We start from the raw sequence: 288,358 nt of genomic DNA, 5'->3' as shown, positions 1-288,358 counted from the left end.
TAAAATTAAGAGTTTGAGACGTTTGAATTCTCAAAGTACGAGTCATAACGAAGACATTTGAATGAGTGGTATACTAAAGCACCTAGCTAGATAGATGGCGTAACCGCCCAACGAGTATTAACTCGACCATTCCAAACATCGAAGAGTGGCAACTATAAGTCTAAATGGTTGTTATGCTTTGTTACCCTGTACGAATGACGAAGATCATTGGTCAAACGCAATACTAACTTAAGCGTCGAAGTGTTTGTGGCTAGACACCACACCGGTGTTTAAGACACGTGAACAATCTTTTCTCATAATAAAAAATTATTTTTTGTGCCACTTTTAGCATCAACAACAAGAGAAATAAAATTATGTTTATAGGTCTACACGTTCTTTGATCCCAACTCATCAAAACTCCTCAATTCCAATCCAATATCTTTTCTTCAATTAAATTAAACATGAAATTTAATTTATATATGGACATAGGATCCGTTTGGATTGATTTACGAAAAAAAATGTTTTTAAAAAAATTTATTTTGATTAGCTTTCGAAAACTCTAACTTTTTTTAAAATAACTTATTTTTTAAAATTAAACACTTGAAAAGGTAATCCAAACACACTAAAACTCTCAATTTTTGACTTCAAGATTTGCTATTCTCACAACTAATTTATTAGTATACATTGGTTGAATATTGAAATGGAGTTTGTTTGCTTATAAATGACCAGCCATATGGGCAAAATGCTTTTAATCATAACAATGAGGGGGAAAAATGAGGTGTTAAAATGATAAACGCAATCAGTTGCTTAATCTTTTGGACATTCCAAGGAGACGACAAAAATTAATCAAAATAATTAAATAAATCGAAACAGTTCTCATTCTTCCTTTATAAAATTTAAATTCATTCCTTCTCTCTTTTTTCTTCTTCTTCTTCTTCTTATTCAACCTCTCGAAATTTCAGCCAAATTTTTAGCCTCAATACGAATCTTCCTCCGATGTTAGATTTTCTCCCGCCGGAGATTTTGTTCTACATCTTCCTTAAACTCCCCTCCAGAACCCTCATCCTCTGCACCTGCGTTTCAAAACCATGGAGATCTCTCATCACCGACCCCGCTTTTCTCCTCTCTCACCTCAATCAATCCAACACCAATCGCCACCACAATCGCCTCCTTCTCCTCCGCCGCTGCTACTCCACCGGCACCAAGAAAGCCGAGCGTTACTCTCTGCATTTCGATTCCGAGACCTTGGGGATATACAAGGAATTGAAGCTTCCATATGTTAATTGGAACCAGAACTTTAAACTCGTAGGTTCTTCCAATGGATTATTGTGTTTGTTAGGTCAGAATGTTTTCTTCTGGAATCCTTCGATTCAACGGTTTCTCGCTCTTCCTTGGCCTAGCGATATCTTCACTGTTTACGGCTCGCCCTACAAATATGCGCTTGGATTTGGCTTCGATTCTCGCGCAAACGACTTCAAATTAGTCAGGTTAGTTTATATTGAAGGTGGACCGCCTGTTTATGATTACGAACTTCCTCCTAGGGTTGAATTGTATCAGCTTAGTACTGGTTCTTGGCGACAAATTACCGATTCTGCTCCTTGTTATGAAATACTTAAATCACAATGGACACAGATTTTCATGAATGAAGCTGTTCATTGGATTGCCTTCATCCGAAATCGCAGAGGATTTCGATGTGTGATTTTGAGGTTTCATATGGATGGTGAATATTTCAGCACAATTCCCCTTCCGGATTGTTTGGTGAATGAATTTCCACAGAATTTGAAAGTTGCTGTGCTTGGAGGAGAACTATGCGTTCTTCAATGTGGTTGGTATCCTTTTGGTAACAGATACGTTTCGTCTGTTTGGATGCTGAGAAAATATGATGTTGTTGAATCTTGGACAAAAATTCTGAGTGTTGATCCATCTCAAGGGCTGGGAATGGCTTTGGGTTGTAGAGAAAATGGGGAAATGCTTATGACATCTAGAAATGGAGAATTGGTTTCATATAAACCTGAGAATCAAATTGTGAAGGGACTTGGGATTCGTGGAGCTCAGGATTCATTTTTTCTTGATACATTTGTTGAGAGTTTAGCTCTTCTTAATGAAGGGAAAAGAATTGTGAAGGAAGATTATGAAGATGAAGATTGGGAGCTTGAATCCTAATCCTAATACACTCTCACTTGAAGCTTTGAAGCTTGGTAAGAAGATCAATAGTTGTTGGTATAAATTTTTTTTATTGAAATGAAAATGCTATGATTGAAATTGTATATGTAATTTATAGTTGTCTTGGAGATCTTGTGTTTTTATGTATGATAAATTGAAAATTGTATACTTGGTGTTCCATTTGATTGAGTTCATGAAGACTTTACACAAAATAAAGCTTCCTAGTTAGGGACTGTGTTTGTTCATGGATCCTCTTTTTAGTACATGCAATTTTCTTTTTTTGTTTTTGTGATATCAAAGGAGATAACGGGTGTGTTTGGATTGTCAACTAGAAAATGTTTTTCAATAATGCATTTTCTTTTAGAGAATTGTTTAGAATTTTAATACTTGCATGTTTGATTATATTTTTTCTTTAAGTATTTATGCTAATGTCAATATTCTTCCTAGAGAAATTTAATTCGTGAAGATCGATGTGGTTCTATCTCTAGTATTTGGACTTTTTCGTCTTGGTAAATGATACAACAATTTATGATTGGTCCAAAATTTCTTATCCAAACTTCAAATTACTAATTATATGATTTTCTTCTATTAAAAATAGAATATTTTTGAGTCAATTTAATCTTCGACAATAATACTTAAATAGTAATAATCTTTCTTATACAGAACAATATCAATGAAATATAAGAAGTTGTGGTTCAAGCGGGTTCTTCATTTGTGTTTTCACCTTATAAACAATCGAAACATTTGTGACAAATGAGAAGTCCAAATACAATGACTATAAAAAAGATTTAAAATCGGCACTATAAAAAGGAATATTTGAAACCTAACAATCTAGGAGTTAAAACTTTCTTCTACTTAGCGCTCTATTTTTGTAAGGATGTTTGCAACTTTGATGAAAATTTCATTGCTTTCCACAATTTAATGTAATGCCCATTAAAGCATTCCTCACTTAAAAAATGCTACAACCTGATAACAGGAACTTGGATAGTAATTAAAGGTTAGAAATAAAATAGATATGGAAAAAGGGAATTAATAAAAGGGAAAAAGAAAGAAAGAAATAAGAATCTTTTTTTCTTTTAAATGGAAAGAGAGAGATGAGGTCAGTTTTGGGCCAAAGTAATTGTTTGATGAATTTGGTGTTGATTATTAGAAGAAGAGTTGTTGTTGGAAGCAGCCTGGGAAGAATTTGAAGGAATTGATTGAGTTTGAAGATTGGTCAATGAACATTCGTGGAGAGAGCACACACTGCTCTTTCCCAATACAACCTTAGTTATCACATCTCTTTGTCGTTCCAAGCGTGCCTTTTTCGTTCATAATTTCCCTTGCCGCTTCAAACATTTTGCTCCCCTTGCTGCATCAGTCGGTTTTCTCACCCTCTCGGTGTAGCCTAATTTGTTTGGTTCGATGGATGCTTGTGCTCTGTGGGGGTGGACGGTAGCGTTTGAAGAGTGGTAAGGGGTGGAGGCTACCGTTGTAGAGCTTGGTGAGGGGAGGGGGACGTCAGTGGTAAGCTTTTTTTTTCCTTACGTGGAAGGGAATTTTTTTTTATTTTTGAAAAGTAAGGATAGAAGAAAAAATATTACAAAAATAGATGATGAAATCGTGTAGCCGGTACACGACTTTGTTTGGAAGTGGTGGACAGAGTCCACGACTTCAATCCCCACACTTGTTTTTTTCATATATAATATATATATATATATATTAAATATTCAAATATCTAAATTACAATTTCCAAAAATATATTTCTTTATTAAATATCTTTTCTAATTTTAAAAATATTTTCCTTATTAAATATCTTTCCAAATTTCAAATTTCTATCTTCATTTTTTTTAAAAAAAGATATATTAACACAATATGTTATTAAAAAATATATTAAATAAATATTTGCAATCCACCGATATTAACAAAATTATCTGTTGTCATAACTCTTTTTATTTTGATTATAAGAAAAAATTAAATATTCTTATCATAGAATAGAATTATATATTTTGATTCTAAAAAAATTTAGATATTTTGTTAATATCAGTAGATCACAAATATTTGTTTAATAGATATATTTTTTAATAACATATTTTGTTAATATATATATTTTTTAAAAGAATTTGATATTATAATTTGGAATTTGGAAAAATATTTTAGGAGATTAAAATTTGGAATTTGAAAATATATTTAATAAAAAAAGATATTTTTGAAAATTGGAAATTAAAAAGATATTTAATAAGGAAATATGTTTTTAGAAATTATAATCAAAAAAAGAAAAAGGTGTGGGGTCCACATGTCATCATTGAAGTCCACGACTTCCCCATACACGACTTCGCTCAAATTATCTTATTGTTATTAATATTTTCCCTCCTATCCCATTTTTGATATTACTTTTAAAAAAAATACATTATTTAAAAAAAGATTCCGTGGAAGGAAATAGACCATTTGCATAAACGATGTTTAAGCAAAAAAAAAAAAAAAAAAGAAAAAAAAGAATATACAGTACAAGAATAAAATAATTACTTATATAGCACAAAAATATATAGTACAATAATAAACAATTACTTATATAGCACAAAAATATATAGTACAATAATAAAATAATTACTTATATAGAACAAAACTATAACTGATAGCAGTTATTATTGGTGGTAGTAGCTATCACTAATATATGTTATTACTAATATTTGTTCCTAGTAATAACTTTCAATTTAGAAAATAACCGTTCATACATTTCCTTTCGATTTTCTCACATCGAAAGCTTATTTTAGATCAATTTCTATTTACACAATGATATGAATTTCTAAATTTCCAAAGAAAAACTATAACAAATAGCACACTTTAGAAAATAAATTGAATTATAGCACAATAATAAAATATTTGCAAAAATAGCAAATATTGATTAGCCAACTGATAAAATTTTTCAAAATGTTAAGTCCGCTCTTTAGTGGCTACAATTGATAGGGTGCTATCAATGATAGTAACTTTTGATAGGACTTGATAACATAGTTTTCAAATTAAAAGTTGTCATTGGTAGCATCTATCGGTCGTAGTAATTTATAGTAGAAATAAATTGCTATGCCTGATAGATGTTAATAGCAATAGTTTTTTATTTAAGAAAATGGGGAAGAAGCACTTGTAATAGTTGCAAATTAAAAGTTATTAGCTATCTGTGATATTCACTGATCGTTTCATTAAAAGCTTTTCTAATAACCTCATCACATTTTTTAACCCATTGTTGTTGTGAGCTCTATAATTCTGAAAGAGGAATAGAGAAAAAGTTTTTTTTTTCTTTAAAATTTTTGAGCACTTTAGCTCGGACCTCGCACGCCCCGCAATTTTTTATTGTAGCAAGGTCCTCATTGTTGAAAAGTGAATGATAAGATGAACTTAGAAAATTTTACATAAGAGGTTTGAGGTAAAGCTTGCTCGCCTAATAAAATGCCATAAATATTTGGTAAGTAAGGTTTCATAATGAGAGATGAACGTCGAACAACAAAGTTAAATTCAAAGTTGCATGGTTAATATCATTGAAGTTATCGTTACGAGTAACATGGGGAATAAAACTTTAAAACGCAAAAAACGAATGCAAGCGACGCAAAACGCAAGAAACGATGAAAGCATGTACTTCATATATTGAAATAAGCAAATAAACGTACAAGCACAAAAGAGAACAATAAAGAAACACAAAAGATAATAAGTACAAAAGTTAGAGGACACCCCCAAATTTATGTTTCTTGGCAAGGAGCAGGGATGCTGAGATTGCCTTGCGTTGGTGGTGTTAGGGGTTCCTCTATGTTTGGTGGGATGATCGGAGCAAGCGTGTCGTTGCACGGAGACTGCATGGGTATTATCCATCAAGGTTTTGAACTAAAACATGTTTTCTAAATAGTTATTCTCAATGCTCAGCTTTGACATATAAATCATTGTAACCATAACATAGTAAAGCTTTAGAAGCATTTCAAAAATTCCTTAATCATTCAGAGATACATTAAGTTATCATATACCAGCTATTGGCTTATACATCCATAATTTAACATAGATCAGTATATCTAAACTTTCCCCATAGACATTATGGCCTTCACTAATGTAATAGTCCCATCTATAAAGCCTTCGCATCAGTAGTTAGGAATCATTATGTGCACATTTAGAGGTAGTTTGGTATAGCACTGACATAACTTAATCACAACATTTAAATACAAGTTTTCTCATAAAACTTGAAATGCAACTTAGAAATCTTAAGCATTTAAGTAAATCACTTTAATACATGAATCACTCACATGCTATTACTTGTGTAAATTGAAATAATGCTTGACAAATAACCTTTAAAACAAGTTTTGTTCACAAACTTGAAGCTTTTCTCCTAGTTTGAGAAAATTCACCAAGCTTCCCTTGTCCTATTAATAGGGTATTTATACTCCACTTAATCCCTAATGTTCAGAAAATACCTAATCTCCAAGCAAAAATTGCTAGAACACCCAAAAATGTCAAAAAAATGTCATGTGGGTTGCTTGGTGCGCAGGGCATGGGCAGCAGGCTGCACGTGATCGCGCAGGCTCATGGGCCTAGTCATGTGCTTAACTTGCATGCCCTAGCACGCCGTGTGACTCGCCGATGACTTCCTTGTTTGTGCGCGCATGGTGTCACAATCGTAACTTTAAAACACGATTGTGTGGCACTTGTTCTGCTCAGTCAACAAGTCAGCCATTTAATATTCGAAACCCGCGGACAAACTCGCGGTATGGTGTAGCCTCCCTCCACGTTCTCGAGTAAATGTTTTTATAAAACATGAGAGAGAAAGTAAATAGTTGAAAACATCATAAAAGAAAGCATTGAAGACTGTCAATTGCAAAGAAAATAGCTTAGCTTGCAAAGAGTGCGACAAGGCTTGGGCGGGGGTTGGACTACTCATGTACCCCCTATAGTACATTTTGAGATTTTTGACCTTGGCAGGCTTGCATATGAAAAAGCCGAAATGTCACATTGTGGCTCGGCGACACGAAAACGAAAGAATTAACCTAGACTACTTTCAAGACATAAAGATAAAGCTATTTAGGGGTATTCGGGCATATAGCCATAGGTAAATAATACCTTGGACAAATATGCCCTTGACATTCTCCCCCATTTAAACAGTTGACGTCCTCGTCAACTGGCGAAGCTGGAGCTCTTCGGTCTTCTGCGTCCACGCTTCAAGGTCTTCGACATGTTCTCCGCTTGTTACCTCCACGAGGGGCTTCTTTCGCTTCACCAGGAATTTATGTATCTCCCTCGTAGGCCTTCTACCAGTCCTTACTCTGTCAGCAAGAACTTCCTCGACTTCTCTGTCTTCCTCCAGTTCCAGGTTGATAGATAATCATACGACATTGTTGCACCGTTAATTGGAAGCTTGGTCATCCACTCGAACTCAAGAGGGCATCGCTTTTGATCTACTCTCTCCTCCATCGGCCTTGAAGCTTCTTCTAGGCACACTTGAGCGATGTCGGCCATCTGTTCCCATTCCTCTTCAACTCTGTGAACTTGAGGGCGATCCCCTACATAAGGGCCATCAACGAGCGGCGGCAATACAGAATGCCTATTACATTTAATCTCAAACAAACTTCTCTTGATCAGCGAGTCTGTCGGAGCACTACGACCAAATTAGGTTACATTCAGCAGCTGAACCCAATTCTTTTGTCTGCCATCAACACAATGATGCAGATATTCTTCGAACACACAACTGAATTGCTCGACTTCAACTTTGGGAGTCTTGGTCGCATCGACGACCCCAAGACTTGGCCCCTCGATCATGGCTTTACTTCAAACCATTGAAGGCGGCCTGACACTCGAGGTTCCCACTCCACTGAGTGTCTTCTTCTCTCAACAACCCACTTTGGTGGCACTCCACCACATGACCCAGCACGTTTATCTAGCTCTGCATAGAATAACACTTTCCTCCCTTGGCATCGGTAAAACTAAATGACACTACGGGGAACTCGTATGCTCCATGTCCAGTGACACAAGTTGTCTCGAGTCTCTTTACCTTCGTTGTTTTTACTCGACAGTACCTCGATCGGATGTCTGACTTCAAGAAATACTTCACCCCACATGGGTGGTCAAACATCCTGGTGAGTGCGGGGAGTGGATATTTGTGGTGAACTATGAGCTTACTCTAGATACGACGGTCAATACACTGTTGTGGGTTTCTGTCTTTCTTCTTCAGGGAAAGGACACGGACTCCATATGGAGCTTGTACAGGTCTACTAAATCTTGTACTCAATAACATCTTTGATGGTTTCCGAAGTATAGCTAACGTCGGTGGCGTCTTGCAATAAGCATTCTTCTCATGCGCTTTTGTCTCTGGCGTCGACTCTATCCCATGGTCGGTCCTCCTTTGCATCGACAAGGACTTGGGCCAACTATTTGGCATCACACCACGAAACTTCTCTGGGACACACAAAGTGTCTTTGGGGACTGTCTCCTCCATTTTTCCCAACGCCCCAAGCGGGATCTCCACAGATGGTGGTTCCTCTTGGGCGCGATTCTTATCTAGTTGCATGGTCGATATCATTTTAAATCCGTTAGGCCGACGAATTTCTGCTTGCACTACTGTGGGAAAAGATCCAGTAATCACTAGGCATATGGCTGAGGGCATTGGTATGACTTGATGTTCAAGGAGGAACTCCATTCCCAACACTACATCGAAGTCGTCCATCTTTACAACCACAAAGTCCACCGGGCTTTTTCACCCTCCCAACTTTATCATCGTTTGTTTCATTAGTCCGACGATAGGTAGGGCAATGGAATTCACGGCCTTCATTCCTCCTGAATCCTTCTCTCAACAGAGTCTTAGACGTCGGGCCTCTGCCTCTGTTCTAAAGTTATGAGCCGTACTGAAATCAACCATAGTACTCTTAGTTTGTTTTTGGTTAATCCAGGTATCAACATACAGTAAGCCCCCTTTTGTTGGTACGTGTCTCTCCCCTGACTTCTTATGGAGAGACGACATGTATTTTATGACCCCTATTCGAGTCTTCTCGTCCTCATCTATTTGGCCCACTTCACCCTCAGCTTGATTCGACTTATCATATGAATCTGCGATTAATGAGGCCTGAAATGCATGGAAGTCGACTTTATTCGGGCATTCTCTTGCCAGATGTGGTCCCCCACATATGAAACAACTGAGGGGACACTTGGGTGGGCTTCGATTATTCGGCCTTCGCCATGTGTTCTCTGTGTTTGATTGGTAAGGTCTGCGGTCTCTACCGGAATCTTTACCTCCCTCGACATCTTTAGGAGAACTCGAGCGACTATTCCTGTTCCTTCCAGGTGAGGAACTTTGGTGACTTCTCACATCTTGAGAGTTACTGGTCAGATCGAACAATCGTTCGGCTGCTGCATATGCTGACGTGAGGCCTTGGACCCTTTGTTCATATAACTTGATCTTGGCCCACGGTTTCAGCCCTTCGACAAAACAGAAAACTTTGTCTTTCTCTGACAAATCGCGGATGTCTAAATTAGGCCCGCAAACCGTTTCACGTTCTCTCGAATGTTGCCAGTGTGTTTCAGATCACGCAATTTTTGCCGAGCTAGGATTTCCACATTCTCGGGGAAGAATTGCGAGTGGAGTTCTTTCTTCAGGACGTCCCAAGTATTTATTGTGCAACGCCCTTCTTGTATGTCTATGTATCGGGACCTCCACCACAACTTGGCATCCTCACACAGATACATCGTCGCTAATGTCACTTTGGTTTCTTCGGTGACTGTGTTTGTGGCCTTGAAGTACTGTTCGAGATCAAATATGAAGTTCTCTAAGGCCTTTGCATCCCTCACCCCACAGAAGGGCTTGAGTTCCGAAACCTTCACCTTAAAAACGGGAACTACTCCTCCAATCGGAACTTGGTTTGCCATTGCTCGCATTGTGAGACTCAGTCTTGTGTTCACATTTGCGATTTCATTTCTAACGACATCGAGGGTAGCTCAAAAATCCTCTGACATGTCGTTTATCATCTCTAAGAGTGTCTTCTGAGAGTTGTCTAGCTCGTTGACACATCCTTCCATGTGGGCAACAAAGCCCGACAAACTGTCCTCATATTCATAGTTAACAGTTCTTCCAACATTTGCTTCTAGAGTGTCGACTCTTGCCAATAACTCTGGTATCGGTAATCCTTCGACACGGCCAGTTACCACATCGATTGTATCAGCTTTCTCAGAAATTTCTTCGAGACGAGACTCCAAGTAGCGGATGGAGTCGAGAACTTCGACTAGGTAGAGCATTTGCTCTTCTAGGTCTACTAGTCAGTCTTTCTAGGCCTTGCTCGATGGATTTGCTGACGACATACTTCAGTCTTACTGTCAATTAGCTGATTTGGCTCTGATACCACTTGTCACAATCATAACTTTAAAACACGATTGTGCGGCACTTGTTCTGCTTAGTCAACAAGTCAACCGTTCAATTTTCGAAACCCGCGGACAAACTCACGGTATGATGTAGCCTCCCTCCACGTTCTTGAGAAAATGTTTTTATAAAACGAGAGAGAGAAAGTAAATAGTTGAAAACATCATAAAAGAAAGCATTGAAGACTGTCAGTTGCAAAGAAAATAGCTTAGCTTGCAAAGAGTGCGACAAGGCTTGGGCGGGGTCGGACTACTCATGTACCCCTTAGAGTACATATTGAGATTTTTGACCTTGGCAGACTTGCATATGAAAAAGCCGAAATGTTACACTGTGGCTCGGTAACACGAAAACGAAAGAATTAACCTAAACTACTTTCAAGACATAAAGATAAAGCGATTTAGGGGTATTCGGGCATACGACCATAGGTAAATAATACCTTGGATAAATATGCCCTTGACACATGGCACCCTAGATGGCCTAGACGTGTGCCTCATGCTGCCTGGCCGTGTGGTGGAGATGCTTCTCCCATGACCCAAAGCCTAAATAACATCTTACGTCATGTTGCCCACTTGTACTCCATCTCACCCTGTCATCCTAGCATTCCGCCCACCCTTAGCCTTGCCTAGAAACATGATTTTTCGACCAAAAACTTAATTCAAATTTAGAGCTTAATAACTTAAAATCTAGAACTTAAATCAAGAAGCTTACTTCTACAAACTTACTAAAAAATGGCTTAACTAGTTTACCTCGAAATTCTATTAGCAAATTTCAAGTGTAGAGTTATGTAGCTCCAAAATACTCAACATTGCTTAGTTTTCATTCGAAAATGACCCTTTGGGTCTTTCTTTACTTCAACACCTTTCTTCTTGGCATCCTTTCTTCATGGAAGCCTTTCTCCTAATAGTAGACTTAGCTTATGAGATTTTTCAAGTGGAATTGCCCAATTGGCACGAGTAGATTGTGAACACCATTCATCCAAAGTTGGATATAGTGATCCTTGCATGCTCCTTAATTAACACCTTTCTTCTCGCCTCTCACCTCCATACCTATCACTTTCCACGTTATGCTGCTTACCTCTCCTACTTGGCAAAACTTCGGTGTCTTGCATGTTGTCCACTTGTACTCCACATTACATCTTACCTCATATTGCTTAGGTCATCCTTGGATGCCTATCCCTTTTTCCTTGAGGGCTCTTCAGTAAATTTTTGCTGCCAAGAACGCCTAAGACTTCCTTTTTGCTCGCCAAACCTCCCAAACATCCCTCAATGCCTTCAATAAACCATGTCATATTGACTAGCATGAGGTTGGATTGCTCCCTTGGCCGTATAACCCACCTCTTGGCTACATGCTAACCTCTTTGGAGGTTCTTGACATTTCCTAAATGCCTAGCTTCCTTGTCAAGCATACCCTTGGTCATTTAGCCTTGTCCTATAGTGGTTGTCTTGACCATTTAGCCTTGACACCTCTCGGCCATACCACATCTTAACCTTTGGTTGCCCAACTTGTCTCTTTAAAGGTTCACTTGACACTTTTGGCCGCTTAAAGTATGCAACATGCCATAGCCCACACTTAACCAATTTCCAAACATTCTTTTGGCCTTCCTTTGTTATGATGACTCTTTTCTTTTGTCATTTTAAAAACAATGACACATCTTACATAACACTTGAACTTAACTATCTAATCTTATTAAAATTCTTTTCCAATCTATCTTGAAGCGTCAATCTTAAACCATCTTTCTCCTAACCTCAACCCCTAATATTCTTTTGAGTTCCTTAGATGACTTAGAGATTCTTGGGTTCTAGGGTTTACACGCAAGATGCACGTTCGAAAATATGTATTGCAGTATGCAGAGGGGAGGAATGCGCTACAGGTCTTTCTCAGGGTTGAGAAATTCTTCTTCGTTACCAATGCTCTTTTGATTAAAGAAGGGCTTGTTAAGGTTAGGTGACAAGGTGGAGGATGTTGGGTATGATTGGTGGTTGGGGGGGGGGGGGTTGAGTTTTTGGATAAGGAGGAGGAGGACTGAAGGATTTGGATTTTGGAGGTGGCGATACGGGTAGGATGGCTAGAGGTTTAGGGTTTATGGTCGTGTCTAGCTTCCATCTCTTTTCCTTTTTTCTGCAAGCTAGATGCACTATCATGGGACTTTTTCCTCTTGAGCGGTGGCGGCGGTGGAGATGCCTCTTTTTCTTCTCCCTTAACTTTATTAAGGGTTTTGAGGCATCTCTGCTCTTCTTTATTTTGATGGAGCATTATGGTTTGGTTGAGAGTCGCCTGAGAACATACAAAACTAGAAATGGGTGCTTGCGAAAAAGTTGAAAGCTCAGGAACCTCTTTCAGACAAAGAGCTTTAATTGTAAAGGGGAAGGGCATAATGTCTTTAGGTGCTTCCATCGAAGAAAGGATGGAGTTTTTGATTATGGCACCAAGGTTGACTACTATCTTCTTCTTAATGCAGTAAATCATCATTGCATATCTCAGTGGGATGGTATTGTCGTGACACGTTAGCAGTATCTTCTTTTTTATGAAAAAGAGTCACATACTCGCCTTAGTGGTCAGCCGATGTGGGTACAATAGGTAATTTCCCGTTAGAGTGATATCACATTCCACCCCAAGCCACACGATAGTTTTCAAGGCTTCCCTGGCCTGCCTTTTCAATGTTGTAGTGATTAACGCCTGCTCTGGTGTCTCAGCATCAAAGGGCAAGTCGTACAATTTGTTAATGGCCTCAACATTGAAGTAGATGCTTTTTCCGTCCATTATTACATAGTATTCGGCTTGGTTGAGATCTGATGTGTAGAATTTTCTGACAACCTTCAACCGAATCTTGGAAGTCCCCTTGAAGAACTTCCTCCATCCAAACACCTTAATTGAGGCGTCCAAAAGCTTTCGGAAGGAAAGAGGTCCTTCTCCACCTTCACTTCCTTGGCAATGCTCAACTTTGGGGCCTTGCCTCCCTCAACGCCTTGTTGGCTTCCTTCAAGTGTGGAAGCTTCAACCTGGCTTCTCTTCCTCTTCTCATGTTTGATGGCGACTTTCTTCCTCGTCTTCTTGGGTGAGGCCCTTTTATCATCGTCTAGGCTCATTGCCTCTACCTCAAGCTTGAGCTCTTCAGCCAGCTCGACGTCTTCCCCTCTTATTATCGTCTAGTTGCAAGACAACGTCTCAACTTGCTCGATTATCCTTGTGAACTTTAAAAGATAATCCAAACACATCTAAGTTTGTTGAAATTGCACACTTGATTTACAAGTTGGGCCTTGAAGTGCTTTTTTCACACTTTTTGAAATTTTGGTGGGTTGTGAGTTATGAACTTACACTTAAGCATTGTTTGGTCGTTTTGAAAATTCATACTTACACACGTTTTGAATACTTTTTAGGTTTGTTTGAGTTTATTGCACTTGCACACTTGGTTGCCATTTTGGGTCTTGAAGTGCTTTTTTCAACCTTTCAGAATTTTTTGGTAGGTTATGAGTTGCGAACCTACACTTAAGCTTTTTAGGTCGTTTTGAAAATTCAAGTGATACTTAGCACGTTTTGAACTCTTTTAGGTTGGTGAAAACTAAGTTCGTTAAACTTACACACACTTGGTTGCCATTTTGGGTCTTAAAATGCTTTTTCCACCATTTGTAACTTTTTGGTAGGTTATGAGTTATCAATTTACATTTAAGCTTTGTTAGGTTGTTTTGAAAGTTCAAGTGATACTTAGACACATTTTGAACTCTTTGTAGGTTGGTTTGAAACTAAGTTTGTTGAACTTACGCACTTGGTTGCCATTTTGGATCTTAAAGTGCTTTTTTCACCCTATTTCTAACTTTTTAGTAAGTTATGAGTTACCAACTTACACTTAAGCTTTGTTACGTTTTGAAAGTTTAAGTGATACTTAGCATGTCTTGACCACTTTTTAGGTTGGTTTGGAACTAATTTTGTTACACTTGTGCACTTAGTTGCCATTTTGGGTCTTGAAGTTGTTTTTTTTTGCACTTTTTGCACTTTTCTAGTAGGTTATGAGCGACAAACTTACAATTAAACATTGTTAGGTCGTTCTGAAAGTTCAAGTGATGCTTATACATGGTTTGAAAACTTTTTAGGTTTGTTTAAGACTAAGTTGTTTCACTTGCATACTTGGTTGTCATTTTGGGTCTTAAAGTGCATTTTTCACTCATTTTGAACTTTTTGGTAGTTTATGAGTTACGAACTTACACTTCATTGTTAGGGTTTTTAAAACACTTTTTATGTTGGTTTGAAACTAAGTTTGTTGCACTTACACATTTGGTTGACATGTTGGGTCTTGAAGTGTTTTTTTCACACTTTTTGAAAATTTTGGTAGGTTGTTAGTTACAAACTTACATTTAAGCATTGTTTGGTCGTTTTGAAAGCTTACACACGTTTTGAACTCTTTTGAGGATGGTTTGAAACTAAGTTTGTTGCACTTACATGCTTGGTTGTCATTTTCGGCCTTGAAGCGCTTTTCTCATACTTTTTGAACTTTTTGGTAGGTTGTAAGTTACGAACTTACATTTAAGCATTGTTAGGTCGTTGTAAAAGTTCAAGTGATACTTTAACACGTTTTGAACACCTTTTAGGTTGGTTTGAGACTAAGTTTGTTGCACTTAACCACTTGGTTGCCATTTTGGGTCTTAAAGTGCTTTTTCTATACTTTTCTACACTTTTTGGTAGGTTATGAGTAACGAAATAACACTTAGCATTGTTAGGTCATTTTTAAAGTTTGAGTGATGCTTAAACATATTTTTGAAAACCTTTTAGGTTGTTTTAAAGTAAGTTTTTTTGCACATACACATATCGTTGTTGTTTGGGTCTTAAAGGACCTTTTCCACACTTTTTGAACTTTTTGGTAAGTTATGAATTACGAACTTACACTTAAGTGTTATTAGGTCATTTGAAAGCTTAGACGCGTTTTGAATACTTGTTAGGTTTGTATAAAACTAAGTTTGTTGCACTTACACACATGAAATTTTAGGTCTTGAAGTGCTTTCTTCAACCTTTTTTAAATTTTTGGTAGGTTCTGAGTTACAAACTTACTGCAAAGATTTGTTAGGTCGTTTTGATAATTCAAGTGATACCTAGACAATGCAACTGACCTTAAATAATGCCAAATTTTACCGCTTTCTTTTAAATTAAACACTTTTTTTTTTAATTTTTAGTTTAACCTCTCTAATAAAATTTGATTGAAATTATAGTTTAGTTTTTGTAGGAATAAAAGAAAATGAAGTATAGCCAAACTTAGGACCTTTACAAGCAAGCTTCCATGAAGAACTACATTACAATGAGAGGTTTTCTATTCCCCTTCTCTTTTTTCCATCCTTAGAATTTTGGACTAAGCGAAACTAGACCTTTTTAGTTCCTAGAGTTAAGCTTGTTAGGCCAAGTAGAATGCTTTGGGCTCCCTCTGTATAAAAGCTTATGTGGGAAACTCTTCACTTTTCGAAAAAACGAAACAAGACCTTTCTAGTTGCTAGGGTTAAGTTGGTTAGGCCAAGTAGAATGCGTTGGGCTCCCTCAGTATCAGAGCTTGTGTGAGGAACAATTCACCTCTGGCCTAAGCGAAACTGGACCTTCCTAGTTCCTAGATTTAAGTTGGTTAGGCCAAGAAGAATGTGTTAGGCTCCTCAATATCAGAGCTTGTGTGAGGAACTCATCACTTTTGGCCTACGTGAAACCAAACCTTCCTAGTTCCTAGAGTTAAATTGGTTGGAACAAGTAGAATGGGTTGGGCTTCCTCAGTACCAGAGCTTGTGTGGGGAACTCTTCAATTTTGACCTAAGCAAAACTAGACCTTCCTAGTTCCTAGAGTTAAGTTGGTTAGGCCAAGTAGAATGTGTTGGGCTCCCTCAGTATTAGAGCTTGTGTGGGAAACTCTTCACTTTTAACCTACGTGAAACTAGACCTTCCTAGTTCCTAGAGTTAACTTGGTTAGGCCAAGTCGAATGCATTGGGCTCAGTATCACGTTAGGCCAAGTCGAATGCATTGGGCTCAGTATCAGAGATTGTGTGGGAAACTCTTCACTTTTCGTCTATGTGAAACCAAACCATCCTAGTTCCTAAAGCTAAGTTGGTTAGACCAAGTAGAATGCATTGGACTCCCTTAGTATTAGAGCTTGTGTAGAAACTTTTCACTTTTGGCCTACGCGAAACAAGTCCTTCATAGTTCCTACAGTTGAGTTGGTTTGGCCAAGTAGAATGTGTTGGGCTCCCTCACTGTCAGAGCTTGTGTGGGGAACTTTTTACTTTTGGCCTAATCGAGACCAGACCTTCCTAGTTCCTAGAGTTAAGTTGGTTAGTCCAAGTAGAATGCGTTGGGCTCTCTGAGTATCAGAACTTGTGTGGGGAACTCTTTATTTTTGGCCTACGTAAAACCATACCTTCCTAGTAACTAGAGTTAAGTTGGTTAAGCCAAGAAAATGCATTGAGCTCCTTTAATATTAGAGCTTGTGTGGGTAACTCTTCACTTTTGGCCTACGTGAAACCAATCCTTCATAGTTCCTAGAGTTAAGGCTGTTAAGCCAAGTAGAATGCGTTAGGCGCCCTCAATATCAGAGCTTGTCTTGGGAACTCCTTACTTTTGGCCTAAGCGAAACCAGACCTTCCTAGTTCCTAGAGTTAAGTTGGTTAGTTCAAGTAGAATGCATTGGGCTCCCTTAGTATCAAAGCTTGTGTGGGGAACTTTTTACTTTTGGCCTACACAAAACGAAACCTTCCTAGATTCTAGAGTTAAGTTGGTTATGCCAAGTAGAATGCATTGGGCTCCCTTAGTATAAAAGCTTGTGTGGGGAACTCTTCACTTTTCGCCAAAACGAAACCAGACCTTCCTAGTTGCTAGGGTTAAGTTGGTTTGACCAAGTAGAATGGGTTGTGCTTCCTCAGTATCAGAGCTTGTGTAGGGAAACCTTCACTGTTGGCCTAAACGAAACCAGACCTTCCTAGTTCCTAGAGTTAAGTTTGTTAGGCCAAGTACAATGCGTTGGGCTTCCTCAGAATTAGAGCTTACGTGGAAAACTCTCCACTTTTTGCCTACGCGAAACTAGACCTTCCTAGTTCCCAGAGTTAAGTTCATTAGGTCAAGTAGAATGCGTTGGGCTCCCGCAGTATCAGAGATTGTGTGGGGAACTCTTCACTTTTTGCCTACGCAAAATCATACCATCCTAGTTTCTAGAGTTAAGTTGGTTAGGCCAAGTAGAATGCGTTGGACTCCATCAATATTAGAGCTTGTGTAGGAAACTTTTCACTTTTGGCCTACGCAAAACGAGTCCTTCATAGTTCCTAGAGTTGAGTTCGTTAGACCAAGTAGAATGCTTTGGGCTCTCACAGTATCAGAGCTTGTGTAGGGAACTCTTTACTTTTGGCCTACACAAAACCAGACCTTCCTAGATCCTAAAGTTAAGTTGGTGAGGCCAGGTAGAATGCGTTGGGCTCCCTCAATATTAGAGCTTGTGTGGGAAACTCTTCACTTTTTGCCTACGCAAAACTAGACCTTCCTAGTTCCTAAGGTTAAGTTTGTTAGGCCAAGTAGAATTTGTTGGGCTCCCTCAATATCAGAGATTGTGTGGGGAACTCTTCACTTTTCGCCTACACAAAACCAGACCATCCTAGTTCCTAGAGTTAAGTTTGTTAGGCCAAGTAGAATGCGTTGGACTCCATCAGTATTAGATTTTGTGTGGGAAACTTTTCACTTTTGGCCTAAACGAAACCTGTCCTTCATAGTTCCTAGAGTTGAGTTGGTTAGGCCAAATAGAATGCTTTGGGCTCCCTCAGTATCAGAGCTTGTGTGAGGAACTCTTTACTTTTGGCCTACACAAAACCAAACCTTCCTAGATCCTAGAGTTAAGTTGGTTAGGCCAAGTAGAATGCGTTGGGCTCCCTCAGCATCAGAGCTTGTGTGGGGAACTCTTCACTTTTGGTCTAAGCGAAACCAGTCCTTCCTAGTTCCTTGAGTTAAGTTGGTTAGACCAAGTAGAATACGTTGGGCTCCCTCAGTATCAGTGCTTGTGTGGGAAACTCTTTACTTTTGGCCTAAGCGAAACCAATCCTTCCTAGTTCTTAGAGTTAAGTTGGTTAACCCAAGTAGAATGTGTTGGACTCCTTCAGTATCACTGCTTGTATGAGGAACTGTTCACTTTTGGCCTAACCGAAACCGAACCTTCCTAGTTCTTAGAGTTAAGTTGGTTAGGCAATTGGAATGCGTTGGGCTCCTTCAGTATCTGAGCGTATGTGGAAAATTATTCACTTTTAGCCTAAGCGGAAATTGACTTTCCTAGTTCCTAGAGTTAAGTTGGTTGGGACAAGTAGAATGGGTTGGGCTTCCCCAGTATCAGAGCTTGTGTGGGGAACTCTTCCCTTTTGGCCTAAGCGAAATCAGACCTTTCTAGTTCCTAGAATTAAGTTGTTTAGGACAAGTAGAATGCGTTGGGCTTTCTTAATATCAGAGTTTTATGGGCAACTCTTCACTTCTGGCCTACGCGAAACAAAACCTGCCTACTTGCTAAAGTTAAGTTGGTTAGGCCAAGTAGAATGCGTTGCGCTCCCTAAGTATTAGAGCTTGTGTTGGGAACTTTTCACTTTTGGCCTAAACGAAACCTGACCTTCCTAATTCCTAGAGTTAAGTTGGTTAGGTCAAGTAGAATGTGTTGGGCTCCCTTAGTATTAGAACTTGTGTGGGGAACTCTTCACTTTTGGCCTAAGTGAAACCAGACCTTTGTAGTTCCTATAATTAAGTTGGTTAGGCCAAGTTGAATACGTTGCGCTCCCTCAGTATCAGAGCTTGTGCAGGAACTCTTCACTTTGGCCTACTCAAAACCAGACCTTGCTAGTTCCTAGAACTAAGTTGGTTAGGCCAAGTAGAATGCGTTGGGCTCCCTAAGTATCAGAGCTTTAGTGGGGAACTCTTCACTTTTAGCCTAAGCCAAACCTGACCTTTCTGATTCATAGAGTTAAGTTAGTTGGACCAAGTATAATGCGTTAGGCTCCCTCAGTAATGGAGCTTGTATAGGGATCTCTTCACTTTTAGCCGAAGCGAAACAAGACCTTCAAAGTTCCTAGTGTTTTAAGTTGGTTAGGCTAAGTAGAATGCGTTGTGCTCTCTTATGTGGGAAACTCTTCACTTTTCGCCTAAGCGAAATCAGACTTTCCTAGTACTTAGAGTTAAGTTCGTTAGGCCAAGTAGAATGTGATGGGTACTTCAATATCAGAGCTTGTGTGGGGAACTCTTCACTTTTGGCCTATGCAAAACTAGACCTTTCTAGTTGCTTGAGTTAAGTTGGTTAGGCCAAGTAGAATGTATTGGCCTCTCTTAGTATTAGAGCTTATGTGGGGAACTCTTCACTTTTTGCCTACACGAATCCAGACATTCATAGGTCCTAGAGTTCAGTTAGTTGGGCTATGTAGAATGCATTGGGCAACCTCAGTATCAGAGTTTGTGTGGGAAACTCTTCGCTCTTGGCCTACACGAAATCAGACCTTTCTAGTTTCTAGAGTTAGGTTGGTTAGGCTAAGTAGAATGACGGCTCCTTCAATATCTGAGCTTGTGTGTTAACTCTTCACTTTTGGTCTAAGAGGAAACCAGACATTCCTAGTTCCTAGAGTTAAGTTAGTTAGGCCAAGTAGAATGTGTTGGATCCCTCAGTATCAGAGCTTGAGTGGTAAACTCTTCACTTTTGGCTTAAGCAAAACCAGATCTTCTTAGTTCCTAGAGTTACGTTGGTTAGGCCAAGTAGAATGCATTGGGCTCCTTCAGTATCAGAGCTTGTGTGGGAAACTTTTTACTTTTGGCTTAAGCGAAACCACACCTTCCTAGTTCCTAGAGTTAAGTTGGTTAGGCCAAGTAGAAAGTGTTGGCCTCCCTAAGTATTAGAGCTTATGTGGGGAACTCTTTACTTTTTGTCTACGTGAAACCGTACCTTCATAGTTCCTAGAGTTCAGTTAGTTAGGCCATGTAGAATGTGTTGGGCTCCCTCAATATCAAAGTTTGTGTGGGAAACTCTTCACTCTTGGCCTACGCGAAACAAGACCTTCCTAGTTCCTAGAGTTAGGTTGGCTAGGCCAAGTAGAATGACGGCTCCCTCAATATCTGAGCTTTGGTTGTAAACTCTTCACTTTTGGCTTAAGCAAAACCAGACCTTCCTAGTTCCTAGAGTTAAGTTGGTTAGGCTAAGTATAATGCGTTGGGCTCCCTCAATATCAGAGCTTGTGTGGGGAACGCTTCATGTTTGGCCTACGCGAAACCAGACGTTCCTAGTTGTTAGAGTTAAGTGGGTTTGGCCAAGTAGAATGCGGTGGGCTCCCTCAGTATCAGAGCTTGTGTAGGGAACTCTTCATTTTTGGCCTACGCAAAACTTGACCTTCCTAGTTCCTAGAGTTAAATTGGTTAGGCCAAGTAGAATGAGTTGGGTCCCTCAATATCAGAGCTTGTGTGGGGAAATCTATAGTTTTGGCCTATGCAAAACCAGACCTTCCTAGTTGCTAGAGTTAAGTTGGTTAGGCCAAGTATAATGCGTTGGGCTCCCTCAGTATCAGTGTTTGTGTGGGGAATTATTCACTTTTGGCCTTAGGGAAGCCGAACTCTCCTAGTTCTTAAAGTTAAGTTGGTTGGGCTTCCTCAATATCAGAGCTTGTGTGGGGAACTCTTTACTTTTGGCCTAAGTGAAACCAGACCTTCCTTGTTCCTTGAATTAAGTTGGTTAGGACAAGTAGAATGCGTTAGGCTCACTCAGTATCAGAGCTTGTTTGGGGAATTCTTCAGTTTTTGCCTAAGCGAAACCAGACCTTACTAGTTGCTAGAGTTAAGTTGGTTAGGCCAAGTAGAATGCGTTGGGCTCCTTTAGTATCAGTGCTTGTGTGGGAAATTCTTTACTTTTGGCCTAAGCGAAACCGAACCTTCCTAGTTCCTAGAGTTAAGTTGGTTAGGCTAAGTAGAATGCGTTGGCCTCCCTTAGTATCAGAGCTTGTGTGGGGAATTCTTCACTTTTTGCCTAAGCGAAATTAAACCTTCCTAGTTTCTAGAGTTAAGTTGAGTATTCGAGAGAGGCGACAGAGATTTTTTTTCTTTGCTTTCTTTGTCATTTCTTTGTGTGTTATTTAATAGTCTTTCTTTACATTTCATATCCTACCGCTGGGAAAAATCTCTTGAGGTCCCCTACTGAAAGATCTAATACTACTACTGCTTCGTCTTAGCTCTCAAGCTAAAAGGATCCAAAAACTCACTCAAGAATTGAAGCAATTTCTAGAGCAAAGAATTGGCCGTCGGATTCAGTTTTAGCAACAAAGTAAGATGAAGAAAGGCGCTTACTGCTCACCCACGCTCTTTCAGTATGTTCGAAGGGCAATGCTCATGCGAAGTAGTTAAGCATCTGAGATCACTATATTCGCGCAATAGCGAAGGTTTCAGAACGTAGTTATGATCCTTGTTTTCTTTTCTCCTGTTCTTTTCATGCCCTGGGACAAGACAAAAAATCATCTCATTTGACCCTGGGGCCCGAACGAAGGGTGTTCTTTTGGAATCAAAATGGTAGGAGCATCCCACAGAGCGGGCAATGACTCATTACCTCAAAAAACTAAGTAGAAAAGAGATATTCAAACCTATCCTCTCTGGTATCTACCTCGTCAAGCTGCAAAAGGGTAAAGCTACTTTTCGAGGGTATGAAATATGCGAGAACAGAGGCGAGATGGGATTGAGAAGGAGTAGAGAGAAAGAGGAAGATCAGCAGAATTTTCAAAGGATTCAAGAAGAATCCTTCGTAGCTTGCGGAAGTTATAATCAGAATAGTCATTTTTCCTTTGGCCCAACAAAGAAATCCTTAAGCCACCCTTTTCGAACATACTTATCAGAAGTCTTTTCTGTGTACTTGGCGGGCCGTAGACAAAGAGTTGTCTTCTCTTGATGGATTGGTGGCTATCCAATGACACATTAGGTACTTTTCTTGCAATTCCTCGGCACTCTATTCTCTAGAGAACGGGATCAAGGGCTGTTGTAGAGGTTGAGGGAAGGGAAAGAGTTACCCCTAGGGGGAGGTGCAGCTGTCTTGAGCCTTCAGTATCAGTCTCAGTTAGTGGCATGCTCGTTGGTCTTTGGAAGTTTCTTTGATTTCATCCAAATCTCTCTATCCCTTTATCACCGAAGTCCAGTCCAAGAAGACGAGTAGAAAGAATAATGGGAATGCCAAATCTTCTGTGAAGTCAAAGGACGGTAGCAATGAGGGTTCAAGCGAAGCCTCCAAATGAGCACGTTTGAATATAAAGCCACTACGCGGGAATGCATTGGATTTTCATGAGGAAGAAAGTGGAATTCCATTCCGTCTTTTCGAAGCTAGGGTATAGAAAGATCTCGAGTTTACAACTCATTCGTAGGAAAGGAGTTGTCAGAAGGAGATCTTGGGGTTCCGCTCTCTAGTACCCGCTCCGTGGCAATCGCTTCGCTTCTTTCTCTCGCACTCCTATTCTTTGAATTCTTTGAGCCGTTCGAAGTCTTATTAGTGGAATTCATAAGTTCTTCAGACCTGTCAAAAAGTTTTTCAAGTTTCTTGAAAAACCGTCGAACTGTCTCCACGTTCGTGGCCACCAATTCTTCCAACTTTTCTTTCTAGAGTGTCGACTCTTGCCAACAACTCTTGTATCGGTAATCCTTTAACACGGCCAGCCACCACATAGATCGTATCAGCTTTCTACAAAATTTCTTTAAGACGGGACTCCAAGAAGCGGATGGATCGGGAACTTCCACTAGGTAAAGCATCTGCGCTTCCAGCTCTACTAGTCGGTTTTTCTGGGCCTTGCCTGATTGATTCATCGCCGACATATTTCGATCTTAACTGTCGATTATTCAATTTGGCTCTGATACCACTTATCACAATCGTAACCCTTCAAACACGATCCGCAGACAAACTCGCGATATGGTGTAACCTCCTTTCACGTTCTTGAGAAAATTGTTTTACAAAACGTGAGGGAAAGGAAATCATTGAAAACAGCATAAATGAAAGTATTGAAGACTATCAATTGCAAAGAAAAGCTTAGTTTACAAAGAGTGTGACAAGGCTTGGTCGGTGATTCAACTAGTATGTCTCGCCTATAGTACATTTTTAACATTTGTATCCTTGGCAGGCTTGCATATGAAAATGTTGAAATGTCACATTCTAGCTCGGAGACACGAAAATGAAAGTAATAGACTACACAATAAAGAAAACATAAAGACAAGATAAATTGAAGGTATTTGGACATGCGACCATAGACAAACAACGCCCTGGACAAGCATGTTCGTGACATTCTCCCCCACCTAAATAGTTGACGTCCCTGTCAACTGGTGAAGCTTGAATTCTTCTATATTTTGCGTCCAAGCTTCTAGATCTTCGACGCGTTCCCAATTGGTTTCTTCCACGGAAAGGTTCTTCCACCTAAACAATGCCCATGGCGTGCCCCACGGTCATGTTGCGTGTAGCATCATGCGTGTGGCACCCTACGCGTGCGCCCATGTACGCCTAAGGCCTAGAGGGTCCTAGATGCTTCTAGAACTTTTGATGACGGACGGGAAGGCTCAGAAAGACTCCAGAAGGCTCGCGAATGCCCAAGATGGGGCTAAAATGCGTGCAAGAGGGTCGGATGGCACATGTTAGTATGCGTCTAGCCTAGCACCCTCTAGACAAGTCTAGAAGCTTCCATGATGGTCTAGAAGGATGCGATGATGGTCAGAAGTGTCATGGTAGGTCCATAATGTTCTAGAGTCAATTGTAAAGGGCCAAACCACCTTGGATGTTCTAGATAGGTCCTCAACCAACCTTCTAATCCCTTAGGTCGATTGTGGAGGTTATAAATAGGAGTAGGGGCTCATTTGTAATTAACCTCGGTACTTGGCATGTCCTAGCCAACCAAGGCAACCTTGCCTCATCTTGTAAGTTCACTTGCAAATGGCAATACCCTGGCAAGGGACTAAACCCATTGTAACCCATTTGTATTTGAGCATTCTTGGAATAAAGGGAATGATTCCAAGGAAGTGCTAAGCCTAGCTCCCTCATTCTCTCAAATTCTCTCTTGCTCATCAAGCATCTCAAATACTTTTGCGTTGCACATTCATCCTTAGTGCTTGGTACACTAACCTCCTAGAAAGGCTTACTTGGCTAACGCGAGCATATTATTTAGCCAAGTGCCACACGTTGGGCCAACTTCAGATCTAACCACGTGACATAGAGCTATGAGGAAATCGAGCTCACCTTGCCATCCTCCTACCTTTGTCTTGACATCCCAAGCCCATCCAATATTCCTCATTGGTTTGACATTTATGATCTTTATCTTAGTGTCGCTTCTTCTCGTCGTCTTGAGGCCTAACCACTTATCCTCTTCAGGATCTATCACATTATTGGTTGCGCCTGTGTCTAGCATTGGCTCTGATACTCCACAGAGACCGTTTGGCTCTGATACCAATCTTGTTGTTGAGGTAACTAATTTACAGAAGTTCATGGAAGAGGAACTTCACTCTTGCGGAAAGACGTCGACGAGGTACATGCAGAATGTCAATCTAAACATGCTAGTAATGGTGATGCATCCACTAGCACATCCTGCACCGTGTTAGGAACCCACAGTATCAAAGTGGCAAAACCCAATATGTATAACAACATAAGGAATGCCATAATGGTGGAGAATTTCCTATTCGGCCATGAGCAGTATTATCAGGCCTTAAAAATAGTCGACGATGGTGCCAAAATCGGAAATGCCCTGAATTTCCTATGCAAAGTAGCACAACTATGGTGGCGTAGGAAGCATGTAGAATGGGAGAAGGACCGTATGATCTTGTGAACATGGGAATAATTCAAGGCAAAACTCTGAAAACACTTTTTTCCCCATAATGCAAATATAAAAGCTCAAGGTAAGTTGAGGAGATTGAGGCAAACTGGTAGCATTCCCGATTACATAAAGGAGTTCACTACTCTAATGTTAGAGATAGAAGACCTATCAGACAAAGATGCTCTTTTTCATTTTAGGGACAATCTCAAAGATTAGGCAAAAATTAAGCTCGATAAGTGCAACGTGCAAACTCTTGATGATGCTATTGCTACAGCCGAAGTGCTCATCGATATTTCCTCTAAGGAGAAGAAGACCCGCATAGATGAAGGAGATGTGTCCGAGCCAAAGAAAGAGGGGAACTCTAAACAAGATGGGAAGCATGCAAAGGCCTTGTTTGCCAACAAAGATACGGCTCCTCGACCTTGTTTCTTATGTAACGGTCCATATTGGGTGAGAGACTGCCGAAAGAAGAACAAGTTGAGTGCAATGGTGGCCAATCCACATAAAGGAGAGGAAATACCCATGAAGGGGTCGACATAGTTAGGTGCGATGGAGAGTGATTCCTCTAAAGAACCTCAAGAGGGAGGTTAGTTGTATGTGGACTCCACGCTCAACAACAAGGTTGTCGTAGCAATGCTAGACACAGATGCAACCAATAATGTGATGGATCTTAAAGAGGCTAAGCGGTTAGGCCTTAGGACGACGAGAAGAAGCGACATTGAGATAAAGATCATCGGTGCCAAACCAATGAGGAACCTTGGATGGGATTGGGATGTCAAGACAAGGGTAGAAGGATGGCAAGGTAAGCTTGATTTCCTCATAACCCTTCTTGATGATTATAAGATAGTCGTAGGGTTGGACTTCGTTGATAAAGCCCATGCCACAATCAACCTATTGAAGAAGACCCTAGATTTTCCTCGCATAAGGAGGGAGGTGCCCCTTAAACGCATGGAAGCGACAAAAGGGGGGGAGGGTGTCACATACCGTGAAAATCACCCTAAAATTTATGTCGGATCGTGTCACAAGGCTCTTATAGAAAGGCCAAAGGGAAGCCAACCATGCCCGCATAACATCCCAATAAGGCCATGTGACAGCCATATGTACCCACGACACATGCCAATAACATTGGCGTGTGCCCACGAAAGGCAGCCCACAAGCCCCGCATGTAATCGTACACGTTTCCATGACAGCCTCATGAGTATGGCTAAATGCACAGCCCATGGGCACCATCAGATACACACTAACGCCAGGCACTAGCGCTACCCAAATGGCCCATGGGCACAGGCAGTGGCGCATGGCATGGCGGCCAGCCCACCATATGCGTACACAGGCGCGCACGCCCACCAGAAGGCCGTCCAAACATGGCACGCAGGGTAGGATGCATGTGCACCTCATATAGGTCACGCCCATGCACGGCGCGTACAGCAGGCAGCACGTGTGCCCCACATAGATGTAGCATGATGCGTGGCACCACGCCCATGCACGTGCATCGCATGATGGGCAGCAAGCTGCACGCAGCGTTATCACGTACGCGACAGGCGCACACCGATTGTCGAGAAGGGCTCAGACACTTCTAGAACTTTTGATGACAGACGGAAGGCTTGGAAAGACTTCATAAGGCCCGCGAACACTCGAGATGGGGCTGGAATGAGTGCGAGAGGCTCGGATGGCATGTGTTGGTACACGCCCAGCCTAGTGTCAAGGGCATACTTGTCCAAGGTATTATTTATCTATGGCCGTATGCCCGAATTTCCCTAAATCGCTTTATCTTTATGTCTTGAAAGTAGTTTAGGTTAATTCTTTCGTTTTCGTGTCGCCGAGCCACAGTGTGACATTTCGGCTTTTTCATATGCAAGCGTGCCAAGGCCAAAAATCTCAATATGTACTATAGAGGTACATGACTAGTCCGACCCTCGCCCAAGCCTTGTCGCACTCTTTGCAAGTTAAGTTATTTTCTTTGCAATTGACAGTCTTCAATGCTTTCTTTATGATGTTTTCAACTATTTAATTTATCTCTCTCGTTTTATAAAAAACATTTTCTCAAGAACGAGGAGGGAGGCTACATCATACTGCGAGTTTGTCCGCAGATTCCGAATTTCAAACGACTGACTTGTTGATCGAGCTAAACAAGTGCCGCACAATCGTGTTGAGAAGTTACGATTGTGACAAGTGGTATCAGAACCAAATCGGCTAATCGATGATAAGACCGAAACATGTCGTCCGCTAATCCATCGGGCAAGTCCCAAAGAGATCGACTAGTAGAGATAGAAGAGCAGATGCTCTACCTAGTCGAAGTCCCCGACTCCATCCGCTACTTGGAGTCTCGTCTCGATGAAGTTTCTGAGAAAACTAATACGATCGATGCGGTAGCTGGCCGTGTCGAAGGGTTTCCGATACAAAAGTTGATGGCAAGGGTCGACACCCTGGAAACAAACATAAACATCGGAAGAACTGTTAACTACGAGCGTGGAGACAGTTCGACGAGCTCTGTTCGCCCATATTGAGGAGCGTGTTCAAGAGCTGGATAGCTCTCAAAAGACGCTGTTAGAGATGATAAACGGCATGTCAGAGGACTTCTGAGCTACCCTCGATGTCGACAGAAACGAAATCGCAGATGTGAATGCGAGACTGAGCCTCACAATGCGAGCAATGACAAATCAAGCTCCCGCTGGGGGAGCCATTCCGGTTAGTAGAGTGAAGATCCCGGAACCAAAGCCCTTCTATGGGGCAAGAGACGCGAAGGCCCTAGAAAACTATATCTTTGACCTGGAGCAGTACTTAAGGGCCACAAACACGGTTACAGAGGAAGCCAAAGTCACGTTGGCGACGATGCATCTGTCTGAGGATGCCAAGTTATGGTGGAGGTCCCGATTTGTTGACATGCAGTAGGGACGTTGCACGATAGATACTTGGGACGCTTTGAAGAGAGAACTTCGCTCACAATTCTTCCCTGAAAATGTCGAGATCTTGGCTCGACGGAAGTTACGCGAGCTGAAACACACCGGTAGTTTTTGGGAGTATGTGAAACAGTTCGCGGGACTGATGTTGGATATACGCGATATGTCCGAGAAAGACAAAGTTTTCTATTTTTTCGAAGGATTGAAGCCGTGGGCGAAGACAAAGCTATATGAACAAAGAGTTCAAGACCTCATGTCCGCGTACGCTGCAGCCGAACGGCTGTTTGACCTGTCTAATGACTCTCAGGATGCGAGACGTCATCCAAGTTCCTCATCTGGGGGAAGTAGGAACAACCGCCCAAGTTCTCCTAAAACTACGGGAGGGGACAGACGCTTTAATGGAGATCGTAGGTCCTATCAATCAAATACTGGAAACTCCTGGCGAGGACCAAGTAACCAGAATGTGTCCAATCGTCCTCTTAGTTGCTTCATATGTAAGGGACCACACATGGCCAGAGAATGCCCGAACAAAAATGCTTTCAATGCATTCCAAGCATCTTTAGCCTCAGATTCAGACAATTAACAAAGTCAGACCGAGAGGGAAGTAGACCAGACAGAAGAAGTTGATAACCCTCAAATGGGGGCCTTAAAATTTATGTCATCTCTCCAAAAAAAGGTAAGGGAGACGAACACACCAGTGGAAAGGGGCTTAATGTACGTTGACACCTGGATCAACCAGAAGCCAACCAAAAGCACTATGGTTGACTCCGGTGCCACCCAAAATTTCATAACAGAAGCAGAAGCTAAACGTTTGAATCTCCACTGGGAGAAGGATGCAGGAAGAATGAGAGCCGTGAATTCTGCTGCCCTACCTATCATCGGACTAGTGAAACGAATGATGATAAGATTGGGAGGATGGAGTGGCCTCGTAGACTTTGTAGTAGTAAAAATGGATGACTTTGATGTGGTACTGGAAATGGAGTTCCTACTCGAACATCAGGTAATCCCAATGCCTTTGGCCAAATGCTTGGTGATCACTGGATCTACACCCTCGGTTGTACAGATTGACCTACGTCAACCAGATGGGTTGAAAATGATCTCGGCCATGCAATTAAAGAAGGGTCTCTCTCGAGACGAACCAACGTTTATAGCCATCCCACTCAATTCGTCAGAGAACTCAGGGGAGACAGTCCCTAAGGAGATTATGCACGTGTTAGAGAAGTACCGTGATGTGATACCCGACAGTTTGCCCAAGTCTTTGCCACCTCGAAGAATGATTGATCATGAGGTCGAGTTGGTGCCAGAGGCAAAACCGCCTACGAAGAATGCTTATCGTATGGCACCTCCGGAGTTAGTTGAACTTTGAAAACAGTTAGATGAGTTACTAAATGCAGGGTTCATTAGGCCTGCGAAAGCTCCATATGGGGCCCCAGTTCTTTTCTAGAAGAAGAAAGATGGGAGTTTACGATTGTGCATTGATTATCGTGCCCTAAATAAGCTCACGGTTCGCAACAAGTATCCACTTCCCATAATTACTGACTTGTTCGATCGCTTACATGGGGCGAAGTATTTTTCAAAGTTAGACTTGCGATCGGGATACTACCAAGTGAGAATTACAGAGGGAGATGAGTCGAAGACAATCTGTGTCACTCGATATAGTGCGTTCGAATTCCTCGTAATGCCATTTGGTCTCACCAATGCCCCTGCAACCTTCTGTACGTTGATGAACCAGGTCTTCCATGAATATCTCGATAAATTCGTAGTAGTCTACTGGATGATATAGTGGTCTATATTACGACCATGGAGGAACATAGAGACCACCTGCAAAAGGTTTTTCAGAAATTGAAGGAGAATCAACTGTATGTCAAAAGAGAAAAATGCTCTTTCGCATAAGAGCGGATAAACTTCTTAGGCCATGTGCTAGAGTGTGGCCGAATTGGAATGGAAAAAGAGAAGATTGCTGCGATACGCGACTGGGCAATGCCGAAATCAGTCTTGGAGTTACGCTCCTTCCTCGGGCTGGCAAATTACTATCGTCGATTTGTCGAGGGATCCTCCAAACGAGCAAGCCCGCTGACTGAACTACTGAAAAAAGACGTTCACTGGAATTGGGACCTCGAGTGCCAAGCGCCTTCGACGGCCTAAAACAAGCCATGATGGAGGGGCCACTTCTAGGGATTGCGGATGTGACCAAACCTTTCGAAGTCGAGACAGATGCGTCTGATTATGCGTTGGGGGGTGTGCTCCTACAGAATGGGCACCCGATCGCATACGAAAGTCGAAAATTAAATGCAGCCGAAAGGAGGTATACTGTGTCCGAAAAAGAAATGCTCGCAGTAGTACATTGTTTGAGGGCCTGGAGACAATACCTACTAGGTTCGTCGTTTATAGTGAAGACGGAAAACAGTGCAACCTGCCACTCTTTACCCAGCCAAAGTTGACTTCGAAACAAGCAAGATAGCAGGAATTTCTGGTCGAGTTCGACTTCGAATTTGAACACAAGAAGGGGTTGAGCAACCAGGCTGCTGATGTCCTAAGTCGAAAACAAGAACATGCAGCCATATGCCTGTTAGCTCACCTTCGGGGGAGCGAGATTGGTGGGTCGGTTAGAGACACCTTGAGAGAGTTCCTACAGAAAGATCATGCCGCTCAAAATGTCATTAATTTAGTGAAGGCGGGCAAAACACGACAGTTTTGGGTCTAGGAAGACTTGTTAGTCACAAAGGGCAATCGGCTATATGTTCCAAGAGCAGGGGACTTAAGGAAGAAATTGTGGTATGAGTGTCACGACACTCTATGGGTTGGCCATCCCGGATGGCAACGGATGTACGCCCTATTGAAGAAAGGCTACTTTTTGCCGAATATGAGAAATGATGTCATACAGTACACTAAGACGTGTCTCATCTGCCAACAAGATAAAGTAGAGAAAGTGAAGGTTGCTGGACTTCTTGACCCTCTACTGGTTCCAACAAGACCTTAGGAGAGTGTCTCTATGGACTTCATCACCCACCTTCCTAAGGTAGGCGACTTTGAAGCCATCTTAGTCATCATTGCACGTTTTTCAAAGTACGCCACCTTCATCCCCACCACCAAGCAGTGTTCAGCAGAAATGACAGCTCAATTGTTCTTTAAGCATGTTGTTAAGTTGTAGGCAGTCCCGACAAGTATAGTGAGTGACAGGGATGGTAGATTCATTGGCTCCTTCTGACGGAATTATTTTCCTTCTTGGGGACAAGTCTGAACATATCCTCAAGCTACCACCCCCAAACTGACGGCCAGACCGAGCGATTCAACTGCATGCTCGAAGAATACTTGCGCCATTTTGTAAACGTAAGGCAAAAGAACTGAGTCCAGCTGTTGGACGTAGCCCAATTCTGTTTCAACGCTCAGACAAGTTCATCTACAGGGAGAAGCCCGTTTGAGATTGTTTCTGGGAGGCAACCAGTACTGCCGCACCTTGTTGATCATCCCTTTGCAGGGAAGAACCCTCAAGCCCTCAATTTCACGAAGGAGTGGAAACAGACAAACGACATCGCCCGAGCGTACTTAGAAAAAGCATCGAAGCGGATGAAGAAGTGGGCAGATAAGAAGCGACGACCTCTTGAGTTTCGGGCGGGAGACCAGGTACTCATCAAACTACGACCAGAGCAAGTCAGATCTCGAGGACGCAAAGACCAGCGTCTCGTCAGAAAGTACGAAGGACCAGTTGAAGTGCTGAAAAAGGTAAGGAATACTTCTCACAGAGTAGCGTTGCCCACATGGATGAAAATCTACCTAGTAATTCATGTTAGTAACCTGAAACAGTACCATCAAGACACTGAAGACCTGCAGCGGAATATCGTAACTCGCCCAATTATCGACCTTAGTCAGAAGGAAGACAAAGATGTTGAAGAAATTCTAGCCGAGCGAGTAAGAAGGGGCAGAAGATCCGCACGAAGGATCCACGAGTATCTGGTAAAGTGGAAGAACCTTCCTATGGAGGAGACCAGCTGGGAACGTGTCGAAGATCTTGAAGCGTGGAAGCAGAAGATAGAAGATTTCAAGCTTCGCCAGTTGACGGGGACGTCAACCATTTAGGTGGGGGAGAATGTCAAGGGCATACTTGTCCAAGGTATTATTTATCTATGGTCGTATGCCCGAATTCCCCTAAATCGCTTTATGTTTATGTCTTGAAAGTAGTTTAGGTTAATTCTTTCGTTTTTGTGTCGTCGAGCCACAGTGTGACATTTCGGCTTTTTCATATGCAAGCATGTCAAGACCAAAAATCTCAATATGTACTATAGGGGGTACATGACTAGTCCGACCCCTGCCCAAGCCTTGTCGCACTCTTTGCAAGTTAAGCTATTTTCTTTACAATTGACAGTCTTCAATGCTTTCTTTATGATGTTTTCAACTATTTAATTTCTCTCTCCCGTTTTTATAAAAAACATTTTCTCAAGAACGAGGAGGGATGCTACATCATACCGCGAGTTTGTCCGCAGATTCTGAATTTCGAACGGCTGACTTGTTGATCGAGCTAAACAAGTGTCGCACAATCGTGTTGAGAAGTTACGATTGTGACACCTAGCACCCTTCAGACATGTTTAGAAGCTTTTATGATGGTCCAAAGAGCTTCAATGTTGGTCGGAAGTGTCATGGAAAGTTCAGATTGTTCTAAAGCCAATTGTTTAGGGGTAAATGTACTTGTAACTTCTAGAATATCCCATGGCATACTTACTAAGGCCCTAGGTCAATTGTGGAGGTCTATAAATACTTTTAATGGGCCTCATTTGTAATCAACCTTAGCAACTCAAGTAAAGCAAGGCTTTTACCTCAAAGCTCTCATTTCCAAACCCTTATACACCCACTGGCCTAACCTTTCACGAGTTCTAAGTGCTTTGTTGCACTAACTTTCTTCTGCTGCGATATTTTACTCATAGTGCTTGGTGCACTAACCTTTTAAAAGGCTTACTTGGCTACACGGGCATATTATTTAACTAAGTGTTGCACGTTCGGTTAGTTTGAAAATCCAACCACATGACAGAAGGCTACAGAAACGTTCACTGATTCCACTGATTGAGGGACAACCCCAGCCTAATCATGAAATCAAGACTTTCGAGTTTGTCTTACCCTCAACGATTTTAGTGATTGAGAAACTTGCCCAAGAAGGGACGGGACCGATAACTGCCTCAATGAACAAGGGGGTAAAGAGACTTTTCATTATTGTTAATAGAGTTTGAATGTCCAAAATAGGTGGTGATTTGACACGATTCCATTCTGCATAGGCGTCAATTGTGCATTTTCCCTTTCAAAGTAGGAAAAAGAGATTCTTCCATCTAACACTAGCCAAAATCATCCCACGTCTGAAATAAGAGATCTGGAGGCATAGTAATCTTTGTTCATAGGATTTCCTCATTGAATTCAGAGCCCAGGCTTCAATGAACAAGGTTATGGCTTTTGATGGAATTTCATGAGTCATTCGGATTAGTCTAGAGGTTCTCTGCCTATTCAACTGATCCATCATCAGAGTTTTCTCTCCATACTTTCTTCCTATCCGATCTCTACTTCTTCGGATCCAATACGATCTCGGCATAACCTCTCTGAGCCCATTATTTACCCTGACCCGCGATCGTTTTGTTGTCTGTAATTGACTTACGTGTTCTTCCATTGAAACTCAATTGCAAACCCTCACCACACGGACCAAGACCTTGTTCATTGATTGCGCTCCTTAAGAGTTGCTTAGCTTCGCGCCGTCACGCTGCCTTTTGGTTCCATCCTCCGAAAAACAACTGAGACTTCTCTGATTTTATGGATTGGTCGAGAGACTATGCTCTTTGCGGGATGAGTTAGGCTGCTAAGCGGACTCGTTTACTCTCTCTCTATTCATACTTCTCCAACTAGGGAAGTCCGCTTATTATGCTGCTTCCAACCACCCACCTAGGGAAAAAGGGTTTTAGTAAATTGTCTTCGTCGGAAAAGGAGAGTTTGCCTTTACAGGCTCAAAGAATTTGAGAAGGACTTCGGACAGGTCCTCCGGAGTGTTCTTGCTATTTTGTTACTCTTCGAATCATTGGAGAACCGTTTTCTCTTGATAGCCCTCGTCCTAATCAAGTTAGTCTAGGTGGGATGATTTTTTGGCATATCATAATAAAAAAAAATTCCCTATTTAAAGGAGATTAGGAAGAATGCTGAAGGAGAAGACTAGATTGGATGGATGGGGGGAGCTCATCCAGCGGTTAGAGTTGGAGACGAGGGAAAATCTCTTAGTAAAAGACTATTAAGTCTTCTTGATCTTCTTAATGGGAAGAAAAAGGTTAATGTACCCTTAATCATCATGAGAGATAGCATATCCACTAGCTTCAGTGTGATTGACACCCCATGGGATGAAAGGATAATGTCTTTGCAGTTCTTTTCCAACTTACCAAACTTAAGTGAAGAGAGGGTCATAGCCACATTATGGAACGCTTTTGTTATTAGAGCTTGTACGCAGGACCTCATTCGAAATTCTGCCATTCTCATGAAAAGGAGTCCAAAATGTCCATTTTCACATGGTCGGGCGATTGATGTTGACTCGAGAATTATGAATTAGCTCATGATGGAAGGAATGGTGGTTTCAGTGAGGGCATCAAATCTTAACTCTCAAAGAAGGTTGATTATGCTGGCTCAAGAGCAAGGTTCGGTTCCTTCCCCATCAGACTCGAGAATAACTTTAAAAACCACGCCACAGAGAATGCAAAAAGAGATGAAAATGAAAGAAAGATGAAAGCTAATGTGTGTCCGAAGTCCACATATTCTTTTAAGCCTCATGAATTATCGAGATAAAAGAAAAGGGCTACTGGGGTCGGCCAGGCTAAGTTTACGACTAGGACCAGGAATCGCTCTTCTTCTTATCTTTCCGTTCGTACTCTACCAAACATTTATCATGAACTCATTTGTGGCTCTGAATTACGATTATTTGTCTCTCTTTTTCTTGCTGCCACTCACATGAATGAATCAAAACAAGGATCATTGGGGAATTCAAAGGGAAAATTAAAGGGGGGAAGAAGTGACACCTTTTATTTGTCTCAATTTTGGAATAAGAAATAGTCAGAAAGGCCCGAGTGGGGGTGGGATTAGTCGATGAACCTCCTTCCTAGTGAGGTGGAAGCCTCAGTCAGAGTTCAAAAAGGGAAGAATGAGATCTTTCTGAAGCCTTAAGGAAAGGTTTTCCTTATTCCTCTTTTTACGCAAAGAAGAGAACAATCAAGAGTTAGATTTCGTAGGGTGGAACTTTATCTTCTTTCATTGCCCCAGTAAGAGAAATAGGCAGAAAGCATGGAACAAAGTAGCTCCATAAGAGGCGGACAAGCTGAATCTAAAGAAGAAAAGGACAGATCTTAAGGGGGACTTCCCCGTTGTAACTAAAGAGGAAGTCACTTGCTTTAAGGAGAGGAAGAAAGTAGCCATCTAGCCCATGTCCCCTATTGATATCGTACCACGTCTTGGTGTGTTCTATTCATTCTGGTTCCACTCAATCTACTAAGTCATTGATTTCTCCTCGTTCATCGTAGAAAATATGAGAAAGAAGAGCACTTATATAAGAAATGACGACTGAACGAATGAAGCATGAATTCACCCCCGCGACGACTAAGGAAAGAAAGGAAAGAATGTTCCCCACCGCTCCGTGGGCCTTAGTATATCATAATCGAGAAGAGATGTGAGGAGCGAAAGAGAAAAAATCGAAGTTCTCTGTTGAGACAGAGGAAGCCTAATGCTTTGAAAGAGACAGCTAGATAAGAGCCATTGCAGCTGAGGAAGTGGCAGTAGAGTTAAAGAAAAACCTGTAGTTCTTTCCCTTTTTCGTATGCTTAGTTCTGAGATCAGATCTCGGGTAGGGCCTTTGTTTTGATAATTATATTTGTTCTAGTCTTTCTAAAGGACAAAAAGAGCACAATTCAATAAAGAATGAGAAGAATTTCTTCTACTATTCTCGCACTCCTCTTTTTCCAATTAACCAAGAGAGGCAATGATATGGAGCAAGAAGGAGAAAAACAAGAAGAAGCATCATTCGGGGCTATGCAGCTCGAGAATAAGAGAGGAGCAAGAAGCCGTAATCGAGATAAGAATCTTAAACTCTTCTTTTCTCATTTGAACTCATTAACTCCACTAGGAAGGTCATTTTCATAGGTGACTAAACGGTCAGACTTGGCCTAGTAAGAGGATGTTCCAGATCCATCTTCTGTTGGAAGAACCCTACTCTAAGATGAAACCGTATGTGGGTTCCCCAGCCCTTCTTTTGCACTCGAAAGACTCAAAAATCCATATTAGCCTGTGGAATCTTTGACTTAGTGGATAAAAGAGGTCCAGAGGACCTGTCCGAAGGAGACATGAAATTCCATTATAAGCCTTGGTCATTGCTTGTTCATTGATGAATTCCACTTTCACTTTATCTATCCCTAACTTCCTTCTTTTCCTCTTGACAGATCATAATAAGAGTCTTGCCCAAGATCGAAACCAGAGGAAGCACTCCTCATATGAGTACTCAAGGTTAAGAACCAATGTCGATCAACGAACAAAGAATGAAACGAATAAAGGGGAAGAAGAGGAAAACCCCGAGGCCTCGAAGTTTTCGTACGCCCTTCAGAGAAAGGCAGAGGGAAAATAAAGGACAGAAGCCTATTATTCCCACACCTATTCAAATCAAATGTGCACAATTCGGAGGGGTGTATACTGATCCGAGTGGATCTAAAAAAAGAATCCATTCTTCTTCCTCCCTATAATATGCCACTCGCCTCCTCTCCCGTATAGATCTCAACTTATTTGGATTTCCAAACCAACTGTCAAATAAGAAGAATTTTGGTGCACACTGCCTTTTTCATCATCGATAGATCTCGACTTCTCGGACAACCTTTATGTTGTTTGACTGAAGGCTCCAACTCGCCTCTCGGGTAAGTGTCGTCTGGGGTAAAGAGGTCTTCAAACGGGTCCTTAGTTCTTTTAGTCTAAGAGATCCAGATAAAAGGAAGGAATCTATAAAAAAGTTGTATCAGTTGAGATCAGAATCTCATTTCATTTAGACAAAAGACAAGAAAAGAAAGCCTACCTTTCGGGTTCTTCGATTATGATATTCTTTTTCTGTCGATTTACCTTGGAATAAGGATCGAAGATGGCGTCACCAACGATGGACGTGGGAGAGACAGAGTCTCATTAGGTCTTTGATTCTCGTATCAGATATATTTACTCGGGTTATTCTTTATTCTGGGGAATTGAATAAGAAGCCCCGTCTTACCGCAGCTACTGGCACAAAGTTAGTTGGGGTTTCTTCCTCAAGTTCTGTCAGGATCACGCATTCGACGAAAGAGCTTTACAAGCGACATTGCCCTTCACTCATGCAATATTTCTAGATCGGGCTTTTGCTCGTCAAAGAGGTTGAAGAAGCGGGAATGGGGAAGTCACATTTCTTCTTTCATCACCTCATCCTTCTTTCATGGAGGAAAGTCTATCGTTCGAACATAGAGGGTAAAGGAGAGAATGGACTATGGCAAAGAAACTCTGTGAAGGAGTCTTGTCTCCTTCCCTGCTTCGTAGGCATTAACTTCCACCAAAGCGTGTAGATCCATCATGGCAAAACCAGATCTGATCTAACTCTAAGAGCGGATTGGTCAACTTCAAAAGTATGAAAATCAAGTACAATGAGAGACTCAAAGAATTTGAGGACTTCAGACGGGTCCGACTATCGATGATGAAAAAGGCAGTGTGCACCAAAATTCTATTTTGACAAATGTAGAAAAATCTTCTTTGAAAGGGCTTTCCTTTGACTTCCACACACCCTAACTGGGATTGACTACCCGTTCGACCGAAGGAAGATGAATGAAATGCTCTAAACTCTTCCTTCACCTGTACTTAGATCTACATTTACCAATTCTGAGTGTACGGTGAAGCGCTCTTGAGTTAGAATCTCTTTCCCCTGTTCATTGAGGTGGTTCGGATCGAAGGACCATGCTTTCAGTATTAAGAAGCTATCTTTCATAGGTATAATAATATAGTAGAAGTGTACTATCTCTTCTTAATATTAGCCTTTCATGGGGCGTGGTAAGGCCAACGAGAGGTTTTCAAAAAGGAGACGGAGTTCACAAAGGCAAGAGAAAATCCCCTTGAGTTGTATATGGGGGAACTTGCAGGTGCGGTTCTTACGGGGGAGAGCTAGTAGGAACCATCCTCGATGACTTTTTTTCATTTTGAGGTCCTCTTACCTTTCTCTAATTTAAAGTAGAAAAGGATAAGGACAGATAGGTTACCGAGCTCGACACTTGGAATAGGATCCACAAGGTCAGTAATATCAGATGCAGTGGCCTGAAAGACTAAAAATCCATATAAACCTGTCCAAAGGACTCGTGAAATTCCACTAACCCATTCGGAGGACCAGTTGGTTCTTATATTCATTCAGCCATTTCTTATGTGATTCGAATCCTTCGATTCTAGGCTGAGAGTTGCTTGTATTAAGTAAGTAGGTCGTCAACTCGGCTTAGCTGCCCGCCTGCCTGTCCTTAATGATATCTATCAATCGATCTAAGATTCTAACCTATCTCACTCAGCCTCCCGTCAACCATGTACTTTCTTCTTTGCTTTTCAATAAAGGAATAAGACTCCTACTACTACGAGGCTCCGTAGGATAGGCGAACCTTCCTTGAACTTTTTTTTATTCCCTAGTGGATAGACAGACCATAAGAAAAAGCCACTACACAGATAGAGTTTTGACTTTTTCTACTTTAACTACACAAATTCTTTGGTCAGTTATTTTCTTTAATGCTAAGACCACCTTCCGATTGATCCTACCAGCCGCCTCAATGGCTGAAAAGAGGTTTGGATCTGGGGATGACCAAGAAACTATCCCTTTCAGAAGCAATGGGGTAGAGAGAGAAAAAAAATGTTAGGTGCCTGCTGTAATGAGAGGTTTTGATAGGGTGCGGGCTTCATCTTTATTTTAGGTAATCATACCATGTAATCCTGCCAAAGGTCTTGAGTAGGGCATTTACGAATCAACAAATGTTAAGAAAGAGGAACGATTAGTCAAGGGGCAGAAGAGCTCGAAAGAGTTCTTGAGTGAGAGAGAGTAAGGCCGCGTGGAGTCCATTATAGGCTTCATGTACGGTCAACCCCCACGAAGCTATGCCTATTGTGTTGGGCACTCTTTTCACTATCCCACCATTTTGTGGTTACCGGCAAAGTAGGTTTACTCGAACCAAGGGCCTTTCACCCGACACCTTTCATTCAAAAAGTGAAAACTCATAAATGGGTAGTGATTTGATCCTTCTAAAGAAAGCACGGGTAATTCAAAGGAAAAAGGGTCTACCAGAGGCTAGGCCCACACTCAACATCAGAGATGGCTATCTTGAAGAAGAGGGTAGAAGAAGCTCTAAAGGATAGGTATGAAGCAACACATTCTCCCTTTTTTTTTTAGTATTGGGTCATGTTCCTGAGACTAGGAATTTTGAGGTCTCTTGATGTGACAGGTCCGACCAGTTCTTCAGAATTTTGGAGCTACCTGCCTGTGAAGGGGAATTAGACCGTTGCAAGACAAAAAGACTTTTTATGTCCCTTCTCTTGACTTTTTCTCTATCCAAGGTCTCACTTACATAGCCGCACCCTTTCGAGGTGGAGCACTTCAACCTCTGAAGCCTTTATGAGAGTCATGCAGCTCCCGACCTTCTAATTCGGACGACTCTGCCCACTCATACTACATAACTCCTCCCCTATTTCAATAGTGAGATTCGTGCTTTAGGCTGAAGGCACAGGGAAAGAGGTAGAGGAAGAGTGAGAAACTACTTCAGCAGGCTAGCTTGCCTTTCTTCTCTTGCTTTTCGTATACTGAATTCCCCTCCACATTGATTTGGTAATAAGATAATAACGAATAGAAAAAGATGAATGGATTGGATCGTGTATCAATAGTCAATTCTCGGTCGAGGTAAAGGCCCACTACGCGGTTCCATGAAAATAATTATTTCTTTCTATTTTAGCCAGTCTCTTTCTTAAAGAAAAAAAAAACGAGGTCTAGGGACTGGAGGTCAATCCTATACGATTTCAGAAAAATCAATTTAGATTCAATCTCCCCATATATCCGTCTTGAAGTTGAAAAGGAGGGTTAGCTTCACCTCGATTTGGGGAACAAAACAGCTTGACTTAGAAGGAGTGGAAAGAACTCGAGAAAGTCCCTTTCGACTTCTATTATCAAAATCTTATTTCATGTTCAGGAAATGAGAGAGAGAAAGAGAGAAGTAATTCACCTTCTTGTCCCAGATGCTGTAGAGTTGAATAATCTATTCTCTCATTGGGATGCTTTCATCTAAATCCCTGAAAAGAGAAGAAAGGGAGCTCGCTCCTCCTTTACGTGGTCACTTATCTCCAACTCGTTCACTTTGCCGATAAAAGAGAAAGAAATCCATTTTTCCGATTCGGTAGTTCGATCTCTGATTTCTCATTCATAGACGTTGATAAGATCCTTTCATATAGCAGCATCAGAAGTTAAGCTTTCTTGCTTTCTTTATGTTCTTCCTTCTTTTCTTGTCTTAGGAAAGATCGATCGGTCTCGAATGAGATCCTTATTCCTTAGGCAAGGTTTATTTCAAACTTCAAACTTTATTTCCTTTTCTTTACATGACAATGCTTGTATATCCAAGTATCAAGAGTGACCTCGCGAAAGGCCAATGGAAGGAGATCGTGATAAGAGCGACAACTTCAACATCGAAGTCTGAGGATAGAGGAAGGCAAAGAACTACTGCTCCCTACCTTTACCTGCTTTCATCAAAGCCGTTATTACTCCTTTTTCTCTTAGAATGTGGTAAGATAAACAGAGACCGAGTAAGAACCACCTGAAGCTAGTCTAAAAACTTGAAAGCAAACCATCTCTTTCTACTCTACTAGACGAAAAACAAGATTACTTGATGCTTTGTGTATAAGGAGGTGGAAAACCTCACTCGGGGATACCTTACTTGGGGATGATACCCGAGCCTTTTAGATCTTCTTCGTTCTGTAGCGGATAAACAAGTGAAAAGAAGCCTTAATTCACTCATCGATATCATTTCTAAATCATGAAGGACTGACGGGGTCTTCTTCTTCTCTTTTATTGAGTTCTCTTCCCACTTAAAGACGAATCCCAAGATGAAAATTAGCCTCGAAGGATTCAAGGCCCTGTCGAAAGGAGATCCAAGGATTGATCGAGATCGAAGAGCAATTCTTGTATCTGAAAGAATTGCTAGAGGAAGTGAGATTTCTCCAAACCCGATCTTAGTTGCAAATGCTATAGAGGTATTCAATGAGTCTGCTTTCCCTGATTATGTAGGGTTAGGCCTGGTTTACTGTCTCAATGAACAAAGGATTAGGTACTGATCGAAAGATCTTGACGATAAAGATCTCAGAACGCGTCTAAACTGAATGAAGAAGTCTTGGGGAAGGGGTCAATACAAAAGGGAAGACCAAGAGTCATGATCAATTTCCCCATATTCTTGTGGAGGAAGTTGCTTTTGTTGTAGTCGTTGTCTTACAATTCTCAAAAGATAGAATTCTTTTTTATGAAGCTTGACCTAGAAAGAGCTGCTGAGCAAGAAGGGTGCGCAGGGCAGGGAAGAGTCAACAAGGAAATTCTTTCATTCTTACTTTCCAAGGTTCAAAGAATTTAAGAAGAAACTATGGATCGAAGGAGCTCAACCTAAAAATGGGTTCCGTAGTAGCTGCTGTCTAACTCCAGAAGACTAAGAGATAAAGGAAGTACTCAAATTAGAGTTAAATGAATAAGTAAGACCGTAGAACTACTTTTTCTATGGGAAAAGCCGATCAAGTATGAAAGGTATGAAAGAGTGAGACTTGAGAGGATTTCCTTTCATTTTCTTTCCCGAATTCTTGAATGAGATCCTTCAAGCTAGGTCAAAACAATAGGAAGACATAAGACGTTCCATCTCGAACACATTAGGCGTACCGACTGATTCAGAATGAATAAGCATGGGAAGGAAGTCGATCTTATGACTCTCCTTTGAGTCTAATATCATTTTCAAAGAGTTTTCACTTCCGAGAAATTGAAGAGAGAATATTATCCCAAAGATCCGGTAAGTCACTCCACTGAAATCCATACGATACGAGACTGGTTGTCTAATGAGATACTATGGTGACCTAGCTAATGCCATGCCCAACCCAGCACACTCTTTGTCCTTAAATGTCGGGACACTACCCAAAAAATAATATCTATTCGAGACCCAAATTTGTGCATCATTGGAGGCTAAGGGTTAGATCCGGACAGAGCCAAAAGTATCCTTTTCAGAAGTAGCAGTGGGGGTTTCGCTCTCCTTTTTCTTGTTCTTTCTTTGCTATATCATATTTCTGATAGAAAGCTAAATAAACCTGGAGCATGATAATTTCCATAAATCAGTCCGACTATCGATGGCCTAAGAGTATAATGGAAGAAAGTGAATATGGATAAAACAAGTCCTTCGAACGGGTCCTTCAGGGCATGTCCCATCTTAATTGATGTACAGTTCTTTCTCTTTTAGAAAGCCGGAAAAGACAAAATTTTCTCATTCGAGTTAAATACGCTCATGAGAGGAAAGCTTGAGTTGGGTTATTTTCAATATTGCTTAGGGAAACAAGACCCAAGCATAATGACTCTAATACACCTCGTACACAAATACCAGAATGCAAGGTTCAACCGTAGATTCAAAATTGCAGGGTGCTAGGCTAGCTCCTCATTATCTTTTTAGCTTGAATTTATTTATGAGGAGCGGGTCAGCTCTCATTCCCGTCCAAGTTTCAATAAACCACTTGTCATTCAATAGCCCTAGCGCGCAAGACCGGAAAGAGTATCCCACTGAGTTGTAGGGTCAAAAACTTTTAACACTCTTGATGAAGTTACTTTTCAGAGACTTTCAAGTTAAAACCTCATTATTCATTTCTCATAATCACTTTGCAAGAAAGCTACTTCTGAGATCTCTTGCTTCATGTACAACCTCTCATGTGAATGAATTGAACCTGTCCTTTTGACCATCTTTATGCATTTGCACTTTGTACTCCCCTCCGAAGTCCGTTGAAGTCGATTTGTGCTCCTTCACACTCTTTCACTCATAATGAAAAGAACGGGGAAAATAGGGACTGACTGATTTTGGATGAAAGAGGAGGAACCCCATCAATCCCCAAAAGTGGAAGTAATCCGAGACTGATCGGCTTGATCTGGCCCGATGCTTTATCAGCTTTTTGATAAAGTGGCACAAGAAAGCGAACTATTTCCCTTTCAAGAGGGACACTTGCTACTACCCTTGAATGCGCTCTGACCCTTCCCTTCTACCTATTTGGCTTGTGAATCTAGGTTCCTTCTTATCACCTTCGGTCTCTTTTTGGTATGGTATTGCGGTTTCTAACTTGTATGCCTCTGTCCTCTTCATGTGCCTTGTGCGAGATTCCTTTCTTATAGACTCAACATGCAGTGAATTTAGCGATCTCTCTGTAGAACTCTTCTCACTTCGACTTAGGAAAAGAGGCCAAGTCTGGTGTATGCCCTTTAAGTCTATTCGCTTGAAAGCCTGAGGAGTCTCAAAAGTAAAAATCAGGCTAAATAAGGAAGACAGAGCGGTAGGCGGAAAGAGAAAGCTCGTCGCTTCTCAAATTCCTCGCTTAAATGAATGAGTTTGAAGGACCATTTCGAAGGTTAATATGGATTTCTGAGTCCTTCAAATGGGCGACCTTTCAAGAGGCATCTGAATTCGAGATTCAAGTCCACTGGTTCAGTAATTATCCTCTCCCACTAAGTGGAGCGATCTCGCTCCCTTCCCTCACCAACTCTCGATGGGAGTGGACTATAGAAGATTTCAACGTACACCCGAGGACAAATCTTTCATTCATTGACAAGTGAAAACCTGTGACTAGATCGTCTTGAAGATGGATGCGACAGGAATAAGTGGCATTTGGAAGTGTTGCTGACAAAGCCCACAGAGCCTTCAACCTTTCTTCTTTAGCTAAAGACAAGCCAAGAGCTAGAAGTGAGAATCGAATTTCATTCAAAGGAAAGCGCTCGAGGAGGGGAGGTATCAAATCGACGAATCAGAAGCTTCTTTCCTGGAAGTTGTTCGAGTGAAATGAATCGGGTCTTTCCTGCTCTGTCTTCCTTCATTTTTGAAGCAATACTGACCGAGTGTGAGAGGCTGCAATCTTTCGCCTCTTCTTCTTTATTGCCCTTCAAACCTGGTCTGACTCATGTTCTAGAAATGGGGCGACTCGACCAGAGGGAAATTTAGTCCCAGTTCCTGCTTAAAGGAATGAGAAGGATCGGAATTGAACTAGGAGAAGGAGACTGAGAGGTTTAAAGAATTTCAGAAGCTAAAGAGTTTCGCATAGGGGAATAGTTTAGGATGAAATGATAGAAACGGAAGTAGAACATTTCTCATTCGAAGGGGATCGAAGGGGCAGGGAATCAATATGCTAAGGCGCGACCCAATATGAAGTAAATAGATAAATGCAGCCTTAAGGTAGTAGGGAAGGACTCCTTCCTTTTTCATTCGTCCTAATCTCTGCCCCTAGGCTTTCTCGATGAGATTGAACTGAGTTAAGGATACGTAAGGAATTCGAGAACAAAAAGATATAGGAAAAGAAGAGGTTTCCTCCCCGTAAGAAGATAAAGGAGATTAGAGGTTGTAGTTGGATAGGCATCCCTTTCAGTTGTGGTTACAGAAGGTAATACGACCAGACTGTCCCCTTACATATTGAGGATGTACTGATTCCAACCTAAAAAGAAAAAGCTCACTCTCGCCTCACACTTGCTATATTTTCCTAATCTGATCGAGACAATACCACCACTTAACTAGGAGCTCTAATTCTCTCAAACATCATTGGGACAAGAGCTGGGGATTTTGAAACCTCTCTGTCGAGGTCAATTTTTGGTTTTGTTCTCGTTGATTTAGTGGTTAGTCTTGCAAAGATGAAAAGCTAATATTATTCATATTATGTATGATGAACGAGTAAACTCGACGGATTTGAAAGTCAAAGGGCTCGTGCATGAGGTAGAAACTCCCCACCAGGGGAAGGAAGTCCTAGAGAACTTGTTAATTCCAATGAAACTTCTTCTTCTCTTCCTTTAATCCCAATTCACGATATAAGAAGATAGATCTTAACAATATACGAAGATGCAAGGCAGCAAAGCAAGAGGTACTTGATAGGGTTATAAGGGAGTGCTTTGCTTTCGAGGCCCTCACAATAGAAAGAGGTTGTTCGGATTTGAAAGGAAAAGCCAGGTTCCAAACCAATGCACCACAAAACAAAAAGAAGTGAACCTTCAGATCGAAAGAACATAATAAATAAGATCAGAACAGCAACTAATCGAGGTTGAGAGAGATTTATTTTGTAAAATTCTTCACAGGTTGAAAATCAGTAAAGAAGATAAACCTAGCCGAACCAGTTAATCTCTATGTTCTTTCTTCTTTCTCTATCCTTTATTCTTTTCATCTTCTTCTACTTATTAATCGTTCTACCTTAAAAAATCTTCTATCCCTTCTCTTACGTACAACTGAAAGAGAAAGAGAGAAATTCCTCTCCTTTGAACGCCTGAAACGAAAGAGGAAATTTTTTTACAGTTCTGAGATTTACATGACTATAAGGCGGAGAGGAACTCAAGTTGAATCCTTTCAATTCCAAGATAGAGCACCTGTGTGGTAAATGAAAAATTAGCGTGGAAGAATCTCTTATACAAGAATATGTCACTTTGGGTATGGACATTTGGGTCTTAGATCAAACAGGAAGAATGGTTGATAATCAACCAAGAAACACTTAAGAAGTTCTTGCTATAAACCCAACATCGGAGCAATCAAGAACAACCACAAGATTTTCAACAATAGCACGAAAACAAGCAACAAAAACTATTAAGAAATAAAGAATTACCTTAAAGTATCTTAGAATTTCCACCAAGAATTAAAGAACCTACAAGATTGCCTGACATGATTGGAAACAAAGAAGAAGACCTTTGTATAGGTTTAGATTCTTCTAAGAAAGAGGAATTAATTCCTAAGACCTCATCCCAACATTCCTCCAAGATTTCAACTGCCAACTTTGTTTCACACTCATTCAACATTACAGAAACATGAATCAAGAAAGTTTCCAAGATTCAAAAGAAGAATCTGACTCAAACAAAAGAGAAATGTAACTACATCAAAATTTTCAGGTAAAAAAGACGGTTGTTTCTATAATCAATCTCAAATTCAATAGACTTTAATTTTTTTCCAGAACATTCTACAAGAATTGCATGCAAAAAGAACCAAGATTGGATCTTATATTTGTATCTCTACTAAACCCGAGCATGTCTTCTACTCATTTCTATGCTATCAAAATATGCATCTTCAACATATTTAAGATATTCAAATAACAAACACAATCGCAAACCCGAGCTCCATGCTCAAGGGTTAGGCAGACATGCTTTTCTAAGCTTGTAAAAAGAAATGTAGAAAAAAGCCTTTTGGTTATGCAAGAGAGATCCGCCCAATCAACGGGAACGACTACTATGACAACCACTTCTAAAAAGAGCAAGGGATGCAAGAACAGGTGGTCTCTAAACAGAAGAAAGGACCCTTTTTTCGCCCTGAGAGATGGGATCTAGCTCTTAAAAGAGGGAAAAGCACGCTTTTCTAAAGGGGGGAGTCTGGAGATACTAATGAAAGCTATCTTGCTTCATGATAATAACCTGCTAACTTAGTCCTACGAAGAGAAAGTTGGTTCCTTCTTGTTAGACAGTCGCTTCCCCAACCAAAGACGCTTCTCTTTTCATGCTACGAAGCGTGGGACTATCGAGCTATGGAAAGAGTTTATTCAACGAGGTCCGAGTTCCTACCCTTTCTTATGCAACATATCTTTCTACGTCTTCTTCCGTGGAGCCTATTTCTCAATACCTATCTTCCTATAAGAAAATAGTACTTTATCTTTCACTCACCAATCTTCAAGATCGGTCGCCTATTAAGAATCCACGGGAGTATCTTCCATTGATCAAGGGAACGAGACAAAGCTTCACGGTGGAGCACAAGGATCCATTTCTTTAGTCAATGACTAATTGGCTCTGAAGCCTTCGCTGGTATTTACCACGGATGCTCTTATGTCTCGCCCATGGGGATTGTTCTTTTTCCATGGCTTAATATCTACGATGGAAGGCCTGATAGAAGGAGAAAGATTACCCCACCTGATTGATATAATCTGGTTGAAGTAAATGAATTAGTTGATAGCCTTGAGTTTGGTAGTCGGAGGGGACGGAGATGATTTCTTCGATGCTATGATGCTTTCTACTAGGCCATGGGCTTTGCCTTTCGTCCAGTTCTAGTTCTTTTTTTTCTTGTGCGAGGAGTTTCATATCTAGATCTCTCTATGGTAAGGTCTCTCACTTGGCGTATTTATCCATTTATGGACAAGAGGCATAGTCAGACGCCTTGTCCTAGGGTCTTTCGTGAAAAAGGAATGGAAAGTCTTGCTCGGCTCATTTATTGAGCAAAAGATCTATGACTTTCCACTTTCATCCCTCGTCCGAAGGACTTGTTTATCCATTGAATGTAAAAGGGTCCCTCTATGATCATAGAAATGAATAGAAAGGGATATTTGAATCCTTACCAACTCGATCTTAGGTAATAGTCTCGTGCGCCTTCGAAGTCGGATCAGGGAAATTTTTTAGTTACTTGGTGAATCGTCAAGGCATGAATGTAGACCTAACTAAAAGAAAGCAGTGAGAGATATTATTTGAAAGAGCTTCCTACTTGAGAAGGTTCTTAGCAGGATTAGCAGCCCCCACGAACAAAGATGAGAGACCTATTCTGTTAAGGTAGGGTCGTGCCTATTCTGCCTCCGTACGTGCCTCTTGCAGTATCGAGTTTCCAATGTGAGAACTTATTGAATTAAGTTTTGGCATGTTGACTAAAGCTTAAGCTTTTTCTAGCAAAAGCTTAGTTTCTATAAGAAAGATTTTCAAAGAACAGATTATCCACATGAACGGCAAGCAAAAAAAAGCCATTGGGCAATGCCCTTGATGTCGAAAGAGATAAAGAATTAAAACTCGATAAAAAAAAAAAAAGGGGGAATGTTCAGCCTTCGGATTCGAGAATGTCTTTTATTGGTTAAACCTGGACGTCAAAATACTATTAAGTTTTGACTTGGCTTTGTCTAATTCTGCACTCTCTAGGCTTGACCTTTATTTCTGTAGGTTTAGTAGGAGATTCACTCAAACTTCTGTCCTCTGGACTGGTCTCGCTATGTCAAATTCTTTGAACCTTGTTCATTGATCTCTTCCTTGTAAAAAGAAATGCAGAAAAAAGACTTCTCATTATTCAAGAGAGATCTGCCCAATCAACGAGAACGACTACTACGACAGCCACTTCTAAAAGAGCAAGGGATGCAAGAACAGGTGGTCTCTAAGCGGAAGAAATGATCCTTTTTTTCGCCCTGAGAGATGGGATCTAGCTCTCAAAAGAGGGAAAAGCACGCCTTTCTAAAAGGGGAGTCTGGAGATACTAATGAAAGTAATAGTCTTTGAAAAGTAGAACCTAAGTCCTAGGGAGTACTGTCTTATTCTCCAAGGTTAAAAGCGCTTGGCTTCTAACCTTTTCTGACTTTAAGTAGGTCATTTTGGAGGATCGTCCATCTTTATCAGCCAACTCCCCTCTTTCCATCTTTCTTTTTAGAGTTGACCACTCAACTTCTTGAACTTTAGTCTCACTCCCAAAGTGAAAGAGTATACACTTTCCTCTCATGCAGCTCCATCCTAGCATCGGGACCGATCCGAAAGAGATCATATGAACTGTTGATTTCAGTGAGACAACCACAACCATCTTCCTCTCCCTTTTCAAGAAAAGATTAGATAACCTTTGGTCGAGCCTCTTCTCTCCTATTTTGCACTCTTCTCTGACATCACAAGTCTAGATCATCAGATTGTCCTTTCAATTCTTCCTTTCAATTTCTAGTCTTTTAGTGGTTCAGAGTCCCTTTGAATGACTTTTCTGAGTGGAATTCAGAGAGTCCGAAGGACCTGTAGAATTCATGAGTCCTCTGAACTAGTCCTCTTCTTTTTTAGCCTGATGAGAATTCCACTTCCACTTTCTTCCTTGATAGTTCTAGAACTCGGTCGACTCAATTGAATCGAGCCTTGTCAGTCGCTTCGCTTCTCAACTCCTACAGAGCCTTGCTTTCGAGCGAGACTTGTTCAAATACCTGCTTCTATCTTTGCCCGAAAAAGAGAGAATTCTAGAGATGGAATGCTTCCCGTATTCGTAGAGTTTTGATTCCTCGTAACCCATAATAAGCCATCTAACCTCTTCTGCCGAGGTAGCCACTTCTTCAACTTATCTATCTCCCACAAGAGATCTTGCTTCAGCCGATCGACCCAACCCAGTTCTATGTTCCAAATTCGCCGTAACCAAGGGGAAGATAACTCACTATTCACTACTATAGGGTTAGAAGTTGACTCGGCTAGAGCTCCACCTACAAGCCACTCGACCTTTGGAAATCTTTCTGCTATTAGTGCGAGAGGTGGAAGTACAATCGTAAGCTTGGGTCTGAGGAATAAGCACAATTATCCCTTCCTTTCATGAGTTAGAGAGAAAATAGACCAATATAGGATCCTTGGAAAGGTGCTCCCCTTTATTTTCATACCCCCTGACTTCTTCGACTAGGGCCAAAGAAGAAAGCCTCAAAATCAGGAAGATCATATTCTCAGATTAGGCCACCAACTTGAGGATAAAGGCTAGGTGGTTTTCTCATACCAATAGGGGGCATTCAAACTAGTTAGTAAAATGGAATGGCTAGTCAAGACCAGGGTAGACCCACACCAGGGAGAGGGCGAATAGAGGTTGTCCGACGACGAACGTGTTCCAGCCAAAACAGCTACGTGGGGTTGATCTGGCGTGTCTTCTTCAGTCCGCTTGGACAACTAGAAACTATCTTCTTCAAGGAAGCGCTTGACTGAAACTAGAAATGCTATAAATGGTGGAGTCTTGTGCAAGTGCAAGTTCTAGGTCTGCCTTCCCCCAAGTTCAGGGGTTAGCCTCCCTTTTCATTTCATTCAGGGCATCATCCTCACGTGAGGCAATCCATGACTTGACTTATAGTTCAAATTGAGCTCCCTCTTTTTCTCTTTGATTTCATTGATTGGGAGAGTGGTTCGCAACTATCACGATCTCTTCTTTCTTTCTAAGTTTTTTCTTTGTTTTGTATGGATGCCCTTCCTTTTCGGGCTCACTTCCTAAGCTAAGAACCTAGCCCCCAAGAGGAAATGGACAGGCAAAAAAGCCGAAGCACTGGCAAAAACCTAGATTCTATCCAACCCACTCGTAGTGCCCTAGACCTGAGGGGTTAAGGGATGAATTTTGAAAGTCAAAGAGGGCAGTCGCTGGGCCTTCTTTCTTTGAGTCACTCGCTCTATATACTCCGAAAGGACGTCCTCTGGACTTGTTTATATCCATATTCATCTATAGGGATGGGACTAAAGAGCTCTACGAGAAGAGGGGTGACAGCTTATCCGAAAAAAGCAGTTCTCTTATCTTATCGAAAAAGGTCTCGTTTTGAACATTCTCCACCCTGCATCCTTAATGGGTGAACTTCTGCAAGATAGGCTTTCTCTTTCATAATAGCATAAAGATCTTCCATGATCAGATTTTAGATATTATGTCTTTATGAGGGTCAGAGATGTTCAAAATGGACACAGAATCAGACTGCAAGATCCGTCATTTTCTTCTGGAACGAGTCCGGAGGACGACGTAAAAGGAGTCTAGTTTGAAAGAAAGGATATAAGGATCTGACCTCTTAGACTAAGAACAAGCTAGAAAAAAGATAGAAAAGAAGTTCATATGGATCAAAACAAGGACTAAGCACCTCCTCCGGAGTATATAGGTCCTCGAGACCTCTTTGATCCTAACTACGGGGTCGAGAGGCTTTGTTTACTCAGATTTAGCCCGTTACGCGCTAATTTCATAAGTTCAGACAGCATTCTTAGTTCCCTTATGCCATTAGGCCAAAATAAGGATGCCTTGGAGAAGGTATTTCATTCTTAGGCTCGCAAGCAGCTTTCCCAATGGGGACCGGGGAAGGGTATTGAGTGAAGGAGTTGGGCAAAGGAAGACTACTGGAGATTAGGATCAGTTTGTATTCTAAGAAGAAAGAGTCAGCCAGGAGTGGGATCCGCGGATGGTTAGAGTCGAAGCGCTAGACCTGAATAGGGGTAGGGTAGAATAGGATCGGATTGACCGCGTAGTGGGTTAGTAGGGTTATTTGTTATTCCGTATTCCATAATTCTAAGATAGTAGTAATCTCGGATGTTCCCGATCCGTCCGAAGGACTAGAAATCCATTATTTTCCTCTAGCATTTCTCCCTAAACTGTGTTATTCACACCAGTCCGTGGTAGTTTAATTGCTCTGCACCTCTCTCCGATACAGCCGTATTCTGACTGACGACTTTCTTTCTGCCATAAAGATAGGGGGCTTTGCTTCTATTTTCACCTCAATCAGGATGAGAGTTCGGCAGACAAGGTTCGGGCCGAAGTTTGACCTTCTTTAGTGGGGTCCCCTGAAGCGTCAGAAAGAGAAAGACTTCCAAAAGAAAGACAAAGGTGAAGATGAATTGAGCGAGACAGAGTTTCAGCTGCCGACTATAGGGTAGATGGCTTTATTACGAGATCGGAGGTAAGCGCTAACTATGAATAGTGGGATCGAAGATTTCCACTTCGTCAATCAAATATACGAGACCAAGAGGTCTGATTCCGTAAAGTCTGATTCTACACAAATAAAGGCGCAAAGAATTTGCGAACAAAGGCTCAATTTGAGGGCCATTTCCTAAGACTAATCCGGCTCGGAAGAAAAGCCAGCCGTGAAAGGGATTGAATGAGTCACAAAAGAATGAGTCAGCTCCTTCTTGACACCGTTCAACTTGTAAAACTTCTACTGAGTTTCGAGAGCAATTAAACTACCATGGACCGGAGACATCACCTACTTAAAGGCGCCAAGCGAAGCGACTGGGAACCTACTTTAAGAGCTTAAAGGAAAGCCAAGAAAAAATGGAGACGGGATTCCTTATTACTAAACCTCAAATAAATACTCAAGCCTATCCTTCTGGGTGGAAGAGTCAAGTGAGGACAGGTTTCGGTTCACTTTGAAAGTCTCTTCCCTTATATATGAACATTAGCTTCACACATGAGTTTAGTATAAAGAACCTCGGAAAAGGATCTAGACGTTGCACTCCGCGCCCAACTGGATCCCTGGCTGAATCTTAGCGTGAACTAGGGTCAGTCCCGTTAGAAGTAGCTGCGGAGTTACGAGGATAAACAAGGGTTCGGTCAACTTGGCGTCTGATATGGTCTACTTAGAAGACAATTGAAAGCACAAATACCTCTTTTCAGCCCATTTCGCACGATTTGTCTAAGGTCAAATTGACATTTCCCACTGCACAACTTTGCCCATGGTGAGCTCAACTACCGAAATACATTATAATCAGATATTTCAGATTCAAAGATGAAAGGAAGATAAACAAGTTGAGCCATCCCCATCTTGCGAAAAGACTCGATTGAAAGGTACTTAGTCTGAAGAGGCTAGACAACCAGAAGATGGACCTTGGGGCATTAGCACATGATCCATGCAAGCAAATCAACCTAGCACGAGGAGTTCTTTCCCTTGCCCTCCCTTCTGGGAAGTTCAGGCTTGACCACTTGTTCTTGCATCCCTTTCTTTTACTGTCGTAGCAGTAGTTCTCGCAGTCCCTACACTAGGTGGGCGCTTAGGCGTGAGACCGAGCCCACTGCGTGGTATTCAGTCATAGTAAAAGTGGAAACAAAAAGGTTGACCCATATATATAATGAAAAAAGATTCTCATTCGAGGGAGGAGTCCGCTTTTAGGACTGTATGAAGCAATGCCCATGCAGCTTAGACCAGAAAGGTTATTAGTAGCTTGACCATAGGGCTAGAGGTCAGATTGAAATCCATCTCCACTGGGAATATCCGGACTTGGAAAGTTGCCGTTAGTCTTCCATCGTGCATTCGGATGAATCCGACAAGGGAGGTTAAGTTAATTGGCTCGGCAGAGCAGGCCCAAATGTAGTATCTTTCTTATCCCTCTCCTTTCTCCCGGTCTCGCATCTTCTCACCTCTTGATCTTCTTATGAAAAGGTAGATTTTTCTTATATTCCCTTGAGCCCTACTCATTCTAGTTTCATTCCACGTATTCAAGTAAATCGTCCACTAAGAAAGATCGAGATAGCTATGTGGCGTGTGGATGGAAAATTCAATATGTAAAGCAAAGACGTGGCCTTTGACTTTCTTCCCTACATCGAGTGATTGATTCCCGAAACTGAGAATGAAATAGAAGGGAAGTGACTGAGAATAAAGTCGTGCAAGATAGAAGGAATTTCCATTTAGCCTATGTCAATACCATGAGAAAAAGAGTGAGAGCACTGAAAGTCTAACTCCATCCGAGAGAATAGGTTCCGTCAGATCTTGAGATAAGAAGAAAGGATAGAAAAGCAACTCCATCAGGATGGAGGATAGGTTAGCCAAGTCGAATGGGCTTGGTAGTAGTGAGGTGGGACTGATTAATACAAGAACAAAGTTGCGAAGGAAGTAGATAGGAGAGGTTCGAATACAAAGAGTTAGAAGTCCAATTATGAATTCAAGACCAAAATCGTTAAGCAAATGAGACCGACGACTGCTCGATAAAATTGAGTTAGAAGAAAATTTGAATCTCCCTGGTGAAAAGAAAGGAGACCTACGAAGCAAAGAAGCGTAGCGGTAGACTAAGAAGTCAATAATCGGTTAAAGAGCTGCACCGCTAGTCCCCAACCCAAAGATGGATGTGCATCGACGATCATGGAAAGGAGCAAAGGTAGAGAAGACCCCCTTTCTAGGGCCAAAGCTCCTGGTCTCGCAGCAAGGATTCTCGCTTCTGATATCTATTGTTGTGTCTAGTGTGTGATCGCCCACTCGAAGATCCAATATTTGGGGCATCAAATTTCCAGCAAGGGGGTAGAAGCGGATGAGGAAAAGATCAAAAGCATGATAAATTGTCCACAACCCAAGGATGTGACAGGATTAAGGGGTTTCCTAGGCTTGACGGGGTATTATAGAAGGTTTGTGAAGGGCTATGGTGAAATTGCAGCCCCATTAACCAAACTCCTACAGAAGAATGCATTCCATTGGAATGAAGAAGCCACAATAGCCTTTGAACTGCTTAAAACTTCCATGACTACCACACCCGTACTAACTCTCCCGGATTGGTCTTTGCCCTTTGTGCTGGAAACGGATGCTTCAGGTATTGGTTTGGGAACGATGTTGTCACAAAATGGCATCCAATAGCTTTCTTTAGCCAAAAATTATCCTTGAGAGCACAGACAAAATCTATATATGAAAGAGAACTAATGGCAGTGGTACTTGTAGTGCAGAAGTGGAGACACTACTTATTGAGGCAAAAATTCACCATCATCTCTGATAAAAAAGCTTTGAAATTCCTATTAAAACAAAGGGAAGTGCAACCTCAGTTTCAAAAGTGGTTAACTAAGTTGCTAGGGTATGATTTCGAAATCCTATACCAGCCCGGATTGCAAAACAAAGCAGCCGATGCTTTGTTCAAATTGAAACAGACAGCCGAGTTGAACGCCATGACTACACTTGGAATAATTGATATCGAAGTAGTAGAAAAGGATGGGGAGTTGCAGGAAATTATAAAAAAACTTGAAGGAGAATCAGGATGAGGGAGGGAAATATGATGAGGGAGGGAAATATAAATGGGAGAACGAGAGATTATTGTATAAAGGAAGGGTAGTGATCTCAAAAACATCCTCTCTAATTCCAAACCTGCTGCATACCTTCCATGATTCCATTTTAAGGGGCCATTCTGGGTTCCTAAGGACTTACAAACGAATGAGTGGGGAATTACATTGGATAGGCATGAAAAACGACATAAAAAAGTATGTTGAGCAGTGTGATATTTGTCAAAGGAATAAGTTTGAAGCCACAAAGGCTGCTGGAGTATTGCAACCTTTGCCAATTCCGGAGAAAATACTAGAAGATTGGACCATGGATTTCATTGAGGGACTACCCTTGGCTAGTGGGGTAAATGTCATTATGGTAGTGGTGGATAGGTTGAGTAAATATGTCTATTTCATAACTCTTAAACACAAATTTTCAGCTAAACAGGTTGCTAAGGTCTTCATTGATAGGGTGATTGGGAAGCATGGAATCCCTAAGTCTATTGTGTCGGATCGTGATAAGGTTTTTCTAAGCAATTTTTGGAAGGAATTATTTGCTAAGATGGGAACCATATTAAAGAGAAGTACTGCCTTCCATCCCCAAACTGATGAGCAATTCGAGAGAGTAAACAGATGTTTGGAAACATATCTAAGGTACTTTTGTAACGAGCAGCCGAGTAGTTTGGATAAATTCATACCTTGGGTCGACCTGTGGTATAATACCACTTTCCATGCTTCAGCAAAGGCAACCCCCTTCCAACTGGTTTATGGAAGACCACCCCCTCCTTTAATTTCCTATGGGCACCAGAAAACTCCTAATAATGAGGTAGAGGCCATGCTGAAAGAGAGAGATCTGGCCCTGAATGCCTTAAAGAAAAATCTGGGTAATGCACAAAACAGAATGAAGAAAATGGTTGATCAAAAAAGAAGAGAGCTTAAATTCAAAGTTGGGGATGAAGTGTACTTAAAGTTGAGACCATATAGGCAGCGTTCTTTGACTAGGAAGAGGTATGAGAAACTGGCACCTAAATACTATGGACCATATAGAATCAAGGAAGAAATTGGGGAAGTGGCTTATCGCCTGGAATTACCACCAGAGGCAACCATCCATGATGTTTTCCACATCTCACAAATGAAGCTGAAACTGGGGAAGTAGCAGGGAGTACAACATCAACATCCCATGTTGACTGAGGAGTTTGAACTCCAACTATGGCCAGAAACAGTGCTCGAGATCAGATGGAACAAGGAGCTAGGAGCGAATGAGTGGTTAGTCAAATGGAAGGGGCTACCCGAGGCTGAAGCAACGTGGGAATCAGTGTTTCAGATCAATCAACAATTTCCTACATTTCACCTTGAGGACAAGGTGAATTTAGAGCCAAGGGGTATTGTAAGGCCTCCTATAATTAACACATATAAAAGGAGGAGTAAAAAGGTAACTTGATGGTTAGTTATGGAAAAGAAAAAGGCAACTGAAAAAGAGGACTGTTGTGGGGCCCGCAGTAGCGAAAATTGAGAGAGACTATAAATAGTATCTTTTAGGTCCTTTTAGGGTAGGTTATATTTTGTGTTATTTTGGTATAAAGGCTACTGTAGCCTCTGGATATTCCCAGCTCATTGTGAGGAGCTGGTAAGTTTTCTACTATCTTGTTTTTGTTTTTATGGGTTGTTGTGACAGTTTTACATGCTATTTGGCTTTCTATATATATAATCCAGTAGAGTATCGACTCTATTTCAAGCCATTATTAGTTGTTTGGTGTCTTTATTGTTAAGAATCTTAACAGATCCATACCTCGGGCAATGTTTCAGCATGCTGACCAAGTCGTTAGAGAAAAAAAATTCGTATGATACCTTGATGTAATCGAATTTGAACTACTTGACAAATAAACCAAAGTAGCAATTTCCATGTTGCTTATAAGAGTAGAGGACAAAAAGAAAAAAAATACCTATTTTCTGATGTAACCATCAGGCCCGTTGTTGAAGCGTATCCTTTAAACTTCTACGTACAAAAGAAGTCATGAGTGAGGTTGAGAGAGATTTATTTTGTAAAATTCTTCACATATTGAAATGCAATAAAGAAGATAAACCTAGCGGAACCAGTTAACCTCTATGTTCTTTCTTCTTTTCATATTCTTCTACTTATTGATCGAAAGTTTTTGCAAAAAACCCAACATGGAAACAATCAAGAACAACCTCTAGATTTTCAACAATGGCACGAAACAAACAACAAAAACTATTAAGAAAGCAAGAATCACTTCAGAGTATCCCAGAATTTCCACCAAGAATTAAAAAACCTACAAGATTACCTCAAATGATTAGAAACAGAGAAGAAGACCTTTGTATAGATTCGGATTCTTCTAAGAAAGAGGAATTAATTGTTAAATCCTCATCCCAACATTCCTCCAAGATTTCAGCCCCTAACTTTGTTTCACACTCATTCAACATTACAGAAACATGAATCAAGAAAGTCTCCAAGATTCAAAAGAAGAATCTGACTCAAACAAAAGAGAAATGCAATTTCATCAAAATTTTCAGATAAAAAAGACAGTTGTTTCTATATATAATCTCAAAATCAGCAGACTTTAATTTTTTTCCAGAACAATCCACAAGAATTGAATGCAAAAAGAACCAAGATTGGATATTATATTAGTATCTCTACTAAACCAACATTAAATTAAGGCCTATATAAAACTTAAATTTCATGAAGTATTCCAAACCTCTTAACATTACCTGTCAAGATCGCCATTAATCAAAAGTTTCATAAATGGGAGCCATGGAATCTCTCGTCCATTTCTCAATGAATCCAGTGCTCCTCTTGTTATGGTTCTTTTATTCCATGTTACCTCACCTCCTTTTCCAGCCTACATCTTTTAGAAATCAACTCGATCGTGCAATTGGAACCACCAAAATTGGAATTCAATTGAGTCAGTTCATTCTTCAAAATTTGAAAGCGAAACTACGAAAATTTAGACTCATATATTCACATATATATGTATGTGTGTACTATTTTTTCTTGCTTGTTAACGTTTTCTTTTGTTGACTTCATGTTTCAAAACATAAAAATTTGAAATAACGTTCAGGCTAAGAAAGAAAACTCCACAACACAAGCCAACAGAAGTGATCAATCACATTTTTGTTCAAATAGAGCTCACAATACCCTCCCATGCAAATTTGTCAATCAATGTTCAATTGGAAACACGAAAGAAAAATAAAAGCTTCCCAATATCTCAATCATGAAGGCTCTTTAGTTCACAAATAAGTCAAATGTGATGTGGGGATTTCAAGAATTAAGAGAAAAAGAGTTATTCAATGGTTTCAGAATCAAACAAGCAAAAATGAAAATATATTGTGATAACTATAACATCATATATTCAAGAATCACCAATTTCACAACATAATAAAACACATAGATATTATGTATCGCTTCATTAGAGAAGAGATTGAGAAAACGAAAACCTACTTGACCTATAAATGTTCGAATACTAAATGAGCTCAACCCATTATACTTAACCCAACCTGTTGAACTCTAAAGGATAGGCAGGAATGGTTTTGGTTAGGCCAAAAATGAAGAGTTGCCCACACAAACCCAGATACTAAGAGAGCTCAACGCATTTTACTTGACCTAATCGGATGGGCTCTAAGGGCTAGGCAGGTTTGGTTTTAGTTAGGCCAAAAGTGAAGAGTTCGCCCCACAAGCGCTGATACTGATGGAGCTCAATGCATTTTACTTGACCTAAACGGTTGGGCACCAAGTGCTAGGCAAATTTACTTTTGGTTAGGCAAAAAGTGAAGAGTTTCCCACATAAGCTCTGATACTAAAGGAGCTCAATGCATTCTACTTGACCTCACCGGCTGAGTTATAAGAGATAGCCAGGTCTGGTTTAGGTTCGGCCAAAAGTGAAGAGTTCCCCACACAAGCTCTGATACTGAGGGAGCTCAACGCATTCTACTTGACCTAACCGGCTGGGCTATAAGGGCTTGGCAGGTCTAGTTTTGGTTAGGCCAAAAGTGAAGAGTTCCCCACACAAGCTCTGATACTGAGGGAGCTCAACGCATTCTACTTGACCTAACCGGCTGGGATATAAGGGCTAGGCAGGTCTAGTCTTGGTTAGGCCAAAAGTGAAGAGTTCCCCACACAAGCTCTGATACTGAGGGAGCTCAACGCATTCTACTTGACCTAACCGGCTGGGATATAAGGGCTAGGCAGGTCTGGTCTTGGTTAAGCCAAAAGTGAAGAGTTCCCCATACAAGCTCTGATACTGAGGGAGCTCAACGCATTCTACTTGACCTAACCGACTGGGATATAAGGTTTAGGCAGGTCTGGTTTTGGTTAGGCCAAAAGTGAAGAGTTCCCCACACAAGCTCTGATACTGAGGGAGCTCAACGCATTCTACTTGACCTAACCGGCTGGGATATAAGGTTTAGGCAGGTCCGGTTTTGGTTAGGCCAAAAGTGAAGAGTTCCCCACACAAGCTCTGATACTGAGGGAGCTCAACGCATTCTACTTGACCTAACCGGCTGGGATATAAGGTTTAGGCAGGTCTGGTTTTAGTTCGTCCAAAAGTGAAGAGTTCCCCACACAAGCTCTGATACTGAGGGAGCTCAACGCATTCTACTTGACCTAACCGGCTGGGATATAAGGGCTAGGCAGGTCTGGTTTTGGTTAGGCCAAAAGTGAAGAGTTCCCCACACAAGCTCTGATACTGAGGGAGCTCAACGCATTCTACTTGACCTAACCGGCTAGGATATAAGGTTTAGGCAGGTCTGGTTTTGGTTAGGCCAAAAGTGAAGAGTTCCCCACACAAGCTCTGATACTGAGGGAGCTCAACGCATTCTACTTGACCTAACCGGCTAGGATATAAGGGCTAGGCAGGTCTGGTTTTGGTTAGGCCAAAAGTGAAGAGTTCCCCACACAAGCTCTGATACTGAGGGAGCTCAACGCATTCTACTTGACCTAACCGGCTGGGATATAAGGGTTAGGCAGGTCTGGTCTTGGTTAGGCCAAAAGTGAAGAGTTCCCCACACAAGCTCTGATACTGAGGGAGCTCAACGCATTCTACTTGACCTAACCGGCTGGGATATAAGGGCTAGGCAAGTCTGGTCTTGGTTAGGCCAAAAGTGAAGAGTTCCCCACACAAGCTCTCCTAACCGGCTGGGATATAAGGGCTAGGCAAGTCTGGTCTTGGTTAGGCCAAAAGTGAAGAGTTCCCCACACAAGCTCTGATACTGAGGGAGCTCAACGCATTCTACTTGACCTAACCGGCAGGGATAAGGGCTAGGCAGGTCTGGTGTTGGTTAGGCCAAAAGTGAAGAGTTCCCCACACAAGCTCTGATACTGAGGGAGCTCAACGCATTCTACTTGACCTAACCGGCTGGGATATAAGGTTTAGGCAGGTCCGGTTTTGGTTAGGCCAAAAGTGAAGAGTTCCCCACACAAGCTCTGATACTGAGGGAGCTCAACGCATTCTACTTGACCTAACCGGCTGGGATATAAGGGCTAGGCAGGTCTGGTTTTGGTTAGGCCAAAAGTGAAGAGTTCCCCACACAAGCTCTGATACTGAGGGAGCTCAACGCATTCTACTTGACCTAACCGGCTGGGATATAAGGGCTAGGCAGGTCTGGTTTTGGTTAGGCCAAAAGTGAAGAGTTCCCCACACAAGCTCTGATACTGAGGGAGCTCAACGCATTCTACTTGACCTAACCGGCTGGGATATAAGGGCTAGGCAGGTCTGGTTTTGGTTAGGCCAAAAGTGAAGAGTTCCCCACACAAGCTCTGATACTGAGGGAGCTCAACGCATTCTACTTGACCTAACCGGCTAGGCTATAAGGGCTTGGCAGGTCTGGTTTTGGTTAGGCCAAAAGTGAAGAGTTCCCCACACAAGCTCTGATACTGAGGGAGCTCAACGCATTCTACTTGACCTAACCGGCTAGGATATAAGGTTTAGGCAGGTCTGGTTTTGGTTAGGCCAAAAGTGAAGAGTTCCCCACACAAGCTCTGATACTGAGGGAGCTCAACGCATTCTACTTGACCTAACCGGCTAGGCTATAAGGGCTTGGCAGGTCTGGTTTTGGTTAGGCCAAATGTGAAGAGTTTCCCACACAAGCTCTGATACTGAGAGACCTCAATGCATTCTACTTGACTTAAATGACTGGACTCGAAGGGCCAGGCAAATCTTTTTTTGGTTAGGCTATGTTTTCAACACATACTATCGAGTATATACAGTATTCACAATATTTAGAAAATGGATAGTATGTCTTCTACTCATTTCTATGCTATTAAAGTATGGATTTTCAACATATTTAAGATATTCAAATAAGAAACACAATCACAACTCTAAGCTCCATGCTCAATGGTTAGGCATGCATGCTTTTTTAAACTAGAACGCAAAGTAGACATGGTATTTATTTTAAGAATAAAGAATTTGAAAATATTTAAAATTTGGGAATTTTTTACCAAATGAAAATTTCTCAATGGACATTAGACATGCAAGGCGACAATCTGAACCCGTACTTAAAATTTTGCTCTGTCCTCAAAGCATTTTAAGCAAGATTTTATGTATTGAAAAAAGAGAAGGAAACAGAAAACCTTCCCTTGGTTGCAAAGGTTTCCCTTGTTGAAACAGATCTCAATGTTCTCAGTGAATTCCTTAAGCGTGTTTCTCCAATATACGAAGGTTTACTTTCACCGTATTGTAGGTGAAAACTGTCTAAACTCCTGGACAAGGGACAAAGCAAGTGGAACAGATGAACCAAAAGATACTTCTACTATTTGATTTTGAAGAAAAGAATCACAGGAGATGGGGGACATCAGAAAAATTTCAAACACACACAGAAAACAGATAAAAAATAGTATAGTTGACAACCCAACAGCCATTTAACTGCAATATTTCCTAAATGATTAGCTGGTAATTATTTAATATTAGAAGAGAACTAGAACTAACCCTGGTCTATAGACAATACATAGAGAAATGACACAATGATGTGAGTGATTGTTTACTAAAGGAAAAAATAGTTCACTGATGATGAATTGAAGTAGCCTTTCCTTTGTAATTGTATGATTTGAAGAGTGATCTAATGAATGTTATAAAAAATAAATGAGGGGAGAGAAACTCAACCATGGAGAGAAAATGGACAGTGAATGAAGTACCAAAAAACAAACTAGCGAATGCAATCATAGTTAAAATAAAACCATCTTCAAAAGTAGTCATAACTCAACCAAATGGCACTATATTTTCTACAAACCCAACTTCTTTTCACTTTTGAAATATTCAATTTGTGTTAGTTCCTACACACAAAAAGGTCTCAAACTCCTGAAATGGATAGAATTACAGGACTACAGGTTATAGTATTTTTGTGAATCTAAAGCAATTATGAAGCATAACCAAGTAGCAAACACAAACACTTGATGAAACTACTAACGGTCACAAAAACTTTGGAAGTTAGTAGTGCAGAGAGAGAAAGTGAGAGAAGTCAATTCTGGCAAAGTGAGAGAAGTCAGTTCTGGCCTAAAAAATCCCTTTCAACTACTTCCCAACTTCCCAAATGCAGTTTAACCCCTTGAAAATGACCATAACTGACTCAACTTACAGTAAAAAATCAAATTGAGTGAACATATGGCAAGTGGGTTCAATTCCTTTTACCGTAGAAAACTATAATACAAGTTCTTTCACTACTTAAAACCCAAATTCCACAACCACAGTTATGCAAGAAGAAGAACAACAACAAAAATGCCTCTTAAACTCCAACAAGAAGTACAACAGAACTTGAATTCCAAAAGGGAACTTAACTTACCTCACTACTTCCATGGCTGAATTGAGTGAGCTAGAAATTAGGAAACACAAAGAATGAAGCTGATTTTGAGGTGCATCCGGAAGGCAATTTAAAGCTTTAGGCAGTAGCTATGTAACAAGTTTCCAAAGCGAGCCACCATAATCGACTACAAATAGAAATCAAAATGAATGAGTAATCAAAGTAATATTCAGTATATCTGAAGAAACAAACATAATTATTCTGATAAACCCTGCATAATTATTCTGAGATTATAAAGATGATGTTTAAAATTGTATTCAATTCATTTTAAAAGGTTAACCATGAAAAGAAAAGGAAGAACAGTGGAGACCATGAACTACTAAAGGCATGCAGTTTTTCAATTTTTCATAAATATTATAACAAATAATAATCTACTGTTCTCATAAATTTATATGAATTTATGAAATTCCAAATGGGTTTTCAATTTTTTAAAATAGATTTTCGAGGTTGATACAACATTTTCAAATTTTGAAAAACATCAAAATATTAATTAAGATTGGGAATAAATATAGAATCTGGGTGTTTATCTTGTTCGAAATTTAAATCGAATCTTGGTGTTAACTAAGATAGAAATTTAACTTAAATACCTCAAATATAATAGAACCTCAACGTTATTTTACATGGTTGCAGGGATAGGGGTGCACTTAGGTACGCATATTAGCACGAGGAAGATAAAAACCTTCATCAGAAGCCGAGTAACGTCTGCCATTGTGGATACACACTCCTCTGTTAAATTTTCTACACCAGATTTTACATCTTCTCTAATCTGTGAGATGATTCAAACATAAGACCATATTAGTTTTTCATATTACAGAAAAATGTCATTTGACCACCCAAATTAAGAAAAAAATATACCAAAACCCCCATAATCACACCACGTAAACTACCTTAACAACACAATCAGACAACCCAGGGATGGAATTCTCAGGAACGGTCTCTGGAGGAGGCTCTTCAACTTAGTCGGCGAGGGTTTGGAATCGGGAACCATGGAGTTGGGAATTTGGGATCTGACGGTAGAAGCATTTTCTTTGGAAGAGGACATAGGTTTCCGAGGGGTCTTCCGCCCTTGATTCCGGCGCCGTTAGCGCTAGGAATAGAAGATGGCAGTGGATCGGCGAGATGGGTATTTAGCAAGATAGGGTTTCTTGGGTGGATGCTTCATTTTAGAGAATGGAAATTGAGAGAAAGGAAGAGTGAAGATTCTGAGGAAGACGAAGGAGACAAGAGAGCGAGGAGAAGGGAAGGAGGAGAGAGGGGGGAGAGGAGGGAGATGTTGCCGTTGAGAAGAAAGATGAAGAAATTAGAAATGAGAGAGCGAAGTTCTTTTTTTGAAATTTGAAATGGAGTAATCTGACTTCTACTGTGTACAAAATAAAGCATTTATTTGTAGTATTATTCCATTTTCTACTGTACTTCTTTTTTCTTTGTATTTGGATATATAGGATTGATTTTTTATTTCTTTTTTCAAATCAAATTATCAATTCTGAATATTCTTATTCTTTTAGTTTTGGAAATAATTTTCATAAAAAATTTCACCAATAAAACATTCTTTCTAATTGGTTTGAGACAAATTCACACAAGTACATATTAATTTTATAAATACATCATTTTTCTCAAAAAAAAAATATTTTAATTATTATAATAAACGTTAATTGATTTTTTATATTCGTGAATGTCTAGGTAAGTTAACGCACATCGACTAATAAATAGTTATTGGTATTAGAAGATGTGAATCACAAATATTGTTTGCAAACTAATTACAATATGTTCGACTTATAATATAATTAAATAATTAACCTACTCATGTTCGATTTAGAACATATTTAAACAATCAGTCTACTCATCAAGTCATAAGTTCCTCTATTCTACTCAACACATCGACTATCTTTTATCTCTTTCAACCCTTTTACCATTTGATCAAATATATAATAAAACTGTAAAGCTAGAATTAACAATCGAATTTATATGGTTTCGATATAATTTGAAACGGAATTGAAATCGCTTTATTTATAAAGGATATAAAAAAAACTATTATATTTTAGGATTAGGTTTTTTTTATCTATTTTCTTACGTTGAATCTACCCTATCTCCCACAACTGATCACGAATCACAATCGAATCCATTTCCCATAATGTTTAACTTTAAACTCACACTCACAGCTTCGCTCCTCCAACCATATGATGAGATTAAAAGGCTAAATATTTCTAGACAGAGCTAATTAATATTCGTTAACTAAATATAAATATCTATTTTACATATATTTATAATAATTATTGATTTATTTTCTCAAAATGTGGAATGGTGATCACCCGGGGATGATTTATTTGTATATAGAAACCATTATTTTAGAGATATGGACTCTTTTACGTTAGAAATCAAAAGCAAAAGTAATAGAAAGTGAATTAATTTTATTATTCTTTTTATATTTATGTTAAACAGTATACCATCTCTTCTTTTTCCCACTCTCATCGCCTTCAACTCCCTCCATTTCGACCTCCAAACATTAAGAAACCGCATAGCAATGCGAACAGAAAAAGTACTTCCTTCTCTGTCCTGCCTTTCGATCTTTCTCCCCCTCCAATCGATGAGGACCTCCTTGTGAGTCTTTTTCCTCTATTTAGTCCAATTTGTTGTTTTACTACCCAAGTTCATTGCTGAAATTCTTTATGCTGATTTGATTCTGGGGTTACGAAGTGAACTGAGATGTATTTTTAATTCATGAATTGAAGACAGATGCATTCATTTACGAAAGAGGGAACAAAGGACATAAAGTGTGCTGGTAGGCTTGATTTAAGAGAAATGATTTTTTTATTCTTGTTTGGTGAGAACTTGCATTGTATTACTTTTGGAGATTGAGAACGGTCCCTCACCCGAGATTACAGTGGGTTGAGATTTGGGGTATGTGTTTTCAGTTATGGAGTTGGGGTCCACTGAAAGAAGGTTAAAGAAGGGTTTTGGAATAAGAAGAAAGGGGTGGATATTTTATGGTTAAATCACCAATAAGAGGAGAGGGGCGCTCTAGAACACGCCATTACTGGTTCTTCATTTCTTTGTGCACTTTACTTTCTGTTTTGATATCATGGCTTGTTTAGTTGCATCGTAATGGTTGAAGACTTTCGTTAAATTCCAATATAATTTAGTATCAGGAAGTTGTTCCCCTGTTTTTGAGCTATCTTGCTTGTTGGGACCTAACAATGTCCTATTAGAGAAGTTTCTTGTTCTGTTACTCACTTAGCTTGGGATTTTTCTACCCTATTTTTTAATTTCATAGATCAATAAAACTGTTCCTTGACTAGAAAAAGAAAAGATATATATTGCAAATGAGTTGATGTTTTCATATTTTGTTGTTAATTGTTAGGTCGTGGATCTTTCTGTCTACTTGTCTTTTTTCATGTTCTATTACTTTTGAGTCCACTCTTAATAGAATGCTTATAAAAGTTTTCCCACCCTTCTTTAAAGCATTCCACATATAATAATTGAGATTCATGGCTGCTTCATGGTGTATTTCTAGGCCTCCAATATTGCTGAAATACTCATGCAGGGTTTAAAAGTGGAACTCGGCGTGAAAGTTAGTTAGTTAGTTAGCATTGGGTGGATCACAAAGAGAACGCGTGGGAGTGAGTGTGGTCAATATATATAATAACATGTTGTGTGTTGGGAAATTTACCGTTTTTTCGTGTAGAAAAGTAGTTGTGAGAGTGTGACACACGCAAGTATACTCATCGTGTTTAGAATGTTCAGTATACTAAAACGGTCAAGAGAAAAAACTCAATCGGCATCCTTGACGTTGGTTTGGTTGAGAGAAAATGTGGGGGAAGATAGTGGCCTTCCTCCTCATTGCTTTTCTCATCTTCTTTCCTTTTTCTGAATCCTTCTGATATTCATCCAAAGGCATCGAACGCCCTTGCTGGCATTCAATCTAAGAAAAACTTAGCTGTATCTGAGCAAGTTGTCTGAGAGTGCTCGGATGACAAGGTTTGTTCGGAAGCCAGTAGAGATGAAGAACTGGAATGCCCTTACGGTACTTTGTGCAGGGAATTTTCTTGTCAGCAAGGAACCTCCTCATTGTCCAATTTTGCTTGACTTTGAGCTTAGCAAGAAGTTAGCAACCACCATGGAACAACCACTGGCAAAGACGTTTTTAGCCACTGCAGAGGTTTGGATGACATTATTGTTTTCTTCACATTTATCTTCTACCGTTTGATCTGTTCATTTAGTATAAATACAATTATCAATGAAGGTTCTTCATTTGTCACTCTCTTAAGTGCAACATTGCAAGATTGAAGACTTACTGATGTTGACACTATGAATATGCAGTGTACTAATATTCAAAATACCATCATCGTTACTAAATTACATATTGTAAACAGAAAACTGTCTGCATTTTACTCTTCCAATGTTGACAGTGTTTTGGTTTTACAAGATTATATATGAACAGCTTACTATCCGATTCATTAGTTGTTGTGTTTCCTTTACAAATGTATGAGTTGTGTATTGTCAACTTCATTTTATTTTAACTTGGAATTGGAAGAAAAACTAGAGGGGTTTTGACATAGATGTGAAGAAGAAGAAGTTGGAACAATTGGATTATTTTGAGTTGGGACTGTGTATGATTTCAAGAAATTTTTAAAGGACTGAAACACACTTGGGATTGAACTTCACTTTAGAATTTTCTTTTGTTCTCTTTTTTAGTCCTTTAATAGTGAAGAATTATTGATGAGATTATGATTTGGATAGATATCTTGGTCACCTTTCTCGAGTTCAATCATGAGTCCATTGATTTCACTACTTTTTCTTTGCAAATTTCAGACAAAGATGTTGCCTTTTTATAGACAACAAACATGAACTATGATTTGGGAGATTTATTTAATTAGTGTAAGTTTTCTGACGATTCTATGTTCTATTTTATTTTTACGTTTAGTATTGAATCACATCTCCTCTCTTTATGTCTTTATCTTGCGTGCCTGTGTTTTGTGAGAGATTTTTATTAAATAAGGGTTATGTTTTTCCATATGTTGTTAAACTGTGCCAGGATATTCGACAAGTCTGTTTGTACGCTGCTCTACTGATCTTTTTTAATAGTATTACATTTTGTAAACTATATATTGTGATGGGGTTTGATTAATTTTGTTGGAATTTGATTCCTTAGGTGGTTTGCTTAACTTGCAACACAGAACATGTGGAATACTCTGTCCATGTTTTATCCATGTTTTAGTTTATTTGTCATGGCGAATAAAGGATGAAATACTAGTCATAAAATAAAAGAAATTGGTAACGTATTGGACATGTTCAACACAGTGGATGATGCTAAAAAAGTAGTGTAGTTTTTCCAATGTTTCTTCACCTTCTGAAAAGCCAAAGATGAAATGTTATTCAAGTATGTACTTTGAAGTGGTTTCATTTCAATTGATAATCACTGTACTTTGCAGTTCCTCGATAGAAATACTGTGAATCCATAAACAAAACAGTCAAAAGGAAAACGCGGACAGTGATGGTTGGAAATGTTGCCCTTGGTAGTGAGCATCCGATTAAGATTCAAACCATGACGACAACTAACACAAAGATGTTGCTGGAACAGTTGAACAGGTTCTTTTATATTTGTTCTATTTTGGCTGTGTTTTCATTTCCGAATCCCTTCATCATGACATCAGTAGGTTTCCTTTTTCAAACTCTACTCCAAGATAGCATAATTTCATTAGAACAGTGCTTGATGTATGCACCTTTACTAACCTTCTCTAGAGTTCTAGTTTCTAGGTAGGCATCTGTATTTGACTGATCTTTTAGTTCTTCACAAATTTCTTTCAAGTCATAGTGGTTAGGTTGATGTCCTACACAAAGGAATTTACAATACACATTTTAGACGCCATATGAATGTGGGGCATGTTGTAAATGCTTTCCGTTGTGCAGGATGGTTTGGGTGACACTATTAGAGTTTTGCTTACATGCTTTCTGTTGTGCAGGATGGTTTGGGTGACACTATTAGAGTTTCGCTTACAGAACCACCAGAGAAGGAGATAGATCCTTGTCGAAGGCTCACAACCCTTGGTATGAATTATGCTACCAGGCAAGTGATTGATGTGGTTAGTGACAAGACTTGTTGTAGTTTCATTATTTACGACAATGCTCATTGTTGTATTTAGTTTCTTTGTAAAAATATATTACCAAGATTTAGTTTCTACTTTGCTTGAATTTGTCCCTTTAAGGAAGTTCGATAGATTTCGTGTACTTAGTTTCTTTGTAAAAACATTATCTATGTTATTGTTATATATGAAAGTTCTTATTTATATGTGTACTAGTTTTTTGTTAAAATAAAATCAGTAGATAAAAATTATGTGTAATGATAGAATCAAGTGACAATATAAAAGTTGTAATTTGTTTGTAATTTATTCTAATATGCAGGCATTAGTCTTTTTTATTATTTAAAAATCGTCAAGAGTATGAGAGCACAATACAATAACAAAAAATATAATTGAATTTCAATTTTTTTAAAAAAAAAATTGAAACATGCTTGACGGTTTTTAAAGCATAAAAAATACATTCTTTATGGTTTTAAAATGTCATAAACAAGTCATTCTTGACGGTTTTTCAATGTCATGAACAATCAATTTTTTGACAATTTTTAAATATAATACTCATTTTTTTTTACAGTATTTAAATGTCGAGAACACTCATACTCTTGACTGTTTTTAACAGTCCTAAAAATTTGTATATTTGACATTTATAAAGTGTCAACGTTCACTATTCTTGACGTTTTTATCAACCGTCAAGAACTTTGACTTTCTTAACACTGGCACGCATCTACAAGCGCTTTTGCCCCAAAACAATGTGCCAAGCCAACTATTTCTTTAATTGGAAGAACAGAAGCTGCAATGAAAAAAAAAATCAAATCATATCGAATTCCACTATGTGCATAGAGTTATTATTAGAAAGATATTAAGAGTAACCAGATACAGATCAAGAGAAGGAAATATGTCTGACAGTTCTTTCTGTTCTTCATTCATTAGACTTTATTATTTTGATTCACCTGCACACCTTTCCACTAGAAGTGTGATAACTGAAGTAATATGATAACACTTCAGTTTGAAATATTTACCTACTACTCGCTTTATTTGAGTAATGTTTACAAAATTGAAAGGTAAAAAAAGGAAATAGATTATAAAAATGCTAAGTATCAAATATTCACATTTGAGACATGATGGGTAACCACGAGCTTTGTTTTTGTTGAAAACATTTCTTTTAACTCTAGTAAGTTTGGACATCATGTTCACCTAAACTTACAAACTTCAGAACAACACCAGTCCTTTCAGCTACAAGTTGCCAAGGAACAATGGCACTATGATGTTCAGCAACCGTAAGTATGATTTGCACTGAAAGAAAAGATTGTTACAGTTTAAACTTAAAGTTAAAGCAGTATGTGGCTACACACGTTTAAAAAGATAATGGATGCACCTTCATGATGTAGGAATGTAAAACACTTTCATTAACTCAAATATGAAATCAAAATCTTCACAAAGAGAACCCTAAAGCCTACACCTTGGCAAATCTACAAGAATGCAAACAAGTACAAAATGTAAGCCCATTGAAATTTAGATATTAGAAATGAGAGAGAGCTAATAGTCCTGACGGTTTGATAAAACTTTGTTAGTAGTCCCTATGATTTCATAAAAAATTCATAAGTAGCCCAATCATAGGACTAAATTCTAACTTTCTTCCAACCAAAGGAATTAAATTTGCTATGTAACCCCACGTGGAGAATACCATATTGTCTCACAGAGTCAATGCTTATACGTGCATTAAATAGTACATATATAGAAGAAAATCACTTGCGCTAAACTACTAAGATCGATGCAGTGGCCTAACAAGCTACGCAACTCATCTTCCAATTTCAGATTCGCTAGGCCCCAAGAATAAGCCACTAGATTGATAGCTTCAGTTGCATTCCTAGTGAAGAAGATCTCCTTAGCATCTCCAACATTGGTAAAGGACGCAACTTTCTTCCTTGCCCGCTCATACTCATCAGTTGCTTTTGCACTACATTTATAAACGGTTTCAAATCAGATAGACATCGTTTTCATTCACGTTTCATACCAAAGTCTAAATAATCTACCTCAAAGAGTGTATGCCACGATGCACATTTTAGTTGTAAGCCTCATAATAATTCAGCAAAGTTGTGATGCATGTTATTAAAAGTCTGGATCTTTAATAGCATTTTATAAAAGCTATAAAAAGTATGCATTTTGATAGCATTTTGGAAAAGTTATAAAAACAACTTTTTAATAGCGTCTTCTATTTATGTGATTTATGATGGCACATTTTTAAAGCTAGGAAAACGTTTCACAGCAAGTTTAAAAAGTTGTTGATTGATAGCTTCAGAACCATCCCTTCCATCATCCTCTGTGGTTCCCAAAACTTAGAGAATCGAAAAAGCTTTGGATGAATGGATTTGGTATCGATGACGCTACTATTCATTCCATTTCATACTGTTCCGTATAAATACATCTTTTTTTCTTTTTTTATTTTTTATTTTCAAATACAATGTGTGAACTAAAATATGTACAAAATATCGATCTCTAGACAAGTAACTAGCATAGATAAATAGTTGGTTGATATTGATATACGGTATAGGATCTATTACATCTAGACTATGATATTTTATTTTATTGTTATTTTTATTAATTTTAGAAATTTTGTAATTTAAATAATTCTCCTTTTTTTTCTTTACATAAAAATATATTTTCATGTGTTTTCTTTTATAGAATTTGAACTATGGTTGTGATTGTTTACTTCTAAATTTTAATTTTTAGGATGTAACGTAAATTCAAATAGAGGAAGGACTTTTTCTTCTTTTCATATATCTTTAAACGAAAAAAAAAATACTAGGTACAATTCTATTACATTTATTTTGGAAAATATCCATAAATATAAAAAACTACTAAAATATTCATGGTTCGTATAATAAAGCTCATAAAGTTATCAATTTTTAAAATATTCTAGGTTTTCTCTTACGTCTTTCTTCTTCTCTTCGCTTTGAATTTTTTCTATGGTCTTTCCTCCACGATTTCTTTCCACGTATTTCTTCTTTTCCTCTTTCTTTTTTATGTCGTTTAAATTAGATTTGGGTCTTTCTATCTTCTTTCTTCTTTTTCTCTTTTTTTTTTTCGCTGCGATTTCTGTCCACTACAAGAAAAAAGGTCTATGATAGCTCGCTCAAAACGCCATCATTGACATTTTATAGCATTTTACCAAAAGTCGTGACGCATGTTATTAAAAGTCTGGATCTTTAATAGCGTTTTATAAAAGCTATAAAAAGTATGCATTTTGATAGCATTTTGGAAAAGTTATAAAAACAACTTTTTAATGGCGTATTCTTCTATTATGTGATTTGTAATTGCGCTTTTCTAAAGCTATGAAAACGTTTCACAGCAAGTTTAAAAAGTTGTTGATTGTTTATAGTAGCATTTTTTTAACAAATATAAACGTCTAGTCATACCTTTAAATAAAAACTATAATAATGTAGTATTTTCACATATTTTATCTATAATATACTTTTTCAAATATCAATATTCAATTCCCAACATCAACATATAATATTCATGCCAGTTATGTGAATGAAATCTATTTAAAAGGCTATTGTTTATATCTCATACATTGTTAGCTAATAAAATGTCAAATAACAAAAAATGATCCTTATAATCCAGAAAGAGTCTGTATCATCAAAATGTTATTTATGTTATTTTCATAAAAGATTCGTATCGTCCTACGCAAAATGCTATTTGTGTGATTAGATATATATTCTCACAAAAGATAGTCACTAATATCATTCAACCCAACACAATCATTAACTGACCATCTGTTGGTTACAAAATTTATTCAAATTTATTAGAATATATAAATCAAGTTATTCGGGAGCTTCTTGGCACCATTCATCAATAATGGGATTAAAGTCATACTGTGGCTCTGCCCAATCTATCCAATCAACAATCGCCTTTGCATTCTTCAAGTCCTACAAATAGTCATCATATGCAGATCAATCAGACAGAAGGCTCAACGAATATCTCGATCTAACGTCTTAAAGTCTACCAAACATGCTAACTGAAAACTAATGAACACATTAACAGAGATGGTTATAGAATAAAACCAGATAGCATCTGAAATAGATCAAGTAAAACCTTAGACAGAGGAAGATTGATCTTAACAGCATCAGTCACAGTAAACTCTCCATTTAAAGTTTTTGAAGCATCGGCAACATATGATCCACCAATGAAAGATGCCTAGATAGAGATTAAAAAGAAATTAGAACTTGTCGATGAATATGTAAAAATATAGGCATCTAGTAATACAATTAAAGTCTTGATTCACGACTTACAAACTCTCTAATATCTTCATCAGTAAAATCAGACAATGGTTCATTCAAAGGAACAACAGAAACTTCATCCTCGCCTGCTAATAACAAGGATTAGAAAGGCCAGAGGGCAACTGAAAATATCTGGGAGGAAATCAAACCAATAATGATTATTTTAGAAACTGCAAATATCACATAAAAAAACAATATATAATACAACGACAGAATATTGCATAGTCACAGCTTGATCATTAACTATGACGAAATTTTAGATGCTGCCTTTTACGCAGAATCAATTCTTGCAGGAAATAGAAATCTTGACTGCTTTACAGTAGGAAAGGTCAGTAAGGTTAAGCACAACACCACTGACATTTCAATCCCAGATTTTTCTTTTAAATTAGTCTGTGATGCAAAAGTGAAATGTAGCAGATTACTGAATGGTCGGTTAACGTTATTTGTATTATTAATGGCTGGCTATGTAAATATCAGGAATTTCTAAAACTAGAAAGATGTCACTTGTATATGGTATACCATATTATTAGACTTCCTATGAAAGCTTCTGCAATTCTCCATTTCTTTGCTTCAGCTGGTTTAGACATCATAAAGATTAATGCAGCCTATGCAGGTTCCAATTTCGATTTACAAACATGTTGTGACACCTATATCCTGATTAATATGCTCGTCTGAACTCTAAAAAACAGAAAATATATAGCATCCTGAATCAATGACGAAAATATATACATGGTCTTGTAACTTTATACTAGAGAACTGGAACTTTCATAGCATAGACAACAATACAATTTTCAATTTCATTTACTACACAGACCAAATTCTCCTTTAGTTTCAAGCATAAAACTGAACGAGGCCTATCAAGCGGATTTGGTATGAAAATCCCATTCAGCTGCAAAAGGCATTAATAACATGATCAAAACCTTAAAGTTGCAGATATACGTAAAGTTTGAGAAAAAAAACAAAAAACAAGCAATTGACATAGAATTCTAGTTCAAGAAACACAAATTTACTTAAAAGAAGTTTGAAACTCAATGACCTTGGATGAACTTGACTTCAAATACAAACTTGGATTCCACAACCTAAACAAAAATACAAAAAATAGTACAAACCTTGAATTAAGTGGAACCTTGATCTTTTTTCCATCTTGTTGAGCACCCATGATCGATGAATCAAGCTCCACAGAACCATTACTCACATGCAAAAACTACAAAGCCCATATCAGAAAACTTCAAAACAAAATTAAGTTACACGTGAGGTCTATTTGAATTATGATGAGTAGGCTAACAAGTACTGTGAAGAGTATATAATCAAGAGTTGGTGAGGTTTTGAAGCCAAAATGGGAGAAGTTACAGCAAATTAACTCTGTATAAGAACCTTCATGTCATGTTAAACAAAATCAAGTGATCATTGTCATCCCGTGGGGAAAAAGAAAAAAAAACACAAAAGATGAAGAAGAAGAATAAGAAGTTCCACTCGTGCATTAGCTCACCTCATCAAACAACCCTTCATATGTCAACTGAGAACACATGGGAGTGACCATGTCCACCTGCAAAGCAGAAATGTCCAATTCTAAACAACAGGGGCAGTTGAATAGAATGGGCAAATAAGTTATTCATGTTTTGAAATAAATATAACTTTCATATCGCTGTCAATAGATTTCCAAAAGTAATTGAAAAATTATAGCATATACAAATCAAACCACGTTACATAATGACATTCACAGCAGAATATGATGGAGTTCAATGAAACTTTACCTCCCTAAATATAAGAATGAGTGTATTTATCTCTGGCACAACCATCTGAAATAAAATGAATATATCAATCCTTGCATAAATTCTTTAAAGGAAATTGAAAAGAGAGAGAACGGGGTGCCTTCAAGTTCAACATTTACATCATTTGAGTTAATAGGTTCCTTTGTTTGCAAATGATTTAGAATGTCAGCAACACGTACTGATGCTCTCCCTTTGGCCCTCACATTTGGTATTGCCCCAAAGGAAAACTAACATACACAGCCAAATGATTATCCCATGATTACACATTTATTCAGAAATATAAAAGAGTGAACATAGCATTTTGCAGTACCAGATGTGTACTTATAATACCAAGCGATTAGGTAGAGGGCTCTGCAATGGCTCCAAAAGCTGACAGCTCCAAAAGAAAACTAACATTCCAACTAACCATTCTCCTTAGAAAAGTTGTCGGTTGGAACTTGTTACACTATTAACAGAACATGAATGTTGAACCATGAGTTAGAGATAAGATAAAAGAGACTAACTGACAAAATCAAGTGATCATTGTCATCCCGTGGGGCAAAAAAAAAACAAAAAGACGAAGAAGAAGAATAAGAAGTTCCACTCGTGCATTAGCTCACCTCATCAAACAACCCTTCATATGTCAACTGAGAACACATGGGAGTGACCATGTCCACCTGCAAAGCAGAAATGACATTCACAGCACCAGATGTGTACTTATTATACCAAGCGATTAGGTAGAGGGCTCTGCAATGGCTCCAAAAGCTGACAGCTCCAAAAGAAAACTAACATTCCAACTAACCATTCTCCTTAGAAAATAAACAAGGTAATGAAACTATTAGATTAAAAGTTGTCTGTTGGAACTTGTTACACTATTAACAGAACATGAATGTTGAACCATGAGTTAGAGATAAGATAAAAGAGACTAACCGACAAAATCAAGTGATCATTGTCATCCCGTGGGGCAAAAAAAAAAAAAAAACAAAAGACGAAAAAGAAGAATAAGAAGTTCCACTCGTGCATTAGCTCACCTCATCAAACAACCCTTCATATGTCAACTGAGAACATATGGGAGTGACCATGTCCACCTGCAAAGCAGAAATGACATTCACAGCACCAGATGTGTACTTATTATACCAAGCGATTAGGTAGAGGGCTCTGCAATGGCTCCAAAAGCTGACAGCTCCAAAAGAAAACTAACATTCCAACTAACCATTCTCCTTAGAAAATAAACAAGGTAATGAAACTATTAGATTAAAAGTTGTCGGTTGGAACTTGTTACACTATTAACTGAACATGAATGTTGAACCATGAGTTAGAGATAAGATAAAAGAGACTAACCGACAAAATCAAGTGATCATTGTCATCCCGTGGGGCAAAAAAAAAAAAAAAAAGAAAGACGAAGAAGAAGAATAAGAAGTTCCACTCGTGCATTAGCTCACCTCATCAAACAACCCTTCATATGTCAACTGAGAACACATGGGAGTGACCATGTCCACCTGCAAAGCAGAAATGACATTCACAGCACCAGATGTGTACTTATTATACCAAGCGATTAGGTAGAGGGCTCTGCAATGGCTCCAAAAGCTAACAGCTCCAAAAGAAAACTAACATTCCAACTAACCATTCTCCTTAGAAAATAAACAAGGTAATGAAACTATTAGATTAAAAGTTGTCGGTTGGAACTTGTTACACTATTAACTGAACATGAATGTTGAACCATGAGTTAGAGATAAGATAAAAGAGACTAACCTTGAGGACAAGGTGGCTCTTCTCCATGGGGGTATTGCTAGGCCTCCAACTACCCAAGTTTATCATAGAAAGAGGAAGAAGGGTAAAAAAGGCATTTCAGCATAGACAAAATGGTAGTTGGAATGGCCAGTGGTCCCAAGGGCACGTGGCATCAGTAAAAGGAGTTTATATATAGGGGAGCGTTGTAGCTAGGGTTAGGCATTGGAATGTTTGGAATGTTTTTATTGGACAACCTAGTTCATTTGGGAGAGAACAACCCTCTCATTTGGCTGTAATTATTTTGTGAGAACGTTTTGTAATGAAGTTATAGAGTACTGTGTGATAAGTTGTTCTTGTGCTGTGTTAGCTGTTAGCTTTGTGTGTGCTGGTATTATTTTAACAGGATTCTCGGGCCCTAACATTGGTATTAGAGCGAGTCGACAATCTAAGGAGGTGGAAGAAGATGACGCAAAAGATGATAGAGGATCGTTTAACCGCTTCAGAAGCAGAGATCGAGGCAATTAAACAAAAGGACCAAAGACTGCCACTTCTAGAGAAAAATTTAGAGAAGGTGCACGCCATGTTATCGGCGATTTACAAGGACCGCCAGAGACAGCTGGGAGGTTCGGAAATGACTGAGATAAGCATCGGAAAGAGGAAGCTCAGGAATGAAGACACGATCGAAGAGGAGGGGGAAGAAGGGGAGACGTCCTTGAGCGGGGAAACAGGGGCATGACAGGATAGGATCAAGTTCAAGAAATTAGAAATGTCGGTTTTTAACGGGGAGGATCCGGATGGATGGTTCTACAGGGCGGAACACTACTGCCAAATGCATCTCTTGAATGAAAGGGAAAAGCTGAAGATGGTCGTGCTTAGCTTGGAAGGGAAGGGATTGAGTTGGTTTAGATGGACAGAAAACCGCAACGGTTAAGATCCTGGAAGGAGTTGAAAGAAAGGATGTATAATCGATTTCGGAGTAGAGAACATGGAACTGCGTGTGCAAGATTTTTGGCGGTCAAGCAGGAAGATTCGGTGAGTGAATATCTGCAAAAGTTTGAAGAACTATCGGCGCCCCTACCAGAGATTGCAGGAGATGTTTTGGAGGGAACATTTACCAACGGTCTGGACCCAATAATTAGAAAAGAGGTATTCTCCATGAGGGTCGTGGGCCTTGAAGATCTGATGGAGGCGGCCCAACTCGCGGAAGAAAAGATTGAAGTGGCAAGGGGTGGCCCACACCCGTACCCGAAGGAGGCCACGAAAACAAACCCAAAACTAAGCCCAAAAAATTACGAAAGCCCGACCACGAAGATGGTGACCTTGCGGAGAAAGTTTTCCTCCATCCGTCAAATTCAAACGCATTTCTACCTAATACCGTGGGAGGGGGAGGCCGACGCGAACATCCCTTTTGACGGTGGACCGACTCTGAACTACAGGCGAGGAAGGAGAAAGGTTTATGCTATCGGTGTGACGAACCGTTCAGCAAAGGCCACCGCTGCAAGAACAAGGAGCTCCGACTGTGTGTGGTAGCCGACGACCTTGACGACGTAGAGATGGGAGAGATGGAAATCGAAGAAGGAATGGTTTAGGTCAGTCCCGTCGTCGAGCTGTCTCTGAACTCAGTGGTTGGTCTCACGGCTCCGGGTACGTTTAAGATTAAAGGAAAAGTGGAAGAACGGAAAGTCGTGGTGATGATCGATTGCGGGGACACACATAATTTCATCTCCCTAAAGCTGGTGGAGTTAAAAATCCCAACAACAGAGACGACCAATTATGGAGTCATCATGTGATCCGGCAAGGCAGTCCAAGGAAAAGGGACGTGCACGGGTGTTATCGTGGGGCTTCCCGGGTTAACAGTAGTGGATGATATTTTGCCGATGGAATTGGGAAACTTAGATATGGTTCTCGGAATGCAGTGGTTGCTTGCAAGGAGCGATGACAGTGGATTGGAAAGATTTAGCAATGACGTTCACCGTCGGGGGTACTAAAGTAATACTGAAGGGGGACTCGTCGTTGACAAGAATGGAAGTGTCCCTGAAGATGTTGATGAAGCAATGGCAGCCCGAGGATCGGGGATTCCTCGTGGATTTCAGGTCCATGGGTGTATCGAGGGCGGACCGACAATTAACGGTTAGTGAAGCAATTGAAGAGCTGCGACCGAAATTTGAACAGCTTGAGCGGAAATTTTCAGATGTATTCAATATGCCCTCAGAATTACCCCCAATGAGACAAGTTGACCACCGCATACAACTGAAGGAAGGTACAGAACACATTAATGTACGGCCATACCGTTACCCGCATGTTCAGAAGAACGAACTTGAGAAATTAGTGAATGAGATGCTAGACGCGGGAATTATTCGGCCAAGTGTCAGTCCATTTTCCAGTCCTGTGATCCTAGTGAAAAAAAAAGACGGAGGTTGGCGATTTTGTGTGGATTATAGGGCGTTGAATAGAGCGACAGTACCCGATAAGTTCCCAATTCCCATGATTGACGAGCTGCTAGATGAGCTGCACGGGGCAAGTATTTTTTCCAAAATAAATCTGAGGTCGGGGTACCATCACATCCGAGATCGGGGGAGGATGTAAAGAAAACGACTTTTAGAACGCACGAAGGGCATTACGAATTTCTGGTCATGCCGTTTGGGCTTACAAACGCACCGGCGACATTCCAAGCCCTCATGTACCAGGTTTTTCGACCTTATTTACGTAAGTTTATACTGGTGTTTTTTGATGATATCCTTGTGTATAGTAAGGATGCAGAATCTCACTTGGAGCACCTCACGGTGGTGTTTAGCCTACTAAGGGAGCATAGCCTTTTTGCCAACCGCAAGAAGTGCCATTTCGAGAAGGAACGCATCGAGTATTTGGGGCATTGGGTATCTGAAAAGGGGGTTGAAGCAGACCAAGAAAAAATCAGAATAATGCTGGAATGGCCGGTTCCGAAAAACGTGTGGGAGCTTAGAGGATTTCTGGGGCTGACCGGATATTATCGCCGATTTGTGGCAAACTATGGAGCCATAGCCACACCCCTCACACGCTCGACAAAGAAGAATAACTTCCGTTGGTCAGCGGAGGCCACGGTGGCATTCGAGAATCTGAAAAAAGCCACGGTTACACTGCCTGTCTTGGCCCTACCGAATTTCCAGCAACCATTTGAGATAGAAACCGACGCTTCCGGGTTTGGGTTGGGAGCGGTATTATCACAAAACAAATGACCGATTGCTTATTTCAGCCAAAAATTGTCAGAGGCGGCGAGAGAGAAGTCAGTCTACGAGGGAGAGCTGATGGTCATTGTGTTAGCAGTAGAAAAATGGCGACATTATTTGTTGGGGCATCGTTTCGTGGTGTACACCGATCAGAAGGCCTTGAGACACATCTTGGAACAGAGGGAGGTGATACCGGAGATCCACAAATGGTTGATGAAACTAATGGGTTTTGATTTTCAGATCTTTTACCGAGCGGGACCAGAAAACAAGGCGGCTGATGCGTTATCCCGCATCCCGATTGAGACTCAGCTGAACATTATTATAGTCCATTCCATACTTGATGTCGCTGTGGTGGAAAAGGAGGTCCAAGCGGATGACAAGCTCAAGGACATATTTGAGAAACTATTAGTGGACCCCGGGTGTGTGCCACGGTATTTAGTCCGACAAGGCCGGCTGTTTTATAAGGGCTGATTAGTCCTCCCGAAGACATCCAGTTTATTACAAACCATTTTACACACCTTCCATGATTCTGTGGTTGGGGGGCACTCCGGGCAACTACGTACCTACAAAAGAATAGTTGCTGAATTATATTGGGAGGGAATGAAAAACGACATCAAGTTGTACGTGGATCGATGTCATGTGTGTCAACAGAAGAAAACCCAAGCCTTATCGCCTGCCAGCCTGCTGCAGCCCCTACCCATTCCTAACCGAATTTGGGAAGATATATCGATGGATTTTGTGGAAGGCCTCCCACAATCCAGGAAGTTTGACTCGGTGTTAGTAGTGGTGGATCGCTTGAGTAAACACACACACTTCATCGAGTTGAGTCATCCATTCTCTGCCAAATAGTGGCTCTGGAATTTATCAAGGAGGTAGTGCGCCTCCATGGATATCCCCGTTCAATAGTATCCGATTGTCACCAACTGTTTTTTAGCCACTTTTGGAAGGAATTATTTCGCTTACAGGGGACCCAATTGAAAAGAAGTACGACGTATCATCCCCAAACCGACGGACAAACGGAAGTAGTTAACAAGTGCCTCGAACTATATTTACGATGTTTGTGTCAAGAGCGACCCAAAACATGGAGTGAAAAGCTAGCGTGGACCGAATATTGGTATAACACCAACTATCACGCATCGATCAAAACGACCCCCTACGCGGTGGTTTATGGACAGCCCCCACCCCCCATTTGTTCCTACGGTCAAGTGAGCACAACACCGAATGATTCGGTCGAATACCAGTTACAGAACAGGGATGAAACACTAGCAGTTTTGAAGCAACATTTACAACAAGCCCAGGAACAAATGAAGAAGTTTTTCGATGTGCACCGAAGGGAAGTAGTTTTTGACATTGGAGATTGGGTATATTTGAAATTACAACCCTATAGGCAGCAATCGGTAGCTAAGAGGCGCTGCGATAAGCTAACTCCTAAATACTTCAGACCTTATATGGTGTTGGGAAGAGTCGGCGAGGTAGCCTACTTGTTGGATCTCCCAGAGAATGCAAAAATACACCCAGTTTTCCATGTTTCGCAATTAAAAAGGGCAGTAGGTGATAAACACCGTATCCAACCGGACATATCTGCGCTTAATGATCAGATGGAGCTAGTTTTGGTGCCCGACCAGGTGACACAACTCCGCTGGAATGATGCCGAAAGGGACTGGGAGTACTTGGTTCATTGGAAAGATCAACCGAGTCATGAAGCCACATGGGAATCCTATGCAACGCTCGTGAACCAATTCCCCGATTTCCACCTTGAGGACAAGGTGACTCTTCTCTTAGGGGGTATTGCTAGGCCTCCAATTACCCAAGTTTATCATAGAAAGAGGAAGAAGGGTAAGAAAGGCATTTCAGCATAGACAAAATGGTAGTTGGAATGGCCAGTGGTCCCAAGGGCACGTGGCATCGGTAAAAGGAGTTTATATATAGGGGAGCGTTTAGCTAGGGTTAGGCATTGGAATGTTTGGAATGTTTTGAACGGACAACCTTGTTCATTTGGGAGAGAACAGTCCTCTCATCTAGCTGTAATCATTTTGTGAGAACCTTTTGTAATGATTGACTATTCCTATATAAATATATAAGTTCCATATTGCCTCATATTGTTATAGAGTGTTGTGTGATAAGTTGTTCTTGTGCTGTGTTAGCTGTTAGCTTTGTGTTTGCTGGTATAATTGTAACAGGATTCTCGGGCCCTAACATTGGTATCAGAGCGAGTCGACAATCTGGGAGGTGGAAGAAGATGACGCAAAAGATGATAGAGGATCGTTTAACCGCTTCAGAAGCAGAGATCGAGGCAATTAAACAAAAGGACCAAAGACTGCCACTTCTAAAGAAAAATTTAAAGAAGGTGCATGCCATGTTATCGGCGATTTACGAGGACCGCCAGAGACAGCTGGGAGGTTTGAAAATGACTGGGATAAGCACCGGAAAGAGGAAGCTCAGGAATGAAGACACGGCCGAAGAGGAGGGGGAAGAAGGGGAGACGTCCTTGAGCGTGGAAACAGGGGCATGACAGGATAGGATCAAGTTCAAGAAATTAGAAATGCCCGTTTTTAACGGGGAGGATCCGGATGGATGGTTCTACAGGGCGGAATACTACTTCCAAATGCATCTCTTGAATGAAAGGGAAAAGCTGAAGATCGCCGTGCTTAGCTTGGAAGGGAAGGGATTGAGTTGGTTTAGATGGACAGAAAACCGCAAACGGTTAAGATCCTGGAAGGAGTTGAAAGAAAGGATGTATAATCGATTTCAGAGTAGAGAACATGGACGGCGTGTGCAAGATTTTTGGCGGTCAAGCAGGAAGGTTCGGTGAGTGAATATCTGCAAAAGTTTGAAGAACTATCGGCGCCCCTACCGGAGATTGCAGAAGATGTTTTCGAGGGAACATTTACCAACGGTCTGGACCCAATAATTAGAAAAGAGGTATTCTCCATGAGGGTCGTGTGTCAAGGGCATAATTGTCCAAGGTTTTATTTACCGATGGCCGTATGCCCGAATACCACCAAATCACTTTATCTTTATGTCTTGAAAGTAGTTTAGGTTAATTCTTTCGTTTAGGTGTCGCCGAGTCATAGTATGACATTTCGGCTTTTTCATATGCAAGTCTGCCAAGGCCAAAATTCTCAATATGTACTATGGGGGGTACATGACTAGTCCGACCCCTGCCCAAGCCTTGTCGCACTCTTTGCAAGTTAAGCTATTTTCTTTGTAATTGACAGTCTTCAATGCTTTCTTTATGATGTTTTCAACTATTTAATTTCTCTCTCCCGTTTTATAAAAACATTTTCTTAAGAACGAGGAGGGAGGCTACATCATACCGCGAGTTTGTCGCGGATTCCGAATTTCGAACGGCTGACTTGTTGATCGAGCTAAACAAGTGCAGCACAATCGTGTTGAAAAGTTACGATTGTGACAAGTGGTATCAGAGCCAAATTGGCTAATTGACGATAAGACCGAAACATGTCATCGTCGAACCCACCGGGCAAAGCCCAGAAAGACCGACTAGTAGAGCTAGAAGAGCAGATGCTCTACCTAGTCGAAGTTCCCGACTCCATCCGTTACTTGGAGTCTCGTCTCGATGAAATTTCCGAGAAAACTAATACGATCGATGTGGTAGCTGGCCGTGTCAAAGGGTTGCCGATACAAGAGTTGTTGGCAAGAGTTGACACCCTAGAAGAAAACACAAACGCCAGAAGAACTGTTAACTACGAACATGGGGACAGTTCATTAGGCTTTGCTGCCCACATGCAAGAACGTGTCAGCGAGCTAGATAGCTCTCAAAAGACACTATTAGAGATGATAAACGACATGTCGGAGGATTTTAGAGTCACCCTCGATGTCGTTAGGAATGAAATCGCAGACGTGAACGCGAGGCTGAATCTCACGATGCGAGCAATGGAAAACCAAGCTCCAGCTGGAGGAGCAATTCCGGTTAGCAGAGTAAAGATCCCGGAACCAAAGCCCTTCTGTGGGGCAAGAGATGCAAAGGCTTTAGAGAATTATATTTTCGACCTTGAACAGTACTTCAAGGCTACAAACACCGTCACCGAGGAAGCCAAAGTGACATTGGCAACGATGCATCTGTCTGAAGATGCCAAGTTGTGGTGGAGGTCCCGATATGTGGACATACAGGAAGGGCGTTGCACAATAGATACTTGGGATGCCCTGAAGAGAGAACTTCGCTCGCAATTCTTCCCCGAGAATGTGGAAATCCTTGCTCGGCGAAAGTTGCGCAATCTAAGACACACTGGCGAGATTCGGGAGTAAGTGAAACAGTTCGCGGGGTTGATGCTAGACATCCGCGATATGTCAGAGAAAGACAAAGTTTTCTGTTTTGTTGAAGGGCTGAAACCGTGGGCAAGGGCCAAGTTGTATGAACAAAGGGTCCAAGACCTCACGTCAGCGTATGCAGCAGCCCAACGATTGTTCGATCTGACAAGTGACTCTCAAGATGTGAGACGTCGCCAAAGTTTCTCACCTGGAAGGAACAGGAATAGTCGTCCGAGTTCTCCCAAAGCTGTAGGGGGAGACGAATGTTCAGGTAAAAACCGCAGATCTCACCAGTCAAACACAGGGAACACATGGCAAAGGTCGAATAATCAAAGCCCACCCAAGCACCGCCTGAGTTGTTTCGTATGTGGTAGGCCACATATGGCAAAAGAATGTCCAAATAAAGTCGACTTTCATGCGTTTCAGGCCTCATTAATCGCGGATTCAGATGATAAGCCAAATCAAGCTGAGGATGAAGCGGGTCTGATAGATGGAGGTGAAAGAACTCGAATAGGGGCCATAAAATATCTGTGGTCTCTCCAGAAAAAGTCAGGGGAGAGAAACGTACCCACGAAAGGGGGCTTATTATATGTTAACACCTGGATCAATCAAAAGCAGACGAAAAGCACTATGATTAATTTCGGTGCAACCCATAACTTCATAACAGAGGTAGAGGCCAGACGTTTAAGACTCCGTTGGGAGAAGGACTCAGAAAGAATGAAGGTCGTGAATTCCATTGCCCTACCCGTCTTCGGGTTAGTGAAACAAACGACGATAAAGTTGGGAGGATGGAAAGGCCGTGTAGACTTTGTGGTTGTAAAGATGGATGACTTAGATGTAGTGCTAGAAATGGAGTTCCTCCTTGAACATCAAGTCATACCAATGCCCTCAGCCAGATGTCTAGTGATCACTGGATCCTTTCCCACGATAGTGCAAGCAGAGATTCGTCAGCCCAACGGGTTTAAAATGATATCGACCATGCAACTAGTCGAGAGTCGCGCCCAAGAGAAACCACCATCTGTGGAGATCCCGCTTGGGGCATTGGGGAAAAGGGGGGAGATAATCCCGAAAGACACTCTATGTATCCCAGAGAAGTGCCATGATGTGCTGCCAAATAGTTGGCCCAAATCCGTGTCGATGCGAAAGACGATCGACCAGGGAAGAGAATTGTTGCCAGAGGCAAAAGCGCCTGTGAAGAATGCTTATCGCATGGCACCGTCGGAGTTAACCAAACTTCGGAAACCATCAGAGATGTTGTTGAATACAGGGTGTAATATACCTGTACAAGCTCCGTATGGAGCCCACGTCCTTTCCCTAAAGAAGAAGGACAAAAGCCCACAACAGTGTATTGACTGCCGTATCCAGAGTAAGCTCACAGTTCGGCGTAAACGTCCACTCTCCATGCTCACGAGGCGGGTGGACCGCTCACGTGGAGTGAAGCATCTCCCAAAGTCAGACGACCGACCGAGGCACTATCGAGTAAGAACAACGAAGGCAAAGGGACTCGAGAAAAATTGTGTCACTAGGCATGAAGCATACAAGTTCCCCGTAGTGCCGCTGAGTCTTACCGATGCCAAGGGAGGAGAGTGTTACTCTGTGCAGAGCCAGATAAACGTGCCGGATCATGTGGGGGAGCGTCACCAAAGTGGGTTGTTGAGAGAAGAAGACACTCAGTGGAGTGAGAACCTCGAGCGTCAGGCCGCCTTCAATGGTTCAAAGCAAGCCATGATCGAGGGGCCAAGTCTTGGGGTCGTCGATGCGACCAAGACTCCTGAAGCTGAAGCCGAGCAATTCCGCTGTGTGCTCGGAGAATACCTGCATCATTGTGTTGATGGCAGACAAAAGAATTGGGTTCAACTGCTGAAGGTAGCCCAATTTGGTCATAGTGCTCAGACAGACTCGCAGATCAAGAGATGTCCGTTTGAGATTAAAGGTAAGAGGCATTCTGTATTGCCGCCCCTCGCTGATGGCCCTTATGTAGGGGACCGCCCTCAAGTCCACTGAGTTGGAGAGGAATGTGACCAGATGGCCGACATCGCTCGAGTGTGCCTAGAAGAAGCTTCAAGGCCTATGGAGGAGAGGGGAGATCAAAAGCGATGCCCTCTCGAGTTCGAGTGGATGACCAAGCTTCCAATTGACCGTGCAACAACGCCGTATGATTATCTGTCAACCTGGATCTAGAGGAAGACAGAGAAGTCAAGGAAGTCCTTGCTGACAAAGTAAGGACTGGTAGAAGGCCCACGAGGGAGACACATAAATTCCTGTTGAAGCGGAAGAAGCCTCTCGTGGAGGTAACAAGAGAGGACATGTCGAAGACCTTGAAACGTGGATGCAGAAGACCAAAGAGCTCCAGCTTCGCCGGTTGACGAGGACGTCAACCGTTTAAGTAGGGGAGAATGTCAAGGGCATAATTGTCCAAGGTATTATTTACCAATGGTCGTATGCCCGAATACCCTCAAACCACTTTATCTTTGTCTTGAAAGTAGTTTAGGTTAATTCTTTCGTTTAGGTGTCGTCGAGTCACAGTGTGACATTTCGGCTTTTTCATATGCAAGCCTGCCAAGGCCAAAATTCTCAATATGTACTATAGGGGTACATGACTAGTTCGACCCCCGCCCAAGCCTTGTCGCACTCTTTGCAAATTAAGCTATTTTCTTTGTAATTGACAGTCTTCAATGCTTTCTTTATGATGTTTTCAACTATTTAATTTCTCTCTCCCGTTTTATAAAAACATTTTCTCAAGAACGAGGAGGGAGACTGCATCATATCGCGAGTTAGTCCGCGGATTCCGAATTTCGAACGGCTGACTTGTTGATCGAGCTAAACAAGTGCTGTATAATTGTGTTGAAAAGTTACGATTGTGACACCATGGACCTTGAAGATCTGATGGAGGCGGCCCAACTCGCTGAAGAAAAGATTGAAGTGGCAAGGGGTGGCCCACACCCGTACCCAAAGGAGGCCGCGAAAACAAACCCAAAACTAAGCCCAAAAAATTACAAAAGCCCGACCACGAAGATGGTGACCTTGGCGGAGAAAATTTCCCCCATCCGTCAAATTCAAACGCATTTCTACCTAATACAGGGGGAGGGGGAGGCCGACGCGAACATCCCTTTCGACGGTGGACAGACTCTGAACTACAGACGAGGAAGGATAAGGGTTTATGCTATCGGTGTGACGAACCGTTTAGCAAAGGCCACCGTTGCAAGAACAAGGAGCTCCGAATATGTGTGGTAGCCGACGACCTTGACGACGCAGAGATACGAGAGATGGAAATCGAAGAAGGAATGGTGGAGGTCAGTCTCGTTGTCGAGCTGTCTCTGAACTCAGTGGTTGGTCTCACGGCTCCGGGTACGTTTAAGATTAAAGGAAAAGTGGAAGAGCGAAAAGTCGTGGTGATGATCGATTGCGGGGACACACATAATTTCATCTCCCTAAAGCTGGTGGAGGAGTTAAAAATCCCAACAACAGAGACGACCAATTATGGAGTCATCATGTGATCCGGCAAGGCAGTCCAAGGAAAAGGGATGTGCACGGGTGTTATCGTGGGGCTTCCCGGGTTAATAGTAAAGGATGATTTTTTGCCGTTGGAATTGGGAAACTTAGATATGGTTCTCGGAATGCAGTGGTTGCTTGCAAGGAGCGATGACAGTGGATTGGAAAGATTTAGCAATGACATTCATCGTCGGGGGTACTAAAGTAGTACTGAAGGGGGACCTGTCGTTGACAAGAATGGAAGTGTCCTTGAAGATGTTGATGAAGCAATGGCAGCCCGAGAGTCGGGGATTCCTCGTGGATGTCAGGTCCATGGGTGTATCGAGGGCGGACCGACAACTAACGGTTACTGAAGCGGTTGAAGAGCTGCAACCGAAATTTGAACAGCTTGAGCGGAAATTTGCAGATGTATTCAATATGCCCTCAGAATTACCCCCAATGAGACAAGTTGACCACCGCATACAACTGAAGGAGGGTACAAAACACATTAATGTACGGCCATACCGTTACCCGCATGTTCAGAAGAACGAACTTGAGAAATTAGTGAATGAGATGCTCGACACGGGATTTATTCGGCCAAGTGTCAGCCCATTTTCCAGTCCTGTGATCCTAGTGAAAAAGAAAGACAGAGGTTGGCGGTTTTGCGTGGATTATAGGGCGTTGAATAGAGCGACAGTACCTGATAAGTTCCCAATTCCCATGATTGACGAGCTGCTAGATGAGCTGCACGAGGCAAGTATTTTTTCCAAAATCGATCTGAGGTCGGGGTACCATCACATCCGAGTTCGGGAGGAGGATGTAAAGAAAACGACTTTTAGAACGCACGAAGGGCATTACTAATTTCTGGTCATGCCGTTTGGGCTTACAAACGCACCGGCGACATTCCAAGCCCTCATGTACCAGGTTTTTCGACCTTATTTATGTAAGTTTATACTAGTGTTTTTTGATGATATTCTTGTGTATAGTAAGGATGCAGAATCTCACTTGGAGCACCTCACTGTGGTGTTTAGCCTACTAAGGGAGCATAGCCTTTTTGCCAACCGCAAGAAGTGCCATTTCGGGAAGGAACGCATCGAGTATTTGGGGCATTGGGTATCTGAAAAGGAGGTTGAAGCAGACCAAGAAAAAATCAGAATTATGCTGGAATGGCCGGTTCCGAAGAACGTGCGGGAGCTTAGAGAATTTCTGGGGCTGACGGAATATTATCGTCGATTTGTGGCAAACTATGGAGCCATAGCCACACCCCTCAAACGCTTGACAAAGAAGAATAACTTCCGTTGGTCAGCGGAGGCCACGCTGGCATTCGAGAATCTGAAAAAGGCCATGGTTACACTGCCTATCTTGGCCTACCGAATTTCCAGCAACCATTTGAGATAGAAACCGACGCTTTCGGGTTTGGGTTGGGAGCGGTGTTATCACAAAACAAATGACCGATTGCTTATTTCAGCCAAAAATTGTCAGAAGCGGGGAGATTGAAGTAAGTCTACGAGAGAGAGCTAATGGCCATTGTGTTAGCAGTGGAAAAATGGTGATATTATTTGTTGGGGCATCGTTTCGTGGTGTACACCGATCAGAAGGCCTTGAGACACATCTTGGAACAGAGGGAGTTGATACCGGGGATCCACAAATGGTTGATGAAACTAATGGGTTTTGATTTTGAGATCTTTTACCGAGCGGGACCAGAAAACAAGGCGGCTGATGCGTTATCCCGCATCCCGATTGAGACTCAGCTGAACATTATTACGGTCCCTTCCATACTTGATGTCGCTGTGGTGGAAAAGGAGGTCCAAGCGGATGACAAGCTCAAGGACATATTTGAGAAACTATTAGTGGACCCCGGGTGTGTGCCACGGTATTCAGTCCGACAAGGCCGACTGTTTTATAAGGGCAGATTAGTCCTCGAGAAGACGTCCAGTTTATTACAAACCATTTTACACACCTTCCATGATTCTGTGGTTGGGGGGCACTCGAGGCAACTACGTACCTACAAAAGAATAGTTGCTGAATTATATTGGGAGGGAATGAAAAACGACATCAAGTTGTACGTGGATCGATGTCATGTGTGTCAACAGAAGAAAACCCAAGCCTTATCGCCTGCCAGCCTGCTGCAGCCCCTACCCATTCCTAACCGAATTTGGGAAGATATATCGATGGATTTTGTGGAAGGCCTCCCACAATCCAGGAAGTTTGACTCGGTGTTAGTAGTGGTGGATCGCTTGAGTAAACACACACACTTCATCGAGTTGAATCATCCATTCTCTGCCAAAATAGTGGCTGATGGAATTCATCAAGGAGGTAGTGCGCCTCCATGGATATCCCCGTTCAATAGTATCCGATCGTGACCAATTATTTTTTAGCCACTTTTGGAAGGAATTATTTCGCTTACAGGGGACCCGGTTGAAAAGAAGTACGGCGTATCATCCCCAAACCGACGGACAAATGGAAGTAGTTAACAAGTGCCTCGAACTATATTTACGATGTTTGTGTCAAGAGCGACCCAAAACATGGAGTGAAAAGCTAGCGTGGACCGAATATTGGTATAACACCAACTATCACGCATCGATCAAAACGACCCCCTACGCGGTGGTTTATGGACAGCCCCCACCCCCCATTTGTTCCTACGGTCAGGTGAGCACAACACTGAATGATTCGGTCGAATACCAGTTACAGAACAGGGATGAAACACTAGCAGTTTTGAAGCAACATTTACAACAAGCCCAGGAACAAATGAAGAAGTTTTTCGATGTGCACCGAAGGGAAGTAGTTTTTGACATTGGAGATTGGGTATATTTGAAATTACAACCCTATAGGCAGAAATCGGTAGCTAAGAGGCGCTGCGATAAGCTATCTCCTAAATGCTTTGGACCTTATATGGTGTTGGGAAGAGTCGGCGAGGTAGCCTACTTTGTTTGGAATGTTTTGAATGGACAACCTTGTTCATTTGGGAGAGAACAACCCTCTCATTTGGCTGTAATCATTTTGTGAGAACCTTTTCTAATGAATGACTATTCCTATATAAATATATAAGTTCCATATTGCCTCATATTGTTATAGAATGCTGTGTGATAAGTTGTTCTTGTGCTGTGTTAGCTGTTAGCTGTTAGCTTTGTGTATGCCGGTATTATTGTAACGGGATTCTGCTAGACCCCCAATTTTATTTACCTACAACAGAAGGAAGAAAGACAAGGGGACACGTGGAAATGGTGAGGAAAGCAAGGAGCTGGGACCAGCCAAAGGGGGAGGGGGGACCACAAGTTAGTTAGTAGTGGAACGGAAAAAGGGAGCAGGCAGGACAAAGGACAAATGTCGGGTAAAAGGTGGGCTGCTCCCCCTGAAGAAAGAGGTAAAGCAGACTGAAGAAAAGGGCAGAAGACCGTTGCTGCGCAGAAGGGCTGGACTTATAAATAAGCCATTTCATGGGTGGTAGAGGGCATGTTTTGTTTGGTTTTGTGTGGTGTAGTAGAGCAGAAACAGAGAGCTTGTTCTGTGATTTTGAGTTGTGTTTTGTGTATTTTCCTTAGAGGAAGATCAGTCTTAGTAATCTGGCTGTAATTTTCTTTGATATTTTGGCAAGTTAATTCAAAGAGTTTCTTAAGAAGTTCTGGTATCCTAACAGATTCTCGGGCCGTAACACCTTCATATTTCAACTGAGAACACATGGGAGTGACCACGTCCACCTGCAAAGCAGAAATATCCAATTCTAAACAACAGGGGCAGTTGAATAGAATGGGCAAATAAATTATTCATGTTTTGAAATAAATATAACTTTCATATCCCCATCAATAGATTACCAAAAGTAATTGAAAAATTATAGCATATACAAATCAAACCACGTTACATAATGACATTCACAGCAGAATATGATGGAGTTCAATGAAACTTTACCTCCCTAAATATAAGAATGAGTGTATTTATCTCTGGCACAACCATCTGAAATAAAATGAATATATCAATCCTTGCACAAATTCTTTAAAGGAAATTGAAAAGAGAGAGAACGGGTGCCTTCAAGTTCAACATTTACATCATTTGAGTTAATAGGTTCCTCTGTTTGCAAATGATTTAGAATGTCAGCAACACGTACTGATGCTCTCCCTTTGGCCCTCACATTTGGTATTGCCCCAAAGGTAAACTAACATACACAGCCAAATAATTATCTCATGATTACACATTTATTCAGGAATATAAAAGAGTGAACATAGCATTTTGCAGTACCAGATGTGTACTTATAATACCAAGCGATTAGGTAGAGGGCTCTGCAATGGCTCCAAAAGCTGACAGCTCCAAAAGAAAACTAACATTCCAACTAACCATTCTCCTTAGAAAATAAACAAGGTAATGAAACTATTAGATTAAAAGTTGTCTGTTGGAACTTGTTACACTATTAACTGAACATGAATGTTGAACCATGAGTTAGAGATAAGATAAAAGAGACTAACCGATCCATGCCATTCAGCACGATGCAGTGTACCAAATGAGCCTGAAAGAACGAAAAATATTATGGTGAAGACCAAAACTAAATAGTTATCAAATAAGACCTAATAGATTTGAATTTAACAACCTTCACAGTATACTTAGGATCCACTCTGGCTTTGTGCTGGAAATTTGGTTTATAATATACTCATTTTGCAAGTCACATATTGTGTTTATGACATTTTGTATCTTCCCTCCTTTTCTCTTACAATATTTTAACTGAATCAATCTTGAGTGTAGTGTAATCCATCTAAAAAAAGATGAAAAGGTTAATACAAGCACAAGAGTGGCGGTTAACGTACATGGCTTGCAAGGATATAAAGGAAGATATTGAATGCAGCTTTAGCCTTGACACTTTCTCGGAGAATGCTAGAAGGCCATCTAACTTTCTTTAAGAATGAGTAGATTTCGATAGACCCTTGGCAAATATTGAACAATGACAGTATATTTCAACGACCTCACTGCATATATAAATCAATTTCCTCTTAAGCTTGGAATGAGAACTAAAACCACCACCTGCACACGAGTATTTTTCACATGCATCAGAATAATACCATCAAGTTTAATTTGAGTACAATACCAATGTACTTTCTCTCTTTCAAATGCCATGAAGTTGGCTAAAAAGTTTCATCATGTGTGCACCCTTCTAACATTAATGATTGACATAATTAACTCTTACCTGATCAATAGGATCTGTCAATTCGAAAAATGCATTGGCCAGCTCACGACAACTAATGAAAAATTCAAATTTTTCTGTGAACCCTGCATGCTTAGTAATGCACAGGAAATGAAAATTTTAACCCCTCCCAAGTAAGAAAAAAGGAAAGATAGAAAAGACATTCAAACAGCTGTTGGTGTAAAGATTTGAGATCTCCATCATGGTCATCCTCCAATAATTTCCCAAAGAGGAGAATAATTTAATATTTTAGGATGAAAAACAAAATTGATAATGACCCCGAGCTTATTTCTTTGGAATTCTTGTAGATTACTAAAGGAATTAGACAATATGGCTTTGTGTTTTAACATCAGGAGTGGATATCTTGTTGTAGCACAAACTTAACTTATGACCCGTATGCTCTGTAAATTATGCTTTTATGTTTCTGATTGAATAATTAGTTGTTTTTGTGTGTGTACTCTAACATATATATTTTAAATGGTGATTATCTTTCTTGTCCTACAAATGAATCCTTGGTTACAAATGGAATGGACAAAGTTGAAAATGAGATTGATAGAATCTAAGCCAGCAGAGGCTGAAGTTTCATACCTGGGGGAGTGAAAGAACCGAAAGAACGTCAACTGTGAAGTAAGATAAAAAGAATCTCCAAGCTCTTGAGATAAGAGAAATCGAAGTTGTCCAGGTCCATACCTCGGGCAATGCTTCAGCATGCTGACCAAGCCGTTAGAGACAAAAAAATTTCGTAAAATTCTTCACAGATTGAAAAGCAATAAAGAAGATAAACCTAGCGGAACCAGTTAACCTCTATTTTCTTTCTTCTTTTCATATTCTTCTACTTATTGAACGTTCTACCTTCAGAAATCTTCTATCCCTTCTCTTATGTACAACTAAAAGAGACAGAGAGAAATTCCTCTCTTTTGAATGCCTGAAACAAAAGAGGAAATTTTTTAATAGTTCTGATATTTGTACGACTGTAAGGCGGAAAGTAACTCAAGTTAAGTCCTTTGAATTCTAAGATAGAGCACCTGTGTGGTAAATGGAAAATTAGCGTGGAAGAATCTCTTATACAAGAAGATTTCACTTTGGGTATGGACATTTGGGTTTTAGATCTAACAGGAAGAATTGTTGATAATCAACCAAGAAACACTCGAGAAGTTTTTGCAATAAACCCAACATGGAACCAATCAAGAACAACCTCAAGATTTTCAACAATGGCACGAAAACAAACAACAAAAACTATTAAGAAAGCAAGAATCACTTCAGAGTATCCCAGAATTTCCACCAAGAATTAAAAAACCTACAAGATTACCTCAGATGATTAGAAACAGAGAAGAAGACCTTTGTATAGATTCGGATTCTTCTAAGAAAGAGAAATTAATTGTTAAATCCTCATCCCAACATTCCTCCAAGATTTCAGCCCCTAACTTTGTTTCACACTCATTCAACATTACAGAAACATGAATCAAGAAAGTTTCCAAGATTCAAAAGAAGAACCTCACTCAAACAAAAGAGAAATGCAATTTCATTAAAATTTTCAGATAAAAAAGACAGTTGTTTCTATATATAATCTCAAAATCAGCAGACTTTAATTTTTTTCCAGAACAATCCACAAGAATTGAATGCAAAAGAACCAAGATTGAATCTTATATTTGTATCTCTACTAAACCAACATTAAATTAAGGACTATATAAAACTTAAATTTCATGAAGTAACCGGCTGGGATATAAGGTTTAGGCAGGTCTGGTTTTGGTTAGGCCAAAAGTGAAGAGTTCCCCACACAAGCTCTGATACTGAGGGAGCTCAACGCATTCTACTTGACCTAACCGGCTGGGATATAAGGTTTAGGCAGGTCTGGTTTTGGTTAGGCCAAAAGTGAAGAGTTCCCCACACAAGCTCTGATACTGAGGGAGCTCAACGCATTCTACTTGACCTAACCGGCTGGGATATAAGGTTTAGGCAGGTCTGGTTTTAGTTCGGCCAAAAGTGAAGAGTTCCCCACACAAGCTCTGATACTGAGGGAGCTCAACGCATTCTACTTGACCTAACCGGCTGGGATATAAGGGCTAGGCAGGTCTGGTTTTGGTTAGGCCAAAAGTGAAGAGTTCACCACACAAGCTCTGATACTGAGGGACCTCAACGCATTCTACTTGACCTAACCGGCTGGGCTATAAGGGCTTGGCAGGTCTGGTTTTGGTTAGGCCAAAAGTGAAGAGTTCCCCACACAAGCTCTGATACTGAGGGAGCTCAACGCATTCTACTTGACCTAACCGGCTGGGCTATAAGGGCTTGGCAGGTCTGGTTTTGGTTAGGCCAAAAGTGAAGAGTTCCCCACACAAGCTCTGATACTGAGGGAGCTCAACGCATTCTACTTGACCTAACCGGCTGGGATATAAGGGCTAGGCAGGTCTGGTTTTGGTTAGGCCAAAAGTGAAGAGTTCCCCACACAAGCTCTGATACTGAGGGAGCTCAACGCATTCTACTTGACCTAACCGGCTGGGCTATAAGGGCTTGGCAGGTCTGGTTTTGGTTAGGCCAAAAGTGAAGAGTTCCCCACACAAGCTCTGATACTGAGGGAGCTCAACGCATTCTACTTGACCTAACCGGCCGGGATATAAGGGCTAGGCAGGTCTGGTTTTGGTTAGGCCAAAAGTGAAGAGTTCCCCACACAAGCTCTGATACTGAGGGAGCTCAACGCATTCTACTTGACCTAACCGGCTGGGCTATAAGGGCTTGGCAGGTCTGGTTTTGGTTAGGCCAAAAGTGAAGAGTTCCCCACACAAGCTCTGATACTGAGGGAGCTCAACGCATTCTACTTGACCTAACCGGCTAGGATATAAGGTTTAGGCAGGTCTGGTTTTGGTTCGGCCAAAAGTGAAGAGTTCCCCACACAAGCTCTGATACTGAGGGAGCTCAACGCATTTTACTTGACCTAACCGGCTGGGATATAAGGGCTAGGCAGGTCTGGTTTTGGTTAGGCCAAAAGTGAAGAGTTCCCCACACAAGCTCTGATACTGAGGGAGCTCAACGCATTCTACTTGACCTAACCGGCTGGGATATAAGGGTTAGGCAGGTCTGGTCTTGGTTAGGCCAAAAGTGAAGAGTTCCCCACACAAGCTCTGATACTGAGGGAGCTCAACGCATTCTACTTGACCTAACCGGCTGGGATATAAGAGCTAGGCAGGTCTGGTCTTGGTTAGGCCAAAAGTGAAGAGTTCCCCACACAAGCTCTGATACTGAGGGAGCTCAACGCATTCTACTTGACCTAACCGGCTGGGATAAGGGCTAGGCAGGTCTGGTGTTTGTTAGGCCAAAAGTGAAGAGTTCCCCACACAAGCTCTGATACTGAGGGAGCTCAACGCATTCTACTTGACCTAACCGGCTGGGATATATGGGCTAGGCAGGTCTGGTCTTGGTTAGGCCAAAAGTGAAGAGTTCCCCACACAAGCTCTGATACTGAGGGAGCTCAACGCATTCTACTTGACCTAACCGGCTGGGATATAAGGGCTAGGCAGGTCTGGTTTTGGTTAGGCCAAAAGTGAAGAGTTCCCCACACAAGCTCTGATACTGAGGGAGCTCAACGCATTCTACTTGGCCTAACCGGCTGGGATATAACGTTTAGACAGGTCTGGTTTTGGTTAGGCCAAAAGTGAAGAGTTCCCCACACAAGCTCTGATACTGAGGGAGCTCAACGCATTCTACTTGACCTAACCGGCTGGGATATAAGGTTTAGGCAGGTCTGGTTTTGGTTAGGCCAAAAGTGAAGGGTTCCCCACACAAGCTCTGATACTGAGGGAGCTCAACGCATTCTACTTGACCTAACCGGCTGGGATATAAGGGCTAGGCAGGTCTTGTTTTGGTTAGGCCAAAAGTGAAGAGTTCCCCACACAAGCTCTGATACTGAGGGAGCTCAACGCATTCTACTTGACCTATCCGGCTGGGCTATAAGGGCCAGGCATGACTGGTTTTGGTTAGGCCAAATGTGAAGAGTTTCCCACACAAGCTCTGATACTGAGAGACCTCAATGCATTCTACTTGACTTAAATGACTGGACTCGAAGGGCTAGGCAGATCTTTTTTTGGTTAGGCTATGTTTTCAACACATATTATCGAGTATATACAGTATTCACAATATTTAGAAAATGGATAGTATGTCTTCTACTCATTTCTATGCTATTAAAGTATGGATTTTCAACATATTTAAGATATTTAAATAAGAAACACAATCACAACTCTAAGCTCCATGCTCAATGGTTAGGCATGCATGCTTTTTTAAACTAGAACGCAAAGTAGACATGGTATTTATTTTAAGAATAAAGAATTTGAAAATATTTAAAATTTGGGAATTTTTTACCAAATGAAAATTTCTCAATGGACATTAGACATGCAAGGCGACAATCTGAACCCCTACTTAAAATTTTGCTCTGTCCTCAAAGCATTTTAAGCAAGATTTTAAGTATTGAAAAAAGAGAAGGAAACAGAAAACCTTCCCTTGGTTGCAAAGGTTTCCCTTGTTGAAACAGATCTCAATGTTCTCAGTGAATTCCTTAAGCGTGTTTCTCCAATATACGAAGGTTTACTTTCACCGTATTGTAGGTGAAAACTGTCTAAACTCCTGGACAAGGGACAAAGCAAGTGGAACAGATGAACCAAAAGATACTTCTACTATTTGATTTTGAAGAAAAGAATCACAGGAGATGGGGGACATCAGAAAAATTTCAAACACACACAGAAAACAGATAAAAAATAGTATAGTTGACAACCCAACAGCCATTTAACTGCAATATTTCCTAAATGATTAGCTGGTAATTATTTAATATTAGAAGAGAACTAGAACTAACCCTGGTCTATAGACAATACATAAAGAAATGACACAATGATGTGAGTGATTGTTTACTAAAGGAAAAAATAGTTCACTGATGATGAATTGAAGTAGCCTTTCCTTTGTAATTGTATGATTTGAAGAGTGATCTAATGAATGTTATAAAAAATAAATGAGGGGAGAGAAACTCAACCATGGAGAGATAATGGACAGTGAATGAAGTACCAAAAAACAAACTAGCGAATGCAATCATAGTTAAAATAAAACCATCTTCAAAAGTAGTCATAACTCAACCAAATGGCACTATATTTTCTACAAACCCAACTTCTTTTCACTTTTGAAATATTCAATTTGTGTTAGTTCCTACACACAAAAAGGTCTCAAACTCCTGAAATGGATAGAATTACAGGACTACAGGTTATAGTATTTTTGTGAATCTAAAGCAATTATGAAGCATAACCAAGTAGCAAACACAAACACTTGATGAAACTACTAACGGTCACAAAAACTTTGGAAGTTAGTAGTGCAGAGAGAGAAAGTGAGAGAAGTCAATTCTGGCAAAGTGAGAGAAGTCAGTTCTGGCCTAAAAAATCCCTTTCAACTCCTTCCCAACTTCCCAAATGCAGTTTAACCCCTTGAAAATGACCATAACTGACTCAACTTACAGTAAAAAATCAAATTGAGTGAACATATGGCAAGTGGGTTCAATTCCTTTTACCGTAGAAAACTATAATACAAGTTCTTTCACTACTTAAAACCCAAATTCCACAACCACAGTTATGCAAGAAGAAGAACAACAACAAAAATGCCTCTTAAACTCCAACAAGAAGTACAACAGAACTTGAATTCCAAAAGGGAACTTAACTTACCTCACTACTTCCATGGCTGAATTGAGTGAGCTAGAAATTAGAAAACACAAAGAATGAAGCTGATTTTGAGGTGCATCCGGAAGGCAATTTAAAGCTTTAGGCAGTAGCTATGTAACAAGTTTCCAAAGCGAGCCACCATAATCGACTACAAATAGAAATCAAAATGAATGAGTAATCAAAGTAATATTCAGTATATTTGAAGAAACAAACATAATTATTCTGATAAACCCTGCATAATTATTCTGAGATTATAAAGATGATGTTTAAAATTGTATTCAATTCATTTTAAAAGGTTAACCATGAAAAGAAAAGGAAGAACAGTGGAGACCATGAACTACTAAAGGCATGCAGTTTTTCAATTTTTCATAAATATTATAACAAATAATAATCTACTGTTCTCATAAATTTATATGAATTTATGAAATTCCAAATGGGTTTTCAATTTTTTAAAATAGATTTTCGAGGTTGATACAACATTTTCAAATTTTGAAAAACATCAAAATATTAATTAAGATTGGGAATAAATATAGAATCTGGGTGTTTATCTTGTTCGAAATTTAAATCGAATCTTGGTGTTAACTAAGATAGAAATTTAACTTAAATACCTCAAATATAATAGAACCTCAACGTTATTTTACATGGTTGCAGGGATAGGGGTGCACTTAGGTACGCATATTAGCACGAGGAAGATAAAAACCTTCATCAGAAGCCGAGTAACGTCTGCCATTGTGGATACACACTCCTCTGTTAAATTTTCTACACCAGATTTTACATCTTCTCTAATCTGTGAGATGATTCAAACATAAGACCATATTAGTTTTTCATATTACAGAAAAATGTCATTTGACCACCCAAATTAAGAAAAAAATATACCAAAACCCCCATAATCACACCACGTAAACTACCTTAACAACACAATCAGACAACCCAGGGATGGAATTCTCAGGAACGGTCTCTGGAGGAGGCTCTTCAACTTAGTCGGCGAGGGTTTGGAATCGGGAACCATGGAGTTGGGAATTTGGGATCTGACGGTAGAAGCATTTTCTTTGGAAGAGGACATAGGTTTCCGAGGGGTCTTCCGCCCTTGATTCCGGCGCCGTTAGCGCTAGGAATAGAAGATGGCAGTGGATCGGCGAGATGGGTATTTAGCAAGATAGGGTTTCTTGGGTGGATGCTTCATTTTAGAGAATGGAAATTGAGAGAAAGGAAGAGTGAAGATTCTGAGGAAGACGAAGGAGACAAGAGAGCGAGGAGAAGGGAAGGAGGAGAGAGGGGGGAGAGGAGGGAGATGTTGCCGTTGAGAAGAAAGATGAAGAAATTAGAAATGAGAGAGCGAAGTTCTTTTTTTGAAATTTGAAATGGAGTAATCTGACTTCTACTGTGTACAAAATAAAGCATTTATTTGTAGTATTATTCCATTTTCTACTGTACTTCTTTTTTCTTTGTATTTGGATATATAGGATTGATTTTTTATTTCTTTTTTCAAATCAAATTATCAATTCTGAATATTCTTATTCTTTTAGTTTTGGAAATAATTTTCATAAAAAATTTCACCAATAAAACATTCTTTCTAATTGGTTTGAGACAAATTCACACAAGTACATATTAATTTTATAAATACATCATTTTTCCCAAAAAAAAATATTTTAATTATTATAATAAACGTTAATTGATTTTTTATATTCGTGAATGTCTAGGTAAGTTAACGCACATCGACTAATAAATAGTTATTGGTATTAGAAGATGTGAATCACAAATATTGTTTGCAAACTAATTACAATATGTTCGACTTATAATATAATTAAATAATTAACCTACTCATGTTCGATTTAGAACATATTTAAACAATCAGTCTACTCATCAAGTCATAAGTTCCTCTATTCTACTCAACACATCGACTATCTTTTATCTCTTTCAACCCTTTTACCATTTGATCAAATATATAATAAAACTGTAAAGCTAGAATTAACAATCGAATTTATATGGTTTCGATATAATTTGAAACGGAATTGAAATCGCTTTATTTATAAAGGATATAAAAAAAACTATTATATTTTAGGATTAGGTTTTTTTATCTATTTTCTTACGTTGAATCTACCCTATCTCCCACAACTGATCACGAATCACAATCGAATCCATTTCCCATAATGTTTAACTTTAAACTCACACTCAAAGCTTCGCTCCTCCAACCATATGATGAGATTAAAAGGCTAAATATTTCTAGACAAAGCTAATTAATATTCGTTAACTAAATATAAATATCTATTTTACATATATTTATAATAATTATTGATTTATTTTCTCAAAATGTGGAATGGTGATCACCCGGGGATGATTTATTTGTATATAGAAACCATTATTTTAGAGATATGGACTCTTTTACGTTAGAAATCAAAAGCAAAAGTAATAGAAAGTGAATTGATTTTATTATTCTTTTTATATTTATGTTAAACAGTATACCATCTCTTCTTTTTCCCACTCTCATCGCCTTCAACTCCCTCCATTTCGACCTCCAAACATTAAGAAACCGCATAGCAATGCGAACAGAAAAAGTACTTCCTTCTCTGTCCTGCCTTTCGATCTTTCTCCCCCTCCAATCGATGAGGACCTCCTTGTGAGTCTTTTTCCTCTATTTAGTCCAATTTGTTGTTTTACTACCCAAGTTCATTGCTGAAATTCTTTATGCTGATTTGATTCTGGGGTTACGAAGTGAACTGAGATGTATTTTTAATTCATGAATTGAAGACAGATGCATTCATTTACGAAAGAGGGAGCAAAGGACATAAAGTGTGCTGGTAGGCTTGATTTAAGAGAAATGATTTTTTTATTCTTGTTTGGTGAGAACTTGCATTGTATTACTTTTGGAGATTGAGAACGGTCCCTCACCCGAGATTACAGTGGGTTGAGATTTGGGGTATGTGTTTTCAGTTATGGAGTTGGGGTCCACTGAAAGAAGGTTAAAGAAGGGTTTTGGAATAAGAAGAAAGGGGTGGATATTTTATGGTTAAATCACCAATAAGAGGAGAGGGGCGCTCTAGAACACGCCATTACTGGTTCTTCATTTCTTTGTGCACTTTACTTTCTGTTTTGATATCATGGCTTGTTTAGTTGCATCGTAATGGTTGAAGACTTTCGTTAAATTCCAATATAATTTAGTATCAGGAAGTTGTTCCCCTGTTTTTGAGCTATCTTGCTTGTTGGGACCTAACAATGTCCTATTAGAGAAGTTTCTTGTTCTGTTACTCACTTAGCTTGGGATTTTTCTACCCTATTTTTTAATTTCATAGATCAATAAAACTGTTCCTTGACTAGAAAAAGAAAAGATATATATTGCAAATGAGTTGATGTTTTCATATTTTGTTGTTAATTGTTAGGTCGTGGATCTTTCTGTCTACTTGTCTTTTTTCATGTTCTATTACTTTTGAGTCCACTCTTAATAGAATGCTTATAAAAGTTTTCCCACCCTTCTTTAAAGCATTCCACATATAATAATTGAGATTCATGGCTGCTTCATGGTGTATTTCTAGGCCTCCAATATTGCTGAAATACTCATGCAGGGTTTAAAAGTGGAACTCGGCGTGAAAGTTAGTTAGTTAGTTAGCATTGGGTGGATCACAAAGAGAACGCGTGGGAGTGAGTGTGGTCAATATATATAATAACATGTTGTGTGTTGGGAAATTTACCGTTTTTTCGTGTAGAAAAGTAGTTGTGAGAGTGTGACACACGCAAGTATACTCATCGTGTTTAGAATGTTCAGTATACTAAAACGGTCAAGAGAAAAAACTCAATCGGCATCCTTGACGTTGGTTTGGTTGAGAGAAAATGTGGGGGAAGATAGTGGCCTTCCTCCTCATTGCTTTTCTCATCTTCTTTCCTTTTTCTGAATCCTTCTGATATTCATCCAAAGGCATCGAACGCCCTTGCTGGCATTCAATCTAAGAAAAACTTAGCTGTATCTGAGCAAGTTTTCTGAGAGTGCTCGGATGACAAGGTTTGTTCGGAAGCCAGTAGAGATGAAGAACTGGAATGCCCTTACGGTACTTTGTGCAGGGAATTTTCTTGTCAGCAAGGAACCTCCTCATTGTCCAATTTTGCTTGACTTTGAGCTTAGCAAGAAGTTAGCAACCACCATGGAACAACCACTGGCAAAGACGTTTTTAGCCACTGCAGAGGTTTGGATGACATTATTGTTTTCTTCACATTTATCTTCTACCGTTTGATCTGTTCATTTAGTATAAATACAATTATCAATGAAGGTTCTTCATTTGTCACTCTCTTAAGTGCAACATTGCAAGATTGAAGACTTACTGATGTTGACACTATGAATATGCAGTGTACTAATATTCAAAATACCATCATCGTTACTAAATTACATATTGTAAACAAAAAACTGTCTGCATTTTACTCTTCCAATGTTGACAGTGTTTTGGTTTTACAAGATTATATATGAACAGCTTACTATCCGATTCATTAGTTGTTGTGTTTCCTTTACAAATGTATGAGTTGTGTATTGTCAACTTCATTTTATTTTAACTTGGAATTGGAAGAAAAACTAGAGGGGTTTTGACATAGATGTGAAGAAGAAGAAGTTGGAACAATTGGATTATTTTGAGTTGGGACTGTGTATGATTTCAAGAAATTTTTAAAGGACTGAAACACACTTGGGATTGAACTTCACTTTAGAATTTTCTTTTGTTCTCTTTTTTAGTCCTTTAATAGTGAAGAATTATTGATGAGATTATGATTTGGATAGATATCTTGGTCACCTTTCTCGAGTTCAATCATGAGTCCATTGATTTCACTACTTTTTCTTTGCAAATTTCAGACAAAGATGTTGCCTTTTTATAGACAACAAACATGAACTATGATTTGGGAGATTTATTTAATTAGTGTAAGTTTTCTGACGATTCTATGTTCTATTTTATTTTTACGTTTAGTATTGAATCACATCTCCTCTCTTTATGTCTTTATCTTGCGTGCCTGTGTTTTGTGAGAGATTTTTATTAAATAAGGGTTATGTTTTTCCATATGTTGTTAAACTGTGCCAGGATATTCGACAAGTCTGTATGTACGCTGCTCTACTGATCTTTTTTAATAGTATTACATTTTGTAAACTATATATTGTGATGGGGTTTGATTAATTTTGTTGGAATTTGATTCCTTAGGTGGTTTGCTTAACTTGCAACACAGAACATGTGGAATACTCTGTCCATGTTTTATCCATGTTTTAGTTTATTTGTCATGGCGAATAAAGGATGAAATACTAGTCATAAAATAAAAGAAATTGGTAACGTATTGGACATGTTCAACACAGTGGATGATGCTAAAAAAGTAGTGTAGTTTTTCCAATGTTTCTTCACCTTCTGAAAAGCCAAAGATGAAATGTTATTCAAGTATGTACTTTGAAGTGGTTTCATTTCAATTGATAATCACTGTACTTTGCAGTTCCTCGATAGAAATACTGTGAATCCATAAACAAAACAGTCAAAAGGAAAACGCGGACAGTGATGGTTGGAAATGTTGCCCTTGGTAGTGAGCATCCGATTAAGATTCAAACCATGACGACAACTAACACAAAGATGTTGCTGGAACAGTTGAACAGGTTCTTTTATATTTGTTCTATTTTGGCTGTGTTTTCATTTCCGAATCCCTTCATCATGACATCAGTAGGTTTCCTTTTTCAAACTCTACTCCAAGATAGCATAATTTCATTAGAACAGTGCTTGATGTATGCACCTTTACTAACCTTCTCTAGAGTTCTAGTTTCTAGGTAGGCATCTGTATTTGACTGATCTTTTAGTTCTTCACAAATTTCTTTCAAGTCATAGTGGTTAGGTTGATGTCCTACACAAAGGAATTTACAATACACATTTTAGACGCCATATGAATGTGGGGCATGTTGTAAATGCTTTCCGTTGTGCAGGATGGTTTGGGTGACACTATTAGAGTTTTGCTTACATGCTTTCTGTTGTGCAGGATGGTTTGGGTGACACTATTAGAGTTTCGCTTACAGAACCACCAGAGAAGGAGATAGATCCTTGTCGAAGGCTCACAACCCTTGGTATGAATTATGCTACCAGGCAAGTGATTGATGTGGTTAGTGACAAGACTTGTTGTAGTTTCATTATTTACGACAATGCTCATTGTTGTATTTAGTTTCTTTGTAAAAATATATTACCAAGATTTAGTTTCTACTTTGCTTGAATTTGTCCCTTTAAGGAAGTTCGATAGATTTCGTGTACTTAGTTTCTTTGTAAAAACATTATCTATGTTATTGTTATATATGAAAGTTCTTATTTATATGTGTACTAGTTTTTTGTTAAAATAAAATCAGTAGATAAAAATTATGTGTAATGATAGAATCAAGTGACAATATAAAAGTTGTAATTTGTTTGTAATTTATTCTAATATGCAGGCATTAGTCTTTTTTATTATTTAAAAATCGTCAAGAGTATGAGAGCACAATACAAGAACAAAAAATATAATTGAATTTCAATTTTTTTTAAAAAAAAATTGAAACATGCTTGACGGTTTTTAAAGCATAAAAAATACATTCTTTACGGTTTTAAAATGTCATAAACAAGTCATTCTTGACGGTTTTTCAATGTCATGAACAATCAATTTTTTGACAATTTTTAAATATAATACTCATTTTTTTTACAGTATTTAAATGTCGAGAACACTCATACTCTTGACTGTTTTTAACAGTCCTAAAAATTTGTATATTTGACATTTATAAAGTGTCAACGTTCACTATTCTTGACGTTTTTATCAACCGCCTGCTAATAACACTTCAGTTTGAAATATTTACCTACTACTCGCTTTATTTGAGTAATGTTTACAAAATTGAAAGGTAAAAAAAGGAAATAGATTATAAAAATGCTAAGTATCAAATATTCACATTTGAGACATGACGGGTAACCACGAGCTTTGTTTTTGTTGAAAACATTTCTTTTAACTCTAGTAAGTTTGGACATCATGTTCACCTAAACTTACAAGCTTCAGAACAACACCAGTCCTTTCAGCTACAAGTTGCCAAGGAACAATGGCACTATGATGTTCAGCAACCGTAAGTATGATTTGCACTGAAAGAAAAGATTGTTACAGTTTAAACTTAAAGTTAAAGCAGTATGTGGCTACACACGTTTAAAAAGATAATGGATGCACCTTCATGATGTAGGAATGTAAAACACTTTCATTAACTCAAATATGAAATCAAAATCTTCACAAAGAGAACCCTAAAGCCTACACCTTGGCCAATCTACAAGAATGCAAACAAGTACAAAATGTAAGCCCATTGAAATTTAGATATTAGAAATGAGAGAGAGCTAATAGTCCTGACGGTTTGATAAAACTTTGTTAGTAGTCCCTATGATTTCATAAAAAATTCATAAGTAGCCCCAATCATAGGACTAAATTCTAACTTTCTTCCAACCAAAGGAATTAAATTTGCTATGTAACCCCACGTGGAGAATACCATATTGTCTCACAGAGTCAATGCTTATACGTGCATTAAATAGTACATATATAGAAGAAAATCACTTGCGCTAAACTACTAAGATCGATGCAGTGGCCTAACAAGCTACGCAACTCATCTTCCAATTTCAGATTCGCTAGGCCCCAAGAATAAGCCACTAGATTGATAGCTTCAGTTGCATTCCTAGTGAAGAAGATCTCCTTAGCATCTCCAACATTGGTAAAGGACGCAACTTTCTTCCTTGCCCGCTCATACTCATCAGTTGCTTTTGCACTACATTTATAAACGGTTTCAAATCAGATAGACATCGTTTTCATTCACGTTTCATACCAAAGTCTAAATAATCTACCTCAAAGAGTGTATGCACATTTTAGTTGTAAGCCTCATAATAATTCAGCAAAGTTGTGATGCATGTTATTAAAAGTCTGGATCTTTAATAGCGTTTTATAAAAGCTATAAAAAGTATGCATTTTGGAAAAGTTATAAAAACAACTTTTTAATAGCGTCTTCTATTTATGTGATTTATGATGGCACATTTTTAAAGCTAGGAAAACGTTTCACAGCAAGTTTAAAAAGTTGTTGATTGATAGCTTCAGAACCATCCCTTCCATCATCCTCTGTGGTTCCCAAAACTTAGAGAATCGAAAAGGCTTTGGATGAATGGATTTGGTATCGATGACGCTACTATTCATTCCATTTCATACTGTTCCGTATAAATACATCTTTTTTTCTTTTTTTATTTTTTATTTTCAAATACAATGTGTGAACTAAAATATGTACAAAATATCGATCTCTAGACAAGTAACTAGCATAGATAAATAGTTGGTTGATATTGATATACGGTATAGGATCTATTACATCTAGACTATGATATTTTATTTTATTGTTATTTTTATTAATTTTAGAAATTTTGTAATTTAAATAATTCTCCTTTTTTTTCTTTACATAAAAATATATTTTCATGTGTTTTCTTTTATAGAATTTGAACTATGGTTGTGATTGTTTACTTCTAAATTTTAATTTTTAGGATGTAACGTAAATTCAAATAGAGGAAGGACTTTTTCTTCTTTTCATATATCTTTAAACGAAAAAAAAAATACTAGGTACAATTCTATTACATTTATTTTGGAAAATATCCATAAATATAAAAAACTACTAAAATATTCATGGTTCGTATAATAAAGCTCATAAAGTTATCAATTTTTAAAATATTCTAGGTTTTCTCTTACGTCTTTCTTCTTCTCTTCGCTTTGAATTTTTTCTATGGTCTTTCCTCCACGATTTCTTTCCACGTATTTCTTCTTTTCCTCTTTCTTTTTTATGTCGTTTAAATTAGATTTGGGTAACCAAATCTAATTTCTTTCTATCTTCTTTCTTCTTTTTCTCTTTTTTTTTTCCGCTGCGATTTCTGTCCACTACAAGAAAAAAGGTCTATGATAGCTCGCTCAAAACGCCATCATTGACATTTTATAGCATTTTACCAAAAGTCGTGACGCATGTTATTAAAAGTCTGGATCTTTAATAGCGTTTTATAAAAGCTATAAAAAGTATGCATTTTGATAGCATTTTGGAAAAGTTATAAAAACAACTTTTTAATGGCGTATTCTTCTATTATGTGATTTGTAATTGCGCTTTTCTAAAGCTATGAAAACGTTTCACAGCAAGTTTAAAAAGTTGTTGATTGTTTATAGTAGCATTTTTTTAACAAATATAAACGTCTAGTCATACCTTTAAATAAAAACTATAATAATGTAGTATTTTCACATATTTTATCTATAATATACTTTTTCAAATATCAATATTCAATTCCTAACATCAACATATAATATTCATGCCAGTTATGTGAATGAAATCTATTTAAAAGGCTATTGTTTATATCTCATACATTGTTAGCTAATAAAATGTCAAATAACAAAAAATGATCCTTATAATCCAGAAAGAGTCTGTATCATCAAAATGTTATTTATGTTATTTTCATAAAAGATTCGTATCGTCCTACGCAAAATGCTATTTGTGTGATTAGATATATATTCTCACAAAAGATAGTCACTAATATCATTCAACCCAACACAATCATTAACTGACCATCTGTTGGTTACAAAATTTATTCAAATTTATTAGAATATATAAATCAAGTTATTCGGGAGCTTCTTGGCACCATTCATCAATAATGGGATTAAAGTCATACTGTGGCTCTGCCCAATCTATCCAATCAACAATCGCCTTTGCATTCTTCAAGTCCTACAAATAGTCATCATATGCAGATCAATCAGACAGAAGGCTCAACGAATATCTCGATCTAACGTCTTAAAGTCTACCAAACATGCTAACTGAAAACTAATGAACACATTAACAGAGATGGTTATAGAATAAAACCAGATAGCATCTGAAATAGATCAAGTAAAACCTTAGACAGAGGAAGATTGATCTTAACAGCATCAGTCACAGTAAACTCTCCATTTAAAGTTTTTGAAGCATCGGCAACATATGATCCACCAATGAAAGATGCCTAGATAGAGATTAAAAAGAAATTAGAACTTGTCGATGAATATGTAAAAATATAGGCATCTAGTGATACAATTAAAGTCTTGATTCACGACTTACAAACTCTCTAATATCTTCATCAGTAAAATCAGACAATGGTTCATTCAAAGGAACAACAGAAACTTCATCCTCGCCTGCTAATAACAAGGATTAGAAAGGCCAGAGGGCAACTGAAAATATCTGGGAGGAAATCAAACCAATAATGATTATTTTAGAAACTGCAAATATCACATAAAAAAACAATATATAATACAACGACAGAATATTGCATAGTCACAGCTTGATCATTAACTATGACGAAATTTTAGATGCTGCCTTTTACGCAGAATCAATTCTTGCAGGAAATAGAAATCTTGACTGCTTTACAGTAGGAAAGGTCAGTAAGGTTAAGCACAACACCACTGACATTTCAATCCCAGATTTTTCTTTTAAATTAGTCTGTGATGCAAAAGTGAAATGTAGCAGATTACTGAATGGTCGGTTAACGTTATTTGTATTATTAATGGCTGGCTATGTAAATATCAGGAATTTCTAAAACTAGAAAGATGTCACTTGTATATGGTATACCATATTATTAGACTTCCTATGAAAGCTTCTGCAATTCTCCATTTCTTTGCTTCAGCTGGTTTAGACATCATAAAGATTAATGCAGCCTATGCAGGTTCCAATTTCGATTTACAAACATGTTGTGACACCTATATCCTGATTAATATGCTCGTCTGAACTCTAAAAAACAGAAAATATATAGCATCCTGAATCAATGACGAAAATATATACATGGTCTTGTAACTTTATACTAGAGAACTGGAACTTTCATAGCATAGACAACAATACAATTTTCAATTTCATTTACTACACAGACCAAATTCTCCTTTAGTTTCAAGCATAAAACTGAACAAGGCCTATCAAGCGGATTTGGTATGAAAATCCCATTCAGCTGCAAAAGGCATTAATAACATGATCAAAACCTTAAAGTTGCAGATATACGTAAAGTTTGAGAAAAAAAACAAAAAACAAGCAATTGACATAGAATTCTAGTTCAAGAAACACAAATTTACTTAAAAGAAGTTTGAAACTCAATGACCTTGGATGAACTTGACTTCAAATACAAACTTGGATTCCACAACCTAAACAAAAATACAAAAAATAGTACAAACCTTGAATTAAGTGGAACCTTGATCTTTTTTCCATCTTGTTGAGCACCCATGATCGATGAATCAAGCTCCACAGAACCATTACTCACATGCAAAAACTACAAAGCCCATATCAGAAAACTTCAAAACAAAATTAAGTTACACGTGAGGTCTATTTGAATTATGATGAGTAGGCTAACAAGTATTGTGAAGAGTATATAATCAAGAGTTGGTGAGGTTTTGAAGCCAAAATGGGAGAAGTTACAGCAAATTAACTCTGTATAAGAACCTTCATGTCATGTTAAACAAAATCAAGTGATCATTGTCATCCCGTGGGGAAAAAGAAAAAAAAACACAAAAGATGAAGAAGAAGAATAAGAAGTTCCACTCGTGCATTAGCTCACCTCATCAAACAACCCTTCATATGTCAACTGAGAACACATGGGAGTGACCATGTCCACCTGCAAAGCAGAAATGACATTCACAGCACCAGATGTGTACTTATTATACCAAGCGATTAGGTAGAGGGCTCTGCAATGGCTCCAAAAGCTGACAGCTCCAAAAGAAAACTAACATTCCAACTAACCATTCTCCTTAGAAAATAAACAAGGTAATGAAACTATTAGATTAAAAGTTGTCTGTTGGAACTTGTTACACTATTAACAGAACATGAATGTTGAACCATGAGTTAGAGATAAGATAAAAGAGACTAACCGACAAAATCAAGTGATCATTGTCATCCCGTGGGGCAAAAAAAAAAAAAAAAAACAAAAGACGAAGAAGAAGAATAAGAAGTTCCACTCGTGCATTAGCTCACCTCATCAAACAACCCTTCATATGTCAACTGAGAACACATGGGAGTGACCATGTCCACCTGCAAAGCAGAAATGACATTCACAGCACCAGATGTGTACTTATTATACCAAGCGATTAGGTAGAGGGCTCTGCAATGGCTCCAAAAGCTAACAGCTCCAAAAGAAAACTAACATTCCAACTAACCATTCTCCTTAGAAAATAAACAAGGTAATGAAACTATTAGATTAAAAGTTGTCGGTTGGAACTTGTTACACTATTAACTGAACATGAATGTTGAACCATGAGTTAGAGATAAGATAAAAGAGACTAACCGACAAAATCAAGTGATCATTGTCATCCCGTGGGGCAAAAAAAAAAAAAAAAAAAAAAGACGAAGAAGAAGAATAAGAAGTTCCACTCGTGCATTAGCTCACCTCATCAAACAACCCTTCATATGTCAACTGAGAACACATGGGAGTGACCATGTCCACCTGCAAAGCAGAAATGACATTCACAGCACCAGATGTGTATTTATTATACCAAGCGATTAGGTAGAGGGCTCTGCAATGGCTCCAAAAGCTAACAGCTCCAAAAGAAAACTAACATTCCAACTAACCATTCTCCTTAGAAAATAAACAAGGTAATGAAACTATTAGATTAAAAGTTGTCGGTTGGAACTTGTTACACTATTAACTGAACATGAATGTTGAACCATGAGTTAGAGATAAGATAAAAGAGACTAACCTTGAGGACAAGGTGGCTCTTCTCCATGGGGGTATTGCTAGGCCTCCAACTACCCAAGTTTATCATAGAAAGAGGAAGAAGGGTAAAAAAGGCATTTCAGCATAGACAAAATGGTAGTTGGAATGGCCAGTGGTCCCAAGGGCACGTGGCATCAGTAAAAGGAGTTTATATATAGGGGAGCGTTTTAGCTAGGGTTAGGCATTGGAATGTTTGGAATGTTTTTATTGGACAACCTAGTTCATTTGGGAGAGAACAACCCTCTCATTTGGCTGTAATTATTTTGTGAGAACGTTTTGTAATGAAGTTATAGAGTACTGTGTGATAAGTTGTTCTTGTGCTGTGTTAGCTGTTAGCTTTGTGTGTGCTGGTATTATTTTAACAGGATTCTCGGGCCCTAACATTGGTATTAGAGCGAGTCGACAATCTAAGGAGGTGGAAGAAGATGACGCAAAAGATGATAGAGGATCGTTTAACCGCTTCAGAAGCAGAGATCGAGGCAATTAAACAAAAGGACCAAAGACTGCCACTTCTAGAGAAAAATTTAGAGAAGGTGCACGCCATGTTATCGGCGATTTACAAGGACCGCCAGAGACAGCTGGGAGGTTCGGAAATGACTGAGATAAGCATCGGAAAGAGGAAGCTCAGGAATGAAGACACGACCGAAGAGGAGGGGGAAGAAGGGGAGACGTCCTTGAGCGGGGAAACAGGGGCATGACAGGATAGGATCAAGTTCAAGAAATTAGAAATGTCGGTTTTTAACGGGGAGGATCCGGATGGATGGTTCTACAGGGCGGAACACTACTGCCAAATGCATCTCTTGAATGAAAGGGAAAAGCTGAAGATGGTCGTGCTTAGCTTGGAAGGGAAGGGATTGAGTTGGTTTAGATGGACAGAAAACCGCAACGGTTAAGATCCTGGAAGGAGTTGAAAGAAAGGATGTATAATCGATTTCGGAGTAGAGAACATGGAACTGCGTGTGCAAGATTTTTGGCGGTCAAGCAGGAAGATTCGGTGAGTGAATATCTGCAAAAGTTTGAAGAACTATCGGCGCCCCTACCAGAGATTGCAGGAGATGTTTTGGAGGGAACATTTACCAACGGTCTGGACCCAATAATTAGAAAAGAGGTATTCTCCATGAGGGTCGTGGGCCTTGAAGATATGATGGAGGCGGCCCAACTCGCGGAAGAAAAGATTGAAGTGGCAAGGGGTGGCCCACACCCGTACCCGAAGGAGGCCACGAAAACAAACCCAAAACTAAGCCCAAAAAATTACGAAAGCCCGACCACGAAGATGGTGACCTTGCGGAGAAAGTTTTCCTCCATCCGTCAAATTCAAACGCATTTCTACCTAATACCGTGGGAGGGGGAGGCCGACGCGAACATCCCTTTTGACGGTGGACCGACTCTGAACTACAGGCGAGGAAGGAGAAAGGTTTATGCTATCGGTGTGACGAACCGTTCAGCAAAGGCCACCGCTGCAAGAACAAGGAGCTCTGACTGTGTGTGGTAGCCGACGACCTTGACGACGTAGAGATGGGAGAGATGGAAATCGAAGAAGGAATGGTTTAGGTCAGTCCCGTCGTCGAGCTGTCTCTGAACTCAGTGGTTGGTCTCACGGCTCCGGTTACGTTTAAGATTAAAGGAAAAGTGGAAGAACGGAAAGTCGTGGTGATGATCGATTGCGGGGACACACATAATTTCATCTCCCTAAAGCTGGTGGAGTTAAAAATCCCAACAACAGAGACGACCAATTATGGAGTCATCATGTGATCCGGCAAGGCAGTCCAAGGAAAAGGGACGTGCACGGGTGTTATCGTGGGGCTTCCTGGGTTAACAGTAGTGGATGATATTTTGCCGATGGAATTGGGAAACTTAGATATGGTTCTCGGAATGCAGTGGTTGCTTGCAAGGAGCGATGACAGTGGATTGGAAAGATTTAGCAATGACGTTCACCGTCGGGGGTACTAAAGTAATACTGAAGGGGGACTCGTCGTTGACAAGAATGGAAGTGTCCCTGAAGATGTTGATGAAGCAATGGCAGCCCGAGGATCGGGGATTCCTCGTGGATTTCAGGTCCATGGGTGTATCGAGGGCGGACCGACAATTAACGGTTAGTGAAGCAATTGAAGAGCTGCGACCGAAATTTGAACAGCTTGAGCGGAAATTTTCAGATGTATTCAATATGCCCTCAGAATTACCCCCAATGAGACAAGTTGACCACCGCATACAACTGAAGGAAGGTACAGAACACATTAATGTACGGCCATACCGTTACCCGCATGTTCAGAAGAACGAACTTGAGAAATTAGTGAATGAGATGCTAGACGCGGGAATTATTCGGCCAAGTGTCAGTCCATTTTCCAGTCCTGTGATCCTAGTGAAAAAAAAAGACGGAGGTTGGCGATTTTGTGCGGATTATAGGGCGTTGAATAGAGCGACAGTACCCGATAAGTTCCCAATTCCCATGATTGACGAGCTGCTAGATGAACTGCACGGGGCAAGTATTTTTTCCAAAATAAATCTGAGGTCGGGGTACCATCACATCCGAGATCGGGGGAGGATGTAAAGAAAACGACTTTTAGAACGCACGAAGGGCATTACGAATTTCTGGTCATGCCGTTTGGGCTTACAAACGCACCGGCGACATTCCAAGCCCTCATGTACCAGGTTTTTCGACCTTATTTACGTAAGTTTATACTGGTGTTTTTTGATGATATCCTTGTGTATAGTAAGGATACAGAATCTCACTTGGAGCACCTCACGGTGGTGTTTAGCCTACTAAGGGAGCATAGCCTTTTTGCCAACCGCAAGAAGTGCCATTTCGAGAAGGAACGCATCGAGTATTTGGGGCATTGGGTATCTGAAAAGGGGGTTGAAGCAGACCAAGAAAAAATCAGAATAATGCTGGAATGGCCGGTTCCGAAAAACGTGTGGGAGCTTAGAGGATTTCTGGGGCTGACCGGATATTATCGCCGATTTGTGGCAAACTATGGAGCCATAGCCACACCCCTCACACGCTCGACAAAGAAGAATAACTTCCGTTGGTCAGCGGAGGCCACGGTGGCATTCGAGAATCTGAAAAAAGCCATGGTTACACTGCCTGTCTTGGCCCTACCGAATTTCCAGCAACCATTTGAGATAGAAACCGACGCTTCCGGGTTTGGGTTGGGAGCGGTATTATCACAAAACAAATGACCGATTGCTTATTTCAGCCAAAAATTGTCAGAGGCGGCGAGAGAGAAGTCAGTCTACGAGGGAGAGCTGATGGTCATTGTGTTAGCAGTAGAAAAATGGCGACATTATTTGTTGGGGCATCGTTTCGTGGTGTACACCGATCAGAAGGCCTTGAGACACATCTTGGAACAGAGGGAGGTGATACCGGAGATCCACAAATGGTTGATGAAACTAATGGGTTTTGATTTTCAGATCTTTTACCGAGCGGGACCAGAAAACAAGGCGGCTGATGCGTTATCCCGCATCCCGATTGAGACTCAGCTGAACATTATTACAGTCCATTCCATACTTGATGTCGCTGTGGTGGAAAAGGAGGTCCAAGCGGATGACAAGCTCAAGGACATATTTGAGAAACTATTAGTGGACCCCGGGTGTGTGCCACGGTATTTAGTCCGACAAGGCCGGCTGTTTTATAAGGGCTGATTAGTCCTCCCGAAGACGTCCAGTTTATTACAAACCATTTTACACACCTTCCATGATTCTGTGGTTGGGGGGCACTCCGAGCAACTACGTACCTACAAAAGAATAGTTGCTGAATTATATTGGGAGGGAATGAAAAACGACATCAAGTTGTACGTGGATCGATGTCATGTGTGTCAACAGAAGAAAACCCAAGCCTTATCGCCTGCCAGCCTGCTGCAGCCCCTACCCATTCCTAACCGAATTTGGGAAGATATATCGATGGATTTTGTGGAAGGCCTCCCACAATCCAGGAAGTTTGACTCGGTGTTAGTAGTGGTGGATCGCTTGAGTAAACACACACACTTCATCGAGTTGAGTCATCCATTCTCTGCCAAATAGTGGCTCTGGAATTTATCAAGGAGGTAGTGCGCCTCCATGGATATCCCCGTTCAATAGTATCCGATTGTCACCAACTGTTTTTTAGCCACTTTTGGAAGGAATTATTTCGCTTACAGGGAACCCAATTGAAAAGAAGTACGACGTATCATCCCCAAACCGACGGACAAACGGAAGTAGTTAACAAGTGCCTCGAACTATATTTACGATGTTTGTGTCAAGAGCGACCCAAAACATGGAGTGAAAAGCTAGCGTGGACCGAATATTGCTATAACACCAACTATCACGCATCGATCAAAACGACCCCCTACGCGGTGGTTTATGGACAGCCCCCACCCCCCATTTGTTCCTACGGTCAGGTGAGCACAACACCGAATGATTCGGTCGAATACCAGTTACAGAACAGGGATGAAACACTAGCAGTTTTGAAGCAACATTTACAACAAGCCCAGAAACAAATGAAGAAGTTTTTCGATGTGCACCGAAGGGAAGTAGTTTTTGACATTGGAGATTGGGTATATTTGAAATTTCAACCCTATAGGCAGCAATCGGTAGCTAAGAGGCGCTGCGATAAGCTAACTCCTAAATACTTCAGACCTTATATGGTGTTGGGAAGAGTCGGCGAGGTAGCCTACTTGTTGGATCTCCCGGAGAATGCAAAAATACACCCAGTTTTCCATGTTTCGCAATTAAAAAGGGCAGTAGGTGATAAACACCGTATCCAACCGGACATATCTGCGCTTAATGATCAGATGGAGCTAGTTTTGGTGCCCGACCAGGTGACACAACTCCGCTGGAATGATGCCGAAAGGGACTGGGAGTACTTGGTTCATTGGAAAGATCAACCGAGTCATGAAGCCACATGGGAATCCTATGCAACGCTCGTGAACCAATTCCCCGATTTCCACCTTGAGGACAAGGTGGCTCTTCTCCATAGGGGTATTGCTAGGCCTCCAACTACTCAAGTTTATCATAGAAAGAGGAAGAAGGGTAAGAAAGGCATTTTAGCATAGACAAAATGGTAGTTGGAATGGCCAATGGTCCCAAGGGCACGTGGCATAGGTAAAAGGAGTTTATATATAGGGGAGCGTTTAGCTAGGGTTAGGCATTGGAATGTTTGGAATGTTTTGAATGGACAACCTTGTTCATTTGGGAGAGAACAACCCTCTCATCTGGCTGTAATCATTTTGTGAGAACCTTTTCTAATGAATGACTATTCCTATATAAATATATAAGTTCCATATTGCCTCATATTGTTATAGAATGCTGTGTGATAAGTTGTTCTTGTGCTGTGTTAGCTGTTAGCTGTTAGCTTTGTGTATGCTGGTATTATTGTAACGGGATTCTGCTAGACCCCCAATTTTATTTACCTACAACAGAAGGAAGAAAGACAAGGGGACACGTGGAAATGGTGAGGAAAGCAAGGAGCTGGGACCAGCCAAAGGGGGAGGGGGGGACCACAAGTTAGTTAGTAGTGGAACGGAAAAAGGGAGCAGGCAGGACAAAGGACAAATGTCGGGTAAAAGGTGGGCTGCTCCCCCTGAAGAAAGTGGTAAAGCAGACTGAAGAAAAGGGCAGAAGACCGTTGCTGCGCAGAAGGGCTGGCTACATCATACCGCGAGTTTGTCGCGGATTCCGAATTTCGAACGGCTGACTTGTTGATCGAGCTAAACAAGTGCAGCACAATCGTGTTGAAAAGTTACGATTGTGACAAGTGGTATCAGAGCCAAATTGGCTAATTGACGATAAGACCGAAACATGTCATCGTCGAACCCACCGGGCAAAGCCCAGAAAGACCGACTAGTAGAGCTAGAAGAGCAGATGCTCTACCTAGTCGAAGTTCCCGACTCCATCCGTTACTAGGAGTCTCGTCTCGATGAAATTTCCGAGAAAACTAATACGATCGATGTGGTAGCTGGCCGTGTCAAAGGGTTGCCGATACAAGAGTTGTTGGCAAGAGTTGACACCCTAGAAGAAAACACAAACGCCAGAAGAACTGTTAACTACGAACATGGGGACAGTTCATTAGGCTTTGCTGCCCACATGCAAGAACGTGTCAGCGAGCTAGATAGCTCTCAAAAGACACTATTAGATATGATAAACGACATGTCGGAGGATTTTAGAGTCACCCTCGATGTCGTTAGGAATGAAATCGCAGACGTGAACGCGAGGCTGAATCTCACGATGCGAGCAATGGAAAACCAAGCTCCAGCTGGAGGAGCAATTCCGGTTAGCAGAGTAAAGATCCTGGAACCAAAGCCCTTCTGTGGGGCAAGAGATGCAAAGGCTTTAGAGAATTATATTTTCGACCTTGAACAGTACTTCAAGGCTACAAACACCGTCACCGAGGAAGCCAAAGTGACATTGGCAACGATGCATCTGTCTGAAGATGCCAAGTTGTGGTGGAGGTCCCGATATGTGGACATACAGGAAGGGCGTTGCACAATAGATACTTGGGATGCCCTGAAGAGAGAACTTCGCTCGCAATTCTTCCCCGAGAATGTGGAAATCCTTGCTCGGCGAAAGTTGCGCGATCTAAGACACACTGGCGAGATTCGGGAGTAAGTGAAACAGTTCGCGGGGTTGATGCTAGACATCCGCGATATGTCAGAGAAAGACAAAGTTTTCTGTTTTGTCGAAGGGCTGAAACCGTGGGCAAGGGCCAAGTTGTATGAACAAAGGGTCCAAGACCTCACGTCAGCGTATGCAGCAGCCCAACGATTGTTCGATCTGACAAGTGACTCTCAAGATGTGAGACGTCGCCAAAGTTCCTCACCTGGAAGGAACAGGAATAGTCGTTCGAGTTCTCCCAAAGCTGTAGGGGGAGACGAATGTTCAGGTAAAAACCGCAGATCTCACCAGTCAAACACAGGGAACACATGGCAAAGGTCGAATAATCAAAGCCCACCCAAGCACCGCCTGAGTTGTTTCATATGTGGTAGGCCACATATGGCAAAAGAATGTCCAAATAAAGTCGACTTTCATGCGTTTCAGGCCTCATTAATCGCGGATTCAGATGATAAGCCAAATCAAGCTGAGGATGAAGCGGGTCTGATAGATGGAGGTGAAAGAACTCGAATAGGGGCCATAAAATATCTGTGGTCTCTCCAGAAAAAGTCAGGGGAGAGAAACGTACCCACGAAAGGGGGCTTATTATATGTTAACACCTGGATCAATCAAAAGCAGACGAAAAGCACTATGATTGATTTCGGTGCAACCCATAACTTCATAACAGAGGTAGAGGCCAGACTTTTAAGACTCCGTTGGGAGAAGGACTCAGAAAGAATGAAGGTCGTGAATTCCATTGCCCTACCCGTCTTCGGGTTAGTGAAACAAACGACGATAAAGTTGGGAGGATGGAAGGGCCGTGTAGACTTTGTGGTTGTAAAGATGGATGACTTCGATGTAGTGCTAGAAATGGAGTTCCTCCTTGAACATCAAGTCATACCAATGCCCTCAGCCAGATGTCTAGTGATCACTGGATCCTTTCCCACGATAGTGCAAGCAGAGATTCGTCAGCCCAACGGGTTTAAAATGATATCGACCATGCAACTAGTCGAGAGTCGCGCCCAAGAGAAACCACCATCTGTGGAGATCCCGCTTGGGGCATTGGGGAAAAGGGGGGAGATAATCCCGAAAGACACTCTATGTATCCCAGAGAAGTGCCATGATGTGCTGCCAAATAGTTGGCCCAAATCCGTGTCGATGCGAAAGACGATCGACCAGGGAAGAGAATTGTTGCCAGAGGCAAAAGCGCCTGTGAAGAATGCTTATCGCATGGCACCGTCGGAGTTAACCAAACTTCGGAAACCATCAGAGATGTTGTTGAATACAGGGTGTAATATACCTGTACAAGCTCCGTATGGAGCCCACGTCCTTTCCCTAAAGAAGAAGGACAAAAGCCCACAACAGTGTATTGACTGCCGTATCCAGAGTAAGCTCACAATTCGGCGTAAACGTCCACTCTCCATGCTCACGAGGCGGGTGGACCGTTCACGTGGAGTGAAGCATCTCCCAAAGTCAGACGACCGACCGAGGCACTGTCGAGTAAGAACAACGAAGGCAAAGGGACTCGAGAAAAATTGTGTCACTAGGCATGAAGCATACAAGTTCCCCGTAGTGCCGCTGAGTCTTACCGATGCCAAGGGAGGAGAGTGTTACTCTGTGCAGAGCCAGATAAACGTGCCGGATCATGTGGGGGAGCGTCACCAAAGTGGGTTGTTGAGAGAAGAAGACACTCAGTGGAGTGAGAACCTCGAGCGTCAGGCCGCCTTCAATGGTTCAAAGCAAGCCATGATCGAGGGGCCAAGTCTTGGGGTCGTCGATGCGACCAAGACTCCTGAAGCTGAAGCCGAGCAATTCCGCTGTGTGCTCGGAGAATACCTGCATCATTGTGTTGATGGCAGACAAAAGAATTGGGTTCAACTGCTGAAGGTAGCCCAATTTGGTCATAGTGCTCAGACAGACTCGCAGATCAAGAGATGTCCGTTTGAGATTAAAGGTAAGAGGCATTCTGTATTGCCGCCCCTCGCTGATGGCCCTTATGTAGGGGACCGCCCTCAAGTCCACTGAGTTGGAGAGGAATGTGACCAGATGGCCGACATCGCTCGAGTGTGCCTAGAAGAAGCTTCAAGGCCTATGGAGGAGAGGGGAGATCAAAAGCGATGCCCTCTCGAGTTCGAGTGGATGACCAAGCTTCCAATTGACCGTGCAACAACGCCGTATGATTATCTGTCAACCTGGATCTAGAGGAAGACAGAGAAGTCAAGGAAGTCCTTGCTGACAAAGTAAGGACTGGTAGAAGGCCCACGAGGGAGACACATAAATTCCTGTTGAAGCGGAAGAAGCCTCTCGTGGAGGTAACAAGAGAGGACATGTCGAAGACCTTGAAACGTGGATGCAGAAGACCAAAGAGCTCCAGCTTCGCCGGTTGACGAGGACGTCAACCGTTTAAGTAGGGGAGAATGTCAAGGGCATAATTGTCCAAGGTATTATTTACCAATGGTCGTATGCCCGAATACCCTCAAACCACTTTATCTTTGTCTTGAAAGTAGTTTAGGTTAATTCTTTCGTTTAGGTGTCGTCGAGTCACAGTGTGACATTTCGGCTTTTTCATATGCAAGCCTGCCAAGGTCAAAATTCTCAATATGTACTATAGGGGTACATGACTAGTTCGACCCCCGCCCAAGCCTTGTCGCACTCTTTGCAAATTAAGCTATTTTCTTTGTAATTGACAGTCTTCAATGCTTTCTTTATGATGTTTTCAACTATTTAATTTCTCTCTCCCGTTTTATAAAAACATTTTCTCAAGAACGAGGAGGGAGACTGCATCATACCGCGAGTTTGTCCGCGGATTCCGAATTTCGAACGGCTGACTTGTTGATCGAGCTAAACAAGTGCTGTATAATTGTGTTGAAAAGTTACGATTGTGACACCATGGGCCTTGAAGATCTGATGGAGGCGGCCCAACTCGCTGAAGAAAAGATTGAAGTGGCAAGGGGTGGCCCACACCCGTACCCAAAGGAGGCCGCGAAAACAAACCCAAAACTAAGCCCAAAAAATTACAAAAGCCCGACCACGAAGATGGTGACCTTGGCGGAGAAAATTTCCCCCATCCGTCAAATTCAAACGCATTTCTACCTAATACAGGGGGAGGGGGAGGCCGACGCGAACATCCCTTTCGACGGTGGACAGACTCTGAACTACAGACGAGGAAGGATAAGGGTTTATGCTATCGGTGTGACGAACCGTTTAGCAAAGGCCACCGTTGCAAGAACAAGGAGCTCCGAATGTGTGTGGTAGCCGACGACCTTGACGACGCAGAGATACGAGAGATGGAAATCGAAGAAGGAATGGTGGAGGTCAGTCTCGTTGTCGAGCTGTCTCTGAACTCAGTGGTTGGTCTCACGGCTCCGGGTACGTTTAAGATTAAAGGAAAAGTGGAAGAGCGAAAAGTCGTGGTGATGATCGATTGCGGGGACACACATAATTTCATCTCCCTAAAGCTGGTGGAGGAGTTAAAAATCCCAACAACAGAGACGGCCAATTATGGAGTCATCATGTGATCCGGCAAGGCAGTCCAAGGAAAAGGGATGTGCACGGGTGTTATCGTGGGGCTTCCCGGGTTAATAGTAAAGGATGATTTTTTGCCGTTGGAATTGGGAAACTTAGATATGGTTCTCGGAATGCAGTGGTTGCTTGCAAGGAGCGATGACAGTGGATTGGAAAGATTTAGCAATGACATTCATCGTCGGGGGTACTAAAGTAGTACTGAAGGGGGACCCGTCGTTGACAAGAATGGAAGTGTCCTTGAAGATGTTGATGAAGCAATGGCAGCCCGAGAGTCGGGGATTCCTCGTGGATGTCAGGTCCATGGGTGTATCGAGGGCGGACCGACAACTAACGGTTACTGAAGCGGTTGAAGAGCTGCAACCGAAATTTGAACAGCTTGAGCGGAAATTTGCAGATGTATTCAATATGCCCTCAGAATTACCCCCAATGAGACAAGTTGACCACCGCATACAACTGAAGGAGGGTACAAAACACATTAATGTACGGCCATACCGCATGTTCAGAAGAACGAACTTGAGAAATTAGTGAATGAGATGCTCGACACGGGATTTATTCGGCCAAGTGTCAGCCCATTTTCCAGTCCTGTGATCCTAGTGAAAAAGAAAGACAGAGGTTGGCGGTTTTGCGTGGATTATAGGGCGTTGAATAGAGCGACAGTACCTGATAAGTTCCCAATTCCCATGATTGACGAGCTGCTAGATGAGCTGCACGAGGCAAGTATTTTTTCCAAAATCGATCTGAGGTCGGGGTACCATCACATCCGAGTTCGGGAGGAGGATGTAAAGAAAACGACTTTTAGAACGCAAGAAGGCATTACGAATTTCTGGTCATGCCGTTTGGGCTTACAAACGCACCGGCGAAATTCCAAGCCCTCATGTACCAGGTTTTTCGACCTTATTTATGTAAGTTTATACTAGTGTTTTTTGATGATATTCTTGTGTATAGTAAGGATGCAGAATCTCACTTGGAGCACCTCACTGTGGTGTTTAGCCTACTAAGGGAGCATAGCCTTTTTGCCAACCGCAAGAAGTGCCATTTCGGGAAGGAACGCATCGAGTATTTGGGGCATTGGGTATCTGAAAAGGAGGTTGAAGCAGACCAAGAAAAAATCAGAATTATGCTGGAATGGCCGGTTCCGAAGAACGTGCGGGAGCTTAGAGAATTTCTGGGGCTGATGGAATATTATCGTCGATTTGTGGCAAACTATGGAGCCATAGCCACACCCCTCAAACGCTTGACAAAGAAGAATAACTTCCGTTGGTCAGCGGAGGCCACGCTGGCATTCGAGAATCCGAAAAAGGCCATGGTTACACTGCCTATCTTGGCCTACCGAATTTCCAGCAACCATTTGAGATAGAAACCGACGCTTTCGGGTTTGTGTTGGGAGCGGTGTTATCACAAAACAAATGACCGATTGCTTATTTCAGCCAAAAATTGTCAGAAGCGGGGAGATTGAAGTAAGTCCACGAGAGAGAGCTAATGGCCATTGTGTTAGCAGTGGAAAAATGGTGATATTATTTGTTGGGGCATCGTTTCGTGGTGTACACCGATCAGAAGGCCTTGAGACACATCTTGGAACAGAGGGAGTTGATACCGGGGATCCACAAATGGTTGATGAAACTAATGGGTTTTGATTTTGAGATCTTTTACCGAGCGGGACCAGAAAACAAGGCGGCTGATGCGTTATCCCGCATCCCGATTGAGACTCAGCTGAACATTATTACGGTCCCTTCCATACTTGATGTCGCTGTGGTGGAAAAGGAGGTCCAAGCGGATGACAAGCTCAAGGACGTATTTGAGAAACTATTAGTGGACCCCGGGTGTGTGCCACGGTATTCAGTCTGACAAGGCCGACTGTTTTATAAGGGCAGATTAGTCCTCGAGAAGACATCCAGTTTATTACAAACCATTTTACACACCTTCCATGATTCTGTGGTTGGGGGGCACTCGAGGCAACTACGTACCTACAAAAGAATAGTTGCTGAATTATATTGGGAGGGAATGAAAAACGACATCAAGTTGTACGTGGATCGATGTCATGTGTGTCAACAGAAGAAAACCCAAGCCTTATCGCCTGCCAGCCTGCTGCAGCCCCTACCCATTCCTAACCGAATTTGGGAAGATATATCGATGGATTTTGTGGAAGGCCTCCCACAATCCAGGAAGTTTGACTCGGTGTTAGTAGTGGTGGATCGCTTGAGTAAACACACACACTTCATCGAGTTGAATCATCCATTCTCTGCCAAAATAGTGGCTGATGGAATTCATCAAGGAGGTAGTGCGCCTCCATGGATATCCCCGTTCAATAGTATCCGATCGTGACCAACTATTTTTTAGCCACTTTTGGAAGGAATTATTTCGCTTACAGGGGACCCGGTTGAAAAGAAGTACGGCGTATCATCCCCAAACCGACGGACAAATGGAAGTAGTTAACAAGTGCCTCGAACTATATTTACGATGTTTGTGTCAAGAGCGACCCAAAACATGGAGTGAAAAGCTAGCGTGGACCGAATATTGGTATAACACCAACTATCACGCATCGATCAAGACGACCCCCTACGCGGTGGTTTATGGACAGCCCCCACCCCCCATTTGTTCCTACGGTCAGGTGAGCACAACACTGAATGATTCGGTCGAATACCAGTTACAGAACAGGGATGAAACACTAGCAGTTTTGAAGCAACATTTACAACAAGCCCAGGAACAAATGAAGAAGTTTTTCGATGTGCACCGAAGGGAAGTAGTTTTTGACATTGGAGATTGGGTATATTTGAAATTACAACCCTATAGGCAGAAATCGGTAGCTAAGAGGCGCTGCGATAAGCTATCTCCTAAATGCTTTGGACCTTATATGGTGTTGGGAAGAGTCGGCGAGGTAGCCTACTTGTTGGATCTCCCGGAGAATGCAAAAATACACCCAGTTTTCCATGTTTCGCAATTAAAAAGGGCAGTAGGTGATAAACACCGTATCTAACCGGACATATCTGCGCTTAATGATCAGATGGAGCTAGTTTTGGTGCCCGACCAGGTGACACAACTTCGCTGGAATGATGCCGAAAGGGACTGGGAGTACTTGGTTCATTGGAAAGATCAACCGAGTCATGAAGCCACATGGGAATCCTATGCAACGCTCGTGAACCAATTCCCCGATTTCCACCTTGAGGACAAGGTGGCTCTTCTCCATAGGGGTATTGCTAGGCCTCCAACTACTCAAGTTTATCATAGAAAGAGGAAGAAGGGTAAGAAAGGCATTTTAGCATAGACAAAATGGTAGTTGGAATGGCCAATGGTCCCAAGGGCACGTGGCATAGGTAAAAGGAGTTTATATATAGGGGAGCGTTTAGCTAGGGTTAGGCATTGGAATGTTTGGAATGTTTTGAATGGACAACCTTGTTCATTTGGGAGAGAACAACCCTCTCATCTGGCTGTAATCATTTTGTGAGAACCTTTTCTAATGAATGACTATTCCTATATAAATATATAAGTTCCATATTGCCTCATATTGTTATAGAATGCTGTGTGATAAGTTGTTCTTGTGCTGTGTTAGCTGTTAGCTGTTAGCTTTGTGTATGCTGGTATTATTGTAACGGGATTCTGCTAGACCCCCAATTTTATTTACCTACAACAGAAGGAAGAAAGACAAGGGGACACGTGGAAATGGTGAGGAAAGCAAGGAGCTGGGACCAGCCAAAGGGGGAGGGGGGACCACAAGTTAGTTAGTAGTGGAACGGAAAAAGGGAGCAGGCAGGACAAAGGACAAATGTCGGGTAAAAGGTGGGCTGCTCCCCCTGAAGAAAGTGGTAAAGCAGACTGAAGAAAAGGGCAGAAGACCGTTGCTGCGCAGAAGGGCTGGACTTATAAATAAGCCATTTCATGGGTGGTAGAGGGCATGTTTTGTTTGGTTTTGTGTGGTGTAGTAGAGCAGAAACAGAGAGCTTGTTCTGTGATTTTGAGTTGTGTTTTGTGTATTTTCCTTAGAGGAAGATCAGTCTTAGTAATCTGGCTGTAATTTTCTTTGATATTTTGGCAAGTTAATTCAAAGAGTTTCTTAAGAAGTTCTGGTATCCTAACATTTGGTATCAGAGCACTATTACCTGGGAAAACCTACCACGATGACGAGAAGCACCGAAGAGAGACTGGACATGATGGAGCAAGGAATCCTGAAACTGCCCTTGATGGAGGAAAACGTTTCCCTTCTGTCAAAAACGATTACGGAGATGAATGCTCAGATTGACAAGCAATACCAACAGCAGCAAGTGATATTGAAATACTTGGAAGGCATCCTACGAGACGACTCACCCGGTAAGCAGGTGGTTGAAGGCTCATCGAGCAAAACCCAGATTGAAGAAACGACCATAACCGCCATCTCCAATGACCCGAAGATTGAAGGAAAGACCGAGGAAGGACCGGCGACGGATCGGAGCAAGTTTAAAAAAGTAGAAATGCCGATATTCACGGGGACCGACCCTGATTCATGGCTATTCCGAGCCGACAGGTACTTCAAAATACACAACCTATCTGATTCAGAGAAGCTAACCGTGGCTGTCATCGGTTTCGACGGGCCGGCGTTGGACTGGTACAGGTCTCAAGAAGAAAGAGAAGCGTTTAAAGGATGGCAAGACTTGAAACAGAAGATGTTGGTGAGATTCCGATATATCCGCGACGGCACACTGGTAGGGCGTTTCCTTACCATTAAGCAAGAGACGACAGTGGAGGAGTATAGGAATCGGTTTGATAAGTATTTGGCGCCAGTAGCATTCCTACAGCCGGTGGTATTAGAAGAGACATTCATGAATGGCTTGAGCCCATGGTTAAAGTCGGAAGTAGAGACGTGGGAACCCGTTGGGCTGGCCCAAATGATGAAGATGGCCCTAAAGATAGAAAACAGAGAGATGGTCCGGAAGGAATGCGGGTTGAGCAGTGCCTACGATAGCAAGGCGGCCCAGCGGACAACCAATACGCGTATTGTAAATCCCTCACCAACGAATGAAAACGCGACCACAGGCGGCTGGCCAATGAGGACTATCACACTGAGAGAAGTAGCGACTGGGGAAAATCGACGGGAAGGGCCAACGAAGAGGCTGACGGATGCCGAATTTCAATCCCGCCGGGAGAAGGGGCTATGTTTCCGATGTGGGGAGAAGTACTACGCAGGGCACCGGTGCAAAGCTAAAGACAGCAAGGAGTTGCGCATGTTACTAGTGAAGGAGAATGGGGAGGAGTTAGAGATCATAGAGGAAGAATTTTTTGATGCCGAGACAGAGATAAAACCACCGGAAGTACAGGGCGTGGAAAACTTGAACATAGAATTATCTATCAACTCGGTGGTGGGCCTAACGAATCCAGGAACAATGAAGGTGAAAGGGAAGTTGGGAAAGGAAGAGGTAGTCGTCCTGATAGATTGTGGGGCTACCCACAACTTCATTGCTGAGAAATTGGTGGAAAAGTTAAAGCTACCAATGAAAGAAACACCCAACTATGGAGTGATACTGGGGTCGGGTACATCCATAAAAGGGAAGGGTGTGTGTGATAAGGTGGAACTGTGGCTAGGAAATTGCAAGGTCACGGATAGCTTCTTGCCCTTGGAGTTGGGAGGAGTCGACGCCATCTTGGGAATGCAATGGCTACATTCGATAGGAACCACCGAGGTTGATTGGAAAAATCTGATACTCACTTTCTTTGAACAGGGCAACAAGGTAACCATCAAAGGGGATCCGAGTCTCACGAAAACACAAATCAGCCTCAAAGGGATGATAAAGAACTGGGATACGGATGATCAAGGGTACCTGGTGGAGTGTCGGGCCTTGGAAAAAGAAGACATGGAAGACCGGGAGGCAGACACCCAAGTCACTGAAACAGAGGAAGGAAGGATGACTGCAATTATCAGTAAGTTCAGTGATGTGTTCGAACGACCATACAGACTCCCACCCCAACGAGGAATAGAGCATCATATATACCTAAAACAAGGAGCCGATCCAGTCAATGTTAGACCATACCGGTACGCACACCAACAAAAAGAGGAGATGGAGAGATTGGTGGACGAGATGCTCACTTCGGGTATTATCAGATCAAGCACCAGCCCTTACTCCAGCCCAGTGTTGTTAGTAAGAAAGAAGGATGGAAGTTGGAGATTTTGTGTGGACTACAGGGCGTTGAACAATGTGACGGTGCCGGACAAATTTCCAATTCCAGTCGTGGAGGAGCTCTTTGATGAATTGAATGGGGCAGATGTCTTTTCCAAGATTGACCTCAAAGCCGGATACCACCAAATTCGGATGCACCCCGAAGATATCGAGAAGACAGCATTCCGAACCCACGAGGGGCATTATGAGTTCATGGTAATGCCGTTTGGCCTCACCAACGCCCCTTCAACTTTCCAAGCTTTGATGAATCAGGTATTCAAGCCCTTCTTAAGACGATTTGTACTTGTTTTCTTCGACGATATACTGATTTACAGCAAGGGGATGGAGGAGCACAGACAACACCTTGAAGTGGTGTTGGAAATCTTGAGAGAAAGCGAATTATATGCCAACTTCGACAAATGCCATTTTGCGAAGACAAGGATCAGCTATCTGGGGCATTACATTTCGAAGAAGGGTATTGAGGTGGATCCCGAAAAGATTCGTGCAGTGAAGGAATGGCCAGCACCTTCGAATGTAAGGGAATTAAGAGGATTCCTGGGGCTTACAGGCTACTACCGCCGCTTTGTGCAAAACTATGGAAGTATATCGGCACCTCTAACACAGCTGTTGAAATCAGGGGAATATAAGTGGACAGAGGAAACAGAGGCAGCATTCGAAAAACTCAAGAAAGCCATGATGACTCTACCGGTATTGGCAATGCCTGACTTCAACTTGCCCTTCGAAAACGAATCTGATGCATCAGGATTTGGGGTAGGGGCAGTGCTGGTTCAGGCCAAGAGACCGGTAGCTTACTTCAGCAAAGTTTTAAGTATGCGGGATCGGGCTAGACCAGTGTATGAGCGTGAACTGATAGCAGTGGTGTGGGCTGTCCAGCGATGGCGACCCTACTTGTTGAGGAGAAAATTCACAGTGAAAACGGACCAGAGATCACTTAAGTTTCTGTTAGAACAAAGAGTAATACAGCCACAATACCAGCAATGGATCGCTAAGCTACTCGGTTACTCGTTTGAAGTGCTATACAAGCCCGGATTGGAGAATAAAGCCGCAGATGCCTTGTCCAGAATAGGACCCACGGCGCACTTGAACCAACTAACAGCCCCAGCTCTGTTGGATGTGGAAGTGATTCAGAAAGAAGTCAGGAAGGATCCAGCCCTGCGAGAGATCATCTCAATGATAGAAGAACAGGGCATGGAAATCCCACATTACACTTGCCATCAAGGAATACTAAAGTTCAAGGGAAGACTGATTCTATCCAAAACTTCTACACTAATCCCCACCATTATGCACACCTATCACGACTCGGTGTTTGGAGGGCACTCGGGGTTTCTTAGAACATATAAAAGAATGGCCGGAGAGTTGTATTGGAAGGAAGGACGTTCAAAAATACTGCGATGAATGCACGATTTGCCAGAAAAATAAATCGTCTGCTCTATCTCCAGCAGGGTTGCTGCTGCCTCTTGAAATCCCAGACGCCATCTGGAGTGATATCTCCATGGATTTCATCGAAGGGTTGCCCAAATCATACGGATGAGAAGTGATTCTGGTAGTTGTAGACCGGCTGAGTAAGTATGCACATTTCCTCACTCTAAAACATCTATACACTGCTAAGACCGTGGCTGAAGTGTTTGTTAAAGAAGTTGTAAGATTGCACGGATTTCCCAAGTCCATAGTTTCAGACCGAGATAAAATCTTTCTCAGCCACTTTTGGTCCGAAATGTTCAAGCTGGCTGGCACCAAATTAAACCGAAGTTCCTCCTATCATCCTCAAACGGATGGACAAACCGAAGTAGTTAACAAAAGCGTAGAAGCTTACCTCAAGTGTTTTTGCGGAGAAAAACCAAGAGAATGGAGTCAATGGCTGCACTGGGCCGAATACTGGTACAACACAACCTACCATGGATCAATTGGTATCAGCCCCTTCCAAGCAGTTTACGGGAGACTTCCACCACCATTGATCCAATACGGAGAGATGGAAACACCTAATTCCACGCTGGACCAGCAACTAAGAGACAGAGATGTTGTATTGGGGGCATTGAAAGAACACTTACGGGTGGCCCAGGAAAGGATGAAGAAATTCGCAGACTTAAAAAGGAGAGATGTGGAGTTTCAAACCGGGGATTTTGTGTTCCTCAAACTGAGACCATACCGACAGACGTCCCTTCGAAAGAAACGCAATGAAAAACTATCTCCTAAGTACTTCGGACCATACAGAATCTTAGAAAGAATTGGGACCGTGGCATACAAGCTGGAACTACCGAGCAATGCAGCCATTCATCCGGTGTTCCATGTCTCTCAGCTTAAGAAAGCAATAGGGAACATCAAGGAAGTCCAATCCCTTGATCCATTTGTCAACGAATGTCATGAGTGGATCACTCAACCGGAGGAAATCTATGCTTATCGAAAGAATCAGACTACAAAGGAATGGGAAGCGCTAGTACAATGGAAGGGACTGCCCCCGCACGAAGCCACCTGGGAAAATTATGCTGATTTGAAGGTACAATTCCCTGAGTTCCACCTTGAGGACAAGGTGGATTTAGAGGAGGAGAGTGATGCTAGACCTCCAATTTTATTTACCTACAACAGAAGGAAGAAAGACAAGGGGACACGTGGAAATGGTGAGGAAAGCAAGGAGCTGGGACCAGCCAAAGGGGGAGGGGGGACCACAAGTTAGTTAGTAGTGGAACGGAAAAAGGGAGCAGGCAGGACAAAGGACAAATGTCGGGTAAAAGGTGGGCTGCTCCCCCTGAAGAAAGAGGTAAAGCAGACTGAAGAAAAGGGCAGAAGACCGTTGCTGCGCAGAAGGGCTGGACTTATAAATAAGCCATTTCATGGGTGGTAGAGGGCATGTTTTGTTTGGTTTTGTGTGGTGTAGTAGAGCAGAAACAAAGAGCTTGTTCTGTGATTTTGAGTTGTGTTTTGTGTATTTTCCTTAGAGGAAGATCAGTCTTAGTAATCTGGCTGTAATTTTCTTTGATATTTTGGCAAGTTAATTCAAAGAGTTTCTTAAGAAGTTCTGGTATCCTAACAGATTCTCGGGCCGTAACACCTTCATATTTCAACTGAGAACACATGGGAGTGACCACGTCCACCTGCAAAGCAGAAATATCCAATTCTAAACAACAGGGGCAGTTGAATAGAATGGGCAAATAAATTATTCATGTTTTGAAATAAATATAACTTTCATATCCCCATCAATAGATTACCAAAAGTAATTGAAAAATTATAGCATATACAAATCAAACCACGTTACATAATGACATTCACAGCAGAATATGATGGAGTTCAATGAAACTTTACCTCCCTAAATATAAGAATGAGTGTATTTATCTCTGGCACAACCATCTGAAATAAAATGAATATATCAATCCTTGCACAAATTCTTTAAAGGAAATTGAAAAGAGAGAGAACGGGTGCCTTCAAGTTCAACATTTACATCATTTGAGTTAATAGGTTCCTCTGTTTGCAAATGATTTAGAATGTCAGCAACACGTACTGATGCTCTCCCTTTGGCCCTCACATTTGGTATTGCCTCAAAGGTAAACTAACATACACAGCCAAATAATTATCTCATGATTACACATTTATTCAGGAATATAAAAGAGTGAACATAGCATTTTGCAGTACCAGATGTGTACTTATAATACCAAGCGATTAGGTAGAGGGCTCTGGAATGGCTCCAAAAGCTGACAGCTCCAAAAGAAAACTAACATTCCAACTAACCATTCTCCTTAGAAAATAAACAAGGTAATGAAACTATTAGATTAAAAGTTGTCTGTTGGAACTTGTTACACTATTAACTGAACATGAATGTTGAACCATGAGTTAGAGATAAGATAAAAGAGACTAACCGATCCATGCCATTCAGCACGATGCAGTGTACCAAATGAGCCTGAAAGAACGAAAAATATTATGGTGAAGACCAAAACTAAATAGTTATCAAATAAGACCTAATAGATTTGAATTTAACAACCTTCACAGTATACTTAGGATCCACTCTGGCTTTGTGCTGGAAATTTGGTTTATAATATACTCATTTTGCAAGTCACATATTGTGTTTATGACATTTTGTATCTTCCCTCCTTTTCTCTTACAATATTTTAACTGAATCAATCTTGAGTGTAGTGTAATCCATCTAAAAAAAGATGAAAAGGTTAATACAAGCACAAGAGTGGCGGTTAACGTACATGGCTTGCAAGGATATAAAGGAAGATATTGAATGCAGCTTTAGCCTTGACACTTTCTCGGAGAATGCTAGAAGGCCATCTAACTTTCTTTAAGAATGAGTAGATTTCGATAGACCCTTGGCAAATATTGAACAATGACAGTATATTTCAACGACCTCACTGCATATATAAATCAATTTCCTCTTAAGCTTGGAATGAGAACTAAAACCACCACCTGCACACGAGTATTTTTCACATGCATCAGAATAATACCATCAAGTTTAATTTGAGTACAATACCAATGTACTTTCTCTCTTTCAAATGCCATGAAGTTGGCTAAAAAGTTTCATCATGTGTGCACCCTTCTAACATTAATGATTGACATAATTAACTCTTACCTGATCAATAGGATCTGTCAATTCGAAAAATGCATTGGCCAGCTCACGACAACTAATGAAAAATTCAAATTTTTCTGTGAACCCTGCATGCTTAGTAATGCACAGGAAATGAAAATTTTAACCCCTCCCAAGTAAGAAAAAAGGAAAGATAGAAAAGACATTCAAACAGCTGTTGGTGTAAAGATTTGAGATCTCCATCATGGTCATCCTCCAATAATTTCCCAAAGAGGAGAATAATTTAATATTTTAGGATGAAAAACAAAATTGATAATGACCCCGAGCTTATTTCTTTGGAATTCTTGTAGATTACTAAAGGAATTAGACAATATGGCTTTGTGTTTTAACATCAGGAGTGGATATCTTGTTGTAGCACAAACTTAACTTATGACCCGTATGCTCTGTAAATTATGCTTTTATGTTTCTGATTGAATAATTAGTTGTTTTTGTGTGTGTACTCTAACATATATATTTTAAATGGTGATTATCTTTCTTGTCCTACAAATGAATCCTTGGTTACAAATGGAATGGACAAAGTTGAAAATGAGATTGATAGAATCTAAGCCAGCAGAGGCTGAAGTTTCATACCTGGGGGAGTGAAAGAACCGAAAGAACGTCAACTGTGAAGTAAGATAAAAAGAATCTCCAAGCTCTTGAGATAAGAGAAATCGAAGTTGTCCAGGTCCATACCTCGGGCAATGCTTCAGCATGCTGACCAAGCCGTTAGAGACAAAAAAATTTCGTAAAATTCTTCACAGATTGAAAAGCAATAAAGAAGATAAACCTAGCGGAACCAGTTAACCTCTATTTTCTTTCTTCTTTTCATATTCTTCTACTTATTGAACGTTCTACCTTCAGAAATCTTCTATCCCTTCTCTTATGTACAACTAAAAGAGACAGAGAGAAATTCCTCTCTTTTGAATGCCTGAAACAAAAGAGGAAATTTTTTAATAGTTCTGATATTTGTACGACTGTAAGGCGGAAAGTAACTCAAGTTAAGTCCTTTGAATTCTAAGATAGAGCACCTGTGTGGTAAATGGAAAATTAGCGTGGAAGAATCTCTTATACAAGAAGATTTCACTTTGGGTATGGACATTTGGGTTTTAGATCTAACAGGAAGAATTGTTGATAATCAACCAAGAAACACTCGAGAAGTTTTTGCAATAAACCCAACATGGAACCAATCAAGAACAACCTCAAGATTTTCAACAATGGCACGAAAACAAACAACAAAAACTATTAAGAAAGCAAGAATCACTTCAGAGTATCCCAGAATTTCCACCAAGAATTAAAAAACCTACAAGATTACCTCAGATGATTAGAAACAGAGAAGAAGACCTTTGTATAGATTCGGATTCTTCTAAGAAAGAGAAATTAATTGTTAAATCCTCATCCCAACATTCCTCCAAGATTTCAGCCCCTAACTTTGTTTCACACTCATTCAACATTACAGAAACATGAATCAAGAAAGTTTCCAAGATTCAAAAGAAGAACCTCACTCAAACAAAAGAGAAATGCAATTTCATTAAAATTTTCAGATAAAAAAGACAGTTGTTTCTATATATAATCTCAAAATCAGCAGACTTTAATTTTTTTCCAGAACAATCCACAAGAATTGAATGCAAAAGAACCAAGATTGAATCTTATATTTGTATCTCCACTAAACCAACATTAAATTAAGGACTATATAAAACTTAAATTTCATGAAGTATTCCAAACCTCTTAATATTACCTGTCAAGATCGCCATTAATCAAAAGTTTCATAAATGGGAGCCATGGAATCTCTCGTCCATTTCTCAATGAATCCAGTGCTCCTCTTGTTATGGTTCTTCTATTCCATGTTACCTCACCTCCTTTTCCAGCCTACATCTTTTAGAAATCAACTCGATCGTGCAATTGGAACCACCAAAATTGGAATTCAATTGAGTCAGTTCATTCTTCAAAATTTGAAAGCGAAACTACGTGAATTTAGACTCAAATATTCACATATATATGTATGTGTGTACTATTTTTTCTTGCTTGTTAACGTTTTCTTTTGTTATGACTTCATGTTTCAAAACTTGAAAATTTGAAATAACGTTCAAACTAAGAAAGAAAACTCCACAACACAAGCCAACAGAAGTGATCAATCACAGTTTTGTTCAAATAGAGCTCACAATACCCTCCCATGCAAATTTGTCGATCAATGTTCAATTGGAAACACGAAAGAAAAATAAAAGCTTCCCAATATCTCAATCATGAAGGCTCTTTAGTTGACAAATAAGTCAAATGTGATGTAGGGATTTCAAGCATTGAGAGAAAAAGAGTTATTCAATGGTTTCAGAATCAAACAAGCAAAAATGAAAATATATTGTGATAACTATAGCATAATATATTCAAGAATCACCAATTTCACAACGTAATAAAACACATAGATATTATGTATCGCTTCATTAGAGAAGAGATTGAGAAAACGAAAACCTACTTGACCTATACGTGTTCGAATACTAAATGAGCTCAACGCATTATACTTAACCCAACCGGTTGAACTCTAAGGGATAGGCAGGAATGGTCTTGGTTAGGCCAAAAATGAAGAATTGCCCACACAAACTCAGATACTGAGAGAGCTCAACGCATTTTACTTGACCTAATCGGCTGGGCTCTAAAGGCTAGGCAGGTTTGGTTTTAGTTCGGCCAAAAGTGAAGAGTTCCCCACACAAGCTCTGATACTGAGGGAGCTCAACGCATTCTACTTGACCTAACCGGCTGGACTATAAGGGCTTGGCAGGTCTGGTTTTGGTTAGGCCAAAAGTGAAGAGTTCCCCACACAAGCTCTGATACTGAGGGACCTAACCGGCTGGGATATAAGGGCTAGGCAGGTCTGGTCTTGGTTAGGCCAAAAGTGAAGAGTTCCCCACACAAGCTCTGATACTGAGGGAGCTCAACGCATTCTACTTGACCTAACCGGCTGGGATATAAGGTTTAGGCAGGTCTGGTTTTGGTTAGGCCAAAAGTGAAGAGTTCCCCACACAAGCTCTGATACTGAGGGAGCCCAACGCATTCTACTTGACCTAACCGGCTGGGATATAAGGTTTAGGCAGGTCTGGTTTTGGTTAGGCCAAAAGTGAAGAGTTCCCCACACAAGCTCTGATACTGAGGGAGCTCAACGCATTCTACTTGACCTAACCGGCTGGGATATAAGGTTTAGGCAGGTCTGGTTTTAGTTCGGCCAAAAGTGAAGAGTTCCGCACACAAGCTCTGATACTGAGGGAGCTCAACGCATTCTACTTGACCTAACCGGCTGGGATATAAGGTTTAGGCAGGTCTGGTTTTGGTTAGGCCAAAAGTGAAGAGTTCCCCACACAAGCTCTGATACTGAGGGAGCTCAACGCATTCTACTTGACCTAACCGGCTAGGATATAAGGTTTAGGCAGGTCTGGTTTTGGTTAGGCCAAAAGTGAAGAGTTCCCCACACAAGCTCTGATACTGAGGGAGCTCAACGCATTCTACTTGACCTAACCGGCTGGGATATAAGGTTTAGGCAGGTCTGGTTTTAGTTCGGCCAAAAGTGAAGAGTTCCCCACACAAGCTCTGATACTGAGGGAGCTCAACGCATTCTACTTGACCTAACCGGCTGGGATATAAGGGCTAGGCAGGTCTGGTTTTGGTTAGGCCAAAAGTGAAGAGTTCCCCACACAAGCTCTGATACTGAGGGACCTCAACGCATTCTACTTGACCTAACCGGCTGGGCTATAAGGGCTTGGCAGGTCTGGTTTTGGTTAGGCCAAAAGTGAAGAGTTCCCCACACAAGCTCTGATACTGAGGGAGCTCAACGCATTCTACTTGACCTAACCGGCTGGGCTATAAGGGCTTGGCAGGTCTGGTTTTGGTTAGGCCAAAAGTGAAGAGTTCCCCACACAAGCTCTGATACTGAGGGAGCTCAACGCATTCTACTTGACCTAACCGGCTGGGATATAAGGGCTAGGCAGGTCTGGTTTTGGTTAGGCCAAAAGTGAAGAGTTCCCCACACAAGCTCTGATACTGAGGGAGCTCAACGCATTCTACTTGACCTAACCGGCTGGGCTATAAGGGCTTGGCAGGTCTGGTTTTGGTTAGGCCAAAAGTGAAGAGTTCCCCACACAAGCTCTGATACTGAGGGAGCTCAACGCATTCTACTTGACCTAACCGGCTAGGATATAAGGTTTAGGCAGGTCTGGTTTTGGTTCGGCCAAAAGTGAAGAGTTCCCCACACAAGCTCTGATACTGAGGGAGCTCAACGCATTCTACTTGACCTAACCGGCTGGGATATAAGGGCTAGGCAGGTCTGGTTTTGGTTAGGCCAAAAGTGAAGAGTTCCCCACACAAGCTCTGATACTGAGGGAGCTCAACGCATTCTACTTGACCTAACCGGCTGGGATATAAGGGTTAGGCAGGTCTGGTCTTGGTTAGGCCAAAAGTGAAGAGTTCCCCACACAAGCTCTGATACTGAGGGAGCTCAACGCATTCTACTTGACCTAACCGGCTGGGATATAAGAGCTAGGCAGGTCTGGTCTTGGTTAGGCCAAAAGTGAAGAGTTCCCCACACAAGCTCTGATACTGAGGGAGCTCAACGCATTCTACTTGACCTAACCGGCTGGGATAAGGGCTAGGCAGGTCTGGTGTTGGTTAGGCCAAAAGTGAAGAGTTCCCCACACAAGCTCTGATACTGAGGGAGCTCAACGCATTCTACTTGACCTAACCGGCTGGGATATATGGGCTAGGCAGGTCTGGTCTTGGTTAGGCCAAAAGTGAAGAGTTCCCCACACAAGCTCTGATACTGAGGGAGCTCAACGCATTCTACTTGACCTAACCGGCTGGGATATAAGGGCTAGGCAGGTCTGGTTTTGGTTAGGCCAAAAGTGAAGAGTTCCCCACACAAGCTCTGATACTGAGGGAGCTCAACGCATTCTACTTGGCCTAACCGGCTGGGATATAACGTTTAGACAGGTCTGGTTTTGGTTAGGCCAAAAGTGAAGAGTTCCCCACACAAGCTCTGATACTGAGGGAGCTCAACGCATTCTACTTGACCTAACCGGCTGGGATATAAGGTTTAGGCAGGTCTGGTTTTGGTTAGGCCAAAAGTGAAGGGTTCCCCACACAAGCTCTGATACTGAGGGAGCTCAACGCATTCTACTTGACCTAACCGGCTGGGATATAAGGGCTAGGCAGGTCTTGTTTTGGTTAGGCCAAAAGTGAAGAGTTCCCCACACAAGCTCTGATACTGAGGGAGCTCAACGCATTCTACTTGGCCTATCCGGCTGGGCTATAAGGGCCAGGCATGACTGGTTTTGGTTAGGCCAAATGTGAAGAGTTTCCCACACAAGCTCTGATACTGAGAGACCTCAATGCATTCTACTTGACTTAAATGACTGGACTCGAAGGGCTAGGCAGATCTTTTTTTGGTTAGGCTATGTTTTCAACACATATTATCGAGTATATACAGTATTCACAATATTTAGAAAATGGATAGTATGTCTTCTACTCATTTCTATGCTATTAAAGTATGGATTTTCAACATATTTAAGATATTTAAATAAGAAACACAATCACAACTCTAAGCTCCATGCTCAATGGTTAGGCATGCATGCTTTTTTAAACTAGAACGCAAAGTAGACATGGTATTTATTTTAAGAATAAAGAATTTGAAAATATTTAAAATTTGGGAATTTTTTACCAAATGAAAATTTATCAATGGACATTAGACATGCAAGGCGACAATCTGAACCCCTACTTAAAATTTTGCTCTGTCCTCAAAGCATTTTAAGCAAGATTTTAAGTATTGAAAAAAGAGAAGGAAACAGAAAACCTTCCCTTGGTTGCAAAGGTTTCCCTTGTTGAAACAGATCTCAATGTTCTCAGTGAATTCCTTAAGCGTGTTTCTCCAATATACGAAGGTTTACTTTCACCGTATTGTAGGTGAAAACTGTCTAAACTCCTGGACAAGGGACAAAGCAAGTGGAACAGATGAACCAAAAGATACTTCTACCATTTGATTTTGAAGAAAAGAATCACAGGAGATGGGGGACATCAGAAAAATTTCAAACACACACAGAAAACAGATAAAAAATAGTATAGTTGACAACCCAACAGCCATTTAACTGCAATATTTCCTAAATGATTAGCTGGTAATTATTTAATATTAGAAGAGAACTAGAACTAACCCTGGTCTATAGACAATACATAGAGAAATGACACAATGATGTGAGTGATTGTTTACTAAAGGAAAAAATAGTTCACTGATGATGAATTGAAGTAGCCTTTCCTTTGTAATTGTATGATTTGAAGAGTGATCTAATGAATGTTATAAAAAATAAATGAGGGGAGAGAAACTCAACCATGGAGAGATAATGGACAGTGAATGAAGTACCAAAAAACAAACTAGCGAATGCAATCATAGTTAAAATAAAACCATCTTCAAAAGTAGTCATAACTCAACCAAATGGCACTATATTTTCTACAAACCCAACTTCTTTTCACTTTTGAAATATTCAATTTGTGTTAGTTCCTACATACAAAAAGGTCTCAAACTCCTGAAATGGATAGAATTACAGGACTACAGGTTATAGTATTTTTGTGAATCTAAAGCAATTATGAAGCATAACCAAGTAGCAAACACAAACACTTGATGAAACTACTAACGGTCACAAAAACTTTGGAAGTTAGTAGTGCAGAGAGAGAAAGTGAGAGAAGTCAATTCTGGCAAAGTGAGAGAAGTCAGTTCTGGCCTAAAAAATCCCTTTCAACTCCTTCCCAACTTCCCAAATGCAATTTAACCCCTTGAAAATGACCATAACTGACTCAACTTACAGTAAAAAATCAAATTGAGTGAACATATGGCAAGTGGGTTCAATTCCTTTTACCGTAGAAAACTATAATACAAGTTCTTTCACTACTTAAAACCCAAATTCCACAACCACAGTTATGCAAGAAGAAGAACAACAACAAAAATGCCTCTTAAACTCCAACAAGAAGTACAACAGAACTTGAATTCCAAAAGGGAACTTAACTTACCTCACTACTTCCATGGCTGAATTGAGTGAGCTAGAAATTAGAAAACACAAAGAATGAAGCTGATTTTGAGGTGCATCCGGAAGGCAATTTAAAGCTTTAGGCAGTAGCTATGTAACAAGTTTCCAAAGCGAGCCACCATAATCGACTACAAATAGAAATCAAAATGAATGAGTAATCAAAGTAATATTCAGTATATTTGAAGAAACAAACATAATTATTCTGATAAACCCTGCATAATTATTCTGAGATTATAAAGATGATGTTTAAAATTGTATTCAATTCATTTTAAAAGGTTAACCATGAAAAGAAAGGAAGAACAGTGGAGACCATGAACTACTAAAGGCATGCAGTTTTTCAATTTTTCATAAATATTATAACAAATAATAATCTACTGTTCTCATAAATTTATATGAATTTATGAAATTCCAAATGGGTTTTCAATTTTTTAAAATAGATTTTCGAGGTTGATACAACATTTTCAAATTTTGAAAAACATCAAAATATTAATTAAGATTGGGAATAAATATAGAATCTGGGTGTTTATCTTGTTCGAAATTTAAATCGAATCTTGGTGTTAACTAAGATAGAAATTTAACTTAAATACCTCAAATATAATAGAACCTCAACGTTATTTTACATGGTTGCAGGGATAGGGGTGCACTTAGGTACGCATATTAGCACGAGGAAGATAAAAACCTTCATCAGAAGCCGAGTAACGTCTGCCATTGTGGATACACACTCCTCTGTTAAATTTTCTACACCAGATTTTACATCTTCTCTAATCTGTGAGATGATTCAAACATAAGACCATATTAGTTTTTCATATTACAGAAAAATGTCATTTGACCACCCAAATTAAGAAAAAAATATACCAAAACCCCCATAATCACACCACGTAAACTACCTTAACAACACAATCAGACAACCCAGGGATGGAATTCTCAGGAACGGTCTCTGGAGGAGGCTCTTCAACTTAGTCGGCGAGGGTTTGGAATCGGGAACCATGGAGTTGGGAATTTGGGATCTGACGGTAGAAGCATTTTCTTTGGAAGAGGACATAGGTTTCCGAGGGGTCTTCCGCCCTTGATTCCGGCGCCGTTAGCGCTAGGAATAGAAGATGGCAGTGGATCGGCGAGATGGGTATTTAGCAAGATAGGGTTTCTTGGGTGGATGCTTCATTTTAGAGAATGGAAATTGAGAGAAAGGAAGAGTGAAGATTCTGAGGAAGACGAAGGAGACAAGAGAGCGAGGAGAAGGGAAGGAGGAGAGAGGGGGGAGAGGAGGGAGATGTTGCCGTTGAGAAGAAAGATGAAGAAATTAGAAATGAGAGAGCGAAGTTCTTTTTTTGAAATTTGAAATGGAGTAATCTGACTTCTACTGTGTACAAAATAAAGCATTTATTTGTAGTATTATTCCATTTTCTACTGTACTTCTTTTTTCTTTGTATTTGGATATATAGGATTGATTTTTTATTTCTTTTTTCAAATCAAATTATCAATTCTGAATATTCTTATTCTTTTAGTTTTGGAAATAATTTTCATAAAAAATTTCACCAATAAAACATTCTTTCTAATTGGTTTGAGACAAATTCACACAAGTACATATTAATTTTATAAATACATCATTTTTCCCAAAAAAAAATATTTTAATTATTATAATAAACGTTAATTGATTTTTTATATTCGTGAATGTCTAGGTAAGTTAACGCACCTCGACTAATAAATAGTTATTGGTATTAGAAGATGTGAATCACAAATATTGTTTGCAAACTAATTACAATATGTTCGACTTATAATATAATTAAATAATTAACCTACTCATGTTCGATTTAGAGTATATTTAAACAATCAGTCTACTCATCAAGTCATAAGTTCCTCTATTCTACTCAACACATCGACTATCTTTTATCTCTTTCAACCCTTTTACCATTTGATCAAATATATAATAAAACTGTAAAGCTAGAATTAACAATCGAATTTATATGGTTTCGATATAATTTGAAACGGAATTGAAATCGCTTTATTTATAAAGGATATAAAAAAAAACTATTATATTTTAGGATTAGGTTTTTTTTATCTATTTTCTTACGTTGAATCTACCCTATCTCCCACAACTGATCACGAATCACAATCGAATCCATTTCCCATAATGTTTAACTTTAAACTCACACTCAAAGCTTCGCTCCTCCAACCATATGATGAGATTAAAAGGCTAAATATTTCTAGACAAAGCTAATTAATATTCGTTAACTAAATATAAATATCTATTTTACATATATTTATAATAATTATTGATTTATTTTCTCAAAATGTGGAATGGTGATCACCCGGGGATGATTTATTTGTATATAGAAACCATTATTTTAGAGATATGGACTCTTTTACGTTAGAAATCAAAAGCAAAAGTAATAGAAAGTGAATTGATTTTATTATTCTTTTTATATTTATGTTAAACAGTATACCATCTCTTCTTTTTCCCACTCTCATCGCCTTCAACTCCCTCCATTTCGACCTCCAAACATTAAGAAACCGCATAGCAATGCGAACAGAAAAAGTACTTCCTTCTCTGTCCTGCCTTTCGATCTTTCTCCCCCTCCAATCGATGAGGACCTCCTTGTGAGTCTTTTTCCTCTATTTAGTCCAATTTGTTGTTTTACTACCCAAGTTTATTGCTGAAATTCCTTCCGGACCGTACAGATCAGAAAGAAGCCCTGGAGTTGATCGATGGGGACTTCTTTTGCATCGAGGAGGCTGAGGGAAAGTAGAATTTTGTTTCTTTTGGAATTTTTTTTTCAAAGCAGCCATGCTCATGGTGTAAATTGTCTCCACTTTTTCGTTTTTATATAGCTCGTAGATATTCTATACTCGTGTCTGTTAGGCCTCAAATTATTCATCAATACGTGAAGAAGGGCAAGAAGGGGAAATCACCCGAGATTACAGTGGGTTGAGATTTGGGGTATGTGTTTTCAGTTATGGAGTTGGGGTCCACTGAAAGAAGGTTTAAGAAGGGTTTTGGAATAAGAAGAAAGGGGTGGATATTTTATGGTTAAATCACCAATAAGAGGAGAGGGGCGCTCTAGAACACGCCATTACTGGTTCTTCATTTCTTTGTGCACTTTACTTTCTGTTTTGATATCATGGCTTGTTTAGTTGCATTGTAATGGTTGAAGACTTTCGTTAAATTCCAATATAATTTAGTATCAGGAAGTTGTTCCTCTGTTTTTGAGCTATCTTGCTTGTTGGGACCTAACAATGTCCTATTAGAGAAGTTTCTTGTTCTGTTACTCACTTAGCTTGGGGTTTTTCTACCCTATTTTTTAATTTCATAGATCAATAAAATTGTTCCTTGACTAGAAAAAGAAAAGATATATATTGCAAATGAGTTGATGTTTTCATATTTTGTTGTTAATTGTTAGGTCGTGGATCTTTCTCATTTTGGCCGACTAAGGGGTAATTTTCTTCTTTCTGTCTACTTGTCTCTTTTCATGTTCTATTACTTTTGAGTCCACTCTTAATAGAATGCTTATAAAAGTTTTCCCACCCTTCTTTAAAGCATTCCACATATAATAATTGAGATTCATGGCTGCTTCATGGTGTATTTCTAGGCCTCCAATATTGCTGAAATACTCATGCAGGGTTTAAAAGTGGAACTCGGCGTGAAAGTTAGTTAGTTAGTTAGCATTGGGTGGATCACAAAGAGAACGCGTGGGAGTGAGTGTGGTCAATATATATAATAACATGTTGTGTGTTTTTCATAAAATAAAAGAAATTGGTAACGTATTGGACATGTTCAACACAGTGGATGATGCTAAAAAAGTAGTGTAGTTTTTCCAATGTTTCTTCACCTCCTGAAAAGCCAAAGATGAAATGTTATTCAAGTATGTACTTTGAAGTGGTTTCATTTCAATTGATAATCACTGTACTTTGCAGTTCCTCGATAGAAATACTGTGAATCCATAAACAAAACAGTCAAAAGGAAAATGCGGACAGCGATGGTTGGAAATGTTGCCCTTGGTAGTGAGCATCCGATTAAGATTCAAACCATGACGACAACTAACACAAAGATGTTGCTGGAACAGTTGAACAGGTTCTTTTATATTTGTTCTATTTTGGCTGTGTTTTCATTTCCGAATCCCTTCATCATGACATCAGTAGGTTTCCTTTTTCAAACTCTACTCCAAGATAGCATAATTTCATTAGAACAGTGCTTGATGTATGCACCTTTACTAACCTTCTCTAGAGTTCTAGTTTCTAGGTAGGCATCTGTATTTGACTGATCTTTTAGTTCTTCACAAATTTCTTTCAAGTCATAGTGGTTAGGTTGATGTCCTACACAAAGGAATTTACAATACACATTTTAGACGCCATATGAATGTGGGGCATGTTGTAAATGCTTTCCGTTGTGCAGGATGGTTTGGGTGACACTATTAGAGTTTTGCTTACATGCTTTCTGTTGTGCAGGATGGTTTGGGTGACACTATTAGAGTTTCGCTTACAGAACCACCTAAAAATTTGTATATTTGACATTTATAAAGTGTCAACGTTCACTATTCTTGACGTTTTTATCAACCGTCAAGAACTTTGACTTTCTTAACACTGGCACGCATCTACAAGCGCTTTTGCCCCAAAACAATGTGCCAAGCCAACTATTTCTTTAATTGGAAGAACAGAAGCTGCAAAGAAAAAAAAAATCAAATCATATCGAATTCCACTATGTGCATAGAGTTATTATTAGAAAGATATTAAGAGTAACCAGATACAGATCAAGAGAAGGAAATATGTCTGACAGTTCTTTCTGTTCTTCATTCATTAGACTTTATTATTTTTATTCACCTGCACACCTTTCCACTAGAAGTGTGATAACTGAAGTAATATGATAACCCTTCAGTTTGAAATATTTACCTACTACTCGCTTTATTTGAGTAATGTTTACAAAATTGAAAGGTAAAAAAAGGAAATAGATTATAAAAATGCTAAGTATCAAATATTCACATTTGAGACATGATGGGTAACCACGAGCTTTGTTTTTGTTGAAAACATTTCTTTTAACTCTAGTAAGTTTGGACATCATGTTCACCTAAACTTACAAGCTTCAGAACAACACCAGTCCTTTCAGCTACAAGTTGCCAAGGAACAATGGCACTATGATGTTCAGCAACCGTAAGTATGATTTGCACTGAAAGAAAAGATTGTTACAGTTTAAACTTAAAGTTAAAGCAGTATGTGGCTACACACGTTTAAAAAGATAATGGATGCACCTTCATGATGTAGGAATGTAAAACACTTTCATTAACTCAAATATGAAATCAAAATCTTCACAAAGAGAACCCTAAAGCCTACACCTTGGCCAATCTACAAGAATGCAAACAAGTACAAAATGTAAGCCCATTGAAATTTAGATATTAGAAATGAGAGAGAGCTAATAGTCCTGACGGTTTGATAAAACTTTGTTAGTAGTCCCTATGATTTCATAAAAAATTCATAAGTAGCCCCAATCATAGGACTAAATTCTAACTTTCTTCCAACCAAAGGAATTAAATTTGCTATGTAACCCCACGTGGAGAATACCATATTGTCTCACAGAGTCAATGCTTATACGTGCATTAAATAGTACATATATAGAAGAAAATCACTTGCGCTAAACTACTAAGATCGATGCAGTGGCCTAACAAGCTACGCAACTCATCTTCCAATTTCAGATTCGCTAGGCCCCAAGAATAAGCCACTAGATTGATAGCTTCAGTTGCATTCCTAGTGAAGAAGATCTCCTTAGCATCTCCAACATTGGTAAAGGACGCAACTTTCTTCCTTGCCCGCTCATACTCATCAGTTGCTTTTGCACTACATTTATAAACGGTTTCAAATCAGATAGACATCGTTTTCATTCACGTTTCATACCAAAGTCTAAATAATCTACCTCAAAGAGTGTATGCCACGATGCACATTTTAGTTGTAAGCCTCATAATAATTCAGCAAAGTCGTGATGCATGTTATTAAAAGTCTGGATCTTTAATAGCGTTTTATAAAAGCTATAAAAAGTATGCATTTTGATAGCATTTTGGAAAAGTTATAAAAAAAACTTTTTAATAGCGTCTTCTATTTATGTGATTTATGATGGCACATTTTTAAAGCTAGGAAAACGTTTCACAGCAAGTTTAAAAAGTTGTTGATTGATAGCTTCAGAACCATCCCTTCCATCATCCTCTGTGGTTCCCAAAACTTAGAGAATCGAAAAAGCTTTGGATGAATGGATTTGGTATCGATGACGCTACTATTCATTCCATTTCATACTGTTCCGTATAAATACATCTTTTTTTCTTTTTTTATTTTTTTATTTTCAAATACAATGTGTGAACTAAAATATGTACAAAATATCGATCTCTAGACAAGTAACTAGCATAGATAAATAGTTGGTTGATATTGATATACGGTATAGGATCTATTACATCTAGACTATGATATTTTATTTTATTGTTATTTTTATTAATTTTAGAAATTTTGTAATTTAAATAATTCTCCTTTTTTTTCTTTACATAAAAATATATTTTCATGTGTTTTCTTTTATAGAATTTGAACTATGGTTGTGATTGTTTACTTCTAAATTTTAATTTTTAGGATGTAACGTAAATTCAAATAGAGGAAGGACTTTTTCTTCTTTTCATATATCTTTAAACGAAAAAAAAAATACTAGGTACAATTCTATTACATTTATTTTGGAAAATATCCATAAATATAAAAAACTACTAAAATATTCATGGTTCGTATAATAAAGCTCATAAAGTTATCAATTTTTAAAATATTCTAGGTTTTCTCTTACGTCTTTCTTCTTCTCTTCGCTTTGAATTTTTTCTATGGTCTTTCCTCCACGATTTCTTTCCACGTATTTCTTCTTTTCCTCTTTCTTTTTTATGTCGTTTAAATTAGATTTGGGTAACCAAATCTAATTTCTTTCTATCTTCTTTCTTCTTTTTCTCTTTTTTTTTTCCGCTGCGATTTCTGTCCACTACAAGAAAAAAGGTCTATGATAGCTCGCTCAAAACGCCATCATTGACATTTTATAGCATTTTACCAAAAGTCGTGACGCATGTTATTAAAAGTCTGGATCTTTAATAGCGTTTTATAAAAGCTATAAAAAGTATGCATTTTGATAGCATTTTGGAAAAGTTATAAAAACAACTTTTTAATGGCGTATTCTTCTATTATGTGATTTGTAATTGCGCTTTTTTAAAGCTATGAAAACGTTTCACAGCAAGTTTAAAAAGTTGTTGATTGTTTATAGTAGCATTTTTTTAACAAATATAAACGTCTAGTCATACCTTTAAATAAAAACTATAATAATGTAGTATTTTCACATATTTTATCTATAATATACTTTTTCAAATATCAATATTCAATTCCCAACATCAACATATAATATTCATGCCAGTTATGTGAATGAAATCTATTTAAAAGGCTATTGTTTATATCTCATACATTGTTAGCTAATAAAATGTCAAATAACAAAAAATGATCCTTATAATCCAGAAAGAGTCTGTATCATCAAAATGTTATTTTCATAAAAGATTCGTATCGTCCTACGCAAAATGCTATTTGTGTGATTAGATATATATTCTCACAAAAGATAGTCACTAATATCATTCAACCCAACACAATCATTAACTGACCATCTGTTGGTTACAAAATTTATTCAAATTTATTAGAATATATAAATCAAGTTATTCGGGAGCTTCTTGGCACCATTCATCAATAATGGGATTAAAGTCATACTGTGGCTCTGCCCAATCTATCCAATCAACAATCGCCTTTGCATTCTTCAAGTCCTACAAATAGTCATCATATGCAGATCAATCAGACAGAAGGCTCAACGAATATCTCGATCTAACGTCTTAAAGTCTACCAAACATGCTAACTGAAAACTAATGAACACATTAACAGAGATGGTTATAGAATAAAACCAGATAGCATCTGAAATAGATCAAGTAAAACCTTAGACAGAGGAAGATTGATCTTAACAGCATCAGTCACAGTAAACTCTCCATTTAAAGTTTTTGAAGCATCGGCAACATATGATCCACCAATGAAAGATGCCTAGATAGAGATTAAAAAGAAATTAGAACTTGTCGATGAATATGTAAAAATATAGGCATCTAGTAATACAATTAAAGTCTTGATTCACGACTTACAAACTCTCTAATATCTTCATCAGTAAAATCAGACAATGGTTCATTCAAAGGAACAACAGAAACTTCATCCTCGCCTGCTAATAACAAGGATTAGAAAGGCCAGAGGGCAACTGAAAATATCTGGGAGGAAATCAAACCAATAATGATTATTTTAGAAACTGCAAATATCACATAAAAAAACAATATATAATACAACGACAGAATATTGCATAGTCACAGCTTGATCATTAACTATGACGAAATTTTAGATGCTGCCTTTTACGCAGAATCAATTCTTGCAGGAAATAGAAATCTTGACTGCTTTATAGTAGGAAAGGTCAGTAAGGTTAAGCACAACACCACTGACATTTCAATCCCAGATTTTTCTTTTAAATTAGTCTGTGATGCAAAAGTGAAATGTAGCAGATTACTGAATGGTCGGTTAACGTTATTTGTATTATTAATGGCTGGCTATGTAAATATCAGGAATTTCTAAAACTAGAAAGATGTCACTTGTATATGGTATACCATATTATTAGACTTCCTATGAAAGCTTCTGCAATTCTCCATTTCTTTGCTTCAGCTGGTTTAGACATCATAAAGATTAATGCAGCCTATGCAGGTTCCAATTTCGATTTACAAACATGTTGTGACACCTATATCCTGATTAATATGCTCGTCTGAACTCTAAAAAACAGAAAATATATAGCATCCTGAATCAATGACGAAAATATATACATGGTCTTGTAACTTTATACTAGAGAACTGGAACTTTCATAGCATAGACAACAATACAATTTTCAATTTCATTTACTACACAGACCAAATTCTCCTTTAGTTTCAAGCATAAAACTGAACGAGGCCTATCAAGCGGATTTGGTATGAAAATCCCATTCAGCTGCAAAAGGCATTAATAACATGATCAAAACCTTACGGTTGCAGATATACGTAAAGTTTGAGAAAAAAAACAAAAAACAAGCAATTGACATAGAATTCTAGTTCAAGAAACACAAATTTACTTAAAAGAAGTTTGAAACTCAATGACCTTGGATGAACTTGACTTCAAATACAAACTTGGATTCCACAACCTAAACAAAAATACAAAAAATAGTACAAACCTTGAATTAAGTGGAACCTTGATCTTTTTTCCATCTTGTTGAGCACCCATGATCGATGAATCAAGCTCCACAGAACCATTACTCACATGCAAAAACTACAAAGCCCATATCAGAAAACTTCAAAACAAAATTAAGTTACACGTGAGGTCTATTTGAATTATGATGAGTAGGCTAACAAGTACTGTGAAGAGTATACAATCAAGAGTTGGTGAGGTTTTGAAGCCAAAATGGGAGAAGTTACAGCAAATTAACTTTGTATAAGAACCTTCATGTCATGTTAAACAAAATCAAGTGATCATTGTCATCCCGCGGGGAAAAAGAAAAAAAAAACACAAAAGATGAAGAAGAAGAATAAGAAGTTCCACTCGTGCATTAGCTCACCTCATCAAACAACCCTTCATATGTCAACTGAGAACACATGGGAGTGACCATGTCCACCTGCAAAGCAGAAATGTCCAATTCTAAACAACAGGGGCAGTTGAATAGAATGGGCAAATAAGTTATTCATGTTTTGAAATAAATATAACTTTCATATCGCTGTCAATAGATTTCCAAAAGTAATTGAAAAATTATAGCATATACAAATCAAACCACGTTACATAATGACATTCACAGCAGAGATTGCAGGAACTGCGTGTGCAAGATTTTTGGCGGTCAAGCAGGAAGGTTCGGTGAGTGAATATTTGCAAAAGTTTGAAGAACTATCGGCGCCCCTACCAGAGATTGCAGGAGATGTTTTGGAGGGAACATTTACCAACGGTCTGGACCCAATAATTAGAAAAGAGGTATTCTCCATGAGGGTCGTGGGCCTTGAAGATCTGATGGAGGCGGCCCAACTCGCGGAAGAAAAGATTGAAGTGGCAAGGGGTGGCCCACACCCGTACCCGAAGGAGGCCACGAAAACAAACCCAAAACTAAGCCAAAAAAATTACGAAAGCCCGACCACGAAGATGGTGACCTTGCGGAGAAAGTTTTCCTCCATCCGTCAAATTCAAACGCATTTCTACCTAATACCGTGGGAGGGGGAGGCCGACGCGAACATCCCTTTTGACGGTGGACCGACTCTAAACTACAGGCGAGGAAGGAGAAAGGTTTATGCTATCGGTGTGACGAACCGTTCAGCAAAGGCCACCGCTGCAAGAACAAGGAGCTCCGACTGTGTGTGGTAGCCGACGACCTTGACGACGTAGAGATGGGAGAGATGGAAATCGAAGAAGGAATGGTTTAGGTCAGTCCCGTCGTCGAGCTGACTCTGAACTCAGTGGTTGGTCTCACGGCTCCGGGTACGTTTAAGATTAAAGGAAAAGTGGAAGAACGGAAAGTCGTGGTGATGATCGATTGCGGGGACACACATAATTTCATCTCCCTAAAGCTGGTGGAGTTAAAAATCCCAACAACAGAGACGACCAATTATGGAGTCATCATGTGATCCGGCAAGGCAGTCCAAGGAAAAGGGACGTGCACGGGTGTTATCGTGGGGCTTCCCGGGTTAACAGTAGTGGATGATATTTTGCCGATGGAATTGGGAAACTTAGATATGGTTCTCGGAATGCAGTGGTTGCTTGCAAGGAGCGATGACAGTGGATTGGAAAGATTTAGCAATGACGTTCACCGTCGAGGGTACTAAAGTAACACTGAAGGGGGGCTCGTCGTTGACAAGAATGGAAGTGTCCCTGAAGATGTTGATGAAGCAATGGCAGCCCGAGGATCGGGGATTCCTCGTGGATTTCAGGTCCATGGGTGTATCGAGGGCGGACCGACAATTAACGGTTAGTGAAGCAATTGAAGAGCTGCGACCGAAATTTGAACAGCTTGAGCGGAAATTTTCAGATGTATTCAATATGCCCTCAGAATTACCCCCAATGAGACAAGTTGACCACCGCATACAACTGAAGGAAGGTACAGAACACATTAATGTACGGCCATACCGTTACCCGCATGTTCAGAAGAACGAACTTGAGAAATTAGTGAATGAGATGCTAGACGCGGGAATTATTCGGCCAAGTGTCAGTCCATTTTCCAGTCCTGTGATCCTAGTGAAAAAAAAAAGACGGAGGTTGGCGATTTTGCGTGGATTATAGGGCGTTGAATAGAGCGACAGTACCCGATAAGTTCCCAATTCCCATGATTGACGAGCTGCTAGATGAGCTGCACGGGGCAAGTATTTTTTCCAAAATAAATCTGAGGTCGGGGGTACCATCACATCCGAGTTCGGGGGAGGATGTAAAGAAAACGACTTTTAGAACGCACGAAGGGCATTACGAATTTCTGGTCATGCCGTTTGGGCTTACAAACGCACCGGCGACATTCCAAGCCCTCATGTACCAGGTTTTTCGACCTTATTTACGTAAGTTTATACTGGTGTTTTTTGATGATATCCTTGTGTATAGTAAGGATGCAGAATCTCACTTGGAGCACCTCACGGTGGTGTTTAGCCTACTAAGGGAGCATAGCCTTTTTGCCAACCGCAAGAAGTGCCATTTCGAGAAGGAACGCATCGAGTATTTGGGGCATTGGGTATCTGAAAAGGGGGTTGAAGCAGACCAAGAAAAAATCAGAATAATGCTGGAATGGCCGGTTCCGAAAAACGTGTGGGAGCTTAGAGGATTTCTGGGGCTGACCGGATATTATCGCCGATTTGTGGCAAACTATGGAGCCATAGCCACACCCCTCACACGCTCGACAAAGAAGAATAACTTCCGTTGGTCAGCGGAGGCCACGGTGGCATTCGAGAATCTGAAAAAAGCCACGGTTACACTGCCTGTCTTGGCCCTACCGAATTTCCAGCAACCATTTGAGATAGAAACCGACGCTTCCGGGTTTGGGTTGGGAGCGGTATTATCACAAAACAAATGACCGATTGCTTATTTCAGCCAAAAATTGTCAGAAGCGGCGAGAGAGAAGTCAGTCTACGAGAGAGAGCTGATGGTCATTGTGTTAGCAGTAGAAAAATGGCGACATTATTTGTTGGGGCATCGTTTCGTGGTGTACACCGATCAGAAGGCCTTGAGACACATCTTGGAACAGAGGGAGGTGATACCGGAGATCCACAAATGGTTGATGAAACTAATGGGTTTTGTTTTTCAGATCTTTTACCGAGCGGGACCAGAAAACAAGGCGGCTGATGCGTTATCCCGCATCCCGATTGAGACTCAGCTGAACATTATTACAGTCCATTCCATACTTGATGTCGCTGTGGTGGAAAAGGAGGTCCAAGCGGATGACAAGCTCAAGGACATATTTGAGAAACTATTAGTGGACCCCGGGTGTATGCCACGGTATTCAGTCCGACAAGGCCGGCTGTTTTATAAGGGCTGATTAGTCCTCCCGAAGACGTCCAGTTTATTACAAACCATTTTACACACCTTCCATGATTCTGTGGTTGGGGGGCACTCCGGGCAACTACGTACCTACAAAAGAATAGTTGCTGAATTATATTGGGAGGGAATGAAAAACGACATCAAGTTGTACGTGGATCGATGTCATGTGTGTCAACAGAAGAAAACCCAAGCCTTATCGCCTGCCAGCCTGCTGCAGCCCCTACCCATTCCTAACCGAATTTGGGAAGATATATCGATGGATTTTGTGGAAGGCCTCCCACAATCTAGGAAGTTTGACTCGGTGTTAGTAGTGGTGGATCGCTTGAGTAAACACACACACTTCATCGAGTTGAGTCATCCATTCTCTGCCAAATAGTGGCTGTGGAATTCATCAAGGAGGTAGTGCGCCTCCATGGATATCCCCGTTCAATAGTATCCGATCGTCACCAACTGTTTTTTAGCCACTTTTGGAAGGAATTATTTCGCTTACAGGGGACCCAGTTGAAAAGAAGTACGGCGTATCATCCCCAAACCGACGGACAAATGGAAGTAGTTAACAAGTGCCTTGAACTATATTTACGATGTTTGTGTCAAGAGCGACCCAAAACATGGAGTGAAAAGCTAGCGTGGACCGAATATTGGTATAACACCAACTATCACGCATCGATCAAAACGACCCCCTACGCGGTGGTTTATGGACAGCCCCCACCCCCCATTTGTTCCTACGGTCAGGTGAGCACAACACCGAATGATTCGGTCGAATACCAGTTACAGAACAAGGATGAAACACTAGCAGTTTTGAAGCAACATTTACAACAAGCCCAGGAACAAATGAAGAAGTTTTTCGATGTGCACCGAAGGGAAGTAGTTTTTGACATTGGAGATTGGGTATATTTGAAATTACAACCCTATAGGCAGCAATCGGTAGCTAAGAGGCGCTGCGATAAGCTATGTCCTAAATACTTCGGACCTTATATGGTGTTGGGAAGAGTCGGCGAGGTAGCCTACTTGTTGGATCTCCCGGAGAATGCAAAAATACACCCAGTTTTCCATGTTTCGCAATTAAAAAGGGCAGTAGGTGATAAACACCGTATCCAACCGGACATATCTGCGCTTAATGATCAGATGGAGCTAGTTTTGGTGCCCGACCAGGTGACACAACTCCGCTGGAATGATGCCGAAAGGGACTGGGAGTACTTGGTTCATTGGAAAGATCAACCGAGTCATGAAGCCACATGGGAATCCTATGCAACGCTCGTGAACCAATTCCCCGATTTCCACCTTGAGGACAAGGTGACTCTTCTCTTAGGGGGTATTGCTAGGCCTCCAATTACCCAAGTTTATCATAGAAAGAGGAAGAAGGGTAAGAGAACATTGGAATGTTTGGAATGTTTTGAACGGACAACCTTGTTCATTTGGGAGAGAACAGTCCTCTCATCTTGCTGTAATCATTTTGTGAGAACCTTTTGTAATGATTGACTATTCCTATATAAATATATAAGTTCCATATTGCCTCATATTGTTATAGAGTGTTGTGTGATAAGTCGTTCTTGTGCTGTGTTAGCTGTTAGCTTTGTGTTTGCTGGTATAATTGTAACAGGATTCTCGGGCCCTAACATTGGTATCAGAGCGAGTCGACAATCTGGGAGGTGGAAGAAGATGATGCAAAAGATGATAGAGGATCGTTTAACCGCTTCAGAAGCAGAGATCGAGGCAATTAAACAAAAGGACCAAAGACTGCCACTTCTAAAGAAAAATTTAGAGAAGGTGCATGCCATGTTATCGGCGATTTACGAGGACCGCCAGAGACAGCTGGGAGGTTTGAAAATGACTGGGATAAGCACCGGAAAGAGGAAGCTCAGGAATGAAGACACGGCCGAAGAGGAGGGGGAAGAAGGGGAGACGTCCTTGAGCGTGGAAACAGGGGCATGACAGGATAGGATCAAGTTCAAGAAATTAGAAATGCCCGTTTTTAACGGGGAGGATCCGGATGGATGGTTCTACAGGGCGGAACACTACTTCCAAATGCATCTCTTGAATGAAAGGGAAAAGCTGAAGATCGCCGTGCTTAGCTTGGAAGGGAAGGGATTGAGTTGGTTTAGATGGACAGAAAACCGCAAACGGTTAAGATCCTGGAAGGAGTTGAAAGAAAGGATGTATAATCGATTTCAGAGTAGAGAACATGGACGGCGTGTGCAAGATTTTTGGCGGTCAAGCAGGAAGGTTCGGTGAGTGAATATCTGCAAAAGTTTGAAGAACTATCGGCGCCCCTACCGGAGATTGCAGAAGATGTTTTCGAGGGAACATTTACCAACGGTCTGGACCCAATAATTAGAAAAGAGGTATTCTCCATGAGGGTCGTGTGTCAAGGGCATAATTGTCCAAGGTTTTATTTACCGATGGCCGTATGCCCGAATACCACCAAATCACTTTATCTTTATGTCTTGAAAGTAGTTTAGGTTAATTCTTTCGTTTAGGTGTCGCCGAGTCATAGTATGACATTTCGGCTTTTTCATATGCAAGTCTGCCAAGGCCAAAATTCTCAATATGTACTATAGGGGGTACATGACTAGTCCGACCCCTGCCCAAGCCTTGTTGCACTCTTTGCAAGTTAAGCTATTTTCTTTGTAATTGACAGTCTTCAATGCTTTCTTTATGATGTTTTCAACTATTTAATTTCTCTCTCCCGTTTTATAAAAACATTTTCTTAAGAACGAGGAGGGAGGCTACATCATACCGCGAGTTTGTCCGCGGATTCCGAATTTCGAACGGCTGACTTGTTGATCGAGCTAAACAAGTGCAGCACAATCGTGTTGAAAAGTTACGATTGTGACAAGTGGTATCAGAGCCAAATTGGCTAATTGACGATAAGACCGAAACATGTCATCGTCGAACCCACCGGGCAAAGCCCAGAAAGACCGACTAGTAGAGCTAGAAGAGCAGATGCTCTACCTAGTCGAAGTTCCCGACTCCATCCGTTACTAGGAGTCTCGTCTCGATGAAATTTCCGAGAAAACTAATACGATCGATGTGGTAGCTGGCCGTGTCGAAGGGTTGCCGATACAAGAGTTGACACCCTAGAAGAAAACACAAACGCCAGAAGAACTGTTAACTACGAACATGGGGACAGTTCATTAGGCTTCGCTGCCCACATGCAAGAACGTGTCAGCGAGCTAGATAGCTCTCAAAAGACACTATTAGAGATGATAAACGACATGTCGGAGGATTTTAGAGTCACCCTCGATGTCGTTAGGAATGAAATCGCAGACGTGAACGCGAGGCTGAATCTCACGATGCGAGCAATGGCAAACCAAGCTCCAGCTGGAGGAGCAATTCCGGTTAGCAGAGTAAAGATCCCGGAACCAAAGCCCTTCTGTGGGGCAAGAGATGCAAAGGCTTTAGAGAATTATATTTTCGACCTTGAACAGTACTTCAAGGCTACAAACACCGTCACCGAGGAAGCCAAAGTGACATTGGCAACGATGCATCTGTCTGAAGATGCCAAGTTGTGGTGGAGGTCCCGATACGTGGACATACAGGAAGGGCGTTGCACAATAGATACTTGGGATGCCCTGAAGAGAGAACTTCGCTCGCAATTCTTCCCCGAGAATGTGGAAATCCTTGCTCGGCGAAAGTTGCGCGATCTAAGACACACTGGCGAGATTCGGGAGTAAGTGAAACAGTTCGCGGGGTTGATGCTAGACATCCACGATATGTCAGAGAAAGACAAAGTTTTCTGTTTTGTCGAAGGGCTGAAACCGTGGGCAAGGGCCAAGTTGTATGAACAAAGGGTCCAAGACCTCACGTCAGCGTATGCAGCAGCCCAACGATTGTTCGATCTGACAAGTGACTCTCAAGATGTGAGACGTCGCCAAAGTTCCTCACCTGGAAGGAACAGGAATAGTCGTTCGAGTTCTCCCAAAGCTGTAGGGGGAGACGAATGTTCAGGTAAAAACCGCAGATCTCACCAGTCAAACACAGGGAACACATGGCAAAGGTCGAATAATCAAAGCCCACCCAAGCACCGCCTGAGTTGTTTCATATGTGGTAGGCCACATATGGCAAAAGAATGCCCAAATAAAGTCGACTTTCATGCGTTTCAGGCCTCATTAATCGCGGATTCAGATGATAAGCCAAATCAAGCTGAGGATGAAGCGGGTCTGATAGATGGAGGTGAAAGAACTCGAATAGGGGCCATAAAATATCTGTGGTCTCTCCAGAAAAAGTCAGGGGAGAGAAACGTACCCACGAAAGGGGGCTTATTATATGTTAACACCTGGATCAATCAAAAGCAGACGAAAAACACTATGATTGATTTCGGTGCAACCCATAACTTCATAACAGAGGTAGAGGCCAGACGTTTAAGACTCCGTTGGGAGAAGGACTCAGAAAGAATGAAGGTCGTGAATTCCATTGCCCTACCCGTCTTCGGGTTAGTGAAACAAACGACGATAAAGTTGGGAGGATGGAAGGGCCGTGTAGACTTTGTGGTTGTAAAGATGGATGACTTCGATGTAGTGCTAGAAATGGAGTTCCTCCTTGAACATCAAGTCATACCAATGCCCTCAGCCAGATGTCTAGTGATCACTGGATCCTTTCCCACGATAGTGCAAGCAGAGATTCGTCAGCCCAACGGGTTTAAAATGATATCGACCATGCAACTAGTCGAGAGTCGCGCCCAAGAGAAACCACCATCTGTGGAGATCCCGCTTGGGGCATTGGGGAAAAGGGGGGAGATAATCCCGAAAGACACTCTATGTATCCCAGAGAAGTGCCATGATGTGCTGCCAAATAGTTGGCCTAAATCCGTGTCGATGCGAAAGACGATCGACCAGGGAAGAGAATTGTTGCCAGAGGCAAAAGCGCCTGTGAAGAATGCTTATCGCATGGCACCGCCGGAGTTAACCAAACTTCGGAAACCATCAGAGATGTTGTTGAATACAGGGTGTAATATACCTGTACAAGCTCCGTACGGAGCCCACGTCCTTTCTCTAAAGAAGAAGGACAAAAGCCCACAACAGTGTATTGACTGCCGTATCCAGAGTAAGCTCACAGTTCGGCGTAAACGTCCACTCTCCATGCTCACGAGGCGGGTGGACCGCTCACGTGGAGTGAAGCATCTCCCAAAGTCAGACGACCGACCGAGGCACTGTCGAGTAAGAACAACGAAGGCAAAGGGACTCGAGAAAAATTGTGTCACTAGGCATGAAGCATACAAGTTCCCCGTAGTGCCGCTGAGTCTTACCGATGCCAAGGGAGGAGAGTGTTACTCTGTGCAGAGCCAGATAAACGTGCCGGATCAGGTGGGGGAGCGTCACCAAAGTGGGTTGTTGAGAGAAGAAGACACTCAGTGGAGTGAGAACCTCGAGTGTCACGCCGCCTTCAATGGTTCAAAGCAAGCCATGATCGAGGGGCCAAGTCTTGGGGTCGTCGATGCGACCAAGACTCCTGAAGCTGAAGCCGAGCAATTCCGCTGTGTGCTCGGAGAATACCTGCATCATTGTGTTGATGGCAGACAAAAGAATTGGGTTCAACTGCTGAAGGTAGCCCAATTCGGTCATAGTGCTCAGACAGACTCGCAGATCAAGAGAAGTCCGTTTGAGATTAAAGGTAAGAGGCATTCTGTATTGCCGCCCCTCGCTGATGGCCCTTATGTAGGGGACCGCCCTCAAGTCCACTGAGTTGGAGAGGAATGTGACCAGATGGCCGACATCGCTCGAGTGTGCCTAGAAGAAGCTTCAAGGCCTATGGAGGAGAGGGGAGATCAAAAGCGATGCCCTCTCGAGTTCGAGTGGATGACCAAGCTTCCAATTGACCGTGCAACAACGCCGTATGATTATCTGTCAACCTGGATCTAGAGGAAGACAGAGAAGTCAAGGAAGTCCTTGCTGACAGAGTAAGGACTGGTAGAAGGCCCACGAGGGAGACACATAAATTCCTGTTGAAGCGGAAGAAGCCTCTCGTGGAGGTAACAAGAGAGGACATGTCGAAGACCTTGAAACGTGGATGCAGAAGACCAAAGAGCTCCAGCTTCGCCGGTTGACGAGGACGTCAACCGTTTAAGTAGGGGAGAATGTCAAGGGCATAATTGTCCAAGGTATTATTTACCAATGGTCGTATGCCCGAATACCCCCAAACCACTTTATCTTTGTCTTGAAAGTAGTTTAGGTTAATTCTTTCGTTCAGGTGTCGTCGAGTCACAGTGTGACATTTCGGCTTTTTCATATGCAAGCCTGCCAAGGCCAAAATTCTTAATATGTACTATAGGGGTACATGACTAGTTCGACCCCCGCCCAAGCCTTGTCGCACTCTTTGCAAATTAAGCTATTTTCTTTGTAATTGACAGTCTTCAATGCTTTCTTTATGACGTTTTCAACTATTTAATTTCTCTCTCCCGTTTTATAAAAACATTTTCTCAAGAATGAGGAGGGAGACTGCATCATACCGCGAGTTTGTCCGCGGATTCCGAATTTCGAACGGCTGACTTGTTGATCGAGCTAAACAAGTGCTGTATAATTGTGTTGAAAAGTTACGATTGTGACACCATGGGCCTTGAAGATCTGATGGAGGCGGCCCAACTCGCTGAAGAAAAGATTGAAGTGGCAAGGGGTGGCCCACACCCGTACCCGAAGGAGGCCGCGAAAACAAACCCAAAACTAAGCCCAAAAAATTACAAAAGCCCGACCACGAAGATGGTGACCTTGGCGGAGAAAATTTCCCCCATCCGTCAAATTCAAACGCATTTCTACCTAATACAGGGGGAGGGGGAGGCCGACGCGAACATCCGTTTCGACGGTGGACAGACTCTGAACTACAGACGAGGAAGGATAAGGGTTTATGCTATCGGTGTGACGAACCGTTCAGCAAAGGCCACCGTTGCAAGAACAAGGAGCTCCGAATGTGTGTGGTAGCCGACGACCTTGACGACGCAGAGATACGAGAGATGGAAATCGAAGAAGGAATGGTGGAGGTCAGTCTCGTTGTCAAGCTGTCTCTGAACTCAGTGGTTGGTCTCACGGCTCCGGGTACGTTTAAGATTAAAGGAAAAGTGGAAGAGCGAAAAGTCGTGGTGATGATCGATTGCGGGGACACACATAATTTCATCTCCCTAAAGCTGGTGGAGGAGTTAAAAATCCCAACAACAGAGACGACCAATTATGGAGTCATCATGTGATCCGGCAAGGCAGTCCAAGGAAAAGGGATGTGCACGGGTGTTATCGTGGGGCTTCCCGGGTTAATAGTAAAGGATGATTTTTTGCCGTTGGAATTGGGAAACTTAGATATGGTTCTCGGAATGCAGTGGTTGCTTGCAAGGAGCGATGACAGTGGATTGGAAAGATTTAGCAATGACATTCACCGTCGGGGGTACTAAAGTAGTACTGAAGGGGGACCCGTCGTTGACAAGAATGGAAGTGTCCCTGAAGATGTTGATGAAGCAATGGCAGCCCGAGTGTCGGGGATTCCTCGTGGATGTCAGGTCCATGGGTGTATCGAGGGCGGACCGACAACTAACGGTTACTGAAGCGGTTGAAGAGCTGCAACCGAAATTTGAACAGCTTGAGCGGAAATTTGCAGATGTATTCAATATGCCCTCAGAATTACCCCCAATGAGACCAGTTGACCACCGCATACAACTGAAGGAGGGTACAAAACACATTAATGTACGGCCATACCGTTACCCGCATGTTCAGAAGAACGAACTTGAGAAATTAGTGAATGAGATGCTCGACACGGGATTTATTCGGCCAAGTGTCAGTCCATTTTCCAGTCCTGTGATCCTAGTGAAAAAGAAAGACAGAGGTTGGCGGTTTTGCGTGGATTATAAGGCGTTGAATAGAGCGACAGTACCTGATAAGTTCCCAATTCCCATGATTGACGAGCTGCTAGATGAGCTGCACGAGGCAAGTATTTTTTCCAAAATCGATCTGAGGTCGGGGTACCATCACATCCGAAGAACGTGCGGGAGCTTAGAGAATTTCTGGGGCTGACGGAATATTATCGTCGATTTGTGGCAAACTATGGAGCCATAGCCACACCCCTCAAACGCTTGACAAAGAAGAATAACTTCCGTTGGTCAGCGGAGGCCACGCTGGCATTCGAGAATCTGAAAAAGGCCATGGTTACACTGCCTATCTTGGCCTACCGAATTTCCAGCAACCATTTGAGATAGAAACCGACGCTTTCGGGTTTGGGTTGGGAGCGGTGTTATCACAAAACAAATGACCGATTGCTTATTTCAGCCAAAAATTTTCAGAAGCGGGGAGATTGAAGTAAGTCTACGAGAGAGAGCTAATGGCCATTGTGTTAGCAGTGGAAAAATGGTGATATTATTTGTTGGGGCATCGTTTCGTGGTGTACACCGATCAGAAGGCCTTGAGACACATCTTGGAACAGAGGGAGTTGATACCGGGGATCCACAAATGGTTGATGAAACTAATGGGTTTTGATTTTGAGATCTTTTACCGAGCGGGACCAGAAAACAAGGCGGCTGATGCGTTATCCCGCATCCCGATTGAGACTCAGCTGAACATTATTACGGTCCCTTCCATACTTGATGTCGCTGTGGTGGAAAAGGAGGTCCAAGCGGATGACAAGCTCAAGGACATATTTGAGAAACTATTAGTGGACCCCGGGTGTGTGCCACGGTATTCAGTCCGACAAGGCCGACTGTTTTATAAGGGCAGATTAGTCCTCGAGAAGACGTCCAGTTTATTACAAACCATTTTACACACCTTCCATGATTCTGTGGTTGGGGGGCACTCGAGGCAACTACGTACCTACAAAAGAATAGTTGCTGAATTATATTGGGAGGGAATGAAAAACGACATCAAGTTGTACGTGGATCGATGTCATGTGTGTCAACAGAAGAAAACCCAAGCCTTATCGCCTGCCAGCCTGCTGCAGCCCCTACCCATTCCTAACCGAATTTGGGAAGATATATCGATGGATTTTGTGGAAGGCCTCCCACAATCCAGGAAGTTTGACTCGGTGTTAGTAGTGGTGGATCGCTTGAGTAAACACACACACTTCATCGAGTTGAATCATCCATTCTCTGCCAAAATAGTGGCTGATGGAATTCATCAAGGACGTAGTGCGCCTCCATGGATATCCCCGTTCAATAGTATCCGATCGTGACCAACTATTTTTTAGCCACTTTTGGAAGGAATTATTTCGCTTACAGGGGACCCAGTTGAAAAGAAGTACGGCGTATCATCCCCAAACCGACGGACAAATGGAAGTAGTTAACAAGTGCCTTGAACTATATTTACGATGTTTGTGTCAAGAGCGACCCAAAACATGGAGTGAAAAGCTAGCGTGGACCGAATATTGGTATAACACCAACTATCACGCATCGATCAAAACGACCCCCTACGCGGTGGTTTATGGACAGCCCCCACCCCCCATTTGTTCCTACGGTCAGGTGAGCACAACACCGAATGATTCGGTCGAATACCAGTTACAGAACAAGGATGAAACACTAGCAGTTTTGAAGCAACATTTACAACAAGCCCAGGAACAAATGAAGAAGTTTTTCGATGTGCACCGAAGGGAAGTAGTTTTTGACATTGGAGATTGGGTATATTTGAAATTACAACCCTATAGGCAGCAATCGGTAGCTAAGAGGCGCTGCGATAAGCTATCTCCTAAATACTTCGGACCTTATATGGTGTTGGGAAGAGTCGGCGAGGTAGCCTACTTGTTGGATCTCCCGGAGAATGCAAAAATACACCCAATTTTCCATGTTTCGCAATTAAAAAGGGCAGTAGGTGATAAACACCGTATCCAACCGGACATATCTGCGCTTAATGATCAGATGGAGCTAGTTTTGGTGCTCGACCAGGTGACACAACTTCGCTGGAATGATGCCGAAAGGGACTGGGAGTACTTGGTTCATTGGAAAGATCAACCGAGTCATGAAGCCACATGGGAATCCTATGCAACGCTCGTGAACCAATTCACCGATTTCCACCTTGAGGACAAGGTGGCTCTTCTCCATAGGGGTATTGCTAGGCCTCCAACTACTCAAGTTTATCATAGAAAGAGGAAGAAGGGTAAGAAAGGCATTTTAGCATAGACAAAATGGTAGTTGGAATGGCCAATGGTCCCAAGGGCACGTGGCATCGGTAAAAGGAGTTTATATATAGGGGAGCGTTTAGCTAGGGTTAGGCATTGGAATGTTTGGAATGTTTTGAATGGACAACCTTGTTCATTTGGGAGAGAACAACCCTCTCATCTGGCTGTAATCATTTTGTGAGAACCTTTTCTAATGAATGACTATTCCTATATAAATATATAAGTTCCATATTGCCTCATATTGTTATAGAATGCTGTGTGATAAGTTGTTCTTGTGTTGTGTTAGCTGTTAGCTGTTAGCTTTGTGTATGCTGGTATTATTGTAACAGGATTCTCGGGCCGTAACACCTTCATATTTCAACTGAGAACACATGGGAGTGACCACGTCCACCTGCAAAGCAGAAATATCCAATTCTAAACAACAGGGGCAGTTGAATAGAATGGGCAAATAAATTATTCATGTTTTGAAATAAATATAACTTTCATATCCCCATCAATAGATTACCAAAAGTAATTGAAAAATTATAGCATATACAAATCAAACCACGTTACATAATGACATTCACAGCGGAATATGATGGAGTTCAATGAAACTTTACCTCCCTAAATATAAGAATGAGTGTATTTATCTCTGGCACAACCATCTGAAATAAAATGAATATATCAATCCTTGCACAAATTCTTTAAAGGAAATTGAAAAGAGAGAGAACGGGTGCCTTCAAGTTCAACATTTACATCATTTGAGTTAATAGGTTCCTCTGTTTGCAAATGATTTAGAATGTCAGCAACACGTACTGATGCTCTCCCTTTGGCCCTCACATTTGGTATTGCGCCAAAGGTAAACTAACATACACAGCCAAATAATTATCTCATGATTACACATTTATTCAGGAATATAAAAGAGTGAACATAGCATTTTGCAGTACCAGATGTGTACTTATAATACCAAGCGATTAGGTAGAGGGCTCTGCAATGGCTCCAAAAGCTGACAGCTCCAAAAGAAAACTAACATTCCAACTAACCATTCTCCTTAGAAAATAAACAAGGTAATGAAACTATTAGATTAAAAGTTGTCTGTTGGAACTTGTTACACTATTAACTGAACATGAATGTTGAACCATGAGTTAGAGATAAGATAAAAGAGACTAACCGATCCATGCCATTCAGCACGATGCACTGTACCAAATGAGCCTGAAAGAACGAAAAATATTATGGTGAAGACCAAAACTAAATAGTTATCAAATAAGACCTAATAGATTTGAATTTAACAACCTTCACAGTATACTTAGGATCCACTCTGGCTTTGTGCTGGAAATTTGGTTTATAATATACTCATTTTGCAAGTCACATATTGTGTTTATGACATTTTGTATCTTCCCTCCTTTTCTCTTACAATATTTTAACTGAATCAATCTTGAGTGTAGTGTAATCCATCTAAAAAAAGATGAAAAGGTTAATACAAGCACAAGAGTGGCGGTTAACGTACATGGCTTGCAAGGATATAAAGGAAGATATTGAATGCAGCTTTAGCCTTGACACTTTCTCGGAGAATGCTAGAAGGCCATCTAACTTTCTTTAAGAATGAGTAGATTTCGAAAGACCCTTGGCAAATATTGAACAATGACAGTATATTTCAATGACCTCACTGCATATATAAATCAATTTCCTCTTAAGCTTGGAATGAGAACTAAAACCACCACCTGCACACGAGTATTTTTCACATGCATCAGAATAATACCATCAAGTTTAATTTGAGTACAATACCAATGTACTTTCTCTCTTTCAAATGCCATGAAGTTGGCTAAAAAGTTTCATCATGTGTGCACCCTTCTAACATTAATGATTGACATAATTAACTCTTACCTGATCAATAGGATCTGTCAATTCGAAAAATGCATTGGCCAGCTCACGACAACTAATGAAAAATTCAAATTTTTCTGTGAACCCTGCATGCTTAGTAATGCACAGGAAATGAAAATTTTAACCCCTCCCAAGTAAGAAAAAAGGAAAGATAGAAAAGACATTCAAACAGCTGTTGGTGTAAAGATTTGAGATCTCCATCATGGTCATCCTCCAATAATTTCCCAAAGAGGAGAATAATTGAATATTTTAGGATGAAAAACAAAATTGATAATGACCCCGAGCTTATTTCTTTGGAATTCTTGTAGATTACTAAAGGAATTAGACAATATGGCTTTGTGTTTTAACATCAGGAGTGGATATCTTGTTGTAGCACAAACTTAACTTATGACCCGTATGCTCTGTAAATTATGCTTTTATGTTTCTGATTGAATAATTAGTTGTTTTTGTGTGTGTACTCTCACATATATATTTTAAATGGTGATTATCTTTCTTGTCCTACAAATGAATCCTTGGTTACAAATGGAATGGACAAAGTTGAAAATGAGATTGATAGAATCTAAGCCAGCAGAGGCTGAAGTTTCATACCTGGGGGAGTGAAAGAACCGAAAGAACGTCAACTGTGAAGTAAGATAAAAAGAATCTCCAAGCTCTTGAGATAAGAGAAATCGAAGTTGTCCAGGTCCATACCTCGGGCAATGCTTCAGCATGCTGACCAAGCCGTTAGAGACAAAAAAATTTCGTAAAATTCTTCACAGATTGAAAAGCAATAAAGAAGATAAACCTAGCGGAACCAGTTAACCTCTATTTTCTTTCTTCTTTTCATATTCTTCTACTTATTGAACGTTCTACCTTCAGAAATCTTCTATCCCTTCTCTTATGTACAACTAAAAGAGACAGAGAGAAATTCCTCTCTTTTGAATGCCTGAAACAAAAGAGGAAATTTTTTAATAGTTCTGATATTTGTACGACTGTAAGGCGGAAAGTAACTCAAGTTAAGTCCTTTGAATTCTAAGATAGAGCACCTGTGTGGTAAATGGAAAATTAGCGTGGAAGAATCTCTTATACAAGAAGATTTCACTTTGGGTATGGACATTTGGGTTTTAGATCTAACAGGAAGAATTGTTGATAATCAACCAAGAAACACTCGAGAAGTTTTTGCAATAAACCCAACATGGAACCAATCAAGAACAACCTCAAGATTTTCAACAATGGCACGAAAACAAACAACAAAAACTATTAAGAAAGCAAGAATCACTTCAGTGTATCCCAGAATTTCCACCAAGAATTAAAAAACCTACAAGATTACCTCAGATGATTAGAAACAGAGAAGAAGACCTTTGTATAGATTCGGATTCTTCTAAGAAAGAGGAATTAATTGTTAAATCCTCATCCCAACATTCCTCCAAGATTTCAGCCCCTAACTTTGTTTCACACTCATTCAACATTACAGAAACATGAATCAAGAAAGTTTCCAAGATTCAAAAGAAGAACCTCACTCAAACAAAAGAGAAATGCAATTTCATTAAAATTTTCAGATAAAAAAGACAGTTGTTTCTATATATAATCTCAAAATCAGCAGACTTTAATTTTTTTCCATAACAATCCACAAGAATTGAATGCAAAAAGAACCAAGATTGAATCTTATATTTGTATCTCTACTAAACCAACATTAAATTAAGGACTATATAAAACTTAAATTTCATGAAGTATTCCAAACCTCTTAATATTACCTGTCAAGATCGCCATTAATCAAAAGTTTCATAAATGGGAGCCATGGAATCTCTCGTCCATTTCTCAATGAATCCAGTGCTCCTCTTGTTATGGTTCTTCTATTCCATGTTACCTCACCTCCTTTTCCAGCCTACATCTTTTAGAAATCAACTCGATCGTGCAATTGGAACCACCAAAATTGGAATTCAATTGAGTCAGTTCATTCTTCAAAATTTGAAAGCGAAACTACGTGAATTTAGACTCATATATTCACATATATATGTATGTGTACTATTTTTTCTTGCTTGTTAACGTTTTCTTTTGTTATGACTTCATGTTTCAAAACTTGAAAATTTGAAATAACGTTCAAACTAAGAAAGAAAACTCCACAACACAAGCCAACAGAAGTGATCAATCACAGTTTTGTTCAAATAGAGCTCACAATACCCTCCCATGCAAATTTGTCAATCAATGTTCAATTGGAAACACGAAAGAAAAATAAAAGCTTCCCAATATCTCAATCATGAAGGCTCTTTAGTTGACAAATAAGTCAAATGTGATGTAGGGATTTCAAGCATTGAGAGAAAAAGAGTTATTCAATGGTTTCAGAATCAAACAAGCAAAAATGAAAATATATTGTGATAACTATAGCATCATATATATTCAAGAATCACCAATTTCACAACATAATAAAACACATAGATATTATGTATCGCTTCATTAGAGAAGAGATTGAGAAAACGAAAACCTACTTGACCTATACGTGTTCGAATACTAAATGAGCTCAACGCATTATACTTAACCCAACCGGTTGAACTCTAAGGGATAGGCAGGAATGGTCTTGGTTAGGCCAAAAATGAAGAATTGCCCACACAAACTCAGATACTGAGAGAGCTCAACGCATTTTACTTGACCTAATCGGCTGGGCTCTAAAGGCTAGGCAGGTTTGGTTTTAGTTAGGACAAAAGTGAAGAGTTCGCCACACAAGCGCTGATACTGATGGACCTCAATGCATTTTACTTGACCTAATCGGTTGGGCTCTAAGTGCTAGGCAAATTTAGTTTTGGTTAGGCAAAAAGTGACGAGTTCCCCACACAAGCTCTGATACTGAGGGAGCTCAACGCATTCTACTTGACCTCACCGGCTGGGCTATAAGGGTTGGGCAGGTCTGGTTTTAGTTCGGCCAAAAGTGAAGAGTTCCCCACACAAGCTCTGATACTGAGGGAGCTCAACGCATTCTACTTGACCTAACCGGCCGGGCTATAAGGGCTTGGCAGGTCTGGTTTTGGTTAGGCCAAAAGTGAAGAGTTCCCCACACAAGCTCTGATACTGAGGGAGCTCAACGCATTCTACTTGACCTAACCGGCTGGGCTATAAGGGCTTGGCAGGTCTGGTTTTGGTTAGGCCAAAAGTGAAGAGTTCCCCACACAAGCTCTGATACTGAGGGAGCTCAACGCATTCTACTTGACCTAACCGGCTGGGATATAAGGTTTAGGCAGGTATGGTTTTGGTTAGGCCAAAAGTGAAGAGTTCCCCACACAAGCTCTGATACTGAGGGAGCTCAACGCATTCTACTTGACCTAACCGGCTGGGATATAAGGTTTAGGCAGGTCCGGTTTTAGTTCGGCCAAAAGTGAAGAGTTCCCCACACAAGCTCTGATACTGAGGGAGCTCAACGCATTCTACTTGACCTAACCGGCTGGGATATAAGGTTTAGGCAGGTATGGTTTTGGTTAGGCCAAAAGTGAAGAGTTCCCCACACAAGCTCTGATACTGAGGGAGCTCAACGCATTCTACTTGACCTAACCGGCTGGGATATAAGGTTTAGGCAGGTCCGGTTTTAGTTCGGCCAAAAGTGAAGAGTTCCCCACACAAGCTCTGATACTGAGGGAGCTCAACGCATTCTACTTGACCTAACCGGCTGGGATATAAGGGCTAGGCAGGTCTGGTCTTGGTTAGGCCAAAAGTGAAGAGTTCCCCACACAAGCTCTGATACTGAGGGAGCTCAACGCATTCTACTTGACCTAACCGGCTGGGCTATAAGGGCTTGGCAGGTCTGGTTTTGGTTAGGCCAAAAGTGAAGAGTTCCCCACACAAGCTCTGATACTGAGGGAGCTCAACGCATTCTACTTGACCTAACCGGCTGGGCTATAAGGGCTTGGCAGGTCTGGTTTTGGTTAGGCCAAAAGTGAAGAGTTCCCCACACAAGCTCTGATACTGAGGGAGCTCAACGCATTCTACTTGACCTAACCGGCCGGGATATAAGGGCTAGGCAGGTTTGGTTTTGGTTAGGCCAAAAGTGAAGAGTTCCCCACACAAGCTCTGATACTGAGGGAGCTCAACGCATTCTACTTGACCTAACCGGCTGGGCTAAAAGGGCTTGGCAGGTCTGGTTTTGGTTAGGCCAAAAGTGAAGAGTTCCCCACACAAGCTCTGATACTGAGGGAGCTCAACGCATTCTACTTGACCTAACCGGCCGGGATATAAGGGCTAGGCAGGTCTGGTGTTGGTTAGGCCAAAAGTGAAGAGTTCCCCACACAAGCTCTGATACTGAGGGAGCTCAACGCATTCTACTTGACCTAACCGGCTGGGCTATAAGGGCTTGGCAGGTCTGGTTTTGGTTAGGCCAAAAGTGAAGAGTTCCCCACACAAGCTCTGATACTGAGGGAGCTCAACGCATTCTACTTGACCTAACCGGCTAGGATATAAGGTTTAGGCAGGTCTGGTTTTGGTTAGGCCAAAAGTGAAGAGTTCCCCACACAAGCTCTGATACTGAGGGAGCTCAACGCATTCTACTTGACCTAACCGGCTGGGATATAAGGGCTAGGCAGGTCTGGTTTTGGTTAGGCCAAAAGTGAAGAGTTCCCCACACAAGCTCTGATACTGAGGGAGCTCAACGCATTCTACTTGACCTAACCGGCTGGGATATAAGGGTTAGGCAGGTCTGGTCTTGGTTAGGCCAAAAGTGAAGAGTTCCCCACACAAGCTCTGATACTGAGGGAGCTCAACGCATTCTACTTGACCTAACCGGCTGGGCTATAAGGGCTTGGCAGGTCTGGTTTTGGTTAGGCCAAAAGTGAAGAGTTCCCCACAAAAGCTCTGATACTGAGGGAGCTCAACGCATTCTACTTGACCTAACCGACTAGGATATAAGGTTTAGGCAGGTCTGGTTTTGGTTAGGCCAAAAGTGAAGAGTTCCCCACACAAGCTCTGATACAGGTTATAGTATTTTTGTGAATCTAAAGCAATTATGAAGCATAACCAAGTAGCAAACACAAACACTTGATGAAACTACTAACGGTCACAAAAACTTTGGAAGTTAGTAGTGCAGAGAGAGAAAGTGAGAGAAGTCAATTCTGGCAAAGTGAGAGAAGTCAGTTCTGGCCTAAAAAATCCCTTTCAACTCCTTCCCAACTTCCCAAATGCAGTTTAACCCCTTGAAAATGACCATAACTGACTCAACTTACAGTAAAAAATCAAATTGAGTGAACATATGGCAAGTGGGTTCAATTCCTTTTACCGTAGAAAACTATAATACAAGTTCTTTCACTACTTAAAACCCAAATTCCACAACCACAGTTATGCAAGAAGAAGAACAACAACAAAAATGCCTCTTAAACTCCAACAAGAAGTACAACAGAACTTGAATTCCAAGAGGGAACTTAACTTACCTCACTACTTCCATGGCTGGATTGAGTGAGCTAGAAATTAGAAAACACAAAGAATGAAGCTGATTTTGAGGTGCATCCGGAAGGCAATTTAAAGCTTTAGGCAGTAGCTATGTAACAAGTTTCCAAAGCGAGCCACCATAATCGACTACAAATAGAAATCAAAATGAATGAGTAATCAAAGTAATATTCAGTATATCTGAAGAAACAAACATAATTATTCTGATAAACCCTGCATAATTATTCTGAGATTATAAAGATGATGTTTAAAATTGTATTCAATTCATTTTAAAAGGTTAACCATGAAAAGAAAAGGAAGAACAGTGGAGACCATGAACTACTAAAGGCATGCAGTTTTTCATAAATATTATAACAAATAATAATCTACTGTTCTCATAAATTTATATGAATTTATGAAATTCCAAATGGGTTTTCAATTTTTTAAAATAGATTTTCGAGGTTGATACAACATTTTCAAATTTTGAAAAACATCAAAATATTAATTAAGATTGGGAATAAATATAGAATCTGGGTGTTTATCTTGTTCGAAATTTAAATCGAATCTTGGTGTTAACTAAGATAGAAATTTAACTTAAATACCTCAAATATAATAGAACCTCGACGTTATTTTACATGGTTGCAGGGATAGGGGTGCACTTAGGTACGCATATTAGCACGAGGAAGATAAAAACCTTCATCAGAAGCCGAGTAACGTCTGCCATTGTGGATACACACTCCTCTGTTAAATTTTCTACACCAGATTTTACATCTTCTCTAATCTGTGAGATGATTCAGACATAAGACCAGATTAGTTTTTCATATTACAGAAAAATGTCATTTGACCACCCAAATTAAGAAAAAAATATACCAAAACCCCCATAATCACACCACGTAAACTACCTTAACAACACAATCAGACAACCCAGGGATGGAATTCTCAGGAACGGTCTCTGGAGGCGGCTCTTCAACTTAGTCGGCGAGGGTTTGGAATCGGGAACCATGGAGTTGGGAATTTGGGATCTGACGGTAGAAGCATTTTCTTTGGAAGAGGACATAGGTTTCCGAGGGGTCTTCCGCCCTTGATTCCGGCGCCGTTAGCGCTAGGAATAGAAGATGGCAGTGGATCGGCGAGATGGGTATTTAGCAAGATAGGGTTTCTTGGGTGGATGCTTCATTTTAGAGAATGGAAATTAAGAGAAAGGAAGAGTGAAGATTCTGAGGAAGACGAAGGAGACAAGAGAGCGAGGAGAAGGGAAGGAGGAGAGAGGGGGGAGAGGAGGGAGATGTTGCCGTTGAGAAGAAAGATGAAGAAATTAGAAATGAGAGAGCGAAGTTCTTTTTTTGAAATTTGAAATGGAGTAATCTGACTTCTACTGTGTACAAAATAAAGCATTTATTTGTAGTATTATTCCATTTTCTACTATACTTCTTTTTTCTTTGTATTTGGATATATAGGATTGATTTTTTATTTCTTTTTTCAAATCAAATTATCAATTCTTAATATTCTTATTCTTTTAGTTTTGGATATAATTTTCATAAAAAATTTCACCAATAAAACATTCTTTCTAATTGGTTTGAGACAAATTCACACAAATACATATTAATTTTATAAATACATCATTTTTCCCAAAAAAAAAAAAAATATTTTAATTATTATAATAAAGGTTACTTGATTTTTTATATTCGTGAATGTCTAGTAAGTTGACGTACCTCGACTAATAAATAGTTATTGGTAGTAGAAGATGTGAATCACAAATATTATTTGCAAACTAATTACAGTATATTTGACTTATAATATAATTGAATAATTAACCTATTCATGTTCAATTTAGAGTATATTTAAACAACCAGTCGACTCACCAAGTCAAAAGTCCCACTTCGGAATAATTTATTTGTATATAAAAACCATTATTTTACGGATATAGACTTTTTTTATGTTGAAATCAAAAGCAAAAGTAACAAAAAGTGAATTGATTTTATTATTCTTTGTATATTTATGTTAACAGTTTACCAATTATTAAATTGAAAAATAATTTTTTGTCGTCAGCCGATTATCCTTTTACTATGCAAAGTGGTAATCTGATATTTCAGCAGATCGGACTCAGCTCCCCAAAATTCAGACAACAACAATGTCGGCTTCTTACTGCGGCTATGGATTCTTCGTCTCAGATTCTACAGTTCCCTCTACTAGCAGAGCTTTCATCTCTAACTCATGCCATTGGGACCTTTCCATCTCTTCTTTTTCCCACCCCCATCGCCTTCAACTCCCTCCATTTCGACCTCCAAACATTAAGAAACCGCATAGCAATGCGAACAGAAAAAGTACTTCCTTCTCTGCCCTGCCTTTCGATCTTTCTCCCCCTCCAATCGATGAGGACCTCCTTGTAAGTCTTTTTCCTCTATTTAGTCCAATTTGTTGTTTTACTACCCAAGTTTATTGCTGAAATTCTTTATGCTGATTTGATTCTGGGGTTACGAAGTGAACTGAGATGTATTTTTAATTCATGAATTGAAGACACATGCATTCATTTACGAAAGAGGGAACAAAGGACATAAAGTGTGTTGGTAGGCTTGATTTAAGAGAAATGATTTTTTTATTCTTGTTTGGTGAGAACTTGCATTGTATTACTATTGGAGATTGAGAACGGTCTCTCATTTCCCTTTTTTCAAGACTGTATCATTAGCATTGCTGAATACTAACTGTTGTATCACACGCTAAGTTCTAAACAATTTGGATATCTACAACGGGCAGGAGGCTGCGGCCGTTGAAGGTGCACGGATTTCTGATGATGGGATCATTGAAACTTTTCATAACGATGAACAGGCGCTGGATGCAGCCAATAATGGGGTTGCTGTATGTAGTCTTTCAACATCTTTCTTATTGATGTCTTTTTTCTTTTTGCTTTGCTTAGTTTGGAAACTGGTGATATCTTCCTTTTGAAAGAAAACACTATTTGCATCTCTAAGTGTGTGTGCTGTAGAAGTCTAGATGGTAAGAATTTTGATAAGTTGATCATCTGGAAGCTCACCCATGTGACACCCTCCTAGAAAAGATTGCATGGGGCATCGTAGTTGGCCTTGGGCTGTTTGTGATAAAAAGCATGCTTTTGATAAGCTTTTCGATTCTATTATTATCTTTTTACCTCACGGAACTTATTTATTTATACTTTGTATGAGATAAAAAAAAATAGGAAGTTACAACTTACAAAAGAGAGGGGAAGATAAACTCATCCAATGAAATCCCAAAAAACTTCAATGGGCTATAAAGGAAGATGATCCGCAGTTACAAAATAAAGCGACAATTTTCACCAAATCAAAGCCAAATAAGCAAAGGAATTCAAAAAATTCAGTGAAATAGTTCTCCTTGTCTTCGAAATTTCTGAAATTCCTTCCGGACCGTACAGATCAGAAAGAAGCCCTGGAGTTGATCGATGGGGACTTCTTTTGCATCGAGGAGGCTGAGGGAAAGTAGAATTTTGTTTCTTTTGGAATTTTTTTTTCAAAGCAGCCATGCTCATGGTGTAAATTGTCTCCACTTTTTCGTTTTTATATAGCTCGTAGATATTCTATACTCGTGTCTGTTAGGCCTCAAATTATTCATCAATACGTGAAGAAGGGCAAGAAGGGGAAATCACCCGAGATTACAGTGGGTTGAGATTTGGGGTATGTGTTTTCAGTTATGGAGTTGGGGTCCACTGAAAGAAGGTTTAAGAAGGGTTTTGGAATAAGAAGAAAGGGGTGGATATTTTATGGTTAAATCACCAATAAGAGGAGAGGGGCGCTCTAGAACACGCCATTACTGGTTCTTCATTTCTTTGTGCACTTTACTTTCTGTTTTGATATCATGGCTTGTTTAGTTGCATTGTAATGGTTGAAGACTTTCGTTAAATTCCAATATAATTTAGTATCAGGAAGTTGTTCCCCTGTTTTTGAGCTATCTTGCTTGTTGGGACCTAACAATGTCCTATTAGAGAAGTTTCTTGTTCTGTTACTCACTTAGCTTGGGGTTTTTCTACCCTATTTTTTAATTTCATAGATCAATAAAATTGTTCCTTGACTAGAAAAAGAAAAGATATATATTGCAAATGAGTTGATGTTTTCATATTTTGTTGTTAATTGTTAGGTCGTGGATCTTTCTCATTTTGGCCGACTAAGGGGTAATTTTCTTCTTTCTGTCTACTTGTCTCTTTTCATGTTCTATTACTTTTGAGTCCACTCTTAATAGAATGCTTATAAAAGTTTTCCCACCCTTCTTTAAAGCATTCCACGTATAATAATTGAGATTCATGGCTGCTTCATGGTGTATTTCTAGGCCTCCAATATTGCTGAAATACTCATGCAGGGTTTAAAAGTGGAACTCGGCGTGAAAGTTAGTTAGTTAGTTAGCATTGGGTGGATCACAAAGAGAACGCGTGGGAGTGAGTGTGGTCAATATATATAATAACATGTTGTGTGTTGGGAAATTTACCGTTTTTTGTGAGAGTGTGACACACGCAAGTATACTCATCGTGTTAAGAATGTTCAGTATACTAAAACGGTTAAGAGAAAAAACTCAATCGGCATCCTTGACATTGGTTTGGTTGAGAGAAAGTGATGGGGGAAGATAATGGCCTTCCTCCTCATTGCTTTTCTCATCTTCTTTTCTTTTTCTGAATCCTTCTGATATTCATCCAAAGGCATCGAACACCCTTGCTGGCATTCAATCTAAGAAAAACTTAGTTGTATCTGAGCAAGTTTTCTGGGAGTGCTCGGATGACAAGGTTTGTTCGGAAGCCAGTAGAGATGAAGAACTGGAATGCCCTTTCGGTACTTTGTGCAGGCAATTTTCTTGTCAGCAAGGAACCTCCTCATTGTCCAATTTTGCTTGACTTTGAGCTTACCAAGAAGTTAGCAACCGCCATGGAACAACCACTGGCAAAGACGTTTTTAGCCGTTGCAGAGGTTTGGATGACATTATTGTTTTCTTCACATTTATCTTCTAACGTTTGATCTCTCTCAAGCAAAATTGTGCAAATGGTGATCGCTAATTAAGAACAATCCACAAACAAAAGTGAAATCTATCTAAACCCTAGAACTACTAACAAATCAAGCACTCATTTTCAATAAAATCGTATTGAACATGTATAGTTTATGTAAAGAGAATAAATAGAGCAAGAGAAAATTATCTGTTGATCACGATTCGTCCTGGGCACCGAGACCGTCCACGTTGTTCTCTCGATCTTTACGTTCAGCTATGAAAAATCCTCTGAATAGCAGCCTCTCAACCTCTGTGGAATGCCCTAGGTGAACTCAAATCGATATTTCTTTCAAATGACAGCAAAACAATGATTTAATAGGGTAAATGAACCGCAATCACGACACCATTAAAAAATAACGCGCGTGAGCATCCTGTAGCGCTTCATGCCTCTGTGCTGCACTCTTACGATTCTGGCAGATCTTTTCTGCTCTTTTTGACCCCTTTACATCTTTTTCTTACCCTCAAGCTCACTTGAATTTGTTTACAAGCATGAACTTATGGCTATAATTTTGGCTATGCAACACTGGAGTTTGTATTTGGTGTGGATCAAGTTGTAACTTTTTTATCAAAGAACTCTCTGCCTCTAATTGCTGAGAGAGTGTGTATTTATTGATGAATTTTAGGTAGTTACTATGGGTAGTTACAAGTAGTTAGAGAGCTGGATAACTAATCAGCTACATATGATTAGTTGGCTTTTTTTAACAGTCTTTTAACAACTTATCAATAGACTGTTTAATAGCTATTCTAATTACATTATTTACATCATTCCACCCCCTTAGAATGGACTTGCCCTGAAGTTCATTAGTGTGCAAGCTTGAACTCGTCCATAGTAAGGCTTTATATCGACAACGTTGAACACTGGGTGTATGTTCATATCTGGTGGGAGTTCCACTTTGAAAGCTTTTCCTCATATTTTTCTAGGATTCGTACTAGGCCATCTGTCTATCTTTTCAATTTGCTATAAGTATCGGATGGGAATCTACTCTTCTTTAGGTGCACCATTACTAGGTCTCCCTTAGCAAATTTAGCTTGCCTTCTTTTCATATCGGCTGTCTTTTTGTAAGAATTTGTCGTTTTATGAGGTGATCGTGGACTTCCTTGTGTAGTTGTTCAAGTTTCTCTACCATGCTTTCAGCTTCTTGACTAATATCCACTGTTGTAGGGAGGGAAGCAAGGTCAAAGGTCAACCTTGGCTGTTTAGTATAGACTATTTCAAAGGGGCATTTACTTGTCGACCGATTCCTCATGTTATTAAATGCGAACTTTGCTTGTGTTAGTGATGAATCCCATTGCTTAGGCTTAGATCCATCGAGGCATCGTATGAGATTTCCTAATGTTCTGTTTGTCACCTCTGTTTGGCCGTCTGTTTAAGGATGAGCTGTGGTGCTATATTTGAGTGTGGTATCAAACTTCCTCCATAGAGTTCTCTAGAAATGACTTAGAAATTTTACATCTCTGTCAGAGACGATTGTCTTAGGTATCCCATGTAGTCGTACTATCTCTTTAAAGAAGATATTAGCGATATATATAGCATCGTTTGTCTTTTTACAAGCAACAAAATGGGTCATTTTACTGAACCGGTCTACTACGACCATCACAGAGTCATAGTTTCTTTGAGTCTTAGGGAGGCCAAGCACAAAATCAATGGAAAGATCTTCCCATATGGTTTTTGGGATAGGTAATGGGCAGTATAGGCCGGCATTAGTGCTTGATCCTTTTGCCTTTTGACAGATGGAGCATCTTCTGACAAAATTATTGGAATTCCTTCTTAGCTGTGGCCAGTAGTATCTTTTAGACACTAAATCAAACGTTTTATCCTGGTCAAAGTGGTCAGATAAGCCTCCTGAGTGAGCTTCTTTAAGTAGTGCTTCTTGTAGGGAGGTGTGTAAAGAGAAAGCCCTCTACGATATGGTAATCATCAGCCTTTAAATAATTTTTGCATTTGTACCACGTTTCTGCAAAATCAACGTCTTCTTTATAAAGATCAGGGAGATGTTTAAAGGCTATAATTTCTTAAGATAGTAGTGTAAGGAGGGAACTCTTTCTACTAAGGGCGTCAGCCACTTTGTTTTCCTGTCCGGCCTGATGTTTGATAACAAAATCAAATCTCTGTAAGAAGGAGATCCATCGAGCGTGCATCTTGCTGATGCTCTTTTGTGAGTGAAGATATTTTAGTGAAAAGTGATCGGTTAGGAGGATAAATTCTCTAGACAGTAGATAATGCTCCCACTATTTTAATGCTCAGATAAAAGCATACAATTCCTGCTCGTATGTGTTCCATGACTGTCTAGATGTGCTGAGCTTTTCACTAAAAAATTCAACTGGGTGCCCTTTTTGAGAGAGAACAACTCCAATTCCCATGCCACATGCATCGACTGCAACTTCAAAAGGTGAATTGAAGTCTGGAAGTTGTAATATAGGGCTAGAAGTCAATTTCTTCTTGATGTTATTGAAGCTTTCTTGCTGCTGTGTATTCCACTTAAAGTTCCCCTTCTTTAAGCAATCGATAAGTGGAGCAACAATAGAACTGAAATTTCTTATAAACTTCCTGTAAAAAGAAACTAATCCAAGAAAGGCTTGGATTTCTTTGATAGAAGCTGGGATTGGCCAAGTTCGAATTGCTTCAGTTTTCTTAGGTTCCATACTGATTCGATGATGAACCCAAAAAAAGAAATTTCTTCCTTTAGAAAGACGCATTTCTTCTGGTTAATATATAATTCTGTTTCAGTCAACACTTGAAACAGTTTCTGAGATACAGCGTATGTTCATCCTTTCCATTGTTGTAAACAAGTATATCATCGAAGTAGACTACTATAAATTTTTTGAGGAAAGGATGGAGCACTTGATTCATCAATCTCATGAAGGTGCTGGGTGCGTTGGATAATCCAAATGGCATGACCATCCATTTGAGCCCTCATTAGTTTTAAATATTGTTTTCCATTCATCTCCCGGTCTAATACGTATATGATGGTGGCCACTTCTTAGATCAATCTTTGAAAAGATAGTAGCCTTGTCAATTGATCTAAAAGATCACAAATTCGAGGAATAGGGAACCTGTATTTTACAGTTATCCGATTAATTGCCCTGTTGTCTACACACATCCTCCAACTTCCATCTTTAGGTGTGAGTAGAGCTGGTACTGCACAGGGGCTTAGGCTTGGTTTAATATGTCCTTTCTTCAACGGTTCTTCAATGTGTTCATGAAGAATCTGATATTTGTGAGGACTCATTCGATAATGGGCCAGATTCGGCAAAGATGCTCTTAGAATCAAGTCTATTTGGTGCTGAATATCTCGCAGAGGTGGTAAGCCATGTGGTTCTCTTTTCAAGTGGGGAGATTCAGCAAATAATTGCTGTAGTTTAGGTTCTAGGATTCCCGGCTGTTCTCCTATGGACTTATCAACAACAACCAGCCCTAGGATGTCTCTTTCTCTTTCACTGATCAATTTCTTTCCACTGACAGTGGTGAATAGCTGCCCCTTGATCTTCATATGCTTTGCTCCCTCATTATATTTCAATAAAGGATGTAGAACAATCTTCTTCCCCATCCAATAGAACTCATAGGTGTTTTCTCTCCCCTTATGCAAGGTTTGAGTGGTGTTGCCATGGCCTTCCTAGGAGCAAATGACATACATCCATGTCTATTACTTCGCAGACAATTTGATCCTTGTATCCACTTCCAATGGAAAGTGGCACGGTGCAAATCTCACTCACTAGAATTTCTTCACCCTTCTTTACCCAACCAATTTTGTAGGAGTTAGGATGTGCTTCTGTCTTTAGATTTAGAGTGATTACAAGCCTCTTTGCTACAAAATTTTTGCTGCTTCCGCTGTCAATAATCACGTCACGCACCTCCCATTAATCGTACATCTGGTCTTGAACAAGCAGTGGCGTTGAGGATTGGTTTCTTCTTTAGGTGCAATTAGGACTCTCTGTATAACACAGGATATGCTGTCACCATCATCAGCTTCAATCAATTCAGTTTCTTCTTCTATTGTTTTGCTGTCATCACTTGCTGCATCATACTCTTCATCAGCCAAGGCTACTGTTTTTCGCTAAGGACAAGTATTAGATAAATGACCAGTTTGGCCACACATAAAGCACTTGCCTAATGATGGCCGATTGTAATTATTTTGAACCTTTCCCTTGCCTGCGTTTTCTTTTTTCTTGGCTGCCTTCTGTGCTTCAACATCTTTGCCTTTTTCTGCAGTAGATGTTGATGGTTGCTCATTCGTTTTACTGCAGTAAGGTTATTTCTTGGAAAAACTTGTTTCCCATGTATTCTTTCTATTAGTATTCCTCAATCTTGCTGCCATCATTTCTTCTACAGTTTCTGCAAGAGAAATACCTTTTCCTTTATATCAAATATTAGGCCACCAATGAACCGTGCAATCTGATGTTGTTCATTCTTACCCAGATTGGTTCTAGCACTCAACCTATGGAATTCTTTAATATACTCTGCTATTGACTTACTTCCTTGGCGGCAGTTTTAATATTGGTTGTATAAGGTTTGTTCATAGTTTGGAGGTAGAAAGCATGCCTTCAAAAGTCTTTTCATCTTCTCCCATGAACGAATAGGTGGCTTGCGGTATCTTTGTTTGTTTATTTCAAGTTGATCCCACCATGCCGAAGTTCCTCCACGTAGTTTTAGAGCCATTAGGTGCACCTTCTTTCTATCGGGAGTGTCCATGTATTTGAAGAAGTTTTCAGTGTTTTTAATCCTATCCAAGAAAGATTCAATATCACACTTACCGTTATAGGTTGGAAGATCAAGTTTCATCTTGTAGTCATGATGAACTTCCCTTCGTGCTTCGTGTCCTCTGTAAGCTTGTCTCATTTGAATGTCTCCATTGTCATCCCAAATATTTCCTCGTTCATCGCCACTGGAAGAATCATATTCTTGCCTATTTTGCCAAGCATCACCTTTTTCCAGAGAATCGTCATCAGCATAACGCAGTGGCATCTCCATTGGCCTTCTTATTTGGTCATTTCTTTGATTGGGCATGTTACTGAAATTCCTTTGAGCTCGCCGGCCTCCTCTGTTTCTCTCATTTCGGTCAATGTTCATGTTGGCTTCAATTCTTGCTGGTGCTGGTAGCCCATCCATCCTTTGAGTCAACGTCTCCAAATTATCCATCATCCTATTAAATTTCTCGTGTAAATCTCCCAAGAAGTCTTTGACGGCCAGCAAGCGCACCGTGGATGTCCTTGGAGAGAGAGTGGCGATCGCTTCCACCTCTTCTTGCTCACGGTTGTCCCCCGCGGCAGGGATTCCTCCTCTCCGGTCAGCCATCCGTTCGAAGATCGGGGCTGCTCTGATACCACTTTGGTGTGGATCAAGTTGGTAACTTTTTTATTAAAGAACTCTCTGCTCTAGTTGCTGAGAGAATGTGTATTTATCTATGAATTTTAGGTAGTTACTAGGGGTAGTTACAAGTAGTTAGACAGCTGGATAACTAATCAGCTAACTAATCAGTTGTAGCTGATTAGTTGGCTTTTTTTAACAGTCTTTTAACAACTTGTCAATAGCTATTCTAATTACATTATTTACATCAATATTCTCTTGGGTCAGTGATCTATAGTTCATTATGATCAGAATGCCTTGAAATTCTTAATAAGTGTGGTGCTCCCTAAGTATCAAAAATGGGTCCCAAAGCTTTAGCATGTGTAACAGATTATAGTTTATTTTTTGAAAGAATACATCTTTCTTCTTTGGCTTTTGTTAATTAAGAGAGAAAAATTGGCAGATGAATTTATTTTTTCGCCCACATTCTCCTGTTGTACGCGAAGTATTGGGCCGAGCTGGATTTGAACCAACGTAGACATATTGCCAACGAATTTACAGTCCATCCCCATTAACCGCTCGGGCATCGACCCGGGAAGAATCAATATCAACAAGGAAACTTATCTTCCAATGGACCTTGTCCGAGAAACCACAGCCCACATGATCTCAAGCCTTGACGATCACATCCCCTTCTTTGTTTGTGCAGTTAAGACTTCGTCGAGGATTTGTCCTGTAGACATCATGTCTTTTTAATTTTCTTGTTATTTTTATACAATCATCTTCTGCACTGAACTTGTTATGCTTCTTTACTGGTATTTGAGATTGCCCCACAAATCTAGAATGCTACGGTATTTTGTGTTTTACATACGACCATTTTTTTTGGGTAATTATTGAAAATGATGCATGTATGTATATGAAGTTAGTGGAGATGATCGTTGTCAGTTTCTTCATAACCAAAGCACAGCTAATTTTGAAAGTTTACGTCAAGGACAAGTAAGTTTTTACTAGACACACCATGATATCATATTCTAACCATGCTTGGTTAACTTTAAATTCTTTTAGAATGGAGTTGTACTATTAAAAGATTAATATTTTATGCCATTTTTTGTTAACTATAGGGGTGCAGTACTGTATTTGTTACACCCACTGCTCGGACAATTGATATTGCACAAGCATGGATCATGGTAATGCTACAAGCTTGTATTTCTCTTTGGTCATTGGTTTCCTGTATCCCAACTTGTTTCGATTTCGTTTTAAAATTCATTTGTTATGCATGCTGCTAACAGAAAAATGCCATCACATTAATTGTGTCACCAGTTACACGTGAAAGCATAATTCGGATGCTCAACAAGTAGGTGTTATTGTAAGTTTTAATTGTCCTCTCGTGGGTTTAGTGCTTTTTTTTGCTTTTACTTCTTGGTTCCATTATGTTATTTTGATACTATCCTTGCACAAGAGCCAACATGAGATTAGTTATAATGGAACATCGATACGAACTGAAAAAGCTGAGGGAAAGCCTCTCAATCAGATTTAATCTCAAAAGATGAGTAATTGGAAAAAGCTTATGATGCATTGAAATTGGGACAGTAATTTTCTGAATAATACTTCTGAAATTGAATCAATTAAAAATTGAGGGAGGAGGAGATTTCGTAGCTTCCTAACCAACTCCAAAGGTCAAAAGATATAGCCCGAGTACAAAAGGTTATAGCTAACCCAATTACAAACAACAATAAAGCCTAAGTATTATTGTATAGTTATTCTAATTACATCAATTTCCCTCCCTCTAAGAGAAAACTCACCCTCGAGTTCATGTTGAAATTTGTAGTTGGTCTGGAGGTAAATATTCGGAGATATCAGCTATATTGAAGATAGGATTGTCATGTAGATCGTCATGTAGTTCAATCTTGTAAGCGTTGTCACCAAATCTTTTCAAGATTCTAAAAGGACCGTTTTTGGCTGAAATTTCCTGTATTTTCCAGCTGGTAGTCTAGCTTTTCGAAGAAAGATTAGGACCAAATCCCCTTCTTTGAACTTTTTGAATCTTCGTTGCCTGTCGGCTTCATCCTTTCCTTGTATTTTGAATTCATCTTTTCAAGTTGGTTTGTTACTTCTTCACACAGTTTTGCTTTCCATTCAGCCATGGTTTTTATCTTCAAGCTAAGATCAACGCTAGACGAGTCGGTAGGTTAGCAAGATCGACAATTAGCCTAGGTAATTTAATATAAACAATCTCAGAGGTGACTTCCTTGTGGATCTATAATCTATTCTTCATATGGTTGTAGGCAAACTCCGCGTGTTCTAAAAGAGATCCCATTACTTAGGTTTTCTCCTCCAATACAACGTATGAGATTAGCAAGTGTCCTATTCGTGAGGTTTGTTCTCTCCCCTCCCCTTCACCTTTCTCCCCAATACTCCTTCCTGGCAACTACTCTTACTGATAGAGCAGTTCATCCTTCACCTCTCGTCTTGCAATTTTTATCAACTTGGAGGAACCCATGAAAGTGGTAAACAACAAAGTAGTTAATTCCTACCTATTGCTTCTGGTTTGAAAACGGGTTATTCAACATTGAGGATGTAGATTTCAACAAAAGCCTCCAAGTCAACCATCATGGATTGGCCTAGTGGTAAAAAGTGAGACATTGTCTCAATATCTAACTAAGAGGTCATGAGTTCATTTTATGGTGGCCACCTACATAGGAATTAATTTCCCACGAATGTCCTTGACACCCAAATGTTGTAGGGTCAGGCGGGTTGTCCCATGAGATTAGTCGAGGTGCACGTAAGCTGGACGGATTGAGAGAATAAATTCTTTCTTAGAAATGGCGAGGATTTGAGTGGAGCCACGTGATTGATGAAATTCCGTGCAACGTTAGGATGGGTTTTAAGGTGTGTCGTCCGACCAACCTCTGGTTACCCATCCTAAGTTCATATTTTCTCAGGGCAAGACAAGGAGGACTGGCAATCTTTTTTAAAAATGGTAAAAAGCTTCCTTATGAAACAACATTACTTGCTTGGCAATCTCCATTACCCCGGCAAGATACATAGATTCCCATACCAATTTGCCATGTTCAAGCTACGCGAAAAAGGTGAGGAACTAAAGTAAAAGGCTTACTCTATTTCTCGATCAGCAAAACGGAGCTTATCCCCTAGCATTCCCTTGAAAAAGGAGGGTGAGTTTTAACGAAAACCAAGGGAGAAATTTTTTTGATCTTGTGCGTGAATGAAATCAAAGAGTGAATGGGCGTGAACGAACAAAATCGAAGAGTGAATGTGGGGAGAAATCGATTTGAAGAGAGGATCGAATGAGGGTGGGGCGTGAAGGAATGAAAACAAAATCTAATAAAAATGAAAAGGGCCATGGGGGGGGGGGGGGGGGGGGAGCATATGTGGCAAACCCTAAAAATAAATTAAATTCGAAAGTAACAAGATACTCCAGCTTAGAAGAAATGGTTCATCCCGAACTGCAATATACTCGATTCGAACACTGCCTGTACCACCGGAGAAATACCTAGTGACATTATCATCTACCCAACTCTTGGCAGCTTTCAGGAAGAGTTTAAGAGCTTGAGCATTGGATTGGGAATGCTGATGGTGAGTTGAACATTGGAACTGGATAGTTTCCAGAGGACGAGGGGATTGGGATTTGGGATTGAGGAGCTTGATTTTGGAGATGTTGGAGTTTAAGAGTTCGACAACCTTGAGCAGCGGAAGAGGGTGGGATGCCACCGTGCTTCAGTTAAAGATGATGACTGAGACAGAGAAATGGTTAGAAGAGAACAAAGAAAGCCCTACAAGTTATCCAAACAACTATCCCTGGTTTATATATTCACAATAAGACACATTTTAACGTTCATACAAGAGCAATAACCAGAAATGTAGTAAGAAGAGAATAACATGAAAGTAACAAGATACTCCAGCAAATTATAGAGTGCTGGCTCTCTCCCGTCATCTATCATTCTTCAAATGATCAATCACAGAGTTCCAGCAATTAAATGTGATATCTTTCTTTCACCTTGAAACTTTCTGAAAAAAATGTTTCTTTATTTCATCTGGACTTAACAGAAAGTGGAAGGTAAAATTATAGTAATCTAGATGACTGACCAACACTGCTTTGCATAGAATTTTCCATCCACTACCTCTGCATAATACATACATAAACTGAATATTGATTGCATGGGAAAGGGATTACTACTTATTTTGATTTGCAGCATTATTCCTTGGAACACCAATGAGAAAAGGAATTGTTTATTTATTATTAATTTGTTATTACTTTTATTCTTTTGCTTTTAGAAGTTGATTTGATCCATTTATTAAACTCAAGATAGGAAAATAACATAAACTCAACATATGAATGCATGTTTGTTTTCTAGATATTCCATTTACGATTCTTGACTTTACAAATGAATTTTAACCAGGTACATTTTTTTAGCTGACAAGGTAGAGATTCAAGATATTACCAATCAAACATCTTTGTTAGTGTTGGTGGGACCTAAAAGCAACCAAGTAAAATAGCACTATGCAGTTCTCATTAGAACAAAATTGTTTTTATTTCTTATTACTGGTTTACATGTACTAATTATATTAACCCTCAAATGCAAGCGCAGATCATGGAGGATTTGAACCTTGGTAGTATAGCTGGAGAACCTTATGGAACACACCAGCACTTTAGTGTAAGCTTTTGTTAGCTACTTGAGTTTTCAGGCGTTACTTGCTTTTTATGATGAGAATTGTTGTAGTTCTAATATTAGAGACATTCTCTTATTGTAAATAACTTTGATATGTTTTTCTTTTTATGGTCTTTTCTACACTTCCCTTCTTTGGTCACTCTTGTACCTTGTATTTATATTTCTTTAGTGCATGGAGTAGGCAATTTTGATTCTGTCAAACCTAATTCTTTTACATGGTACTAGAGCGTTCCAAAAAATTAGGTTTTTGAGAATTTAGAACCCTTATGTGGAGTAGGTGGATTTATACTTTTGTGCAACGCCACCGTTCTTGGTTTGTTTGGCATCGTCAGCCGCTGCTGCCAGAAGTTTGGTCTCTTTTTCTTCATTATTTTTCGACACCACCCAGTCCAACGAGGAGCCCAGACGTCGATCTATAGAATTCCTTCTAAGCGCGTGAAGCTCACACGCTGCCACTTCCTCTGTCGCTACATCCTCGTGCTGATGCGTGTAGGTGTGCGCGCCCCCTTTCTTGTTCATCTTCTGTGGGGCTTGTCGGAGTTGTTTCCCCACTTCGGTGTGTTGTTTGTTTGGGCTATATACTCATTGTTTTTGGTTCATTCAAGGAAAAACCCTTTTGGTGAATTAGGGTTTGCTTCTACACAACTTTCCTTGAGATTTTAATTTATATTTTGTCTTTTTTTTTTTTTTTTGAGGTAATGGCTGACAAGAAACCAGTAGTCATCGAAGATGATTCCTATGATGTCAAAAGTAATTGAACACAAGTTGAATGGATCCAATTACTATTCATGAAGATCAAATGTTCACTACTTTATTAGGAGCATTGAGAAGAATGAATGTTTCAAGGAAGAGCCACCAGCTGATGATACTAAAAAGATTTGGTGGCGGACGATTCAAGAATGCTTCTACGAATAAAAAACTCTATTGACAGTGAAATCGTTGAGTAATTCACTGCAAATTTGTCAAAGAACTACCGAATACCTGGATTTTCTTTATTCTGGGAAAGAAAACATTAATAGAGTTTTTGATGATTGTAAGGCTCTATATCAACCTGATGAAGGAGAAAAATCTCTCACAAGTTACTTTATGGAGGTCAAAAATACGCGTGCAAAATGCTGATCTTGTTTTATGCTCTTTGAAAAAAAAATACGTGTGCAGAATTCAATTTCTTGATGCCAATTAGCACTGATCCAAAAGTTGTCATGGCTCAATGTGAATAGTTCATCATAAGTTTCTTAGTTGGTCTGGTACGTAATCATGAGATGGTCAAAGATCAAGTTTTGTCAAGCTAGAAAATCTTGTTATTGGAAGAAGCTTATACTCGAATACCTTTAAAAGAGAACCCACAAGCAATTATGTCATCTGATTCTTGCTTTGATTGGGCGCACAAATGACTATATAGGTAACAAGGGGATTGGATCAAATAGCTCCAAAGGTTATTCCAATAACCAACCAACAAATTTGGGTGATGTTTGCTATTGCTGTTGTAAACCTGACCATACAAAACGCAAGTGCAAAAAACTATTGAATATGGTTCAAAAGGTGCCATCTGCACTTGTTGCTTCTACTCTTGATAATCTTGATAAGTCATTTATGATTTTTGTGAAGGAGTTTGCTAAATTTCAATAGTATCATGCGTCATTGATGGCATCAACTTCTACTCCCATTATTGCCATCACGAAGGCAAGTAACATCTCTAAATGCCTTCTTCCCTCCACTTCGAAATGAGTCATTGGCTCTGGTGCTACAGACCATATGACAGATAACCCCAATTTATTCTCTAACCTTTGTACATCTACCTCTTCACCTAATGTCACTATAGCTGATGGAAGCTCCACTCTTGTTTTAGGATTGGGAACCATCCATCTTACTAAATCAATTTCTTTGTCCTTTGTTTTGAATTTACCACACTTCTCTTTTAATTTGATTTTCGTCAGTAAACTCGTGATCTTTATTGTTGTGGCTGCTTTTTTCCTTGTTATTGCTTATTTCAGGATCTTATGACGAAGTAAACTATTGGTAAAGGCCGTGAATTTGGAGTTCTTTACATCTTTGAACCACAAATACCTACGGCCATCACATGTTTCAGCATGTCATCTCCCTTTGAAGAACATTGTCGAATGGTTCACCCGTTTGTCTTTTTCTTGAGGAGTCTTCGTCCCCAGTTTCAGCATTTGTCTTCCTTAGATTGTGAGGCATGTCAGTTTGCTAATTTTTATCGTTTTAGTTTGTATCCTCGAGTCTATAAAACGAGCTAGTGCTCCATCTAAATTAGTTCATTCTGATGTTTGGGGTCTATGTCCTATTGAGTCCAAAGGTGGGTTTCGGTATTTTGTGACATTCTTCAATGACTATTCTTGTGTAATGTGGTTATATTTAATGAAAAATCATTCCGAGTCACTTTCTCATTTTTGTAACTTTTATGCTGAAATTCGAACTTAGTTTAGTGGTGCTCTTAAAATCTTACGAAGTGGTAATGCTAAATAATATTTCTTTCATGCACTTAAGTCTTATTTAGATTCTCATGGTTTTCTTCATCAATCTTCTTGTGTTGATTCTCTTTCACAAAATGGGTTGCAGAACAAAAGAATCATCATCTTATTGAAACAGGCAGAGCCTTAATGTTTTAGATGCATGTTTCAAAACTTTTTTGGGTTGATGCTGTTTCTACAACTCATTTCTTAATAATCAATCACATGTTCTTTTCATTCTTAAGTTTCAGAGACCTTTTTGTTCCTTACGCCCTAAACAACATTTGTTTTCCATTCCACCTGAAATATTTGGTTGTACTTTCTTTGTTCGAGATTTTCGGCCTCCACATACAAAATTGGATCTAAAGGCCTTAAAAAGTATCTTCCTTGATTATTCTTGTGTTCAGAAAGGGTATCGGTGTTATTGTCCCAGTCTAAATAAATATCTTGCCTCTCTCAATGTCTCATTTTCTTAACATTTCTCCTTTAATTCCTCACAATATAACTTTTCGTATACGAGTGGGGAGCATAAGGTGTCAGAGGATGATTTACTTGTCTACAAATTTGTTTTTCCTTTTGGTCCTCTTCTAGATTCATCTCTACCTATGTCTACCTCCATTTGTCCATCTGTCATTAAGGTCTATGATTGATGACAACCTCCTTCGGATCCATGCCCTACACCTGAGGCTTCTTCCTCTCTTTTAGTTCCATGCCCTGTACCAGAGGCTTCTTCGTCATTGGATCTGAAAACGAACGAGGATCTTCCTATTGCTCTTCGTAAAGGTAACATAAGTGCACTAACCCTATTTCCTCTTTTGTTTCGTAGAATCATTTGTTGTCTTCTCCATGTTCTTTCATTGCATCATTAGAGTCTATATCCATCCTTAAAACTGTTCATGAAGCCTTGTCTCATCTTGGTTGGTGTGTTGCAATGGTGGAGGAGATGACTCATTTTAGATGACAATTGTACTTGGGATTTAGTCTTTTCCGGTAGGAAAGAAACACATGGGCTGTAAGTGGTTATTTGTGGTTAAAATTAATCTTGATGGTTTTTTCGTTGGGTTAAAAGCATGTCTTGTAGTGAAAGGCTACCCATAAGTCGTTGACTATGCTTATACTTTTTCTCTAGTACCAAAAATGATATTTGTGAGGTTGTTTATTTCGTTAGCTTCAATCAATTACTGAACTTTACACCAACTTGTTATTAAAAATGCATTTCTTCATGGTGACCTTTAAGAAGAGATGTACATGGAATGAACTTAGCTCAACTAGCATTTATTACAATACATTTTTAAAAAAAGAAGAGGTGTAGCCACCAGGATTTGTTGCTCAAGAGAAGAAGAGAATGATATGTTGCCTTCGTAAATCTTTGTATGGTTTGAAATAGAGTCCACAGACTTGGTTTGGCAAATTTAGTCAGGTGATTGAAAGCTTTAGAATGCAAAAGAGCACGTTGGATCAATTGGTCTTTTTTAAGAGATTTGAGAGTGTTGTCATTCTGTTAGTTCTATATGTAGATGATATTGTGATTAATGGTGATGATGCTTTAGGTATCCAGTCCCTAAAGACTTTTCTCCGTTGCCAATTCCAAACAAAAAGTTTGGGCATGTTGAAATACTTCTTAGGAATTGAGGTAATAAGAAGCAAGAAAGGAATATTATTATTTACAAAGAGATGTACTTGACTTGTTGACCGAAACAAGGAAGCTAGGGCCTAAACCATGTACTAAGTACCCCAATGATGCCTGACTTACAGCTCAAAAAAGATGAAGAATTGCTAAAAGATTCGGAAAGAAATAGGAGGTTAGTGGGAAAACTTAATTACCTTACAGTGACTTGACCCGACATAGCTTATTAAGTGAGAGTATTACGAGCTAGTATATGTCATGCCCCTCAGTTGATCGTTGGAGTGCTTGACAGATTTTGTGTTATCTGAAGGTTGTTCCTGAGTATGGTTCGTTGTATAAGAATTATGGTCATATTAATATTGCATGTTTCTCAGACATCAATCGGGCAGGATCTAAGAAAGACAAAAAATTAAATTCAAGATATTGTGTTTCTGTTGATGGTAATTTGATTTCTTGAAAGAGTAAGAAGCAAAATGTGGTGTCACATTCAAGTGTGGAATCAAAATATAGAGGAATGACACAGTCCATGTGTGAATTGATTTGGATAACTTCTTGTTGAGTTGAGATTTGAAATCACCACACTGACAAAATTTTGGTGTGATAATCAAACAACACTAAATATCGCATCTAATCCAATGTTCCATGAGAGGGGACTAAACATATTAAAGTTGATTGTAATTTTGTACGTAAGAAAATTCAACAAGGTCTGGTATCTACAGGATATGTGAAAATTGGAGAACAATTAGAAGAATCTTCACGAAACCATTGAATGGAACATGTATAGATTCTCTATGTAACAAGTTGGGCATGATTAACATATATGCTCCAACTTTAGGGGGTGTTATAATTCTAATATTAGTTATATTCTCTTATTGTAAATATCTTTGTTATATTTTCCTTTTGTGACTTTTTCTACACTTTCCTTCTTTGGTTACTCTTGTACCTTGTATATATATTTCTTTAGTGAATGCTATAAGCAATTTTGATTCTCTCGAACCTCAAGTGTTTTACGAGAATCAACAGTTTTATTAAATATTTATGAAAAGCATTATTGAAAGCATGACAGAAACTCTCCCCTATCTTGTAAGGGCTGAAAATATGAAAAACAAAAATTAAGTTTGTTCTATCAGTGCCAATTTAGATTAAAAAATTCCAGTGTGGAAATGTATGAGATAATAATTTTGGACTTTGTTATGCAGGTCAATGGCATGCCAATTACTGTGGGGGTGGGAAGTGTCATTTCCGAAGAAGGCTTTTCACTGTTGATATCACCTGCTGTTGCTGGACCAGTTTGGAAAGCTTTAGTTTCTCTAGGTGCTGTTCCAATGGGCTCAAGGGCTTGGGAAAAGCTGAGGATATTTCAAGGTGTGCATCTTTTGATGTTTTTCTGCTCTTTGATTTGCTGGTTCGCTATTGTCTCATGCACTTGAAATTTCAATGCCATATATGATCATATTGATTCTTTACGATGGATGAAGTTAATAGTGGAATTTACGTAACATGACTTTGCAATCTTTATATCATGATATCATGTTAAATATTCGGTTGAACCTGTCCTGTGTTTTGCAATATTTTTTTATTTTACAATGCTTGAGAGAAAAGTACGTTTAAACAGATAAGTACATCGCCCGAGGTATTAGTATCTGGTAGAGCATGAAGGTAGAATTCTCAAGAAGGTTAAACTTTTGTTTGGCAAATCCTTCATGAAAGAGTCAAGACGTTGTATTTGGTTTTGAAGAAGTCAATTAGTTTGATAGGCTGTAGTATTGTATCCTTGGATGGGGCTTAGGATGTTGACCTCTTCCTATGGAGATGTGGTTATGATTTTCCGACAGAGTTATTCTTTAGTTTATTTTGAATTTTGATATGTTTGGTTTCCTCTTAGATTAACCTAGAGGGCGTAGTTTTATAGTCATTTTCTTTGCCCTGTTGGCATTTATGACTTTGTGGTTCCTTCCGGAGGTTGGGAGGTGTTTGGAACTTTGAGTTAGAAGTCTAGAGTTAATGGGTAGAAGTCTGTATTTGGAGTGTAGAGTTGTTTAGTATGGAGGTAGGAGACATTAGAGGGAAGGGGGGAGAGAGAAAAATGAAGTTCTATGCAAACTTCAATAATAAACACTTTTGTAGTTATTGGAGTTGAGTTATTTAACGCTCATTTATGGAGCCGGTGGGCCAAACACTCCCAGAAAAGAATGTCTGGAGGGGTCAAGGGACACTGAATCTGTTAATCCCCTGTTCGATTACAATTTTCATGCATCCCTAAGTTTTGATGTTCAAGGATTTTTGTAGTTATTTGTTTGAACTTATTTTGCTTGATTAACTCCCTTCTTGTTTTATTTTGCTCCTTTTGTATGGAGTTTTATTTTATATTATTTTTTGTAATTTTTCAATTTTCTCTCCTATCAAAGAAAAACGATTTTGAAACTTGTGGTTAGAACGGAATGCTCAGATCTTCACTGGAAGCAACAAGACATCAATTGGTTCATTGAATCCGCCTATAGAAACACCTTTTGTCACCTTTTGTAATCATTAAGAATTAATCCCCCAGCTGCCTCCTTTCTGTAACTATAGTTTATCATCTATTTTCTATCATTTGGGGTATTGTTTATAATTATCCACATATAGAAACACCTTTTGTCTTCATTTCATGATAAAAATTTAAAAAGAAAAGAAAAGAAAAGAAAAAGTAAAACCATTTTATTTAATGCTGTTACTCCGGGAATCTTGGATGGCCTGATGATTGGCTCGAGTCTTGCAGGAATGCCATCTCCCCAGAAAGAGCTTACCGACGAATTCAATGTACTTGAAGCTGGTCTTTGGAATTCAATTTCTCTCAACAAGGGTACTCATTTCTTGCCTTTCTCTCTCTCTCTTTTTTATTTTATTTTATTTATTTTATTATTATTTTTTACCTATGATTGATCGAACACTCAAATTTTAATCTCTATAGGTTGTTACAAGGGACAAGAGACGATATCTCGATTAATAACTTATGATGGAGTGAAACAGAGATTGTGGGGACTTCAGCTATCAGATTCGGTGGAACCTGGCAGCCCAATAACCATTGATGGAAAAAGGGTACCTATTTCTTTCTATTTTAGATTTAATTTTTTTTGTGGAAATTGAAATATTTTGTCAAATACTCCCCTAATCACGAACCTTCCTTTATTTTGTGAAGAGACTGATTATATAGGATTTGAATGTTCTCCAGAACTTCTCTCTGGAGTATTAAAATCTGATGAACTGTCACTGAAAAATTTCTCCTCGCCTCGAACATCAAACTTCCAAACTCACTAACAGATTCTCCCCTCGACAGTATGAGCATGTTTTCGGTTGAATGTTTATGCATTTTGATCCATGCCAAGAAAATTTGTGTAGGTGGGAAAACTTACAAGCTATGCACCAGGAAGAAAAGAGTCGGAGCATTTTGGTCTTGGCTACATAAAGAAGAAAGCTGCTTCCATTGGAGATACTGTAATTGTTGGAGAAGACACCACTGGTACGGTGGTGGAAGTTCCATTTTTAGCTCGACAACAACCTCTATCCAACAGCTCACCAAGTAGCACTCCTGAAAGCAGTGTACAATAGTTGTTTTTTATTACTATTTCAATGGGGTTGAGTTGAACCACAGCTCTATATTTTCTTTAATAATTTTAGATATGGATGCTAAGGACGATGGTTTTTGAACCCTGTTTGTGCATATCATCAGGGGTTTTCTTTGTTGTTCAACCGTATTTTTAATGCAAAATCACATTTGGTGTATATTATTGTAAGGTCTTCAAGGATTCTCGTATGAGAATTTTGTACATTGTTTCCCCTTTGGTTGACCACGTTGGATATGAAGGGTTCCCTTAGGGGGTGCGTTAAGCCCAAAATGTTGGGAGTGTACGAGTTGGGGGTTGAGCTATAAACTTCACTCCTTTTGACTTGAGGAGTTTGCAGACCTTACTAATAAAAAATATCGATTTTATACCTCATGTAACTCCTTAGTTGGGAGTCCACAACTTCACTTCTGGCTTCAAATAGTCTCTTATTTGTTATTTTTTGTAAATATCAAAAGAATCCTTGTAGACACTAAAGTGATCCATGAAAATTTCAATACAGTTTGTAATGAACTCAACAAAATATTCATACATCTTTGGAAGGTTTTAGGTGCATTAGACAAACCAAATGATATTTGTCTAAATGGACATGTGAAGGTTGGCTTTTCTTGGTCTCCCTAGTAAATAGAACTAGGAATCTAGTGAAACCTTGAAATATCACTAAGGAACCCTAAAAAAGACTTTTTTTGTAAGATGTTCAAGCATTTAATCAATAAACGAAATTGGAAAGGGTCCCATTTAAGTACAAAATTTAACTTCCTAAAATCTAACACATTTTTCAATCGTTTTGAATTCTAACAGGCATAACTACGCCTTTTTCATTTTTAAATGTTGTGGTACTTGTTTTCTTGGGTACCACGTGCATAGGACTTACCCATTCGTTGTTAGCAATAGGATAGATTATACCTGCCTTCTATAGCTTGAATATCTCCTTCATCATGACGTCTCTCAAAGCGGGGCTCAGATACCTTTGAGGTTGGTGGCATGGTTTGGACCCATCTTCCAGTGCTATCACGTGCATACAAACTGCAGGATTGATTCCTCTAACATCTGCTAAGGTCCACCAAAATTGCCAACTTGTACTCTTTTTAACACTCCCACCAATAGTTCCTCCTATTCAGCTTTAGATCTTTCGTAATTATAATACACAGAGTCTCTTGTTCTCCAAGGTAAGCATATTTTAGATGCTTTAGGAACTTTGTACTCTATCAAGTGGAAAAAAAAGCACTATGTCAAATGGATCTTCAAGACAAAAAGAAATAAAAAACGAGAAGTGAAGAGATATAAGGCAAGACTAGTTACAAAAGGCTATTCTTAAAGAAAAGACATTGATTACGATAAATATTTGCTTACGTTGCTCGTTTGGAGGCCAAAAGCTTTTGTTAATTGTGCTTGCTGCTCAAAGTAAATGGAAGATCTTTTAGATGGATGTCTAATCAACATTCTTAAATGAATATCTAGAAGAAGAAGTCTACTCAAAACAACTTCTTGGTTATGTCGCAAAAGGTCAAGAATATTATGTTCTAAAATTAAAAAATGTGTGGTACAAATTGAAACAATCATCAAGAATATGGAATAGTATAATCAAGACATATTTTCTTGACAATAGGTTTTTGAGATGTCGTTATGAACATTGTCTATATTAAGATTAATGGTGGTGGAGATATTATGTTGGTTCATTGGTAGTGGATGACATAATAATCTTTACAGAAACTTGTGCAAGTATTTTTAAAGATCTCAAGAAGGCAATGAGACCTACGAATTTGAAATGAAAGATATTGGGTTGATGTCATATTATCTTGACATTGAGGTTAAAAAGTAAGTGGGTAGTTTTTTCATCTCTCAAGAATGGTACTAGAGAAACTCTAGAGAAGTTGAAGATGATCAATTCTAAACCTATCACAACCATGATAGAAATTGGGACAAAACTGTCAACGTCTCCTTCGTATTTCAAAAGCTTGATTAGAAATTTGAGATATTTGACTTCTGTACGACCAAATTTTCTTTTCAACGCTGGATTGGTGGATCATTTTATAGAATCTCCTGGAACTAATCATTTGAAATCGAGAAAGAGAAAATTTTCGTTACCTCAAAGGTACATTTGATTATGGGTGATTTATTATTCATCTAAGGAATTCAAGCTTGACGGTTATTATGATAGTGATTGGACCGGAGGCAATGACAAAAAAAGTACAAGTGGATATGTTTTCTTTGTTGGTAATATTGCATTTACTTGTAGTTCTAAGAAGCAGCCTATTGTGACATTATCAACTTGTGAGACAAAATATGTCATTGTAGCTTCATAAGTGTTTATCATACAGTTTAAATAAGAAATTTGCTGAAGACAATTGGACTTCTACAAGATAATCCAACTACGATCCATGTAGACAATAAGTCAACGTACAATTTCTTTGAGAATCTTGTGTTTCATGACATTAGCAAGCACATAATTAATACAAGATTTCACTTGATCAAATATTGTATCTTAAGAAAAGAGGTTCAAATTGAATATGTGTAGACTGAAGATCAAATTACATACATTTTCACGAAGCCACTCAAAGTTGAAGTCCTAAGAAGTTGAGAATCACACAAAAAATTTAAGACATTTGAAAGTTATATATTGATTGATGAAGAGTTGGCAAACTTATTTAGAATTAGATACATCGATAAATTAAGTAGGAATTTAATTGCCACATATATTTGAATTATAATATGAAGTTATGGATTCAAAGAATTGATATTCTGTATTGTAAAAATAACTTGTGAAAGAGTTAAGTTCCATATGAGAGTTTTGTTTTTTCTCTTAAATATTCTATTTGGTGAATATTTACTCGAAGTGTTCGTCACATGCTTCCAATATAAAAATACACAATGAATAATATAATATCGAGTAATAAAGTAAATTCTTGATTCCTCCACTTGTATTTGTGGATCCAAAGGTACATGAATTCGTGACTATATTTCTCAAAGTAAAAAGTTCCACCATTATGCAGTCCTCTTGGAAACAAAGACACTTCTTTGCATTTGCAACGCCTAACCTCCTTTGGATATTCTTGCAATCAATTTTTATTTTTTCAGTCCATATTTTGGAGTAATTTTGAGATAGTTAAAAGTTTTTTTACCAAGTTTAGAATCACACTTAACCATACCCATAATCATTCAAAAATCATTTCAATGTTTATTTTTGAGAACACGGTTTTCCAAACTTTCAAAATTGATTTTTAACGATTGAAAACATCTTTTCAGTGAGTTTTAAAAACGGATAAAAATTAAAATCACTCCAAAAACATTCTATTCTTTGCCCAACCAACCAATACAAGAGTTCCAATCACAAGAACTTCAATGGCAGTACAGCCTTTGAAGTGAATGCTTTCCTTTTTTTCATTGATCACCAATCTGCTTTTTCTTGTGTCATTATAAATCAAGAAATGAATTTCTTGAGAGATCATAGAATGATCTTACCAATATTCTCCTTGAACCCTCTTATTCCAAAAACATGGAGATGAAATCGGTATCAGTTTGAAGGGAAATATCAAGAACAACAATCTTGCAAAATGGTAGCAGCTTCATCTCTTTGTTGTTGAGTCAATTGAGAGGGAAATTTGACGAGGAATTGAATGCGAAGGTCACCTCTAATTCCTTGTTGCTTTGGGTTAGGCATTCCTTGGCCTTTGATAGCTTTTTGAAAGCCTGGATATATGATGTTATCAAATGAGAGACTCATTTTTTCACCTCCCAACAAAGGTATTGTGATTGAACAACCGGTTAGTGCATTAACTAAAGGAATCTCAACTCCTAAGTCTAAGTCGTCACCATCTCGACTGAACAACGGATGCCTTCTTTCATCGATCGAAAACGTTATGTCGGCTGGGAGGTAACCTGGTTTCTCGTCTCCTTTTCCTTCAAATGTGATCTTTGTTCCTTTTTTCCATCCTGGCTTTACTTCTATTTTCAACAACTCCTCTTCTTGTACAATTATCCTGTTTGTCATAGTCATGAGTAAATGCTAGTTAGATTACTACCCTACATTAATAAGTTTTTGCTTTTTTTGGAAAACATAGATGAAAGCATTATTATAAATTACATACAAAAATATTATTTAGGACTTTTAAAAGTTTTCGAGAAAAGGAACGATAAATGGTTACTATTTATGTTTCAATACAAAAGATGAAAAAAGAAAAAAAAGAAATTTAGACATTCAATTTAGTTGCTCATATGCAAACTTTAAATAATCACAATCACTTTTGTCATTTTTCGGATGTATATGTTTGAATTGACTTTTTAAATATCTAAATAAGTTTTATTTACGAACACTCAAAAGCTAACCGAAACAGTAACCTAAAATTATTTTAAAACATGCTTTTTAGTCCTTTAGTCTTAAATTTTAGAAAATTAAATACATATTTTGTGATGAATTTTTAGAAAAATAGAAAAAGTGATTCTAATCCTTTTATAATAATGTCTAAAAATTCTTAAATCTTTATTATTATTTCTATAAATGAAAAATTGGTTCTTTACATTTTCATGAAAGTAAACCTTTTAATTCATAAATTTTAGTAGGTGATAGTTTTCCTTAATTTACTTAAATTTTTGTAACATAGTTTAATATTAAAAAGATTTGAACTTTGTAAATACAATTGGTCCATTGTTAAACAATAGAAGTTTATTGTTACCAATTCAGAGTAGGAAATTAAAATTAAATCATTAAAATAAATTTTCCAACTTTGAATCAAAATAAAAACTTTAGTTGGAATCTAAATTTTGAAATTTAGGAGATTTTCAAACAGAAAGAAATTTACAAAATATTCAGACTCCAAACAAAAACATAAAAACAAAATTTATTAGGCTTTGATTTTTGTAAATATTTTGTGAAAGGTACATTATTGACAATCTCCTATATTTTATATATTTGAAAACAAATAATTTAAATGTTTAGTATAATAAACACAAAACAAGAATGTTATAAAGAAAAATCCAAAATTTTGATAATGAAGAGAAGAGTAACTAACCCATTAACAATGGCGTCTCTTGTGATCATAATCTTCTTAACGCATCCTTCGCACAATTCTTCCAATGTGCATTCCAATTTCTTCTCTATCGGAGGCGGTTTCTTCAACGCCGTCGATTGCGAGTATATGATCGGAGTACTTTTAGGGCTTCTTCTGCTCGTATTTCTCGAAAGCGATCCAATATTATTATTCGCCGTCGAGTTAGCTTCTGAAAAAATTCCTCCTTCGTTTGATTCCGATACGTCTGTTCTTCTACTGAAATTCCTCGATATCGGTTCCCTTAGAAATTCCAAATCTGAATTGCTCCTTCGTTTTTCTTCTCTCGATAATGAGGTCGGCGTCGTGCTCCTACGGCTCGCATTTCTCGACAACGACCGTGGACTTGGCGTCGTGCTCCGACGGCTCGTATTTCTCGACAATGACCGCGGACTTGGCGTCGGCGTCTTGCTTCTCCGGCTACTGCTTCTGGAAATTGTCCTCGATATGTTTGCGAAGAAACTATCGTCTACGCTCTGATTGTGGTTCGAGCCTAATGGCGTGGTCGGAGAGTTGATTATGTACGTCTCGTTTCTACCATTGGACTACAGGACAAACACATTACAATAATTTAGTAAGTCCCTATAATGCATTTTTCTTCTTCTCTTGATTATTTTGATTTGATTTCTAAGATTTATCTCTAATCTGGACAAAATTGCATGGTCTGTGTAATTGAATTGAGGTAGAAGAACAAAATCTCTAATACTATATATTAAGGAATTTGAGATCTTTGATTACTATTTTTATTACATTACGCACCTTGTTAGGTTCTTCGACGGATGTTAAGCTCTTAGGGCTCTTCACAGAAGGATTCCATTTCATGAATCCTTTGCAGAGATCTTTGACTGGGATTCCAAGAATTCTGTATAAATCTGTTGTTGTGTGTGAACGTGTTGTTGTATGATCTGCCATGGCAGAAAGAGAAAAGAGAGGAGAAATGGAGGGACGAAGAATTTGGTGTTTGCAAGAGATTGATCAAATTAATCGATCAAGGGAAAGAGTTTAATGAACAACTTAAATTAATATTTTCGAAGAAGAAAGGCATTAGGAGGAAGGTTTTTGGTTAGGAAGTTATGAAGGGGAGGATGGATCCATCATGCATCCATGGGAGGGGAAGGTGAAGGTGAAGGGTGAAGGTGAAATTGGAAGAAATGAGGTTTCTGTTTTTGGTGAGAGGTTTAATTTCTGAATTTATTTATTTATTTATTTATTTATTTATTGATGTCTATATTTAGAAAGTACACAACCAAAATCTCCTTCATAGTTGCCCAACCTCTTCTATTACCCTCTTCATATTTTTCTTCCATATATTTCAAACTCTTTTTTTCTTTTTAACTTTCTTTGTTAAACAAACCAAATGCAAATCCCAAATCGTTTCCCATTCATAAAACTAACCTCCATTTATACGTTTTTTTTTTTCACTTGGTTAGAAATTAAGAAATACTAAACTAACGCCGTTATTCTATCATTTGATAGAGGTTTGAGTTTTATTTCAATTTTGTATTTTACTATTTAATTATTTAAAATTAGGTCACATCTACCAATGTGTGGATCAATCCTCAAGATTGTTTCTTTATCACATATATTTAAATATAATATGTCTTCTAACCTTTATTGTTTATGGTTTAGAGTCAAATCGGTAACGGTGATAATGATTGTGACATTTTTCGTAATTCTGCTATGTAGTAGTAACAATATATATATTATATCCATAACGAAAATGGTAATGATATTCTCACGTAATTTTCAACTACAATCAGATTGAGCATCTTCCACTCCTCAATTAAATTGGTGTAATTAATAGATAATGATAAATGCAAATGACTAAAAATGATATTTAATGAAAATTGAAGTTAAAAGTTGAACGAATTTCTTTTAGTGTTGTTTTATTTCCAAAAAGAATCAATCAAACACAATCATCTATGTTTTTAAATTATTTTTACTGAATTATAAAGCCTAATTTATGTCTCGCTTTTACAATTTTTCCAGAATATTTTTACTAAATTGTAAAGGCTCTCGTCAACGAAATTCCTAAACCCACAATTAAACACAAATTATAAAATGAAACTATGGAACTAGCACTATGATAACATAGCAGAAGTGCAAGGTTTGGGTTGATTCAAAAGAAAACGCTAAATAACCTAAATATGAATTATGTAGCTTCAGGAGCAAGGAAGGATTTTATATATGTAGTTCCCATCATTGATTTTGGTACTTGCTCAAATTGAAATGGTAGAAAATGATATGGGGAATGAAGACCCTCTTATTAAGATTTGAGTTGAAAATGGTACTGGTTGCTGAATGTCTTCATGTGCTCCCATAGTTTGTATGTCAAAATGAGGGTGAGTAACTAGGATCAACGTACAGATTAAAATAATGCAACTTTAATGTCTTCTTCAAAATGAAAATCTAGTTAAGAAAAAATGATACGGATAGGAATAGCGTAGCGTTACAGCGCCTCCCTAGAGCATCGCGACGCTTCAACAGATTTATAAATCAACCCTTCGTTGGTTCCTATAGTACGTGTGGTATTTTGTATGTAAATGAGTCAGCAACATAACCAAGAGATTACCCTTTTTCTTGATATTGATTTATTATCAGCAGCTTCTTGTAAACTCCTATCCATCATCTGCACAAACATCACAAATCCATCATCTTTAAGGTGTAATAATGAAAGTTATAGACTCGGTAAGTGCAAAAAAAAAAAAAATAGTATTGTTCTACTAAAAGACATGAAAAAGATTTTGTTTCTAGTTTTATGATGCTATGAAAATTACATACTTCTTTCCTTTTAATCAATATTGTTATTTTTTAAAAATTAAATTTCAAAAACAAAAGTATGTTTTTTAAAAAATTATTTTTTATGTTTCAGTTTTTGAACTTTTATATTGATGGGAGTAATTTTATATACTTGAGGCTAAATTATAAAAAAATTCTTACTAATTTTCAAAAGTTTTGAAAATATACAACTTTCAAAATGGGTTAAAAAATACCCTTCTAATTTTTTTGGGAGGTAAGTCATTAATGTTTTATTTCAAAAATATCCTCCAAAGTTTAAAAAATACACTTAAATTACAAAAAAATTGAAAAATAGTCTTAATGTTATATAAACAGAAACCGTTAACAGTGTCATCTCTGTTTTACATATTTTTCTTCTTCAATTCTCTCTTATTGCCCTTTGTGTTAAAGTAGTATTTGACACCTATACATAAAATAAATAAATAAACAAAATTGCATACTTTAAGTGAGATATATGAACTATAATAAGAAAATGATAATAAATAAAGCACTAAATGATTATAAGACAAAAATAGATTTTAACTACATTAGCTTTTGTAGTGGGTTAATAATCAAATACTTTTCTTTTTATTTCACTATTATTGTTTTGGTATATATGTATTAAGAACAGATTTTGATTTTGGAGTTCTGTAAAAATTTTTGTGAATTTTTTTGTGAGATTTTATCTTTTAACTTAAATTTTTTATTTTGATTGCTGAGAAATTGATACAAGCAATTACAAAATTAAGATAAATATAAGAACATGTACATATGAAAAAAAAATCTCTATATATAATTATTGGTTTAAAAATTGGTTCTTTTCAAACTTAAGAAAAATTCAAACAAATTGATCACCCTATTAGACATGAGGTTGGTTTTTTTAACTTCATTTTTTAATTCTTTTAAGTTATTCTTGTCGCGAGGAATGAATAATTTCGGTTCAAATGCTAACGGGTAGAGTTATTTTCAAACATTTATTAAGTTAATGATGTTTTTTGACACGGATGAAAGTATTAAAGGTATTTTTGAATCAAAATTTTAATGGTTTCCATTCAAAACTAATAACAATGATATTTTTTTTAACAATTTTTTAAAGTTTAAGGATATTATTAAAATTTTTAAAACTTCCATCCAGAACTTGTAAAAACTTTGATGCATTTCTTATAATTTAACCTAAACTTAATTTGAAAAAAAAAACAAAAAAAAAATAATGAAATTGTGGTTATCATCAAAATTAGCATATAAGTGTAATTGAGAATACAAATTTCACCCCAAAGATTATATAATGTAATAGAAATACCTGAACATGCAAATGGGAGGTAAGAATCTGATGGTCATGATGAGAAACAGAAACTGTGGAAGCACCAATGATCCTTAAGCCTTCTTCTTCTGCCTTTTGAATCAAATTTGACAACTTATTATTATTACTGTTTCTTGGGTTTATGCATATTTGGATTATGACTTCTCCTTCGCAAAGTTGATGGATTGAAACAGTTGGATTAATATTATTATAATATTGATTATCCAACCCTTCATTTTCATCAACTGATACTAATACTCTTTCTGCATTATTATTGCTCATAATCCTTTCTTTTGCTTTTATCAAATTTTGTTTCTTTTGGTTCATCTTTTCAATCTCTTTTTGTAGTGTTGGAATGTAGTCTACAACTTTGTCGATTATGGTTCCTGAGCTCCACCTTTTCTGCAAACAAAACCTCAAATTACTATTAGGGTTTCAAATTTATTAAGTGAAGAATATTTAGTATTCAACTCACTTGAAGGTTCCAACTTGGACCTCTAACCTCATGTGTGTGTTTAAGTGACTCCAAACCCTTTTTTGATTTGAAGTAGAGATGTTATTTTGTAAATTTGGCATGCATGATTGATCATTTGGCATCAGGGATTCACTAGGAGACCATATAAAAGGTTTTGCAAGTTTTACAATTAATGAATTTTGATCTCTTTGTCCGGAGAGCCTTTATTAATCTTATGGCAATATTCGGATCTAAGAACTTATTCTTTATCTCAACAAATTAAAGTCGATCTTAAGGCAATCTTTGTCTAAGCTTCGAAATTGAAGTAATTTGGAGGGGTTTGAGCACTTCCTTAATTGATTCACATACCCAAGAATTCATAACTTCAAATTCACTAGGATTTTTCATAAGACATTGATTACAATTTATGGTTAAAACAGAATATACTAACCTTTGATCTTCTAGCATTGGGAAGCAAAGAGCGAAGTGAAAAATAGGAGTGAGAGAGTTCCAACCTTCTTTGTCTTTCTCTAGCATTGTGTTCTTCTTTCTTTGCATTTTCTTTATTTGAATTTGAGGGTTCTTCATTATGAGCATTAATGGATGGTGGTGGAAATAATTTTGAATTTTCTCTCTCTAAAACTCCATAAATGTTATCACTTTCCTTCAAACCCAATAATGTTGAATCTTCCACAAGTGATCTTCCAATTATTTCGTTTGGTAATAACAATGCTTCTTCTCCACTTTTTGATAATCGGATAATTTCTTCTAATTCTCCATTATTATTACTCCAATTTCTTAATGGAGTTTCTTCCTCTTCAATTCCATTGTCTTCATCAATCAATATATGTTCCTCCCACGGTGTCAATGACATACTCAAAAAATATTTCCTGCAAAATCGTCCCTTCACAAAACACATTTAATTACCTCATACTGTTTGAATTATTTCTCCTAGTTGTAAGATTTTGATGCATTTTGAGTGTACTCTTTTCTCTCATTTCAAAATTACTTTGTTAACATTTTTTAAACCCTAAAATTTTTAGAAAATTTTCAAAAACTTTTTTTCTTTTTGAAGAATTTACTTTTAGTTTTTGGTTCCCAAAATTTAATTTAATTTTTTTAAAAAGAAGAGATCCCAAGAGTATAGTCACCAAAACAAAAAGACTAAAATAGATGAAAAAAAAATAATGTTTATATAACTTAAATTTTAAAAATTAAAAACAAAAACTAGATGGTTATCAAATATGGGAGAAAGAATTTGACACTCCCATGAATAATCCACACACAAGATTAATTAAAGACCATTTTTCATATGTCTTCTCTAGATCTCTCATTTCATACACCAATGAATTGGGAGTAAAATAATAAAGAAATACAGAAGAAGAAAATTAGAAAATAGTTTTAATGATTTGAAGACATACCTCTGTGTTCTTTCTAAGCTTCTCTGATTTGAAGAAGAGAGATGAACAAAATGAAGTTTTACTTTGTTGATTATTAAGAAATAACCTACTCTTTGCATCCAAATACACACACAAAAAAAAATCTAAAAAAAAGTCAATTTTATATGGCCTCAAAAGATAAACTCAACAAATTGTTATATATATTTATGTATGTATGTAGTACCAACTCACTAAATGGTACTAACTAAATAAAATAATAAAGTAGATAATATGATTTATATTTTATTTTAGGCAATTAATGAATATGTCAGTTTTGATTTTGTGTGTGCTTTATTTTATTGTAGACTTTTATTTTTTAGTTTACTTTAGTTAGTCAATAATTACTTATTTATATATGTGAGGGATGATTATTTGATTCTTCACATATGCAATTGATTAAGTTGAAAAAGAGTTTAGTTTCCTTAAAAAGAAAATGTTTTTAATTCTCTTTTTATTCATGTTTCTTAATCATATCTTAGCAAAATGTATAGACTATAATGTGCCATAATATATGTTCTAAGTTTTAAAACTGTAAATACTAAATAAAACGTATTTAAATTCATATGAATTAAAATGGTTATTTAATCGTACTTAAAAAATGTAAATTTAATCATAAAAATATTATACAAGGTTAATTATCAATAATTTATTTTGGAATTATTCAACATCTTAGTCTTTGTAGTTAGATTACAAACATGAAAATAAAAAGTATTGGGTTGGGTCACATATGACAAAGTATACAATAATGTTGTATTTGGGGAATCAAATACCATGGTAATTTTGATTATGTAACGCCCTAAGTCCAGGTTTTAAAATCTGGATTTGACAAGTGACGACCCTGACATTTTCATTTAACCTAACAACATCATTCTTATTTATGTTAAATGATTATTAGAGTGAAAGTCGTTGTTCTCACAAACCAATACTAGTATTTTCAATATGGCTTTGTCTTCACTCACATGCCTCTTAGAAAAATTCCTAAGAGATCACCCAACGTAAAATTACTCCAAGGTAAGCATACTTAATTTTGGAGTTCCTATGATTGGGTAACCGAAAAGAAAAATGCACCTTGTTGGTATATAGATGGTAACTTTCAATTCTTTTAAATCTTTCTATAACCCTACTTTTATGTCTTTATAATCTCTATCTCATTCAGATGTGATATATATATGTGTTTCATTCGTGTTTTCCTTCTAAACTCAAGACATTACAATTCACGTTCCCCTCCTAAACTTAAAACGTTACAAATTAGTTGATAATATTAGATGAGAATTTTGTGAAAGGATTCCTATAAGATTCACCAACTCCTAATTTATGTCGAGTAAGACCTAACTCTTAGAGTGATAGAAAGAGACTTATGTCACCGCAAAGAGACTAAAGCAAGTCACACCACAAGAAATTTTTTCTTTAATAGCCTTGGAAGATAACCCTTTTCAAAATGGGTTATGGAATGAAATGAACAAAAATGAAGCTAGTGAATTAAATTGAAAAAGCAAAAAGGGTGGGGAATGCATAATGAAAAATTTTCTTTAATAGCAAGTCACTATAAGCTATCTTATAGCTTCTACTCATAGCTATAAATGGCATAATTTTTCTCAAAATTAATTTGTTTATATAATTCACTTTTGATATATATTATATAAATAAAATAAATTGAATATAGATGCTTTTATTGATTTTCTTTTTATGTACAGATTTGTATAATAACATATCTAAGCTATACTTTTATATTCTACTATAACTTCTGATCCATTATAATTATACAAAAAACGCTACAAAAGTTCTCGACTTGTAATAACATGGGCCGTCAATATCTTCAAAAAAAGACTATAAAAAGTTTTTGTAACATTTTTAATTCTTATAGTAAGTGTTGGATTCAAAACTATAATTTTACAATGATCTATTCTTTAAATTGGCGATATATAACTATTTTGTCTCTCTATAAACTTTGTGTAACAATATTAATTCAGTATATTTTTAGTTTTATAAACATAATTAGTTGACTTTTTTTGTATTAACACGAGTTTACGTGGATAACCGAAATAGTTAGTTATTTGAATTTTCATTCTAAAATTACTCAACTAAAATAAAAAAAAAAAAAAAAAAGAGAGAGAGCTTATTTCAACAAAATATAAATGGTGAGAATTAAACTACAAATAAATATTAAACGACAACTATTAAATTAGAGTATATATAACATATAATGCAAATTATAAAATTATATTCAGAGGTCAAATGGTTACAAATTAAAAATATAAGAAAATTGAATAAAAAAACATATATGGTTATGTTTGGAGCATCAATTCTAATATTTTTAATTATTAAAACCTATAATTAATTATTTCGAATTTTGTAATCGTGTTTACAGTTTACTACCTTTTCTGAAATAATCTAAATTCTAAATACACACTACTATGATCGAACTATAATAATGCCTCACCATAATAACCAATCCCAACAATATTATATTTAAGAAAGCTGTCCAAAATAGTGTGGTTAGGGGATATTGTTTATGTATTAAGGACATGATCATGATGATTAAAATTGAAGAAATTAAAAGAAACAATAATAATAATAATAATAATAATAATAATAATAATAATAATAATAATAATAATTAAAATGAGAATAATATTGTGATGGAAAATAATGAGATGTACTATACAGTTGCGAAGGTTATATATATATAGTACACAAGTTGATGAAGGGGGAGTGCAGTACATATTGTACAATCAAATTCTTAATGAGTTGTTTCCTCCATTTTCCACACGTTTTTAGGAATCTTGACCTTCAAAATCATTTTGATTTTTGATGCATCAATATTAATTAATTAATTAGGATCTGTTTCGTAGAGAATTCGGATTTTTTTTTTGTGCTTTCAAATTCACTAAGTTTAGCAGATATGTGTTTAACAGACCATTCGAATTGTGTTTCTGATGAAAAAAATAGTTTTTTTTTTAATGATTTTATTGTTTCGAGAATTTGAATTTTACATTTTCACTACTACTAGGAAAAAAGACTTTTTTTGAAGTTTGTCCTTTTAAAAATTTAACGTTTTTTTTTAAAAACATCAAGAAATAGGTGATTTCAAAGATAAAATGTCGATAACTTTTATGAAAAGGCAGAGGTGGGTCAAAAAAATTTCAAAACTTTCTTGACGTTTAAAAAACGTCAAGTGATATGTACTTTTCATTGATATTTTAACATGTCACTTGATGTTTTTTATACGTCAAATAATATCTATTTTTTCTTGACGTTTTCAAAACGTCAATAATTTTTATGAAAAACTGAAGGTGAGGTAAATTTTTGAAAAGTTTTTCACTATGAAATTTTTCTTGATATTTAAAAAACGTCAAGTAATATCTATTAATCTTTTTATGGTTTAAAAATGTCAAAAAAAAAATTATGAAAAAGCAAAGATGATCGAATTTTTTTAAAAATTTTCACGTTGTAAACTTTGTTGAAGTTTTTAAAATTGTAAAGAATACTAGAAAAATACAAATAATTTTTTAGTATTCAAAATTCCGATTCACAGTGAATTCGTTTAACTTATTTTCTAAAGCGCCTTCGTTTGATAGAAGATGAATGACTAACACAAAAGATAACAAAAAAAATTGTTTGAAGGACTACCAAATTTCAACCTGGTTACGCTCTAACTAAAGTGGAAAAGAAAGATTATAAAAATACATTTTGGATAAATAGAATATGATTTGTAGTATCTCTCCAAGTTTCTCATACCTAATCGACCTATTAGCTTGATTTGTTAGCGTGTTGCGCTAATAACTCAAACGTCACAAGACCTTGGATTGATGTTTTCTTCACAATTATTTTTAATTTTGAAATACTCATAAGTGAAATGTAAAAACAAACAGATTATGTTGCTTATCAAAAATCTTTTGGAAGGAATATATCACTTTTAGTATCTTTAATTTGATGAGAGTAATTGGCCTATTAGCTCAGTTGGTTAGAGCGTCGTGCTAATAACGCGAAGGTCGCAGGTTCGAGACCTGCATGGGCCAATAAATTTTTAAATAAATATATTTATTTTGAGAAACAGAACTTAAACTAAGTAAAGACATACAAAATAATTAGTGAACCTAAGGCAACTTTTCTACAAAGTGATAATTTGATTTAAGGGTGGTTAGTCTTAACAACAAATATGAGATTGAGTGAATATGACTTTTTATGTTCATTTAAGAGTTGTTATTTTGTAGGAAATCTATAAAAACTCTTATATTACAACTGCCTATTGTGCCCTTGACCCCATTATTGAGAATTTCACAACAACCTATTGTTTGTACATTTTTTAAAAGACATAATTATATTAAATACATTTAAAAATATTTTGAAATACAATATGTCATGTTGTAAATTCAACTTATTTTTTTAATATAATATACATTATGAAATTTGTTAAGAAAATAGAATGTAGTCTCACTTCCTTTATTTAGGTTGTTATTAATTATCGAAAAGAAATTAGTTTTGGAAAGGTTATGTTTAAATTTCCTAAATCTCCTTATTCCATGGTTAGTTTGGATTCTGCAAATATACGCCTAAGTGGTGTTTAAGAAAATCAATGATACAATGTAAGGTGGGTAGTCCTATCAAGAAAGAAATCTAACAAGTTCGGGAAAAAGGTAAGAAGTCTTAAGATGCGTTTGATGACGATAAAAAATGTGAAATCTTCGTATTGAAGTCAGGACATTAATTCGTGAACTTGGAGAAAATTGTTGGAGTTCAAAACCATTGATTCAGGGGGAGTATTTCCTCTCATGTTATGATTAATCATTTTTTGATGTATTGTATCAGTTTAAGTTTGACACAGGATAATGTGTTGAGTATCACAACTTAAGTCATAACATTGTAATCGTTAAGTTTTACAAGAGCAATATAATCTCTTCTCATAGGTTTGAGACCCCCAAACGTAGTTGTAGTATCATCGAATTGGGTTACCACAGTTGACTGCGTTGTTACGGGCTAAGCTTGATCCAGCTATATAACGGATTGAAGAACATACAAGAAATCACGATGCATTAGCTTCAAAAGTGGAACGAATATGGAAGCTTATAGAAGACATGAGTCGGGCCCAGTAAGGACCACCATATGATCTCTAGCTTTGCGATACGTATATATGTTTCCATTATTCTTAAGTTCTTGAACTGATAGTATTCAGTGATGATATGCATATATATGTACTAAACTTAGCCACTTTTAATTTGTACCATAGTAGGACTTGCGGTGTAGAATAGCTATGAAGCTCATTAGATGTATGACTTTCTTTGCGCTTTTTTTTAAACAAGGAATATCTTTTATTTGTATTATGAACTTTGTTACATTTTATGAATTTCATTGTATTATGAACATTTAATTTTTTGTTGAATTTGTGTTTGTATTCGTAATTTACTAATTTACTAATTTATTTTGAATTTTCTTTAATTGAATAATAAATGAATGCGAATATTTCAGGAAATAAATCTTACTAGAAAATATTACTAAAAAATATTTCAGAAAAAAAATAAAAATTACATATTTAAAATATTTTTCGATGCAGTACATACGTCGGGAATATGGTGCAAACGTCATGTTGGGAATGGTTATTACCAACGCATGGATAACGTCGGATATACAAACGTCGAAAATAGTTATTCCCAACGCATAGTCGACGTTGGAACTGTGGACGTCGGGGATGCCTTGTCGTCGATGCATCAAAGATGTCGGTAACGGTAACGTCGGGAGAAGTGTATTCTCGATAGATGCCTTGTTCGTGATGCGTCAGGAATCGATCTCCCAACGCATTTTTTTTATGGTCTTCCCGACGTCTGTTTCTTCGTCAAAAATTTAGTTCCCGACGTTAGTAACACTTATGCCAATGTTTTTATGCGTCAGGAGTTGCTCCACTTCTTGTAGTGCATATGCATGGTGAGAAATCTCTATTCGGCATGCTACCTACAACTATTTTTTAAAAAAATTGTCAAAACGATGCCAACTTGTGTTACTTGTCATGTTTTAAATAAAGAATGAAAAACCGAGAGATATTTTGAAAAGTGTAATACAATAATTGATAACATATGTGATGAAACAGAATGTGAAGAAACACATTTTTTTTGAACTCGTGAAAAATGTTTACTTTTAGTGTGTCATTATCGAAATAAAAGCTTATAAAAACAAATGAAAACAGTTTACTTTTAGTGAGTAATTTTTTTTTAACATGTGAAGAAAAGTTACCCTAAAAAGTGTTTTGAAATAAATTAGCGGTGAAAATTCAAAAAATGTTACTATTGTTTAACTAATTATTTCGGTTTTAAAAAACATATTAGGAGGTTCAATTTTAAAACGTGAACATTGAGTTTACACATTTGTTTCCTAGCGTGAACTAGCGTGAACTAATTGTGAAAAGACTAAACATGTGTTAATATGTTTTCATTTGTACTTGTGTCAAATTCCTAAACATGTGTTCATCTTTTTTCTTAGTGTGAAAAATTTGTTCGTAGTTATTATGTTTTATTAAATAGTACGTGCATCTCTTTTTTATTCTGCTTTTGATTGTTTTAAACATATATTACCCGATTATTGGTCTACAATTACGTTCACTATTCTTCCACTACAGTGTCCTAATTAAAATGTGAAATGTATACTATTGGGATGTTACATTTTCAAAAGTACATACTCAAAGTCCATGGGAAAAAATGTAACTTAAACCAAAATATAAAGTGCATAATAGAAACGAAAAAAAAAACACGTTTAAGCAAATGTATTCAACTTAATAAATACAAACGAAGGAGAAGGGAAAATATAAGAAGAACGAAAACTGTTTTCAAAACAAGTTACATTACATTACAAACTGTTTACAGATAAAGGAAAGAAAACAAAAAACAGAAAAAATAAAATACTATTAACGGCTAGTCCGAAGTACCTCGTACAAAGTTATTGTGAACGGCGACGTCCTGCATAAGAGAAGAAAAATAGTAAGGACACGGGACATATGCACAACGACTTGTAAATAGTAAAATGTATGGAATAAATAGTACGTATACATACCTTGTACATGCACGAATATCACCCGAAAGCAATAATGATAACGTAATGCATTAATAAAGACAATACTGTGTATTTACTTTTTAGATGAAAATAAATACGTAGCCTCAGAGTTTTGAAATCCGTTCAAAGGAATGAACGAAATTTAATAGTTGTCGAAACATGAATAAAAATGCACAACAAGATGAAAAATGCAACTACATTACAAACAGGGAATAAAGTAAGAAAAAACAGAAGAATCGTATAAGGAAAGATGAACAAGTATTTTTGGAAAAGTGGTGTAATGTGAACAAAGTGAGTACAACATATGTGACTACCAAAAAGGAAAGATGGAATGTACCTAGAAAAGAAGGCCGAAACAAACAACTAAGACAAAAGTATGGAAACATAAATTAAGTTACCTACGAATGAGAAAACACCAAAAAAAAGAAAGAAGGCAGCCAATCGCAAATGCAAGTGCTAAATGAAAAGATGAAATGAGTTTTATATAAGGGAAATGAGGGAGTAAATAATGCCTTTAATGACCACATCAAAAAAGTAGAGAAAATCTCTACCTCTCTACAATTAGAGGATAAAGGAAGAGATAGGTCCAAGCATTGTCAAAGGGTAGCTATTGGGAGCTACACAAAAAGTCCAGCAAGAAAAGATAACCAAATAACTTGAAAGGACAAAACAATCTACACATCAGCCCAGATTTTTTTCCCAATGAGATTAGTGAGTAAAGAAAAGTTGGAAACAAATTTTTGTATGACAGTGAAGCATACAATACAAGCAGCCAGGACAATTCATAGTCAATCAATTTTAAGAGCAAACAAAGGAGTTCTAAAAGGGACCGAATCACCCAATTGAAACATTACAAACAATTTATTAAATGAAGTGTATAAAGAAAAGATCAATTACAAAAAGGGATACCCAAACTACCGAAATCAGTAGACCAAACTACAAAAGAAATCAGTGAATGAAAAACTACCAAAATCAGTGAATGAAAAACAACAAAAAAAAAGTTACATATAGATAACAAAACGATTAAGATGTAATAGAAAATAGAGAAATTTACTCATCATCGGCTTTTGTTTGAAAAAAAAATAAGATTCAAACAGAAGAATACCTCCCTACCATGCTCGATTTTGACTCATTGTCAGGCAAGGTTGTGAAGTCTACATCAGTGAAGGGCAACTCGAAACGCAACTTTAACACCAAGCGGCAAGGGGGTTTTATTGAGCTGAAAGCAAACCATTCCAAGGGAAAAACGAACATGCATGTTCACGAAAAACACCCAAACAAGAGAAAATTGAAAGGAGTTTGGAGGCAACGCCAGTGGAGTGCCACCTTCAACAAACCAACATTCAGTTTTTGCGGAGTTAGAGAGACGGATGAGAGAGATGTAGATCGGTGTTGGGCATCACTGTAGGAAACCCCTTTTCCATGGAAACGGGGGAATGTATTTTTTGGCGCAAAAATCGTCAATGGTCGAACCTTACACACAAATGGATGCAAAATGAAAGTGGAAGAGAATAAGGAGAAGAAGGAACCACATAAATCCGAAGTGAAAGAAGAAGACGGATCGAAAAAGGAAAACACAGATTGAGGGAAGTGATGAACACGGGTTGAAGGGAACAAATGGGAGAGATATTCGAGTACAAATGAAGGGTTGGGGCTAAAACGGGTATTATGGAAACCCTAAAACTAGGGTGTCTATAACCCTTATTCTAAACGGGGGTTAGGATTGGGATAACCTAACCCCACAGTAATTATTGTACACCAAACAGCCCCTAAGGTTTTACACCATAATTTATTTTAGTTTTATGCCAATCGATCAAAGGTTTGCATTGTAGTTTTTCTCTTCTAACAACCAATGTTGATTGAGAATGTTAATGGAAGGTTTCTTCAAATTTAAAGTTCAAATATGGTTTTTGTGTCAATGATTATATTTATTTTAAATATTTATATCACATTTTAGTTATCTTACTTTTTCGTGAGGTTAAAAAGTATCTTAGTTAGTTTTTAAGGGGTTGTTTGCCCCTAATATTAGAGAGGAGTTTTAGCCCACCCCATATTTGGTCCTAGTATTATCATAGTACTGCAATTAGGATTTTCCTAAACCTAGTATTATGATAATATTTTTCTCACTAAGCTCTAAATATTTATCAAGGAAAAGTAAAAGGTCAAACTAAAGCAAAAATTCCAGTAGGATACACCACAAAAGGAAACAACACCGACAATAGCTAGATAATAGTCTACACCCCAAACTAGACTATTATGATCTCCAGACTATTATAAGTCACTCGTCACCTCAAACATCACAAATTAAAAGGTTTAAATCAAAATTTATTTTCTTTAAACAAAATGTATTTTAAATACTAGTAAAACTCAGATTGTTACGATTTTAAAAGTAAATGTTTTTAAATTAATTATAGATAAGTTTGTATTGAGATTTTTTTAAAACAGACAAAATTTGACCAACTATTTAAACTCTATAGAATAATTATAGATAAGTTTTTTAATGAAATTTTTATTACAGTTGGTTTTTGTATGAAACGTAAATATTTTGTCAAATGTTTTATTTTTCATAATTTATTTTCTTATTTCCTATATTATCTTCTTCCTTGTGGGTGTTTGTAATCGAGTACTTAGTAATTAATTAAGGGTCTTTTCAAAAATATAACAAAACAGCAAAATATTTACACTAGAATAATTCCAAAATCAGAAAAAGCTCACAGACCTACCATGAAAAATACAAAAAATGTCCCGTCAACCACGTCGTCAAAAACGCGCGTAATATATTTGGTACATGATCGTTTAGATTTAGCTATTGTTTGATACACGTTCATTTAGATATTTGATATATGATCGTTTAGATTTGACTATTATTTGGTATACGATCGTTTAGATTTGGATAGTCAAATCTAAACGATTGACGATTTTTTTTCAAGATTTGGTACACAATCGTTTAGATTGGCTAAACGATTTTTTTAAAAATTCTTTTTATACACGATCATTTAGATTTGACTACATTTGTACACGATTGTTTAGATTTGGCTTTTCTTTTACACAATCGTTTAGATTTTGCTACCCAAATCGTTGTTTTTTTTCAATCTTTTATATTTAGTACACGATTTTGAAAAACCAAATAAAAAAAGCTTGGAAAAAAATAGATATTTTATATTTGATACATAATGAACCAAATAACACTTTTTTTTTTCAAATAGCACTCTGAAAAAAAAAAAGACGATAAACAAACGAAGATGGAAAAAAGGAAAAGAAGAAAAGACGATGAAATAGACAAAGATGAGAAGAAAGACGGAAGAAGAATTTTAGAATATTTAAAAAATTACTAACTTTATAGACTTTGTTATACTAGCCGTAAATATTTTTACCGCTCGGTTATATTTATGAATTTTTTTCCTAATTAAATTTGAATTAATATGAGTATTCGTCTAAGTACAGATAGGCGGTGGGTACGTTTTCGGCCCAATGATCCAAAACACAATTCACGTGTAGTAGACGAGACGGAACCTTTGATCTTTCTTTCTCCAAAGTCCAAACATACAATTGAGGAGCTGAAACGAAGAGACAGACAGTGAGTGGTTGACGAGAACAAACCGACAACTTCACAAAAATCCTTCCGACCAAAATGAATAAATCCACCATTTACGCTTGGCTTGTTTCAATTGTATGCTTCCTTGTTTTGATGATCGTCACCCCTTCCATCCCTCAGTCCCAGGACTACCACGATTTCGCTGATCACCGCCAATTTTTCGGTCAATTTTCCTCTCCTTTTTCTCATCTCCATTTTTGTTTTAATCTCTTCATTCCTCTCCTTATGCAATGCTTCTGCTTTTTCAATTTTTCCTTCACTTGCTTGTAAATTAAATTCATCCTAGTTTCATTTCAATATCACTTGTGTCGAGAAACAGGAGTTTTTGAAGTGATCCCATTTAGAATTCTGGGGTTTCTTTCCCGTCTTTGTACTTGGTGTTAGGCGTCTTTGTACTTGTTGTTAGGGCTTTTTTTTTCCGTATTTTTTATTCGAAAGCTTTGAGCCCATCAAATTTCTCGAAGCTCTGCTGCTATTATTGGGGGAATTGGTGTTAGAGGCTTGTATTCTCCAACTTTTTTACAACGTTGTATTTGGTTGTGTGTGTGTGTATGTATTTTCTTGTTTTTTGGATGTTACTCGGTCGCTGATGATTGAACTTTTCGTCCTTTTTTCTTTCTCAGGTATACCTAACACACTGAACGTGGTTTCAAATTTTCCATTCTTGATTATCGGCCTCATAGGACTTGTACTTTGCTATCATGAGAATTATTTTAGGCTGAGGTGCATTTTACTTTGATATCATTTACTTGTTTCCTTTCCCAATTTTTAGATCTTACTCATTTATTGTGTGATTATGATTAATTCTCAATTTATTATCTTTTCCAAAGTTTGCGAGGTGAGCTTTATGGTTGGACTTGCTTTTATATTGGCGTGGCTCTTGTAGCCTTTGGCTCCTCTTATTATCATCTTAAGCCAAATGATGCTCGCCTTGTCTGGGATCGGTTACCCGTGAGTCACTTCCCCCATTGTGGAGTACAGCTTCTATATAGATCACTTTCAACCATCTAACAGTAATGCATACAGTACGTTGATTTTAACTAGTATACTCTTTTGGAAATTGTAGATGACCATTGCATTCACTTCGATAATTTCAATATTTATTATTGAAAGGATTGACGAGTACAAGGGAACACTGTCCATCATACCTTTATTGTTGGTCGGTATAGTTAGCATTTTATACTGGTGGTAAGTTTTTCCAAATTGTTTATCTTATTTCTTAACAGTTTGCATTTTACTAGCATCACTACTTTAATGGAACTCAATATCTCAGATACTTTATCTTATAAATTGGATCGATGGGAATTTGGGTTTCCTGATAGTCGTTGGAGTAATATAACATATATGGTTGAATAGGTGCGATATGTTTGACTTTGTATAAACACAGTGGAGACAAAGCCCAAATAATGCCTTATTAGTTATTTATATTACTATGCAAATCTCATTCAAACTGCTATCCTAGCGTTAGGTACCAAGATTAGCATATGGTTAAGGATAATTAGATAATTAGGTAGTTACCGGTAGTCGGTTACTGAATATGGTTATATATAGAAGGTTCAATCGAGAAGGAAGATGGCAGTAAATGAGTGGTTAGGTGTTGGGTAGTATTCTCAAGAGGGGTTCCAAGTACCATAAACTTGGATTATCTTGTAGTTTCTTCTTTAATTCTCGATGTATATTTTAGATCTCGATTCTTGCTAGGAAGTAATGTAATACTAAGCTTGCTTGATATGCCTTACAATACAAATAAATAGTGCGGCTTTTGGAAATTTTGAATTGTCTTTGACTTTTGGATTGTCAAAACAAAGTAGGGAAAATATTTCAAATAATGCTTCAGTACTTTAAAGTGTAATTGGTTATCTCATCGTTTACATGCTAGAAACAGTTCGATTATGGAATGAACTTGGAGAAATTCGGGTTTTATGTTGTATGTGATTGACCTATTTTTTTGCAGCTTGTTTGATGATCTACGCCCCTATGCACTTGTCCAGTTTGTTCCTTGTATTGCTATTCCATTAATGACTATTTTGTTACCTCCTATGTATACACATTCTACATACTGGCTTTGGGCTGCAGGTCCGTTACTTATTTAAGGTTTTCAATTGCTATTTTCTGTCTTGTTTTTGGGAATATGTGATCTTGGATACATCTTTTTTCTTGCAGGATTTTATCTATTGGCAAAGGTAGAAGAAGCTAGCGATAAACTGATATATAAATGGACATATCATATTGTTAGTGGCCACACACTTAAGCACTTATGTGCTTCTATGGTCCCTGTCTTCTTAACATTGATGCTTGCCAAGCGAACAATTGAACCAGACAGGCAATTATTTCTTGTTCTCTATTCTTTTAATCTTTCTAATTTGTCCTTGTGTTGCAACTATGATTTATTTGAAAGCGCATGCTTGCAGAAATGCTTCAAGTAGATCTGCAACACTAAAATGAGACCTAATAAGAAAATAGAAGAACATGGGAAAAATCTCCTTGATTAGATATATTGATAATTCCAATTAAGAACAAAAATGAACCATGTCACAATGTCTCAAGAACACTGGAATTCAGGAAAAGATAAAGAACGGAAAAAGTAATGGTATGTCTGCATGGTGCATTTGAGAATTTCTGGACTACTAGTATATTTCCTTCTGCCAAAAAGTCCATATCACAAAAGAGCCTCTAAACTCCTACATAAACCTCTTTGCTGGTCCCACCTCTCTCCCGTTACTGATTGTATGATTCTCAGTCCACAATCAATCAAGAATTCCCCTTTCTGCCCCTATGTTTGGACTAATGGAAACATAAATGCTCCATTCTTATGATAAGGGTTCCTTGTTGCGTTTGAGATTTTTTTGTATTATGATCTTAATCACCCTTGGATGGTACCGCCATTCAAGAGATTCACAGTGTGCTCATTGTCACCTTATCCGTTCATTCATTCAAAAGAGAACAGAGCATCAAATGGTTCTACTATGTTAGAGCTTCTCAATGGCAACATAGACTCGAAAAACAACCGTGTTTTCAAGTACCAAGGAAAATCTTTGATGGCTTTCTATACATACTTTTTTCTCTCACTTGGTACAGATTCATTTTACTTTCATATAGCTACAGTTTATCTTCTCTAGGCAAAATGGAGGCTCTGTCTCTTGCCTAACTCAACATGTTAATTTCCCATAGGTTTAGAAAGTGGAGAGCAGGAGCGTTGTATACTTTTTCGTATAGAAAAAAAATTTATAGACTGTATGCTCTTGTTTCTACTTTTCAAAAAGAAAATTGTTAGCATACTTTCATATTTCAATCCTTGCATTTGACTTTGAGCTTTGAAAGACGTTAATTCAGAGATGTCCAAAATTTTGGTACGAGTCTAGATCACTTTTGGAGTTCAAAATTTTCAAAGAAATATGGATGTACGAGTCTAGTTTCATCTTCTTGCTCCCATTTATTCTGTTTCTTGAAGGCCATACTGTACAAATCATCTATAAGTTGACATATTCCAAACTTCTCATTTCGACATTCACACATATATCATGACGTACTTTCTTACCAATTTCACTAAAATCTTTGCATCATAACCCCTGTTTGAATCCCATCGTTTGTGATCACTTGCAGGCAGAGTTTATACAAGATTTGGAAGGTGACATTGATGAAGTTTAGAGATGATAAAAACAAGGTAGAGGCATCAGTTTGTTCCTTCTCATCTGTCCCTATCCTAGAACCACAATAGTTTAGATTTGGAATATATTTGAACTTGGTAAATATCGCTCTTATACTGTATAGCTGCATTGAGAAAGACCACACAGAACTCAAGCTCCCAAATGTAACCTCTCTTTAATTATCTTCAAATTCTAATTTGCTTCCTCCAGTGACCAATGGAGTGTAGAGTGAGTATAGTATTGTTTGAATACATTAACTCATCGATATCTATTTGGTTAAATTATATCAAGTACTTTGAACTTTTGTTCAAATACCTCAACCCCATCACATAACTCTAGTGACCAACTCCCGTGACTACCTTTGCACAAGAAACTCCGGCAACATACTCTGACGGCCACCTTCACATGATCAACTTTGGGCTTTGGCAGAACTACCTATAACAACTCAAGCAAAGACCACTTTGGGTTATCAACTCCGGGGACTATCACCTTTGGCAACCAACCTTAACATTCACTTTAGGGAACCAATTCGATGAAGACCACCCCTGACGAGATCCTTATTGAGAACCCTATTTTTTGTGAACATGTAAATGTACCTTTTATTTTTGTGCATGTTCAAATTCATACTTTCTACGATGGTTAAAGTATATTATTCCATTTGTAGGTAGCTTATTAGATTTAACCTTAAAAATAACCATAAAAAAATATTTGCAAAAATCAAGATCACACAAAACAAATATCATTTTGTCGTATTAGTGTAAAAGGTAAAAAATGAAATGTAATTAAAAAAAACTCCAAAATATGGATTGTTGGGTGGATTGGATTGTTTTCTTATTTCCTAATAAATGCATCAAAAAATTTAAATATCCATAAATTTAAAGATTCAAACTTCATCTAAACATTATCCGTAAATATTGAATAAATAATAAAATAACTATAGTATAAATATAAATAAATATAGGGAAATTGTCATAAATACAACATTTGATAAAAATATCTACATTTTTGTGTAAATTTTTTATCTCTTAGTAGTTTATTGTATGGAGTGCAAAATAACTTGTCAAATTTTTCTATTTTTGAAAAAACCCTATTTATATCATTAATTCGGGTTGGGTTTGGTTGAATCGAATTTTTCAATCCTCAACTCGATACTCAACTTAATCCACCAAAATTTTCAATACAACAATACCCATATTTTAAACTAACTCAATCCAACTCATAGAATATGGATTGGGTAGTCTAAGTTGTTGGTTATTCGGATTATTTTTACACCCTATTTGATTGTACACGGTAAACTTTAGTCTTTGTGTTTTTTTTTAATTTATTATTTTTCGTTTTTTTCTTTTGATTATTTAGTTGAAATCCTATTTCATTAATTTAGTAAACAATTAGTTTTTTTATTTCTTATTATTCCATCATACAAGTTCTTATTTTATTTATGTTTTATCTACGTTTAGATATGTGTATACATACATGCTTTCTTTAGCATTTTACTTTGCATCTCAAATTTTTTCTTTCTTTTTTGTTTTTCTTTTTCCAATCTATTGTGGTTAATTTTAGTTTTTTTAATCAATTTCTTTGACATTTTGCACTTAAAAATTTCGACGACGGAATTTAGAAAGGCCTGTGTCTTTTTTTTTTTAGAACAAGAAACAGTTATGAAACGCATTACTGTTTATATTTCTTGTTTCTTGAAAAAAGAAACAGAAACAAAAAAATGTGTTTGATAGTTGTTCTTATTTACTGATTTTCTTCTAGACTTATTTTTTATTTTTCAAATGTACTCCAATTAAACATTAAACAAAAATATAGGTCTATCCATCAAACATAAAAAATAAAATTATCAAAAGTTTATTCATTTAATACGAAGAAGTATCAATGCACAAATAAAAATAATAACATAAACATAAATTGTATTTATCCTTCAAATGTTGCCAATTTGATTGGCAATATCATCTCTCACTCGGGCTATTTCTCTTGGATGATGTCGACTCACTTCTTAATCCATCAATTTCAATAACCTCATCGTTATTTCGTGACATCTATAATTTAATATTAATTAATTTTAAAATAAGTTATTATGTCTTCAATATTCGGAATTGAAATAAACAAAACAAAATTTAACCTTTAACTCTACTACCTATGATACTTTAGAGAAAAACCAACAACAAAAACCTAGATTCGCACAAAGAGGAAGATGAAAACTATGGATCCAACGAAGAGGAACAATCAGGCAAAAACTATGGATCAGACGAAGAGGAATAGTCCAGTGAAGAGGAAGAGTTTGGGTTGTCGAGGAAGACGATGAGAGGTGAAGAGGAAGACGGTGTGCAGAGGAAAACGATGAGTGATAGAGAAAGATAATGATTACTTGGGAAAGATGATGGAGATAAGAGGAAAAGGAAACCAATAAAAATAATAATAAAAAAAGGAAATAAATAAAAATAATTGAGAAAAATGAAAAAGAAACCAATAAAAATAATTGAAAAAAGGAAAATGAACCAATAAAAATAATTGAGAAAAAAGAAAAGGAAACCAATAATAATAATTGAGAAACAGGAAAATGAAACTAATAAAAATAATTGAAAGAAAAAAGAAAAGAAATAAAAATAATCGAGAAAAATGAAAAGAAAAGAAATAAAAATAATTGAGAAAAATGAAAAGGAAACCAATAAAAATAATTGAGAAAAATGAAAGGAAACAAATGAAAATAATTGAGAAAAATGAAAAGGAAACAAATAAAAATAAATTGAGAAAAAGAAACCAATTGAAGTAATTGAGAAACGAAACTGAAGAAACTATTTTTTTTTTTTTTGTTCCCAATAATTTCTTGTAAAATGAAAAATGTTTCTATTTTTTTTAGAACGAGAAACAAGGAACGTTATCAAACACATATATTTTTTAAAAAATAGAAACAGAAACAGAAAACAGGTAACAAGAACGTTACCAAACGGACCCATAGTTAATTATTTCTAAATCTTTGAGGTGAGGGGTGGATCCTTTGAGAGTCATGATCCCTAATACTTTTTGTTAAAATCTTTTTTTCTATTTACCTAATTTTGCTATGTTGTATCTTTGATTGTGCTTTGTTCGTGTATTAGTCAACTTAATTCCTACTTTGATTTCTAATTAAATTTTCTCAAATTTTTAAAACATCTTTTAATTTAAATTTCTTTAAGAAATTTTGAAATCTTCAAAAAAAAATTCTTCTTTTTTTAATCATTTAGAACTTTTTGCTTTAAAATTATAATTTTTTATATTTTCAAACGTTCAAAAAATAAAGTCTTTGATTTTATAAAGTTTTCTAATCAATATTTTTTTAGTAACTTATTTATACTATTTGCTTTAAACAAAATTCTACTGTAAAATCTAGAAATGACTCAGAATTGATATTTATAGATTCAGTTCGATATTTATAGATTCATTCTGATATTTATAGATTCAATATGATATTTATAGATTCTCTAAGGAATCGATCTCTTTTAGATTTGATTTCGATAAAAAATAAATATAATCAGTGTTTTTTAAAAAAAAAATTTATTCAAAGACTATTTTATAATGAATTTTGAGAAATTGTAATAACTTCTCATTTTATTATGTGAAATTTTTTTCTCAATATAGTCTAATCGATAGAATGCTATCAACTTATCTTATAGGGTCAATACTTCAAATATTGAAGTGATGCAGTGAATTTTATTTAAATAATGATTTCAACTCAAAATATCAAATTTGGCTACGTTTTCTAAACGGATGTTGTGGGGATACTAAAACATACTCTTTATATACAAATAGCTGCCGAACTCAACCCTAGTTTTCGTAAACAATTTTTTTATTGATTTTATTAAAAATTGTTTGTTTTATTTCAATGTCCAATCACACCCTACAAAGATCGGTGGCGACTTCATTATTTTATTTTATTTTAAAATCAACTCCTTGTTAGGCGGTCATTGCTCTATGTTATCTCGGGCAAGTGGCGACAATTTTTGTTAGATATTTAAAGTTAAAACTAACTGTTAATTACATGTTTTGGCGTTCTCCTTCTACTACTCATTTCTTATGATCGGCCGGATGCTGTGTGTTGTTCCGAAATGATCTTTGTCTCGTAAATTTTGGATTGCAAAAATCTGTTTAGGAATTCTTTAATGGATGGCTTATGACTTGAACAGTTGAACATTCACTATGTTTTTGGAATATATTTTAAATAAAGAATGTTTAAAGTAATTGGTGAAGGTATACTAATTTTTTCTAGCAACAGAAATGATAAAGTAGACGATGGTCAAAACACATCAAATGTTGAGATATTTTTTTCAACATATATATATCTTCTTTTACTAAAGCTGAAGATTATCGATCGAACTTCGTCGTTTACAAACTAAAGGTTTTTGTTATCCATTAGGGGATTGAATTTAATATACAAAGGAAAACTAAGACATATTTTTAAAATCAAGTTAATATTTCCATTCCTGCTTTAACTTCGCTGCATGCTAAGTAAAAATGTTATAGAATACAACAGTCTATTACTGGGAGATGTTAATATTATATTATGTATTGGAGTAAATATATCGACCAACTCAAGTATTACTATTTTAATATTGAAAACAAGAAAATGATTCGTTGACCCATGCATTATATTCTAACCAGTTTTGTCCAGATTTACAATTGGTTACCTGACGACTGGACATTTTATAATTATAAATATCACATAGAAAGTTCATTATAAATATATTAAGAAGTTACATTGGCGGGCATTGTAGTAGTTTATTTGATACGTTAAAATTGAAAAGTTCGAAATAACAAAACAAAAACTCAACGTGAAAATAAAGGTTATTGTGCATTTGAGTTCCAACAAACCAATTTGTGAGATATTTGGACGGAGCTAGTGTTGAAGCTATCCATGCAATTTGACACGAGCTGGTAAAACTATTGGTGAAGGAAGACGAGGTGGTAAAACTACTGGTGAAGGACGAGGTCGTAAAACTATTGGTGAAGGAAGACGAGGTGGTAAAACTATTGGTGAAGGAAGACGGGGTGGTAAAACTATTGGTGAAGGACGAGGTCGTAAAACTATTGGTGAAGGACGAGGTGCTGAAGCTATCGGTGAAATATTGGGACGGGACGGTGAAGCTATTGGTGAGATATTTGGACGAGGTGGTGAAGCTCTGGGTGAGATATTAGGACGCGATGGTGAAGCTATGGGTGAAATATTAGGACGAGGGGGTGAAGCTCTTGGTGAAATGATAGGACGAGGCGGTGAAGCTATTGGTGAGATAATTGGACGAGGAGGTGCAGCTATGGGTGAAATATTAGGACGAGGGGGTGAAGCAATGGGTGAAATATTAGGACGAGGAGGTGAAGCTATGGGTGAAATATTAGGACGAGGAGGTGAAGCTATGGGTGAAATATTAGGACGAGGGGGTGAAGCTCTTGGTGAAATAATAGGACGAGGCGGTGAAGCTATTGGTGAGATAATTGGACGAGGAGGTGAAGCTATAGGTGAAATATTAGGACGAGGGGGTGAAGCTCTTGGTGAAATAATAGGACGAGGCGGTGAAGCTCTTGGTGAAATGATAGGACGAGGCGATGAAGCTATTGGTGAGATAATTGGACGAGGAGGTGCAGCTATGGGTGAAATATTAGGACGAGGGGGTGAAGCTCTTGGTGAAATAATAGGACGAGGTGGTGAAGCTATGGGTGAAATAATAGGACGAGGTGGTGAAGCTATTGGTGAGATAATTGGACGAGGAGGTAAAGCTATGGGTGAAATATTAGGACGAGGGGGTGAAGCTCTTGGTGAAATAATAGGATGAGGCGGTGAAGCTATTGGTGAGATAATTGGACGAGGAGGTGCAGCTATGGGTGAAATATTAGGACGAGGGGGTGAAGCTCTTGGTGAAATAATAGAACGAGGTGGTGAAGCTATTGGTGAAATAATAGGACGAGGTGGTGAAGCTATTGGTGAGATAATTGGACGAGGAGGTAAAGCTATGGGTGAAATATTAGGACGAGGGGGTGAAGCTCTTGGCGAAATAATAGGACGAGGCGGTGAAGCTATTGGTGAGATAATTGGACGAGGAGGTGAAGCTATTGGTGAGATAATTGGACGAGGAGGTGAAGCTATTGGTGAGATAATTGGACGAGGAGGTGCAGCTATGGGTGAAATATTAGGACGAGGGGGTGAAGCTCTTGGTGAAATAATAGGACGAGGTGGTGAAGCTATTGGTGAGATAATTGGACGAGGAGGTAAAGCTATGGGTGAAATATTAGGACGAGGGGGTGGAGCTCTTGGTGAAATAATAGGACGAGGCGGTGAAGCTATTGGTGAGATAATTGGACGAGGAGGTGCAGCTATGGGTGAAATATTAGGACGAGGTGGTGAAGCAATGGGTGAAATATTAGGACGAGGAGGTGAAGCTATAGGTGAAATATTAGGACGAGGGGGTGAAGCTCTTGGTGAAATAATAGGACGAGGCGGTGAAGCTATTGGTGAGATAATTGGACGCGAATCAGGCGACTCTATGGGTGAAATATTAGGACGAGGTGGTGAAGCTATGGGCGAAATATTGGGACGAGGCGGTGAGGCTACTGGTGAGATAATTGGACGCGGAGGTGAAGCTATGGGTGAAATATTAGGACGAGGTGGTAAAGCTATGGGAGAAATATTGGGTCGAGGTGGTGAAGCTATCGGTGAAATAGTGGGACGAGGGGGTAAAGATATTGGTGAGATATTTGGACGAGGTGGCGAAGCAATGGGTGAAATATTTGGGCGAGGTGGTGAAGCTATGGGTGAAATATTAGGACGAGGTGGTAAAGCTATAGGTGAAATATTAGGACGAGGGGGTGAAGCTATTGGTGAAATATTTGGACGGGGTGGTAAAGCTACAGGCGAAATATCGAGGTGAGGGGGTGTAGCTATTGGTGAAATAGTGGGACGAGGCGGTAAAGCTATTGGTGAGATATTTGGACGAGGTGGTGATGCTATTGGTGAAATATTTGGACGAGGCGTCAGTATTGGTGCGATGCTAGGACGTGGAGGTAAAGTTGTCGGTGGAATAACGGGTGGAGGAGGAGGAGGTGGACGTGGTATCGGAGGAGGAGGAGGACGTGGTGATGGAGGAGGAGGAGGAGGACGTGGTGATGGAGGAGGAGGAGGAGGAGGACGTGGTGAGGGAGGAGGAGGAGGAGGAGGACGTGGTGAGGGAGGAGGAGGAGGAGGAGGACGTGGTGAGGGAGGAGGAGGAGGAGGAGGACGTGGTGAGGGAGGAGGAGGAGGAGGAGGACGTGGTGAGGGAGGAGGAGGAGGAGGAGGACGTGGTGAGGGAGGAGGAGGAGGACGTGGTGAGGGAGGAGGAGGAGGAGGAGGACGTGGTGAGGGAGGAGGAGGAGGAGGAGGACGTGGTGAGGGAGGAGGAGGAGGAGGAGGACGTGGTGATGGAGGAGGAGGAGGACGTGGTGAGGGAGGAGGAGGAGGAGGAGGACGTGGTGATAGAGGAGGAGGAGGAGGAGGACGAAGAGGAAATGGAAAAGGAGGGAGTCTAATCGGTGGAACAGGAACTATAGGTGGTATTGTAATAGGAGGAAGACGAATGGGGGGAATTGTTATTGGTGGTAAAGGTTTTATCGGTGGTATTGTTATAGGAGGAAGACGGATAGGAGAGAGACGAATAAGAGGTGAGAATGGAGTGAATATTGATGAAATCTTTTTGGGAAAAGAAAAGGATTGTGAATACTTCCGATGATGTTTGGGTGATGATGATGTTTGAGGGAGATGATGAAGGGAAGCTTCTTCATTCCCCTCAATGCCCAAACAACTTAAACTCACAAATAATAGACCAAACACAAGTAGGGTCTTGTAGGAAGCCATATCACATATGAAGCTTCCTCCTTCGGTGAGATTTCAACTAGAATGTGTTGAGCTATTTATATACATTATGTCTCAACTCAACACATCCTTTCTTTGCCATTATTTTCATTTTCCAAGTTGTCGTTTAATGTTTTTTATTATTGGAAAACCAAGAAGGTTGGTTTAATTATCGTATTACATAATTTTCAAAGGAAATAAATCCCCATCTCATAAATTTGGATGGAAAGTCAATCATTATTTTACTGTTTTTCACTTTAAATTTCATTAAATTCCCTTATTATTATATATGTTTGTTTGTAAAGGACTGAAGACATGTGGGAATATTATATTCATTCTTTGTTGTAAAAACTTACAAAAGGGAAATTCAGTTATGGATTGAGTTTCATGAAATTAATTAATTGGAGTTAACGTACCAAATTCAAAAATTCAACTTTCAAGCATATTAATAAAATCTCACTTTTATGTATTTTTCAGCTCATTAATGTATATGAAAAGTTAATTTACATAAATCTAACGAAACCAAAAAATATTTACAGTTCGTGAAACAAAAAACAAAAACTTATTAAGTCGGTAAAATAATTTCATACTTTTCAGATTTGCTTTTGAATGTTGCGAACGATTCATCATTTCATTTTATTCTTCTTCTTTGCGATTTATTTATCTTCTTGTCCATATTTTTTTCATCTCCATTTTCAGAATTTTTTATTTTATTTTTTATTTTTAAACAATCTATTATTCTATTTAAATCTCTTATTTCATCTTCACCATGCAAAATTTTGGGAAGCTACTTTATCATTCTCATATTTGAGAATATTAAGAACGTTTAAATATCATTTTGACATAATCTAAATAATGATCGCTTACTATGTACAGTTAACATGATCGTTTACCATAGTTAACACAATCATTTAAGTTTGAAGTCTTTTTCTCATCATTTAAAACAAACTACACGATCATATTGGCATGATCTAAATGATCACTTACCATAATCAACACGATCGTTTAGAATGATCAATACGATAGTTTGATTTGAAGTGTTTAACGATCATTTACATTGATGATCGATTACCATAATCAATACAATCGTTTAAACTTGAAAAATTTTTCATCATCGTTAAAAAGAACTACACGATCGTATATCATGACTTGATCGATAGTAGATCATTCGTTTAGACAATAGTGCACGATCATTTAGGATAATATTACTCGCACACGTGTGTGACTAATTAATCGCGTGTTGACTTGTGTATTTTTTGTATTCTCCATTTTAAGTCTATAGATTTTTTCCATTTTTAAAATTGTTTTATAGAGTGTAAATATTTTACCGATTTGTTATATATTTTAAAAAACCCCTCAGATAAACAACTAGCATATTTGGAATTTAAAATTCTTTTATTTTAATCCATAAGCATTTAAAATGTTCATTTATGGTTTCGAAAGTCTACTTTTTTTTTTTGGTTTGTTCCGTGAACTTTTACAAGCTCTATTTGATTAAAAGGAAAAAAAAATGCTCTAGATAACATTTAGTCTCTCTCATATCTTACGCTAATCTAATTTAGTCTCTAATTTTTAACAATAAATTTAAGGTGAATTTTGATCCTACGCTTTATATCTCAGTCTTATTTTAATCCCTGAATTTTTAAAAGATTTTGTTTTGGTCAACAAAATTTTTTAAAATAACTTATTTTGATTTTTGTTGTTAGTATTTCATATACTCTTTAAGATGACATAAGTTATATATATTTAGATGATTAGACTCTACATTCCTCGTATTAATTAAATTAATAAATAAAAAAGAAATCTTGTTAATTTCTTATTTCATAAATCTTTTATGCCAACACGGAAAAATAATAAAAAACACTTGAATCAAATAAACTAATCTTGTTCTTTCTTCCTCCAAAACTTAAATCTTTCACTTCCTCTCCCCACCCTTTATTTATTTATTCATTTTTCAAATTGAAAGTTTGAAGCAAATTAAATAAGAAGAATATTGAGTAGAATAAAAATAGAATAAAATAGAACTAGCATTTTGGTGAACATCCATGACAAAGTAAAATAAACTAAAAAAATAAAATAAGTACAACACTCAGTATATAAAATAAACTCTAGGAAATAGAAAATAAATATTCCCACAATGAATCACAAAATCCAAAAAAGGAATAAGAAAGAATTAAGAGGAAGAGAAAAAAACAGCTCAATGAATCACAAAATATCTCAAACTTGAGGGGCTGTTTGGGGTTAGCTTATCCCAACCCTAACCCCCGTTTAGCCCAAGGACTATGGAAACCCTAGTTTTAGGGATTCCATAATCCCCGTTTTATCCCTACCCCATTCATCTCCACTCTGCCAAAAACTCATCCCATTTCTTTCCCTTCAACCCATGTTTCACTCTACCCTCAATCAGTGTTGAAATTTTCGATTCTTTTCTTCTTCCACTTTCGATTTCTATGGTTTCTTCTTCTCCATATTATCTTTCTTTTTTCTTTTGCGTCGATTCGTTGAAATTTTCGTCGATTCTTTTTGTCGAAAATCTCTTCCATTTGTTTCCCTTCAACCCGTGTTTCACTCTTTCCTCAATCAGTGTTGAAATTTTCGATCGTCTTCTTCTTCCACTTTTGATTTCTGTGGTTTCTTCTTCTCCCTATTCTCTTCCATTTTCATTTTGCATCGATTAGTTGAAAGGAAGTTCGGTCAGTATGGATTTTTTCACTGAAAAATCTATTTCCCTGTTTCCATTGAAAAGGGGTTTCCTACAATGATGCCTAACACCGATCTACATCTCTCTCATTCGTCTCTCTCACTCCGCGAAAACGAATGGTAATTTGTTGAAGCGGCCCTCCACTGACAATGCCTCTAAACTCCTTTCGGTTTTCTCTTTTTTGCCTCTTCTACGTGAACATGCATGTGAGTTTTTCTCGTTGAATGTTTTCTTTGCCGCCCAAATGTTAAACTTGGTGTTTCGAGTTATCTTTCAGGGATGTAGAACAGGTGCTTCTTAGTGTTAGCTGGCATGGGTCTAAATCGAGCATGGTAGGGAGGTATTCTTCTGTTTGAATCCTATTATTTTCAAACACAAGTCGATGATGAGTAGATCTTTACCTGTATGCACATACATCTCATACATTTTGTGGCTGATTTCCATTCACTGATTTGGTTACTTTTCGATTCACCAATTTATTTCTTCTAATTTCAAATGTATTCCATTCATTGATTTCCTTCTACTTTGGTATATTTATTTTGGTACATTTCCATTAACTAATTTATTTTGTATTTTCATATACTGATTTTGGTTTATATTGTTGTGATTAATCTTTTCTTTATGCACTTGACAAAGTGATTTTCTATATTGTTTCTGTTGGGTGATTCGGTCCCTTGTACATATACTTTCTTTGGTCTCAAAATTATAAATTCTCCTGCTTCACTATCATCAAAATATTTCTTTTCCAAGTTTAGTTTAGTCACTGATATCTATGGGAAAAAACAATTTATGTGCAGATTGTTTTATCCCGTCAACATATTGTGTTATCTTTTCTTGTTGTACTTTTTATGTAGTTTCTAATATCTACCCTTTGACTATGCTTGGACTTATCATTTAACCTGACTTTGCAAGATTTCCTCTGCCTTTTTTAGTGTGGTCATTTATATCATTATTTACTCCCCTATCTCCCCCTATACAAACCTCATTTCTTCTTTTCATTTACCACTTGCATTTGTCATTAGTTACCTTCTTCCTTTGTTTTGGAAATTTCTCATTTGTGGGTAAATGCTTCTAACCTTTCTATACTTTTGTCCCTAATGTATGTTTCTACCTTGTTTTCTCACCTACATTTCAGATTTCCTTTTTGGTACTCACGTATGTTTTGGTGTTTTCTCACGTATGTTTCTGCCTTCTTTTCTAAGTACATTCCATATTTACATATTTCCTTATACAATTCTTCTATCTTATGTAAATTTTTTTCCTTTCCTTCTCTTCTAATGTATGTTTCTTTCCATATAAATGTACCTTACCTATTTTCTTTAAAGTTCCATTTCTATTGCTTTTGTTTCATTACAATTAAAATTATGCAATTTATTTCTATTTGTTGCGTACAAACTATCGGTTTTGTAATTTTGTAATTCTTTTTCTATGGACATTTCATCCATTTAATAAATTTCTTATTATTTTTTTTTCTACGTTCAGAACGCATAAGGGGGAAATTGCCACAAATGTACTTGGTGTAACACAAAAAGGAATTTCGAATACATACTAGTCGGTTGGAAAAAATCCACAGTAAATTCGTTGATTCCACGGGATGTGCTTGCACGACAAAACAGACAGCAAGTGCCAAAGGGTATTTACAATTTTTAATCCCACCACGTCATTTTAAAATTCCATATTGAACGCACATGAACCATTGGTTTTCGTAATAGGATATTACTATTTATGCAATGCGGGTTATCTAAATGCAGAGGGATTTATCGCCCCATACAAAGGCCAGAGGTACCACTTGCAAGATTGGCGTGGCGCTGGAAATGTCCCAACCACTGCAAAGGAATACTTCAACATGAAACACTCATCGACAAGGAATATGATTGAAAGTGCATTCGGTCTTCTGAAGGATCGGTGGATAATACTTCGTGAGAAGTCGTACTATCCCTCCAAGTATAGTATCGGACCATCCTAGCATGTTGTATGCTGCACAATTTGATAAACAGAGAAATGAAAAATTACGAAGACATAGACGACATTGACGAGGCGGATTTTGCGTACGCGACGACCGCCTTAGGAGATGACATTTAGTACATTGAGACCACAAACGAGTAATCTCATTGCCAGGACAAACTAGCTGAAGCGATGTTTAACGAATGACAGTTGCGTAATGCATAGATAAAACAATTTTAAATTAGAACCCCTGAGTTGTATGACAATTTAAATGACCTTTACTCTTATTTTGAATATCGAATGTATGCATGCATGCTTTACATATCAATTGGGAAATAGAAATTATGTCCTAATATTGTTTGGCATTTTGTTAACGTGTTTCATGTATTTATTGTCATTTGTCATTCTCAATATGGCAACCTTGTCATGTGCCCCCAAACATGAATGCACAAATGAAGAGGAAGGCACTCTAATCGATTGTTTAGTGGAGTTGGTATCCACCAGCGGATGGAAGTCCGATAACGGTACGTGTCGGCTAGATTACCTGGCCCAACTTGTCCACATGATGCGCAAAAAGTTGTCTAGATGTCATGTTTGAGCAACCACTATAATAGACTACAGAATTAAGACACCTAAGCGGACCTTTTAGGCTATTACAGAAATGTGGTGGCCAGCGTGTAGTGGGTTCAGATGGAACAATGATGCAAAGTGCATCATTGCGAAGAAGGAAGTCTTCGAGAACTGGTTTAGGGTAAGGAAACTATGCAAAACGCAAAACATGACAATACTTGCACATGTTACATTTACTTTACATTTTTCGTATCAGTAGTTTAAAGTGGTCCTGTTTTTTATGCAATCACATCTTGCAGCTAAATGCCTCCTTAACAAACCATTTTCCTATTACGACGAACTTGCATATGCGTTCGAGCGAGATAAGTCCAGGGGTCGCTTTGTAGAGACGTTCGCCAACGTCGGGTCTAATGAGCCTGTCGGGTATGAGGAATTTGACGTGCCGGATGGAAACGATATGGAGTTTCCATCCATGTAGAACTAGGGGATTGACATGTCCCAAGAGGATGTACGTGCATCACGACCTACTCGTGCGTCAAACGGTAGGCTTAGATCGAGCATTTCCAAGAAAAAGAGGGGAAGCTAGTAGGAGGGTGAGTTTGAGGTGATACATATGACCCTGGAGTGTACGAATGATCAGCTTAGGGCCATTTTCGAGTGGCATGCGCATGAACTTGCCAATGACACCTTTGTTCGCCCGGAATTCTTACGCCTATTGCATGAGATGTCTGACCTAAGCAGTTTGGATAGGGTGTTGTGCCAAAGGCAGCTTATGTCTCATATGGACGATATGCGCGGTTTCGTAGAGATGAGTGACGAAGAGAGGAAGAACTTTTGCAGAGTCCTCATATGAGATGTCTCGAGATAATTTATGTCCTTCTTTGGCTGACTTACTTCATCTTTTCTTACTTTACTATAACTATGTTTTTTACGGTTCTTTGTAATTCTATTTTATCAAACTTTTTTGGTGTGTGTACGGTACTTCCATGTGTGTATGATTTCTACTCATTTATGCATATGTTTTTTTTTAATATTCTACTGTCTGATTTCAGTTTATAAAGTTTGGTTCAAATTAAGGCAATCCGTACAGTGTATATGAACAATTCGAAGAATATGGTGTTCAAGTGCTACGTAATAAGTAATTGAATTCAGGAATATAAATATGGACGTATGTGTTAGAGTATATAATGAAAGATGTTAAAAAAAATGTACGACGCTATCACTAATTATAAAAACGCAATAACTAGTTTTAAATTGTAAAAAATGACTTAGAATAAAATTAGTAGAATTTGTTAACAAATTATTTCGAAATTGGTCAACTGTATTTACTAATTTAATAACAGTACACAGGAAAAAAAAGAATATGCAATAAGAATTTTTCGACGCTTTCATAATAAAAAAAATATACGACTCTATCGCTAATTACAAATACGCAATAACTAGTTTTTATTTCTAAAAAACGACTTAGAATAAAATTAGTACAATTTGTTAACAAATTAGTTAAAAATAGGTCAACTATATTTACTAATTAAATATCATTAGACATGGAAAAAAATAATATGCAATAAGAATTTCTCGACGCTTTCGTAATAAAACAATATGCAATCTTTTTGTTTTTTGGTATTTGTACAACGTGAATTAAAAAAAGTTCATAAGAAAAAAAATTCATAACCCTACCTACATAACCCTTTCCCCAAACACATATTATCATAAAATCCTTATAAACTTACCCATATAAACATTCCCCCAAACACATCTTATCATAATATCCTCATAAACATATCTACATAACCCTCCCCCAGACACATGCTATCATAAAATCCCCATAAACCTACCCACATAACTCTTCCCTCAAACATATATTATTAATACCACTATTATAACCCTTCCCACATCACATTTCCCCCAAACACCACTTATCACAAAACTACAATTCTAAACTCTTCTCCCTAACAAGGGTTACGATAAAATTAGATTTATCATAATATTTGTTTTATCATAACACTAATTCTTCCATAACCTAACCCTTCCTCCAAACAGCCCCTGAAGCATTAAAAAAATTGTATGTAAATGAATTGCATTTAGTATATAAGTTAGAAAGTGAAGTAGAATAATAATATGTCAAAATAGTGACTATCAAAATCTAAAAGACGATGACTTATTGAGTTCTTCGATAAAATATCAATTTATCATCTAGTCTTTCAATGTTTTGGCAACATAGTCATCTGAATATAGAAGTCACCACGTTATTTTATCAAAAAGTTAACAAAATATTAACGACAATAATCGAAATATATATTTTTTAAGTTTATGAACTAAAACATACATTTTTTTTAAGTTTAGAGACCGACATAAAACAGATATAAGGTTTGAGGATAAAAAAACTAAGATTAAAAAAAAAAGAGTTGGTTAAATTTAAACAAAAAGATTGACTAGAGACTTGACAAGTTGATCGGGGAAAAAGAATGTTTTTTATTCTTTTTCACGTCTTTTTCTCTTTCCCACTTCCTCCTCTCTCTCGTTATCATTATGTTCTCTCTTATTTTCTCCTCCCTCGCTATCCGAGAGATTTATTACTTTACTTACCATTTGTTGGAGAGCAATAATCCTTAGATACAGCTGCCATGCTCTTCTGCTACACAATAATAATTATTAATAATAGTTCACTTTTTAAATGGACACTCAAGTATTTTCTTTCATTGAACCAGAGACCTTTATATTGATGATGAAACACCACAAGAATCAAAGCTTTGAACTAATTTTTAAAACAAAAAACTTCTTGGAAGTTTAGCCATGGTAAGAAAGGAGAGAGAACATACAAGATAACAGACTGAAGTTTTCTTTTTCAAATTTAGCGATGGAGTCAAGGGAGAGAGAACAAGCGAGAATTGAGTGAGTGAGGAAACGGGAGAGAGAAAGAAGAGAGATATGAAAAAGATTAAAGAGCAGTAATTTCGTTGAATCCAACTTGGCCACTAAACTTCTAAATCAATTTTTTTATTCAAAACTAATAATTTCTTTTATAAGGGACTTCAAAACTATTATTGAAAATTTAAGGCCCGTTTGGTAACGTTTTTGTTTCCTGTTTCTTGTTTCTGTTTCCATTTTTTAAGAAACAGAAGTGTTTGATAATGTTCCTTGTTTCTCGTTCTCAAAAAAAGTAGAAACGTTTCTCATTTTATAAAGAATTATTGGGAACAAAAAAAAGTAGTTTCTTCTGTTCCGTTTCTCAATTGCTTTTATTGGTTTCCTTTTTCTCAATTTATTTCTATTTGTTTCCTTTTCCTTTTTCTCAATTATTTTTTTTTCTTTCATTTTTCTCAATTATTTTTATTGGCTTTTTTCTTTTTCTCAATTATTTTTATTGGTTTCCTTTTCATTTTTCTCAATTATTTTTATTTCTTTTATTTTCCTTTTTCTCAATTATTTTTATTGGTTCATTTTTCTTTTTTCAATTATTTTTATTGGTTTCCTTTTCCTTTTATCTCCATCGTCTTCTCCAAATAATCATCCTCTTCCTCTTTTACTCATCGTTTTTCTTTGCACTTTGTCTTCCTCTTCACCTCTCACCGTCTTTCTCGACAACCCGAACTCTTCCTCTTCGTCGGATCCATAGTTTTTGCCTGATTGTTCCTCTTCGTCGGATCCATAGTTTTCATCTTTCTCTTTGTGCAAATCTGGATTTTCGTTGTGAGTTTTTCTCTAAAGCATCATAGGTTAAGAGTTAAAGTTTAAATTTTGTTTTGTTTCTTTCAATTCTGAATATTGAAGACATAATAACTTACTTTAAAATTAATATTAAATTCTAGATGTCACGAAATAACAATGAGATTGTAGAAATTGATGGATTAAAAAGAGAAATTGCCTGAGTAAGAAATGATATTGCCAATCAAATTTGGTAACATTTGCAGGATAAATATAATTTTATGTTTATGTTATTATTTTTATTCGTGCATTGATACTTCTTCGTATTAAATGAATAAACTTTTGATAATTTTATTTGTTATGTTTGATGGATAAACCTATATTTTTGTTTAATGTTTAATTGAAGTAGATGTGAAAAATAAAAAATAAATCTAGAAGAAAATCAATAAACAAGAAACAGTTATTGAACACTTTTTTTGTTTCTGTTTCTTTTGTTTTTCAAGAAACAAAAAATAGAAACAGTTATCAAACGCATTACTGTTTCTTGTTCTAAAAAAAGAAGAAACAGGAAACAGAGAACAAGAAACAAGAAACAAGAAACAGAGAATAGAAACGTTACCAAACGGGCCCTTATTGATCAATTTAAAATCTATTTCTCAAAATATAGTTACACTTAAGAGGCTCGTTTTAAAAAAGATAACAAAACGATAAAATATTTATATTGTATAAAATAATTTCAAAAACAGAAAAAGTTCATCAACTATACCGTTAACAATGTGCTTAATATATTTGGTACACGATCGTTTATATTTGGCTATTGTTTGGTACACTATCGTTTATATTTGACTATTGTTTGGTACACGATCGTTTATATTTGGAGTCAAGATTTATTTTTTAAATTCTCTACACACATCATTTAATTTGGGTACACAATCGTTTATTTTTTTTGTACACGATCATTAAATTTGGCTTTTTTTTACATGGTCATTTAGATTTGGATACCCAAATCTCTACCGCGTTCTTTTCCAGTCTTTTATATTTAGTACACGATCTTTAACAACCAAATAAAAATTTGAAAAAAAAAATATATATGTTATATTTGATACACGATCTTGGACCAACTAACAGTTTGGAAAAAAAGAAAAAGAAAGAAAGAAAGAAATATGATAGAAAAAAAAAATCGAATAGTAGATGAAGAGGAGAAGAAAGACGACAAAATGAAGAACAAACCTAAAATATTTTTAAAATGGCTAACTTCACAAACTTTATTATACGGGTTATAAATATTTTACCGATTTGTTATATTTATGAAAATTTCCCAACATTTAATCTTGCATATTTAAGATTAAAAATTTAAAGATGCATGTGATATTATTTACCATTACATAGATAATAATAAACTTTTTTTCTAAAAAAATACATCCTTTTATTTTGCTCTTCAAACTTTTTAGAAATAGGGGCTTTTGATCTCTAATGTTTCAAAATGACCAATTTAGTAGGTTTGTTTTCAAGAATAGGTTTAAAATGTACCTCAACTAACAAAAATATTAAATATAAATATAAAATTAATTCAAAATATGATATGACAAGATGACTAGAAAAAAATATTGTTTTTTTAATATTTCCCAATTAACAACTCTCTATCCTCTTTCTTCCACTTTTCTCTATTCTCTCTGTCTCTTCTTTCTTCCTCTTCTCTGTTATCGTCTCTTCTCCCTCTCCATCTTTCATTTTTGAGATGCATGGGGGTGTGTGCGCCCTCCAGGAGTCCTTCTTAAAAGAGGTTGGTGGGGATGGTTTTGATTTGAGGCCCCCTACGAATTAGGACAAGATCAAGAAGAACATTTTTTGTTATTTCAAGTTGGTATATTCATGATACAATTTTCCTCTATTATATTATTGTTTAGTTTCTTTGCAACTACGTCGTATATATGATGTATCTTTGTTTGTTGCAAAGCTTTTCAACCCAAAGTAAGTAGCCACTTTAATTTATTGCTCCTTGAAGAATTAGTAGGGTACAATTTGCAAGGTGTGGTGTGTGCCACAAGAGTCGTTTCAAAATATGGAGGAGATCAGCCATGTTAGGTTTTATTTTCAAAAGCATTTAAGCTTAAAAACATATCAAATGGGTGTGTCATTAGTGCATGTGAATCAACTAATCAATTGAAAAAATGAATGAGAAAAGCAAGATGGATATGGATATGGAGATGGAGATGGAGATGGAGATGGAAGTGACTTATTACTGAAAACCCAACGATTAAATTAGCCAATTCAAAGCATTAGGAACCAATCGTAACTATTCCTAAAAACTCATAACGAAAAGAGTATTTTCCCTTTTTTCTTCTTTTCATTTTACTATTAATAGAATGTTTGATTGGTCATTCAGTCAAAATGGAGTGGAATTTTCCCTCGATATCATACCTTTTAATCGATCTAACACCATAAATATCAGTAATAGATAGAGATAGACGCTAATAAATTACTACAGAGACACAATTCTTGGTTGTACAAATTGCTTGTCCATATATTATGTTCGGTTCTGTGAACAAGTTTAATTTGCTAGTTGTTTTGCTTTGTAATTATTAAATCAAAGCTCTTCCATGCAATAACGCAAACTTTGTAGGCTTTTTATATGTGTTTAAGGTCATTTTGTTATTGTTATCCATTTTGGAAATCAATTATTATTTGTTAGATCTTTCCTTTTCTTTTTTTTTCTTCTTCTTGTTGTTATTTATTTTAAAGAAATTGTATCAAATGAAAAAAAAAATTAGAAAAAAATAGTACATAACACTTGTTTTTTTGTATATTACAAATATGACAAATAATTAGATACATCAAATGATTATCAGAGGGCTATCAAATGGCTATTAGAGGACTATCCACTTTTAAATTTGCTACTTTTACAATTTAGAAAATACAGTAACATAGACCCCTATTATCGTTTATAATTTTTTTACATCGCCCCTTCATTTTATTTTATAATCTTAAAATCTAGATTTTATTTGATTTGGGTGCCATAAATTTTATTTTAAATACTTTTTAGTATTATTGATTCTTAGGAGGGGTATACTTGTTCGTTTTAAATAAAATAAAATACAATTTATGCATTTAGACATTTTAAAGTGAAATAACATGCATAAGTTTCTTTTTTTTTTAAAAAAAAAAAAAGGCTTCTTGTATGTCTGTGTCAAACTAATAAGCTTAAAAAGTTTGGTCCATAACACAAACTTATTTACTTTTAAAAGAATGGCAATTAAAAATAAGTTCAACTCACTTGATACAACTAAATATACACTTGATATACCACTAATACACTCGACACACTCAAATAACACTACTAATTATATATACTTGATATACTACCAATATTCATTTTGACACACTTGATACACTTGATATATATTTGATAGACATTAATTTGATACACACTTGGTACACTTGATATACCAAATATTTGGATTTATGATAAAACCTAAACTTGCTAATTTCAACTTATTAACCCCATTTAGTAGACCAATCCATCTTTAAATTTCTCTTTCTTATATATGTTGAAAGACAAGAAAAAGTGGTGTGCATAAGAGATGACCCAAGCTCTTGAATTATACTTAGAATAAGGATTTTTTTTAAAAAAAATGTAAATATAATCTGTGTGACGGTAGATTCTTGTGGTTTATCAATGATGGATCAATATTTGTAATAGAGTCTAATCTATGTGTTGAACGAGAAATTTGGATCAATCACAAATTGTCACATCATTTGCTAAATTAACTACGAGAATACAAATAATTTAATTTGGAACTAATTAAAAGTTGACATGTGTTCTAAATTGAAATTGTAGACATAAATTGGCAAATCCTGATGATACCATGTGTTTTCATCATCACCGTTGGATCATGTTAATTATTTTGGTCAATTCAAATATTAGTATTTGGAATAAACTTCAATTGAGTCTAACAATAAGCTTAATCTAGTCTCATCACTAAATAAGACCTTATTCAATATGGTTAGGGCTTAAGAAGTCTAATACATGAACCAACCAAGTCCAAGCTCATAAAATCTACCATACGACTCTATAAATAGAGGAGTTCTTGTTTTGTGGGGCTCAGAAATTTTTTATTGTAGAGAGCTTGGAGAGAATTCTCCCGACAACAAGAAAACTTCAATAGCTCCTAAATATTGAATCGCTATTTGAAACTCAAGTCTTTTTAGGATACAAATATTCTTCCAAGACTCAAATTTCAAGAACATCAAGCACTCTGATTCCATACATCAATCATAAACATTCAACTAAGAGAAAATTAGAGGATCAAATACTAAAGATCTAACCACTTTGCATCAAATCAACACAAATACAACATAAACACAAGTTCAACTCCACGAAAGATGTTTTTTCAGAAATCTTGTGCGAACACCATGATAGACTTCTACCATTAATGATCTTGATAGATTTTGTTATATTTGCAATTTTTTAAAATAATATCATATATGATAACACTTTAAATTTTTAATTACTATGTTTGCAGTTGTCCCATCTATATTTGTTTCAAGCTAAATAAATAAATAAATAAATATATATATATATATAAACTGTTTTTTACATGCAATATTATGTGTTAGGGACGAAATCGAAAGCTATATACTTCAAATTCTCCCACTCTCCCAATTATTGTATTAGAAAACTTGTTAATTGTGAATATATTTCAAGCAATTGGCCAAAAGTAAATTACCACTAAATCTATGGTTTTAATCATAGTGTTCTATACCAAATGATTTATTTAGTCAACAATTTACTTTATTAACAAAATTAAATATAAATTAATTACAACCATATATTTTTTTAATGATTTAATAATTTACTGAATAAGACTTGATCATCATAAATAGTGTCAAAATATTTTAATATATGTGACCAACAATATCTCACTTAGTTCTAATAGACTAGTCAACTTCAAAAGTTTTTCCTTTTCCATCATTAAAATCATAGTTATTGTCATAAAGTTATAATTATGCCTCCAAAGTCTACTGACCTTCCATATTTTTTTATTACTAAAAAATGGAAAAACTAAAACTAAATAAGAAGGTATTGTATTGAAGAAATTGGCACAAAAAAAAAAAAAAAAAAGAAACACCGCTTGAAAGAAAGAAAGTTTTATTAAAAAAATTTATAAATAATGGACATTTTTTGGAAGAACACTCACTCACTCTCTCTCTCTTTCTTACTAACTCTGTTTTCTTACTTTGCTTGTTTGCTTAGCTTGGTTTGTAAATAAGGATCACACAATCTATCTATAGGCAGCATAAATTCTTTGAAACCCAAGCTGATTTCTCTATAATTCTAACTATTTTAGATATTTTTAGTCTCATCTTTTTCTAAATGAACTCGAAATAAAATCTAGGATATTTCTAGATCTTTTCTTTTAGGTATTTATTTATATCTTTCTACGTAATTCTAGAGAAATTTAATTTACATACTAATAACATAATTTAGATATTTCAAGACTCTCGTAAATGAGTTAGTGTTGATATATATTTTAACATATTGGATGACCATTTACTTTCTAAACATGTCCGTTCCATGACCATTTGCTTTTTAAAAATTAAACATATACCCTACTTTTTCATCTACATGTTTTCTTTGTCTTGTGATGTTTACATTTTTTCAAGATTTCAAAAAACTAAAATCCTATCTAATAATTATTTGAATTTTAAAAATAATTAAGTCACTTTTTTTTCTCAAATTCATAAAATATCTATTTTTCAATCGAATATTTTTAAAATAAAAAAATATTAAAACTATTTACAAAATATAACAAAATTCACCAAGTTCTCTTTAATTCATTTAAGTTTTTTTTTTTTTTTGCTATATGTTGTAAATTATTTTTTTATTCATAACAATTGCCTTTGTGTTTAATCTTTCTTAAATAAAAAAATTGAATTCTTAGTGAAACTTTGAAAAAAAAGTTTATTTTTAAAACTAATCCTTTTTTACTTCTCAAAACTTAGTTGGGTTTTTTATAAGGTTAAATTTTCAAAAACTTAAAACAAAAAGTGAAAGTCTCATCTAGTAACATTTTTTAAAATGAAGCTTATTTTTTCTAATTGTTGTTTTAATTTTTATCTTTTGAAGTAAAAGAGTTGAATTCTAATCGAAATTAAATATATAAAAAAACAAAAACAAAAACATTAATTTTTAAAACTTAACTTGAATTTTGAAAACATTGGTAAAAAGTAGACAATAAAACAATAAATTTAGAGTTAGGAAGGATCCTTTTTAGGCTTAAATTTTTTATATAATGATAACAACGTTAAGTAATTTTCAAAACAAAGTTTTATATATCTTTAGAATTTGATTATGAACTCTTAAGTGTTTTTATCATCTAAATTAAAATAGAAAATGGGATGAAAAAACACAAATTTAGAAATTTAATCAATTGAAAGCTAAGATCGTAATGAAATGAATGAATGTATCCAACAAGTCCTTTGATCAAAAGTTTAGAATAAATTCGGTAGCTTTGTTTGTATACACGCAAAAAAGTTATATCATTAACTACAATAATAATTGGTATTATTGAAAAGAATATTTAAAAAACTAAGTAATAGGTTTTGTACCAAAAAAGAAGTTGACTTGTGAAGAGAATAAAGAATAATAAAAAAATTGCATTATGAAGGGTAAATGCGATCAACAAAGTTCCAAGACTCACTTAACGTAGACATGACTTTTGTCTCACCTTGAAAATTTAAAACAGCCAAGAGGATATCAAGGATTGTTAAGTGCGACACTAAAGTATGTTGATGGTGATAGTATAACTTTGTCACCACATGCACGCCACTGCCGCCATTCGGTCGGGATAGTTTCGGGTAACTATACTTTGCATGAACAAGATGTAACTTTTTGTTACCTATCCGTTTAATTTTTTTTAACTCGTTTTGGAAAATTAATTAAACGTTTTTTTAGAGTTAAACATTTGTAATTCATTTTCACCCATTTTTTGTCCTTTGAAAAACCCTTTTGTTTCACTTCTTCCTCATTCTCTTTAATTTGATCTTCCTCGTCTGTATTAGTATTCGAAACACCCGATTTGTATTTTCTCATCTGATTTCTATCGCTTTCTCTATTTCAAGATTTCTTCGTTTTATTTCTATTTTCTGTAAATCCTGTTTCTGACATGCACACGTCTGAATAGGGAAGCTGTGTGTTAACTTTGAAGATCAACCGACATCATGATTAGCACCATGGTTGGCCATAATTGCTCTTAAGGTAATGGATCATCTAGTCACTGCACAATGATTATTTTTTTTTCTTGACATCATGATTGCAATAACAATAAAGATATCTACACTATTTGTTAAATTTTCAAAAAGAAAAAAATATTTATAAACTGCGAATAATCAAATTTAAATGTTCACAGTCGAAAAGAATTTAGATTTCGCACGACAGTAACTCTAAATTCATTGAAAAATGTAATTTAAGAAAGAAAGAGGATCACAATTTATTGTATACTTAGCTTAGTCCTTCTCGTGAATGAAATTTATATCACAAATGATCGAACCACTTTAAGCTTTGCACACATTCATCATCTTCTTCAATAGCATCATCTTTGCTTCTCCCCCTCTGTTTGTTCAGGATGTGCGTTTTTCTATTCGTTTGTTGCATGTAAGTGTGTATATGTCTTTGTACCTAACAAACACTTTTCAACCAAAGTTCTAGACCACTTCACATTTCATCAACAATGTCTAAGGATAAAATTTAGTAAGTAAAGCTAATATGACAAATATACGTGACAAGAGCTGTCTTTGCTTGAAATTTAGGGTCACATGTGTTTATTTTATGAGAGCCATATAATTAATATTAAATGGTAATCGAACAACAATTAGATAACAATCACTATATTTATTAGAAACTGAATTCAAACGTTGCTTAGAAAGCAAACGGGAAGCATCCTTAAATACTCATACTTTGAGCTGTGGGATCGGGCCCCAGAGATACCCAAATTCTAGAGAGGGTGAGGAGATAGCAACCATGGCTTTGTCAATATCTCCACCTGCGCCGCCATTCGTGGATGGCACAGTGGATTAAAATAACGATGGACTTATCTTTTTGCTAAAATTAATTTTGAACCGTTTTTCATAATTAATTATGGACCGTTGAATCGTTTTTCTTTAATTAATTTTGTGAACTGTTGAACCGTTTTTCTTAATTAATTCTGTGGATCGTTGAACCATTTTTTACTGTTAAACGTTACCAACATTTTTTACCAAGGAATCGTTACCTACATTTTTTTTATCGTTGAACCGTTACCAAAGTTACATTTCCTCCACTATATATATCACACTTTCTTTCTCATTTGAGATCATCAAAATCAAAAATAAAAACTATTATCTCCCTTTCTACGTACTCTGTTCTGTTTTTGAATTCTGAGAGCAATTAGGATAGTATCCATTAAAGTGTTGGTTTTTCGTTCGATTTTGGTGCAACTCCGATCGACGAACATATGTTGTTTTATCCTACAAACGACAGGGCAATTTTAAAACTATTTGTATACCGAGCAGAGCCTCGAAACGTTTTAAACAAAGCTAGATCTGCGAGTACTCAACCATACTACTACTAAGTTTTTGTTTTGTAGATTTATCCTTCCGACATATAGCTCCATCGAAATGCATCAACAATAATCACACAAAAATAAAATAACAATTGGTTTCACTGACAATTAGTATCAAATATTAATTAGACAATAGTAAGATAAAAACCAATATTAGAGTAATCATAACCATCAGATAACAATCGGTGTTGTTAACAATTAGATAACATTCAATTTCAAATAACAATCAAATAGAAGATCAAATAAGATACAATCAGTATCAAATAACAATCCATACAGTAATATAAAAAAACAATCAAATAGCAAGCAATATCATTGATAATCAAACAAAAATCAAATCGTAATCATATAATCGATAATTGATGCAACCACTCCCACTACAAGTATATTGTCATTTCCCAACATTATATTGCAAATAGTCGGAAAAATAACAAAAATGTATTAATGTATCTTTCATCGACACAAACTCCATTGGAATTGTAGCTATCAATAATAACGATCGACAATAGCTACCAATTTCAACGTTTCTAAAACTTACTTGACAAAATTCGATAACACCCAATGCATATTCACTTCATCGGGATTGTCAAACTGCCCACCCTGTTATCTGTGCATCGACTATATTGTTATCTCTCAACGATTTATGACAACGTCGGGAGAGTATTTGAAATGTAGATATGTGTCTATTTGTAGACATATCGTCCTAAAGTTGGCGTCAAGATAACATTAGGCTCTGTGGACACCTACTTGCCTAGAGTAGACATTTTCTCTATACGAGTATAACCGAAACAATCCATTACAAATTCAATTACATTTCATGCTAAATCTAAATTTCATTAAAATAAAAGAAATTAGTAGTTCCTAATTTTGTTTCATTACATTGGAAAAAGTATCAATACGCAAAAGATAATAATGAAGTTTCTACCTTATAAATATGCATATTTTTTTGTGCCAATCATCCACCTCAACCCAAAAAAAAAGTCTTCTGTCCTTGATGTTCGACTCAAAAGTATTCACCTATTGCGACAAGTTTTCAAGTAATTCAATTAGTTTCAATGGAGAAAAAGCAACATGCATATAAATAATCACTCTTAAAACAAAAATAACATAAATGTTTGTCCTTTCGCAAAAACTAACATTATTCAACTTATTGGTCCAACTTATACATACACTTCGTTCAAACTTTTGTGGGGACATTAGTCTATATGAAATGTCTCCAAACACAAGCAAGAACTTATGCAAATGCATCAAACAAAAAATGAACAAAACACACGATGATTTTACAACTCCTACAATTTAATCAACTCAAACAAGTAGAGATCAATAGTTAACCATAGCATATCTCACCGACCCCTACCATTTAAGTAATACAGACAAATGAGTTACTAAATAAGTCCTAAATAATCAAATTTATGTTTGATATCAAACCCCTTTAAAAGTGATTTTCATATATTTAGATTTGATTTTCAATTATTAAATTTGGTTTCAAAAATTAACTTACCGTTATATATCTAATTAGTAATTATATTTTCTAGTTGAAAAATATTTTTTTAACTAAATAATTATGGTATTGTCAATTTGTTATATTGTTAATTTTTTATATGCATAGTTGATATATGTTTATGTATAGATATCGAAATAAAATTCAAAGCGTATATAATTATTTATTTTATTTACAATTTAATAACAGATAATGTTAATCATATTTTGTCCTAAAAATTTAAAAAAAAATGTTAGTTTGTATAAATGACAAAAAAAACTTAAAGTAATAATAATATCATATATAGCACAAGGCTCGATATAAAATAATTACATATATAGCACAAAAAATAGTAAAAGACTAAAATATCCATGTCCAACCACCATTTTGGGTGTTTCTTGACGAATTTCTCAAATTTAAAACTATTAACGGATAGCATCCATTAGTGGTATCAATTATCATTGATAACATCATTGTAAAAGCTATCAGTGATATATGTTATCACTTATATTTTTTAATTTGAGAAATGATTATTTTACAAACTTCTCGATTTTTTTCACATTGAAAGCTATCACTAATAGCTATAATTAGTGAGTATCACTGGTAGCTATTATCAATCGCTAGGATAGCTACTATCTATAAATGATAACTTGTCACCATTACAATTTTTTTTACTAGTTTTCTTAAATTGATCAAAAGCTATCATTGATAGCAATTGATAGTTGTTATACATTGCTATAATCGATAGATGCTATCAACAACAGCTTTTAATTTAAGAAATATGTTATCAGTTGATATAATTGATAACGACTATCAGAGATAACTTTTAAATCAATGATAGCCACTGAAGGGTAGAGTAACTTTCAATTTGAGATGGTATCAGTTGCTATAGTTAGCTGCCATCGCTAATAACTGCTATCAGTGACAACTTTCAATTTGAGAAATGTGGTATCAGTTGCTATCATTTATATTTTCTATTAGCGATGTTGCTATCAATTGATATTCCTCATAGCTACTATAGGTAATCTTTTTATATTGTTATATATCAACTTAAAATGATATCACTACGATTGCATTAGAAGGATATTGATGATAGTAACTATAAAACGATATTATTAGAAGGATATTTTTTATAAAGTGATATCGCCTTGGTAAACAATATCAATTTTGAATTGATGAGGTTTGATTATGTTATCAATCAATATTTTTATACCTACTATCAATGATATTCTTCTATTGCTATCACTAGTAATATTTATCAGTGATAGCAACAGAAGGATATCCATTATAGCATTTATAAGTAATAACCTTAATAGGCTATTATATATCAATGATATCAGGGTAATGCTACTATAAAGTGATTTTATGGTTGTTTGTTTTCAACATAAATGGACAAAGAAAAGAGATCAGATTAGCATACTACCGATAACAGCTTTAAATCACTAATAACATATTATCCATATGATAGCTTCTATCACTAATAGTATAAATGAAATTGGTATAGTTGCAACTTTTGTTGAAATAAATAATTGACTTCTGGTTATGTCATCAACATTTATATCATTTAGAAATTCAAAGTTCAAGTGATTAGCGATAAATTTATAAAATACATATTGACATATTACGTATGATGCAATTGATAGAGAAGTCATCACAGATAGCCTGATATCAGTAATAGAAGTCATCACCGATAGCATGAGATGAAGGAAACTAAACACCAAATTGACAATTAAAAAAAAAAAAAATACCATATGAATGGTAAAAAATCAAAATTTTTGCAAATATTGTTCCATTGTGCTATAGATTATAGGATAATTTAGATAAATGCAACAAAACCCAAAAATATTTACAACCCATATAATAAAAAACAAAAGCCTATGAAGCCAACAAAATATTTTCATAATTCCAAGTTTTCCCTTGCGTCACTTATGTTTCTTTTTTCTTCTTCTTTGCAAATTCTTCTCTTCCAGATTTCTTCATCCTCTTCTAGATTTTTTTTCTATTTTTAAACGATTTCTTCTTTTGTTTAAAATCTCATATTTCATCTTCACCATTTTTGACAAGATTCTTTGAAACTACTTCATCTTCCTCATATTCGAGAATATCAAGATCGCTTAAATATCAATTTGACATGATTTAAAGGATCCTTTGCCATTGTCAACACGATAATTTGAATTTGAAGCAATTTTTTCATCATTTAGAAAGAACTACTCGATCGTGTTGATATAATCTAAATGATCGTTTACTATAGTTAACACGATTGTTTAGCATAGTCAACATGATTATTTAGTTTTGAAGTCATTTTCCCATAATTTAAAAAGAACTATACGATTGTGTGAATATGATCTAAATGATTGTTTACCATAGTCAACACAATCGTTTAGCATAGTCAACATGATCATTTAGATTTGAAGCCTTTTCTCATCGTTTAAAAAAAGTTACATGATCATGTGGATATGATCTAAACGATCGCTTACCATAGTAACACGATAGTTTAGCATGGTCAACAAGATCGTTTAAAATTGAAACATTTTTCCCATCGTTAAAAAGAACTACATGATTGTGTATCATGACTTAAATGATCGTAGACCATTCGTTTAAATTGTACATCGTTTAGAAGAAGATTACTCAAACACTTGTGTGTGACCGATTAATCACGAGTTGATTGAAGTATTTTTGGTATTTTTCATTGTGGGCCTGTGGGCTTTTTTCGTTTTCAAAATTGTTCTATAGAGCGTAAATTTTACCTGTTTGTTATATTTTTGAAAAAAACCCTATATTATATTTATTTTCAAATTTGTCCTATTTGGTGCAATTTTCCCAAAAAAAGAAAAATCACAAATGGCCAACGAAAAGTATTTTACACAAATACTAAAGGGGCTCTTGCAAATTTAGCAATATTAGTTTGATAAATTAGATTCATAGCATACCACTTTTAGATTTGCAAAAATGACAAAATTCAAGTTCAACCCACATTTGAAAAATGAAAAATTACAAAACTACCCACTAGAATTATCAACATTTTCATGCATCACTTGATGTGTTGTTGATATACTCGATGTGTTATTGATCCACTCGATTAGGAGTGTTCAAAAAATCGATAACCCAACCAACCCGGATTACCCAACCCAAACTGTAAAGGTTGGGTTAAATTTTATGTTGGGTTAGAAAATTAGAGAAAAAATGGTTGAGCCGGGTTGTCGGGTTGTAAGTTAGGGGTAGGGTTGACTCGGCCCAACCCGATTATATATACATATATAGATACACACACACATATATATATACCTAAAACCTAAAAGTAACCCTCATATTGAATGAACATTCTATACTTAGAATTTGAATGTATAACACATATATACATTTGTTACTTTGTACCTTGAATAACAATTTGTTTACCTTATTATGCTTTACTGATACACTCGATGAATTAAATAACACTTGATACATATCATTGATTTGATACACTTGATATGTTGTTGATATATTTGTTAAACTTTGCAAATACACTTAATCAATTAAAGACACTTGATGCACTAAGCACGATACATTACATTGTGGATACACTTGATTAGGTTTGATACACTTAGTAAATTTGACAAACTTAATATACTGCTGATAAACATTTTATACTTTCACCGATACACTCGACAAATTTATTACACTTGTTGCATTTCATATGTTTGAGACCATTGATGTACTCTTGGTACATTTTTTATATCTACTAATACACTCAATTGATTAAGATACACTTGATACACTTGAGGTTTTGATGATACACTTGAGGTTTTGATGATACACTTGATATACTTCACTAACACACTTTGATACATCTTATATGTTTGCTGCACTAAGTTACATCATTCATATACTTAATAATACTACATTGAATTGTATAAAATTTGAAAAAAAAAATGAAAATCATGTAGTAAGTATATAAGTACATCATAACACTAACATACAAAACTAATACAAAGTGGGAGAAAAAATAATGATTGTGGTCTTAAAAAATGGGAGAAGAAATATGAGATGATTAGGACATTAAAAAGGGAGAAGAAATAAGTCATTGAATGGTAGTTTGAGAATAATAAAATATTTAAGACGAAATGTATTTTAAAAAATGATAATGTTGTTATATTTGAAAGCAACCATTTGAAAGAAATTTGAAGAAAAAAACTTAGATTTAACAAAAAAATGATGATTGAAAATCTAGAAAAAAAATGGTGAAAAAAAAAAGAAGAATGAGATGAAGATGCTGAAAACGGGGATTGAGGGAACAATAGTTTTTTTTTTAATTATTTTTTTAAATTTTTGAGAGAACCTACAGAAGACCAACAAAAACATAATGTTTGAGAAAAACAAACATTTTTTATTATTAAATTAATTTTTCATTATGAATACAAATATGATACAAAGGTTTACAAAAAGAAAGAAGAGAAAGTGGAAGATGAAGTATTAGAGAGAGATTATCAATAGAGAGAGAAGAATTTATGAGGCAGTTTGAGAAGAATATAATTTTGGGAATAATCAAAATTTTAAAATAGGAAATATCTTCAAAATATTTTAGAGATTAAGATTTGACATATTTGTAAAATTTGAAAAGTATGTACCATAATTGTTAAAACCTAGTCTCCCAGTGCTACAATTTTCCTAAACTAAATTAGATAATCGTGTTTGAGTGACAACTTAACAAAAATTATTTATCCCCTAATTTCCCAAAAATCAATTTTGTTTTCAAAATAAATTTTATTTTAAGTCAAACACCGTCATTATCATAGGAAGAAAAAAAGATTTTGAAATGAGAAAAAAGCCATTTAAAATCACCCATGATTCTTCAAATTAAAATCAATTAAAAAAAATGTTATAATTCAATGCATGCTTATCTTTCTTGCATGAACTTGGCCTTTCTCATGGACCTCCAAGGTCACACTAGACACCCCTGATTGTAAATTGTAATAATAGATAGAGCCTATACTTGTGATGCATTGCATTGGCCTTTAATACTTTTCTTGAGACTTCAAAAGCCCTGACGAATAGAAAAAGGTATCCTTGAGCAGTACAGCTCTGCTTCCTCCATTTTTATACTGCTTCTTTGAATCAACGCTGTCACTCTCCACGTGATTATTCTCCATGATTCTTCTTCCTCATGCATAAGCAATCCAATCCAATCTCCATTTCCCCTGCTCACTACGTGTTTGATTCCTTGCCGCATCGAAGTGGTTGTTGTCTTTTTTGGAGATTCCGCACTTCGTTTCTTTGACTGCTACAGGTTCTTGTATTTGCATGCCTTTCAATTTCGACAAATTCGATAGACAGAGAAAGTGAGCGAGAGGGTCGAGCGTCAATTTGGATTGGAGCTGTACTGTCGGTATGAGCTGCTAACTTTTATTATGGATGTTGATGCCTTCTTTTCTTAGGTTATGTTAACGCATAGTGGGGGACAGCTAGTGAAAAGGGTGTTCTCTTGTTCTTTCTCTTTGTCTCGAGGGTTTTTGTGGGTTCTCTCTCACTCTCACTATTTACTTTCTCCATCTTTTCTCTATTCTGTCTGGCTTGTAATTGATATCTGTTCGTATGTCTGGTGCCGATTCCTCGTTAGTTTATTTCTTCTGATGTAAGTCAAATCCGTTTGTAATTTCGTTTATTGCCTTAGCTGTTTTTAGTTTCAATTTTGTTCATTTATGTGCAAATTGTAGATTGAATTAGTTCAATGGAATTTTTCTGTTTAGTGGACTCGTAAAAATGACGCTTGCCGATTCCTTTTCTATCTTTGTTCCCAGTATATTTGATTAGCTAAATTATACCAATTTGGATATTCCTTATTTCAGTTCCTGAGGAATTTAATGTTTTTCATTTGATCAGCCAAATAGTTGCTTTTAGATTTTCTGGTCTATTGATTTCCCTGTTTGTAGGAGATTCTTTCTGTATGGAAATCCATTTTCTATTGGTATTGGTTGTTTTCGTTTATATTGTAGGCAGGGCCGTGTTTCTGTGAGCGTCTAAATTTTCTATAATGGAAGAATTATTACGTAATCTAAATCTTCCTTTACTTCCGATCATTTTCTGGAGAGTTCTATATACCGTTTCCCCTCAGTAACAAGAAACACGTTTCACTGCTTGGAGTTTACTAAAATCACAAAAAAACTTGATCTGCAAAGGAGAGGAGACATGGTGTTTTGCTAGATCCATTTCTAATCCCATCCTAAACAATTTTCTCTGATTTCTTTCATACCATACTGCCCACAAGATTGACTTAAAACCATCAATCTGTAAGACTTGACCCCTAATCTTGAATCTACGACTGTGCACAATTGAAGCCTGAAGGATGCCCATGTATTCTTTCAATGAAAGTTTGGTTCATCATATAAAGAAAAAGTTTAGAATGGAAAAACTCATGTTATTGGTCCTTCCCTGCCTTTCTGACAAAGTGCAGCAACTTGGACTTTAGATCAATGGAGGGATATTTTCTTTTTTTTTTTTTGAAACGGAGATGGGCCTCCGTATTAAATGTATTAATAAAGGAGACTAATGCTCATATTAAACCACCAATTCAACCAAAAGCTTAAGCTGGTGGTGAAGGCAAATTTAATTATATATCACTAATACTCCCCCTCACTTGTGGGGTGCTTGACCACGGGACCTCCTCACACCACTTGCTCTAATACCATATTAAACTATCAATTCACCCAAAAGCTTAAGCCGGTGGTTGAAGACAAATTTAATTATATATCACTAACAACTCAAAAGTACAATAGAATTATACTAAGAGCGAAAAGAGCAATTACAAACAAAAGTACGAATGAATTGAACAACACAAACAACACAAATGAAACCATGAGCAAAACAATAGAAAACTAAGAACAAAGCAAACTTAAAAATCTTTCTAAAAGAAGCCAAAAACAGCTGAAGATTGCAGACTAAAAACATCAAAATGGGGAGGAAACGACCAAGGGAGAGCAAACAACCATGTTGCTTCAAGTTGAGGATTGTTGAAAAAAATTTCCTTTTAAGTAGTCCTTAAATCTTGAGTGAGTGACTAGAACCAGAATATTCCAAAAGAACTTTAGGGGGCCAAAATAATAGAAGCATCTGTCGAAACTCTCGTGATCCACTATAACAACCTTAAAAATAATTGGCTGAGAAAACAAGATCAAGTCTAATTTTTGTACTAGAAAAAATAATTCTACATTTCTCAACAATAGACTTCAAGTGATCTGGAATTTCACAGTGCTGAGCTTGTGAGGTAAAGAGGTATTCAATAATTAAATCCTCCTCTGTCTGAAATAGGGTGTTGTCATCAGATTCTAAAGGATCCTTAATCGACTGGTCATCCTTATCTGCTGGCTTTGGCATGTGTTCGGCTTCCTCGATGCTCACACTAAAAGGAGAGTTGAAATCTGCTACACTCTTCTTTTTCGATGAAGAGATTGGAATTTGGGTAGGAGAACCTCTAAAAAAATTTACCTTTGAATTAGGCGTAAAGAAAATGAAGTATTTAAAAGAGGATGAATAGAGCTATGAGGATCTAACCTGTTTGATTGAGGAGGGACTTGCAAAAGGGCACAATTTACTTCCAAAAAATCAGGGTTCTCTGAAATCAACTTTTCCTTGGTAAGTTTTTTCTTTTCTCCTTTACCCTTTTCCTTCTAACAACATGCTTTGGAAAAGTCTTGAATTGATGTGGGAGAACCCTTGATTTTGGATGTTTCTTAGAACAGAGGGATGATTGTAACTCATTGGCTTCACCTTCTCCGCATAACAATCTTTCAACACCTCAAAAGTTTGCTCTTCAATCTTCTTTCTGTTGTTTGATGACCTTATTTGGGATGAGTACCAAGTCATGTATTCATGTTTTGACTTGAAGCCTCCTAACATTTTGTTGAATGAGACCCAACCCTGCTTATCTTTACTTGAGGGAATATGAATGAAGGATCTACCATCTGTACAGGGCCAAACAACGCATCTTATTACCCAACCGAACTTAGCTATGAATTTAGAAACTTCAACCATTCCATTTTCAACTTTTTCACTTAAGAATCTATATTCTAGTTTTTTGCTCAATTATGAAATGGCTTCATGAAAACATATAAGCTGGGGGATTGATAATGGCAGTATTATGTTGGCTTCTACATCTTCTACTTGAAATGATCCATCCTCATACCAAATGCGGAAAAACGAGTTATCAAAAAACAGGTTATCAATTTTACAACTTTCCACTTCCATATCTGATTATGATTGAAAAATTCAAAAAGGAAAGAGTCTGAAAACACACTCGTCGGAGAACCGAAAACAATGGTTTTCTAGCTGGAAAACTGATAGATGAGTGGTGTTGGAAGGGGGGAGGGGGGAAGGGAAGGGGAAATGAGAGAGGAGAGAGAACTTACCTTGTTTTTTTTTTCAAGCAACTATGGAGGGGTATCTTCTTTGAAGCCTACTAGCATCATTCATACCTCCCTGACAAAGAAGCTGTATGAAGGGCTCAACTTCTTGGGACCATTGATCTTCTAGATATTTATCTACTTTTTCTACAGTTTTGGTGAGGTTTGGAATAGAGATTCCACGACTAATTGGTCAATGGATGTTTGTTGTAAGTTTCATAATTTAAATTAATGGTCATGAAAGAAAATGTACAAATTTTGAAGGCTACATTAATAAAATAAGAGTATTAAGTTCTTTTTGAAAAGGAAACGAAACTTTTCATCAATATAATAAAAAGAGACTAATGCTTGAAATATAATAAGACATAAGACATAAAATTCAAGTAAACTAGAAGAAGAGGGGGATCGGCAAGCGTACCTGGATATCTCAACTGGGTTGACACACTCTTAGCGGTTGAAATAATGAAAAGAGTCGTTGCTCAACATAAGTCGATACATAATAGAGATTAATTATACTCATGAATCATATAAATAGGAAAATTGAATCTAATCTAGGAAGATGAAACCTTTCCAATTTGAACAGATGTCTTCTCGTTTCTTTCATAAAAGAAAGTTGAACAGAGGTCGACAAGCTTGAAAATTGCTTGGAAAGGGAGTACGAGGTGGATGCATCAAGTCTTGCAACTTCAAAACGATCCATCCAAGATAAGAACTGTCCATAGAAAACTCTTTGGTTCCTTTTGAACCAAATTTCAGCAAGCAAGGCCTTTTACCACATTTACCTAAAGTAAATAAGAATGCTAAGTTACGGACGTGAAAGAAAATTTTACATTTATCTTGTGCTTGATTATCTCTTTCCCCAAGCGATACGTTGCATTTAGAAAATTATGAAACTGCTATTTTAATTTTTTTTATTATCTTTTTTTGTAATTTTTTGATAAGAAACGAAGAAAGACTTCATTCCTAAAACAAACAAGGAAACAACCTAGAGGGCAAAGAAGCAAGATGTCTCCTCCCATAACCAAGGATTACAAAAGGGCTGCCCAATCTAGGTTGATAGTGTGGATGGTGTAGTTACAAAAAGTTTGTGAAAGCTACTCCTATTTGAGGCTGTAAACTGTACAAGATGACAAGATAAATACGCTTATTTGAACAAAATTCTAGCATTCATTTCCTTCTGTAAGAGCCACACAATAGCCTTTGTCACATTGCTCCAAAGCCACAATGGCTTTTTCTTTTAAACCTCCTCAAGGAAACAACCATACATTCCTTAAATAAATGAACAAACTAAGTGTTCCTATACCCTTCAACTGAAATCACATTGAGGAAATAAATGATTAAAAGTTTCTTCCCTTTTCTTATGCAGCATGCATATGTTTGAAGAAAGGGAGATGTGAGGTGTTCAACAGTAAAAAAGAGAACACTAGGTTTATGTGGGAACCCTAGAAAAGGGAGAAAAAACTACGATAGAGTGTCACTTTTATTATTTTCACACAAGGAGAGTTACAAGAGAAGACAACTTAATAGGCCTTAGCAAGCCCTAATATAAAAAGGAAATAAACTTAGGGTAAAATAAAATACTAAAATACCCTCAAAGCTATAAACTATCAATAAAGCCCCTTATTTTCAACATGAGGAAATCTCCTCTGGACTTTGTCATTGCTAATTTGTTATATTGTTGTTTCTCTTTTTATCAAGAACTCTGGGCTAGGCGTGTAAATTATGGACCATCTTTTCTGATCCAAGATTTTGGCACCAAGATTCAACTACCATGTCAGGTACTTAAGTGTCTTGGAGAACCACACCCTACAAGGCAGTTATTGGGGTGGGAGAACTAAGTCACTTAATTACCACATTGATAATCCCATTAAGCAACGTGGGACAAAGGCATCCCATACTACCTTGGTTTCTATGATACTCTCTCTCCAAATTATATGGTGCTGGGCATTAAAAATTATTCTTGGCGAATAGGGAATTTGTATTGGTGGAGATTAATGGTCTGAGTTTGAAAGCCAGGTTTAAATGAAATTCTCTTCATGAAATTCAAAAACTGTTTTTGAGGTATAAATCATTTTTGGTAAAATAATATATAAAAACAGTCTTTAAGAACAAAACTATTTGAGTCCCTTTAGGGACATCCAATAAAATTGGAATGATACAGAGAAGATTATGGCCCCTGCACAAGGATGACATGCACAAATTGAGAAACGGTCCAAAAAAAAAAAAAAAAAAGAAACTATTTGAAAACATTTGCTAAGAAACTGTTTGTAGAAACAAATTGTTAAAATTGAGAAAGAAATCAGGAAAAGGACAAATTACTAAAAGTGCACCCAATAAACCCTTGAGACGGTGAATGTAACTGTTATCATCTGATTGCTGTATTTTACATTTTTGAGGTCTTTATTGCCTTCATTTGTGATGATGTTGATTTATTCTAGAGTTGCCGAAGTGGATGATATAATCTCGTATTGGTGATCAACATTGGGGAAACTATTGTTTTTAAGAACCTAGATGGAAGTCATGGATGTCACGGCAAGAACGTGACCTGTGCTTATGGAAGATATCCAAGGGTAATTTCATCTTTAACCTAGTGAAACTTTCTTCTCCTTCTGTACCTTTCAACACTTTCATGCACCTGCACACATGGTTTTTTCAGTCCACATATTTGAAGAGCATTTATTCTTTTCAGGCTTGCCGAGAATGTGCTCTCAAATGGAGATGTATATATTGGCAGTTTCAAAGATAGTTTGCCTCATGGTAAGGGGAAGTACATGTGGTTGGAAGGAACAATTTATGATGGTGATTGGGAAGATGGAAAAATGACAGGTAAGGGAAAGATTACGTGGCCATCGGGAGCAAGATATGAGGGTGATATCTCGGGTGGTTATCTTCATGGTTTTGGCACCTTCTACTATTCTGATGGGTCTATCTACAATGGAGCTTGGAGAATGAATATTCACCATGGGATTGGACGAAAGCTATATGCTAATTTAGACATTTATGATGGTTCTTGGAAAGAAGGGATACCTGAAGGCTGTGGTAGATACTTCTGGAGTTCTGGAAATTCTTATATTGGGAACTGGAAAGGTGGGCAAATGTGTGGTAAAGGGATAATGAAATGGGTAAATGGTGATCATTTCATTGGCTTTTGGTTGAATGGTTTTCGACATGGATCTGGAGTCTATCATTTTGCTGATGGTGCATATTACTTTGGATCGTGGAGTAAGGGCCTCAAGGATGGAAAAGGGACATTTTATCCAGCTGGTAGCAAACCACCATCTCTGGAGAAGTGGCATAACTTTATTGGTTATGATATTGATGGAAAAGGTTTTGTATCACGTACTCTCTCACTAAATTTAGAGAAAGAAAAAGCTCCAAAGCATGGTCTTAAGCACAGTTTTTCAGAGAAGATTTCCGTCACTGGAATTTCAAGTGCTGGAGGACTATCAAATTGGCCTACATCAATGGAAGTAAATTGGGGCAGTGATCCTGCTCGAGAAACATCAGCCGATGAAGATTCCTGTGTGATGTCCCATGCTTCTAAATCTGTTAAAGGTCAAAATAATGTACCATATAATCATAGAATGGTTTATGAAAGGGAGTACATTCAAGGAGTTTTGATACAAGAGAGGGTTAAGGAATATGAAGAACTATTGGATAGAAGTAAGGAACGGAAGAAAACTACTATGAAAGAAGCAGCGAGGGTGTCATGTGTTAACTTCTTTGAAAGTCATCGGAGCTACTATTTAATGCTTAATTTGCAACTTGGTATAAGGTAAATCTGTTAATTTTTTTGGACAATACAAGTTAAATTTGTTCATTGTATGTCTCTAATCTGGTCCACAGGCTGCCTTACATTTGCATCTAATATGAATTTTTTAAACAGTGGAGGTAGAAATACTTTAGTTTGAAGGAGACCTTGATAAACCAAATACTGTAGATATTCTAGAACAAATCTATAGTAGTAGCACAAGTAACACTTTGATGTATACTATCACATACATTCCTTTAAATAGTTATCCGTGTGACTATGTAACACGAACATTTATTTTTTCTTTTGTTGATGATGGGCATCCTAATTTGTATTGAAAAGAATGGGAAATCTAGAAATCTAGAAAAGCATGTTTAGTAGGTTTTCTGGAGTTTGTTTTTAGGCCTGTTATTGAGATGTCATGAATTAAATAATAATGGTTGATAATTATTCTACTTTAAGTTTTCAGGTATACTGTTGGTAAGATTACACCAGTTCCTATGCGTGAAGTTCGAGCATCTGATTTTGGAAGACGGGCTAGAATAGTGATGTACTTCCCTAGAAAGGGCTCTCAGTTTACACCTCCACACTATTCTGTCGACTTCCATTGGAAAGACTATTGTCCTATGGTCTTCAGGTAATTTATGATCTACTGCACATCATGCAATTAACTATTTATAAAATTGCAATAGAAAGTTATGCATTTAAACCTCTTGTTATAGTCCTGATTACTAAACCAACATAACATGACGATGTTATTCTTCCTCCTTTTTCTAACTTCCCAGTGTCCTGGTGTTGGATTTGGATGACATACTATTATTTCTATTTCATTTGACTGCCCACCAAATTTTTAAATATGAAGGAATGCAAACAGTTCAATTGTTATTTCTATATTCTTTTCTATAAATATTGTATTTGTTCTCCTTTGTTGTAGTTTCTTTTTTAGGGGGTTTTGATCTTCAAAGATTTAGATTTTTCTTAGAAGGAAACAAGACTTTTCGTTGATGAAATGGAAATAGATTATTGTTCAAAATACAATGAAACCAAGTAAGAAAAAGAAATAATAAAAAATATAAATGAAGGCCCTGACTTGGAATTATCCAAAAAGTAAAGCAAAAGTAATTAAATATGACCCATGGCAGAACAAGATGACTCTTAAATGAAGGCCACTTAGTCTGAGACTATGAGAATAAAGAACCGTGAGATGAGGGCGAACAGTAGGAGGCAAGTCATTAGAGAGAGCCAATTCCAAATTCTTCAGTGCCGATAAGAAATCTAACAACCCATGAAAACCATATTTGAAGGCCAACTCGACCTATAACTCCCCCCAAGTAGATTTGGTTAACTACTCTTTCTTTGCCTCGTTTCAATAGACAGTAAAACCCCTCTCCTCTCCTTAACCCCTTTCGACCATTCCTCTCATCAACTTCAATTTCTTCCTTTATTCTTTTCCCTTCCAAAACTTGTTATCCTTCTAATCACAACCATTGCCTTTGATCCTCCTGATTATATTCTATAATGGAAGTCAAAAGCTGCAACAAAGTCTCCTCTTGGTCCGATTGATATGAGTTTGCATGTCTGAATGCCTCTTCGTGGTACTCCCCAAGAAAACAATTTAAAGACTTCTCTATGCATGATATCTTGCTAAAGTGACGGGCCTTTATTTTTCCTCCTTGTTGATGCTTCAGATTTGGCTCACAGCCTTTGATGGTTCTAACTGTTTCAGGATCTTTCTTTGTCTGGCTGTTTTTCTAATTTCTAGTATTTTTAAAAGTTGCTTCTTATGTTCTTTTTGAGTTGTATTGGTTATTGTTAGCCACTTAGCCCTGCACTTGGACGTTATTAGTTGATTTGTCTTTTTATTATGTATGGATATGATGAAGGTGCTAAGGGCAAAAGGGGTGTCAACAATCAACCTAGTTGAGATGCTTGGGTGCACCTCCTAATCTTCGGTTTGATTGCTCTTTGTATAACCCTCTCGTACTCTGAGCTTTTGTCTTATTGTTTATTTATTATTAATAAATGATGTTGTTTCCTTTAAAAAAAAGAAAAAAATGGAAGTTAAAAGCTGCAAAGTTAAAAACCTTTTTATATATTTATTTATTTTTCTTTCACGTTTGGAAGGAGGGAAATGGATTTGTTTGTAGAAGACATGAGCAAGGATATTAAAACTTTCCTATCACCAGCAATGATAGGATGGTTTGTAGCGGAAATCGATCGTTTGTTGTCCTTATCTGATGTAGGGCTACTTTGGGAATTCAGAGTGGCTGTGTTTTATTTGTTTATTTTAATCATTTTCCAATATAATATTTTAGTTTAGGTGTGACAAAACCCTTCTCCGTTGGGTTGGAGGTTTGGTTTAGTTAGCTAGTTAGGTGTGACACCACCTTTTCCTGTTTGGGTCTATTTAAAGGGAACTTTGTTAGCATTCTTTTATTATTCAATATCAATAAAATTCCTTCTCGAAGATTTCTCCAAGAAACTTTTGATTCTCTTACAAAAATTGCATCAATTGGTAGCACAGCACTCTTGGCATAGGGCCTGATGGTGACCAAGAACTCCAAGAATCCCGAACACCTTACTGTAGATGCAAAAGCATCCTCATACTCTCAATCTTTCAACTGGCGCTTACGCATGTGGAACATCCCTGGAAGAACAAAATACGCAGGCTTTTGGATGTGCAGTCCAAAATGGTTGGCATCATGGCTTCAGTGGCTGAAATTTAGAGAGCTGTAGAACTCCTCACTCAAGAAAAGGGTAAGTCCACTGCTGCTCCTGTCCAAGCACCAAATTCCAATCCCCTGCCTCTAAATCGGTTTGGGCAAAGTTTTTTTTTTTGGGTTTGGAAGGACAATGAGACTTTGGATTTAAATCTTTATCAGTGGGTGAAATTTAAAGTTGCTCTTGAAGACTATTTTAAGACAATGATTTCTTGGACAGGACATGTTTAATTGGCGTACGACTGGAAAGGATAGTAAGAGCTTGAGAAGTCCATGGGTCAGTATTTTCCATCCTTGGTTGAAAGTGGAAGCTTGGGCTAAATTCAAACTTAGGAATGGTAGAGAGGGAGACACTTCTTTTAACAACTGGTTTTCAAAACTCTTCAGAATTGCTTCACTTCCGGAAGTACCGATTGCTGAACATTGGGACCTAGAGTTGAACTCTTGGTCTTAATTTTCGTTGACTACTAAAGAAAGAAGAGATTGCTGAATTTCAGGACATGATTGGTTTAATTTCAGCCAGAAGGGTATTTGAGACATTTGATAAAAGAATTTGGTCTCTGGAGAGGAACGTTCTTGATTAAATCTCTAACTACTCATCTTTCTCCCTTTTCTCCTTTAGATAATGTGATGTACACGGCTCTATGGAAGAGTAAAAGCCCAAGAAGGGTGAATTTTCTGGTTTTGGTGTTGGTTGGTTAATTTAACGTGTCTACAGTTTTGTAGAGAAATTGCCAAATAGCTGTCTTTCACCCTCTATCTGTCTGTTTCATCTCCAGCATGAAGAGAAACCATCTCATCTCTTTTTTCCTTTGCTCATATGCAGCCAACTGTTGGGAAAAATTGTTCTCCAACCTTTAACATGTTCTGGGATGGTGTAATCCTCTTGTACTATGAGCTTTTGTCACATTATTAATCTATTAATAAAAGAGACTGCTCCTTTCCAAAAAGAAAGAAAAAAAAAAAAAAACCAAAACACTCTGGCAGGAATAATCTCTTGGCCCTTTGTCTTGACACATGGATTATTGGAGATGACTTTAATGTCACTCGTTGGAGCTATGAGAAATCTACTGGGGATTCTTCTACCTGCAGCATGGTTCTTTAGTTCCTTTAGGAGAGACTGCAACCTCATCGATTCTCCTTGACAGAATGGCCTTTTTACTTTGTCCAGCTTCAGGTTCAACCCCTCACTAACCTTGATTTGCAGGTTCCTCATTATGGAGAGTATAGCATTGGTCAAAAGGTTAGGAGGGACAAAGAGAGGATAGGAAATTTAGGGTCCTTCAAATTTCTTAGGGTATTCAGTTAGATGTCATGGCTGTCTACACTCGGTTGGGCCTGTGGCAAGGATTATCTTAGGTTGGAAGAGCTACAGGTGAAATAATTGTCCAGGACGTTTTATATATCTCGATCTCTCTCTATTTTGGTTTATTTATTTTTATTTTTGATTAGTAAATTGCTTTGATTTTTTTGTTGTATATCTTTCATTTTCATAAATCTCTTGTATTGTTATATTATCATACTCATTGGCACTCCATAATGTACGGTTACGTTCTTCTTGATTTGAATAATGATCATAACTTAGAACCTTTATTTGTTATGATTTTTTTTTTTTTGCTTTTCATAATGTTAGGAATCTGAGAGAGATGTTCAAACTAGATGCAGCGGAGTATATGATGTCCATATGTGGCGATGATGGCCTAAGAGAACTCTCATCGCCTGGGAAAAGTGGAAGTATCTTTTACCTTTCTCAAGATGATAGATTTGTGATCAAGACTCTGAAGAAATCTGAGTTGAAGGTTTGAAGGCATTAAACTAAAGATCCCTGGCTTGACTTTGTTAGTTAGTGAATTCCCATTCCCTATTTCCTATCCTTAGTGCAGTTTCTTAAAAAATCAATTATGATCTTTATTTTCCTTTTTGAGAAAAAAGAAAACTTAAACTTTCGTTAAATAATGGTTAAAATAATGAGATGAGGTTAATGCTCAAAATAGATTGAAATACATAACTACACAAATGAACTTAGAATGTTACAACAAAATTAATGATGAAGTAGGAATAGAGTATTCTGGTCAAATCCTTAATTTATTAGGATTATGATTAGTTTCTTTGTTTTATTAGGGTTTAAGATTAGTTTCTTTTATTAATTAGGATTAGGATTGATTTCTTTTATAAATTAGGATTAGAATTAGTTTGTTTTTAAATTACAAATAGAGTCAATTCTCTCACTTGGTGTACATCAATTTGGTATCAGAGCAACCGTATGGGCCAATGTTGACTACCATCGTGGAAGATCGAGAAACTCTTCTTGACGTTGATCACAAGAGGGAGTTTTGTGAGTTGTGCCCATTGTCGAACAATACATCTAACAAGGATTTATCAGGATTTTGCAAGAATGGACTATTATCGATCAAGGAAGACGGTGAAGAAATAATATAACAGTTGGTATAGGAAAAAAAGTCAAATTTTCTCCCCAAAGCAGTGTTGGAATTTTGATTCTAGTGATTCAGAAGAAGAATTCCAACATAATAATTTTGTCCGTGCTCGATTTTCTTAAAGAACCTATTCTTATTCACATTTGAAATTTGATTATAATGATTTTAGCGATTTCGATGAAGATTCTAATTTAGTTTGGAACGATATAATAAGGCAAAAATTATCAACAATGAGCCCAACGGTCCAATCAAACCGGTTTCTCAAGAAGTCGATGTAATAATTGGGAGTTAGATGATTCAGAACATGATTTAGAGTGTGAAAGAAATTATTATCACTAACATCAAAGAATGCCCATCAATCATTCCCACACAAATTTGAAAGTTGAAACATTTTCAAGAAAACAAAAGTATTCAAATAAAAACATCTATCAAGAGAACTCTAAAAAGAGAGTGAATTAATTCATATTCTTTTGAAAAAAAAAATCAAGGAAGACAGTTGTAATCTTCAAGATTTATCAAGAAACCATAAAAATTCACATTGGGCCACTAAAAAAGATCAAGAACTCATCCAAATGGGTTGTGAAACTTTGCAAAAAATGAACGGAGTAAAAGAAAAGAAAAAATCAATTGAAAATGAGTTGAATAAGAAAGATACAAAGGTCGAAGAGGAGCTTGCATTGAAAGAAGAAAAATCGATGGGACTAATATGCAGGTTATTCAATTCGAACCATATGATGAGGAACTATTAATCGATGAAATCAATAATGGAGGTGTTAAAGAAGATGAAACCACCACAAAGAATGTGTTCATTTGGTCAGATCAATTAACTAAGCCACACAACCAACCGAAATTACCTCCACCACATGAGAATAAGCCTTGTGTTATAATTCTATTATTGTGATTATCTTTGTTATATATATATTTTTTTGGTTATTTTTGCACATTCCTTTTTTGGTCACCTTTATATCTTGTATATATATTTCTTTATTGAATGCAGTAAGGTATTCTGATTTTCTCTCAAACCTAAGTGTTTTACATGGTATCAGAGTTTTACATGGTATTGTGAGTCATGTCAATTTGCTAAATTTCACCATCTGAGTTTGTTTCCTCAAGTCAATAAACGAGCTAGTGCTCCACTTGAATTAGTTCATTTTAATGTTTAGGGTTTGTTTCCTATTGTGTTCAAAGGAAGGTTTCTGTATTTTGTTACATTTGTAGATGACTATTCTCATGTAACATGGTTATATCTAATGAAAAATCTTGGAGTTACTTTCCCATTTTCTGAAATTCGAACTCAGTTTGGTGGTGCTCTTAAAATCTTACGGAGTGATAATGCGAAAGAATATTTCTCTCATGCACTTGAAGTCTTATTTAGATTCTCATGGCATTCTTCTTCAATCTTCTTGTATTGATACTCCATCTCAAAATGGGGTTGTAGAACGAAAAGAATCATCATCTTCTTGAAACCGCTAGAGCCTTAATGTTTTAGATGCATGTTCCAAAATCATTTTGGGCTGATGTCGTTTCCACAACCCGTTTCTTAATAAATTGCATGCTCTTGTTTGTTCTTAAGGGCGATATACCTTTCTGTACCTTATGCCCTAAACAACCTTTGTTTCCTATTTCACTTAAAATATTTTGTTGTACCTGCTTTGTTCATTGTGTTTGGCCCTAAGATACAAAGTTGGATCCAAAGGCCTTAAAATGTATCTTCTTTGGTTATTCTCATGTTTAGAAGGGGTATCAGTGTTATTGTCCCAGTCTAAACAAATATTTCATCTCTTGATGTCAGATTCTTTGAACATTCCTCCTTTTATTCCTTACCTTCTTTTTCTTCGAATACAAGTTAGGGGAGCATCGGGAGGTTGAGGATGATTTCCTTGTTTACAGTGTTGTTTCCTTTTCTAATCCTCTTCCCAATTTATCTCTACATGTGTGTACCTATATTCATCCACCCATCACTAAGGTTTATGGTCAACGACAATCTCCTTCAATTTCATGCCGTATACCTGAGGCTTCTTTGTCTCCTTCAGTTTCATGCCTATATTAGAGGCTTCTTTGTCATTGGATCCGGAAACAAGTGATGATCTTCCTATTGCTCTTCGTAAAGGTAAACGTGAGTGTGCTTCCCATTTTCTCATTTGTTTCATATAACCATTTGTTATCTTCTACATGTTCTTTCTTTGATCATTAGAGTCAGTATCCATCCCTAATATCGTTCATGAAGTCTTGTCTCATCCCAGTTGGTGTGTTGCAATGGTGGAGGAGATGACTGTCTTTGATGACAATTGTAAGTAGGATTTAGTTTCTCTCCCTCGGGAAAGAAGCCTATCGGTTGCAAATGGGTGTTTGCAGTTAAAGTTAATCCTGATCGTGTGTTGCTCGATTAAAAGCACGACTTGTAGTGAAAGGCTACACACGAACATATGGAGTGACTATTCTGATACTTTTGCTCCAATTGCAAAAATGGCATTTGTAAGGTTGTTTTTTTCATTAGCTTTGTTTTGAGTTTAATCTCTTTTTGCACTTTTGTCTTAGGTCTTCTGTATGCTCTTTGTTGAAACCTTTGTAAGGCTAGTGATTTATAGTTTTTGTTCTATTTGTAATGGTTGAATTTATAAGTCTTGGCCGATTTTTGATGTTATGTTTTGAAGGATATGATGAGGGCGTTAAGTGGTGTCTTTTTGATGTTATGTTTTGAAGGATATGATGAGGGCATTAAGTGGTGTCAACTTAGTTGAGATGTTTGGGTGCGTCATGCTTTATGCTTTTTGCTCTTTGTATAGCCCTCATGTACTTAGAGCATTTGTCTCTTTCATTTTACATTTATGTGAATTAAGAGACCAGTTTCCTTTCCAAAAAAAAAGTTGTTGGCCCTTACATCAACTTGATATTAAAAATGCATTTCTCCACGGTAATCTTCAAGAAGAGTTGTATATGGAGCAACCACCGGGGTTAGTTGCTCAGTGGAAGATTGGAAAGGTGTGTTGCCTCCGAAGTCTTTGTGTGGACTAAAATAGAGTCCACAGGCTAGGTTTGGAAAATTCGGTCAAATGGTCGACTTTGGAATGCGGAAAAGCACGTCAGATCATTCGGTCTTTTTGAAGAGGTTCGAGATTGGTGTCATCTTGTTAATTGTGTATGTTGATATTGTGATCACTGGTGATGATGCTTTAGGTATACAGTTGCTACAAACTTTTCTTCATCGCCATTTCTTTTTAATATCCGTGAGTGTTCGGGCCAGCAGGTGGCCACCATGGATTGAACCCATGACCTCTTAATTATTTATTGATACTGTCTTTTTTACCACTAGGCCACCCATGATGGTTTTTTCTCCATCGTTAATTCCAAATCAAAAGGTTTGAGCTTGTCGAAATACTTCCTAGGAATTGAGGTAATTGAGGTAATAAGAAGCAAGAAAGACATACTATTATCACAGAAAAGTTATGTACTTAACTTATTACCTAAAACAGGGAAGCTAGGGGATAAGCCATATAGTACCCCAATGATGCCCAACTTATAGCTCACAAAAAATGGAGAATTACTAAAAGATCCTAAAAGATATAGGAGGTTAGTGGGAAAATTTAATTTCCTTACAGTGATTCGATTCGACATAGCCTATTCAATGAGTATTATGAGCCAGTATATGTCGTGCCCTAGCTGATCATTGGGCTACTTCGGAACAGATTCTGTGTTATTTGAAGGTTGCTCTTGGCGTGTTTTTATAAGGGTTTGGACATGCTAATATTGAATGTTTTTTAGACGCCAATTGAATATCCAAAGAAGACAAAAGATCAACTTTACGATATTGTGCTTTTTTTGGTGATAATTTGATTTCTTGGGAGAGTAAGAAGCAAAAATGTAGTGTCACGTTCAAGTGTGGAATTAAAATATGTTGTTATGGCACAGTAATGTGTGTGAATTGATTTGGATATATCAACTTCTCTTTGAGTTAGGATTTGAAATCACCGCACCAACCAAATTGTGGTGTGATAAATCAAGTAGGACTTCATATTGCATCGGATGCATCGAATCCAGTGTTATGTGAGAGGACTAAACATATTGAAATTGATTGATATTTTGTACGTGAGAAAATTCATGCTTGCTCCTAAGATGCTGTTTAAAGAATCCTAAGATATTTGAAGGGTACTCCAAGAAATGGCATATTGCTTAAAAAGCATGACCACCTAAATGTCGAAATGTACACTGATGCTGATTGGGTAGGTAGCACAACTGATAGATGATCCACTTCTGGTTATTGCTCCTTTGTTGAAGGAAATCTAGGTACTTGGGGAAGTAAAAAACAGAGCATGGTTGCAAGTAGTACAAAAGAAGAATTTATGGCATCAGCCCATGGTATTTGTGAAGGCATATGGATAAAAGACTATCTGAAGAATTGAAATTCTCTCAGACAATGCCTATGTGCATTTATTGTGATAACAAGACAGCGATTTCCATTGCCGACAATCAGTCCTTCATGATAGAATGAAGCATATTGAGGTTGATAAACACTTCATAATGGAAAAGAATGTTCAAGGAATAATATGCATCTCTTATCTTCCAACAACCGAACAAATCGCAGATGTGTTAACTAAAGGTCTTCCAAAGTGACAATTCAATAACCTAATTGACATGCTGTCTATGGATGATATCTCCAAACCAACTTGTGGGGGTGTTGATTATTTCCTTTGTTGATTCTTTCCTTGGTTGTTAATATTTTCATTATATTTAAAGATATATCCGAATGTTTATTTTTTCTTTATTTTGTATTTTCCTCGTTTGTGTGGGGTATTTCTTCTATTTAAGAAAACTCTTTTCTTTTCGTGCGAAATAAGAATATGTTTTACACACCATTGTTTGCTGAAAATGCTTCATCAAATTGGCTGAAGGGTCATTAGAAGTGTTCATTGGCAAGGCAAAGAAATGGCAAGAACGGGGTCCTTTTCATTGAAAGTTCAAAAAATGGAGTAAGAGTAAACATAGTCGGCCTTCGGTTATTGAAGTACATGGAGGATGAACTAAATTAAAAAATCTATTTCTAGATTACTGGAACAATCAGATATTTGAAGTATTACAGGAGCATTCGAAGGTTTGTAGAGTATTGTTACTGAAATACTTATCTTCCTAAATATTTTCGAAGCAAAGATTCAAGTAAAAGGAAATCTACGTGGTTTCTTGTCATACAATACAAATAACAGATTTTAATCGATGGAATTTTTCTTAAACTTTGGTGATATGGAATGATTGATCCTCCTCCGGTAACCAAGGGTTGTTTATTGTTTGCGGATTTCTCATACCCATTTGACTCGCAGAGATTTAAGGCAAGTTTTGAAAGATGAAGGTGTTGTTGAAGATTCTGTCATTTTGGAGGGCTTGGAATATCTAAAGTCATTCAAAAAATTCCTTCGAACACAAGGAATCCTTTTGAAGTGTTAAAACAGGGGGTTCGACAGAAGCAGCTGGCGCCGGAAAGAAAGTCCTCTGTTGAAAGCAGTGGTGAAATTCAATCCGATTACCATGGAAGGTAGTGTGAACAATGAGGAGTCACATTTAAGAAGGAAAGAGAAGTCATTTGAAGCTATAGAGAATAATTTAATTGAAGAAGCGCATGAAATGTTTAATCCCAGCTTAGAGAATATGGCAATTAATGAAGTGAGCGTTGGCCAACTTGCTATTTTGGAAATGTCTGCGAAATTGAGGAGTCGTTCAATGGGTAGAACCGAGACAGCAATTATAGCTTTTCAAGCCAGAAAAAAAATTGTAAATAGATCCTCTGTTTCCCCTGTCACTCGGTTGCTGTCTAAACATCGTTCCAGACTCCTCAAGCCATTTCCCAAACATTTTATCAGAAGACAGACATCTTTCTCCAACTCCTGGACAACACTACTGAATCCTGACTTACTTGAAAACTGCTGTATAATAGTTTAAGTTCCAGAAACTCAAATTAAAAGGTTAGATTTTTGCCAATCAAATTAAAAGGTAGTGACTTGTATGACTGGCATTCTTTGGGGAAATAATTTCAAAGCCTAAGAAGTCCGTGGATTAGTATATCAAGAACATGGGTTAAGTTTGATTGCTGTTTTTAAGCTAGGTAATGGAAGAAGAATCAGATTTTGGTTGGATGCTAGGGTGGATTAGTTGCCTGTGAGTGTAGTATTCCCTCAATTATTTTAAATAGTCCTTAAACCGCAAGGGTCTGTTGCTGATCTCTGGGACTGCACGCATCTGTCTTGGTCAATTCTTCTTTGGAGACATGTAAAAGATGATGAATTGGGTGCATTTCAGAACCTTATTGGATTTATCTCAAAAGGAAAAGTGCTGGACAGCCCTGATAAACGCTTGTGGTCTTTAGAATCTGGGGGAGCTTTTTTGGTTAAATCTTTGAGTAATCCCTTAAAACCATCTTCTCCAGTTGATAAAGGTTTGGACAAGGCAATCTGGAGGACTAAGAGTCCCTTTCGAGTCAATGTAACGGTCTAGATTATGATTTTTGGCGCACTTAACTGTTGGGATGTCCTTTAACATAAACTTCCAAACAAGTGCCTCTCCCCAACATGCCTGCTTTGTAAAATAGCCGGAGAAACTCAGCTAACTTTATTTTTCGGTTGCTATTATGTTGTGAAATGTTGGCAGAAGCTATTGAAAGCTTTCAGTTTGAGCTGGGTGTTCGTAAAAGTTTTATTTGAAATCAGGTGTCAAATTGCTCTGGTTCAATGCAGTAAAGTGATGTAGAACATCCCCTTTCTTGATGTTTCTTTAAAGTTCTTTAACATTTCTTTAGCTAGTTCTTGAATATCTTGAATTATCATTCTTGTATCTTAGATTTGTTACTCTTAGTTAATTCTTATATCTTGAGTTAGTTCTAAAATAAACTAACTCAATCCTAAAATGTTAGTTCTAAAATAACTAACTTCAACAACTCTTATAATTTTCCAGCCTATATAAAGGCTTCCCCTCTCATTAATAAAATACATCAGAAGTATTATTCAGTAAAATTCTCTAAAGTTTCTGCATTACTGCATCATAAAGGCTCTTTTGACAGATTTGTGGTTTGAACGAAATCAGTGTGTTCCACAATATCACAACTCCTTGGCAAGATCGTGTAGAATTGGCTAGAATTATCTCCTACTGGAGTTCCTTAGCCAAAGAGTGTGAAGACTATTTGGTGCAGGATATCAGTTTAAATTGGAGCTCTTTTGTAACTCTTTTCAGCTAATTATTGTTTTACTTTTTCTTTGTATGTGTTTAGGATTGGATAGGAGGGTTTTGTTGTTCTCTGGTGGTTTTTGTTTTGTTTCTCTCTTATGGGCTGATAGCCATATTCATGCAATCTTGTGTGCTTGGACTTCTATGACTTACACAGTAAGCTTATATTTGGGGATGATGAGTGTGCTATATGGGTGTCAACCTAGTTGAGATGTCCGGGTGTACCTACTAATTTGCTATAACTTTTGTACTATCTTTTCATTATATCAATAAATAGTTTGTTTCCGTTTAAAAAAACATGGTTCCTTAATGTCTCATATTTGAGTTTATCTGAGCATTCTCTACATATAACGGATATACGATCACTTTGGATTGAAAGTACTCTTTCAGCACCCTTTTAATCTCTTTACAGTCATCAAAAGCAAATAGCTTTGAGATAATCCACAAATTATTGAAGTCTTGCTAAAAAACTTCCATATTTCAAGCTCTGATTTTTGTTGCTCTGTTTTTTCGATTCAGCTACAGAGGATTAGATATGTCTCTTTGACTTCACTTTGTCCGTGTATCTTTCCCCGATAGATTTTGGCTTCTGCTCATTGTACATCCGTGATGTTGCTGTTAGTTGAGATGAGAACCGTGTCGCATACTCGTGTTTCAATTTAGAACCATCAATCATCTCAAGGAATGTTATCCATTCCTGCTTTTCTTCGCCCAAAAGGATATGAATGGAGGATCTACCTCCTTAGAGGGCCAAATGATGCATCTCATTATCCAAGCATTCATGTTTCTGAATTTAGATACTTGGAAGACTCCATTTTCAACTTTTCTTTTCTTGAGGAAGAATGTACCCACTGATCCTTGGATCCGCTCCCATCTATTAGCAGAATTTCTGTCTTATGCTTTTTGGAATTGTATTTTTTTTTTCAGTTAATTTTAATTTTTGTTTCATGTAATATTGTAATTTGAGTTTTTGCTATTTGCATTATATCAATGAAAAGCGATGTTTCTTTTTTTCTTTTTTTTTTTTTTTTTTTTTTTTTTTAAAGAAGACATTTTCCTTTTTGATTACTTTTACGGGCCATTTAAAAATAATTAACAATTTAATATAATATAAAATAAAATATAATATAAATCTTTAACCTATACCACAACAATAATTCATTCCATGGTCACTGAGATCTTTTCCTTTTCCTATCAGTGACTTTACATAGAGATAAGATTACGTTGTAGAAGGCTATAGAGAGTTGTTGAATCCAAGTAGGCATGAACAAGTTTTAGACCCTACTATGAGCAATGATAAACATAAGCGACGGAGTTTTTTCTCTTGGGCAAACATAAGATTATAAAAATGTCAGAACCTCACTAATGGTCTATTTCCTTTCTGCAGGTTTTGCTCAAAATGCTTCCTAAATATTATGATCATGTAAAAGCACATGAAAATACTCTCATAACAAAATTTTTTGGTCTCCATCGTATAACAATTCATGGTAGGAGTAAGGTATTTACCATCTGCTATATGGCCTTGTCTTCTTTTCTGCTAAGCACGTTGATTTTCACCTCTAAGCTGTCCATCTTTTTCTTATCAGGTACGCTTTGTAGTCATGGGCAACATGTTCTGCACAGAATTAAGAATTCATCGTCGTTATGATCTAAAGGGCTCAACTTTCGGGAGATATACTCATGGAGATAAATCCAAAGATGGTATAACATTGAAGGATCTCGATTTGTCATATGAATTCCATATGGATAAATTATTGCGACAATCCCTTTTCAAGTAATTTCCTTCTCTTAGAAGTAAATCTCGGTAGGTAGCACTTCAGTCAATGAATATTGTCTTTAAGAAGTCTAGATGACCTATATAAGTAACTGAATGAATTTAATAATCTCTAATTTTTTAAAAATTAATATTACAGTTGAGAAAATTTAACCATATAGATAAAAAAAAATGATATGAATGGTATTAAACTCCACTTCACGAAATCAATTTGTACTCTTGCAAGGTTGATTGTGAGACAGAAGTAAAACTTTGAAAACTAATATATTTAGTTTACATCTCTCCAGATGGCCATATTATTCATTTTATGGGTTGGATATCAATGCAACATGCCCACAAGAATGAAACCAGCATTGAATTCTTGTTTCCATTTCTTTCTATGCCAGACAAATTTCTCTCGATTGCATGTTTTTGGAGTCTCTGCACATAATTGATTATAGCCTACTGCTAGGAGTGCATTTTCGAGCTCCTGAGAAATTAAAGGCTTTGTTGGAACCTCCTGCTACAGTTCAACATCCTGAAAATTTACTCCATGATGATGGTATGTCTCTTCTACCTTGAAAATAATGCCTTTTCTGGATAAAGGATACTTACTAGAAATAATATGTTAGATCCCAATTAATCTAGAAAATATATTGAAGTTAGCAAAACAGAGCCCATGGGTGATAAAGAATTTGGAAGTTCAGGACAAATTTTGATCACCTATGGATTGTCACGAGGCTCTTTGCGTTTGATGACTGGAGGGAGATACGGAAAATTCTGGAAACATACTTTGGAACAAGCATCATCATTAATCCTTTGTATGACGAAAAGTCTCTATTAGCATTGATCGGGCCTTGATAGAGGATTTCATCATCGAAGCAGGAAGATGGCTGGCGATGTGGTCCTTTCATCTCAAGTTTGAAAAGTGGGACAAATTTAAGCATAGCAGATCTTTGGTAATGAAAGTTTTAGGTGGTTGGTTCAGAATTCGAAATCTGCTTCTGAATTACTGACGCAGAAAAGCCTTTGAAGCTAGATTATTTTGGGGGACTGGAAGACATTACCATAGAAACAATCGACCTCATGAATTACAATGAGGCTTGAATTCAGGTCAAACAAAATTTATGTGGTTCATGCCCACCATTATCGAAATTATAGATTTTAACATTATAGATTTTAACAGAGGAAATATTTTTATGAACTTTGGCGATATTGAGCTTATGGATCCCCAAGTATTACCAAAGGAAGTTCAGTTGTTAAAAACTTCAAAACTCTTATTGACCAAATACGAGTCAAGCAAGTTATGGAGGATGAAGAAGTCGACTTCTCCTTTTTCCTTTCAAATCTCGACGCATTCAAAGCCATAAAAATGGCCCCTTCGAGGCCTTGAACCCCATCCACGACCCACCTTCGGCGCCTGAGAAGAAGATAACTGGGGTTGCACAGTCCAGTGGCATCCTTCTGTTGCTGGTATACGAAAAGGCACAATTATAGAAGAGAGAGATTTTAGCCAAAGACAACTGCATTGTAGATTTTGTGGGCCTCGAACTCCTGCAACTAACCACAATTTAAATAACACAAAATGTGAAAAGGCAAAGGAAGGAAATCGAAAGGCACCAACCCAACATTAATTTAGAAAATGGCGCTCGCATGACACTACTAAGGAAGCCAATCAGTCATTGGGAAAGTCAAACATTAGTTCTTTCCCGCCAAAAGGCATAACTAATGCTCATACAGCTGGAAAAGCCACTAAGTCATGCTTTTTAATCAACAATCCCTTTATTTTTGGAGGAAGCAATGAAGCGGAAGTCAAAGGGGTGCTTTTAAAGAAGAAAGAGTGTTTTTTCGGTTGCTCCCTTGTTATTGCCCACCAAGAGCCCAAGAAACTTTCAGCCTAATTCCTTTGATTTAGTCCAATCGGTTAAGGGTCAGATTTCTGCCGCTCCAAGTTCCACCTTGAGAAGATCTCTCTCTCCTGCTTCTTTCAGCATTGTTTATTCCCTCTGTAAAGCCCAAGACAGTGCCCTTCGAAGCTCCTTCTGAAAAAGCCTCAAGCCCTTCCTCTTCATATGCATATTTACCTTCTTCATCTCAAGTGTCTTCGACCAGTTCCGATCCAAGAGGTACTTCCAATAAGCATAAAAGATGAAATAAACCCCCACTTCCCTTTATGACGTTTCTGAAGCATTTTGTTAGAAGGAGGCCGAAGGATCTCTTAAGAAAGACTCTTATAAAGACAAAGATGTTCAAACTTCTGAACTTTTAAAGGTTAAAGTCACTCAAGGCCAAGCTTCTTCATATTCAATTAGGACAGATATCCTGAACTTAAAAATGAGTTCTTTAAGGGCAGATTCAATTTTAGATCAAAACCTTGATTCTTTGGAGGTTAATTGTACTTGGACCCAAGCTCCTTCTCTTTCATCCGACTTTGTCCCTCAGAGTTCTAGCCTTCCACTTTTTAAATATTATGCTTTTTCCGTACCTTCCTCAAAAGTAAAATTTTTTAGAGGCTTCCCCCTTGCAGAAATATGTTGAAGTTTACACTGATTTAGGAAGACTGACAGAAGATATGTTGAAGTTTATATTGATTCTGATTAGGTTGGATATATTGTTGATAGAAAGTTTTACCTCAGGATACTGTACTTTTGTGTGGGGTGATCTTGTTACTTGGAGAAGAAGCAAGGAGTTATGGTTAGAAGCAACGCTAAAGCTGAATATAGGGCTATGAGTTTGGGGATTTGTGATTAGATCTGGTTGTAGGAGGTGTTGGCTGATCTCTGTCAAGACTTTGAGGTGCCTATGAAGCTATTTTGCGATAACAAGGCAGCCATTAGCATTGCCAATAACCTGGTCCAACATAACAGGACTAAACATATGGAGATTGACAGACACTTTATCAAAGAGAAGCTTGATGATGGTAGCATTTGCATTTCTCACATACCCTCGAGGCAACAGATTGCTGATATCCTCACAAAGAGGCTCATACAATATTTTGATTTGTGTGTTAGCAAGTTGGGTTTTTATGACGTTTACGTCCCAACTTAAGGGAGAGTGTTGGAAATAATGGGCTTAGGTCATGATGAAAGACCATGGGTTTACTTTGTTCTAATTTTTTTATTCTTTTAATTAGGCACCGTGGTTTTTCTCCCTGTACTAGGGTTTGTACATAAAATTGTGTTTGCTCTTTGTTACTACTTTCGATATAATGTTTTGTGGCATGCTTGTTTCGCTAATATGTTGGGTGTTTGGTTTAGCTTGAAGGAAATATTAGGATTTCATAGAGGTTGAAGGATCATGTGAGAAAATTTGGGAAGGAGCTGAACTTAACAGATCTTTATGGACTGTCATTTGGGATTATTGTAACCATTAGGTTGGTTATATTCGCTTGGATTGGAACCTATTTATTTAGTTACACTTTTGTCACCTTTTTTTTTCATGCCTTTGCACTCTCTTTCATTTTTCAAGGAAATCTAGGTTACTAAAATATTTAAAGAAAAAGAAAAAAGGTTCATTCACAAATTATTGATGAACTGAAAATTTGTCCCCAACAAAAAATAAAATAAAATACCGATGGCACTATAAGAATTCTCCTTAGTCCCGCTGAAGTAAAGATATCACTTTGAGGTTCTTGTCTTCCATTATTATATGTTCGGGGGATCTTCCGTCTTTGTTCCTGTTTAAAAAATCAAAGTAGTTCTGATACTACTGTTGAGAAAATGGAGTTCGATAGAAAAAAAAAAAAAAAGAATGTTGTGGAAATAAATCAATATCTCAATGTTTGTTAAACATAGAGAAGAAAGAGAAAATTGAGAGTGAAATTAAATCTTCTTATCGAAGTAGGAAAAATTGTTTGATGCACTAAATGCGAAATGTGGTACACAAAATTCTGATACACAAAAGGTAGAATGTGGTATATGAAATTGTGATCGTGGGCAAATTTAGTATGGACTGAGGAGGGCTTGGATCGCCCTCAATTTTATGCTCTTAAAATCGAAATAATACCAATATCAGAAGTTGACCATGTGGTAAAACTATCCTCCAGCACCCTCTAGACCTAGATTTAAACTCTACTCAAAATTTTTAGATCTGTCACTAATTGTGATACGTATTCTACTTGAGATGTTACCTTCCTAAAGGTAGAAAGGTAAACTTAATAACTTACAAATCGAAGATATTAAAAGTATAAACTTAATAACAATTAAAAACTTAAAAACCAAAAAATGAAAAATAAATCACACAATAACTTCAAGCATTGAATGAAATTTTGAAACTAAAGGTGAAAAGGAAAAAGCTCATTACTCAACACTGCCTTTTAGTTACCGTTCGTTTTCTTTCCTCTCGAGAAAGATGTTTCAATTTTTCCTCTTCTTCTGTTATTGGTAGTGTTGAGGGTGGACTTCGTTTTGATTATGGAATTTTCTTTTACAACATACTTTTTAATTATTCAATACGTTTTTCTTCATGACCCCCTTCAGCAGGTGAATCTTCGGAAAGCGAGCCAACAATTCCTCCAAAGGGCCTAATACTTGTAACACATGAACCTAGCTCCGTAACCACTGCTCCAGGTCCTCACATCAGAGGAAGACCATTGAAGGCATACTCATTAGGTGACAGAGAAGTTGATGTATTGCTGCCCGGTACAGCGAGGTCTGTTTTCACTATTTCTATATGGTTTTTTGCCTGATAATATTTCTCTTTGGCTTTCTGTTTTTAAAAAATCAAACTTATATTTATATATATTAGTTACTTAAAAAAATTCATTTAAAATCCTTGGTTAATTTTTCTTTAAAAAAAATTACCTTCTACGATAAACTACTCTTTGTACTTTTAAAATTTTGTCTTTGATTCTTATCAAATGAGGTATGCATTTTGCCAGTCAAACTTTACTTTTGGTTATTGGTCACATGACGGACCAACCCAGGATTCAGAATCTGGATGCGGAACCTAATGATCTCAACATTTACATGCATCTCCTTTACTTGATAATGTTTTCCTTGCCTTGAAGTGCTTTTAAAAGTGAAAGCTATTCTCGCAAATGATCACATTCTTTGCATGCAGATTTCGTGTGCAGTTGGGAGTAAATATGCCTGCCCATGCTAGTCAAAAACTTCGAGAGGCTCGGTCGGAGTCTGCTGAAGTAGAACTTTTTGAGTTTTACGATGTAGTTCTTTACATGGGCATTATAGATATACTACAGGAGTACAATGTGGTGAAGAAGCTAGAGCATGCATACAAGTCCTTCAGATTCGACCCTCTTTCGATATCGGTCGTGGAACCTCATTTGTATGCCGCTAGATTCATAAGTTTCTTGGAGAAGGTCTTTCATGAGTTACCATGAAAATGTAAGCAAACATCATGCATTTGTAGTTTGCTTTCAGCTGTGCTCTCTCCTTTGTTTTGGTTGTGCTCATTGTTTTTCGAGTTTAGATGATATTAAATTTTCAATAAAGGGTGACAAGATCATGCCACAGTCATTCTTTGTAAAGTTACATAAATGCTTATTAAATAAATTGGCTATAATTCTCCACTACTGAGAAAATTATGTATATTTGTTTGAATATAAAATCATCTCATTCTTTAGCATCTGTATTGTAGTGAACCCATTTTTCAATAATACTAGAGAAATACATGTTGCAATATATATAAATACACTTTCGTGTGTGGTGGAAACCGAGGGTACAGCATCATGAAGGCTTTAGAGTCGAGAAGTAATTTTTAGGTTTTATAGAGTATTGAACTTATTACAGTTAACAATTTTGTTTATCTTTGTAAGTTGAATATAGTTTATAGAAGGATAGATCAGCACTTTTCTCGGAGTGAATTGGGCTATAAAAATATCATCATACTTTTATTATATTGTTAGTCAGCTACATGTGTCTAATATATATATGACATTAAAAATGGATCAGATATTTAATGTTGGTTGAGCGACTGACATTGAAGAATTGTCTTACTAACCGTGTTTAATCTCATGCAAAAATCGACAATAAAATCATCTTAGTGTCAAGCAAAAACCGACATAAAGGTGATCGATGTCGAACATTTTTAATAACATTATTTTTCATTTCTAACAGGCGACTGAAATTGTACCACTATGTTAGTTTTCGATTGACATTAAAAGTCAATTTTTTTTTTCTTGTTGTGGATGGGATAAACTACTCTCATTGCAATCTGTTTGAGATGAAATCAAATGTTATCAAATATGAGCAATGATCGGTGAAGAATTTGCAAAGAATAGAAAATGGTGAATAATGGGCAACAAAGTTAATTTTTTTTTTTTTTTTTTGTTGTGGATGGGATAGACTACTCCTCTCATTGTGAACTGTTTGAGATGGAATCAAACACTATCAAATATGAGCAGTAAGAATTTGCAAAGAATAGAAAAAGGTGAACAACAACAAGTTCTAGATCGTTCTCTTACTACTTTCCTTGTGGTCATAAAGGTTGTTCTTAACTATTAAGTTAAACTAAGGAATAAATAACCGATAAAAAAATATCATAGAAAAGTTCGGCAGAACTTTGGTCTATCTCTAAGACCAAATATTTGCACACAGAATCAATATGTAATAGATTACCAAAAATAGGTAGGGAGCAAGTGGGCTTTGCAAATTCCAAATTTTATGAAAATGGAAAAACTAAACACACAGACGAAAATGATAGCAATTGAAAAACGTACCTACATGAAGGAGAAGAAAACTTTGGCCTTTGGGGCGGGAAGCTAAAGAAGAAGGCAAAAGAAAAAAAATATATATGTATATGTATAGATGTACATCTATATGTCTAAATATATATGTATATGTATAGATGTACATCTATATGTCTATGTAGATGTATATGTATATTGATGGGAATGTTAGGCATGTTCAGTGAAAATCGATTGAATTTTATCCTAATTGTTCCCGGTTAACATATTACAAAACCCTGTTTAATTAAATTAGGATTTTAAGAGATTTTATCTCTGTAGCTCTAATTTCTCAATTTTTTCACATGTACTCAATCGACCGGATTACAACTAGAATTGACCTGTTATTCCTCGAACTCATAATCGAGTTGTGGGACTTGATCAATTGAAGAGAGAGATAAGATGAAATTTGAGTAGCAAATTGGAGTTGAGAGTTGAGGTTTTTTTTTCTTTTTTTTTTGCCTGAGAATGGATAAAAAATAGGGTCAACTAGAAGAATAGCAACTTTAAAATTGTCATTTTGAAAAATAGCAAAACCGTTTTTTTTTTTCAAAAATGGAAAAATGAAAAAAAATACAATAAATAAGAATTTGCAAAAACCCAAAATACCTCTATACATATAGAGGGTAAGCTACTTTCTTAAGCTAAAATGAAATAATTATACTTTAATAAATGTTGAAATATAATTACAACTACATATATACTTGTTCAATCAAAATTAGAACCCTTTATCTCCATTTTTTAAAACTGTTGCAATGATTTGCATTTTCCATTTTTGTTTTTCGATTCTCCATCTTTTTTGTCTCCCATCTTCTTCAAGCGAACAAGCCCTAATCTTTCCACTTAAAGAGGGCCAACCTCAATCTCCACCCTCTCTTTTGCAAGTTACCATTCCATTTGAAGTTTCAGTTTCATCTTCAACTTCATGGATCATGCATTTTCAAGAAGAATATAAGCATTTGAAGTATGTAAATACTATCTTAATTTTTCATCTTCCATCTTTGATTTTCAATTCTATAACCTACAATCACGCTTGGGGTGGAAGAACAAAAACCTTGACTCGGAAGATACAAAAGTTGCATTTTCTTTGTCTCTTAGGGAAATTTTAATTGATTTTTTTTAAAATTATTTATATTATTTAATTAATAAAATGTAGATGAAATTTGGGAAATTTTATCTAAAAAACACAATATCTTAGCTTATTTTGTTGGAAAAAAAATTTAAAAAATAAACTAAGATCTTAATATGAAAATTAATTTTAATTTCCAAATTAAATATTCAAAAAATAATTAAGATCCAATAAGAAAACTAATTTTAATTTCCAAATTTTCCATGGTGGAAAAGATTCAAGGTTATTTTGATATAAAATAATGGTTGAGATTTAGCCAATAAAAAAAATAATAATATGGTTATTTTGAAATAAAAAAAATGAATAAAGTTGTTTTAATCTTCAACAAAATTCTTAAATCCTAAGATATTAGGAAGAGGTTATGATAGTGGTTGTATATCACCAATTAATTACACGTGAGAGACTTTTGATAAGACCAGACCACATATATTGAAATAATTACAGTTCGCGAACGTGAGTATTTTGGTATCGTATAAAATACCATGAAATTGTGGCACTCTGAAATTATGGTAGTTGGTATGTTATTTCTTCAATCACATGAACATCCAATTATAAACATCAAACCAATATTGATAGAAATTACAATTTAATTAATGTTATTCAGTCAAATGAACATATTTTGGTTTAAAAATCTTTCTAAATACGATTAATGCAATAATTTTCTGGTTTTAATTCATTTCCACCCTTGTACGAATTAATGGTACTAAACTAATTATATATACACACAATGCTATATTTTAGAATAAGTTAATTTAAATTTAATAAGAAACCTTGAGAAACAAATAGGCGAATTCTCACTTAAACAAAGAGGGCATGAAAAAAGAAAATTGATAAAATAAATAATAATTTGGTTATTTTGAAATTCAAGTAAGGATATTTTGAAATAAAATCAATGTTTGAGATTCCCCCAGATTCAAAACAATAATTTTGTTATTTTGAGATTCCCAATTAATGTGATTTTGGTATAAAATCTATCGTTGAGATTCTCCAATTTTAAAAATTAATTTTAATTTTCAAATTAAATATTTAAATTTTAAAAAAATTAAGATCTAATAAGAAAACTAATTTTAACTTCCAATTTATTAAGGGTCGAAAGATTTGGTTATTTTGAAATAAAAGAATCGTTGAGATTTAGCCAATAAAAAAAATAATATGGTATTTTGGAATAAAAAATAAAGAATAAAGTTGTTTTAATCTTCAACAAAATTGTTAAATCCCAGGATATTAGGAAGAGGTTATGATAATGGTTGCATGTCATATTAACACGTCGAAATTAATTACAGACTCATATATGTATATCACCAATTAATTACACTTGAGTGACTTTTGATAAGAACATAAATGTATATCACCGGTATGAATCTACATTCATTTTCTCAAAATTTAAATCACATTTGAATATATAGCGGTCAAAGTTTGATTTTTCAAAAGTTAAAAGTCAACTCTTTAACTTTTTACAACTTTGACCATTTCCATCAATTTTGAGCTTACGAATATGAATCTAAATTCATAATTGTAATATTTAAATCGCATTTAAACATAAATCTCTATCTAAAAACGTACATATATCACAAATACTTGTCAGTTTTTCTCTTTCCTTTCCTAATTCAAATATCCATTCCACCGTACTAATTCTAGCTTTATTCTATATAAGCTAACAGGGAACCTAATGAATCTATAGATTATAGATATCAATGATAAGAGATTAACTGACTAAAATCTTTTAGAATGAGCTAATAAACAATATCCATTAACTAACGAGTCATTCCACTAAAGTCTCGTACGTAGTTGTACTCCTTTCACTATAGATATATTGGTGTCCATTTGATATAACTATGATCAGTAAGTTAATCCTTCACAACTCGTAATCTCATATGGATCAAAATTACTATTTTACCCCTGAAATTACATTTTGTTCCTTGAGTCCAATCGATCATTTAATAAATAATTGGTTTAAGATCCAACCTATAAAATGAATCCCTCTCAAGCCAATGAGAGGGTGAGGCCCTATGTTCAAGACCTGAATTTAGGGTATAAGGGAACAACCTATCTGCTGATGCTAAAGTAGTCATGAGTGAATTCAATCTTACATCCTATGTCTCTAGCTATCCGTCCGGTTTTACCTCTGAACTATGAGGCTTGTTGGGTCAGCATTGATGAGTTGTCATCACCTATTGAGATCTAAGGATAATCCCATGTAAACATAAGTGCATATATAATTAGCTTAAGATTAAGATTAAGTTACCTAGGTCATCAATAATGGAAATAGTCGATTTTATACCGTAAACTACGTTATAACATAAATGTGACTATTTCATGGTTTAGTCTTATGTAAACTCTTTACATAGAATATCTCCACTTTCATGTCTCTATACAAACGATTCAGGATAACATAATTTTTACTAACTACAAAGTGAGTCACATCTATAGGGTTCTCAGAATAAGGCGAGACGCTCAACCTTATTCATATACTATATATAGACCGTTTAGGCTATATACTCAAACTTGAACCATGTTAATTTATGTCTCTACAAAGAATTCAAGTTTACTCAAGATAGCCTCATGACCTTAGTTTATATGATTCAAGATTATAATATTCAATTTCACTAATAATTTCTCAATACTAACTTTATTGAATAGAATATAATTTTAAAGTTATAAATTATGAGTTTTATGACATAAAGTCCAACATATATGTCTATGTGTACATATGTATGTATTATATATGTACATATATATATGTATATATATATATATATATGTACATATATGTATGTATATATATGTAGATATCCTCTCTTTTCATGCATTCACTTAATAAGTTGCAACTTACTAATACCACCCGGAAGCTCCTCCGACAACCGGACACCAGAATGTGCAATCCAACTACCATGATTAAAACCAAGAATACTTATTGGAGATAGTGGCTGAGAGTTCATAAATAACTGAGGTACAAATTGCAGAGGAAAGTGCAGGCGACAGAGGAAGGTGCAGGCGGCAGAGGAAAGTGAGGGCAACGAGTTAGGCGATAGTGAACCTTTCGAATCCAATTTTGATCCACTGGTACTCTTTGAGAAGGAATAACTTTCGGCGTTGGATTGTGGAGTGTATAGTGAGATGTCGATTATAGGACAGAGAAATGAAATGGAAGATGAAGTGAGAGTGGAATTGGGATTGAGAACAATTAATGATGAGAAGTACAATTTCTTTGCCATGTATGACGGACACGGTGGCACTCAGGTTGCGCAAGTGTGTCGTGAACAGTTGCACCAGATTGTGGCAAAGGAGATTGTGGGTTGGGGAGACATAGATGGGGCGGAGTGGGGGAGGTTGATGGAGAAGTGCTTTGAGAGAACGGATGACGAAGTGAACAGAGGTGCCGTTGCCATGAAAACGGTCGGCTCGATCGTGGTTACGACGATGATTGGGAATGAGGAAGTGGTGGTGGCCAATTACGACAATTGTCGAGCCGTTTTGGCTAGAGATGGAATTGCGTTGCCCTTGTCTGACAATTATAAGCCTGGCAGAGATGATGAGTTGAAGAGAATTGAATCTATCAATGAGAGGGTCATAAACTGGAATGGCTACCAGGTGCTAGGAGTTTTTGCCACTTCAAGATCCATCGGTGATGAATATCTCAAACCATTTGTTATCTCAAAACCAAAAGTGACTGTGACCAAGAGAATCGACAACGAAGAGTTTCTCATACTAGGAAGTGATAGTCTATGGGATGTTGTTTCGAATGAAATTGCCTGCAACATAGTGAGGAGATGTTTTGGAGGCCAAATTGAAGAGGCTTTTGTTGAAGGTAGAGAACGACAATCATGTTGCTGAAGCTGTAGCAGTGTTGGTAGAGTTCGCGGTGGCTTGTGGAAGTAAGAACAACATCAGTGTAATTATAGTAGATTTGAGGAAACCAAAACATTCCTCTCCACGAATCCAACGACTTCGTGGTTTCGTGTAGACTTTTTCAACTTTCGACTATACTGCAAGCTCACCGTGGATTCATAATTTTGTCTGTGGATAGAGGTAATTCTATGGCAATCATATGCTAAAAATGGGTAGGACCAAGAAATAACTGCAATGATAGTATAACAGCTAATTCTTTTTCTTTATAACTTGTTCTTCAATATATGTATATTGATACCCTACATCGAGTGGACTTGCGTTTTCTAAAATATATAAATATATATACACACAAATACGTATATATATACGTGTGTACGTATGTATATGTATGTATGTATATATGTATATATGTATGTTTGTATATATGTACTTATATGTATATAAGTATGTATGAATATATGTATGTTTGTATATATATACTTATATGTATATATGTATGTATGAATATATGTACTTACATGTACATATGTATGTATGTAGGTACTTAAATAGATGTATATGTGTGTGTGTATATATATATATATAATATCATATATATCTTTGATAAACACTAGTAGATATTTATAGCTTTCTATAAATGTGAATTAATGTATAGGATTTAAAATTTTACTATATTTTGTAAATATCTTTAACCCTTTTTTTAAATAATTTGTTATATATATATACATACATACATACATATATATATATATATATACATATGTACATACATACATATATATATATGTACATACATACATACACTAGTAAACAACGCGTGCGATGCACGTAAAAATCACACACAATTTTTTTTTTAATTTTAATTTAACTTTGTAAAATTCGAACAATCATTTCAATATTCTCCAAATTCATCATCTTCTTCTCCTATGTTTCTTTGTTTTTCCATTGATCGAATTTTGAATTTGATTTGTTTGCACAATTCAAATTCCATTTCTTAACATCTTACGTTGGAAACTTAACCATCTAATCTATATATATCCAAATAAAGTGGAAGATAACATTATGTAATATTTGTGGAAGATGAGAAAGTTACAATTATGACCCTAATAACATACAACATTAACTAATATCGGTTATGGAATCAAAACATTTTTTTTTAATAAGAAGATGCAAAGTTAACAAAGTGTAACTTCTATCGTGTTGAATGTAAAAATGACCACAAACATTAAATCTATGTAAATGAGAAAATTGTCACTAAAGCAAAACTAAAAAAAAAGTTATAATGAAATGGTAAAAACATCCAACAGAATTATATTTCTTTTAAAAATGTGAAATTTCAAGACTTTAATATTTCTCGCTTTACACATTTTATTACCTTTATGTATACTTTATAAATTTCAACAATATTTACATTGTTTTAATAAAATCAAAGTATAAGTTACTCAACCATTTCATTAATAAAATAGCTTTGATAAAAAATATTAAATGAAGAAAAATAGCAAGATTCCCATGGTTACATTAAAAAAGATTCTCAATATTACATGACTTAAACATAAAGAGCATAGACATATGTATATGCAAACCACGAAGTTTGGTGGTTCGAGTTTCCCCAACTTTTATTGTGTACTAAAAAGAAACCTATAAATGAAGGAATATACACAAACATATTTCTATACACAAAAAAAAAAAAAAATAGGCAACAAAATAAAAAAAAAATAGAAAAGAATAGAAAAACATGATTTGATTTCTTTTTTGCCTTAAGCATTTTGTTGTGACTTGTGAACATAAATGAAAAAAAATGGGGTATTTATACCCAAAGATTTGAAAAAGGAACAAATTAAAAGGTTGCAAGAGATACAAATCATAAGAGAATGTGAATAGTTGGAAGATAAAAGATTAAGGGAGAGAGAGGAATATGAATGAATTTGGATAAATTTAAATGACACAAATTAATTGGAGAAAATTTTTTAAAATTTTGAGAAAAGTTATAATAAGAAGATGAAAAGTTAACAAAGTGCAACTTCTATTTTATTGAATATGAAAATGACCACAAACATTAAATTTACGTGAATGACAAAATTGCCACTAACAGAAGACTAAAATAGAGTTATAATGAAAGAGTAAAATGGAACTTGAAAGTTTCTCCACTTCCATCCTTTTATATATACTATAAATATTAGAAATAATTGATATTTTGCTATTATCTTATTTTTTTATTAGTCAATTAACGGTCAAATCAATATAGAGATATTTAGTATCATTTTTCAAACTTCAACGACCAAAATGATTCTTTTAAAATCTCGAATATCAAATAAACATTAACATGAAATCTTATGACCTAACTCTGTGGGTAACAAAAGGAAAAAAGAGAGGGAGAGAGAATATGCATTAGGGAATAATGTTTTGTTGTATAAAATGACATTCACATAACTCATTCACCACAAAATGACAAACAATATAGAACCTCTTTAGTGAACACCAAGAGACCATTTATATATTTATAACTTCGAAGCAGCCTTATATATACATTTTAAAAGAAACATTTGACATATAATTTAAAAAATTTAGAATAACTCCAAAAACAATTCTCTAGCAAGAACACCAACAAAAACTTCCAAATGAATATTCAATTTCATGAAATATTTAAATTATAGACTTACACAAATTGTTTACAATCTCTTTTTCCTAATTATATTGATAAATATATCAATAAATTAAATATTTCAGTTCTCAATGAACAATATTGAGTTTTTTTTAGAAAAGAATTATCGTGTTTATTTTTTATTTTTTTTAAAATATGTTTGATGTGATATTTTTTTTAAAATATGTTTGATTAATCACATCGAAAAATATTTAAAATATCTGTCCACAGACAATATGTCTCATAAACTAAAATAAACGTCGATAGATATTAAATTTAAAATTTTTAACTTTTTTTCACATGTTATATTTTTGTCAGCAAAAACGATGATGTGTTCATGCAATACACAACTTTTTCCATTTTTCACTGGCATAAACGAAAATTTGCTCACACAATAAAATTATGTCGGGACATCATATATTTACTCACATTTTCTTTACGTTGTTAAAAAAATAACTGTCTGAGTAATGCATGATTAAAAATTACATTAATCATGGAATATATGGTATAGCATGACAAGCACATATTTCAAAATGTTTGTGAAACATTCCAAAATTTACTTCAATTTCTGCTAATTCTCACCTACTAATTATTTTAGCAAAAGGAGGACAAGAATATGTCACCAAAACATAAACAAATAAATTGCAATAACTACTCTAACAACAAGTTCATGGGTCAATTTTGATTATTTTTTCTATGTATAATTTTAATAATGTCATTATATATTTTTATTTCCTAAAATTTTTTAATTTAAATCTTGAGAGATATAAAATTAAGTATTTAATGGGATTAATAAACTTCTTGAAGACAGGTGGGAATGATAGGGCAAAGTGAAAAGGAAAATTGGAAGACACAAGGAGTTAAAGGAAAGATTTTAGGGATAGATGGTGGATTGTGAAATGATAATAATATGTGATTTTGTGAAAACTAAAGGGGAAAGCAACACTAATATAACAGAAGCAATATAAAGAACTATGGGAAGTAGAACTGATCATGGGGTGAGGATGAAACAAATCAATACAATTGTAGAAAGAGATCAAGAAAATGGCCATTTTCACTTCAACAATTGTGGAGACTCAATTGAGCTGACAATCAAGTTACTGGTTTGGATACTTTCAAAATTTTGAGCAATAACGTGTGTTAAGTTAATAATATTAAATTTTCATTAAATTTTCATTCACATATTAGCTTAAACTTATAAATCAATAAGTGATTTAAGATGATATCAAAGTAAATGGTCCAATGAGGTCACATGTGTTCAAACCCGATTTTAGATATCGAAATGACAAGTTATATTAAAATTTTCATCACCAATAATAAACATAAGCCTTTTAGGTCAATTTTGGAGATTTAAGATGTAGGAGTAATTTTTCATCACCCGTTTTGTGTGAATGTGTTAAGAATACTCGTATAATCTTAATTTTTAGGTAGGTAGGTTGTCACCACATCTTTTATTGAGACAATATCTCTTTGTTTTACGTAGGACTAATTTTTTTATAAAAGAAAAAAGGAAAAAAAAATCCATTTATAACCTTAAACTTTGAGCAATGTATCAATTAAAAATTCGAAAACTTGGTGTAAGCAACTATGACCTTTGGTTGAGAAAAAGAAACCCTTAATAAACAAATCTAAACCAAACATGAAATTATTAACAAATCTAAACCAGTTGGTCCATATTTTTGGAAGTGTGTTTTGTTTAATTTTAGTTTATATACCTCCGAAAAAGTTGGCAAAAACAAAGAAAAATTGCAAAATATGATGAAAATTTGAAAAGCCAATAAGTTCTGTTAAATTATAGGTTAGGTTAGGTGGAGTTAGGATAGTAATTTCTAGTAAAAGAGGATTGATTTCAGAAAACGAGAGAGAAGACCACAAATATGTGTAGCCATCTAAATTTTCATCTTTACAAATATGAATTAACTGAAGTATTTAAAGAGTAACATCAAGAAACAAAGCTTCCATCTCTTTTTAAGAAAAAGAAAAAATTGGGAATAAGATTTAAAAAGAATGAAAATAACATCTACTCACTAGAGAAATTGTATCTTTTAATTAACCTAAAGTTAAAGTTTTTAACTTTGAAGTTGGTTTGTTGGACTAAAGCAAATGGGTAAATAACATATTGATAAAAGCTTGCCTCTCCATACCATTGATTAACACAAACCCTAAAAATCTCTGAATATCATTGGAAAGGTAATCTCATATCTTTCAAATATGAGAGAGAGATCATTATAAGCATATATATATAACAATGATTAAGCATATTATTAGGCTATGAAGCCCCCTTTGACGGTTTCAACTTTTTATTTTTTTATGATATCATCGTTAATGCAAACAGCCACAAATGTCATATTCGGAAAAGAAAAGCAAAAGAAAAAAAAAAAGGTCTTTGATTTAATTCTGTTTGTTTCCCTAAGCAAATCAAGAAGGAATCACCATTAGTCAAACACAGAAAACAGTAATGGAAAACCCAAACACACAACACGAAAAGTCAAAACAAACACCACATAACACAAAAACCATTGTCTTTGACCTTTCTTCTACTTTATTGACAAGTGTATATCCCATGCAGACAAAAACAAGAAAAAGAAAAAAAAGAAAAAAAAGTCATTTCTGCCTCACACAAACGTAACTAAAACAGAAAATGAAATCAACAAATTCACCTTTCTTTTAGAGAATTCAACCCAGAGATATATGAAGACGACTCTTCTCTGAAAGAAGTGTTTGGTTGACGGGAATGAAGCCTGGTCCGAGATTATATATTTAACAATCCAACAACAACCCTTTTTCTTTATCCAAAAAATTTGATATAGTTTGATATATATGAACCTCGAGCCAAACAACATTCCCATCAACCTCAACCTCTTTTTCACACACCAGGTAATGTACAAAACTCAAGCCTGGCATGCATGATGGACCTTGAGAACATGATTTGTTACAAGTCCACCAAACACCCATTTCGAGATTTGCTCGAGTTTTGGAGGAAGATTATTAGACAAAAAAAAAAAGAGAGAAAGAGGACCATATTAAGGTTTTGATCCAAACCTCTTTTATCTCAACAGAAAGGAAAGATGAGAAAGAGGGAGAGAAAAGATCGTATAGGATTTTAGACAGAGAAAGGGAAATTGAAATTAGAAAAAGAATAGGAGAGTTGACATTGAGTAAACCCTAGAACACATCACTTTATAGTGCGACGATAAGAGATGCTCCTTGCTTTTAACCATTTCTTTTGGAAATATTTTTCATTTTATGACGTCAGTCAGTTAGGCACAAAATAAATAGGGTTTTCTTTTTAATTTACCCTAAACTATGATTTTGGTTCTTTACATTTATAAAATATTCCATTATCCTAAAAGTTCATTATATTATATTATATCTTTTTATGAACTGGACATTCATTATATATAATTTCATTTCAATGGATTGGGTATTCTTACCATATCCAAGTGGTATGATAATTAGAATGACTTTAGCTAATTGCTATCACCATCTTGTCCTTTTAATTGGACTAGAAAAAGATCATAACAAGTGATCATCACAAATGATGTATTGAATTTTTATTATGTATGCTCCAAAGCAAAATAAGGCCTTTATGCAGAAGGGGTTTTCATGTGTAAAGAGAATAAACAAACTATACACAATTGAAAAATGAGATTTAACACAAATTTTAGTTTACATTCATAAGTGATGAATTAGATCTACTAAGGGAATCTGCCAATACAAACAATATTAGATAATGAACATATTTTACCAAGCTCACTTCTTTAAAATTCAATATTTTCATTCTTCTTCATTGCGAGCACTATCATGAGCATATGCAATTTTATATTGGACAAGAAAAAGAAAAACATGTTTATATATAGAAAATTTTAAATTGGCAAATTCACCCATAGAGAGAGTATAAATTATGTTCACTTTGCCACTAAATTATAATTACTATATTATATCAAACTTTTGTTTTGTATGAGTATATGTTTTGATTATTTTTTTTTCTATTTGGTTAATTGAATTAATTTTTTTGTATTAGAAGTTAGGCTGTTAAGTTTGAGTTTAGCTTCTTGGAATCACAATCAATATATTGAAATAAACATTTGAATCATTTAAATGAGAATTTAGATAAAATATATAATTTTTACTCGAAGAATATAAGAGAGAGGAATAAAACTATCAATTTGAGAAATTGTTTTAGATGAAAAAAGTGGCTGAAAATATTTATTAATATTATAGAATAGACTTCGATAAACTACTATATATGCTTATCATTCTCACTGGTTATCAATGACAGATCGCAATAGACGACG

The 288,358-nt window shown here is 37.4% G+C and overlaps 15 protein-coding genes, 6 long non-coding RNA genes and 3 other non-coding genes across 78 annotated transcripts; 15 read left to right on the top strand and 9 right to left on the bottom strand.

Annotated features, from left to right (window-relative positions):
- The first annotated feature begins 885 nt into the window (after positions 1-885).
- Positions 886-2,387, top strand: LOC103491298 (F-box protein CPR1-like). The gene has a single exon (XM_008451179.3). It carries the CDS (start codon positions 976-978, stop codon positions 2,140-2,142), a length of 1,167 nt encoding a protein of 388 aa, XP_008449401.1. The 5' UTR covers positions 886-975; the 3' UTR covers positions 2,143-2,387.
- Positions 2,388-59,263: 56,876 nt separating this feature from the next.
- On the bottom strand, positions 59,264-60,859 carry LOC127149494 (uncharacterized). The gene is made up of 3 exons (XR_007821156.1): positions 60,327-60,859; positions 59,806-59,916; positions 59,264-59,583 (listed from the first exon to the last, which is right to left on the bottom strand). It is a non-coding gene; the product is annotated as an uncharacterized LOC127149494 (long non-coding RNA).
- A 118-nt stretch (positions 60,860-60,977) lies between these two features.
- Positions 60,978-63,999, bottom strand: LOC127149496 (uncharacterized). The gene is made up of 4 exons (XR_007821158.1): positions 63,548-63,999; positions 63,340-63,426; positions 62,643-62,787; positions 60,978-61,566 (listed from the first exon to the last, which is right to left on the bottom strand). It is a non-coding gene; the product is annotated as an uncharacterized LOC127149496 (long non-coding RNA).
- Positions 64,000-65,105: 1,106 nt separating this feature from the next.
- On the top strand, positions 65,106-68,944 carry LOC107991001 (uncharacterized). 2 transcript variants are annotated; one of them, XR_007821154.1, is made up of 5 exons: positions 65,106-65,258; positions 65,390-66,816; positions 67,470-67,535; positions 68,090-68,246; positions 68,621-68,944. It is a non-coding gene; the product is annotated as an uncharacterized LOC107991001 (long non-coding RNA). The 2 variants fall into 2 exon arrangements; XR_007821153.1 differs by having other exon boundaries at positions 65,121-66,816.
- A 3,403-nt stretch (positions 68,945-72,347) lies between these two features.
- Positions 72,348-94,139, bottom strand: LOC103491299 (vacuolar protein-sorting-associated protein 33 homolog). Of its 25 annotated transcripts, XM_051085195.1 has the most exons (16): positions 93,412-93,953; positions 93,198-93,320; positions 92,613-92,695; positions 92,236-92,449; positions 91,900-91,940; positions 91,696-91,778; positions 91,485-91,592; positions 91,349-91,393; positions 76,208-76,264; positions 75,797-75,853; positions 74,124-74,218; positions 73,829-73,903; positions 73,534-73,692; positions 73,027-73,146; positions 72,830-72,931; positions 72,348-72,663 (listed from the first exon to the last, which is right to left on the bottom strand). In XM_051085195.1, exons 5-12 carry the CDS (start codon positions 91,910-91,912, stop codon positions 73,900-73,902), a joined length of 462 nt encoding a protein of 153 aa, XP_050941152.1. In that variant the 5' UTR covers positions 91,913-91,940; positions 92,236-92,449; positions 92,613-92,695; positions 93,198-93,320; positions 93,412-93,953; the 3' UTR covers positions 72,348-72,663; positions 72,830-72,931; positions 73,027-73,146; positions 73,534-73,692; positions 73,829-73,899. The 25 variants fall into 25 exon arrangements, with proteins under 25 accessions (XP_050941152.1, XP_050941151.1, XP_050941150.1 ...); XM_051085194.1 differs by lacking the exon at positions 73,534-73,692 and having other exon boundaries at positions 93,412-93,945; XM_051085193.1 differs by lacking the exons at positions 73,534-73,692; positions 73,829-73,903 and having other exon boundaries at positions 73,027-73,100; positions 93,412-93,951.
- Positions 90,906-126,966, top strand: LOC127149388 (uncharacterized). Its single transcript, XM_051084602.1, has 3 exons — positions 90,906-91,000; positions 125,088-126,788; positions 126,874-126,966. Exons 2-3 carry the CDS (start codon positions 125,205-125,207, stop codon positions 126,964-126,966), a joined length of 1,677 nt encoding a protein of 558 aa, XP_050940559.1. The 5' UTR covers positions 90,906-91,000; positions 125,088-125,204.
- On the bottom strand, positions 107,699-130,713 carry LOC127149492 (vacuolar protein-sorting-associated protein 33 homolog). Of its 17 annotated transcripts, none has more exons than XR_007821145.1 (7): positions 124,482-125,194; positions 110,990-111,222; positions 110,680-110,736; positions 109,475-109,569; positions 108,378-108,451; positions 108,181-108,282; positions 107,699-108,014 (listed from the first exon to the last, which is right to left on the bottom strand). XR_007821145.1 is itself a non-coding variant. In XM_051085221.1 (7 exons), exons 4-7 carry the CDS (start codon positions 109,551-109,553, stop codon positions 107,910-107,912), a joined length of 360 nt encoding a protein of 119 aa, XP_050941178.1. In that variant the 5' UTR covers positions 109,554-109,569; positions 110,680-110,736; positions 130,533-130,577; positions 130,669-130,713; the 3' UTR covers positions 107,699-107,909. The 17 variants fall into 17 exon arrangements, 4 of the variants coding, with proteins under 4 accessions (XP_050941178.1, XP_050941177.1, XP_050941180.1 ...); XR_007821146.1 differs by lacking the exon at positions 124,482-125,194 and adding an exon at positions 116,161-116,449; XR_007821141.1 differs by lacking the exon at positions 124,482-125,194 and adding an exon at positions 110,268-110,324 and having other exon boundaries at positions 108,378-108,497; positions 110,990-112,139.
- A 499-nt stretch (positions 130,714-131,212) lies between these two features.
- LOC127149491 (uncharacterized) lies at positions 131,213-170,111 on the bottom strand. Of its 6 annotated transcripts, none has more exons than XM_051085218.1 (8): positions 169,637-170,111; positions 169,337-169,515; positions 138,823-138,967; positions 133,526-133,662; positions 132,646-132,718; positions 132,382-132,504; positions 131,797-131,886; positions 131,213-131,367 (listed from the first exon to the last, which is right to left on the bottom strand). In XM_051085218.1, the coding sequence occupies exons 4-8, from the start codon at positions 133,555-133,557 to the stop codon at positions 131,323-131,325; spliced, it is 363 nt and encodes a 120-aa protein (XP_050941175.1). In that variant the 5' UTR covers positions 133,558-133,662; positions 138,823-138,967; positions 169,337-169,515; positions 169,637-170,111; the 3' UTR covers positions 131,213-131,322. The 6 variants fall into 6 exon arrangements, 1 of the variants encoding a protein (XP_050941175.1); XR_007821137.1 differs by lacking the exon at positions 131,213-131,367 and adding an exon at positions 131,401-131,633 and having other exon boundaries at positions 132,596-132,718; XR_007821138.1 differs by lacking the exon at positions 131,213-131,367 and adding an exon at positions 131,401-131,633 and having other exon boundaries at positions 131,797-131,879; positions 132,484-132,504; positions 132,596-132,718.
- Positions 134,545-167,995, top strand: LOC127149495 (uncharacterized). The gene is made up of 4 exons (XR_007821157.1): positions 134,545-134,984; positions 135,096-135,317; positions 136,537-136,869; positions 167,789-167,995. It is a non-coding gene; the product is annotated as an uncharacterized LOC127149495 (long non-coding RNA).
- Positions 141,242-142,419, top strand: LOC127149493 (uncharacterized). Its single transcript, XR_007821155.1, has 2 exons — positions 141,242-141,437; positions 142,238-142,419. It is a non-coding gene; the product is annotated as an uncharacterized LOC127149493 (long non-coding RNA).
- Positions 146,451-163,294, bottom strand: LOC103504209 (vacuolar protein-sorting-associated protein 33 homolog). 2 transcript variants are annotated; one of them, XM_051085215.1, is made up of 10 exons: positions 162,982-163,294; positions 162,646-162,686; positions 162,442-162,524; positions 162,231-162,338; positions 162,095-162,139; positions 148,483-148,539; positions 148,102-148,196; positions 147,005-147,124; positions 146,808-146,909; positions 146,451-146,641 (listed from the first exon to the last, which is right to left on the bottom strand). In XM_051085215.1, the coding sequence occupies exons 2-8, from the start codon at positions 162,656-162,658 to the stop codon at positions 147,082-147,084; spliced, it is 444 nt and encodes a 147-aa protein (XP_050941172.1). In that variant the 5' UTR covers positions 162,659-162,686; positions 162,982-163,294; the 3' UTR covers positions 146,451-146,641; positions 146,808-146,909; positions 147,005-147,081. The 2 variants fall into 2 exon arrangements, with proteins under 2 accessions (XP_050941172.1, XP_050941173.1); XM_051085216.1 differs by lacking the exon at positions 162,982-163,294 and adding an exon at positions 162,768-162,907.
- Positions 152,343-161,763, top strand: LOC127149490 (uncharacterized). The gene is made up of 2 exons (XM_051085217.1): positions 152,343-152,714; positions 161,404-161,763. Exons 1-2 carry the CDS (start codon positions 152,397-152,399, stop codon positions 161,494-161,496), a joined length of 411 nt encoding a protein of 136 aa, XP_050941174.1. The 5' UTR covers positions 152,343-152,396; the 3' UTR covers positions 161,497-161,763.
- Positions 170,112-170,786: 675 nt separating the features above from the next.
- LOC103491300 (putative transferase At1g60990, chloroplastic) lies at positions 170,787-191,797 on the top strand. Of its 2 annotated transcripts, XM_051085188.1 has the most exons (12): positions 170,790-171,120; positions 171,489-171,590; positions 172,860-172,893; positions 179,957-180,030; positions 180,156-180,221; positions 180,324-180,388; positions 183,453-183,540; positions 183,642-183,707; positions 189,020-189,185; positions 190,579-190,662; positions 190,771-190,898; positions 191,199-191,797. In XM_051085188.1, exons 1-12 carry the CDS (start codon positions 170,866-170,868, stop codon positions 191,406-191,408), a joined length of 1,338 nt encoding a protein of 445 aa, XP_050941145.1. In that variant the 5' UTR covers positions 170,790-170,865; the 3' UTR covers positions 191,409-191,797. The 2 variants fall into 2 exon arrangements, with proteins under 2 accessions (XP_050941146.1, XP_050941145.1); XM_051085189.1 differs by lacking the exon at positions 171,489-171,590 and having other exon boundaries at positions 170,787-171,120.
- On the top strand, positions 183,714-184,766 carry LOC107991019 (uncharacterized). Its single transcript, XR_001762892.2, has 2 exons — positions 183,714-184,278; positions 184,418-184,766. It is a non-coding gene; the product is annotated as an uncharacterized LOC107991019 (long non-coding RNA).
- Positions 191,798-194,294: 2,497 nt separating the features above from the next.
- On the bottom strand, positions 194,295-197,630 carry LOC103491302 (uncharacterized). Its single transcript, XM_008451183.3, has 3 exons — positions 197,227-197,630; positions 196,432-197,012; positions 194,295-195,402 (listed from the first exon to the last, which is right to left on the bottom strand). The coding sequence occupies exons 1-3, from the start codon at positions 197,377-197,379 to the stop codon at positions 194,955-194,957; spliced, it is 1,182 nt and encodes a 393-aa protein (XP_008449405.1). The 5' UTR covers positions 197,380-197,630; the 3' UTR covers positions 194,295-194,954.
- A 1,045-nt stretch (positions 197,631-198,675) lies between these two features.
- LOC103491303 (transcription factor bHLH160) lies at positions 198,676-202,563 on the bottom strand. The gene is made up of 4 exons (XM_008451184.2): positions 202,421-202,563; positions 201,451-201,889; positions 200,546-200,947; positions 198,676-199,096 (listed from the first exon to the last, which is right to left on the bottom strand). Exons 1-4 carry the CDS (start codon positions 202,516-202,518, stop codon positions 199,016-199,018), a joined length of 1,020 nt encoding a protein of 339 aa, XP_008449406.2. The 5' UTR covers positions 202,519-202,563; the 3' UTR covers positions 198,676-199,015.
- A 3,820-nt stretch (positions 202,564-206,383) lies between these two features.
- TRNAI-AAU (transfer RNA isoleucine (anticodon AAU)) lies at positions 206,384-206,457 on the top strand. The gene has a single exon. It is a non-coding gene; the product is annotated as a tRNA-Ile (tRNA).
- A 6,438-nt stretch (positions 206,458-212,895) lies between these two features.
- LOC103491304 (uncharacterized) lies at positions 212,896-217,002 on the top strand. The gene is made up of 7 exons (XM_008451187.3): positions 212,896-213,234; positions 213,695-213,794; positions 213,902-214,022; positions 214,138-214,259; positions 215,026-215,147; positions 215,235-215,394; positions 216,675-217,002. Exons 1-7 carry the CDS (start codon positions 213,108-213,110, stop codon positions 216,787-216,789), a joined length of 867 nt encoding a protein of 288 aa, XP_008449409.1. The 5' UTR covers positions 212,896-213,107; the 3' UTR covers positions 216,790-217,002.
- A 3,924-nt stretch (positions 217,003-220,926) lies between these two features.
- On the top strand, positions 220,927-222,525 carry LOC127149387 (protein argonaute 3-like). The gene is made up of 2 exons (XM_051084601.1): positions 220,927-220,948; positions 221,651-222,525. Exons 1-2 carry the CDS (start codon positions 220,927-220,929, stop codon positions 222,523-222,525), a joined length of 897 nt encoding a protein of 298 aa, XP_050940558.1.
- Positions 222,526-222,570: 45 nt separating this feature from the next.
- On the top strand, positions 222,571-223,617 carry LOC127149386 (uncharacterized). Its single transcript, XM_051084600.1, has one exon. The coding sequence runs from the start codon at positions 222,571-222,573 to the stop codon at positions 223,615-223,617; it is 1,047 nt and encodes a 348-aa protein (XP_050940557.1).
- Positions 223,618-248,371: 24,754 nt separating this feature from the next.
- On the top strand, positions 248,372-275,342 carry LOC103491305 (phosphatidylinositol 4-phosphate 5-kinase 7-like). 7 transcript variants are annotated; one of them, XM_008451188.3, is made up of 10 exons: positions 248,372-248,881; positions 254,330-254,461; positions 254,581-255,666; positions 256,112-256,279; positions 259,996-260,161; positions 269,391-269,501; positions 269,590-269,777; positions 270,164-270,318; positions 274,235-274,406; positions 274,818-275,342. In XM_008451188.3, the coding sequence occupies exons 2-10, from the start codon at positions 254,445-254,447 to the stop codon at positions 275,095-275,097; spliced, it is 2,343 nt and encodes a 780-aa protein (XP_008449410.1). In that variant the 5' UTR covers positions 248,372-248,881; positions 254,330-254,444; the 3' UTR covers positions 275,098-275,342. The 7 variants fall into 7 exon arrangements, 5 of the variants coding, with proteins under 5 accessions (XP_008449410.1, XP_008449413.1, XP_008449412.1 ...); XR_007821134.1 differs by lacking the exon at positions 274,818-275,342 and adding an exon at positions 273,014-273,129 and having other exon boundaries at positions 248,466-248,881; positions 274,238-274,381; XR_007821133.1 differs by lacking the exon at positions 274,818-275,342 and adding an exon at positions 273,014-273,129 and having other exon boundaries at positions 248,466-248,881; positions 274,235-274,378.
- Positions 254,014-254,113, top strand: LOC127149634 (U6 spliceosomal RNA). Its single transcript, XR_007821337.1, has one exon. It is a non-coding gene; the product is annotated as a U6 spliceosomal RNA (small nuclear RNA).
- Positions 275,343-280,687: 5,345 nt separating the features above from the next.
- Positions 280,688-281,404, top strand: LOC103491660 (probable protein phosphatase 2C 8). Its single transcript, XM_017045239.1, has one exon. The coding sequence runs from the start codon at positions 280,688-280,690 to the stop codon at positions 281,402-281,404; it is 717 nt and encodes a 238-aa protein (XP_016900728.1).
- Positions 281,405-286,781: 5,377 nt separating this feature from the next.
- On the bottom strand, positions 286,782-286,911 carry MIR166G (microRNA MIR166g). Its single transcript, NR_120781.1, has one exon. It is a non-coding gene; the product is annotated as a microRNA MIR166g (primary transcript).
- Between the last annotated feature and the right edge of the window lie 1,447 nt (positions 286,912-288,358).

Source organism: Cucumis melo, chromosome 5 (assembly GCF_025177605.1).
Source record: "Cucumis melo cultivar AY chromosome 5, USDA_Cmelo_AY_1.0, whole genome shotgun sequence".
NCBI classification, from domain to species: Eukaryota; Viridiplantae; Streptophyta; class Magnoliopsida; order Cucurbitales; family Cucurbitaceae; genus Cucumis; species Cucumis melo.
Note: the sequence above shows the minus strand (reverse complement) of the source record. Positions and strands in the feature narration are given on the sequence as shown.

Excerpts from the sequence above, each read along its gene's own strand:
- LOC103491298 (XM_008451179.3), top strand. The coding sequence starts at position 976 with ATGTTAGATTTTCTCCCGCCGGAGATTTTGTTCTACATCTTCCTTAAA.
- LOC103491299 (XM_051085190.1), bottom strand. Across the intron at positions 91,593-91,695 it reads GCCCTCTACCTAATCGCTTG|TTTACCTTTGGGGCAATACC; the intron begins GTATTATAAGTA and ends TGTGTATGTTAG. Across the intron at positions 91,394-91,484 it reads AACCTATTAACTCAAATGAT|ATGGTTGTGCCAGAGATAAA; the intron begins GTAAATGTTGAA and ends ATTTTATTTCAG.
- LOC127149492 (XM_051085221.1), bottom strand. The coding sequence starts at position 109,553 with ATGGTTCTGTGGAGCTTGATTCATCGATCATGGGTGCTCAACAAGATG. Across the intron at positions 108,452-109,474 it reads AAGGTTCCACTTAATTCAAG|GCGAGGATGAAGTTTCTGTT; the intron begins GTTTGTACTATT and ends TGTTATTAGCAG. Across the intron at positions 108,015-108,180 it reads TCAATCTTCCTCTGTCTAAG|GACTTGAAGAATGCAAAGGC; the intron begins GTTTTACTTGAT and ends GACTATTTGTAG.
- LOC127149388 (XM_051084602.1), top strand. The coding sequence starts at position 125,205 with ATGACGAGAAGCACCGAAGAGAGACTGGACATGATGGAGCAAGGAATC. Across the intron at positions 126,789-126,873 it reads TCTTTGAACAGGGCAACAAG|GGTACCTGGTGGAGTGTCGG; the intron begins GTAACCATCAAA and ends CGGATGATCAAG.
- LOC127149491 (XM_051085218.1), bottom strand. The coding sequence starts at position 133,557 with ATGAAACTTTTGATTAATGGCGATCTTGACAG. Across the intron at positions 132,719-133,525 it reads ATTAATGGCGATCTTGACAG|GCATTCAAAAGAGAGGAATT; the intron begins GTAATATTAAGA and ends CTTTTGTTTCAG. Across the intron at positions 131,887-132,381 it reads CGGTTCTTTCACTCCCCCAG|CATGCAGGGTTCACAGAAAA; the intron begins GTATGAAACTTC and ends TGCATTACTAAG.
- LOC127149490 (XM_051085217.1), top strand. The coding sequence starts at position 152,397 with ATGGTGTTGGGAAGAGTCGGCGAGGTAGCCTACTTGTTGGATCTCCCG. Across the intron at positions 152,715-161,403 it reads ATTTCCACCTTGAGGACAAG|GTGGCTCTTCTCCATAGGGG; the intron begins GTGACTCTTCTC and ends CTTGAGGACAAG.
- LOC103504209 (XM_051085215.1), bottom strand. Across the intron at positions 162,140-162,230 it reads AACCTATTAACTCAAATGAT|ATGGTTGTGCCAGAGATAAA; the intron begins GTAAATGTTGAA and ends ATTTTATTTCAG. Across the intron at positions 148,197-148,482 it reads ATGAAGGGTTGTTTGATGAG|TTTTTGCATGTGAGTAATGG; the intron begins GTGAGCTAATGC and ends TGGGCTTTGTAG.
- LOC103491300 (XM_051085188.1), top strand. The coding sequence starts at position 170,866 with ATGTCGGCTTCTTACTGCGGCTATGGATTCTTCGTCTCAGATTCTACA. Across the intron at positions 180,222-180,323 it reads TTGCACAAGCATGGATCATG|AAAAATGCCATCACATTAAT; the intron begins GTAATGCTACAA and ends TGCTGCTAACAG. Across the intron at positions 190,899-191,198 it reads TAACCATTGATGGAAAAAGG|GTGGGAAAACTTACAAGCTA; the intron begins GTACCTATTTCT and ends AAATTTGTGTAG.
- LOC103491302 (XM_008451183.3), bottom strand. The coding sequence starts at position 197,379 with ATGGCAGATCATACAACAACACGTTCACACACAACAACAGATTTATAC. Across the intron at positions 197,013-197,226 it reads CCGTCGAAGAACCTAACAAG|TCCAATGGTAGAAACGAGAC; the intron begins GTGCGTAATGTA and ends TTTGTCCTGTAG. Across the intron at positions 195,403-196,431 it reads AGAGACGCCATTGTTAATGG|GATAATTGTACAAGAAGAGG; the intron begins GTTAGTTACTCT and ends TATGACAAACAG.
- LOC103491303 (XM_008451184.2), bottom strand. The coding sequence starts at position 202,518 with ATGCAAAGAGTAGGTTATTTCTTAATAATCAACAAAGTAAAACTTCAT. Across the intron at positions 201,890-202,420 it reads AGCTTAGAAAGAACACAGAG|GAAATATTTTTTGAGTATGT; the intron begins GTATGTCTTCAA and ends ACGATTTTGCAG. Across the intron at positions 199,097-200,545 it reads CCTCCCATTTGCATGTTCAG|ATGATGGATAGGAGTTTACA; the intron begins GTATTTCTATTA and ends ATGTTTGTGCAG.
- LOC103491304 (XM_008451187.3), top strand. The coding sequence starts at position 213,108 with ATGAATAAATCCACCATTTACGCTTGGCTTGTTTCAATTGTATGCTTC. Across the intron at positions 213,795-213,901 it reads GAGAATTATTTTAGGCTGAG|TTTGCGAGGTGAGCTTTATG; the intron begins GTGCATTTTACT and ends TCTTTTCCAAAG. Across the intron at positions 214,260-215,025 it reads GTTAGCATTTTATACTGGTG|CTTGTTTGATGATCTACGCC; the intron begins GTAAGTTTTTCC and ends ATTTTTTTGCAG.
- LOC127149387 (XM_051084601.1), top strand. The coding sequence starts at position 220,927 with ATGTTTAAAGTAATTGGTGAAG. Across the intron at positions 220,949-221,650 it reads GTTTAAAGTAATTGGTGAAG|GAAGACGAGGTGGTAAAACT; the intron begins GTATACTAATTT and ends CTATTGGTGAAG.
- LOC127149386 (XM_051084600.1), top strand. The coding sequence starts at position 222,571 with ATGGGTGAAATATTAGGACGAGGGGGTGAAGCTCTTGGTGAAATAATA.
- LOC103491305 (XM_008451188.3), top strand. Across the intron at positions 269,502-269,589 it reads CAATTCATGGTAGGAGTAAG|GTACGCTTTGTAGTCATGGG; the intron begins GTATTTACCATC and ends TTTTCTTATCAG. Across the intron at positions 269,778-270,163 it reads TTGCGACAATCCCTTTTCAA|ACAAATTTCTCTCGATTGCA; the intron begins GTAATTTCCTTC and ends TTTCTATGCCAG.
- LOC103491660 (XM_017045239.1), top strand. The coding sequence starts at position 280,688 with ATGTCGATTATAGGACAGAGAAATGAAATGGAAGATGAAGTGAGAGTG.